We start from the raw sequence: 275,919 nt of genomic DNA, 5'->3' as shown, positions 1-275,919 counted from the left end.
GGATGAAAAGCTAGCTGTTTTTTTTTTTATATAGTATGCATCATCTTGTTAAATCTTTCTTTACAATGATCGGCATTTGTTGTGTCATATGCTTCTGCAGTACTTTTGATGAGGTTTCTATCTTGTGAGTTGGTAGTCGTATATCAAAACCCTGTTCTATTTCTTTTGTAGTTGCTTGAGATTCTGCATACACAAGCAATGTTATTTCTGTTGCTGGTGATGTATGTCATTTAAATGGAAACTGTTTTCTCAAAGGGACAGCCTGTAGCTGATGAGAAGCTAAAGGGAATAAGGAAAAATCACTGAAGTCACTTTACAAATTGCTCCCATCCTGTTTTTAGAAGGCTCCAACTTAAAATTCAGTAAGGGATAGTTTAAATGTAAAGATCTTTGTGTATACACCTAATCCTAGGTTAGGTTGTATTCAGATTTAAAAAATAATTCAGCATTTTAATGCATTTTTGTATTCCAGCTACAGTGATTAAATGCTGTGTCTTCACCTGCCCTTCCTGGTTAAAATGAACCAAGGCAATAGCAGATTAAAAGTGATCATTTAGCACTTGTAGGAAAAAAGACTGACTGCAAGGAAGAGGGCAATTATTAAGCCTGTCTCAGGGGAAGATGCAGTGAAAGGGAAACACAGGAGCAAGTTTGTAGGGCCAGAGAAACAAACCTGAAGATAATAAAAGAAGGCCAACAAAGGCAAAAGGAATAGCTGCTTCTGAATTAGCAGTACCATGGAGAAAAAATGTGTTGCAAAAGGAAACTCCCTTTGCTTTTATTATTTGTTAATAATTGTTTTGCTGTTCTTAAGGCAGGAGCCTGAAATTCTCAGACAGCCTTTAAAGTTGTGCTTTTCAAAGCACAGAGCATTTGCATCTGTAGGAGTAACATTGAGCTATGGTTCTGTAGAATAACAGATTCATCCTGGCTTTTTGTTGAAGTCATATAGTGTAGGCAGGGAAGACTTTTTTCTTTCATAGTAGTTCTAGGGCTGGTTTGTTTGTGATCTAAGGTATAATTTGGATTATCAAGAGGGTTGGCTTTTTTTATTTTACTTAGTACAAAATGTTTACAGATAAATGACAGGAAATAATACTAAGATTTTAGTTGTTGGGATAGGGTTTTCTTTTTTTGCTTTCCTGAGAACATGAATAAATGGCCTGATCATTGCAGCATTACTGACAAGCAGCTGGGAAGCTGGACGGCGTGAGCTGCTTCAACAGCCGAGGTGGGCCCTCTAGTGCCTGGCTGTGGCGCGGTGAGGGTGTCCTGGGCTTGCAACGTCACTGCTGCCACGATAGAGCACTTCGAGTCCCAGGTGCCACTGTGTGAATTTAAGCTGGTCTCAAGCAGTGTAAAACTTGAAGGCTTCTCTTGCCACACTAGGAGTGCCATAAACCGCCATCTTCAAAGTAACGATGCGCAAAAAGTCCTACGTGTCCTTGGCTTTATTAAAACTCTAGTTCTTCAGATATGTTTAACTGTATGTAGCAGTATCCCCAAGGAGCATTACTCCCTCTTAAGTGGAGGCTTAATAGCACTATGATTTCCAGAAAGAACAGTAGTTCTGTTAGAAGGCCTGTGTATAGAAGACTAATTCTATAATTACAGGAATGAAAGCAGTAATTTATTTTTTTTTGGGGGGGGGTAGTTTGCGACACTGGAGAAACTAAAGTATGCTTGGTTGCAGTGTGCTGAAGTCTGCTTAATTTTAAAAGTACTTACCAGCAGGTTTAACAATGCATGCCCTGGTGTGTTTTTCTTGTTTTGCCTTTTAATCTAAAGCTAGATTTTTTAGATTTGTTTTGCCTGACATCTATTCTTGAAGCTTAGCAGCAGCTATAGGCAATGTTTGTCATGTAGGAACTGCTGTTGTACACTTACACTAAAAGTTGTGGGTTTCAGTGGGCAGCCTATGTGCTACCTGCATGATTTGTAGCTAACAGACTACAGTGAAAGGATGACTATGTTGCAAGGCTTTCCAGTGCCTCTCATCCTTATTTTGATCAACTTCAGAGCCAGAGATATGGCTAATCTTAATGCAGCTTTGTTGTTATTGTTTGCCTTTCTGTATGGATTCTGCTGGGAGAAGTTCTGCTTGATTTATTTGCAAAACAAAATATCAGTGTGAATCTGCAAGCACACAGTTTGTGTTCAACACTTAAGGGTGCCTCTTGTTTTTCTGCTCTGTGCTTTTAAAAAGCTTTCTTGGTGAAATTATTGGTTTCCATTTTCTTCCATGAGTGGATTACAGACCTTCCTTTAAAGAGATCTTACTTAATCAAAGAAAATCCTAAGAATTAATCCAAAATGTGAGGAATGCAGATGGACTGTCTAGCAGTACTGAATAGAAAAGTTGTAATACTCTGGAGTGCCTCTTGGTAACCTCTTTTTCTCCTTTCTCCATTTGAAGATGTTTGTTTGCACCTTCTGTTTTTCTTCCCCTTCTCCAAACCAGTTTCTTGAGGTTACCACCACCAAGGAGTAGCAGCAAAAGGGGGGAAGGTAAAAGGACAGGAATTTGGGAAGTTTCTGTCTCTGACTTCGCCCCTGGGATGGGGAAGAAAGAGGCTGGGCTCTGTCCCTGTCTCTCTTCTGTGTAGGAGTGTGCAGTGTTGCCTGATAGAGGGCTCCTGGAGCTGAGAGCTTGGTGTGCACTTTGCTACTGACTGCTCCCATGGTGGTGACTAAATAAGGTTCTGCTGTCTGATGACTTTGACACAATTAATTACTGTGGTTCTAGAATGCTGGACTCATTTTCAGAGAAAAGCTTGTTTTGCTCACCCTAATTCATTATTTATCAGTAGTACACTAGATAGAATAAACCTTATAATAAACTCAAGTTCATCTCTACAGTGACTCAGCTGAAATAAGTACGTATTTCTGGGGGAAGAACTTTCTTTTGCAGCTGTGGTATTGGAAGAACTTCTTTATCTTGTATCTCCGCAGATATTTTTCCACGTAACACTGCAAGCTGCTGCCCTTCAGTATGGCTGAAACACTTCAGTCGTGCCCAGACTTTGCTGAAAGGGAGTGATTTATCTGGGACTCAATGTTCTACCAATCATATGGGTTTAAAAACAAGCAGTGTCAACAGCTGTGAATAAAACTCCACAGACTTCTGAAGGCAGAGGCAGCATTGGGCTGTCTCATTTTCTATACAAACAGTTAAAATGGTCCTCATGAACAGAAACATGAAAGTGAGGAGATGAGTGAAACCTGCTGCTGCTTATTTTTGAGACTTTTTCTTGAGCTACCTCTTGCATTTAAGGGGGAAAAAGGGGCTCCTGCTTCTAGGGCTGTCAGGGATTGTTAGACGAGGTAATGCGTCAGCAGTGTGGAGCTGAGTGGGTGGCTAGCTGTTTTCCATCCAGTGCTGATGGGCCTTGACAGCTTGTACAGTTTTGTGTAAACAAACCTGTCAATTAAAACATGCTCATTGATCTGGTTGAAAGAAATGCAGTGTAGCTTTTCCAAAGTCTGAAACAACAGTTCCCTGCGTGAATCCTTTTCCTGGAAATGCGTCTGTGTTCCCCTCTTTCTAAACAAGAGAGACTAAAGCAGTAATTACGAGCACAGAATTTACTTGCCTGACAACCTGATTAATGGGCCAGTTCTTTTTACTTCAGGATTGATTTTATTTTTTCCTTTCTCCTTAATATGCACTCATTTCTAAGGTGTGGGTGTAGGTACAGATCTGAACTGTGCAGCATTGTCCCAACTGTTTAACCAGTTGGGAAGGAAGGAGAGAGTTACTTTGTAAATGGTACCTAAAATTGGGCATAATGTACAGTTTTCGGTTGACCAGAAGATTATGAGATCATAGTATAGAATATCAGCAACCTTCAGGGGAGATGAAATATTTTGTTATGCCTCTTTACTCCTCTACTTGCTTTACAGCTGAAAATCAATAAGGCAAAGCAAGGCATTGCAAAACACAGTAGGTACCAATGAAGTAGTTTGTGAACAGGGCGGAATACAAAGACTGGTGGACCTAGTAACTGAAACATCTCATACAAATGGTTTTCTGGGGCTTCAAAAGATTATTTTTCAAGTATGTACTGTAGCTATGTATGTAGCTATGTATTTTTCAGATATGTACTGATGAATTGCAGTCAGTAAAAATACCTGTTTTCTACTAACTTGGCCCTCCCAAGAATGAAAACCAGAATCTTAAAGTAGATTTCCACTTCTGTCTTCTCAGTGGACCTTGGATATTAAGCGAAAAAGACCCAACTCAGTATATCGAATCATAGAATAGTTAGGGTTGGAAAGGACCTTAAGATCATCCTGTTCCAAACCCCCGGCCATGGGCAAGGACACCTCACTCCAAACCATGTCACCCAAGGCTCTGCCCAACCTGGCCTTGAACACGGCCAGGGATGGGGCATTTACAGCTTCCCTGAACAACCCATTCCAGTGTCTCACCACCCTTATAGTAAAGAACTTCTTCCTTACGTCCGATCTAAACATCCCCTGTTTAAGTTTGAACCTGTTACCCCTTGTCCTGTCACTACAGTCTCTAATGAAGAATCCCTCCCCAGCACCCTCATAGGCCCCTTCAGATACCGGAACGCTGCTCTGAGGTCTCCACGCAGCCTTCTCTTCTCCAGGCTGAACAGCCCCAACTTTCTCAGCCTGTCTTCATATGGGAGGTGCTCCAGTCCCATGATCATCCTCATGGCCTCCTCTGGACTTGTTCCAACATTTCCATGTCCTTTTTATGTTGAGGACACCAGAACTGCACACAGTACTCCAAGTGAGGTCTCACGAGAGCAGAGAAGAGGGGCAGGATCACCTCCTTGGACTTGCTGGTCATGTTCCTTTTGATGCAGCCCAGAATACAGTTGGCTTTCTGGCTTGTGAGTGTGCACTGCCAGCTCATGTTAAGTTTCTTATTGACCAGCACCCCCAAGTCCTTCTCCGCAGGGCTGCTCTGAATCTCTTCTCTGCCCAGCCTGTAGCTGTGCCTGGGGTTGCTCCAACCCAGGTGTAGGACCTTGCACTTGGCATGGTTAAACTTTATAAGGTTTCATCCCACCTCACAAAGTGTGTCAAGGTCCCTCTGGATGGCATTCCTTCCCTCCAGCGTATCAACCGAACCACACAGCTTGGTGTCATCAGCAAACTTGCTGAGGGCGCACTCAATCCCATTGCCCATGTCAGCGATGAAGATGTTGAACAAGACCGGTCCCAACACCAACCCCTGAGGGACACTACTCGTTACTGGTCTCCAGCTGGACATTGAGCCATTGACCACAACTCTTTGTGTGCTGCCATCCAGCCAGTTCTTTATCCACTGATCCACCTTATCAAAGGTGGGAAGTAGGAATCTGAAAATGAGGCAAGGAAACCAGCTGAAGGAATTCCAAGATCTGTGTAACTAGGAGTAAAAAATTTGGTATGGTTGTTTTTTTTTTTTTTTTGTTACTTCTGGTAGGAAATGTTTATTTGGAAGCTGAGTGGATATCCAACGGGATTTGGATTCTGCAATGGGGATGGAAAGGTGAAATGCAGAATGAAATGCAAGGGATGAGGAGAATTCAGAAACAACAGTGTGTTGTATTTGGGTTTATCATGAACAGGGAATAGATGTGTTAGCAGGTGAGAGTGAGTGAGAGGCTCTGAGGGAGAGGCTGTGTGGCAAATAAAAATGCTGAAAACAGGTGGTCACATTAGGATGAAAGTGGGGAAACTGTTTCAACAACTATCTGTATAGAATTTACCCACTGCAGTCTCTATAGGAAGTACTTTTAGTGTGTTACAGGTGAGAAGAGTTGTACTCTGTGGCCTCAGTGAGTGAGTTTAATTTCTTTTTCTATCTTGGACAGGTATAGAAGAAGTCCTTGTAGAATTTGAAAGCACAAACATATAGGAGAATTGCCTTCGCTAGTCTGTGAAGATCCTCAGTGTGTGTCATTGGCATGGCCTGAAGAAGATGGTGAGACAACTACTGAGCCCTGGCACAACCTGGGAAGCAGGTGATGTAAGCTGTAACAGAAACAGATTTCTGTCTCTATTCATTGGGAAGGTGAATGCTAATCAAGGATGACATAAAGCTATGTTTGCTTGCCATAAGAAGGTGACCATATCAGAGAATGGGGCCTATTGCAAAAGTGCTTCTGTTACAGACTAATCTCTGTTTTCAGTTCAGTGGCCATGAAAATCTTCATGGAAACAAAAAATATTCTGTGTTAGAGAAATTGTGAGCTGTTTGATTTGATTGTGAGATTTGATTTGATTAGGTTTTGAACAAATAACTTGGCTTCACTGCATTCATATCAACACATACAGCAAGGTTAGGCACTGTCCCAGTGGCAGAAGCAGTTAAGCTGTCTTTATTTCACAATATTAATCTTATTTTGGTGAACATTTGCCTTCTGAAATGCAGAGCACCTATGTCCATTATCACTAAATGCATTGTCTTCATACAATTCCTAATACATCCTGGTTTTACATCACAGATACTAGTTTGCTAGTGCTTGGATTGTTATTTTCTTAAAACAGCACCCCCCAAAACTGTATGTGTCTCTAGCATATTCTTGGCCTTTAGCATTCTTGCTCTTGAATCCAAGCTCTCTATTCAGTGCTGGTATCTTGCACCTTCTGAAAGTAGCTAAAATTAGGAAGGGGAGATGCTTAGAAAAGGTGGAAAAATAAATTGTTCCTTTTGAATAGCAGTTGTTCTGTGTCCATGGGGATGGAAACATCCCCACAATCTTCTTTGTATAATATTGAGCAATTGACCTCACACTGAATTTAGACTGTTTTCAAGTATCTGTACACATAAACTTGCCTGCTAAACATGGCTACATGAGCTAAACACCTGGAGACCATGGTGTCAGAGGAGTTGATAGCTATAATATATGTAAGTTTCTTCTGCTGGAACTTGGCTTGTTTCTCAGCTGATAAATGCTAATCTGTGTAGATCTGAAGTATGTATCTGCTTTGAGAATAGAGGCTTTAAAAGCCACTTGAAATATTACAGAGCACCTGATGTGATTTTTTTTTTTTAATATATATGTATATATTTGGTGAACTGGTTTAGAAAACAAGAGTTTGCAGTAGAAAAGCAGCTGTTTATATATATAGCTACAAAATTCACTATTATGCAGTGAACCTTCTTTCTAACTTGGGAGTTCATGCATATGGATTAGATGGTGTCAGATGACTTCATGTGCCAGCTCTTCTGTGCCTCATTATCTGGGAGTTGCAGCAGCTCATGTCACTTGCGGATCCAAGAGTCAGGGTAGCTTTTGCTCAACAGGATTGCTGGAGCCTTATTTCTCTCCTACCTGAAACTTAATGAATAGCAAAGAGACAGATTTTTTTTTTTTTTTTAATCTATGAAGCAGTAATTTAATTTTCAGTACTACATATGTATTATCTTCCTGGCAATTTGCAGCATGCTAATTGAGAATAGAGTCTTTTTCCCACATTTCCATTTTCAAGGACCCTGGAGTCCACAGTCTATTAAACTGTGTTTGTATCTGTATGAATGCAGCTACTTCATTAGCACAAAGTGTTTAGAATACTGTGTGAAAGGTCAAGTATTACAAGGCTTTCGTGATAGCATTTCAGGAAGGATGAGTTTTATTTGGAGAGGGAGAGAAAGGGATTGAACTTAAAGTGAGTCTTTAAATGATGAGTTTACATCCCCAGCTGTGGAACATTCATGTAGAACATGTTGGATAAGTAGGCTGCTCTTAGAATACATCCTGTACAAGCAGGTGCTGCAGTGCATTAAATGTACAGGCCGGATCACTGTTTTCTGTCAGAAGGCATGCTGATCAAACAAGCTACGTAAGTGAATGTCCTCCATACAGATAGTCCTAACAATTGGTTATTTAGAGCTGCAGTTTTTCCACTTCCAAATGCACTTTCCTGACATAAGAAGCATTATCTGTTGTGATCTGAGAGAGGTCAAAGAATCAAACCCCCCTCCAAATTAAATTAAAATCAATGTGCTGCATAGAACCTTATTTAAGATGGTCAGAGTGCAGTGTAAGTTTAGGTGCTGCCTCAAGTACTGGTTGGGAATTTTCTGGTATGGAAGAACAGCAACAATGTTCCTTCAAATTCTTTGTAACTCTAAAATCTGACTCGTTTAAGTCACTTGTAGGTGCAGGTAACACTTAATTCTTTTGAAAAACAAAACTTCCCTCCAGTGTGGCAAGGGTCCCAAGCTACAGAGTATCTTGAATGCTTGGGTTTGGCATTTTGTTTAAGTCCTTGGCTTTGGTTAGTTCAGGATAAAAACACATGCCGGGCAAAGAGTCTTGTTGGTTGTGCTGAAGGCTATTCTTATTTATTCAGACTTTAAACGAGAATTTCCATCTTGATTCTGAGACAAATTTTCACAGGAACTTGATAGTTTTTGAGGAAAGCTTTGTTTTGGGTGAAAGAGCATCAGAAAACGACCCAGAATGCCTTTTGGCTTCATTTCAAGTGTGTAGAAAATACCAGGCTTTGGCTTTCTGCTGTTACTGTGCTCTGTGTTGACCCTTGTGTTTTAAGCAAAAATGGGTTTACTCTGCAGAGCTGAAGGAGAAGCTGCTGACAGACTGCAGGACAGGCAAGAAACCACTGGGTGGCATCTGAGACTAAGCAGCAGCTCAGCAAGTGGCATTGCTTAGTCGTGCTTACAAGTACAGGGGAAGAGATCAGACAAAATGCATACAAGCTCCTTGCCGATATCTTCTAGTGGATTTGTGAGGAAGTGAAAAAGAGGGGAGGGAAAGGATTGCTGTAAACCCAAGTATTCCGTGGCCCAGCTTGAAATACTACTGTAGGATTGCATTAAGGGGCAACATAAACTAATGCACAGTTATAGGATGTTTTTGGAATAACATATGCTTTTAACTATTGTCTTGATTTTCTATTTGCTTCTTAACAAAAAGGTGAACTATTGGCTACTTTAAAGAACGTGAAATAGGAGAAAGATCTTTATTTATTTTCTCTGGTGTACTGAAATATTGGCCTTCTTCAAGAAGGTTGTAGTGTATTCCCATTTTCCTGTTGTGTGTGTCTCTCATACTCTGTGATGAAGTTATGTTGGTACGTCAGGATTATAGCTTTAGCAAAAAAAAGGTGAAAAATTCTCTAAGTTGCAGTGGGGTTTTCCCTGTTGGAACAGCTCTGCATTCACCTCATGCTTAGTTTGCTAGATTGGTTTCAATTAGGCTTTCCTTAATTTATATCAATAATATTTGTGCTGCACTTGACTCTGCAGTTCATTATTTGAGGTCTCTGCATAGGTTAGTGCCAGCAAATTCCTAGCTCAGTTGCCCACCATGAGTCAGGGAGGTGAGGTGTGTGGCTGCAGCTCTGGGGGGGACCCAAATGAGAGCCACATGTTGATGCTGTCCCCTCTCTTGCTCTCTGTGCCATGGGGTGGACTGGAGCACCTACCATATGACTCTTGAGTTGTGTTAAAGCTGCCACTTTAATGTACAACGAACTTCTTCAGCATGTCATCTTGGTAACATGTACTTTTTTAGTGAATCAAACCAAGCCAACCCCAGAGCAGCATCTGGCAGGTGAGCAGCAGACAGCTTGTTATAATGTCAGTAATAAAGCCAGTTATTCTCTTCCTAATATCAATGAATAATCTAATTTCCTGCTGTATTGAGGAATATTGTGAATTGGCTGAATCTGAAGAGTGGGGACTATGTGGCTGGTTAACAACAGCTGCCCGGAGACTTGAGGTTTGGCAGGAATAATGCGTTTTTAAGACCACCCAGATTCCTAGATGACAGCAATCAGAAATCAAATAGGCAGTGCTAGACACTGAAAAAGGGTGGTGTTATGAAAAAATTGTTTGCTTTGTATTTCGAAACTGTTTATGGTGTAAACTTACTTTCTAAAACAGGCAAGTGGGGGACAGTGTCAGTGAGCTTATATTCTCCTGTGCAGACAGAGCCTGGGATGCGCATACATTCTTCTTGTTCTGGAAATGTAACTTATTGCTGAGACTGTTGTCTTGATTCAAAAAGAGCATGGAAATCATTCACCTAGGGCCTGATGCTTTGCCATGTGATTGCTTTCGTGGTCAGAGTAAAGCTTATCTGCCATGTGCTAACCCTTCTTCTCTCCATGCTGCAAATTAAAGTAATTAGCAAACAAAAGCCAGCTTGTAAACTTTCCATTGAAGCTGCGAAAGTACAAACAGAGAAAGAAGCATCAAGGCACTTTTTCTTTCTTGTTTAAACATTAAAAATGTCATTGATCATTTTACAGAGTTAATCTTGGAAGGTTTAAAAAAAAATGATCTAATAGCAGAAAGTGTGAAAGGGTAGCCAGTGAAAAACCATTAGGGTGAATGTTAATGCAAGTGCTCTGGTTGTCACTGGTAGAGATTCAAGCAAACAAGACACTTTGCTGTAGCTTGGCTGAAGAATATTTCTCTAATACAGAGAAATGAAGTGTGCATCATAGTAAATGAAATCTGAAGAGCCATTTTCTGGAATCCATTTTGTTTGTATCATAGTCCATTGTTAAACAAAGCTGGGCTGTGTCTTCCTGTGTTTTTGTGCTGGGACTTTCCCTTCTTTGCTGTGAGCTATGTGTGTTGTTCTTGATAGTGTGTGGCTCTTGTTGATAGAAGAATCTTTCTAGGAAGGTGTAGGTGCTAAAGAAAGCAAGTTTCTTCTTTGCTTAAGTGGAGTTTTGCTTGAAATAGCAGCCCAGAAAGTAGGTTGTGGTTGCTCCTCTAGTAATGATTTGGGGTCAGATTTGTTCGGGAGAAAAACTGTTTTATTTTCTTCCTTCCTCCCCTCCGTCCCCCATTAGAAGTTGAGAGCTTTGTGGATAGCTTTTTGTGGTAGATCAAAACCAGACAGGGTGTTTAAAGGGTACTTGGCTTTCACAGTGACTTGTTTTGCTTTCTTTACTTCATTATGGGCATCTGTACTGCTGTCCTTCATTTTATGTAGGTTTTTACTTACAATCTTTTAGTGTCTCTTATTTCTTTTACTGAAAGGATTTACAGGCACAGCCATGCTGAGCTCCTGCACCATGTTGTGAAGAGCAGATCCTGCAAAACTTACGGCCTCCCTTTCTACTGAGAGCTGGCTAGATGTTCAAGTGCCTGAAATGAGTTAGAGCTGCACTATCTGTGCTTTGGTCACAGCAGGTTGCAGGAAACAATGCAAGTGAACAGGGTGTGCTGACTCCGTGTGCTTTTACACTCCCTTTTGGTTTCTGTGTTGTGCTGTAGAGATGGATCTGTCTGAGAAGGCCCATTTATTTGGCTCATGACAGACTGACTCATGAGACCCACAAGCCAGGATAAATGGCAAGATTCACAAATGTAAATCAGTCATCAGTGGTTCTAAAGATGGAGTTTCTCTCAAGATAGTGCATGTTGCTGTTTCTTTCAGAGTACACAGTGCTGGTGAATCTCTGAAAAACTGAGTGTGGTGAGAACACAGTGCTGGTACTTTCTCCATGAATAAAACATGTTCTTATGCAATGACTGTTTTTATGCCTTGACTGGGGTTGAACTTGTTTTTACAGGTCAGACTCTTACAAATGTCATAAACATGGAAATTTGTGCTCAATTTCTATGTAACTACATAAATAACCTAATTACCAGTCCAGATTTTCCCCACTTTCTTTTGGCATTAAAGGCTGCTATGAAATACAGCAATTTTTCAGTGAATAAAATTTCTTATTATATTTGTACTTGATGTTAAATGAGTCATGCAGTCAAGCAGTGGATAAGTTTGGGAGAACACAAAACTATTTCTCTATGGTGTCATCCCTGTCTTCATTGTATGAGTCATGACACAAAAAACCCCCATGATACTAACTCCAGCTCTGCAGCAGGGATCCTTCATTGGGAATAGAAATGTAGAAAACAATCTTACCCCACCTAGTTACAATCTAAATATTGCTGTGAGTGTAAACATCTTAAAGTCATCCTTTCCTGAGCTGCAGGAAAATGCTGCTCTAGAAATGCTGTTGTGTTTTTTTTGTTTTGTTTGTTTGTGGTTTTTTTTTCCCCTGCTCATATCTGCAGATGAAATTTTCAGTATTTTGGCTCTATCCAACCTCTTGTTCAATGATGTTTTGTTTTGTTGAGGGTTTTTTTTTTTCTTTGAGTTTATGACTGTTTATGAGAGATACTGAGAATAAAGCACTGAGATTAAAACTGAGTGCAAGCCAAAATACTCTTCAGGTAGTTTAAACTGCCTCACCTCCCTCTCTTAAAGATTGCTTCAGAAATAGTGTACTTACCTCCTTCTCTAATCCTTACAGCTGATCAGCAAAGGCTGCAGTGGTTCACAGGGCAGGATGCATCAGGACAGCAACAATTTGTGGAGGTTAAGAAGAGTTAGAATGATAACCTTAGCAGTGAAGAAAAGGGAGACAAGTAACTGTTAGAGGCAAAATGGGAATAAAACTACAATAATGTTACAGTTTGGGGAGGGCAGTGGAAATGGCAACAAAAGTCTGGTTTGAAATGCTCAAGGTAGTTCATTTGGTTGGGAAGCTCCCTTAAGAACTGTACCTGAGGTGTCTCAGTGGTAGCTGGTCTGATCTGCAGTGAAACTGTTAAGATTAGCCTCTGACCCTACAGTCCCATTTTCCCATCAGTTTTCCTGAGGCTATTTGCAGGGAGATGGTGTCTTCCTGTTCATCTTCCCCTCTTGGTCTTTCCTATGTACATCTGAATACCCTTGACAGTGTATCAGATAGTTTCAGGAATGGCTGTGCTTTGGGGTGTTGTTGCAGCCCTGGAAGTGGAATGCTGTTCTTGCCACCTAGTCCCAGCTCACCCTTGGTCCTAAAGAGAAATGCAAGGGAGCCCTGGGGTTTGTATTAAGGAGATGTGAGGACATCCTCAAACAAAATAATTCACACTAGGTGAAGTGTTAACAGAAGGATGGCCCTGTTTTGGGATGTGCATTTCCTGACGTACTCGGATGTTCTCTGAAATCCTTGTGCAGCTTCAAATCTCTTTCTTGCTGGCTTTTTTGTGACCCCAAGTTTAATTAGGATGTTTGTTTTAGCATCTAAATTTTTAGCAATGTTAATTTCCTTTGGGCATGGTTTGTTGAATCCATCTCCTGTCTAGCTGGTAAACAGAAGTGTTAATGAAGTGTTAATGATTGCTCTAGTTTTTAACTTGGCAATAAACAAATAGCTTATTTTGACATAAATGCTCTTATTCCCTGGAGCAGTGCGTTTGAGGTGAGGGGAGGGTGGGGGCTTGGGAAGGGGCTAAAAGGAGAATATGCAGCTGCTGCTCTATAGATTTTCACTTTACAGGCCAGCTTTTTATGTACTTACTATGCTTGATGCTGCATGTTGCATATACATGTAGCCTGCATGTGCATATGAGTATTATCAGTAACTCATGACTAGGAAATGCTGTCAGAGTGAGAGCCAAGCTGATGGTGAGTTTGTGCTGCTGAGGTGGAATTTGGGGGTTATTATAACAGCAGGTTGACGCACAAATAGGAAATAGGAGTAATACCAGTCTAAATTACCAAAATGAAGTTGTTTCAGAAAACACTGCCACCACTTTTATGTTTGAATTAAAATCACATTTGTCTGGATGTCACTTAGACTTGTACAGTGCCAAAAGAGACATGGACTACAGGGAGTTATTACAGGAAGTCTTGGGCCAGGAGGGAGGCAGAACAAGGAAAGAACCCGTCTGAACTCTCTACTATCGATTGTTAGTTTTAAGGCATGTATTTCTGTAGGAAAAATACTACAGAAAGATGGACTGTACAGGTTAAATCTATTGGTGACCAAGTTAAATAGAAACCAGCGTCATTGCAGAGAAGTACAGAGAAGTCGCACAAGGGCTCTCTGGTGTGAAGCCTGGAAAACAAACCTTCACCTAGTCAAGGGCCATGAACTTCAAGATGAATAATAGGAGCTCCTGCTTCAGCAAATACTGTCATTTTTCAGAAAGGGGTATGGTTAAAGAGAAGTGAAAACAGCTTTAATGCCTTTGTAAACAGCAATTAAAGCTGGTCCTCAATACAAATAGCAGCCAGTTCAGAGGATACTTGTAGGAATGGGGGAGGTTGTCATTGGGCTCTGAATTATGGGGAAGTGAGGCAACTTGGCTGCCACTACTTCTTTCAGAAAAAGGATAACTTTTTCCATAAACATAATATCGACTGTTGGGGCTCAGGGACCCTGTAGGACAATGGCATGATTTTATTTGATCACTTTTTGTGACATGGTGCCCTTTTTGGAACAAAATCTGTGCATGAGCTGCTTATTGCACCTAGTGGACTTGAATATAAATCCCATAACATTGTCAAAAGCACCACTGAATTGTAGACCATGAGTGAGTCCCACATAGACTGTAAATGGTTCACCCTGAAAAAGCTCTGAGCTAATATACAGCCAAGTTAATCAAATACTGTGGTGGTAAATCCATAAACATTTACAGGTTGTGGAGAAAAAAGTGGCAAATGCATATTGGCATAAAGCTTTGAAGGGGTAAGGAGTGGTGTGTTTCTAACAAGGTATGCTAAAAGGATGGCATGTGGGATGATTTAAGCTCCTGTTGATTTTCTCCTACAAGCATTTCCTCTGAAATGCATTGCTCTGAGTACCTGGATGTGTTGGGTGGTTTACAGGTATGGTGGCCTGCATCTGAGGTCTAAAATCAGAATCTTTTGAAAGGGTTGTCTCTCCTTTCTTTTCAGTGTGGCCAAAGTTTAATGATGTGAATGGTCTTTCTGCATTGCTTCTTAAAGTCTGTCTACTTCACCAAAAATACTTTAAATAACACAAAATGTCTCTCGGTTTAGTATCATAGAAACACAGAATAGTTTGGGATGGAAGGGGCATTTAGTTCCAACCCCCTGCCACAGGCAGGGATGCCTCCCACTAGACCAGGTTGCTCAAAGCCTAGTCCAACCTGGCCTTGAAAATATGCAGCTCTTCAAAAAAGCTGCTATTTCTAAAGATCATGTCTCCAGAACTCCAATAGAGTTTCTTTCTTGGCATGTATGGAGATTATGCAACATCATAATTAAAACAAGTTGAAGATTTCCAGGTATATACTTGCAAGCTGGTGAGCAACAATTTGCGTAGAGGTGCTGGCTTTCCATTGGAGAGCAGTAGAGCAGAAATACAGAATGGGTAAATGTTTGCAGGAGGAAGGTAAACTTGTTTGTGATGAGTGCTTATGAGTTGAGCGGTGAGGACAGCTAGCATATGTCATAGAATCATAGAATCAACTAGGTTGGAAAAGACCTTTAAGATCATCAAGTCCAACCATTACAGAAAATATGATTTCTGTTCTCTCTGCAGTTTATGTAATATGCAAGTGCATCAGAGCCTTAATTCAGATACAGTAACTGCCTCACATTGCTTCATGCTGGAAAAATAGACCTTTACCAGTGAACTAGAATGAACAGATGCAGTTGCAAATAGCTAGCAGATGTTAGAAGCAAGTGAGGAGGAATCAGCTGAAGGAGCCTGTCTGGGGGGAGTCAGCTCTCCCTGGAGTCAGGGGATGGGGAGGAAGCTGAGGGAGGTTTTCCCTGAAGAGATGGCAGACAGTGCTGGAATGACATTTTTAGCTTAACTGACTGAGGTCCTATTAAATATCAGAAATATGTTCTATTGCCTGCATATCCCCCCCCCCTTTTTTTTTTTTTTTAACAAGAAAGGAGAGTGGAAGTATCTTGTGCTGGTTGTTTGGCAGTCCAGGTGAGGCTGTTAGCTTGGATATACATTTAAGGCATAAGAATGGCCAATAATTGTTCTTCTTGGTTTCCAGGAGCTGTCTAATAATTAGAAAGAAAGTGGTGGCTTTTCTGTTACTTCTTTGCAGAACCGGAGTGAATGGGAGAAGATGATAAATAGGGAAAGGGCCATGTGTGAAGACAGTGGCAAGAAAAACATAATTAGTCCCAACTTCTTTCTGTGGTGCTCTGAAAGAGCTGATTGTTCCCATCCATCAGTTCTGCAGAACTTTAAGCAATCTCTAAAAGGGGGTGAGCTACTGAATTAAAAGCTCAAAATTACTGTTGTGGGCAAGGTGCTTCCAGTGATGCAGGTTACCTGCTTTGTTGCTTTATATAAGGTTTTACACATGAAGAAACTTGGCGATTTACAGAAATCTATCCTTCAGCCTACTTGTGAGGCTGTGCTGTGCTGTTGTGCTGCAAAACACAGACCCCCAACATTAATTAAGAAACTCTTACTGTGGAAAGCCAAAGTGCAGAATGGACTTTAAAGCAGGTAGTTTGCCTCTGTGCTATTAAATACAGATGAATTGTGGAGTGGGTGGAAAAGTCATTGTCACTGAGCCTGGGAGCCAAAACTCTTCCTGTTACAGGAGGAGGTGACTTGGAACAAGGGAGTTGTAACCCCTGCAGATGACAGCAGGAATCCTAGAATAGCTGAGGTTGAAAGGCACCTCTGGAAATCATACGATGCAAGGCCCAACCTCTGAGCAAAGTCAGATGGAGGCTTTTTCAGGGCTGTGTCCATTTGGGTATTGTCTATCTTTAAGGATAGATATTCCACAGCCTCACTGGCAGCCTATTCCAGTGTTCCCTCACCCTTAGGTTTTTGGGTTTGTTTTGTTTCTTGTCCAGTACAGAATTTCTTGTATTTCAGTTCACAACCATCTTGTCCTCTCACTGGACACCACTGAGAAGAGTCTGGCTCCCTCTTTACTAACAGTGTTGTTGGCCCTTCTACCCTGTTTTTATATACACATTGATCCCCACAAGTTGTCTTTTCTCCAGGCTGAACAAGCCCAGCTTTCTCAGCCTCTCCTCATGTGTCTGAGGCTCCAAGACCCTCATGTTTGTAGCAATATGCAGGCCTCCCTCCAGTATGTCCGTGTCTCTCAGAACTAGACCTGGCACTGAAGATGTTTCACCCGTGCTGAACAGAGGGGAAGGATCACCTTTTTTGACTTCCTGGTGAGTCTAAAGAGGAATACATGCAGTGATACAGGGTAGGTCTCTTCATGCCACCAGATTCCTGCCCCAACTTGGAGGAGTGTGGTGCCTGAATTCTTCCTGGAAGTCTCTGCAAATATAAATGCCAGGTGAAGTGGATCTGTCTTTGCAGCTCCCCAAAAGGTGCATTATCTCCAGAAAGAGATATTGTTTAGTTTATTACAGTTTGTGCTGACATCCTGAGTGTGCTGGCTCTTGTGAAGCTTGAACAGGAAGGGAGCCCAACTGGGGGGGCTGAGTGCCCCTATTTTGGGGCCTGCCATACCCTGGAGGTCAGATTTCCCACATTTAAGGGAGTGCCAAAGGCCTTCTCTGTATCACAACATTATTTTGAAGGTATATTATTTAAATGAACTCAGAGGAGAGAATAATGTCCACCATGTAAGTATATATTGGAGACAATAAAGGTGCAAAGAATATTGAACAAGGTCAACCAGGCATCCACTGCAGCCCTTGCTGGGGCTGAGAATCTTCTACTGAGTGAACACTCTTACAGTGTGGTAGAATCATAGAATAGTTAGGGGTGGAAAGGACCTTAAGTTTAGTTCCAACCACCCTGCCATGGGCAAGGACACCTCACGCTAAACCATGTCACCCAAGGCTCTGTCCAGCCTGCCCTTGAACACTGACAGGGATGGAGCATTCACAACCTGCCTGGGCAAAAGGTATTTGACTGGAGGTTAGTTACTGTAAATAGAGAGGGAGAGGCTGATGATCAATATTATGCTTGCCATCAGTTAAAACCAGTCAGTCGAAATGGAGGAGAGCACTGTTTAATGTCAGCCTTACTTTATTGTTAAGATGGGAAAAGTTTTAAGTCTAGAGAATATACTGAGAGTGTCATATTTTTATTAATGAGAAGGCAGGGAAATTATTCCTGTAGCAGGATCAAACAGGAGCCTATCTTCAACAGTGGTATTTCATTTACAGCCAAAAAAACATTGTATATCTCCTAAGTAATTGAAGTGACACTACTAGTCCTTACTTCATGGAAAGAAAATCCTGTGCAAATCTTTGGGGGAGAACATGTTAAAGGTTTGGCATTATATCTATACTGAGCCTAGCCCAGCTGCCCAGCTTTGACTTGTAGGTGTGGCTGGTGTTAAGCTGTTTAGCACAGTTTTACTGTCACTTTATTGTAATTGATGTTACAGATTCCTGATCACATGCTATTTAATGCTGTCTGTAACTGTAGCTTGATCCAGTATGATCTGTGAAGTCCAGGTGATTTTCGTGAGATTGTCAGTACTCTTAAAAGCAGAGCGTAGTTTCCAGAGCACAGTTAAATACAACTAGATCTCCTATAGGAGCTACGTCTCTCATCATGACTGGTTACCTGTAGGTTGGGACTTCGTAAAGGTGTTCTGTAACATCTTTCTCTTTGGGGGATGATAGCAGTTTTGTGCACTCAGCTTTGCAACAACAGAGGATTTTGTCTCTAGTACATGAGCGGTGGCAAAGCAAAAGGTACACAAAACCAGCTAATCCTGTTCAGGCTGTCCTGCACCACCTTTTCCCTTTCAGTAAAGTTGAGTTGAAATATCTAACTCCTAAAGGTAGAAATTATTGAATACATTGTCTGTGATGGAATAAAACCCCATTTGTTAATCCAAGTGCAAGACTATAAGCTGGCATATTGATAGTTTCAGTATGTAACTTGATTTCCAAGTGTATGAGCAGAAACTTGCAACTAAATGCTTTCCAGAGTCCTGGTGCTGTGTGTTCAGCTAAAACTTGCATACGAGCTCTGTGCTATACTGGTTACCTCAAGCTGTGGAAAGAGAATAATTTGATCACTGACAGTATGTAGTAATATACAACGTAGTCCTGATAGCTTGTTTTTTTCTTGTGTAAAACTGGTGACAATTTCTGCTGTCAGCTTCTGTGCTTCTGGACTTTGATCGAGCACTTTAAGGGGTCACAAACAACAAAATTAAAATCCATAGGAAATCTAAGTTTTATGTTTCTGTGACCTTAACCATGTTATTGCACAGGTTGGACCAGATGATCCCTGAGGTACCTTCCAACCTGGCATTCTGTGAAGACTGAACATGTGTTCAGTGTATCCATGTGTAATTCTTGTCTCCAGTTGTTAAGATATGCCTTTGGCGCAAACCAGATATCCAAAACTCTTTTCTCACATTTCCATTTTATCTCATATCTATTGGTGACTCTTATTAGCATGTAAAATGTGACAGTGTTGTCATCAGTGTGTTGAGCAAAGACAAGCTATTACTGCAGCAACAACACATGTGTGACTGTGTGATAAAGTTTGTGTTTATTAATTGAGCAGAGACTGGAGCTGAGGATAAAGCCCACTGTGTTTATATAGAATTGCTTTGTCTGTAACAGATCTGAGTACTGCCAGTCACTCATCCTTGTCCTCAGGTAACAAAGGTTACCATTTCCTTGGTTACACTGATTCACATGTGAACCCTTCCTGAAACATCATCTGTGAAATTAAATCAGGCTTTAAAAAAACAAAAAGAATCAAAATCAAACCAAGCAAGTGCTCTTCCTCCTATTCTATTCCAAAGAAAAGCTATTAAAAGACAGTATTGTTTTGTTATTTATCCGCATATAACCAAGAAGGGGTAGATACGGTTTAAAAGTTATCTAAATACTTCTGATGGTAGATCTGCCAATGTGGTAACTCCTGGTAGGGCACAAGGATGGTGCTGAGAAATATACTGTTAGCTGACATTGGTGACAATTTACAGCAGTCCCTCTGTTAACAAAACAGTTCATGTTACCTATGCCTTTGGTATCAATAAGGCTGCATTTAAAAGAAAAAAATATATTAACACACCCCCCCCCAAAAAAAAAAGGAAAAAAAACCCCAAAATTCCTACCACCCCCCAAAAAAAACACTCTAGGCCAGCTGAAAATTTCCTTCCAGATAGGGAGGTATTTTGGATGTTTGATATCCCCAGGATCTTCAGGTGAATGAAGTCTTCCCATGTAGGAAAGAAAGGATCAAGGGTCATGGTAGTTGGTTAAATATAGGAGATGGGGTTCTCTAACCTTGTGCTGGGACTAAAGTAGATTTTCACAATTTTAGGTGTCAGGAAAGTATAGAAGTTCTTGCCTTTCTCTTTTGGTCTCACCCTGAGGAGTTTAGGCTGAAAGATTGAGTACCAGGAACAAAAAACTTCTAATACAGGATGTGTTAATAGGGTTGGATTTTTGTTTCATACCGATGTAGTAGCTTTGATTCTGGAGAGCATAGGCTAATGTAGCAATAAAGGAAGAAACAGTGAAGATGTCTGCATACATAATCAGGCTTTGGTTCATCCTTTAGGAAGTGCTAGTGCAAATCTGAAGTTCCCCTTCTTTTGGAGAGGAGAGAATAAAAAACATCAGAGGTAGCCATAGCTCTTCCTCCTGACTTTTTTGTTCAGTTTTGTTTCATCTTACGGTATACTAATATCAGGTTGCATGTCATTTCTAGAAAAACTGAAGCTTTTTAGTGTGTCCTTTTTGCATCTCTGTATTTGCTGTCATTTTGGAAATTGAAGGAAAATCAAAGTCCAGAGGAAATGGATTTTGTGCTTCTGTCTGGTAATTTTCTGGCCCTTATTTTAAATTACATACTATAGATAAAACGTGTTTTGTTTCTTCTTTATAACAACAAAAATTTGGTGGTAGTATTTAAGCTGTAGAGCTGTGTTCTGTGATTAAAGATTGACTGTCATTCTGCAGTTAGGAAAGGTACCAAACACAATCTGCATTCAGAGAAATGAAGGAAAATACTAGTGAAAGCTGCAAATATTTCAGAAATGGGTGTATTGTTGCATTATGAAACAAAGGCACCTTTTTTTGTGAACAGAAGGGTCAGAAAACTGGAGAGCAAATCAGTCTTTTCAGTAGATTTCCAAAGAGACTTGACAGTTTATTTTATTTTTGCCTTTCTAAGGCTAACACTGGTGGCCAGAAACAAGCATGTTAAGATGATTAAATCCTGGCTTAATCTTTCCAGTAGACTTTACCAGTGGCTGCAGTGGAGTCAAGCCTATAACTGTTCTTACAGAGCTTTTCCTAAAATGAGTTAAAATATAGGGAGCATGGATTATCTGTACGATAATACACTATCAAGTCATTCTGGGTTGCCTAGTTATTGGTAAGCATTTCACTGAAGCATTAGCGACTGCTGTACTCTAGCGCTTTTTGTGGTCTTGTGAAGGTTCATGCTGTATTTACCATCAGTTCTAGGTAGGAATCCCTATTTTCCATAAGGGTTTGATCTCAGGTGGTAGCTTGGGAGATCTCAAAGTAAACAAAGGTACTGAAACGCTTAAGCATAATTACTTTGTAGAGTAAGTTTTTTCGTTGTCTGTGGACATCAAGCTTTCAATTTGCCTATATGATGCCTTTTAAGAATAAATAGATTGGAAATACATTAATGCTTCTTAAATATGAAAGTCCTGATTAAGGGAATGTTGGGACATTTCTCTGCTGTACAGACATGATGCTGGTTACAGAAGTATAAAACTTTTTCTCCTCAGAAGCTGCACACAAACTTTTTTAATGAGAGTATATTAAATTCTAGTATATTTTGAAGAACAGTTTTTCAGCATTCTTAAGATTTGTAAAGCTATTAGAAGTAACCCGTGTAACATATATCTGTTGGACCTTTAAAAACAACGGTGTCTAGTGTCCTAAAGCTTTCTGGTTTGGCTGTTCCAGCATGCTCTGCATGCAGTTGAACAAGTGTAGTAGCAGCAGAGGGTATCGACCTGCTTAAGTTTGGAACTCCACAAGAAACCCATCCATTTATTTTGGCCAAAATGCCACCTGATGCTTTCAGAGTGCTAAATAAGGGCAGTTTGGCCAGATAAAGAATTGGATTGATGCTCCTGAGGAGTCTGAGTGCCAAAGTAAACTGCCAGTGTTTCTCAAGACCAGGAAGCTAATGTACCATAATTACAGATTTAGTCTTATTTTGAATTCTTAATGCTGGTAATACTGTGTAGCTGTGGCCAAGGGAAAAACCAATTTGGTGTGCTGCTGTAGGCTTCTTTTACCGATTATATTCTCACATTTGCAAATCTGCCTCCTTCTTAATATTTTTTCTTGTGCTTTCCTTTTTCCTTGAAGCTTCATTGAGACAAATGGGCACAATACAAAAATACCCTTTGGATGTTATCAAATCATTGTTTGGTGGGGAGAAGTCTGAATCAGTAACACTGCAATCATGTAGATGTAGCCTTGCCCTCCTGAGCTTCAAGGAGTGCTGAAATTCAGTGGCTTATTAAGATGTTTTGATCTTGTCTTACTAAATCTGTGGCAGTGTGTGAGCCTTTAAAAAGAGCTAAAAGGACTTGTCTTTGCTCCTTTGTGGGAGGTGTCATCATTACTCAAAGCAAAGAGTCTGCTTTTGAGTTGAACTTTCAGCCTTCATCCCATAAAAGAATTTCCCCAACACAGTAATTTCTGTAAAAGTAGCTACTCAGAAGGGTGGATTTTTTTTTAAGATGCAGCATATCTTGTGCACAGTAGTAAACTATAGAAAGAGTAATACAATTTATTCATCATTACAGGGACACTTAAAGTTACGATGACATCCTGCCTGGAAAATCTGAAGTTTCAGTACCAGCAATTTCTAGCCTGGTGTCATGAGCAGCAGGCTCTGATAAGAGTACAAACAACCTGTAAGGAGCATTTTTTTGTTTTCTTGGCAACCAGTTTAAGACTCCTATGGATTTTTAAAGAGATCTGTGGGATACAGCTTTTAGGCAAACTGGAAATGGACACTACCCAAGTTGTCATCTTAGCTGAGGACTACATATTTATATCACATGCTGGGTCAAAATTTGGTTATAGTCACACAAAAGATAGATGAAAAAAAACCCCTAATGAATTAACCCTGTGTTTCTATAAATGGTCACTTGTAAAAGGGCCCTGAAGCAGAAAATATGGGTCTAACTGCATTAAATGTAGTTTCCTGGAAGATTATGGAGGCATGTGGGTCAAAGCAGTCATAAAGAAACAGTGGACCACTTCTGAGGAGTTCTTCTTTGTTTAGATGCATTTTTAGTAGATGAAAGTGTTTCTGACTTTGCTCCCATATGCTGTGTAACTCAATGCTGTGTTTAGATCTTATGATACTTACAAAACCTTTCTCTTGTGTACCTTTGCTTTTACATCTTCTCTTTTACCCAGTGTGTATGATCTGAGCTGGATATTACTCGTTTGGGATCCCTGGTGTACCTGGAGTTCAGCTAGTGCTCACTTGACACCCTGACTGCTCTGAGTAGGGAGGCACTGTTACAGGGGATTAGAAATCTCTGCTAAGAGTTGGGGGGGTTCTGTAAATGTAGAGCACTCATCTGCACCACTTTGCTAATTGTAGATTGTGCTGTGATTAAAATGATCAAGAAGGAGAAATTGGAAAGGAAATGAGGCTTAAAACAAAACAACAACAAAAAGTCTGGAGGGTTCCCTAGCAACAGGGATTTATAGAGTTTTTTCTAGTGTGTGATTGCTTTTTGAGAATTTGCCCAAAAACCAGAATCAGTTCTCTGCTTTCCACTTGGGGGCATAGGAAAGATAAGTAAATGATTTTGCAAGTCCTGGGTGCGATGAGCAATGGAAGGCTGAGAGAGATTCTCTCTAGGGGTTGCATACTTTAGACTTCTGATAATTTACTTTTGATTCTTCAAATGACCCTCTGGAAATGTGTTCACCTCTTATGTTCTATTATATATTGTCTTGTTTATTCTCTTATTTCCCTTCTCAATTTTGTTCTGAAACCTTACACTGAGGTCATGCTAACCAACCTGTTGTGCTGGGGTCATCCTCTCCTTCTACCGACTCCTCAGAAACAGGTCCAAATGTGATGTTTTTCACCCAGTAGCACAACCCTTTGCGTTGTGGGCATAATGTGAAACCCTTCCTACTGTTTCTGGGAATTAATTTTTTCATGCTGAAAATCAGAAGAAAATACTTAAGTTGTATAATTTTGTTTCTATGTAATAATTTCAATTTCCAGATCTTTATAGCTGCTCAGTCCTTGTTTAATGTGTTCCACTTTTTCCCTTTTCATGGCTAAGAGTTCATGTTTTGCAGCTGTCTTTTGAGTAACTTTTCCCCAGTTGTCCTTCAATGGTGCAGTGAACCAACTAGAAAGAGGTAGTGTGCAACTGGAAATACAGTACTGAGTTCAAGGAAATGCCTTCTCACTTACTGCTGTTAGTTACTGGTGCTGAGATTATATTGTGCCACAGCTCCTGTCATGTCAGTCTTGAAAGAGCTTAGAATCATAGAATCAACCAGGTTGGAAAAGGCCTTTAAGATTATCAAGTCCAGCTGTTAACCTAGCACTGCTAAGTCTACCACTAAACCACATCACTTTAAGGGCTTTTTTAACACTTCCAGGAATGGTGATTCCACCAGTTCCTTGGGAATCCCATTCCAATGCCTGACCACCCTTTCAGTGAAGAAATTTTTCCTAATACCCAGTATAAACCTTCCCTGGTGCAGCTTGAGGCTGTTTCCTCTTGTCCTATCACTTGTTACTTGGCAGCAGAGACTAGCCACCTCAGGGCTCCATCCTCCTCTCGGGTAGTTGTAGAGAGCAATAATGTCCCTCCTGAGCCTTCTTTTCACTAGACTAAACCCCCCAGTTCCCTCAGCCATTCCTCATCACACTTATGCTGGAGGCCCTTCACCATCTTCATTGCCCTTTGCTGGACCCACTCCAACAACTCACTCTTTTGTGTTCAGTTCTGGGCCCCTCACTACATGACAGCTCATGTTATCTCCTGTAAGTGCCAGAGAAAAAAAGTTCCCTAATATTTTCAGGATTTGGATTTCAAGTTTCAGTGTTTGTTTTATACTAAGATTAATTTTTACAGTGCAAGATATGAGCTTGGTTGGATCTCTAGGATGAAACTTGCCTGCCTCCCTTGAGCAGTGGAATAAGGCAGCTGAGATTTCAGGAGTATATTTTAAGGCTTTGTTCATGGCCTTTTATTTAGGTACCCCAGGAGGATGTGTGTTCTTTCAGTTGTACCTATATAGAAGTCCTTGGTATCCCTGTGAGGCTCATACACAAATCCTTCTATTACAAATAGCAGTGTGATTACAATTATTAAGGAAAAAAATAATCAGAAGTTTGAGAGGTATAACTAATGTGTTTTCCAGCCCTTTGGCATTGCAAAAACACATCCTTTATATAAATTGCCTTGGTACACACTGTGCACATCTCCTTGTGCTCTATATACAAGAGGCAGCCTGTGACTGCACTTTGTTAGCCGCCAGCGCTGAATACTGACCTAAATTAAAACTTCATATGCATAGGGACAGTGCCACATTCGGCTTTTTTTCATGTGACTATGTAGGATAATGGGTTGCTATGGTAAAAATTGCAGTGATGACAGCCTGTGTGATGTCAAGCTAATATAAGATGGTTTTATCAAAATGAAGAAAATATATGGAGAGAAATATTAGGCAGATATTTTGGATGAATAATGCTCTTTATACTTAATGAAAGGAAATACTGTTCTACCTGCATTACTTCTCTTTGGCCAGTGAATCTAAACCAGATGGGGCTCATGTAAACATCTGGCCATTAGTTCTGATCAGTGTGCTCAGACAAATGGGATCTAATTGGTAGAGAAGCACTGTCATTTCACTTCATCCAGGCAATTTATGAATTTCCTAAGATTAAGCTGAATCACAGATGCTCCTGTGAGTGGAAGAACAGTGTGTTTAGAGGAAAAACAAGTATGAACAGAAAGATCTGCTGGTCTTCAGCTTTTGTTATCCAACTTTCCTTAATCTCATATTGCTACTCTTTTGAGAAGTACGAAGTAGAATGTCTGTAGGTTTTCAGGATGTGTAGAAGTTCAATGAAGTCTAGTGAATTCACCCTAGGGTTTATTAGGCGTTAAGCTGTAAAGAAGGGACATACAGGTCCCATTTCTGTTTTTCAAGTGAGCCAAGATGAGCCTTCATTTTTGTAGTGGGATCTTTCAGTGCCTGATTGTTCAAATAGTAGCAATTTTAAAGAAGTCTTAACTGCTGTATGTAGGTACACTTCTCACTGCTCATTTCATGCTGTTTAAAGACTAAAGTTCTATGAGCAATTTTTGCTAACTTGTCTCTTTCAGTAGAGTTGTAAATAAATGTGAGAGATGCAGTAAATGAAAAATAACTTACTATTTTTAGTTCTGAGGAATGAAGATGTTGGGAGATGTTACCAAATAATCAAGTCACAACATAAAATTGCTTAGAAATACGCTAAGGAGTTGGTAAAGTACCTGCTGTTGAGAAGGCACCATGACACTTACGTGAGTTTTTATGTTCAAATTTAACTTGAAGTTTTCCCTTGTAGTTTTCTATAGAGAAGATGCTAAAATGTTCTTCATGCCCTGGCACTGATAACTTTTATAAAGTAATAAGTTAACAGCCATAAAGTGTGTAGGCTGCAGAGTGCTAAATCTACAGGTTGTCTAAGTGCTTAGCAGAAAATGGGTATGAAACTTGCTTGAGTATGTAAGAATAGAAAAGTTTATGGGCATGGATAGAATGGAGAAAGCAGTATAGTGTTTAAAGAATATTTATGATTGTCATTCACCTGTTAGTCCTTTTTCCTAAAGAGAGCTACCTATCATCAAAGTATGATTTCCCTTCAAGTTTTCTTTCTAAAAGGATGAAAAGCCCTCACACTTGACTGTTTGTTTACAGTCTGAGCTGATTTCCTGTCTTACGAACTTTTAGATTATTGTCCTGAGAGAAATGGCTGCAGGTTTCATTTAATACTTAACCTTATGACCTTGCATTCATCACATCTTATTGTTGGTGTCATTTTCATCCAGAAGTTATTTTCAAAGCTTCCTTTCGGCTTTTCTTCCTCTACTTCCTAAAGTCTTTCTTATTTTCCCAAATGGATTTTTCTCAACTCTGATGCATGCTGGTTGAGGGAATGAATCTTTTAAATCCCTTACATATGGATGGCTGCTGTGTTGTATCTTAAAGCAGTATGGAAGCACAAGAACACTCGTGGTGGTGTGGTTTAACAAATGCTAGGAGCATCTCACTGATACTTCCTAATGTCTGCCCCCTTTTTGATGTTATGTTTGCCCTTCCATAGTCTCTCTGGATCCTAAGGTGGGCTCAGGCTAGGGTGAAGGGCTTTCAGTGAGTTATAACTGCCCCAAATCATTGCTACTGGGAGGAATGAAATGGCTTTTAAAAATGCCTTCTAACAAGCTTTTGTACATTTTTTTCTTGACTGTCTTACATCTTCACATTTCATTTGCTGGATAACTGTTTTCTGTTCCCCTAAAATGATGTTTACACAGCTCCTGGCTCTGCATTTATCTATCTGCCCTTTGCAGAGTGCTATATAACCTTGGGATCTTCACTATCAGCAACATTACCCCATGCCTGTATGCCTTCTTGTGCTTGGTCTTCCCAGCCCTGACTGTAGATGTTCCAAGTGGTCTGGAGCCCCTTCTGAGTCACTCCATGCAGAAGAGACTCTATATTGTTTGGGGAAATCCTGTGGCAGTTACTACCCCAAATGGGGATAGCCCAGTACCATTGAGAGGGCTCATAGTTTGAAAGTCTCTGGATGATTATGTAAAAAACCTTATGGGTTGTAATGAGCAAGAGGGCTGCAGTTTTAGTTCCTCTCATCTAAGACAGTAAGAAATCTGAGCAGCTTACAAAAAACCTGTAGACTAATACAGGGTAAGACAAAATCTGCTCTACTCATGTTGCTATGATGGCAGCTTTGTAGGTTTTTTTTTGTTGTTGTTGTTTGGGGGTTGGTTTGGTTTTTTTTATAAAATTTTTTTTAGGAAAAATAAAAAGCTGTGTCTATATTCTTCCCGTGTCAAAAGAAACCTATCCTTCCTCCATCTGCCACAACAAAAATACCTTCAGTAGAATTTTAACACAGAATATAACAGGATTGAATTAGGGGAGAATTAGGCTATCAGGCAAACTGACAGTTGGCTTTTCTTCTACAAAGCAAGCAGTTAAGTACAAAAAATTGTGCCAGCCTCTAACTATTGAAATACCATTGATTGGATTTCCCTCCCTTTTCTTTTTACCTCCTGTCTTCCCACCCATGCTGCCAGGTTAATTCCATGGATTCACACATCCTGGGCAGCTGTCTTCAGAGTTGAAGAAGCTGGTTGGTGCCAGCTGGGGTTCAGGGCCCAGATGTGTAGGGACAAGTATGACTTCTTGGTTCATGATCTGGTAGAGATTTCGTAAGTGCTGCAGTCTGTGGGAGGGTATCTCTCTGCCAGCTTGCCCTGACAGAGCCAGCAGCCTGTCCCTCATAAACACTGTCTTATTTTCAGCCTATTCTGATAAAGTGAATAACAAGAACAAATTGAGAAGAGATGAGTATGAAGACTCAACAATGTTTTCTTGATCAGGATTTAGATGCGTCACAAAATACAAGAACAATTGGACTATGTATTCTTTCCATACAACCTTGTCTCCGTTGTGTTGAGATGAGTCAGTGGACTTATCAGGCTCTTTCTATCCTCTAAAAACACCCAATAAAGGACAGTTTCTTTAGGAAGCTTGGAAGCAAAAGTGCTTTTTTGGTTTATTTATTTCTCACCTTCCACAAGCTTATGTGGAGCAGAGGTGCAGGTTTCTGCAGGGGTGGGTGCTTTAACAAATAAGAATACTGCAATCCAATCTCCTGTTGATGAGCAAAATAAATAGATTTTTCTGTTCAGCCAACATCATGTTACATTTTGAAGACTTGGTAAACACCATTGTCTGCCAAGACTCATGTCTTAAAATTGCTGGAAACTAGAATATCGCTCTTAGAAGTCAGAGTGAAATACATAGTTTAGATTTGTGTGTCATCCAAGTGTTTCATGGGCAGCTGAATTCATTCTTGTTTGTAGACTGCAATGTTTTAAACTTGTTTTTAAATTTTATGTGGAAGTTATTTCAGGTCAAGTACAAAAGTGTTTTCTATCACTGCTGTGCTTCATGTAAGCCTCCAAGAGAGAATACGTCCTCAGCTTTTTACCTCTTCTGATCAGAAATGCAACCTGCTGTTCATGTTCTCCAAGACGTAACTCCCTAATTTTCAGCACCTTTCCTAGGAACCTATTCAATGGGCTTCCTTTCAGTGGTTTGAGGAAATGGACAGTTCCAGGTAAGCTGGTGTCATGGCAAGTATTTAGCTCATGTCTCTTTGCTATCAAAAGAGAACAAAGGACAGAAAATAAGAGCTGCTAAGGCTTGACCTTGTGTTGAGGGACCCCTAGTGAATGACAGTAATTGAGATGAATGTCCCAGCCAATCCATTCTGGTTGCTTTAGAGGAAGAGATGTGAGGAAGTGAGGTCACAAAGGACACAGTCTTATTTGCAGGGCTGGGGGAAGGTGTAAATGGCCCAGAGAATTGTGAGTCAGTCCCTTAGGTGCTGTTTTGAAGGCTGCAAATAAAGATAGTTTCTGAGAAGTCAGTGTTTTGCCAGTAAGTCAGTGAGAAAGCTCAGGTACATACAGAGAAGCAAACACCTTCAAGTGGAGGTCAAAACTTGAACTTGACTTTCAGTTTAGTTCATTTACTTTTTCGTGCTTGCTTCAGCAGCTTACATAGCCATCATTTCCCACAGTGAAGATGCATTTGAACCCTGGAAGTGTATGATGCATGTCAGTAACGACAGATACTGTATTACAATGACTATCATGATCACAGGTCTAACCTAGTGCTGAATTGAATCAATGGGGTCCCTTGGAGTTAAGTTAGCTCTGCCTCATCAAGGCAGAAAGGAATGTGTCTTCGTGTCTCTGATTTGGTCTTATACTTGGGAAGTCTTATACTTCAGATCACTATCTGTACCGGGCACAGGCCTATATTTTTAAGTGCCCTTTCTAATGATACCTTGTATTTTTATATAGAATCACAGAATAGCTAGGGCTGGAAAGGACCTCAAGATCATCAAGCTCCAACCCCCCTGCCGTGGGCAGGGACACCTCGCTCTAAACCATATTACCCAAGGCCTCGTCCAACCTGGCCTTGAACACTGCCAGGGATGGAGCATTCACAACCTCCCTGGGCAACCCATTCCAGTGCCTCACCACCCTAACAGAAAAGAATTTCCTCCTTAAATCCAATCTAAACTTCCCCTGTTTATGTTTTAACCCATTACCCCTTGTCCTATCATTACAGTCCCTAATGAAGAGTCCATTCCCAGCATCCTATAGGCCTCCTTCAGATCTGGAAGGCTGCTCTGAGGTCTCCATGCAGCCTTCTCTTCTCCAGGCTGAACAGTCCCAACTTTCTCAGCCGATCTTCATATGGGAGGTGCTCCATTCCCCTGATCATCCTCGTGGCCTCCTCTGGACTTGTTCCAACAGATCCATGTCCTTTTTATGTTGAGGGCACCAGAACTGTACACAGTACTCCAAGTGAGGTCTCATGAGAGCAGAATAAAGGGGCAGGATCACCTCCTTCAACCTGCTGGTCACGCTCCTTTTGATGCAGCCCAGGATACGGTTGGCTTTCTGGGCTGCAAGTGCACACTGCTGGCTCGTGTTCATTTTCTCATCGACCATATCCTTCTGTGGAAGTGCAAAATTGGAGTGAAGGTTATGTGAAAGGCTTAGCTACCTTTTTTTTTTTTTTTACCCACATTGGAGCTGATTCTTTCCCCCATCCCCCCCCCCCCCCCCCCACTTTTGTCCTCTGGGTGTTTTGCCCCTCACTGAGTGTTTTTGTGGTGTTTTGCTTTGCACCATCCATTCCTTCCCTTTAATTTATGTTTTAATTGTATTTTTTAGCATTGCATTAAGTAATGCTTATATTGGAAGACATTACCATAACTGGAATTTGCACCAGGAATAAATGCAGATAATAGCTCTCCTAAGTGGATGTTTGTTTTCTGTACTAAAGTCCCTTCCCCCCCCCATGACCTAAGATGCGATTGGTTGTTAGGGATCAAAATTATATGAACCAGTGTGTATTTGATATGAAATAAAGAAATATCGTCCTTTTTTGTTCAGGGCCAATAATCTACTTCTAGATTGCATTTATTTAATAAGACTTTTTTTATTTTATTTTGGTTTTCTCCTTCTCTAATGTTAAAAATAAACTAATCTCAGTAAAGCAAAGAGACCAGGCGAAGCTGGTATGATTTGGTAATTTATCAAGTGTGGCTGCCAGGGAATGGGCCCCAAGACCAAAGCAGCTGCTTTGAAAAATACGTGTTTGCTTTCATAATGGAGCTGAAGTGTAGGCGAGTGCATGAGGTATGGAGCTGGCTTATCTCTTGCATAGAAAATGTTCTTAAGAAAACATGCTGATATGTGCACAGTCATAATTAGTAATTATGGCAATTTCTCAAAGAGGGGGAAGTCAAATGTAACTGAAAGGACTGTAAGTCCCCCCTGCTGTGTAGAAAGCACTACCCCGGACCTAAGCTGGTAAGGGGAAACAAGAGAAACAAGCAGAATCAAGAATATGAAGTGAGTTGAGGCAATAGATTTTGTTTAGCACCCTGAGTTACTTTGATTCTAGCATGAGAAAATATTAAACTTTGGTCCACTGCTAATATGAATTGATTTAGTTCCCATTCTGACCTTCTCTCTGGACTGTGTCGAATTTTAACTGCAGGAGAATCTGACCTAATAAAAAATGCTTGTATTAGTAGGACATTAGGAGCTCTTGTTGTCAAGTGTTGTCAAAACTCGGTGTAACTTTATTTAGTAAAGTGGGAATTTGTGATCATAGAATCTTAGTTTGTGATGGGAAATGACTGAGGAAGCTGCAAATCTGTCAGTCAACCTACTGCAAAAAGTAAAGTTATTTTCTGAAGATGCAAGTTCTCAAACTGGAATTTGATGTCTCAGGGTATGTACTGCTCTGGAAAGGCCTGTGCCGTGTGCTGGTAGAACAGTTCCTAAATACCAACTTAATGGGATAACACAGTGTACCTGCACACATTATTAATGCTCGCCTAGCCGCTGTTTCTCCCCTGTAATTCATATCTCGTCTTACGTGTGGCTCTTATTTTGCAAATAGTTGTTTGTAGTGAAACTGCATGTAACTTGCTTTCTTTCACACTACCCTGCAGTAATTGAGGGTAAATAACAGAGTTTTGAGTCTTTCCTGAGCTTGACATTTACAGACATTGCTCTGCTCTTTGTACTCTTTTTTTATGCCATGAAAACTTTTGTAACCGAACACATCATTTCTGCCCATTTCTATCTCATTTCTCCTTACTGAAGGAGTGCACTCTGCCGTGCAAAGCTGCAGCCTTTTCCTGTAAACTACTTGCAGCTTGCCTGTGTGAGAGTGCCTGTGATATTCATATAGGGTTTTTGGGTTGGGAAACGTGTGAGAGTCGGTGGGGGTTGAGTGGAGTGTAGATTTTTGTTGTGGCAAAATGTGTTGTCTAGAAAAACTTCTTCCTGTTGAATACAAACATTTAATTTCCCTGGGTAAGTACCTTCAGAGGAATCTTGAATCTTACTGTAGTAAAAAGGATGGATAATACGATTTATGAAAACTACTGTCAGCTTTTAATTTCAATTTTTTATTGTACTCTATGGCTTTTGAAAAGCAAAAAAAAGCTGAGGTGTCAAACAAAAAGCCCTGAACACTCTTTTCAATAAAAGTCTGCATCTGCTCCTTTTCACTTTTTTATTTCAGTGTAAATACAGATCAGGCGTTTTGTCCCTCTAGGCCTTAACTGAAGTGTCTTAAACTTACTCATGCAACAAGTATTTGTTTTACTTGAAATCAAATAATAGGCAAGGTTCATCTTTTATATCATTCAAATTTCCGTTTATGGTTCTTCCTTTGCAAGATTGAAGCTACAGGTCATTCTGACACAGCATGCAAATCCTCTATTTTTCTTACTGAGGCTAAGGGGATATGAAAAGTGTTTGACATTTTCCAGAATAGCTGTGTTTATGCTGTCTGAAAGATCAAATTGGATGGGAGCTGCAGTGCCATAAGATGAGTAGGAAGAAGTAAAATCACAGAAAGATTTTATGTTGTGGGATTTTAGTGATTTACATCTAATATCCTGATTTGGGAGGAGATACCCATTTTTTTTCCAATCCTAAACAACACCTCTGTAGCTAATTATGAAATTACTCAGCATTATCTACCATTATAGATTATTATATTCCAAAATCTTAGCTTTATGTATCAGCTCAAGTACAGCATTTGCTTGCAAGATGCATTATAAGTTCTCGAGACAAAGCAAATCTTCAGTGACCTTTGACTCCTGGTTAGTGCAGCCTCTGTAATCTCCTGTACTATGGGAGGGGTAATATTTCTTCATTGCTAAAAATCAGCTCTAAGCTCAACACATGAAAGAAACCAACTAACTGGCTTGCAATGGGAATAACTGTATATTAACATTTGCTTTCAGCTGTGATTTGCCATTGGTTATTTTGATAGAATATAGATTTTCTGTCTCAAGAAAACGTTTATTACTGTGTGTTTATGTGTGCAGGACAGTCGCCTCCCCTTCCTTCTCCCACGCTACAGCATCAGTATTCAAAGCTCAGCACTGCAGTTGAGAGTTGAAAGTGAATTCACTATATAGAGGCTGTGCCCCTCCAGGGATGTTGCTGCAAGATACATGAGTTTTGCCAGACTTTCTCATTTTGCTGTGAGCATTGGTATCCTTGGGAATGTGGCAAGTGGTGGCAATGGCAGGTGCCTGTGTAGTGTTGCTGTTCATGCTCATAGCTGGATGCTGCATGATGCTGCCACGTGCTGTGTAATGGAAGTCACTGAAATGGGCCAGGCGGGAGTATTGCTGCATTGTTAGTCTGTAGTCTGCCACTTGCACACTCAAGCACGTTGCTTCTTTTAAAAATACTGGTATTGGAAAAAGTTCTCAGTTATTCTTCATATACCTAGAAACAAGGGAAGAGAGCTGGGAGTTGGGGAGGGAGCAGACTATGAGGTTATTGCTGTTAGAAGATAGGTGAGAGATTAAAGGTGGAAGAGCTACAGGAGGAAAGGGAGTTCTGATGTAAATATCACTTGTATTAGCTTTGCTGCTACCGAGTTGCAGGCAATTTAATAAATACACTGCAGCCTTGTGCAGTAAAATGTTATAACTTCGGGTACAGAGAATAAAATACAAATTCCTGTTTTGGCATATGCATGCTCTTTATGTGAAGGTGAAGCATTGCTCTGTGTGAATACTAGTAAATTTGCAGAATGTACTTTGCAGAGGAGGAGTGAACCAATTATTTTCTCCCCACAAAAACACCTGTTTTTTGGAAATAGAGTAATGGTGTCATATCAGTAACTTACAAAGGGTTTTACGACTCAGGGACTACTTTGTGCGCGTTGGAACCTAGGGCAGGGCTCTGCCTTCTTCTGCTGTCCACACAGATCTACATGTAGAAACATGCACTATGTATGACAGCTTCAGACATTTTGTATAAAAACAGACATGGGAGGGTTTTTCTGTTCATGCTTTTGCATGACTAGAACTGCCTACTGATACAGGAAAAGAGAAATGAGAATTTGGACACTAGTATGAGTTAACAATGGCTTGTGGAGATATGCTTTCAGATTGTCAAAGGCAATGATTGAATCTTGCTTCAGATTTTGATACATCAGTAAGACATTAAGTCTGGGTATTAAGACCGTTGTGCCTTCATACTGTGATATCACATTTAAAGTTGGCACTGTGCACAGTTTAAAATATCCTCTCACTCAAGCCCGTTGGGGCTTTCATCATCTAATTGTTCATTCTGTCCGAAAAATCCAGGCATGTCCCTAGAGGCCCAGGTACCCACAGGAATCCTGCAAGCAGAAGGAAGGCAGGAAGCTATGCATGTCCAAGTGCTCCATGTGTCAGCATGCTGACAAGCACAGGGAGAGATGCTTGCCTGGGATATGGGGCAGAGAGGAGCAGGGTAGATGAAGTGAAAGCTCTTTTTAAGATGAGTGTTGCCATGGAAACCAGTGCCTTGCTCTGTGTTGGACTCTTGTGAAGTGAGGCTCATGTCTGAAATCTGTGATGCAGAAGTGCCTCGGAGGTCCCTGGGGCTGTGCTTGCAAGAAGTCATGCTTGCTTGATCAGGCTGCTTCCATCTCCACAGCTGAGGAGCTGGCCACAGTTCAGTAGCCTAATCAATGTCTGCATAAGGTCTCAGGTTTGCTGTGAGGGCGAGGAAGTGTGGTGCATAGTCAGGCTTGCTCTGATGCCTTCTGAGGAAGAAAACGTGACCAAGCCTCATGGGACAGGGAATCTTACCCTGTTCTCAACCCTGGACCCAAGTTCCCTTTTATGCTTTTATTTATCTATCTGTAAAGTAGCATAGATAACCTTTTTTTTTATTTCAAAAAGATCAGGCTAACAATCTTTGTGATCCAAACTGATAAAACCCCTCCGTAAGAAGCTCTAAGTTAATCAAAGAATGGGCACAACACCTGAAATTGCTAATAAACTGATAGAAGAGGCATCTGGTACCTCCTTCTGTGCCCCTGCAGTAGAGGGTTTTTCTGGCAGGATGCCTCCTCGAGTCTAGGTGCTATCTTATGTTCCCATGAAATCTTAGAATTCCCACCCAATCTGTGCAGGTGCTTTAATTTTTTTGTGTCTTGCAGCTCTGGGGCATGGGACAAATGGGGGAGTGTAGTGTGTGCGCGCGCGCGCGCGTGTGTGTGTGTGTGTGTGTGTGTGTGTGTGTGTGTGTGTGTGTATAAGAAGACACTGGAAGCTGAGGTAAGGAGCCCTTCATTGAATTTGCAGTCATAAACATCAGGGTAAGTCAGTGTGGCATAGAGCTACGCAGAAGAGACCTGTGCCCCACTTTAAACAGGAACTCCAGGTGTCCACAGGACACATGCACTGAAGTGTGATTAATATTATACCTATAGCTCTTTAGTCAGATTTCTAGCTCCTATTTTGTTAATTTTCGACGTGCTGGAAGGCAACCTGTATTTATGAATTGATGTCTGTTGAGTTCAGGCATGTAAATGTACGTGAAAAGTCTCTCGATTATTCTTCTAGGCTTTGTTCTACCTACACAGTAATAGGTACTATCTTTATACTTTGCTTTTTAAATTAGCTTTTTTTTTTTTTATTGAAGTTTAAGTCTTATTCATTTTCTTTTGATAAAGGAAGTCAGTGACCAAATCAAAGTTTCTGTCTGCAAAGCTGGAATAGCACTTGCACCTTTCTAATGTTGAACATCATGCCTCCTTCACTTTAACCTGATGCAGGTTAAAAAATTAATCAGACTGAAAACATGATTCAGTGTTGTGATCATACTTTTGTTTCGGTTTTTACTGAACCGTCAGAGTTGTCCCAGAGAATGAAAGGTGGGAGTCTGAGAGAACTGGACTCCAAAAGCCAGATTTCCAGGAGAAACTTCGGTTCTCTGACGCAGATCTTATGAAATGTACAAATCTTTACAACTTCTACAGAGAATCACACCTTTTGAATAATATTTCTTGGTCTCTGCTCCCCGTGTTTTTGAAATGGCGATCTCATGCCTTTCTTTCATCACACTAGAAACAAACAGCCTCTTGGCACAGTAAGGAAAGGATGTTTGTACTTACTGTTTGCTTCATACTAATGCTGCTTTCAAATGTTGCTAGTGATACAGCCATAGTTTTGAACCATCCTTCTGGGTTTTTTTATGACCTTGGGTGCTCCTTTATTGCCTTCTGCAGTTGGTTTACTGCATTTAAAGATACAGGGAAAACAAGATATCAGAATCCACTGATTTTTAAAGACTCAGATTCTCTGAAGAATCCAAGAAGAGCAGTTTGGTGACTGACATTTACAATAATCCCCAATACACAAGTCTTAAAAGTTCTTGCAGCTAGGAGTAGGTGTAAATGAGGGAGGTGTGACGACTATGAGATAATTCAGTCTGTTGGCACCCTTCTGTGACCTACGTGAAAACTGTTATGAAATCTTGTAGTTGAATTTATATTAAAAATCAGGGTTGGGGATGTAAATTCCAGGAGTCTGTGTGCAGAAATTTAGGACCCGTGTATTTCTTTAATAGGCATCATACTATTTATGGGTTGCCCTTGGGAAGGCTCTGGGAGAGAGTAATAATTGCTCACTGCTTCTGTATAATAAAGGATGTTTAATCTCCTTTATAACACTGTATATTACGTCATTGTAGAAAACCTTTCAGAAAGCCAGTATTTCAGATGGATTCCTGTCAGTGAGGGTACAAAACTGTAATTAGGATATATTGTCTTAATTGTTCTGGAGCATGTTGGGGTTCAGATGGGAACTTCAGTCACTGCTGCTTGAGATGAGGGTAGATAGCTGCTCATCCTGGAAAAGTATAAAGCTTGTAAGACTGGGTATTTAACACCAAGATTTTTACTGTCTGGAGAGAGATAAGGTTATTATGTAAAAATGAATCTGCTGAGGAGGCTGAAGTGGCTGGTGTGCTACCATTGTGAAATGCAGAGATGCTTTTTAATAGAGGAAGTAGAATACAGCTAGTTTTTTATCAGAGTGGAGGTTGCTGAGAGTTGTGGATGATGGCAAAGAGAGTTTTATTGTGTTTCAGTTTAATGATGCAGTGCTGGAAAGTCAGTGCTGAATGAAAGCTACTCTGTAATAATTCATCAGGGTCAGGAGAAGGGTGTTCTCTGCAGCGGGAACACGCTGTGCCTGAGCTCCAGGGGGGACAGTACTGGCCAATATACGAGTGTTCTTCCAGGACAATGCTGCATAAGAAACAGGAAGAAGGGATAAATAATGTGCTGCTCTTGAGACTGAAAGGGTTTTGAAAGGGACTATTTTATTGTACAAATGTCTTATTTCCCAGGGCAACTTGTTCGCTTCAGCACACTGACATATGTATAAATAAAGATGCTGAAGCAATGTGCAGGTTATTCCCTTTCCCTAAGAATCCCAGGCAGTGTTATTCTGGGGGAAATGTCTTAGTTCCCAATAAATTCCATGAGTTTGAAGGCTAGACACATACAAACATGGGCTCTGGTATCACACCTGCCCTGCCACAGGTGCTTGGTGGTATGAGACCCCACCTGCAGTACTGTGCCCAGTACAAGAGGGATGTGGATGTGCTCCAGTGAGTCCAGAGGAAGGCTGTGAAGGTGTTCAGAGACATGGAGCACCTCTGCTCTGGAGACAGGCTGAGAGTGCTGGGCTTGTTCAGCCTGGAGAAGAGAAGGCTCTGAGGAGATCTTAGAGAAGCTTCCAGTACTTAAAGGGGCTACAGGAAAGCTGGAGAGGAACTTTTTACAGGGACATGTGGTGACAGGACAAGGGGGAATGGCTTTAAACTGACAGAGGAGATTTAGATTAGAAAGAAATTCCTCACTGTGAGGGTGCTGAGGCACTGGCACAGCTTGCCCAGAGAAGCTGTAGCTCTCCCATCTGTGGCAGTGTTCAAGGCCAGGCTGGATGGGGCTTGGAGCAACCTAGTCTAGTGGAAGGTGTCCCTGCCCGTGGCAGGGGTTTGGAACAAGGTGAGTTTTAAGTCCCTCATAAATGAAATTATTCTATGATCCTAGTTCTAGTGTAGTAGCAATAGCCAAGAAAACTACATTTAGGCAAATTTTATATGAAAAAAACCTAAAACAACAAACCAGAAGGGAACAAACAAGAAAACAGCAACAAAAACCAAACCAAGCAAAAAACCCCCCTGAAAACACAACAACACCCCCTTTGCCCCAGTACTATGAGAAGTAACAAAGAGAAGTATTGAAACTGATACTTTAAAGTCTTTAGAGTATGGGTCTCGGAAAAGGAAATGTGCTGGCTCTGACAGTAAATTGTTCTGTGACCTTGGGTGAATGTCAGCACACAAAAAAATTGCAAAGACATTTGGATCCCTCAGATTTTCAGAGATGAGATGCTTATACCTACCCTTAGAGATTGCTTCTGATCTCTCACTAATGGAAAAATAGGATTTAGCACTTCAGTATTTTGATGAAACATAACTAGTAAAATAATGCTAGATCTTGGCTCCCTAAAGAGTCACCTGTGGAGAGTGACTAAATCCACCAAGTAAAGACATGGGAAGTTAAGAGACTAATAACTTGCTGCCACTTACAGCAGAAAGTGTTCAACAATTGTTTTCTGTTTGGTAAAATTTCTTCCATGTCAGGAAGGTTTTTCTGAGAGACAGGTTACTTGCTCCTATTATCTCAGTTAAAGACTGTGATCTGAAAGCTTAGTCCAGAACACAGTGTTTGCCAGCTGATTTTGTGGGGTTATCTTCTTCATACTGTAGTATGAATTTTTCATTGCTGTAATGGAGCATGTGAGTAGAGTTACTTGATACAGTGAAGGGCCAGGGTATTTTCTGGAGCTCCCTTTGTCTGTTGTGTGTAGGGGGGGACTTAAGGAATAGTCTGCTCTTGTAAAAGAATTTGTGTGCAGTGATTTTAGTACTGATGTACTGTTGTGTGTTAGTCAAAAGGTAGGGCGGGGCATTTGTTCTTGAGACCTGAATTTCTGTTCCAGAGGAAGATAGGTGGTTTTGAGCAAGGAACCTGAACCTAAGTCCTCCTAGCAAAGATCCTGTGGTCTCCCTTTGCACATGTAAAGCCTTGCAGGGTGGCACATATGGCTGAGAGATGGGAGACATGGGGTCAAACCTTTCCAAGAGGAGGAGGGAGCTGGACTCCGACTGCCCATGGCTGTAACAAATAGGAGCAAGGAACATGAGCAGACATGCAGCTGGGTGCTACATGCCATGTCAGTGACTAATACTTCTAATGGCACTGTAAAGCAGCAGCATAGTAGTGTGTTACAGGTAAAAGGCTCTATTAACCCCTAGTTTTACTACCAGTAAAATACTGCCAGTGTTTTTTTATTCAGCTGTGTTAAGAGAAATGCATGTGATGAAGTTGACTCAAACATCATCTGAGGCTAGATTCATGACCACGAGACAGATAGGTAGAAGATAAAGCTTCTATGGCCATCAGAAATACTTTACAGAAACCTTGTGAACAGCTTGCTAAAATCCTTTTGGCATCCTATTTATATTTGTGGGAAGCACACTAATAAAGTGCAATGGGTCATGGCTAAAAAGCAGCCTTCCCTGAAACATGTATAGCTCTTAAATTCAATTAAAAAGCCTTTATTAGAGTTGGTCCTGTGTCAGAAGGGCTAGGCTGAAAACTCTCAGGAAGCAAGTTGTAGGGTTGTGAGTCAGATGCACCTAAGGAAAAATAATAGTGTTTAGGAGCTCCAGGGAAATAAAGACATACAGTAATTTGCCCCCCCGAGGAATAAAAAGAAAGGGAGAGGAAGGAAGAAAAACAAGGATAACATTTACTGGTAGCTCAACAGCCTCTGTCCTGAGGGGCAATTCTTCTTGTATCATCTGCAGTGTCATGCAGATGATATAAATTTATGCTTTGCAAATTGTTCCGGAGACTGGTGTCCCTTTTGAAGAGAGTTCCCATTCCAGGCATTTTGTTCCACGTAAGTACAGCTTGTGCAAGTAAGGAAATCTTTGTGCTTTTTTAGTGGAAACTGGGGAGCCTGTTCTGTAATTGGAACAAATGCAGGAGGGAATCGCTAGTGTTGACTACACCAGTTACTCAGCATGGGGCTTTCTCTGTTACCAAAATATCCATGTCTGCCCTGTTCCAGTTCTTGGGGATTGGGCTGAGCATCTGCTCAGCACTGGTGGGAAGAGATGTTATGGAATCATAGAATGGCTTGGCTTGGAAGGGACTAAGTTCCCTTGGAAGAGATCTAGTTCCAGTCCCCTGGCACAGGAAGGGACACCTTTTACTAGACCAGGTTGCTCTGAGCCCCTGTGTCCAACCTGGCCTTGAACACTGCCGGGGATGGGGAAGCCACAGCTTCTCTGGGCAACCTGTGCAAGTGCCTCAGCACCCTCACAGTGAGTAATTTCTTTCTAATATCTAATCTCAGTCTCCCCTCTGTCAGTTTAAAGCCATTCCCCTTTATCCTGTTATTCCTCACATGTCCCTGTAAAAAGTTCCTCTCCAGCTTTCTTGTAGGCCCCCTTTAACTAGACTGCTCCTCCAAGCTCTCCCCAGAGCCTTCTCTTTTCCAGGTTGAACAATCCCAGCTCTCTCAGTCTCTGTTCATGGGTGAGGTGTTCCAGCCTCTGGGCATCTGATATACTGGAGGTAAGGTCATGTACAATTGCGTCAAATCTGGAATGCGGTTCTGCTTCTGTGATAGACTTCTAATAGGACTTGAGGCAGGTTAATTGGTGCTCTATGATTGACTTACCTTAATGCCAAACAAGCAGTGATAAAGCCACTTTCCTCACAAGAGTACTATGATGACTAATGCTTTCTCAAGTATTTAGATATGATAAAGGTGAGGAGTAGCAAAGAAAAATAGATGCCTGCTGGATTGAAATGTATTGTGTACAATCTGTGCTTATTTAGCTGAGCTAAATGAACAGTAGCATATAATAGAGGAGACCTGAAACTAGATCTTTTTCATTATTAAAGTTATGTGTTTCTGGCATCACCCTCTCCTCCTTCCTTCTAATATGCTGTTGTTATGGCAACAATGTTTCTATCAAGAAATTCATATGAACTATAACCCTATTTGCTGTCTTACCTGTTTTGGCACACCCAGCATACTTAAATGCATGTGTTCAATTTGTGTTCTCTAACCAGAAGGAATTTTATCATAATTTTGAGCAGAACTTTACTTGCTCAAAGAGGACTTGACAAAATCATCTCTGCTATTAAGTACCAGGTTATTTAACGCAAACTACTGCAAACTTTTGATGTCTTATTTCCTCTTCAATATCCTATAGTTGGACAAAGAAGCCTTGACAGCAGCCTTCTTGCAACTTTTAATAATCATGGATGAGTGGAACCAGTATCATCAGGTTCACACATAATTTACTGCAAAGGTTTGTATTTAATTTTACTTTCACACACCCTATTGATGAGCTCCTGTGTTCCTCTGACAAGAGCCTTCAGGACGTGCAGCTACATGCATAGCGATGTCAGAGCTAGCTGTTCATCCCCCATAATAGGCAATAACAGCAAAGTGGCACTCTGACAGGATCATGAAATAGTCATGAGGAGGGCCAAAATAACAGATGGCAGTAAAGAGTTATTAGTCTCTTAACCAAAAGGAATGGAGGTGTGTGATATTACAAGCTTCCAGATGGCAGAATATGGAAAAGACAGCTTCATGATCTGCTCTTATGAATTCGAACCCCTGCATGTCACTGGTGAATGAAAGGTATAATTATTTAGAGGGGGAGGGTGTTTTTGAGTGATATTTCACTAGTTAGATGTGTTAAGTTGCTTTATGAAGTATTTTCTGAGCAGACAGAGCAGAGGCTTACAGTTGTTTAAGTGCTTGGTGTGCTCACTTATTTTCCTTAGTTGTGCCTCAAATCTTAGTTTTTATTGTCCTGAACATAGCAGTAATTCTTTTCCTTCCTGTAAAAATGGCTAGAAAGCATCTCACAAACAAATAAAAAAAAACCCCTGTGATCAAAATTTGGCACGGTTTAGTAACACTTCATATGAGTTGTGCCTTTGTTCACCAAACAAACAGAAGAAAGTGATTCCTCAAGACGTGACAATCTCAGAGGGCTGTGACTGGGAATCCTAATCTTTCTACTAATGAATTGTTTATTACAGTGGGTCTGCTTCTATAATATGCAAAATACAAAACACATCCTGATGTTGGATGAAGACATTTATGATACTATCTTTCACTAAGATTTATTTTAAGACTAATCTTGGGCTGCCTTTATTGCACATCGCTTGAAAGGCAATTTGTAATTGTAGTGTTCTAGGTGTGTGAAATACTCGTGTGTGTTTGGGGTTTGAAGGGGAAATGAGGGCATGCTCATGTGTGGTTTAATGAAAAAAAAATTGCAACTACTCTAAGCAAATGCATTTGAAGATACCTGCTCTTTGTTCCATGAGCTGTATGATTTTTAGTTTCTGTGTTGGCTTTTGCAGCTTGTGGTGTTAGTAGTGTTTTGTAGTGTTACAAGCACTGATCTCAGTAACCGGCTTCTATGACTTGTATATAATTTCAGCCTGCAGGTAGCCCTCTAAAAGAGAGCTTACTTTCTTTGCCTGTTGCTCTTAGGCTGTATCTATATATGCTAGTAATTTGTTGTGATAGCAAAGAACGTCAACCAGTAGATGAAAACAGTTGGTGCTGCAACCCTTACATCTACATTGTCTGCTGCTTGTCATGTTAGGATTGGATTTAGCCTGGCCTTCTGGACTGAGTGCTGCCATCAGTTGAGCTTCAAAGATGACCGAAGGGTCAGATGTTGATTCAGACTCTTCTCTGCCAGCGAGGTTTGTGAATGCAGTCACTGAGCATTTTTAGAGGCAGTGCTGTTAGTGCCCTCATGCTGTATAGGGTTCTGTGCAGTTCTGCAGGCCTGAGATGGGAGCAGTGACCTTCAAGGCAAAACTTGGTGCACATGCTTTCAACTTGTATTTATCAAATGTTCAGAATCTATGGATGATCGTTATGGCGGAGATGAGAATCATAGAATCATGGAATGGTTTGGCTTGAAAGGGACTTGAAAGCTCATCCGGTTACAGCCCCTCTGCCAAAGGTGGAGACACCTTCTTCTAGACCAGGTTGCTCCAAGCCCCATCCAGCCTGGCCTTGAACACTGCCAGGGATGGGGCAGCCACAGCTTCTCTGGGCAATGTATTTGCACTTAGGTGTTTGTGTGGTAACGTGTTTACCTGATCTCTTTCTCAGTTGGCATCTTGCTCCTCCTCTTACCTATGTGTATCCAGTGAGATACCTCATACTTTGTGCTGCCACTTTGTACCCTGTGCTTTGTCTTCCATCACATGCCAGTGGTCAAACCCTCATCAGGGTGCTCTCATATACATAAGACATACAAATGGGGAAAGACAAGAGAGTGGATAAAGAAAGATGAAAGTTAGATTTTTTTTTTCTCTTTCCATCATCATTGGGCTGCTTTCTATTTCTCAAACGCCACCAGAAAAATTCCTTCTCTGCACAATGCCTTTTTACAGATAAGAACAAGCTGCAACTGCCTGTAGTGCATTTTGACCAGCTTCCACACCTTTTTAAACCACATTTTCTATGTTTATTGTTTGTTTAGTTAAGCTAACCCTTGTTTTTATAAGAGGAAATACAAAGATCATAACCTGCTCTGCTGGGTTCCATATCCCATACTGGTCTCTTTACCAGTTGCGTGACATCAGAAAATCTTTATAGGGTGCAATAAGCACTTACCAAAACGAGTATGCTTTTTGAAAAAACCAATTAAATACAGTTCTGTCATTAGTGGTGTTCATCATTCCTTGGCATTCATTAGCTGACCCAATTGGTTTGCATTGCAAATTTATTTTCCACGGATGGCTGTAAATGTATAACAAGCTATATTATTCATATGCAAATATTCTTTTGATTAAATCCATCTTCACTTACTAATACCCTAAAACACTTTGATGTTTATTCTTCTACAAGCTTATGAACAAGGGTTTCAGCCATGCTGCCTTTTTGCACTGGTTTTTGTCTGTTCCCACAAAGTCTTTTATTTTTCACTCATTAAAAGTGACTACAGCAATGTTTCCTGTGACTAACTAGAAAAATTGGTACCCTATATATCAGAGTTCATCATCTGTTTGATCAGAAATGCAGTTTTGGTGCATTTCTTAAAATTAATTGGAGAACTTTTTCAATTCAGTTTTAACCTAGGAAAAAAAAGAGTTGAAGAACTTCTGAGTTCTGGTGAGAGAGCTTTTTCACATTCTTACATGCTGTTCCCAAGCCTCTCATTAGTGGGCCATCAATTTTATAGCCAGAAGGTAGCCTCCTCCCAAAAGAAAACTCTGGGAATTCTGTTTGAAACTGTCATGCTCGTTTTATTTCTACAGCTAATGATTATAAAGATAAACTTTCATGTTAAGCAGTACAGATGACTTAGAGGCTAATTGCCATCAGTTTAAAAAAGCCTTTACAGTTTTCTACTGACTTTGGGACCTAGTCTTTAAAAGTTGGCCTGAAGAATGTAAATCCTCATTAACAAATTTCCTTACACAGAAACATTGGTGGGTGCCATGTCACCTAAGACCAAGCCATAGTTTAGGTGCTAGTCACCGTGCTAATGATTCAGGGACCAGACAGATCAATTGCTATGGTCAATGTCCATTATATCTTGCCCTCTCTCTTAATCAAAGAGGCTGGTTCATTTTGGATGAGTGCAAGTGTGGCAATGTGCTGTAGGCAGACAAGTGTCTTGGCTATCTATGGCAAAAAACACGTGTGTGCTTTTGTATAATAGACCCCACCAGAAGGCATAAAGGCTAAGAATATAATTCTTCTGATCTCAGAAGAAACTCATCCTAATTTACATCCATGTAACTGAGAGCAAAATCAGACTCTGAATGTCTTAGGAGGCATTATCCAATTAGAAGAAAGGTCAGGTTTGCACATTTACTGTCTATAATAGTATTTCTCTTCCTCAGTTACTCTTGGTCAGACCTGTGTGTGAAATGCAAATGGGCGTGTGGAGGAGTGAGAGAGAATGTCATCTCATAGAGCAAATTTGAGCAGGAATAGAAAGTCTCCACAGAGAGTATGTTCAGAGCAAATTTGTCCATTAGTCACTTACCTCTGTTGCTTTTCCAGCTGCCTTTCATCATCTCACTTGCATCTCCTAAACATTCTTTTCCTTGTGTGTAATTGTAAAAAAGATAAGCTATCAGTAATGCCTTGTTGAGAACAACACTTAATCAAAATCAATCCATGATTCCAAAAGGAAAAGGAAGCAATAAATGTGCTGTTTTCCTGTCTGAGAAATGGACATAACTTTGTGGTAATGGATCCATTGCTATGAAGAGACACTTAATGAAACTCTGATGGATTATCTTGTGAAGGCACAAGGAGTACACTTGATATATAATTAGCTCTCAAAGTCCTCTTCCGTAGAGAAACAGGTAGAGCAATTTTTATCCTCCTGAAGACCTTTATAGTTTGAGCTCTTCACAGGATAAGAAATTAAGAAATTATGTCTGGAGTCCTAAATACACCAGTTAATATTGGGTTTGCATATAATGAGATTTATGTTAGTACAACTGGAACAGACTTGTAAAGAAGTATTTTCCAGCCTAAGAGACTGGGGAGGATAATAGCAAATGAAACCAGTATTTCCATGGCAGTGTAATTTAAGAGTTCTGACAAAGAGAGACTCCTGGGAGAAAGGATGCAAAGCTAACAGTGTCCCCTCTGCTGCTGGTACTACCCAGTGTCTACAACTGCAGCCATGTGATTGAGAGAACTCCACTGTCCTCACACCTCTTTGCGTTGTCTCCCTGACTATACCAAGACTGTGGGGAGCCTGATACAATGAGCCCTGTATATGTGTAAGTCTAATCTCACTCAGAAAAAGAGCTTTGCAGGTAGTTGGTAATAGTTAAGTCTAAGTCTAAATAGAAAATTGTTGCTAGTAAAACTCATGTATATGACTGGGGGTAATGCTGGAAAGCAGCTTGCTTTGTAGGTATTAATTGAGGATCTGTATCTGGGACAATAACATTAGATGGAGCCTTCTTTCTGGGCAGTTATTTCAGTTATGGTCCATTAAAGGATTGATTTATTTAAAGGGGTTATTTAAACTCAGGTCAGTAAAGTGTGTTGTGAGACTAGATGAGGTACTCAGGTGAAGTTCTGCATTAGCTTGGATATGTGCTGCTCAGCACAAGTCGGTGCTTTTTTAGACATCTTCTTAGCCTAGCTTTAGTTCTGATTATTTATGTGACAGTAATAACACTTCAAGTATGTAAACTGTGAACTACACTGATAGAACTCTTCCATTTCCTGAAGTCCTATGATCTCTGGTTTCACTTTGGTGTTAGTAGGGGGTGTTGAGGTGAGTTGTTAGCGTCTGGAGTCCTTCACCAGGAAGAACAGGATTTTCCTGTTAGTGGTTTTCTTCCTTATTGTAGGACATACTTGTTACTCTAGGATGTACTTGGGTTCCTTTTTATCTTTCAGAAACACAGCTGTAATCCTTGCTTTTTCTTTACTGTTCTGCAGCTCTATGTTAAGCAAAATGGTCATAAAGAGTAAATTTGAATTTTATAGTCTATTTGTTTGTTCCCTTTGTTAATCCTAAACCTAGTTTTTTCCAGGTTCATTCTGCATTTCTTTAACTGACCATTGGTGAGATTTTCTTAGCTGTGGAGTTCTCAGTGCCAAGCCTGTGTCTGATCTCTTACCATCCCTTGCCTGTACTTCTATACTGTATCCTGTGTGTACGCTGCCCAGGCCTCTGATGTCATATCAGGCTGCATTTCTCTGTACCACATTTTTAGCCATAGAACCATGGTGGCACCATACAGAGATACACAGGAATAAAATGAATTACCCATAGACACCTAGTCAATTAGAAAAAATCCTGTTACAGCTAAATGAAGCAGAACTGGTTTGTAGGCAGGTCAAAATAAATTCAGGTAGAGCAACTCATTACAAAGGTTATGAAGTGGTACTAGCAATGGCGATACTGTTATCACAGGACTAGTTGGTTAGGTACTGCATTGTGAATGTATACTGTGATGACTGGCTGTCATGACTAGGACAGTTGTTTAAAGCTTATTTTGAGTAGCATTTGTTCTTACAAATGAAAACAGCTACAGGAGGATAACTTTTGTTTCTACACAGTGATTCCACAACCTACTAGTTTAAATCTGCAAAATATCCATTTCCACCGTGGTGTCATTGTTGATGATTACTCATCTGATGACCATGGGTTCCTAAAAGAGATATGTTCCTAAGAAAAATAATTCATCAAAGAAATTAAAGCAGTTTATGTAACACACTTGGCATTTTGTTTACTTATATGCAGTCTCTGAGGAGCCTCAGAGAGCTGCCAATGGAAGGTGATGTGTGTAGGTGTGACAGTGTATGGCTGGGCTTGTGGCTTGGGGATTTTGTGTTCTTGTACCAGCCTTCATTTGCTGCCAGGTCTCTCCTGACAAGACATCTGCAGTGAAAAATGGGAGCAATATTTGTTATTCTTCTGCTTAGCCCACTGAAATAGTGGAGAGCCAGGAGTGTTGATTTGAAAGTATAATGTTATGCAGTCACAGCAACCAATGCATCCTACCTTTATGGTGTTAGTCTTCAAAAGACATCTGAAAAGGGGTAAGAGATACCTCAGTGGAATCTTACTCTGCTGTCAACCTTAAAACAGGCTCCTTTCAGTTTCTTCTTGTAGCTCTCCTGTCCCCCACTTTTCCTCTGTTTTCTGTAAAAGTGAACATTTCCAACTAATTTCCGTCTAGGAAAGGTTTACAGGGACACCTCTCTTTTGGTTGTAGCTGGTAACATTTCTTTTCCTAGGACTGCTTCTGTCTCTGCTGGCTGCTGCTGCACTTTGCTGGAAAGAACATGCCAAAAGCAGATTTTTGTGTATAAATGTCCAAAAGAAATAATTCTATATCAGTATCTTTTGAGAAACATCATTTTCCTCCACAAGCAATATCTAAAATACAAGATTATAGGAAAGGGAACATGGGGGTGTGATACTGAGAAGTAGACTTGCTTCAAACTTGGAGTTCCTGAAATATCTTCTTGTATAGGTTGAAGCAATAAGTGCTGTAGCTGCTGTTCAAGGTATAAAGTCTCTTGATCAGCCTACATTTAAGCAACATACTAGAGAAACAGGAGGACCAGCTTGCTGAGGAGGTAAAAAACTCCAAAATCAAACCATCACCCAAACAAACTACTGCCTTATTACTGCCTTCATGGGGATCAGCTGATATTACCATTTGGTTTGCCTGGGGCCAAAGTAGCAAAGTTGTGGAAATTTTCCTATGTTCAGCAGCTTATAGGTGTCTCCTACCAGAAAGACATCCTTTCATCTACTCTTCTTGTCCCTATTTAAGCTATGTGACTACAGTGCCTAAGCAAATATGTGATGCCCATGTGACATAAGCTGACCTGACAGATTTGAAGTATAGAATTGACCTAGATTTTGGGGCCTGCTAGGTAGAAAACTCTGAGAAAGTTACTTTCTTTGTTTTGAGTTAGTTTTACAGCTGAATGTTACATGACAGTAAAATGTAGCAGTATCAGAGTTGTCTGTTCCCTGCAGCATTGTTGTAAGCAAGGAAGATGTTTTATGTTGAGATGTTTGATTCACTTACCTAAGATGTGAAAATGATCACTAGGATATCCTGTCAAAGGAAAATTATTCTTTATCTTATCCACATTGTGTGCAGTGCCTGAAATTGCCACTCTTGTGTTCATGTTGGAGATCTTAAATGGCAAAGACCGTATTACAGACTTCTAAACAAACTTCACCTTCTGGTAAACCTGTTTTCTGCAACCACTTCTGCAATAACCACATATCAGGGAAAAAGTGAGGTTACTGTTCTGTCTCACTGTCACATCATCCTAAATCTGTGGGAGCTATCAGAAAGGATCCCACACAGCATGGCTAAGACTTTTTTGGAACAGCATGTAGGACTTCACCTACCGGTCTCCTACTGTGTCTTTCTGAAGGCAGTTTCATGCCTGACAGGCTTCACTTGTACTGATTAGTAACACAGAATGGTGCTTTGAATTTTTCTCTTCCTCTCATACTGGGTGTATTCATGTGGAAGACTAGCAATGTGCCATGTGAGTAATTAGGAAGACTTCTTATTTTATTTTGACTTACTGCAGCCAAGGACTAAATCTAGTCATTTATTCTCCCTCTACTTATTCTCTCCTACCCCAGATAAATGAAAACATCCTGAAATTAATTCTTGTTGGAGGAATGGAACAGGTGAGTATCATACACTGGAATTAATGTTTTTATGTAACTTGTTGCTAAGTCGGTAGCCCCAGTGATGGATGGTTTGGTCTAGAAATAGAAATGGCTGGGGCTCTAGCTAATATTTCAAAACACTTCACGACCCTTTTGAAATGCTGGGAAGGAGGAATGTTAGAAGCTGCCATTTTAGCTGTGGGAAATGTTCAGTGTTGAACTTTATGCAAGTGAACTGAAGGAACATCATTCGTACCAAATGTCCTTTAGAGGGCGCTTGCTCACCACTGCATTTGTTCTGAACATCTCTTATAATAATGTGATTTAAAAATACTCTGCTACTGCACTAGGTTAGCATTTGACTGCAATATGTTTGGGCCAGTTGTGGTTACTGACATCAGCACACAAAAGTTGTATATACAAAGTATATACAACAATATTGCATGAAGTATGCTTATTTTTGTATAATCTGGCTATTTGCAGGAGTGCAGTTTCTGCCCAGAACAGCAGGTGCAGAGCAGGTCTACACCTCGTAAAAAAAAGAGCTTTCCCATATGTAACTGGATTCTGGTATGATTTGGGGTTTTCTTTGGCTCTGCTGCTGCTTTTCTGTGAGTTTTCAGCTGCAATAAGCTTTCATGCTTCATCTTCTTCAGTCATCTTCCTTTAAGTAAACTATTGCATATCTCCTAGAGGTGCAGTAGAAGACTCGGAAGGACACAGAGCAGCTCTGGTAACAAAATTGGGCTATGAAGTGCCTATTTTTTGTTGTAAGCCAACTGCTGAGAAATTATGTTTTATTTTCTTAAAAGGATCTTTCTGGTAAGTTCGGCCATAAAGGGCTTGTTTGTAATGATTATGGCAACTGGATGGATGTGCCAATGGTGTCATCTGATCATTTCCTGCCCTGTTTCCAGTGTCTTCATTTTCAGTTTATCTTAATCAGCTGAAGTACTTTTTCATCCCTCTTGATGCTGTTCCCGTAAAGGATAGCTGCCAGCAACAACTTCAGAAAATTTCTCTTGGCAGAGGGCAACCCACTGCTTATAGGCAGTGCTCTCCACTTTCACATTATCTCTTCCCCCTTTTATATAGCATAAAGTAGTTCTGCATAGGTGGGTTATGGGACAAGTCTCCCTAAACTGGATGACTTATGATTGAGTACGGCTCTATCCTGTCTTTGCAGTTTCTGTAGCTGTTGAGAGTGTGAAACACCTGAGAGAAGACAAGGTATAAAGTGGTGCATGTCCTATGTTTAGAAAGGCAGGACTGGCAGTGTGTATTAAGGCAAAGCTCTAGGGAATTAATCTCTGCTTTCACTGTATCACTTAAAAAATAATGCTTGTTCACAAATAACTTAGGATTTGCTAAAATATCTCCATTAGTCCGGACTTTGCTATTGGTGTCACAGTTTTTCTTTCCCCATAGAACCTGGAATATGAAGTGTTTGGTATAAACTTAGCATCACTATAATTAGACTATGCCATAAAACACTAGCAGTTATTCCAAAGTAAATGCATGCATAATGTTTCTATCACATGTATGAACGTGAAGTTACTTATGGCATTGTCTGTTGGGAATGAAAGAAGGGCTGATTTTTCCCTCTTTCCACATTTGGAATTTTTATGTGTACTGGAAAGGTTGCTTAACTGAAGACAGCTGAGCTATGTCAGCAAAGTTGAGCTTTTCCATGTCCATTGAAGAGCTGACCTTCTGCTTCAGTTTTAAAGCCTTAATTTTCCACGTGTAACTAACTCCTTTCATCTGAATCTTGAAGGAGTCAGAACATATCTGAGTGGCCTGTGCATAAACATTAAGATGGTGTATAGGCCACAGACCGAATAACCAGATAATTACTTTGCAGATTCAATTCTGTAACAACATGGGATCTTATAGGAATAGATACCTAAACTTCACATCATGAATTTATAAAGGCATCACTAGTTAGCATTTCAAAACATGCTAAATGTGTGTGCTTCATAAAGCTTTGTGGTCATACACTTGTACAAGTAAAGGCAATTACTTTCAGTTGCTGCTAGACAGCAATGTTTGTTGGTTTTTTTAAATACTTCTTCATAAGTGAAATTCAGTCTGTTTGTTTGTGTCTCTTGCAGATGTCATTGTGGCACTTTTCAGCTGAAACCAGCTAATTTATTCCAGTGGTGTATAGGGGGATCTGGCTTTGTAATAGCTTTCCATATCTTGTTAGCCTTTGTTTAATATTCATATAGACAGAGACCAGCGATACTTAGAAGCACGTATCTCTAAGATTACATTTAATTTTTATATCACTAGACAGGATATAGCTTCTGATACTGGAATAAGCTAATAATCTTTTTGGAGAGTATGAAATACTGCTCTGTACCTATATTACCAGGTAAAACTGAATCTCATGAAGTAAGCACTACCTCTTGTGCCTGAAGTTAATTGAAGAAAACATTTGATTAATCTTCCATAGACCTCTAGGACTGCTGTGCCTTTTTTAGGGCTTGACCAGTTTATTGAATACTTTGGCAACAAAGATGAGAGAATTCTTTTTCTTGTCTTTCAGTAAAATAATGAAATAACTGTTTTATGTATAAACCAAACTTTATTATGACTTGATAAAGGGAGACTCTTGGGGGTTTAAAAGCTTATAGAAATTACCTGACTTCTATGTCTTTCAGAAGAGGTGGTTTTAGATGTTTCGGTACAAAGTGGCTTATGCATCTCTTGTGTTTGTATTTTGTTGCTACTGCTGGGGGGATTCTGGGTCTTCAGACATTTTGGGTATCCTTGTCCTATGTCCTTAAAAGTGCCACTGGGTGGAACTAGTGGTACAGGAACTTGGTAAACAATGGTGACAAAGCTGCTCCTTTCCTGCTGCTAGGGAAAAAAAGTCAGTTTAGGAAAGAAACCTCACATCACACAGAGCTGACAACACTTAACATATGAGAAGTCCCTTCAGTAGCTAAGTGACACTGCTAGAACCTCCAGAGCTCTTGCCTATGTGCCATAGCAGGCATGCAAACCAAAAGAGCTGTTTCAATGGGTGGCAGCAGAAACACTTGTCCTGAGACCTCAGTTGTTGAATAATTTTTTAATAGTTATTTTTGGCTGGTTTAACTGCTCACATTGAAATTTCCTCTGATGCTTTCTAGTGGATTTTAAGGGGACTATTTCAGCCAAAAAGATCCTGCTGTTCCCAAGTGAAACCCTTTTAAAAGGAGAATACACTGGCTGTATCAAATGGTCTCATAGTCAATAGAAAATGGTCCAGACAGAGATGCTCCTGAAGGAAGCTACTGTAATTACCACTAGCAAGCATGTACTCCCATCTCAACTCTACTATTAGAATATTTCTACCCATTTTATCTGCTCTTGTTGTTAAAAGACAAAACCAACATCATTGTGGGCTGGCTGACTAAACCAGTGTCTGAAGCTGACCACCTGGTTCTGCAGTTGTCTTTCATGAGAGCTACTTCACTTGTACAAGGGGTTGTTTGCAAAACACTGGAGTAATAGATTCTGGTTTATACAGATTTTGCCTTTGAGGACTGTTTATGGTGGAGAGTTTAGCAATACAAAACATAAATAAATAACGTAATGATACTAATAATGGAGTTGCTCAGACATTGATTACCGCTTCATTAATCAAGATTACTCACTGTGATCTCTGCACTACAGATAAGGTTTTGATAACTCGACCTGTTCTCTAATTTAATGAATTAGAAAAATAAATTGCTGGGCCAGACCACTTAAAAATAAAAATATTTTGTAAATATTTATTTAAAGTGATAAAAAATTACCTTCACGTCTCTGTTTTTTCAGGATCTAAAATACTTTCAAAGGTAATATTTTTATATTAAAAGCTTTGGGATCCTGTGTCATAAGAAATCTGTCCCAATCAGTGTTTTGGGTTTCTTTGTTTACAAAGTACATAATAAACAAAGTTTTGGCATGATAAATCTCTTGCTGATCCTAGGCCTTTTGGAGTTGCAACCCAGTCTGGTAAGCAGCTCTGGAATTATTTCTGAGGAACAGTATGCTTACAGATACCTGTTTACACACAGAATCAGAGAGGCCAGATCTCTTGTATCAGTCAATGCAGAATTTGCCAGCACATTGACATGACAGGTGACAAATTAACCTCAGAATGAACTAATGGGTTTTGCTTTAAACATAAACCAAAACTTGAGCAACATACTCAGGTGGTGTGAAGGAATGTATTACTAGACATTACGCTTTGATGTTATGGTGACTTGACCAGCACCCCAAAAGGCTCAGCTTTCTAAAAGATACATCCCTTATTAGAAATGATGGAGCTAATTTTCAGAGTGCCTCTGAGAACTGTATTGGGGTGATCTGTTTGTTTTAGTTTGTGGCTTCTTTATTTTGCTGTGATCCAAATGTTAACTTTACAGATGTTCACCTCCTTTAAGGGCTTAATCTGAATAGGGTATTTTGACATGAGTCTGAAAGGTTTATTGTAATCATCTTTGCAATGAATTAAAATGTTGATTGATATGGTTGCCATTAACTCCTAGGAGTGATTAAAATGGATCTTGATTCATGATTTGATTCATGGAAGGTTATGGTGCCATTTAGAACTTAATGTAAGTCGCTCAAGTTAGAGTCTTAATTTTTAGGCTTTTCTGTCTCATAGTATCCTATCCCTATCTTCCAAAGTATCCTTTCCCTATCTTCCTCTTCTCATAAATAAGGAAATCTTTGGGATCACTCCAGCAAAAATTCCCACCAGATTCTCCTCCTTCCAAATACGATGCACATTTCTTAATGTTTAAACATGAACTAGTTTTCTAGTCTATTACTGTATGGACAAAACTATCAGTCTTCAGTTATATAACTGACTAAATTAGACTCATGACATTTGAAACCTATAAGAAGAAAATACAGCCCAAGGTGGGACCTTGAATCTCAATTTTCCATTCCTCTCAGACTCAGTTATTAAATACATGACCTTGAATAGATTGTAGAAGTGTAAATTATTTTTTGTATGCTTAGTTGAACTTGTTTTAACGTAACTGTCTGCTGCTGTTTTTCCAGAGAGCACTCAGAAAAGCCATCCTTTTTCAGTGAGAGTAGATTCAGTGTCAGTGAAATGTCCCCACTCTGAGCTGGTCTTTATTTATAGTATTCTTTGTGCTTTTTCCATTGTGTCAGCTGGGTATCAAACCTCTGAACTGATAGAAACTCTGTAGTAAAAAGTACTAGCACAAAGGTGATAAACACAAATTACCCTGAGCACTAATCACTTAGGCTTTGTGAGAAGCAGCACACTGAAATGTTCCTGAAATAACTTTACTCTGCCTTCAGCTTTTTAAAAATAGTCCCCAAAACATGCATAAACATCAGAAGCTGTGAAACAGACCTCCCCTGCTAACTGTTTGTAGCTCTAATTAACACAAATGTACACAGTTAGGGAATTTGAATGCCTGCTAGCATTATCTGTATTGTTTATAAATGTGTGTTGTCAGATGTATATTGATAAGCTTTTTCTGTTTTTTTCTCATAGTATCATCATTTCTCATTTTTCATCTGCTATTAGAGACGTGCAAGTTTCCATTATTATGATTGTTAGATTCATTACAACAGACTGAGCCATAAGGTTTCAGGACCAATACATCACTTCCAGCAACAACTGGTGGTGTGCCTGCTTACAGGCACAGGATGGAGCTCTTCTAGTCTCAGGACTGTGGGGAATCCTTCGGTAAATTCACTACCTCTTTCAACAATGCAATCCACTGAACATGCAGAGCACTGCAATGGCCTTTATCATTCCTCTTCCCTCTTGCAGAAGTATGTGATTCATGCAAGAAATCAGAGAGGCTATCTTGGCATGTCCGTAAGCATGTGGATGGGGCCTGTGCACAGTGTCTGAAGGATGAATGAAAGATGTTTGAGTTTCCCTGCTTTTGGCTTGACATTGGTGGGCAAGCAAAGCTGGCTTTCTCTGCTACTCTAGTGACAGTGACTTTGCTTCTAGAGAATATCTGAGCCAGAAGCATGGTACCAAGAGCAATGGAGTCTGCAGCATCTCCAATCCCAACACTGGTGGTCTGTGACATAGTTACGTTTATTGGCCTTTTATCTGTCCTGCATGTTATAGGTGGTTATTTTTATTTGGGCCCACTCTGGGTTATGCTTTGGTTTTGTCCAAGTTTTTAGCTTTTCATTGCAAGAAACAATTAAAAATTCTTACGCTGCCTCTTACCTCAAGGAGCTTGATCTTGAAATCAAGCACTGAGTATTGCAAGACAGTGAAAACCCCAAAGGCTGCAGTGGCAAGCAACTGGGTTTTTATATGTCCTTTCATATTTAGATCAGCTTTAATTGTAAACATCTCATGTCTTCCAGAATCCCTCATTTACATAATTTTTTTTTCCTTCTTCTCTTTTACCCCAAGTTCATACTTTAGTCGAGACCATTTTTTCTTGTAAATTTTCTGGTCTTGTACTCCATGCACTGTTGAGGCTAGATGTAGATTCCTACAATTTGGTATGTAGCAGGATTCTCCAGCTTCCTTACCCTACAGAATGTGACAGTTCTGGCCCTTGTGCTGAGTTTCTTCAATGTTCCTAAACTCAGATCTGATCAGCTGGTGGGTAGTTTTAATGCACCCAGTCCTGCAGACGACTCTTGGTTACTGAAGTTAAGTCAAACTAGCACAGAATGCATTATTTAACAGCTTTTGGGAGCTTGTCACATCAGTCTGTGATGGACTGCCTGGTGTCACCTTGCTGTCCCAGGAGACAGAGCGGCTGAGACCTTTTCCTCTCTCTTAATCTCTATCTGAAGTAACAGCTGAAGGTTGCAAGCCTAGCCCGAGTGTGCTGTTCTGAATGGTGCTGCAGGAGCTATGGATATGTGAGGTACCCAAAACTGCTGTGACACTAATGTCAGTCACTCCTTTGCTGTCATTCAGAGGCTGTCAGTCTCTTGCAGTGCCAAAATAGACTCTCTGGGAGGCAGTGTCATAGTGCTCAAACTTTTCCTCGTGCCTTCTCATCGAACAGGCAGCCCCACAAAGGCTTTGGCTTGGGTTTAGAGGTTGAAAACTTCTGCTCTCCATTGATTTATTTGTATAATATCAGCAGGGATGAAATAAGGACCTACTTATTCATTTGCCCTTCTCACCACTGCTTACAGCTCAGCAGGAGTTGGAATGTGGACTGCCTCTTCTCAGCCCAGTTGCTCCCTGGAGTGCCTGCAGTGAATGCTCTTTTCACACTGCCCCTGCTACAGCCAGATACAATAGCAGTGAGTCTGTGACACACCGCAAATGATGCCCTTTACTATTCAAAGGCAACATTTAGGTTAGATATAAGGAAGAAATCCTTCAGTGTTAGAGTTGTGAGACACTGGAACAGGCTGTCTGAAGAAGTTGTTATTGCTCCATTCCTAGCAGTGTTCAAGGCCAGGTGGGACTGGGCTTGGAGCAGTCTGGTCTAGTGGAAGGTGTCCCTGCTCATGGCAGGGGGTTGGAACTGGATGATCTTAAGGTTCTTTCTAACCCAAACCATTCTGTGATTCTAAGCTGATTTAAAGAACTGTTTGGAGGATGCCATTTTGCAGTATTCTGTCATTATTTTTATTGGCCCAGCAAAGCCACAGGACTGCCACCTCGTAGCATTAATTTACCTGTTTGCCTCCATACTGACATAATGGTTGCCCAGAACATTTATCCAAGGCAAGAGACAGTCCCTGCAAAAACATAACTAGAGAAAATCAGCATTGTTCTCCTATAACATCTGAAAAATGGCACATAGTGGCACAATGAGCTAATCCAGCTGCTGTACATCTGCCACAACCAGAGCTCAAACACAGATTTATTCCTTCATGAGGTCTAGGCTAATGTCTACTAAAAGATACACTTCTTTTCCTTTTAGGTTAAGTAATGGTTGTGTGAACCTGGCCACATTCTTTCTACCTTGCATTACTGGGAGGTGATGAATAGGAGTATCACTACAAACCCATTTTTTTTTAGTTAAGATATAAAATTGAGATATTACTGTCAGGAAAATACTGATTTTTAACTTGCTTTCTACAAGTGGCTGTACCAGCCCCCAGCATTTTAAGAGACAGCCGGTATTTGGCTGTCACATAACAGGACTTTCCTCTAAGAACTGAAGCGATGCTCATGTTCTGCTTACAAGCTAATCGGAACAGTAGACAGTGTTTAAAAATGACATTTATTATGACGTTTTGCTAAACAGCAGATGTGGTTTTGCTCAAGCATGTAAATGTCAAGGAGCAAAGCACCTAGCAACCAGTTTGCAAGATATTTTCAGCATGCAAAGAAGGTTCTTTGAGCCTGTTGGCAGATGTGCTTCCCTTACTGCTCAACAACTGTCCCAGCTGCAGCCTCAGGTAGATGGGTTGTCTTCCTCACTTGTTCTAATTAGTAATCCACTTAAGGAAATAATATTGCAGCATGATAGGTGTGCTCTAACCGGATGTCTAATAGCTAGCCCAGGTTTCTGAAACCAGTTCAGAGACCTTTCATAAGGGGAGAGTGGTGGGCTAACAACCCTTCAATATTAAATCTTCATATCATAACATGAGAGAAGGCCTGATGGTCACCCAGTACATTCTTCTCTCCAAAGGCAGGATTTGTATCACCTCTGATAAAAGTTTCTTTGGAAAAACTTGTGACAGAGATCCTGCCTTTTCCTGAGCAGGCAGTTAGAAGAATCACTGTCGTTATTAGCAGGGAGACATTTGCTTCTCCCTTTTTTTCATAACTAACCTGAATTTTCCCTTTCATTCTGTCTTCTACTTACCATGGTATGGAGAACACATGAGAACTTCTCTTGTGGTTCAGAGCAAGGGTCTGTCCAACACCACAGTCTGCCTCCCAACAGTAGTCAGAGCAAGATGCTTGAGGAAGTGTGTGAAGAGGCTAAGGATATATGATATATGAGGCTGTCAGTTACAAAAGGATGGCCAGATCCATTTCGATTCACAGGATTTTCTGAGTATGTTGTGGCTTCTCTACTTAGTAACTTGCAGCGGATTGCTCTTCTAAGTTCTCTATTTGATTATTTATCTCCTTACAAGAGTTTATGGTTTTGAATGCTTTTACATCTTGTCCTTTCTCAGATGGCTCCTCTTTAGACAGAACATTAATTTCATCTTCTCTCATAGGTCATGTCTTCTCAACTTACGGTCATTTTCAAGTTGATCTATGCCTTTCCTACAGCATGGTTTCTTATGCAGGCCATATTACATCAGCCAAGCGTTCACCCACGCTGAATATGTACCTTCATCCTGTCCCACTTGTATCTTGCTGATCTCACTAGTGTACTGTGTTTTCTGGGAAGTGTGTTCTGTTACAGATAGCATAATCAGAATTTTTGGCTGTGATTTAAACAGGGTCTGTGACTTGCTTTTGAAGATGGGAAGATGCTTCTATTCTCCTTGAACTAAATGGGACACTAAGGCATTCACTCTTCAGATGTCTGTGTATGAACTCTGTAACCATGGAGAATATTTATACATCTCCATCTGCATCTGAGACCCATTCTCATTCTTACTGAGGTTAATGTTAGCAAGTCCTGACAATGCTTGCAGGAGTCTTAACTTACGCTGAAATTGACCTTTTCTTTTTGGACTAGGCAAAAGGTTTTTCCCGGGCACAGATTCCAGCCTGTCCCTGCAAGTTTAGAAGGGATGCTCTTCCTTCTTATGTAAAAATAAGAGTTTGTGCTTCCTCAACCTGCTGTCAACTAAGTAGTGTGCTCCCTGCAAGTTGCATGTCCAACGTCTGTGTGTCACTATGTGACAATGCAGTACATTTAGTACTATGGGTAAAATAGGAGAAAGAAATCTTTGGACCTCCTCTTCACATTTTTATATATTTTGTTATGGGAAATATCCTGTAAGTCTCAGATGACTGAATGATTGTAACAATACTTAGATGTATAACTTCTGATTCTTAAGCATCCTTTGAGTAAATAACTGTTAGACTTCTGTGTTGTAATGGATAAATGCTTGAATGTATCTTCCCTCTGCCCAAATGAAATCAACAGTCAGAAAACTCTGACTCGGTACCTGACAAAATCTTGTTTCTCAGTGAGCTGCAGAGTTCCTCCCTGTTATCAATCAGTTGGTTGGAAGGAGGGTTAATAAATGTGACTGTTTTGTGGGTCCTGGTCCTCAGCAAGTACTCTATCCTGGCTCTTACAGCCATCCCAGCAGCTGAGCGTCTGTCCCTGATGTTACAAACTCTTTATCACCATTCCTTTCAATCCAAATCTTATTAGCATTCATTTGCAGAGAGGTTACCCTGTCATGGCAAAGATCATGAGCCATATTTTTCAGATGCTGTTACTGCATAGCAGCTGAGTTGGCCAATGTGTCTTTCATTTCCTTTTGGCATCCAGCCAGAGGGAACATGCAATGAGCAATTTCCTCAAACATAGTATCAGTAGGAAATTCATCTTGTTCTGAACCAGCTACGTGATCTAAGCAGGGGCCAGTATGATTTTCAGCTTTGATACTCTGAAATAGAAGTCAGAATACAAAGTCATCCTCAGTACTTGGATGTCTGCATTTCCCCTGGGGGCATTTCAAGTGATACAACTGATTCGTTATCCTGACATTTTCTTAGAATTTCCATATACTGTAGCTATTAGTAGGTTGTTTACAAAGTACTGCGTAGTTTACCAAACCTGTGCAAATATTCACAGTAAGGAGAGACAGTTTAGAAAACAAAAGCAAACCAGGGAGGATGGTGTTGTATTTCTGAGTCTTTAGAATCGGCTCCTCCATTATTAATTGACCTCCTTAGTTTCTAATCCTGATCTCCACAAAACCACTTCTATTTTCCCAGCACTTCCTTCACCTGCCACTGAATTTTAGTGGGTTTTATCTGATTCTTATCTTTACCTCACTTTATCTTCCCAGTTGTTAGACTGCTCAAGTATCTCAGCTTTCAAAACCATTCTTCACACTCTATTCTTCCCATTATTTTTTTCAAGTGATGGAAAGCTGCATATGCATTACTTGAAAAAAAAATAAATCTATCCAAGTCATTGCAAGACTTCTCCTGAGATTGTACAATCCTTAGCTCCCACTCCCCCTTCATCACTGTATTTCATCGTTCCCACTGAATTTTTCTCTGATACTTGTTCCTATTGTAAACCCACACTCTGTGAGTGCAGATACAGGACTGGCTTTACTGTAGCAAGTTTGCAGTAAGTGTTACCATAACTTAGTGGTTGTTTTCACCTCCTCCTTCCCTTTCTTTCCCTTCAGGTTGGATCTTTGGGGCTGAGACTTGCTGCCCAGATGAATCCTTGAACCAGTTGGGTGTCAGAGACAGTTGTCTTAAGCAGAAATTCATGTTTTAAACTTAAGGAATATGTTTTTTACTTCTTGCTTCCTTTGAAGCTGCTGACTTGTTTGGTCCATATTTGTTTTATATTCTGTGTACATTTTCCAACCCAGAGGTAAACTCATATATTTCTTTTATACCTCTTTGCAAAACTTTTGTAAGATTCTCATTATTCTTCATGATTGTCTCTGAATGTCATATATGTTTTTTAGAAGGGATGTCTAAGGTAACCAGAACTCAAGGAGGGGCAGCCAACATTCCCTTTCTTCCATCATAAGTTTGAGGTTTTCTATTTTGTGTTTCATTTTCCTCTCTACCACTGTCAAGCCAGTTTCATTCAAGCAGCTTGGCTGCCCTTGCTTTGCTTTGTCCTCATTATGTTTGGAAGTAGCTCCAGCTGTTTTAGGAGTTGTTAATGATTTTGTTTCTTCAAAAGGAGCATGAATTCAGTAAGCACGCAGACAGGGCTTCTCTCCATCTGGGATATAGTAGCTATTGACAATAAATGGTAGGGTAAAAATAAACACACAAAAAATCCATCCTCTTTCGTTGGGTTAGGGTTATTTCAGTAGCTGTGGCTTCTCTTAAGGACAAGAGAAAACCTAAAACCTACCTCTCAGCATGACCTGAATTGCAAGCTATGAGGGAATAGGGAGGAAGAAGGGGGTTTGTGCTGCTGACAGTTTCCTTTACATTCAACTGCTATTTTAAGAACAAATATAGAGAGTGTGAAGCATTATAATGGCACAAATCCTCCGAGGAGTGGAGTAATTGTGGTTTTTGGCTCTTGCAACACAGTTGTGATCAAACTTGTCAGAGTTTGCATGATTTCCAGGGAGAAGAATCACATGCATACATGGGGCTTTTTTTACAGAACTAGTTTTGGTCTACAGAACTTCCTTGTCAAGGGCAGGACATAATTCTTTCATTACTTTTGCTACTAATGTCATGCTAGATGAAGCCTATGTCTTATCTCTTTTTCTCTCAGAATTTCCGGGGTTTGACTTGAATGGAGAGAAAAATATCAGAAAACGTAAGTGCCACAAAAATCATTTGGGAAGCAGAAGAAGTGAGGCTTGGGAAGCTTTCAGTCCTTTTTTCAGTAGCCCAGACTTTGGTCATTTAGTTCAGTCTTTTGACATTTGGGGTTTGCATGTCTCCTTGATCTTGCCAGTCATCTTCAAATGTTTTCATATGATACTGTGTTACAAAGATGTTGTTTAAAAGAATATTTTGTAAAATGGTATTGGAAAATGATAGGATTCCATTAAGTCACTGATCAGGATTAAATCGATGACTAATGCTTAAACGTTGTTACAAAATTAACTCTAAGCTCAAGGCAATAATTACTCGTTATTTTGAATATGATTAAGAACTCTGGTAATTTGTAGCCCTCGGTGCTGGTGTGTAGTGTTGACTCAGGGTCAAAGCTGTCCAACACGAGCTAGCTGAAAATCTGTCACCCTGGTATATATGTGTGGGCAGGGTGTTTTGTTCATATGATCATAGCTGTTAACGCAAATTCTTGGTGAGAGATTAGGAGAAATGATGGAGAGAGGATGCCTCTTTCAACACATCACTGAGCCAAAGCCTACCCTAGCTGAGGTTTAGTGGTTTTCTGTCATTTAAAAGCAAAGCAATTATTTGTTAGCACTTGAACAGGATTCAGATGGGTTTATATCCATTTGCTGCTATGTGCACTTAAGGTAGAGGAGGTACATGAGAAGGTGGGAAGAACCAGAAGCTCCCATATATATAGCAGCTGAATGTCAGTGGTATCTCTGTCTTTAACCTCTTTGTTTATTACTGTAGCAGCAAGGAAATGAGACATCTGCTTTCACTGATTCAGAAACATCCACATCACCCACCAACTGAGAGAAATCACAAGAAAAATAATGGTGGAAATGATGTTTTGCAGTCTTCAACTCTCAAAATATGATACCAGCAGTGATGCTAAGGGACACCTGGTAGAGCAAACAGTGGTCTTTTCATTTCAAAGAAGCCCGAACTGGCCCATGTGTTTTTCTTTTTGCATAGAATCATAGAATTGACTAGGTTGGAAGAGACCTTTAAGATCAAGTCCAACTGTTACCCCAGGACTGCCAAAACCACCATTAAGCCGTATCACTGAGGGCCTCATCTGCATGGTGTTTGAATGCTTCCAGGGATGGTGATTCCACCACTATCCTTGGAAGCCTGTTCCGGTATAGTCCTTCCTTACTTGTAGGGCTATACAACCTGAGAAGCTGTATTCCTTTCTTCAACTTCCCAGGCAAGTCAGCCTGGAAACTGGGTCAAAGCTGAGCCTGCCACAGAAGACTTGAGCATGGGGGTATTTCTTCATGGCATCAAACAGCTTTGATCCAAGCCAGTAAAAAATGGCAGGGTAGAGGAGAATCAGTGATTTGCAGCTAGCAGTATCTCTCACCAAGTGTTACAGTGGGTCAGTATGTCTGATGGCAGTAATAGCTTTTAGCTGAGCAGTGAGGAATCTCATTCCTTATGCTCACAAAAAATTAGGTGTATGAATGTTTAAAGTGTATTCTAATGGTGCCCATCATTTTATTGTACTCAAGCTATATGCTCTATTGTACGCAAGCTGTGTGGCTGTGATAAGACTTCTACTGTCTTGGTTTGGGGTGCTTAATGCACCATAACGAAAGGCTTGGGTTTTGTCTTAGTTTAACCCAAGAGGTTTCCAAGCAGAACTGCCAAAATATATTGAGTATAAACATTAGTACTGTAAATATTCTATATAAAACATGTAGAACAATGCTCTTCAGGGACTTGCATGAGTAATCAGTTCCTTTCTAATCAAAAAACCCACAAATGCATGAATTTAAGTTTTCAAAGTAGGGAAAGTTGAAATTTCACACTATTAAAGATCTTATCCACAATATACATGCTGTAATGCATTTTAATAGATCATCTATATGATGAAAAGCTTATAAATCAAACAGTTGCCCTGTACAATCTCTGTCTACATGGCTTAACTTAGTTCACCACTGCCTGTTTCACCTCTTCAGGAATACAGCAATGCTCACTGTGGGAGTAAATGATACATATAAACCTTGTATGTTGTGACTTTCAGCCCTTTTCCCTCCAGGTTATTTGATTCTTTTTTCTTTCCTTCCTCACTGATGTACAATTTAACAACACTAATTTTTTTTTGTAACACTGTAATTTTGCTTAGTAAATTTTATTGCCCTCCAGTCACTTAATGAAAAAAGACATTTGGCTTTTTAGCAGGGCTTTGTGTTGTGTGTTGATACTGCTTTTGTTTACTGGGTTCTTGTCAGCAAGTTTTCTTCATGTGTCTTGCTGAGCTGAGAACTGCTGTAGAAAAGCTTGAGCTCCAAGGGGTTGTCATCCTTATCTTCCGTGGTGCACAGGCATGGTATGGTCTCCATAAACTCTTGTGAAAACTTATTTATCCAGCTTGCATGAAACCTACTTAATATTTGCCTTGAATGCCATTAGCTGTACTATGGTTCGTTATGCTATTTGTCTTCTCTGTTCTTGATATTTGCACATGGATATTTTTAGTAGTTTTTTCCATAATCTGCTTTTTCTACTGTTCCCCTGTGTGGTTTTTATTTGCTGGCTTGCTGAAGCAGAAGAAGCCTGCCTAAGTGTAGTGGAGAAGGTCTGTGCTATATGCTCCGCTACAGAAGAAACAGCTATTCTTTTGTTACTGTACTTTTCCTAGCAAAAAATGAGCTTTGGAAAAAAAAAGGAAAATACTTCTCTTGAAGGATCTGAATTTTGTTTGAAAAGTCAAATTAACTGCCAGAAAAAGTCAAGCTCAGCTATTTAAAAATGGGTTGTTGACACTCCTCATAGAAAAAGCTTTGGGTTTTGGGACAAGATGTTTTCCATGTAAGATTGCTGTGGGGATTGGTTCCTCAACACATCAGGCACTGTGTGTAGCTGAATGGGCAGGACACATCATACTTTCAAGAAAGGCTTGACATTTTGTGTAATCTTGTCTGAGTGATAAGTAAGGGTATGGGACTGTGTTTCATACTGTGAGGTGGGATCTTAAGAGCTGCATTTGTTGATGTGTGCTTCCAGCAGTGCCTGCTTCTGGTGTTTCCAAGGACAGGGATCCAAGTCAAGCTCCTATTCAAGTCTGTGGGCCAGATCCTGAGCCGATGGATATGGTTACTTGTATACAGAGACAACAGCTCTGTCTGACCTGAGGGTCTAGATTCAGGCTTTTTATCAATGTTTTGCATTGAAGCATAGTGATAAGAGACATGAAACCCATGATCACTCTCATATTGGCTGCTGGAAATGAGGGATGCTGCAGTACACAGCCTAATTCAAAAGCACTTGGAATGAGTTTTTCCCTGTTCGTAATTTGATGACACTTTCAGAAGTGCAGAACAAGAAATGCAGCGCTATAAGGAAAGACTTTTCTACAACTGTAGTTCCTTTACTGCATTAAGATGGCTGGCAAAAGGCAAACCATAAAGGACTGCTAAAAAAAGTGTGTAGCTCTACTGGGAGGTAAATAGAAAGCTTACTCATTTTCTGGTGAAAGTTTTGGGGTTTCTGCTGCAGTGCAAACCAGTATTTCTGTGCTGAGTATGAATTTATGGTAGATATTTTTCTTTACATGCTCTTTCGGCCTTTGGGTTTAATTTTGTTTTTCATTAGATCAAGACTGCCATGAAGGGTGGGGTAAATTAAATGACCATATTTCTGATTCTGCCAGAAAATATCTAGATATTTCAGTGCAAAATCACAATACTTGTACTTTTCTATTGAATTCCAGGTCACATTCTTTGTTCAAATTTTGGAAACCAAACAAAACTGGAATTATTTTAGAGGTTTTAGTTCTTTTTCTATGTTGGAGGCATTATGTTATTCTGCATCAGTCCAGAAGTGATCCACCTAGTAAATGATTTCAATCAGCAGCTACTTGGGAAGAACTCAGGGAAAAGAGTGTGTGAAACAATATGTGCCTAAAATATCTCTCCCTGTGTATTCCTTTTTAGCTCTTGGTAATCTGGTGAGTACTGTTTTCCACACTGTCTGGGCCATCCTGATTAATATCCACTAATGATGAATGAGTCTAATTTCTTCTTCAGCCTATTTATATTTTGGCTTCCACAACACTCTGTTTTGGAGAGCTCTGGAATTAAACGAAGCATTGCATAGGGGAGAAAAAGATCCTGTTTATTTGTTTTCAATTTGTTGCCAAATAATTTTGAGTCCAAGCACAGGAAACACAAGTCTCTCAAGCCTCTTAAAAACCATCTCACATTTGGGCCAAACTCTCCTCATGCTGAAGTTTCACATATGGTTATAAAGAGCTCAAAACTGGTGGTCTTTCAGTAGCACTGGTACTACTAAGCCTAGGGCTTTAAATCCATGTTTTAAATCATGCTTTAAATATTGTATTTGTTTTAGCTAATTAGTTTTGACATTGTAGATATACCGGTTCTTATAAAGGAGAATATTCTGCTTTGGTGGCAGAGGGATCCTGTGCTCTCTTGTGGAATTCTCAAGAGAAGTCTGTAGGATATTGATTGTTAGGATTGATTGTTAGGGTTGTTAGATTTTAGGAGATTGATTGATATTCTGAAAATACTTACACCAAATGGTAAAAAGCAATTAAAGGTTTCTAACAAGTCACACTATCCATTCTGCAAGCATCAGTGTTTTATTTTGCATTGCGTTTTCCTCTGCCAATTTTGCTTTCCTTCTTCAGAAATCCCTGCTCTGGTTTAAATAAATAAAAAGGCAGAGGGGATAAGTCAGATCTGTCCTCCGGGTGCTGTGTGATATATGGTACAGTCCTTATGTGGTTATCTCCAGGGAAGGGTGGCTGATGGTGAAAAGCAACAGCACGTCCTTGGAAAAACTGCATGCAGTGAATCATTGTTGTACTGTTTGTACACAGCCATTTGATTACAGTCACTACCTTAATAGGGTATGATAAGACAGAGATGCCAGTTAACAGTCCACCATGAGCAGTGATTATGGTCTTTGTGTGCTGCCAGGGTGAACTCAGATCAGGGTTTAGTTAGGCTGGAGGCTACTACATCTACTGAATATTTTCCCTTGGTTGCAAGAGTTGTTGGTCTTGCTCCTTTAAGGGGAGGAAGTAGCATGAAAACCAAAATAAAGCATGAGTGAAGGTTGCTGACAGCAGCATAGGGTGGATTGGCTCAATTCAGTTTAATTTTGCTTGGTGATTTACTTTATAATTACAGATCTTTTTTACTTAAACCCCCAATGACTCCATAGGAATAGAGCAAGTGTGCTACTAATTAAAAACAAACAGAACAACAAACTTGGGATGACTCAGTTCTGTTGTTTCTAGATGCCCTTGAAGTCAGAAACCTTTAGTAAGAACAGTGTACTCTTTTCTGTAGAGATACACTTATGTACCTGCCTGAACTGTGGCCTCAATACAGTTACTTCACACAGATGCAGAGATTTATAATGCTTGTTTATTTACTTTTGTACTGATATTTTTCAATCAAGATTGTATTTGTTAAGCAAGGTTTTATTCAGACCACTGTCTTCCTAAAATAACTTGCTGTATTTCAAGAGAGATGGGCAGGTCTCAGTATGACTGAAGTACTTTTCAACTTGGAGTACAGCTATGTGTTTGGAAATGGTTGTGCTGGGGATTACTTTCAAGTAAAGTCAGGTAACTCTATTTCAAGAAGTAGGACAGTGTGTCTTGCTACTAAGAAAATACAGCAGCAAGGTAGGTATATTGGTTGTCTCTCTGCTGTTTGTTACTTGTCGGAGATGTGCTATTTTACCTACCATAATTAGGGGGTGTAACAGCAATCAGTCCTAGCACTCCCAACTGGCTTTGGTAGCTTGTGACCTTCCCACTAACAGATTTCACTGAGTTCATATGACCTTCTTGCTGGTTTCAGCATTGTGAAGACTGTATAAATCACACTAAGCTTTTGTTTCATAATAGCTGTTCAACATGGAGTGGTCAATTTTGTTACCTTGAGCAGGATCTTGATGTTCGCTGTACACCTACAGCTGACATGGTATTTCCCAATACTATGGGAAATCACTGCCTGTTTCACCCTTGTCAGTTGTAGGGATTCCTTCCTCTGGAAAGGGAGAAGCCAAAAATATTTAATTGAGGTACAGGCAGACAAAGGCTGGTAAAGCAGAATTATTGCCCCATTTCACCCTGAGAATGCGTGCAAGCCTGGTCCTCTCCCCAGTGCAGAACTGCACATGAGTCCTGCTGTAGAACTGGGAATGAAACCTTGGGTTACTAGAAACTCATCCTTCCCCTTGCATCTTCAGGTTGCTGATGTTACCATGTGCCATTGTTCTCTGGTAAACCCAAGCCCAGCCTTATCCTAAAAAATGTAGGTATTAAAGCTCTGAGTTGAAAGTGTAAATTTTAAAATGCCAAAATAAAGCTGCTTTTGCAATTTTGATAGATTGGCAAGTTGTAAGCAATTGAAACCTGCATCTTATAATGGGAAATGTTGATCATCTCTAGTTGCAGTAATTGTAAACTGGATTGTATATGATCCCTTGTAAGAATAACAGTAGTGGGGTTAAAGAACAAATCTACAGTGGTCTCTTTTTTCTGGTGATAGAAAAATCCTGCTGGTTTCCAGAATTATGCCCATGGAGTCTGTGCAAGGACTGAACCACCAGAAATGGCATGCTCATCCTTTTCTCATTCTCAGGACTTCTGTAGCTACAGCAGCATTTATAGCTGCTTTCTGACCCTTGCTGGAGAGGCTCATTCTCTTTGCTGTGCCCGGGAGTTTTCGGTACTTGCTCAGTGTGAGATTTAGGAGTTTTTTCTTTGGCAATTTTCCTTTGTTAAATCCTGAGGACTCTGGCACTCAATAATTATGTAATTTATTTATGTTCACTTTGGGTTTCCTCCATGGAAAATTCAAAGATGCTCTCACTAACATGCCTTGCCCTCTTGGAATTGTGTCTAATGAAACTTCTCTCCCACTGGGATCTCTGGTACAGCCACATCCAAGAGATGCTTGCTTCAGTTTTGTTGCTCTCTTGTAAAGCTGTTCTGTGTTTCTGCAGGTAGTGCTCTCGTTCGGGCTGCAGAAATATTGCTTGTATTGTCCTCTTTGCTAAATATCCTTGAGCACACAGAGTTTAGCAAAGATTTCTCTAGCCCTGTGCAGGCTGCTGCTACTTTCACACTATGTGGCTACTCTTGTTGAGTCAGATTTATACATTCAAATTGTTACAAGTCTTTTAGAGCTTCAACCTGCATTGGATCTGGTCCTTCATTTGTGAAGCCTGAAAGAGTGAGCTGCAGATGTCCTTCCTGTGGGATCCAGCAGCTTTGCAGGTTCCCTCCAAAGCATGTAACTTCATGCACACATCAAAAGGAGTTGCCTTGGAAACGGAACCTCTGAGCCTTCATTTAATTTCAGAGGAGCAGAAGGTCATATGCCGAGTCAGCAGAGCTCTGTGTCAGGTACTAACAGCGGGGGGAGACTTAGTAAGGCCAAAGGTACTTTTGTTTCCAAATGTCAGGAAAATTGCAAGTCATGTGAGAAGCAAATGATAAATTTCCTTGTTGAAGATAACAGCTGAACCAAGTGCTTTTGCTTTCATAAGGGATGAGGAATCAGTTTGCCAAAAAACTCCAATGTCTGCACCTCTTTAATCATGCTGCTATCTTTGATGACATTATCATCAGTGTGGTCATGGGGACATGTCCTTATGTCCCTAACAGCAAATGAGAGATGTAGCCTTGTACATCTCCAGCCCAGTGTAGCTGTGAAGAATTACATTGGGACTAAGGAACAGTCACAAAAATTGGACCATGCTTTTGACAGGTCTAAACACTGCTGCTCCACAAAACATTTAACCCCACAGCTCAGCATGGAGAGGTGTAACCTCACTTCCATAATTTATTTTTCCTGCCTTTCAGTGATTTATTTTGTGTATCTGATAGCAAGTGGGACTGTTAAAACTCTGCTCAATTAAATACAGCTACTTAGAAGGTGAGCATACTGCTACTGCATAGAGCCAATAGAGAGACCTTGTCGGTGGCTGACTAAGGTGCAGGTGGTCAGGTCTGTGCTGATGGTGTGAGGAAGGGGGCATCTGGTTGTTATGTCATGAGATCCTGCTTACAACTGCCTCTGTATGCAGAGAGGCAGCAACTCCATGTGGCAGTGGCAAGCACAAGTGGACAGTCTAGCTGTTTGAGGTTGGTCCAAAGGGATCAAGAGCACTCAGCCATCCAGCAGCACTGTGCAGAGAGTGAAGATCCCAACTGTCTCCTGTCCTTTTTAGGCATTCTGCTCTAGCTTTTATTGTTCTTAGAGGAGAATTAGAGAGAAGTGATTTGAAGGCCATAACTAAGCTGTATATGCACAAATAAACCAGCAGGAGAAATATGCACAAATAAACCAGGAGGAGAAAAGTGTTAAGGGGGAGAGTACTCTTAATGTCTTCTCAGTCTGCTGACTCACACCTACCTGTCTAGTTGAACTAGAGCATTGGCATCACACTTCAATTACTGTTCTCCAAAATCCAGATAGCTTATGTGTGACTCCCTGCCCTGGACCAGACGAGATGGAAGAAATAGAGGGGAAAAGAGACTGGCTTGGAGCCATCTGTCTATCAGTTTACTCATATTTCATTTGGCCTTCAATTTGGTATTGGCCTAGCCCTCTGCCTGCAGTTGCTTATGATGCCTGTTGTCCTGCTTAACAAACAGTAGTGAGTATGGTTACCATTTAATCTACCACTGTTCATCTGACACTATTTCTGATGAAGAGTAATTTCCTACCCTATAATTTTCTGATTCTCCATGTGGATTGGCAAATATAGAAAGAAGATCTGGGTTTCAGTTCTGTAATGGGCAAATATAAAAACAGATTTTGAAGAAAGCAGGCAAGCTTGAAACCTTAAGAGCAGGCAGTGAAGTTGTGGTTAACAGTCTGTGCTTTACAAAGTCCTTAACAAATAGGATGTTGCTCACCACCTACCACCATTACATCATGGGTTGATGGAGTTTGTCGAATCTGGGCAGACCATTTTATTCAAAACTACTTTGCTATGAAACAGACAGGTTTCTAGGTCATGTTATCCCTGAGGGGTAACTAGTGAGATGAGAAATGGTTTTGACGAGAGAACAGGCAGAGACTGTTAGTGACTGCATATTGGTTCTCCTGACACTGGCTCTTGACTCAGCTGTGACATTTAAAATGAAAAACCGGAAAATCCCGAGACAGAATGGCAGCCGTAATCACTTTAGATACAGTACAAAGAGGACTGGAAGAAGTCAGTATGTTGTTGTGTTACTCTCATGTTAGGGCTAATTAGAAGAACAAAGGATTGAATGTTCCTGTTCACTCAAAGCCCTTGTTTACTGCCCTACCAGCTGCTGCACTCTTGTCTCCCTTCTTTCTTGATACAACCATGACTGAAGAAGCAAGTTTCCCCATGGCGAATGTGTGCAAGTTTCTCTCACACTGCATCTTCAAGTTGTGTTGTGCAAATCCATGTTGTTCCTGACTGCCTCTTCAGTTCAGGCCAGTCCTGCCTGTCAGGGTAGGTTATGCCTGTTCCTCCACAGCCATTGTGTGATTGCTGTCAGGAGCCCTCCATGCAAAATCGTTCCTGGCATGAAGCATACATGGCTCTGAGGATTCTGCTCTATTTGAATAGGCATGGGACTTTCTGTAGCAATGTGAAAACTTACATGCTGGGTACAACAGAGTCTTAGTAACCTTACTATACCAACAAGAGAATGAAAAGGAGCTTTAGGGTAACTGTGTACTAGGCTCTCTTAACTGGGGAAAGAAAAACCTGTTTGTACAGAGCAGTGTCTCAAGGTTTGCAAAACCTCTGCATGTCCTCATAATCAGGTTGATGTTAAGTGGGAGATGTGTAAGAAAAATCCTCCTGGAGGTGATCATTATTTATAGTTCCTTAGGTGCTGTTGCCAGAACAGCCCTATTAGGCAGCTACTGTATGCAAAAAGGGTCACTTTCTGACAGCCTGAACTACACGCAGTGCTGCTGTGTTCGGGGCATGAGAGGCTTCTGCAAGGCCAGCTTGACGCCTTGTTATTTCTTCTAAGTTTTGCTTTGACGGTCCTAGATAAATGTACAGACTTCTGATTACCATTTTCTTTCATTTGCAAAGCCAAGGGATGTGAGAGTACACTCTGCTAGTTCTTAAAAAATAGTATCAGCACTATTTTTGTTTATAGTAGCAAGGTTGGTTTTCCCCCTTCCCAATTTTTAATGAGACAAGCTTATGTAGCACAAAAATCATACTTGGAAAGCATTTTAATTCAGCTTGATTGGAGTATGATGAAGATCTTAAACTTATGTGTGTAGACAGAACTGGAAGAAAAAATTATCCAGTAGCATTATCTTTTAATGGCTGTTTCTATTTTTGTCCTGAATTCATTTGCTTAGAATAATAGCTGAAGTCTTATGCAGTATGTGGAGAAAGAATCACTGATGGTTCAGTTAGCAGACAAAGGGATAAATAGTCTAAATTTCATGGAGACTGTTAGATGAATTTATTTAATGCCAAATCAACATTTTGTTTGTTTTTAGCTAGGAATAATTAAGCAGGATTGGTGCCTAACAAGTTACCATCAATCTAAAGTGAACCACAGGCAGAATAGATGAGTTCACACTGAACAAAGAAGCAACATTACTGTTGCCAAGTATCTTGATTATCTCAAGATATCTCAAGATAATCAGTTATTCATCTTCTGAGGTATTATTCTGTGTTTCAGAGCTTAAAACGTTTAGTGCAGCAATTTAGGCTGAATACTCATGATAATAAGGACAAGGATCTGAACCTCTTTGTCTACAGGATGCATTGAAAGTAAGGTTTTTGTGTTGCTTATGAAATATGTATACAGTGGGGGGATATTGAATTTTTATTGGGTTTTGGTATATTTACAATCATTTATTTTCTTTTTCACTCTGCAGATAACCCTGCATCTGATGTATGAAACTTAGGTGGGCTTTTAAAAGATTTTGGGCTAAATAGCAGATTGAAGAAGCTACAAGGTAAAATCTGTCTTCTGGTGGTTTTGGGTACATTTACATGGTCTCATAAAACAAGTGCTGTCTGTATGTGCAGCTGTAATAAAGCCTTCAGGTTGGATTTTCATTGGTCAGGTATATTATTTGATGCTCTGAAGATGAGCTTCAATGATTAGTTTCTTTTCCTCTTCTCTATCTCATGCAGAGATCATTTTTTGTTACTTATCCAGCACAGTCTTCTGTTTATTTGATAATGCAGCTGCTGGTATTTGCTCCATGAAACCAATTGTCTTCTGAAGGTAAGTGCCTTATGCTGGTTGTTTGTATAATGACAGTTTTCCTGCACACTTATACCCAGGTTCATAAATGCATGCTGTTCAGAGCTTCCTACTGTAGTCATTTGCAAAGGAAAAATAAAACCAGGCCAGGCAAAGCTCTCTACAAGTTGTGAGTAGAGCTTATCCATGTAATGAGATCACTTTGAAATGGATGCTACTGAAAAATGCATGGTGTGTAACTAGCTGCCATTTCCAAATGTCACAGAATTCTTTGCCCTTAGAGAGGGACAGCAAAGAGGGGATCAGGTTAGCTTTAAATGTAATATGGCTTGCTCTCGTGGTATATCCAGGCTTAGACTCAGAAAGAGGAAATGGATTTGATTCTGTAAGTCAGTTTTTTATTAATCTTGCAAGATTTCTAATGATTTGGGTAAATTGTTTAATATACATTTGTGTATTTTTTTCAGCCTGTATCTTTTAGTAGATCTTACTTTTCTTAATGGATTGCTGAATAGCAACTGAACCAGCTGTAATAAAGTGAGCCATGAGTTTCATCTAAAATATATTGGCTTACCATCTTGTGTCAAGGCAAGAAATGAGCCTGATTTTAAAGATGTGCGTATTATGAAGAACTAGAAGGAGATAGGATGAAAGCTCACAGGGCGGGTGTGGGGGGATAGGGTTGGTATGGAGGGACCCAAGAGTAAAACCAAGGGATCAGAGGAGAAGATAGAAATTAAATTAACCCTCTGAACTACCATTGTCAGTTAATCATTACACAAATCACCAATTCCACTGAAAATTAATTCACTAAAACATAAAATAGAAATACTTCTATCTCATTGAACAAAGCCTATTTACAAATCAACTGGAGTTGTGCAGAATTGAACCTTCCAACTCTTTTCTGCAGCAAACACCAAAAAAGCATCCCATGGCTTTCAAGTGTAAGAAGTGCAGTTGCTTTGATGGTATCACACAGGTACACTCCCTTGATCAACATATTAAACAAAGATGTGCCACCTTTTCTTTGCATTGGCATGCTCAACAAACCAGTAAGTACCAGTGATGTATCCTTAGATACAATATGCATACAATAACCTAAAATACATCTTTCCTGATATCTGCCTAAGAGGCCTATTCTTAATAACCTTTCCCTATTCCAAGAAATTTCCAATGGCTGTGTACGGCAAGCTGAGCAAAGTGTTCATCTTAGTTTATCAGTACTAGGAAAGTGTTATGTTTCCTGTCTCAGCAGACAGCGTGAGGAGTTAGTCCTTTGCTTCTGGTTGTTCCTTCACTTTGTCAAGCCATTTCTGCCTATTGAAGAAGAGATGAAAAATCCTAGTTTGCAGGAGAATTTTTTGTTCCTATATAGGCCTTATCTGGGGAAGAACTTCCCAAGTGCAAAACAGCTTGGAGATCTGCCCGGCCCTTCTGCTTTAGAAATATCTCATAATATTGTCTGAAGAAAGTCTTTCTTTAGAATAGACTAAGTAGAATAGTTGATAGTACACTAAATCTGATGTTTGGATTAGATAGCTTGTGCAAGAATAGAATCTTTCATTTAGCTTGAATGTGCTTTAATGAGATATTCTGTAGGTGATTGGGTCCTTTGTTTTAAATACAAGGCTCCAAATGGTGGAATTGGCTTTGATCCCTACTGCCCCTGCTCCCTTCTGAGTCAGGTCTCCTTTGGCCAACACAGCAAGATGGGAGACTACTTGTGGAATGGCTATTATTGTGAAGCATGGCAAGAATGATGTCTCTGACCCAATGTGTGAAGTGGCCTCCCAAACAAATGTCATTTTGATAACACAAGGCTGATTTATAGCATGCTGCACTGCTTTGTCTTGCTCAGGATCAGAGTGCCAATTTGTAAGCCCACAAGGCATTTTGATTGAAGCTGATCTAGCAGACAAACGCCATAGGAAAGGGGACAGGAAGGTAAAATGCCTTTTTCTCTCCATGGACAAAGAGAGGAATAAAATCCCATTGTCCTGAATCACCGTCCCCTGTTCCGCCTCAAGACTGCTCTGCTGGAATCCGCTCCCTTGATATAGCCCACGTCATAAATCTCAGGTCTGACTGACTTTGCTCATCCCCTTTCTCCTCTCTTGGGCTGGTCAAATCACACAGGGGGGAGGTTAATTCATCTTCCACAGTGGGAAACTGCACAAGATTCCCAAGTGCTTGCACTTTCAGCAGCTCCCTAGATAGTCATTCCTGCCCTGTACCAATGTCACTGACTCCAGGGTTTTTCTGCTCATTCTCTAATCCTCTTTAATCACATAGGGCAGTGTGAGGTGGCATTCAGCATCTTAGCTTGTTTTACTTATTAGCCTTTCGTGCTTGATTCAGATATTTTGAAGTTATGCAGAGACCTTAAATGTTTTGATGACTTGGAAAGAGAGCAAGACATGCAATTAAGTGCAACAGATCCATTCCTGTGACGGAGGACCTTTTAGTTTGCCCAGCCAGGAACTGTGTAATTCAAGCAGCTCAACAAATTAATACCTCATTGATGACTTCTGTGGTCTGGGGGTGTATTAACTAAAAGCTGCTGTGCACGTCAACAGGAAAAGAAGTATGTTTTCATCGAATAGCAGAGAGCTTGCAAAGTTGGAGGCTGGTAATTGAAATGTAAACACTGAATTACAGTCATCCACTCTTGGGAGGAATGCGTATGAGAAGGGAAACTCAAGTAGTCTTACTCTAACCTAAGAGGATTTCAGCTAGATTGGAAAAAGGCAGTACAATGTTCCTGAAATGGTACTGTTCAGCACCTTCCCCAGGGCAGAAGGAAAATGCTGTTTATGTCCCTTTCCCACATAAAGGGAGATACACCCCCCCCGCTATTTGGAGTTTGACAAGTTCTGGTTGAATCCAATGCTGACGTCTCTGAAGTATGGCTTATAGGGACGGTCCAGCAGCTGGAGCACTATGTGGTTAAAAGATGATTCTCTGTAGATGTTCAGCTGCAGGACAGAATAACCTCTCTGACTTCTGGAAAGAACTGCCAAGGCAGGGGATCAAAACGTGTTGGTGTTTTCTGGTTGGGGAGAGTTCACTGGTGTTGGTATTACTAACACCTATTATAGAGTGGGGAGTCTGTGAGTCTCTAAGGGCAGTTCTAGGATCCTGCTAGGTATCTCCTGTAATTGCTCAGTGTGCTGTCCGGTTTTCCTTTCTGTTTCATGGCCTATAGGTTCCATGGCGATAATTCCCTTTTGGAAATGCTGCATGTTGGTATTTACAGAGGGGAAGAAAACCCCCAAACCCCCAAATTCTTTGATCTTCCTATGTAAATGAGGAACTTTTTTTTTTTTTTTTTCCTACTTCTGTCTACCTGTAATGGGAAAGAGTTCCGCTTCTTCCCTCCCCAGTTAGAATCTGTGCTTTTATGACTTACAGGTTTTGATTTTTAATTCTAAATCGGTGCTGCTGTCAGGAAGTAGAAATGTGGTGTAGCCGATCTCAGGTGTCAGGCAGCTGTTATGTCAGTGGGTAATGCAAAAGCAAGGATGATTTTAAACTTAACATAAATAACGGAGGGCTCACAATTCTGCTAGCATTTGGCCCTTAAACACTCTAGACTTCAGTCTCTCTGTACCAGCTGGCAAAGAGAAACAGATCAGGAGTGCAGGCACGTTTGCATTCGCCACCATTACTGGATGATGAATAAGGTGTCAGGTGAGGTTGTTTACTTGGAAAGGAAATTGGAGGAAAGCAACCCTATAAGAGGAGACAGTCCTTCAGGAGGAAGACAGTTGCTGAAGGAGCACAAAGCTGCCATTAATTCTTTGCAAAGTATTATTTATGTGAGTTAGATTTTTTGACAGAAAAACTTACGTTTAAGTCGTAATATAAAAACATTCCAGATACTGGTAATTGGATAAACATCTATTGGGGGGTGGGGAGGGGAGGTAATCGATGAACAGTATTTTCTTGTTTATATTGATCTCCATCAAAAGTGTATTTTTGCCACAAGCAAATTTTCTCTTGACTGAGGCACAACAAATCACATAAATTATTTGGTAGTAGGAAAAGATAAAAAAAAAATCAAATATCATGAAGGGAGAAGCTTGCTATTCCAGGATTTTTTTTTCTTCTGAAACCAGATTGAAACAATTTTCATGTAAGAATTAGAGCTGACCTATCTCTTCGTGTAAAAACTGAAATCTGTGGAGGGTTATATGGTCTGGATGCTTTGCTATAATATCCTCTTTTTAAATGTGGTCTAACTAAAATTACAGCCCTACTAAAATAAACGTAAAAGAAGAATTTTTCTACCCTTTCAGAAACTTTTTGTTTTTCTTGGCATGAGGAAACTTTGATAATTACATTGAGTTATGTTGTATTTAATGTTAGAAATGTTAAGTTCTTCCTGAGCAGGTTGTGTATCCCTCCTTAAAGAACAGATGTTTATACAAGAACTAGAATTATCTCCTGAGAGGTTGTTTGGATCAGTGCAATTAGAAACCCATTGCATACACAGAGAGCTAAGTCTCATGTTCACTGGATAGTTGTTTTAATGCATTGGTAATGAGCAAATCTGAAACCATTTATTATTGCCAGGATAGTTTCAGAGCGCCGTGACTGACAGTTGGGAGTTGCTGAGCTGATTACCTGGAGCATTAATGCATTGCTGTTCCTTAACCCAACCTTGGCACTAAACCAGAGTAGTATTGCTATTTCATAAGATACGCTTCTGATAGCAAAACATCTTGAATACAGATGAATAGCACAGAAATGAGAAACGCAGTCTGAGTCAGATGCTCAGCCACCGCAAATTGGCCCCACTGGGCCGAGGACGTGTGCTGCAGTTTTACCTTGTTCCTTTGAGAGCTTCCCACTGGACAGGTGCAGATGAGGAAAGCAGTCTTCTCACACTGTAGGTTGTAGATGAAAAGCATCAAAATGTTCACCCTACATATTTTTAAGCCAGAGGCCTGGGAAGCCTAGGTGGTTGCTGCTGCTCCCAGGTGCAAAAGTACTGTTTAAATGGGCGATAACTGTGACTGCACCCTATCTCTCCAGTTCCTTCTGAAGCAGCCCACTAAGGCAACATCTCTGTCTCAGCCCTTTCTCTTTTCTCCTGCTGTTCAGTTTGTGTCACAGAAGTAGCCCTGCACAGCCTGGTTTCTGTAACCTTTCACTATGTGAGAGGAAGCCTAGATCCAAACCTGGCTGCTTACATGAACACAGGAACGGCTCCAGGGCTTCAGGAGTGCAACCCAGTTGAGACACTGTGTCTAAATCCATGATGATCCCTACACAGCATGGACCGCTCTTCTACTTGTTTGGCTCCATGGTTTTCTCCTCATAGCAGATGCTCTTTCAGTCACCTGTGAATCAGTAGTACAAGCTCCAACAGCAGTATGAATGATAGGGACAACCTTCAACATATTTCTTCCTTGACAAGGCAGTTGTGAAGTTTTCATTAGTTCTAGACACAACAGAAAAAAATATCAAAGGTTTTTACCATTCAGGAGATTAATTGTACCTCATAGGGACCAGCATTGAGCTTTACCTAAGCTCATCCAGGCAGAAAATGAACAAAACCTGCTATGCTTGTTGCGGGAACCAAACCCTAACAGAAACAACTCTATCATATCAAGGAACCATTGATAAAGAGTTGTGCAGACTAAACCTTATCAAGACAGATACAATTCTTGTAAATACTAATCTATTTCACTCGGATGCAAGAACATCTGGTGCTTTGTAACTTTTAGGATGAAGTAATTGAAATCCTATAGTGCAGGCTAAACAGGAAACCAATTTTCAAGCAGACTTTAGCAGTGAAAGAGGCACCCATTTTACTGCTTTTAATTTAGAGGTTGGGTAACCAGAAGAAATGCAAAAAATGTAGTATTTTTTTCACTGCAACTTTTATCCTCTGTAATTGAAATATACCTGCCTGTAGCATGTGTTTCCGTATCTGCCAAGCAGGCAAAAATGGGATTTTCAGAAAGTATTAGAGGAACAAGGCAGAGAATCACAGAATGGTTTGACTTGGAAAGGACTATGATATCATCTAGTTCCAGCCTCCTGGCATGGGCAGGGACAAGTTCCACATTGCTCAAGGGCATGTCCAGCCTGACCTTGAACACTGTTTGGGCAATTGCACTGGGAACAAAGTAGATGCTGAACTCTTCCTGAAAATCAAAAGGAGCAAGGCATTTAGGTCTATTTGTGGCAAAGAATACCCTCCTTAATGATATATTCAATCTTCAGGTCTCATTCACACAGAGTTGGGGTGGATGTTTTCCTCATGTGTTGTGTTTTTAAACCTATGTCCTTCAAAAGAAGGCACCTGGGATGGAAAGGGAATGCATGTTACTGTATCCAGCAAGGGACTTGGGTAATGAGAACTGGACTGGCAGCCTTCAGACATACTCATGTCCAATAAAAGGCATGGGGAGAGCTTCGTGTTTGAGAAGAATGTTAGTTCTATTCCAAATTAGATAGTAAAAAGAGGTGGCATGAATTGTGAGCTTGTTCCAGATTCAAAGTAAAAAATCAAAAGCTGCCTTACAGCACTCTTTCTTGGTAGCTATTTCTGTTCTGTTGGACTGAATGTGCTTTTCTTGCTACCCCACTTAGTTGTGTGTGTTTTGTTTTTGCTGACAAACCTGCACATTTAGGATGAAAACAGTTTGCAGCTGATTAAGGATGGTGTGCCTGGCAATTTCTTGCTAATCTCTCTTACTGTGCACTTTGTAAAAATGACAGTCATGGTATAAATCCTAGTTTAAATCAATACCTGCAAGTGCTAATCTCTGAAGAGGAAAATGTCAAATACCTCCTGCTGTATGCAAGGACTCAAATTGTATGGCATCAAACATTAAAGGCTACCTAAATTGTTCACCTTTTTTGTCCTTTGCCCAGTGCTTTGTACTCCCTTTTCTAGCGTTCTTTATGCCATTAACCATTCTGACATAAACGGTGGCTTAGTGCTGGTGGGTGTCATGGGGTGACTTACAGAGCAACAATGTGTGCCAAAGACACCAAGCTGTGTGGTTCGGTTGATACGCTGGAGGGAAGGAATGCCATCCAGAGGGACCTTGACAGGCTTGTGAGGTGGGCTGCTGCCAACCTCATGAAGTTTAACCATGCCAAGTGCAAGGTCCTCCGCGTGGGTCGAGGCAATCCCAAGCACAGGCTGGGCAGAGGATGGATTGGGAGCAGCCCCGAGGAGGACTTGGGGGTGTTGGTCAGTGAGAAACTGAGCATGAGCTGGCTCCAGTGTGCGCTTCAGCCCAGAACCCAACTGTGTCCTGGGCTGCATCAAAAGAAGCGTGACCAGCAGGTCGAAGGAGGTGATCCTGCCCCTTTACTCTGCTCTCGTGAGACCCCACCTGCATTTAGCTCTGAGGCCCGCAACACAAGAGGGATGTGGACCTGTTCAGGTGAGTCCACAAGAGGAGGCCACAAAGCAGCTCCAAGCGCTGGAGCACCTCCCCTCTGAAGACAGGCTGAGGGAGCTGGGCTTGTTCAGCCTGGAGAATAGAAGGCTCCAGGGCAACCTTAGAGCAGCTTGCAGTGCCTTAAGGGGGCCTACAAGAAAGTTAGAGAGGGACTTTTTACAGGAGCCTGTAATGACAGGACAAGGGGCAATGGCTTTAAACTGACACAGGGGAGACTGAGATTAGATATTAGGCAGAAACTCTTCCCTGTGAGGGTGCTGCGGCGCTGGCACAGGGTGCCCAGAGAAGCTGTGGCTGCCCCATCCCTGGCAGTGTTCAAGGCCAGGCTGGACGGGGCTTGGAGCAACCTGCTCTAGTGGAAGGTTCCCCTGCCTGTGGCAGGGAATTGGAACTGGATGAGCTTTAAGGTCTTTTCCAATCAAGCCATTCTGTGATTCTCATTTCTGGCCCTGTGGTGGAGCCACTGGTGGTCCTTGCTCCTGTGCAGGCACTGGTTTGAACAGTGCCTTCAGCTCCCGAAGTCAACCTTCTTCCTCACTGCTGGGATGTCTTCTGAGAAGTGTTTATAAAAGCTCTGTTAGCTGCACATTTAAGCTCAATGTAGCAGTTACGGTAACTGGCGCTGGGAATCCTGGGACCAAAATGAGTAGTACATTTAGTCTCTATTTTTACCCCCAAGTCCCAGATTTGAACACTTTCAGTCAGCATCCTGCCCCACACCCATGGATGCTTTCCTTGCTCATTAACATTAAGACACACAGTGATTTTAAAAGCCTGCTCTTTGCTCAAAACTGCCAGTGGGGAAAGCAAATACATAAACTCTAAGACTGAAAGGTCGCTTAGAAATGGGTACATAGTGTGGTTCAACGTAGAAGGCTTTACCTGCCCACTCTGCATCAGTTCCATCTCTGCAGAAGTATGTGCTCTGTTTTTTAAATGAAAGTTATTGCTTAGACCATATTAGCTCGTAAAACTATTTCAGAGTGTGGAGAGAATTTCTGCTCTTGCTGACGTCTTTGGTCCTCTTGAAAGGCAAGCTGTACCTTTGGGATCCTGATTCCAGGAAGGACTTGAAATTATAGCTTTTTTTCATGTTTGATATTAACAAACTGATAAGGACAAACTCTCTATATAATTTCTACAACATTTAGCAAATTGGTTTTTTTTTTTTAAAGGTGCATGGCTGGATTTTGTTTGTCACTGCACTAGTTCTGTTGCTAAAATACCAAGCCAAATTGCAAAAATCCTCAATCTCTTTTCATTATATCCTTAGCTAAAAGCACCACTGATAATATCTCAGCCCAAGGAGGAGCCATGGACTCTGTGTCATTAGCATCTTCACGTATGTCCAAGTGCTCTGTTCCTTAGTTTCAGACAGCTGCTTCTGAAACATATTCTAGAAGCTCTCCAAATACAAGCAGCAGAGTGTGTGTCAGGCAGAAGTACTTAGAGCTGAGGGATCCCTGCAATCTTGAGAAACAAATTAGCAAAGTATTAACAGATCAGAGTCTGCAGCTGCGCTGGATGAAAGGCTTCCTAGGAACAGACACCCACGTTTTGGTTGTGTTCCCTTAGTTCTGGAACAGCACGAGAGAGGGGTAACTGTTAGAAGGGCACAGTATTTCCAAATGGACAGTTGCAGATGCCCCAGGAACGATCAGGTCTGTGGAACTGACTCTTACAGAGGAGTTGTGAGCTGAGGAGAGCAGTTCTTAGAGGAGAATCTCTGTTCTGAGGATATTTCTTTGTGGTTTCCAAAAAAAGCTGCTTTCAACTGCCATCTTTGAGGAAGTGCTCTTGGATTGTGCATGCTCACGTTGGTCTCCTGTAAAAACAGTCCGAAAGGCTATATCCAACTGCCAGTGCCTTTTCACAGCTCTGCAGCTTTGAGGACTGCCACTTTTCTGTCATTTCACAAAAAAAGATGTAGTTTTCTGGTTTATGGCAACTGTTGGAAGCCAGGAGCAAATAAAGTGTTGGAGAAATAACACAGGCTTATAGTAGTAAATTTGCACCTTTATATCTAAGACAGCTAGTGCCAAATTCTCTTCACATAAACAGTCCTGCTGGGGAGCGCCAGGTTTGTGTGAAAGCATATTTTGGGGCACAGGCTGCTTTAGAAATGTTTACTACCAAATAAAATCAGTGCAGAATTGCAGTCTGTGCTGCCTCTGTTGCAGGTAAAATTTCTGCTGACCTCAGTAGGAGCTGTGCTGTCTGAACAGGCTGAGGCAGCACCTTTCTTTTTCCTGGAATGAGGTGATTGATCCATTTTAAGGGATGGGAGCATTTCACACCTCAACATTTTCATATTGTGACAAAGATTAAATATAATTCAAGGCACCTGTGAGGAATTTGTGTGGTGAATCTAGTAGGCGGCTTGAGCCTTACTGTGGTTCCAGGAAACAGCATGATAAATCAACACCAGTTGGTTTGTTTGCAGAGGCTTAAAGGCACACTGTAATGGTGCTGTCCTGAAAAGGTGCTGCATTCCAGCCCCTAGTGATGTGCAGAGTCTGCACTGGCTGATTATTCAGAGCTGGTTTCAGGTGCTTTGCAAGATGCAAAGTCAAATATTAGTATCGATACGGAGATGAACATTTAGGCTATTGGACAACTGTACCAGAAACGCAGGCTGTTGCAGGGAAGCCACCTGGAACGAGGCAGAAAGGAGGCAGTGGGTTTGCTGTGACAAAGTACATGTTGTTTGCGTATCTGCTCAGCTTTCTTATTTCTCATAGCAGTTTCTCATACTGTTTTGTTTGGTCTTTGCACATATCTTGGCCCTATCTCTTCTCTATGTCTCTCTTCTTTCATGCAATTTTTCTGTCATATATTGCTTTTGCTTTATTTTATCTTTCTCTTCTTTCTTTCCTCCATCTTCGTCGGCATTTCTATTGCTTTCTTTCCTTGCTTTTTCTTTACCTAAGTCTCATGCACACTTTCTCTTTAGCCTCCTTACTTTACCACTCTTCATACATTACTTTCATCTCTACATTTTCCTGGGCAGCACGCAAGGGACGACTGGTAGGACGTAATCACCTTGGCCATATCCAAAGGGGAACAGTGCTGCAGCTTCTTCAGACCTTAAAACCATTGCAATCCTCCAGGTACCACTTGGCTCCAAAAAAGGAGAGGACCAGCACATGATTCCTCTTGTGCTGATCCAGGTAGTGTTGTGAAGGGGAGGTGCAGCTCAGTTATTTCTTCAGGGAAGCTCCCAGACTGCTATTCCTTCCCAGTGAGGCCCTCTAGGTACAGTAACAACCTGAGCCACCATATTCAGATCAAGGCCTCACCTTTAGGCCCCCTTTACTGTTGTCTAGAGAAGTTAAGATCAAGACATATATTTGGGGATGTTTTCCCCCAGTCTAAAGTAATCAGAACTGGTAAAGTTCCCTACAAAAGGCGCAAGCATTATCCTACCAGAGGGGTATGTACTACAGAACGTGACTTAGGAACAAAGGGGTAGCACACTGTACTGGAAATCCTCTCTGCCTTTGGGAGGGTTTCTGTACTCAAAAAATCAGCTGCCATGTTTGGCATTTGCTCAACTCATAGAACTTAGTTATTGGCTTGTATCATGGGCTTGTGATTTATCCATTAGCTACCCAGCCCTGCTGATAGATTTTTCGTAAATCTGTCACCCTTTGATTAAATGCTCCGTGTTAGCTCTTTGCCTTTCTTCAGAGCAGATCTTTTAATTGTGATAGGGGAAACACAAAGTTTGACAATATTTTGTTTGCAATTTCACAAGGGGAAATGAAACTTCCATGCAGATTATTTCACATACACGTGTATGTTTCTTGGGGAAGAAGGAAAGAGGGAACCTTATGAGCCCTGCCTTATCTTCTTTTAAAAGAAGCATTGGAAGCACGGTATATACCAAGAGGTGCCTTGGTATAAAGAACTGGGAGTGTTTGACCAGGTTAGCAGTTCCAACCCCTTCTTGCTGAATGCATCACATTACAGCCTTTTCCATAAGCTTCATAAGGTGTATCTTAAAACCTATTTCCCACCTACTACCTATAAGACCTCACTCCTTTAATGCTTTTCTTTTAATTCTTGATCTTTTAATTTTCAGTATAATCTTGCTTCAGTATGGATTATTAATGCTCATTTGTTTTTATAAGAATACTGCACCAGTCTTAAGTGTTCCTTCCTTGTCAGTGCTTTCCCCTAGATACTGTTTCTTTTTGTGATTTGGGGGCTTTTCAGAGCATCCCCATCCCTTCTCTTGTGTTGCTTTGGATGGAATAAACCCCGCTGGAGTTTGAAGCCTTTGGGCAGGCTCTTGGTTCCCATGACTGTCCTTGTTGGGTTTTTTTTTTGCTTTGGAAAGCCTGCAGCAGTTTCAGTCTTTTCATGAATCTGAGTAACCAGAGTCGTTCCCATTATTCCACATATTCCCAGTGCAGCTCATCAAATTCTTGACTAAAGAGAGACTGTGCTTTTGTCAGAAATGTTAGGTAACTAATAATGCCCATTGATTATCAGCAGAAAGTTAATGAATACTTCAGTTTCAGATGGTCTTTCACTTTAATCTTGCAGCAAATACTGATTTTAAGATACTGTTTCCTTTAGATATGAGTAGTTCATATTATAACTATGCGTTCCTTCTAGAAGGCATTTTCCCTTCTAGCATTTGACTGAATTTACTTTGTATGTTCAGTAAATTACAATTCAGATCTGATATCTTTGCCAACTCCTTGGAGGTCAAGAAAAGTGCAATAAGCCCCTGTGCCTATAGCCACAAAGCCATCCTTCTACCCTGCTGTTGTAACCGCCAGCTCACAGCCCACTGCTGCTTTGATTTCCTGGTGACCTTTCATTTCAGTGCTCAGCCCTGTTGAGACTCTCATGAGGGATGCTACAGAAAGGAATGGAATTGCTTCCCAAGCAGAGAAATGCCAGACCTTGAACAGGCAGCCAGAGAGGGCAGGGGATAAATTACTCTGAGAATGGTCTGTTCTTGAGAAGGAAAAGCTTGTTTCTCTGCAGGAAAGTTGGAGTCCCTATGGGCTCCAGTCAGTTGCTTCTGGAGGGAACAAACGTAGGGAGGGGTTTGCATTTCCTCATCTTTCATGGAAATGTTCCAATATTGGGTGCCTAATTTATGTAAGTGCCCCCATTGTGTAGGTGAGGGGTAGATCTGAGAGGGAATTCAGTCTCTGAATTCATGTACTTGAACCACAGAGCTCACTTTCCCCTTGAGGTCATGCTATCATCACACAGGTTTTCCTTTTTAAGTCTTATTGTCAGCAGCATCATCTGCCATGTATATGTGGGAAGTTTTATTAAGGTGACTAATATAAGTAATAGCAATCACTGTTCATTTTTAAGATTATTATCAGACTACTTAATTATTCCTCAATGGCTTACTGGGTATACTCAGCCCATGTCTATACAGCAGCGTCAAGCTGTGATAGTCACCTGATAGTCATGGTGATTCAATGTGTGTTTTTCAAAGTACATACAAATGAATGATATTGGTCCATCTGTACTGGGCTATTTCAGGAAGAAATTATACTTGCAAGATAGGTGGACTGGAAATGAGATATTAATCAGGGGCTGGCGTTTGCTGGATTTGACAGAAGAGAAAACCAAACCAACTGACCAACCAAATTTCCCCAGACTCTTCATGAAGAAGGGGCTGTTTGCTGGCTGGGCCTGTCAGGGATTTGCTTCGGAAAACAAGAGAGAGAAGGACTGTTGCATCAGGACATCAGTGGTATCTCCTGGTACACCAACACTGTGCCATATACCTTGGGCTGAGATCACAGCACACAGCTCTTCGTGCTCCCGCTAAATGGGGCAGGAACTGATTTGTAGCCATTTTCCTGAGAGCCAGTATATGGGAATTTTACTGATTTTATCTAAACTGTTTCTAAACTGGTTCAGCTAAACAGCTAAATTTTTCTTTCCTGTTATTTTTTCCCGTGTGTACTCAAGGCCTTTGCAGATTAAAGATAATAGTTACCATTACTGCTAGGATGCTTTCATTCCTAGAGCTCAAGTGCTTTGCACGGATGAGTAAGTGTTATCAATCTGACTGAACAGTTACACATGCCTAATTACAAAGACATGAAGCAATTGTTGAAGAGCCTAGTGAATGACACTTGGGCTGTGCAGGCTCAGAGAGCAGGGAAAGATTCCTTGACCTACTTCTGTGAGGAGCTCTCTTGCTTCTTGGGGCTGGAAAATGGTCGTGTGTATGTTTATTAGAGTGAGATGAACTGTAAGGAGGAGTGTAAAGGGAATAAAGGTTGTTTCGTAACAATTCTTGCACTTTTGGAAATTAGCTCTGTATAGTATTAAAAGTGAAAATAACTATTTGTTCTTTTCATCTGTTGAAAAGCACTCTGTATTTGCCCTAAGATGGTTTGAAAGGAGCTGGAATGGCCATGTAGTTCTCCTAAAACTGAGTGATGTGGCTGCTATAAATCATCTCATTCCTAGGATAAAATCTGTTGATGATGAGCACTGCTGGTCATAGAACTGTTCTGACCTCTTGGCATTGATCTGAGCTGAGGAAAACAGGAAGGGTCATTGCTGCTGACTTAATGAAGTTGATTTGTTGAAGCAGAGGCAAACACAAATCAGCTTGTCAAATCAGTAAAGCAGATAGCGCCATCCAGGACAGAGAGTACATTTCGTTAAAGGGTCTGTCTTGGAAGAAAAGTATCTATGTATCAATGGAACTGAGGCTGCAGCTGATAAGGTAGTGAATGTACAGGGATTTCTTGTGCGATGGGCTGAATGTCCTCTCTTATCTCTCAGAAACGCAGATGTGGGAGGATCATGATTTGTCAGCTGGCGCCTGAGGTCCTCAGCTAAGAGCAGGGAGTTCTGGGCTCTAGTCCCTTCTCTAGGACCTTGCTGTATTTCTTACCCAGTGACTCCTGAATGTGCAGTATGTACACAGTCTTCTTTCCATGTCTGTGCTTTAGGTAACAACAGGGTAGGGGATTTCAGGATTGCATTACTGGATATGGCTAAATTTTACCTCCTTGAAGCTTTAAACTCTCTGTGGGATATGGTACCATTGCACATTGGGTCATAGGCCTTAGTTACGATGCATAGGATTTAGTTACTGCAGTCAGAATGAGATTTCAGTTCAGAAATTGAATTGGACACATGTTTTGCTGAGGTTGTTTCAAAATGGAGGCTTGCTTTCTGCGCTATTGGAAACTTTATTCAGGTTTAGAGATGCTAAAATGTTCATGCTTTTCTACTCCTCCATCTCATGCTGTCAGGCTCCATTAACAGCTTTCACAGATAATTCAACAACAATTCAAGTAAAGAAGAAAACCCTACTTCTAAATGTTTCTACTATTTTTTCCAAATTCCATGGGCCAGTGAGTCAACCCAGTGGTGCAGTGAATTGGCAGAAAGCTCTGGCTTTACAGCTGTTGTACAGCACACAAACGTGAGCTGCGAGCAACTGCTGTCCCTGGTGGAAAGATCTCTGAGAGTGAATCGCAGAACTGGGGGTGGATCAGAGGGGCTGGGGTAGTTTTATAAATGCTTCTGAGTGAGCAGAGGCTTTTGGTTGGAGGAACTGAACATCTGGTTATGGATTGTGTTCATAGAAGTAAACAGAGGAGTTGAGGCCAAAGTTAAGAATAAAATCTCTAACCATGTAGGTTTGCTGAAGTGTTGTACACATATTTTGAGCAGCATGGCTGGCACCACCCCAGTGAAACCTATGTGTTTCACCGGCTGTTAGGATATTACCCATACACTAAAGAGCTCAGAAGAGAGGCACTGAAAGACTTAGAGCAATGCCACCTAGTGATAAAATGCAATCTCCTAAAATAAGTCAATTTTAATTTTACAGGCTTTAAGATGCTTATTCCTTTACTGTGCTCTCTGGCAATTTCACTTGTTAGCATTGAACTTGGACATCAGAAATGACGTGAGGTATAGTTAGAGCTTCTGCTCAGCACCAGCTTGGATTTGTAGGTATGGCTCATATCCCACTGAGAGCAGCAGGCAGAGCTGACCAGGAGGAGCCCTCTCGCCTCACATCTTTTCTCCTGTCTTATACCAGTCAGAGGCTGAATGCTGATACCACTGCTTAGCAGGAGGGAGTGCATCTGAATCTGACCATTTTTAGCCTTTGGTGACTGATGGTGAATCATTTTTTTTCCCCCTAACAGCTGCTTGAATAAGGTGACCATCTGTTCCTTATTAAAAAAAAAAGAAAGAAAGAAAATAATCCTTTGTTCAGTGCTTAATGTTGTGCAGCCTGTATCAGTTGAATATAGAGTGTACTTTGTCCCACATTTCAGCAATAACCACACAGCAACATCTATACAGAGATACAATGGCGTGATTTGGTAAGATCCAAGATTGTTGCATAGCACATAGGACACTGCAGGCTTTTCTTTCCCTTTGCCTGCATAATTTTCTTCAGTTTTTCATAATTATTTTTATTATTGTATTTTCTGGTAGCACAGTTATTCAATATCTGCAATGCACTACTGTGACCCTTTAGTAGTCAAAATTTTGACTGCTCTATATTATGCACTTCCATAAGAAAACTGAATCAGTAAGTTTCTCACTGAGATTATTTTTGTCTTGTGATGCCCTTCATGATGTTGGTGATCCAGCTGCTTAATTTTCTCATGCAGTGCATCACCATGGTTCAAAGTGATGGCTCCCAAGAGTAACCTGAACAAGATACGGCTAAAAGAATCTGGTAAAAAAACCCCCTTGGGCAAAACAGCAATGCACATTTGGGGAGCCAGATGCTTTTTCTTTTGGATTTTAAAGTAGTAGTCTTACCATCTGTATTAGGTGAGATACATTCAACCTGTCTTTAACCAGACCTTTTGTTTCCTTTCCCATATAAATTCTGTTGTCTTGAATTTGAAACTGTTGATTTCTGTTGAGTGTCAGTCTCTCCTTTCTTTGGTATTTTCTCTAAAATGAAACACAAATGGAAAAATTGATGAATCCCAAGCTTGGGATGCTGATGCAGCTCCGCTCCCATTGAGAGTTAGGGGTTTCAAAGAGCTAAAAATTACTGAGGAGTCTCTTGAAGGGCACCCTGCCTTGAAACCAGCTTGGTAGTTCTGATGGAAAATAGGTTCTCACTCCTTAAAATCTGGTTGTGTAGCAGAGTAAAGGCAAAACCAAAATCAGACTCAAAACCCCAAATAAACTAGACTTCAGTTTTGCCATACCTAGATGTTTATTGAAGATTTGAACTCTTATCTGCTTCTCAGGGTTTCTTTCTTTTTTACAAGTAACATTAAGATGTAGGCAAACACCATGTTTTTGCAGTGGTTTACTAGTGAGCTCTTGAGCAGAGCCTGCACACATTTTTGTGATGTTCGTTATTGTTATCTCGCAGCAGAAGTAATAATAGGTAATGCATTTCTTCATGAAGAGAATGATGATCTGAGGGAAGTGCTTTTCCTAATGATTTACTTGCTCATATTTTTAGCTTTTTTCTTACACTGGCAGAATTGACTTCTTCAATTATGAATGTGCAGTGAATTGTTTAGGAAGCCATGATACTGCTGAGCGTGACAGTATGTGTACATACACTTCATAATGATTTGGGAAAGTGCAGCACTACAGAAAAGAAGGTGTAGGAATGGATGTGTTTGTTTTCATGCCAAAAATGCAAACAAAATTATTTCTGCCAGGGGAGAATTTCAAAGAACAGATAGGCTTTGTCATCTGTCTCCCACTGAATTTCAGTAGGCTTTGTATGGCCTGCCTTTTAGAAAATCTTCCATTTTTCTTTACAAAAGGCTGTTTATTGTTGTCTGCAGCACAGCACTTCTGAACTCAGCCTGGAATGAGGTTTTACTGTGTGAACAGCCTTAGCAATTGTTACACAAGGTGCGTATGAGATGGAAATATCTGAGCTTTCATTTCTCCCTATGTCTTTCCCCGTGCTAACCTGTCTTGTGCCAGCTGTGGCCTCCAGCACACAGCTCTTTGTGGCACAATTGGTGGAAGAGGGCTGGGCTGGTGGGTGGTGGCAGCTTACACCCAATGCCACCATGCTGGGATGTAGCACCCTCTGACCCTCCCAGTGCCCAAGCTGGCATCTGTAGAAGACTCTCTGCAGCATCCTCTAAGCTTTGTGCCCCAATTTTTATCCTGTGCTAGCTTCCCAGATCCAGCATCTCCATACCAGGAGTGTGAGAAGGTCACTGGTTGTAAGGGGAAAGGTTTTTAAACAGGGCCTGGGAATGAGACAGCTGAATGTGACAAAATCTAAAGGTGGCTATGCAAAGATCCTGAAGGAAATGAACCTTAACAGGGGTTTATTGTGGCATGATGCTTTAAACTACTTTGGGGGTTTGTTTTCTATTTCTTATAGTGGTGATTAAGACTTTTTTTAATCCATGATGACAGGAAGGAAACACTGCTGGTCTGCAGCCTTTTCCAGGGAGCGAGGTGAACTGCAGGTGTGTGAAATTGGTACAAGAAAGAGCACAAATTCACCTCAGTCATGTACCAAGCTACGTAATTCTAGCAGTACTTGACAGCTGAATTAGAAGAAAAGTGATCAAAGCTCAGTAGTGGTGGGGGAGATTGTTTTCCTGTCTTTGTCTCTACTTTTCAGTGGGCTGCAAGGCCTTTATTTGAAACGGAATATACAGAAGTTTTGTAAGTACATTCCAACAAAGGCATATTATACAATGGAGCCTTGAAATGTTGATTCTTCTGTCAACAAGGAGAACAAATTCAGTAGTGGAAGAGTTTAATTTACCTTTTAGAGACTCAGAATCTCAAAGATAAACTTGAAAGAAACCTACATTTATCTGAATGTACAGTGCCACATTTCTAATTTATGGACACAAACTTCAGTCTGCCCATAGAAAGCTTTCAGCTCAGATAGGAGCAACTTCTTGTTTTATTTCAGTCTTGCCTTTCTATAATGTTTTTCTGTGATTGTACCTTTTGTTTTAGCACTTGAGCTTAAGGAAAAGGAAAATCCACAAAGCAGTCTGATGTTTTTCTAATGATTTTTTGTTCTTGATTGGAAGCAAAGCCTGAAATTCTCATACATGGAAATGAAAAGATTCTGAAAATTTATCTTTGCTTCACACTGACAATTGCTAACTACTAAGATAAAAATTATTAAATGTTCTACAGGGAGCATAATATGTTTCAATGAAGGAAATCTAAAATTAAAAGTACAACAGTAAACCCAAATTATTTAACATTGCTTAATTCAGAATCAAACACCTGTTTTTTACCCAGCAAATGATCATGAAAACTGTCAACACTGTGTATGGTGTTTGTCCCATGTTCAGGCAGACACTGACAATCAATGCTCCACCAGAGTCGCAGAGTTTGTTACTAGCTGTGCCACACCTGTATGTTGTCACCCATTTCTCTTCATCAAAGGGATGAAGTATTATAAAGGCTCAGAAAGCTGAACAAGCTGCAGTCACTGCTCTCTCTTCCACACCTTCCCTGAGCATTTTGGTGCTTCATCTGAGACACAGCTGGGATCTTCCCAGGGCAAACAGTTATATTTGATAGTAACGCACAAATATTTTATCACCCATGTGGGTGGATTTCTTGGAGACCATCTTGCTTTTGATATTCTGGTTTGAGTTCCACTTTCAGTCTCTCCTCTGATGCATGATCTCTGTCCCTAACTTGGCATATCCAGCCATATTCCTTTGGACCAGTCATTGCCATGGTTCGCAGACAAATTTTTACCTTGACTTTCTTCTACCTTTTTCCCTTAATTTTGCTGCTGCTGTTGGGTTTTATTTCGGTTTTCTGTTGTTGTTTGGTTGGTTTTTTTTTGTATGTGGGTTTTTTTTGTTGTTGTTGTTGGTTTTTTTTGTTTTTTATGGTAGTATTTCCAGGTCTCACTTAGGAGCTTTCTTTTACCCATTGTTATCTTCTAAAATGTCACTGAGACCATCTGCTCCAAACTGACTCTGCTGAGCAATTCCAGTTCTCTGATATCATTTCACAGACAGACGAGGTGCAGGCAAGCTCTGGTTTCCAGACAGACTTGATCTTCAGCAGAGAGCTCAGTAGCGTAAAACCCAGACAAGCCTGGTGAATGTGACAAGCATATCCTCTTAATGGAAATGCACCACACATTTTTGTTACTTTTGTACCTCTCTGCCATGACTGCTAAAGCTGAACATTTTTCTTCATGGATATTAAGCAGTGGCTAAGACTCAGATTCAGGAAACGACTTAAGCACATATTCCCATTAGCAGACAGACATGTATATGTTGTAGTTTCAATGAAATCCATGAGGCTTTCCAGCATGGGCATAACTTTAGGCATACTTAAATGCTCAGTTGAACACTCTCTTCTTTCAAGGTCTTTATTTTTCTGTTTTGTGAACGTGTATTTTACATGTAAGCTATTTTTCCCCATTTTGGTCATAAAGTATGGGAGCTTGCTGTTATCTCAGCAGTTTTCACTTTCTGCCTGTCAGACACCAGGCTGCTTACCAGCCCCTCTGTTGTTCCTTATGTCTGGAGGTAATAGATGAAAGAAAACCCAAAACTGATTGAGGAGGAAATTACACCTTTCCCTCTCCAACCCTCTTTGCTCAGCCCAGCTGGCCTGCATTCAGTGGATGCTGAAAACCTGTTCTTGTACTCCTTTTCTCTACTTGCATTATCATGTTACTAGATTAGTACCTACTGTTCTTGTTCACTCTGACACTTGGCAGTGTAACACCTGTATAGCTAAATGTGTGTTCTGAGGCTTATGAAGTCTAAGTAACTAGAAACTGCAGGTTAGGCTTCCAGTCTTCAAGTATCCTGTAAGCTTGAAAGGTCTGTGCAGTCCCACACAGTGATGGCATGAAATATTTCATCTTGGTTCATAAATCCCATGTCTGGTAATTGCCAGCCTTCTTGGGTTCACATATCTTAGATACAAAATGGTGTCTGCTGTAGCTTTCTTCACTAACAGCATTTAACATAACGTGGTCAGGAACCATGTGCCTATAAGTAACAGTAATAAAATATTCCAATAGTATAAAGCAATTAAAATATTCAGGCAAGTATTTTAAAGTCAGGCAAATTATCTTGAAATCATCTAAGATAACTGTATCCCAAGCACTTTAATCTTGAACCTCCATGCAGAAACACTGTTTTTCCTTGCCTTCGTCAGTTTGCTACATTAGATCACGCATCCATCTTTTCATCATCGTGCTGAAATGGCCCAGATGTGTTTTATGAAAACCCTCTTTAGCAGTCACGGCTGATTTGTCAATCAGCCCCAAGTGGAGCAATAGTAGCTATGCTCTCCCTGAGCTCATTTACTGCTGTTTCTGCTTTGCTTTCCTCATACCTGTGCTGTTCAGTATCAAAACGATTTAGAGCCTGTTCTTACACTCTCTCAGGATGATCCATAGCAAGGCTGATAAGTAGATGTACCTTTAGAGTACTTGTTCTGGAATCTTTCAGAAGTGACTTTTATCCTGTAACTGAAGTGGGCCAACTCACAGAAGTGAGTTGGTCCACTCAGCTCCCGTGGCAATTCTTGAGAGTGTTTTGATCTATTTTTCTCATGCTGTACATTCAGTTACAGAGGTTCTTTGGTGTTCTTGATATGCAGAGAATATAAAGCTCTAGTTCTTGCTTTTATTCAAATCAGTCTGTTAATTCCCTGTCCTAGTAACTTCTGAGAAAGATTGTTAAACAATGCTATTTAACTTTTTTTCAACTGTGGTCTTTTTAACTATGCACCCAATTCTTTCCTCTTGAAATCTCTTCTTGTGCCTTTTCAATCCCATTCTGTTGCTCCAAATATAGGTATTCTCTTTGAACCTGTTCCAGATTCCACTTAAAGCGTGTTTTTATGCTTACTTCACAGCTTCAGAAAGATAGGTTTAAGGGAGACTCAGGCATGTGCAAAAGGATGCTCATGTGTTTTGCTCTCTCATAATGTGTTAAATGTAATTATGGCAATATTCTATTCCCAGCTCTTCAGAATGCTGTTGCTTGTACATCTGCTAGGATCAGTGATTAAAGATCAAAACAATGTAAATCTTGTAGTTAGGACTCAATTGACTTTCACAGCAAGGAAAAGACTTCTTAAAATTCCTCTGATACACTGGTCTCTGTTGGCATGGTAGCACTCCATGCAGTCCCCAGGGAAGGAAGCACCTCCTGTAAATGTTAGTACTTTGCTGATCTCATACTGAATGCCAACTACTTGTAAAATACTTGTAGTAGTTTAATGGTTGTTTAAAGATGTATTCAGCAATTCATTTGGGAACTAGAATTGTTAATTCTATATATTTTTCTAACCACTGTTGTAGTTTTGACTGGTAAAACTACTAGTGTTGTTTATCTACCTTCTGTTAGAAGAGCCAGAATTTATGGGGACCTTAGTCTCTTTTACTGGACCAACTGATAAAGTTGGAAAAAAAAGCAGGTTTTTTGATCCATCATGTCAATTACATTGCTTGTGTCTGGGAGACCCTTGACACTGCATGACATGTTGGTGAATAAATTGGGTACAAAATCAAAATGGCCTTTATGAAACAGACTATAAACTGCTTCATAAACTATAAACATGCTAGCTTGTTAAGTATAATTACAGAGTAGGAATTATTGCTGAAGCTGATTTGTTTCTGTAGAGGTTCCAGAGAACTGGATCCAAGAAGTGATCTTTGCAAGATCTTAAATCCAGTACATCAGAGTAAATTCATTACTGATAAAGTTTGTAGGCTAGAGAAGGAAGTTGTAAACTGTAAGAGAGAGGAGTGCTGAGTGATCTGGATTGTTTGGAAGGCTGCATGCAAGTAAATGATGTGTATTCCAGTAAAATGGGGTAATATAATATCTACACATAAAACTCATTGGCCACCAGGATACAGTAATGTGCCCTAGAGAGTGTTGACCTTGAAGAGGGCTTGAGGGAGATGAGAGTTGCACGAGTCAGTGTGGGTACTCTGCTGCACATCAGGGGGGCTCGGTGGTAAGGAGACTGAATTAAATCCTTGGCTGGTGAAACACTGGGTACCCAGGAAGAATAGAAATATGATGTAACATCCATTTAGCACTGGTCTGACCTCTGTTGGAAGACTGTCTGATGCAGCTACGGTTCGTAATTCAAGGAGTAAAAGGATTTAATGGGAATGGTTGAAGGGATGGAAAATACGCCTTACATAAAGAGACTCAGGGAGCACTGTCTAGATGTCTTTATCATCACAACTTTGAAGATACCATCTGCGATAATAATAGTTCAGCAGTTCCATGGACAAATTCATAATAAAAACACCACCTAGAAGTAAATGTAGGACTAATCAGTATTTTAGAGAGGCAGAGTTGCAACTTTTCACAAATGGCTGCAAGCAATCATTGGAACATTTCCACAATGGCTTTAAGAGATCAGTCTTGATTTTTAACTTTTTTGGTATATTAAAGGGAAAAAAAACCGCAACAAACAACTACAGACCAAAAGCAAGAATTTAATACAGACAAGTCCTAGCTTTTACATAGAGCACTAGGTCAGAAATCCCAGTAGTCCTGTCTGGTCTTAAACTCCTAAAGTCATCGACTCACAATGGCAATTTTTCTTTAAATGGCTTCTTAAAACTGAGTTTTCTTTTCCTGGTGTTATTTGGAGCCGACACTTGAACCCAGTCTTTTCTAACCTAATCTGTCTTCTATTATGTTTTACTTTTTTAACATCATCACAGCCACCAAAGCTTGACAAGGTGAGGTTGATAAGCTAGAGCCAGTTGGTGCTGTTTCCTCAGCACTGCAGTCCCTGCCATATAATTCTTTAGCGGCATTGACTTGCAGAGCAGTGCTGTCACCTGGCAGGTGGGGATGTCAGAAGATGTGCAGTGAATGACTTATCACAGGTCTGGTTGAGCAGTGTGACTATGGTCCTTGTTTCTGAATATGTACAGGATCTTGTCTTGATGATTTGAGGGAACCAGAAGGGTTGCTCCGTTGCCTTTGTTACTGGTGTTCCTCTTTCTATGGACTGGTAACAGAATGGAAAGAGGAATGCCAACTAAGGGAAGACCTGTGGGGGAAGAAAGGCTTTTATATATATATATATTCACAGACAGGAATTTAAAGTAGAGATTTAATTTTCCTTTAGTTTCTGATCCTGAAACAGCTGTGGGTGGAAACCAGCAGGGCCTCCATAAGTTGCCAGCAGGTATTACTTACCTGAGAGTCTTATGGGCCCCAAGTCACCTGGAAACACATCATGCAACAGGATCTGCTTTAATGCTGGGAAGAATGTTGCGAGGAGAGGTGTTGCTGAATATTGATGAAAACAAGTAACTTGGCTTAAAGAAATAACACATAAAGTTGTTTTTAATAACTGTTTAGATGCTTAGAACAGGCATCTAAAAGCTGAATTCTATTGACATAATCTCTTAATGAGACTGCAAAGATGTTTTCCTTCTCGGCTGTGCCATTTCAAATGTTTTACCTTTCCCTCGTGTTTGATTTTTTTCCAACGTCAGTCATTCATTTACAGCACTCATGTTGATTTAAATGGGTTTTGGATCAGGCTCCAAGTTACCATTTCCCTTCTGTTTGAATAGGGATTTTCTTTTATCCAGAGGAAGGAAATCAATAATTTGTCATGACAAACCAATGCTCGTTTGGATTCACAATCATGCAGTGAACTCTTCTGTCATTTTCTAAAGCAGTTTAGGATAATGAAAGAAGAGCTTCACTTGCAATCTCTGCTGTTTTCTTTTGTTTCCCCGAATTGATTTAAGTTCCATACTCCATTTGACCATTTGTAAAACAGATTACAGTAAATCTATCATTTTGTTTGTTTTAAAGGCAGTACTAACTTTTTGCACTGTTCCCTGATTCTTTCCCAGGGGGACCATTCAGGGATCCATCAAAGGATTAACCTTTGCCATGACAAATTAATAGATGCAACTGTAGGAACAAACTAAACGATAAGGCCACAAAGATGGTCAGGGGTCTGGAGCATCTCTCTTATGAGGAGAGATTACAGGAGCAGGACCTGTTTGGTCTAGAGAAGAGAAGACGGAGAGGGGATCTCATTAATGCATATGAATAACTCAAAGGCAGGTGCCAGGATGGTGGTGACAGACTCTTTTCAGTGGTTCCCATTGACAGGATGAGGAGCAGTGTCCATAAACTAAGCCACAAGAAGTTTCACCTCAACATGAGGAAGAACTTCTTTATGTTGAGGGTGGCAGAGCACTGGAACTGGGTGCCGGAGGGGTTGTGAAGTCTCCCTCTCCACATGGAGACATTCAAAACCTACCTGGATGCTTTCCTGTGTAACCTGCTCTGGGTGTTCCTGCCTTGGTGGGTGGGTGAACTAGATGACCTCCAGAGGTCCCTTCCAATCCTAATGATTCTGTGATACCTTGACGTAAGCTTGCATATTCTGTACCCTTTGTTTTCCCTTGGACTTTTGCAGATGGCAGATTATCTTTTACAGTTCCCATCCTCTTAGGTGCTACCCCCTCTGAAATCCCACCAGCACACGACTGCTCCCCATCCTTGGTTGTCTCATCACAGGGAATGCCCGGGTACTTTCCTGTCTGTGCTTTCCCTGCAAGCATTTGGGGATTGCTGAGGCAGCCTGGACCCCTGTGGAGCTGAGCAGCTTTTTGGCCATGCAGACTAACGATCAGAGCAGAGTTGAGGGCCCTGGGTTTGAGGCTGTCCCCAGCTTTGTTCCAGGACTGCCTGATCCCAGCCCTGGAACAGGCTTCTGCACAAAGAGGGCTGGCAGTGCCTTGCCGATTGCCCTGTGAGGAGCTGGTGTGGGGGGCAAGCTACAGCGGGGGATGTAGGGGCACTCCCAAATTTGTATTTGCTGGCTCAGAGGAGAAGCTGGGTGCTGGTGACTGGTCCTGGCCATGTGTTTTTGGCGCAAGTGTTTACCCTGCCTTACCCTAAAGCTACCTGCTCATCGGCTCCTGCTCTGGGGGAGCCCCCATCCCCACTGGGAGAAGAGCTGGGGTGCTGGAGTGGGGTCACAGGGAGCTGCTGCGGGTGCTGAAGTGGGGCTGGTGCACGGGTGTAATTCGGGTGTGTGTGTGTGAGAGAGGTGCGGGAGGGGGGTGTAGAGGCGGGTGTAGGGGAGGGGTTAGGAGTGTGTGTGGGGGTGTCAGGGGCGATCCTCCCCGCCCGTGATTGGCAGCGCAGCGATCTCCCCTCCCGGCGGGAGCTTCCTTCCCTCCGGCCGCCGCTGAATTAGCGTTGAGGAGGGGCCGGGAATGCAGAGCCGGCAGCGCGCACCCCCGAGCAGCCCCCCCGCCGCCCCGCTCCCCTCCTGCCGCCGCCGCCGCTCTCCTAGCTTGTAATCCCCGGTTATCCCTTTTCCCCTTCCCCTCGCATCTCTCGGGCGCTTCCCCGCCCGTCCGCCGCCCTCCCCGCGGCGCGGCGGGCTGCCTCCGCGGGCGCGCAGCGCGGGGCCATGCCGGCGGGGCCGCCGCTGCTGCGGGGTGTCCTCCTTCTCCTCCTCTTCCTCCTCCTGCTGCTCTTCCTCAGCGCCCCGGCCCGCGGAGCCGTCTACACCAACCATTTCTTGGTGGAGCTGCACGGCGGGGGCCAGGCGGAGGCCGAGCGGGTGGCGGCGGAGCACGGCTTCGGCGGGGTGCGGAAGGTAAGCGCCCGCGCAGGCTCGGGGCGCGGTGCCCTTCGCGTTGGGGTCCTGCCGTGAGCAGAGCCGGCATGGTCCTGGCCGCGACTTCCCAGGCGAGGAGGGACAGAGCGGGCGCTTGCCGGCTGTCCCCGCGTTAACCCCCCTCTTCCCTAGGGAATTCGAGGAGTAGCGGCGCTGAGAGCCGTTGCCAGCACTCCTCAGGGGCAGCACGGGAGGGTGGTTTTCTTGGACTGGAAAGCAGAGGAGTTTCCCACATGGTAGCTAGGTGCTTTTTGACTTACTATGTAAACACCCTCCAATTGAGTTCCCATCCTCTCGGGGCTCGGGAGCTGGGGCTGCCCGGGGCTTCCTGTGCGCGGCTGCGATTGAGCCTGCCTGGAGCACTTAAAAATAATTACAGCCCTATCGCCATGGAGAATCTTGCACGGAATTTAAATGAAAGGTTTCACAGGGGGATTGACACTCGAGTTTGTGAGGCTGGTGGCGTCTTAACGTTCCTGTTATTCTGCTGGAGAAGCAGGATGCACCAGCCTGAAGAAGCTGCTCTGTGTGAAGCATGATGAGCAATCAGTGCTTGTCACTAACGAATGTGAGTTGGGAAAGTTCAAGCGTTATTGGAGGTGTTTTTCTCTCCTGAGGTCCCAGGAAATCGGAGGTAGCCACAGTGGTATGGAGTCTCTTCCCAGCTCCTGCGGAACCCAGCTCCACTTCAAATAGTTATTAGACCTCTCAATATTTTAGGGTATAGTCTGATCTGGGATGTAGATGGGGAGAGGCTAATAGAGTGCCCTGGTCAATACAACTCCTCGCAAACTGAATGCCCAGGCAGCACTCGGCTTGGAGGAGCATGGAGGGAAGGGACTCAGGAGCATTGCTGCTTGTTAGGGTTTTATCTTCTCCTGGTAGTTATGCAATGAAAGACTGATCCTACTTCTAAGGAAATGAATGAGAATGGTACCCTGAACTTGGATGAGTGAAATGGCTTAAGATCTTGATTAAAAAAATGCATCTAAAAAACTGAAAGAGCATATGAAGTGAGGCTCCCTGCTTCGGGCTGCCTTGTCTCAGATCCAGTGGGAGCTTGTTAGAGAAATGAGGACAAGATCATTGTTGCTTTGACCACTGCCAACTCCTGCTGCTGATAAGATGCTTTTGTTTTGGGCTCACAGCCTTGTCCTGATAGTGACAGAGCTGGGCTGCTAATGCCCATGGGAGAGCATCCATTGTGGGGATTAGATCTTGTTACATGAAACTTAGGTACGCCTTTTTGGTTAACAGTTTTTTTATTCTGCTCCTGTTCTCCCTCCCTCCTGTCATGGGGTATCTGACTGATAAGGCCTTACAAAGAGGGAAGAGTTCTTTTCTGCATAGCTGAATTTTGTATTACTTTTGCTAGATGCTTTCAAATGATACGGTGACACAAGAGACAGGGGGTGAGAGGATTTTGCAGCTTCTGGGCTGTTGCAGTCCTCTCCCCTCCACCATGCCTCTCCCCGGGGTGGCTAGGGCACATTAGGAGACACAGAGCTTCTTCATGGGAATCAATCCCGCAGCTCATCTCGGCAGGGAGCTGGAGGAAAGTGTGCGAGAGGAGAGTACCCGCTTTCCAGTACATGCCGCGGGGGGGCTGCTTCCCGTGGCCACGGCGGCTGCCTCTAGGAACGGAGCTGAGCGGAGCCCTGGTGTGATGTGCGTGTGCTCGCAGACTGGGGGGGCGGTGGTGGCCGTGGCTCCTGTACCGAGCACATGCTGTCCCAAGAGCTTTTGAGGTTACATCATCCCAGTCCCTAAAAAGGCAGAAAGCCTCCCACCCCTCCTCCACAAATGCAAGTGGAAATAGCACCCTGCTATCTGCAAGGCAGTAATTTTAGGAAATAGGAAAAGTTTGTGGGGTTTTAGCTGTGTTGGAGGATAATCCATGAGAGGCTGATAGCAATCCCCATTCTGCATGGGAAACCTGTAACGGGGTTTGGGTGGCGATAGTGGGCTGTTAATAAAAGCTTGTGCCATCTACTCCAGTGTCTCTTCAGTATTGCTGAGCTGCAGAGTCTCATCTCTTTTGCTATCATCAGGCTTCTCTCTGCTTACAGCCTGCAGAGTCAGCTTGCATGGTGGTACAAGGCAGAAAGTTAAATGTGGTTGTGTGTGTGTATGGAAACAGAGCTGTTGATGGTAAACTCTCAGGGGAAAGTAGCATGTGTAGGTGTGCTATCTATTCAAATATCCAAAAAATAACAGGACCCCCCCTTCCCCGTTATACCATAAGGATAAGTGATCTCTGTGTACTTCAGCCACGCATATTGTTTGGATAATATAATGAGTTATTTACTTAAACCAAATCCAGTTACTGTCACCCACATGGGAGAAGAGATGTTGTCTGAAAATAATCACCTTTATTTCAGTGCAGGGACTTTCCCATTAGGAGCACAAGGGCAGATTCAGCTTTATTCTGTGTGTGGACTTAAGGTATATGAGAGGGATTTTTTTCTATGCATGTATTACAGACCACTCTTAACGTGACTTTATGGGAGCTGATTTTTAAATTACGTTTTTAGTGCGTATGTTTTTTTACCTAATAACAAACAACCTCTGAGCAAATGCGTGTTGCATTTACTTAAGAGCAGATTTCTGGAGAAATGCAAGAGAAAGCATTGCCTTGAAGATTGATGTTATGGACCCTGTGATGCACTTTCTAATTGATTCTTTGGCCATGCTTCCTAGCATCATTCTGAAACCACTACAAGACTTAGGTGGGCTAAAATGTGCACTTTAAATTCAGTGCTTGATGAATTCAGGGGCTGGTACTTGTAAACAGGTGCCTGTGTTTAGATCTGGGATCCTAACACCAAGAGTCTCAAAACCACTGATCAATTTTCAACCTGTCCTGAATTAGTTCCAAATTACCTCTTTGTAACTCTGTGCTCTTCGTTTCTTCTTCTTCTTTTTTTTTTTTTAACATTTGCAATTTTTCAATCCATTTGTACCTACCAACATTGATTCTATGTATTCCTGGTGAAACGGATACTGTGATGAAGCATATACCTTTCCTTAAAATGGTTAATCTTACCATCTGAGTACTCAGGAGTCATGGGGATGTTCCCCTAATAGCTACATGTGAGAACTGCAAATGGACTAACTTTCTCTCCCCCCCCCCCCCCCCATTTTATTTGCATCTATTGGCATGGCTGCCACCAGAATACATTTCTTAATGCAGGCTGAGAGAGCTGCTGTCTGACCTTGCCTTGCAATTCTTAATTCATTTCTAACAAGGGGAGTTGTAAGAAGCCTTTGGAAAGGTCTCCTAATTGGAGATAGAGTTGAGGCACCTTTTTCCATTTCATCAACACTGAGACTGAGATAATCTATAGAATGCCACCATAGCTAAATATTCCTCTTCTGGTAGCATTGAAGTGAAGGGTTTTAAACAATTACCCTTCAGTGGCCTCAGATTTTAAAATAAGAACCAAACATGAATTTCAGAACAGAAAGAATTTGATGTTTTATGTATTACCTGATCACCTCTCCCTCTAAATCCCAAACCCCATGGTACCTCTCACAGCTGTGACTTTTCTGCTTCCCATTTTTGCTTAGGAAGCCACTGGCTGAGAACCAAGATTTCTGGAGCTGGCCAGGAATTTCTGGATGAAACATTGGGAGCTTTGGGGTTTTTTTTGCATTGCATAAATTCAGACTTACCGAAAGCAAAACTTAACAGATAAAGAAACTGTATTTCTTGCTGCAGCAACCCACTTCTGTGCATCTAAGCTGGAGCCTGTGAGCTGGGAGTTGATGCGCTGGGGAAGACAGACCAGGAGGCAGAATAATGGGTTTAGAGCCTTGGGAGCTCTTTGCAGGGATCTCTTTCCAGGATCCTGAAAATGTCATCCTGCATTCCACACACTAGAGACCTGGAAGTCCCCTCCTGTACAGAGCAGCCCCTGAATCTGGAGAGGAGGTGCTTGCCTGGCTTGATATTTAATGTGCCAGGCTATGCTTCTGTATGCCCAGAATGCACTGTGATGGACAGATGGGATTCTGTGCATGTAAATAAACCTGGTTCTCCTGTACATGTGTTTATAGATATGTGTGTCTATATGCATATGTATATTTCTTGTTTCTTTTCCTGTACTACCTATGCATGGAGCAAAGAAGGAGGAGTTTCTCTTACCCAGGCTTCTGTCTGACACTGTGTGTATATATTTTAACCAACCAGTTTGTGCACATAGATGGTGGTCCACACTTTACAGATAAACACACCTGTGTTGCCTTCACCTGAGCTGCTGACCCAAGCGCTCATGAAAGTGTTAGTTATGGCTAGGTGAAGGCAGCATGGAGGATACAGACGTGCTTCTGTGTGGAAACAGATGCTGAAGCAATGGAGTATCCCATGCAAAGAGGAGGCAGAGAGCCCAGACTTCTCCACATGGGCCCGCTGGAATCCAAGGACTTTAGATCACGCCTCAGACTGCAGTGTTTCCATGCACTAATAGGTGTTTAATAATTAATTAGCTTTGTGTTTTATGCTGGCCTAGAGGAAAGGATGTTTGCTTCCAAAAGTCATCCCTTATTATAGAAAAGGAAAACCTCTTAGAAGTTCCATTGTAAATTTTTTGAGGAAATCAAGAGCTTTAATTTCCTAGATTTCACTGTTGCAATTCTGTGTTACTAAGAAAAAGTAAATTCCATGCAAATGCTAATTGTGCAACTACTGAGATTTCAATAGGTCGCCTTGCCATAACAGCAAATGCTTCAGCTTCCAAGAGAGAGTCTTGAGCTGATGTGCTTAAATTAGGAGGAAGATGCAATTAGCTAGCAGGAAAAGTTTGATCCTGCTGTGGGAAGGCACACTGCTGGGTCATGATGGAGAGTCCTTTTTCCAAAAAAGCCCTGGAAGAAAGTAATTGGGAGATGCAGGGAGAGCAGCCATCTGTGTTTGAAGGGATGCTCATCGGCTCCTCGCAGGTGGAGTCCAGGCACCAAAATGGAAAGTCCCATTTGCTCCTATTTACACTCAAGAGGAATATTAGTGGAATTAAATAAGAGTTTTGCTGTGCTTAGAGAGAGTTTGTCTCATATGTGGAGGTACTTTATTTATCTTAAAATGATGCTTTTTTGGTCTGTGGGTTTTTATTTGCTTTTGCATTCTGCCTTGGATGCAGAAAACAAATCTCCTGTTACTTAAATGTACTTGCTTATGCATGTGAAAGCTGTAAACTGTCAACAAGAAAAATGTAAAGCCCATGCTCAAAAACATCCCTAACCCAGTTTCTGTAGAGCTCTTGCTCTACCGGACACTCAAACCAACTGCATGTTGGTGGTGAGTGCTCTGTTTGAGGTATAAAATAATTACCTTATCAGATTTTTATAGCATTTATTATTTGAGTGTAAAACAAGAAGGTCAGACTCCCCTGCTATAGATCCCTGCTGTAATTGCTCTGTTACTGTTTTGAATACATGGTGTAGTTCTGTTTCTCAGCAAAACATGCACATTAAACCTTGCTTTTGCAGATAAGTTTTGTTTTGTTTGCTGAGCTACAGCTCAGTAAACACAAAGATCCCAAATTCTGGCTATTTATAAAGCTGCCTGCATTTATAATTTTGTTTATTCCATATTGCTTGAACTCACTGGCAAAATTGAACATGTGGTAGAGACCCAGGAAATGCACTGCGAGTAATTCTTTTTTCACTTGTTTTTTTAATGCTGCAGCCCAGCTGGGGATGTGCAGTTATTTGTTTTCATTTAAATTATATTTAGTTTTGCCAGTGTCAAGGAGAAAAATAGAAAGAGAAAACATAATGAAGAAGTGAGCAGTGGTTCCAGAGCACTGTGGTGCCAGCACACCAGAACTGAACATGATGTGAAGCAGTCTATCCCCTGCAGTCTAGCCCCGGGTGCCTGCCTAATGAAAGCTTCTTGTGGTGTGGTATGAAGGCACCAGGGGCAGCTTTCAGCTTCATGGGTGAGGGGCTTAAGCAGTTGAGAAGCATCAGCGCTCAAAGCGTGGATGCTGGGGGTGCTGCCTGCTCCTTTTCCCACCTTGCAAGAGCTGGTGGAGCAGCAGCAGCTCCTCCAGAAGACTCTCTGCCAGAGGTTGCCTGTACATCACCAGACTGGAGCCAGCATCCCAGGCCAGAAGTTTGAGGATGACATGGCTCCATGGAAACCAGAAGTGGACAGTGGCCCCCTGACTTGTTTGCTAGAGCCTCTGCTCCAGAGAGTACTTGTGAAGTGGGGGAACTACCAGCAGAGCAGCCACAAGTTCTTTGCTAAAGGGCAGGTTGGGACTTTGAGCAATCTGGTGGTGCTCAAAGTGGAAGGTGTCTGCCCATGGCAGGGGGGTTTGGAACTAGCTGGTATTTAAGGCCCCTCCAACTCAGTCCGTTCTGTGATTCTGTGATTTTGTAGCAGGAAATAGTCTGTTGCCATATACCGTGTCTCCTAACCCTGCTGGTGCTCATTTTCCTAGTTTTGTGAAATCCCCTCAAAGTATTTGATGCAATTATTTCTCTCCTTTGAACACCTCTGTGTAAATGAATCATGATGGTTTGTGGAGATATCTGTCCCATGCAACTGAGGTTCAGGATTTGCACCAGGAGAGACGGGATTAATATGTAGGAAACAAATCTCTGTCAGCTCCTTAGCTATTTCTGACCTTGGTATGGAATTTATAGTCAAAGTTGTTCCTTTAGGATCAGTACTAGATAAACAAAGATCATTAGCATGGCCCTGCTGTCAGTCTGGGATTTCCCTTTAACTTTTAGGCTATTTCTGAACTCTACAACATCCAGATATATTAATTCTTCAGTTTGTGTTTGTATTTTGGGATCCCAGATGCAGTGGCTCTGTCTGTGGCCCTACTTGAAGTTCTCTTCCTCTAGGTAGGTTTTTCAGCTGTTAAAAGCACTCTGAGGGCCATTTCTAAGAAGCAATATGGGTATCTGTTGGTGTTAATCTGCACCAAAGTTGAATTTGTCCCCTGACCTTAGGATGCAGAGCTATGCAGCAAAAAGATAACTGTTCTTGTAACAATACCCTCTCTTGACTTTTTTGTTGTCATGCCAAATGTAAAGATCCTATTGCCATGCCTACAGCCAGACCCAGATGGTTTAGGTTATTGCATGAGGTATTTTGTTTGTAGGTTAGCTGTTCAAATCTGGATTAAAACTAGACAAAAATAAATAGTCAGTTCACTCCCAGCTTGAAGTGCATCCATCTGAGAACCCCTGGCATCCTTGCATTTGTTTGTTAGCAGGCAAATGGTCCCAGAGACTGACAGCTCTGCTAGGGTTGGCTCCTTCTGAAAAGCAGAGAGGTGCTTGAGTTATGTTATCTCTTAGAAGACCCAACCATTGTGTGAAGGTGGAAGACAGCCTTCTATCATTCTCGCAGATTATGACAGGTGTCAAGATATAACAGCCTACCCACACTTAGAAAACTTTAACTGATACAGTTAGAATGGGAAAACAAACCCAACAGCAGCACTTTTACTATCAGTGTAGGAGAACTAATGTGTTTAACTCATTCCAAGTCAGAACAATATTGGTAGAAATTTCATTTAAACTACAGCTTTTACCAGTAAGACCATGTTGATTTAAAAAAAAACCCAACAAAGCTAAAGCACCTCACAACAAGAAGAAAACAAACAAAAAACAGTATCAGGCTTCCTGGAATAGTTATGCAGGTAGTACTTTACAGTGTAGCTAAGTAAAAGTTTGCATGTGACCCTTTCCCTCATCCATCTATGGCGTTATCCCAATTAAAATTAAACCACACAACTCAAGTTTCACATGCTTTTGATGAAGTACTTACAAAGTGGTTACTGAAACGTATGTAGAATTCATTTGTTAGGTAGTTTCAATTAGGAAGTCCTACAAGATGCCTGTGCGCATGGAAAATTCTGTGAACTGGAAATAAAGCCAAAATGCTAAAATAAGTGATAAATTCTGCCAGTTCTTGTTAAAATATTACGCCTGGAAAGCCCTCCTATGCAGTTCCAGTCTGTAGCATGTGTGGATAGCTTATGTGAGAGAGCTGTATTAACAAACTCAGAGCTATGGTTAATGATCTGAAATGTACCTTTGTTCTGTAATGCTATCCTAGTCATCAGAAACCCTGCTCTGTTTTTCTTTCTGTTTCAACTTTTTCAGATAATTAAATGGGTCAGGTCTCTACAGGATGCTGGCTGCATGGTGGCTATAAATATTGCAGTGAGCAGCCCAGAGCTTCCATCCATCCCTAGCTTCTGGCAGGAGGAAGCTGAGCTGCTCGACTATTTGTCAAACCCAGGATTTCTCCAAGTAACCTGAAGCAGTCTGATGTGTTGCTCTTGTTGTAAATCAAGGCAAGCTCTGCATTTAACTCTTACAAATTCATTGAAAAAGCTAAATCCGTATTATGGAAATGGAGATTTAATTTCAGCTCAGCGGTCCCAGGCTGTGTTTTGGGACAGAAAGCGCTGTCCCAGAGAGAGCTGGATTTGGTGTGGTGTGAAATTCTGCATGGCCACCACTCACAGTTATCAGCCAGCGTGAAAACTGGTTTGGTCATGGATTCATGACAGTAGCTCAAACGTCTAACTCAGCTTAATGCTGGCTGTGTTCAGCAGGTAGTGGGAGCTTGGATCTAGAAAAGGGAGTTACGAGCTAGCCTGGTTTTACCATTGATACACTGGGATTATAAACAATTGAAGTAGTGATAGCTCTAGGTTACTTGCTCATGGAGTGAACTGGGAGGTAATGTTCCTTGTCATGTATTGCCTACCTTCTCAAACAAAACTGTGTAAATGTTATGTTCTTAGCTACTTTGTCCACAGAAAGCAAATGGAAGGAGTGACCTCGGTGTTTACATCAAACCAGTGGACAGTGTGTCCCACGTATTCATGACTGAATTAGATTATTTACTTACCTATCAGAGCTGCTTTCCCCTAGAGTATAGAACCAAACTGGGAAAACCTGACCCCAAACAAATACATATTTTGTTTTTATTTTTAAAAGTAGAGAAACTGGTACTGTTATTAGATGGGCATTGGATACTAAACTACAGCCAAACATGTGAATCTCTTCCCTTGATGGATGGTAAAAGGTGGGATAGAACCTCACCTCTCCCACTGACAGAAGATTCTCCTTTGTGCCTTCTCACAGAATTGTTTGGTTTGGAAGAGACCTTAAAGATCAATCAAGTTCCAACCCTCTGTCATGGACAGGGACACCTTAAACTAGACCAGGTTGCTCAAAGCCCAGTCCAACCTGCCCATGAACACTGCCAGGGATGAGGCAGCCACAGCTTCTCTGGACAACCTGTGCCAGTGTCTCACCACCCTTATAGTGAGGAATTTTTTCCTAATGTCTAGTCTAAATCTCCCCTCTGTCAGTTTAAAGCTGTTCCCCCTTGTCCTGTCACTACATGCCCTTACAAAGAGTTCCGTTCCAGCAGAAGTGAAATACTGTTATTCTCAAATCTACTCAATCATAGATTCATAGAATAGTTAGGGTTGGAAAGGACCTTAAGATCATCCAGTTCCAACCCCCCTGCCATGGGCAGGGACACCTCACATTAAACCATGTCACCCAAGGCTCTGTCCAACCTGGCCTTGAACACTGCCAGGAATGGAGCATTGGCAGCTTCCCTGGGCAACCCATTCCAGTGCCTCACCACCCTTACAGTAAAGAATTTCTTCCTTATATCCAATCTAAACTTCCCCTTTAACCCATTACCCCTTTTCCTGTCACTACAGCCCCTAATGAAGAGTCCATCCTCAGCATCCCTATAGGCCCCCTTCAGATACTGGAAGGCTGCTATGAGGTCTCCACGCAGCCTTCTCTTCTCCAGGCTGAACAGCCCCAACTTTCTCAGCCTATCTTCATATGGGAGGTGCTCCAGTCCCCTGATCATCCTCGTGGCCTCCTCTGGACTTGTTCCAACAGTTCCATGTCCTTTTTATATCGAGGACACCAGAACTGCACACAATACTCCAGGTGAGGTCTCACGAGAGCAGAATAAAGGGGCAGGAGCACTTCCTTCGACCTGCTGGTCACGCTCCTTTTGATGCCGCCCAGGATACAGTTGGCTTTCTGGGCTGCAAGCGCACACTGAAGCCGGCTCATGTGAAGTTTCTCATCGACCAGCACCCCCAAGTCCTTCTCCGCAGGGCTGCTCTGAATCTCTTCTTTGCCCAGCCTGTAGCTGTGCCTGGGATTGCTCTGACCCAGGTGCAGGACCTTGCACTTGGCATGGTTAAACTTCATGAGATTGGCATCAGCCCACCTCACAAGCGTGTCAAGGTCCCTCTGGATGGCATTCCTTCCCTCCAGCGTATCAACAGAACCACACAGCTTGGTGTCATCGGCAAACTTGCTGAGGGCGCACTCAATCCCACTGTCCATGTCAGCAACAAAGATGAACAGTTTTAGTTTCTCGTGAGGGACTGCAACCACCCTGAATGAGTGCTCAGTGAGTGAGCACTGTGCTTGTCCCCTGCTATGCAACACCAAGTGCAGGAGAAGCTTCTGCTTAAGGCTTTTAGCAGCAGCCAAGATGTGGTAAATTAGCTATCACCATGACTGGTGGATTCTCATCGGTCCCACAGGGACCTTATGCTTTACTGTGCAGTTAATTTTAGAACTGTGTTGCAGCTGAATTTAGTGATTTAGAAGTTAGTCTGTACCAGTTGTTAAGTGGAGCTGTCAATTCTGAATTTGGGTAAAGAAGTAGCAAAAAATGAGAACTGGAACACGTTTGCAAGTTTGGAAAAATTGATTTAACATTGGTGGAATCATGGTTGTGAATCAGGACATCATCTTAAGTTTGGTTTTCACAGCATTTCTGTCTGTTAATTTTTACATTACCATTTTAGCTCCAGAACTTCACAGTGTAACGTACTTTTCTTCACATAACTCTAAAAGCAAACAGCAAATAGATTTTTTTACCTCTTTCTTCTGATGGGGGTTAAAATACTCAATTTCATTCTGTAAAATCCCTTTTCCCTCCCTTCTAATTGAACATATTTTAGTCATGTTAAATATATTGTATATATTGTAATATGTATGCAGTAATATATTGTAATTTATATTGTACTGTAGGGAAACCAGTGTTCCAGGCTCTAAAGGCTAAAACATGATGAGTGATTAATTAAAAACCCACATGTACCTTGCTCTACTGGTGTAATAGAAGCAAGATAACATATCAGCACAAGCTGGATTGACCACAAGTTCTGCTGGCAATAAACTTCTGTCACTTATTAATTGTTACTAACAAACAGTAAAGACTTATTTCACAGCTGCCTGAAAGGTCAATGAGGTAGGATCAGGCAGGAAGGGGAAGAGGTGGTGCTGCTATTTTCTTTCCTTTCACATTGTTACTGCTAGCATTGAGGCAGATTTGGGTCATCCTTCAGCTTCTGATTTGGAGCTCTTGCACCCACTCAGTGCAGTTAGTCTGTTGTGATAATCATACTGTTGTGTACTGGAGCCATGATGGCATAAGTAATGGCAGAATTTGCTTCTGACCTGGTCTCATAATCGTGGGGATTAATGACTTTCCCTTGGCAGAATCAAGCAACTTTACAAAAATAAGGAAAACAGCTGTATCCCAAGATTTCCTCTTTTCCTTGGCTCCACTGAAAACCTTTTTCTTGAAGCTTCCTTGACCTGCTGCTCTCAAGCCTACTATCTCAGATTAAAACAAAAACAAAGCAACAAGTGCCCCCCTCAACTTTAATATCAGGGTTTTGTTTCTTGTTATCCATCAGCTTCTCTTCCAGCAAGCACGTATTTTTCCCTGGGAATTGACACTTCTCTGGGAACTGGAAGACCTACTCAGTGTGATCTAACAACTGAAACCTCCCTGTGAAGCACTTGCTGTCAGTTGACTACTGCTTGGCAGCCTAGCATTAAACAGGCATGAAGAAAAAAGGGAAGAATAAAGGTTTTGAATAGAGAGCTACATGTCTTCTTTACATGTTTGTCAGGGCTAGCATCTCTGCATTAGTGAAATTCACCTTTTATGTGATTTCTTGAGGAGCTCTTGACAGTAACCAACTAATTTTGGTCTGAGCTGCTTTTTTTACAGCACTGCTTCATTAGAGCTTGAATTTGTGACTGGTTTTTGGGGCTACATTAGCTGAACACTTGCACGTTTGTGTCTTACACACTTCATTACATGGACATAGATGTAAAAGTATTGCTGAATTGCTCTGCTGAAATCCAGGGTGTCAGAGTGTAGCTGTGTTTTGCCCCTTTCTATCCTTGACATACAAGTACCAGTAGTTTGAACTGGGGCACATTGCATCTCAATACTGTTTTAAAAATAGCAAACCTTATCTCATGGCTTTTATCTCAGTTTTTTAGAGGTGATGTGACACCAGGCTCCTGTGAGACAGTAGTAGTGAACCTGTTTGGTTACAAGCTTAGAAGCAGAAATGTGGTATAGATCAGGAGTGAAGCAAAGTGGCCTTTGCTAACAGTGCTAATTGCTGTCAACAATCCTGATCCAGCTCAGTTAGAAATACACCATTGTCACTTAAATTTTCAAACTCTAAATCAAGCTATTCCTTATGAGCTTTCCCTAAGGCAAGTGTACTGTTATGAAGAAGAGATTTCCAGCATGTGTTATTAAAACATACTAAAATATTTACCAAATATTTGTTAAAGAGGTGCCTGATTGCGTAGGTATATATTATATGTGTAGATATACCCATTAATATATGTTTACAATGGCACTTGGCATTTTACAGTTCGAGTTTTATAGCATAGTCTATAGTGCTGTGCAAACATTAATTAAATGAATCCTATCAATAAATAACTAAACAAATACTTATTAGACTGTGCCATTTTACATGCAAGGCAACTGAGACAACATTAGAGCTATAATTGTTTGAGATTCTCTTGATACTAGGAGGCACTGGGGTTACCCAGCACCTCTGAAGATGAGTTTTAGTCTTAGTTCTGTCCTACAGCAGAGTGCTAACATACGAAGCAGCAGCAGAGAGGGCAGTGCAAATGAAAGGATTCTGGATAGGTGTGAAAACTTTCATAGAGTATCATCACCTTGGGAGATGCTTTGAAAACATAGAAGAACCTTGAAAGAGTGGCAGAATGCCCAGAGGAGCTCCATTACTCCAAGCAGGAGACAGGCACTTACAGCAAAATTTTTTTAGCCTTGGTAATAAAATGTAAAATTGGCAAAGCCACTTTCAGGGCACCATCCTTTTTTAAACTGTATTCTTAAAGCATTGACTGTCACAGGCTAAATGAGCCACAGTTATTTAACTGGGTCAAGTGCTGACTGGCTTTCTGGCTGTGGTGTCATTTACACTGCACAGATGAGGAGCAGTTCCTTGATGTCACTACTGACATGAACAAGTTAAAGTCTGGGCAAGTGCCTCGAAAGAATGTCTGAAGTATAATTGCTGTTTGTCTTTTTGTTTGGTTTTATTTGGGGGGTGCTTCTGGGAGGGGATTTTGGAGTTTTGGGTTTTGGTTTGGGTTTTGTTGATGATGTCTGTTTTTCTTTTTACTAGGATGAGTAAAATTCTCCCAGTGTGTACAAATTTAATTTTGTGCTACTGATATATGTTTTAAGAAAAGGTAATTGATTCAGCTTCTATTGAGTTGTATTTATTATTCTAAACCATGCGTGTCTTTATCTGTTGTGTGTGTAGTTGTTATGAAGCCCCTTAGCTGAATGATTGAAGGCTGCCTCATTTTTCCGGTGGCCATTTGTTGCTTCTAAAAACACAACTGTTAAGATGCCCACCGTGACTTTGCTCAGTGTTGAGCTCCAGGATTCTTATGTGGTTTAGTGGTGGTCTTGGCAGTCCTGGGGTAATGGTTGGATTTGGTGATCCTTAAGGTCTTTTTCAGTCTAGTTGAGTCCATGATTCTGTTCTTCCTAGTGCCCAGGGCTTGATTGAGGTGCTCTTCTTGCAGGATTCTCAGCATCTATGTAAGAGGGCATAATGATAATGATTGCTAGGCCTCCAGGCTGTCAGCTGAACAGTAATGGTCACCTATTTGAGGTGACAACCTGGATTAATTCAGACATTAATTCAAATTAATTAATCCAGTGACAACCTGGATTAATTCAGACAGTCCAATGCAAGTGCTAGCATATAATCAAGAGCATTCTTCTCTTCTCCAAATCTGGAAAGTATCCTGCTTTCAACAGTGCATGCGGTAGAATCAGTAATGGGTTTTATGGTTACTGGGGAGTAACAGAGAAATCTCTCTAAGATGCACAGATCCATTCACATGAACTAGAATAACACTTTTAAAAGCCTCAAATGGCTTCTCAAATTCACTGATAAAACTATCAGCAAATCCACAGTCTTGTTGCTGATACCTTAAATGACTGCTATGTGCTTGCAGGATGAAGATCTTCAGTGACAAACTGAACAAGATAAATACAGTAAAAACATTAAACCTGTGTGATTCATTCAATTGCAAATCAAATTCCAAATATTACAAACTTGAAACCAAACCAATGGAGCAGTGTTTTGCAAGCGCTTGGAAAAGCACTATGTGTGATACTATAAGAACAAGACTGATGAGAAAATGATGACTAGACATTTGACATTGGAATTCATCTACCTGAATGTGGACAGCAGTGCTCCCCTTACAGTCTCTGGAGTAGAAGAGGTGCTCTTGGGCCTCAGCTCTGCTTATTTTAACATGGCCACCTAAAGTAGGTCAGATTAATCATGCTCTAAAAGTGTATCTCTTCTTTTTTATCATGAATTGTGTGGGGAGTTCAGACGAGTTCCACATGAATAGACTGGAGATGTGTGTCATAGCAGTCCACAGCTGATTCCATTTCTTCCATTTACTTCCCTATATTTAATAAAACCCTCATGTCCAGCTGTTGGGAAGATGCTTTGACCTTGTGGTTGCTGCTTGCAAGAGGGACTAAACGAAAGGCTTTATTTTTTGGATAAATAAAATCCAGAGGTTTTATTTATATGTCCTGCAGGGTCTGTGGATATTGCATTTGACTTTACACTGTTCCTAGAGAAGAAGACATTTCACTGGGGGTGTGAGGGAACCTTTTAGAAACCATTGGAAGCTACTTCTGCTGGCTTCAGATATAATAGAACTTTTTAAGGAAGGTGGCCAGGATAACAGGAATACAGAATAATATCCTAAATAACAGTAACAGGTAGCCTTGTTATCATATGTATTACAGTATTTGCACAGACTTCTGGATCTCAACCAAATAGTCACAATCCTTTCTTATTGCCACCACCTGCTGCTGATTCCGCAAGAGGTGGCTGGACATGTATATGAAACAAAGTTGGAAATATGTGTAAATATCTAAGGTGTTTCAGAATTGTTTTGCAGGAGAAATGTACTGAGTGTTAATGGGTTGATTTGACAAAGGATCATCTTCTGATGGTGTAACATGAGGTTTACATTTTGGGAGTGTAAAAGCTGTGGCTAATACCTCCACCAGCCAGTTTTGCCAGGACAATCTGATTAAGCTTTGAGGGAGGCAGCTAAATAAGACACAGGTACAATGAGAAATGAGCCAGGAAGACTGAATCATAACACTCAGACCTGGACCTGACTGTGCTAGTTTTGAGGGCTCTTTGGAGCTTGTGCAGATCCCTAGCTCCACCAGAGATCCTTATGCTGAGCCTTCAGAGTAATTATAGCACATTAATGAGAAAGTGTGAAATCCCTGCCTAGGGCTGTGGGATGCAGTGGTCTGGATTTCATGTTGGGAATGCTCTGGCACAACTTTAGTTCTCTGTGCTGTTGCACATTTCTACACCAACGTTTGAATTAATCCCTTCTTGTCTGTCTTTTGTTCTATGTTATTTCGATGCCTGGGGCTGCCTGTGTTTCCAACTAGCTCTACTCTTACGTGGCCCTCGTCGCTATAGTGAGTGAGTGCTTTTGACTTCAGACTTGGCTCCCATCTGTGTATTTAAAAGTAAAATGATTTCTAATGCTAATTGGGGTGAAGGAAAATGAGAGAAAGAGAGTTTAAAAATTCATATTGAATATTTATAAGCATCTTCAGTGCATTTGGTGAAACTGGGATGAAAAGGTTTCTAAAAGGTTTCTAATTTCTGCTGGGAGGCACTTTGTTGTGCTTCAGCTATAATGGCAACTGAAGCAGTAGCGCCTGTAGGGCCCATGAAGACTCCATGTACATTTACTAGTGCCAGGTTTAGGTAATGTTTTCTGTTGGTATAATTACTGAGCAGTAATGGGATGAAAGAGCTCACCTGTGCAGATTTATGGCCCCTTTCAAAGTCAGGAGCTGTGCTTAGGTTTTGGTGGTAAGAGATGTTGTGTTTTTGTATTTATTTATTTTAATTTGCAGGATAGGTATTTTGTTTTTCCTCAAAGCAAAGGGTTTCTTCAGCACCAGTGCTTGTTGGAGCCCTTATATGACTGGCCACATATACAAAGGCAGGCAGCCCTGGGGAGGGTCTTTGTCATCAGCCTGGATGGATGAGGGCTTTCCGTGACTCGCTCACTGGAGGATCCATTTATGCTGATTTTGGTGACAATCAAAGAAGACAACCCGGGGGTAACTTGTTATACATCACCTTTGCTTGTATTTGAAATGATTTTGCTCAAAAGAAAATTGTTACAGAATGTTGCCTCAGTTGGTAGCTTGGGGAACCTTAACAATAAGTTGAAATAAGCCAGTTTTAGAATATTACCATATCAGGGAGAAATCATTGGAAATGATACAAAAAGTCTAGGAGGGTAATGTAGGGGTGCAGCATTATGTGATACAGTGTGAACGGTGGCATAAGAAGACTAGTTAGAGATCAGTACCATTAAAATAGAAGGAGGCAGTCAAATCTGTTCTTAAGCTTTTTGTGAGCATCATTAAGGTGTTTGTGAGGTGTATGTAGACAGAGCCCTGAAGTCAGTCAGTAAAATGTGATGTCGAAGATAAGGGGTCAGTAAAGTTTGATGTTAACGGTAGGCCTGGGAACCAAGTTTCCTCTACTTTTTGTGTTCTGTCACTTCTTAAAACTTACAGGGAGACATTATAGCAGCCAGAAGAATTGCCTTGCAGGGGAGAATCCTATCTGCCTATTTACAACCCTTCTTCCCGCTAGTGGCGTCTAGGGCAGCACAGTAAATTTCTTGCTGGGGAATATTTGTCAGATGCAAGGAGGGGAGTGCAGAAAGGCTGTGAACCGTGGATTTAACAGTTATTTTTATTTCAATGATAATTATACCTGGACTTCTCTGGTGGAGCAGTAATCTGAGAACAACCAGGATACCCCAGAGGTATTGGTACTACGCACAATGCGAATTGTTAACGAATGGTACATCCAAGACATTTTGCTTTCCAGCTAAGCCTCTTCCATTTAAAGAGTCTTTCTTTCCTCCTTTTAGTTGAAGACTGAATTTTCAAAGGTTATTTCTGGTCCACGTCCTTTTTAGGAAGGAGCTTAAAGAGGATTTCATCTTTACTTTATATAGAGTTAGTAACCGCAAGGAGGTTGCAAATCTGACAAAAAGGAGAAAAGTGGGTATATAAGAGTTTGCTCTACTTGCTGTGTCCTATTTGTGAAGCTGGTTTTGCTTGTATGTATTTTTCACCAGTAATTTTATATTGAATATTGAAAGTAATGAAGTGCCTGTAATTCCTGAGATTTTCAAGAGTCCTATTTTGTATTGGTCCATGTTTATACTTCAAGGCAATAGCAGACCCTTTTCTAACTCTAAATAATCCTCCTCACTTGAAGTACTTTCCAGTGGTTAGTTATCTTACATAATTGCTAATTTTCTCTGAGGACAGGGAATTTTGCGTCTGTCTTGCAGAAAGAATCTGAACCTCCAGGCTGAGTGCATCATTCTTCCATGTTACATTCAGAGCCTGCTGCTGCTGAAATAGGAATTTCACTCAAATACAATTCCAGCTTTACAATGAGAGTATTACAGAGTAGCTATTGCTGTTGACACTTTGGAGGGTTTTTTATGTACAGGAGCCCTTCTGTTTTCATTTCACTTCATTACATGCACTGTTCATTTTGCTATTTGCTATTTTGCTCTAGCTCCAAATCAGAGTAGATCTCCTGGAGCAGCTAATAGCTGGAATGTAAACCCTGCTGGGAGCTGCCTGCATCCTGCCACTTGGTTACTGCAGGGGAGTTACTGGCTCAGTAGCAGGAGTTCATCAGAACGGGAGCACTCCACTGGTTGCTTGTGGCATTCACAGATCTCAATGCAAAATCCTCATCAAAACATGTGACATTTTAGGCCTTTTGCTGGTATCTGACTTCTCTTTTGTGTACATTCATTAATTTTAAGGATTAACGGAAGAGTTTAGATCCTTCCTGCAGATTGCTTGGCTTCTGCTATTAATTATTCACAATCCACGGTGTTTGATCATGTCATATTTCAGGTGTTGCCTTCACTTAACTGCCTTCCATCTGTCCCCCCCAGGTTTCATTGAATTAGTGTGAAAATGAAGACCACGAGAACTGTAAATTGAGTACTGGGATGTCTGTGGAAAGAGTGGAATAGTCTCAAAAGTTATTCATGATTTTGTCCATAAACCTGGTCATTGTACTGAATGTAAATGGCCAGACTTGAGTACACCAGCTTTAGAAGTTTACTATATAATACATTGCTTCATTCTAACTGGCACTAGAAACTAACCCTGCACAGAAAATGAACTGTGGATGTGTTGTGTATTCCCAGATACCTCCAAAATTGCTGAGAATATTCCTTAATGGAAGAGCATCAAGAGCAATCTTCGACTGGAATTGATTTGAATGGTTGATAACAGAGAAAAAGAAGGAAAACAGCCTGATTTCACTGAGAGAATTAGAGGGGTAATTGAACCACAGCTTGTGCTGGGTGTAGTGGTTAGCACGATGAGATGGATTTCAAGCTGTAACTGATCTGGCTATTTAGATGTTTTTTCCCCTGCATATTTTTGAGTCATAGAGTAATGTATTCAACATGGGGGAAGGGCCTTTTCCTGGACAGTCAGTTCTACTGCCAAACTCTGCTTTATGGAAATACCTGATTACCCAGTTGGTAAACATGCCAGGTATATGCTTTTTAAACATAAATCTGCTTTTTAAAGAATGACCTCAGTCCAGACAGAATTATAAGATGCAGCTCTGAGGCTGGATGTGAAGCGTAGGAGAATTCTGTGGCCACTGCCATGAGCTTTCAAAGCCTCATTTCTCCTTCTGCTTCAGCTGTTGTGTTCTTCATGTATGTGTGGAGCTGAAGCAAGATGTTCTGATTATTTGCCCAGAAAAGCTCTCCAGTCAGCCCTGAAAATCAGCTCCAAGGAACCATTATGATTTTGATGAAATCTCCTTAACCTTTGATAAACACTTTAAAAGAGGTCTTTATATTGAAACAGAATGCTTTGATTTTTTTTTTTTAGTAACTTTGCATTTATGTATTATGTATCATATACAATGGAATTCTAAAAGCGAAAATGAAAGGCTTTGATTTCATTGCTGTTAAATGCTTTAATTAACATAAAAAAGGACTTTGTTGAAAAAATTCAAATCCTCGCATACTCTATTTTTGGAATGTGACCAAATTTTAGACTTTCAGAATTCACTGTGAATCCTCCATTCCCACACTGCTCTGCGTGTATGCTGTAATGTGTTTGCAGAACTATACCGGTTATAGTGATAGATTTAATGAAACAGGAGATAATTTCATAGAAGGAAAATGATATTTGTGAACTGTATATACCTGTATACAGGAACAGTATCTGTTTTATGGCAGTAAGATCCTGCTACCCTTATTCAGCCTGGGTTTTCATAATGCATATTTCAATGTCAGTCTCAGTTTTTCAGTAGGGAACCTGCTAAGAGGTTTACATTATCATGAAATGTAGATAACAAAAAGGAGGGGAACAGGACTGTCACAGATGCTGTGGAGTATCTCTTTTAAGTAGTTATTTTGTATGCAGGGTAGCCTAACCTTTGAAGTTGGGATGTTCACAGCATTAACATACTTCCCAACTTTTAAAAGTGAAACTTAGTTTAAAAATACAGAGTAACTTGCTTAGATTTCTTCAGGCTTCTTCAGCCTGGAGAAGAAAAGGCTCAGGGGAGACACTGTAACAGTCTTCCAGTGCCTAAAGGGGCCCTATAGGAAATCTGGAGAGGGCCTTTTTACAAGGGCTTATAGTAACAGGACAAGAGGGAATGGTTTTAAACTGACAGAGGGGAGATGCAGATTAGATGTTAGGAAAAAAATGCTTCCTTGTGAGGGTGGTGGGACACTGGCACAGGGTGCCCAGAGAAGCTGTGTCTGCCCTGGCAGTGTTCAAGGCTAGGCTGGATGGGGCTTGGAGCATCCTGCTCTAGGGGACGGCAGGGGATTGGAACTGGGTGAGATTTAAGGTCCCTTCCAACCCAAACCATTCTGTGATTCTATGACTCCATGAAATGTTCAATGTGAAGTTCCCTGTTAAGTTGAAATGGAGAAAAATCTGTAGAATTTGAGATGCAAATGGAGGTTTCTAACTGACTCCTGGAGTGGGATGCTGAATTCCTAACTCCATGTATTTTAGCCTTCTCAAAGCTAAATGTCTCCTGGCCTTCCAGTCACACTCTGCCAGTCCTGCAGAAAGAGAGATGCATTTAGTAATGGACTTACAACTTCCTTCCCTGGTACGTGCTTTAGGTAGGGCTGGCAAGTGTTTGCTTGCTACCTAAATGTCTTAGGCAGTAAAGCTGTACAAACCTGTTTCCACCTGGACACTGTGACATTCTGTTCTCTTAATATTCTTCGTATGTTCCATTACCTGGTGTTCAGAAGAAATTCCAAATACCATGTTTTTCTGAGAGTGGAAATCGCTGGTTTCTGCCTTACTGCTTACAGCATCAGCTCAGGTGCATTATAATGGCTCGGAAAAGCACTTGCGTATCGCCTTGTGTAGCAGTTGCTGAAGGATTGTTTGCGGTAGTTTCAAATCATTTGCAGTTCATTTTGTTCTTTTCTTGTGGCTGTTTTAGGAAATGGGAAATAATCCTGATATGATTTGGGAAGCTCTTCAGAAATACTGGCATTGCTAACCTTAAACATAAGATGAAAATAGTACCAAGTGTGTACAAGTGAAGTCACGCATTGTAAACCTGTGGTAGATAACACTAATACTCCTGGGCATGCTTTTTAGAAGTAACTTAGAAGTGACATTACCAAGAGTGATTTTGTATATTCCTGAGTCACTCCACATGCAACAGTTTTTCGTGTCGTCTGTATTAGTAGCCAGTGGCTTCATGATGTTTTTTTCCTCTCTCTTCCTCAGCTCCCTTTTTTAGATACTGGATACTTCTTTTATCACAATGGCATTGCCAAGGCCAGGAGAAGGCGCAGTCTTCAGCACAAGCTTCATCTGGAAAAGGATTCCAGGGTAAGTGTTTCATCGTTATGCACACCTATCATTTTTTTTATGTGACACAGGCTGTTTTTTATGAGGTTGGGGTGATGATCAAACCTGCGGTTATGGCTGTGTTTGCTTCCCCATGCTTCTTTCAAGCTTAGTGGTGTGAAAACTCCCCAAACCCCTCAGCTTTTATTTTTATTTCACTATTACAAATACTCTCACGTTGCCTCAAATGCATCTTCTCTCCGGTAAGACTCAGTAATGCCAGAGTCTCCAGGACATCTCTGTGCACTCTGTCTCTTTGCCATAGGGAGGAGCCATCCAGGGTACATCTTGCGGTCATCCCCTCCATGCATCCTGCTAGTTCATGGGTCATCCAGTGCAGAAGACCTTGTGGTGTGAATGATGGCATTTTATCTGCAGTCACACTAGGACTTTTTCTCAGGGAATAGCATACACACCAGATACTAGGAGGGTGTATACTGTCCAGTATTTAGAATCATAGAATAGTTAGGGTTGGAAAGGACCTTAAGATCATCCAGTTCCAACCCCCCTGCCAGGGACAGGGACACCTCACACTAAACCATGTCACCCAAGGCTCTGTCCAACCTGGCCTTGAACACGGCCAGGGATGGAGCATTCACAACTTCCCTGGGCAACCCATTCCAGTGCCTCACCACCCTTACAGTAAAGAACTTCTTCCTTATATCCAATCTAAACTTCCCCTGTTTAAGTTTTAACCCGTTAGCCCTTGTCCTATTACTACATTTCTTTTAGATGCTCTTGCTCTCAATCTGCAAATGGTGTGCTCAGTTTTCAGAAGCATAAACCCTTCTGACAGGAGGGAAAGGCCCTTTTTGCAGAAGGCCATGAGCTGGCACCAGCAAATTCTTTTTTCTTTTATTTAGAGTTTTTACACTAGTATAATACTAGGCTGGAGAGGGGCCACGTAGCATAAGAAGTGTATTTACTGCCCAAAGAAAGTAGATAAGTCTAAAGAATGATAGCATGACAGCAATTAGATTATTTTTTTAATCCTTCAGTAGGATTTAAACTCTGTACTGTGAACAAAAAAGAGCAAGGAACAATTTTTTCCAGACAGGGTTTTATTGCCAGATATTATATGGTGTTGGAACACTTAAGAAAATAGTAATCTGAGTAGGAAGAGAAGAAAAATAGGTTAAATAAGGTCAGGTTTGTTGTGACACCAGAGCAAGAAAGGTCAGATGAATTGTCAGCTTAATTTTCCTACTTCTGTCAAACTTTCAAGTATTTTTAGGCCCAGGTCCAACTGGGATGGACATGGCTACTTGCTTCCTTGCTTCTGTGGCTGGCAGGTTCCCTAGGGCTGCTACAGGTCTTCCAGTGCTCTAAGGTATCTTGTCCTCTCTCCCTCCCACAAAGCTGGTACCAGGTACCAGGTACAGGTGAGGGGCTCTGAGGAAGAGATCCTTCAACCTGCTTTGAACAGATATTCTCAGGTTGCCCTCAATTTGTTTGCCAAGCAGGGATCAGAAAGTAAACCATTGAGAAACCACCTACAATTACTGGGTACTAAACAGATGTCATGAGTGAGGTGCTTTCATTTTTCTGAACCACCCAATCTTGTTAAAAGCAGTTTCCCCAAAAGCATACAAGTGAGTACATTGCAGACTAGTGGCTGAGTACAGTTATTGTGTGCAGGTGCCTCTGTACTGGAAATAAGTATTTTTGTAAGCCTCTGAAAATTTTACAAATACCTGTGATATTTGTGTGAATCCACTAATTCTCATTGCAGCCTCATATAACGTAGCTTCATTCAAGACTGGCTTTTGCACTGACTGCCTCTAGACTAAGTGTCTGCAGTGCTATTAAGAACAGCTTAAATGAATCTACCTTCTTGTTCAGGGATGTTCTCTTCCACAGTCATCTGATATTTGTGGTCACCGGACTCCTGGATGGCTTCGGTCACATTCAATGAAAACTCATTTTTGCTGTTAATCTCCCCCTGTTCCTGATACTGCATACCAATGGCTTGGCTTTCCTTGGCTCCCTCCTTTGATTGCAGAGAATAAAGCCCTGTGTTTAAATAAGTGAGAATATCTCCCATGTGAGGAAAAGAATGGAAGGGGCACGGAGGCAACATTTCATTTCCATGTGTAACATGACATTTTCTCATCTACCACTTCTACCTACTTTGTCCTCTTGGGTAGTCCTTGAGCTCTTATGATACCATACAGGTAGGTTGTGTTTTGTAATACAGTTTGAGAGCAGTTGAAATCATTACTCTTATTTCTCTTCTTTGTGTTATACATGGAGTTTAGAGAAGTCATTAAAATTCCTGTCATATTTATGTCTAAGTGGAAACATGAGTTGTGTTGACAGTACTTAATTTCAAACTCCAAAAATAATTCCTAAATTTAATGGCAGCTTTCTAGACCATTTACATTCAATTTTACTTAGCAACAAATGTCAGCACTGTCATGGTTAATATGTTAGCGCATGAAGCCAAGAATAAAATGTTCCTGTTGTCAGGCTGGCCAGGAAGCAAACTTCCACCACAGAACCTTACAAATCTCTTAGGAACCCTTATGGTAAGTGCTGTAGTTGTTTAGCTCTACCCAAGTGTTGAGAGAATGTGGGCTGCAGTTATTCTGTATACTTTTTGCTCTGGAGGAGGTTACAATTCCTAGCTAATTTTAATTATTAGTTGAAAAACAGCACAGATGTTCACTCAATTAATTAATGTTCTTTAATCAAGTAAGTCCCTTGAGGAACCATGTCGGTTTTTGAAGAGCCCAGGGAGATGGATGGCAAAGCACTATGCAAACAGGTTACTGCATCATTTTCATGCTCTGCATGTGTTTTATAATGCTCGAAGAAGCTTTGTTGTGTTAAAATTTACTGTATGTTTTCACCAAAATAATTTGGAGATATGTTAAACATAGAGCAGTTGTGTGATAAACATCATCACTGTCAAGGGGATAGGAATGGAGCATTAATAAGATGCCTTCCTAGAGATGCAGCAAGAACTGAATCTATGTTTGGAAGAACAGCTTCAAATATGATGGATTTGACATGATTTAATACAGTAGTGTTGCTGAAGCCTGAAGCAGAGCTGGCAGCAGGTAAAGGCATATGTAATAGCGTCATATAGTGTGTCGTTCTACTGAACTGTTCAAGAAGAAAGTGCAGGCACATGAAGCATCTTGGCTTTTGCTGTCAGTATGGTCCTCTCAGGTCCTCACTGTCAGCATGTCAAATGCCACAGTGATTTGAATTGCTTCAAATGGAGGCTGTTTAGTTATTTAAATTACATTTTCTGAGGTGCAGAGAACCTTCCAGGAGAGGCTTGCTCAGAAACAACTCTTGTTTTCAGATGCAAATTTCCATGATTTCCAGGTGCACTTGTATTTTGTTATTTTACCATATGTACCTTTTGTGCCAAATAGGTGGGATTGGGGCAAGTCCGTTTAACATTGTTCCATGTTAAAGCTGGAATGTTTAATGAGATAAGACACAGCAGCAAGCTATCCAGCATTCCCCGTGCAAAATCACATTTTCATTTGCCATTATCTGTTAATTGCTTTAGCTGAAATATCTCAGACCAAAAGGTCAGCCATTAGGCTTGGTTTGCTTTGGAAAGCTTCACTTAAGTAGCTGCTGTACTCCCTGGAGCTGGAGGCAGGGCAGCAGCCCTTGCCATGACCCATGGACACAGGGAGGGGGTGACAGCAGGGGGCAAGAACCCTGAGTGACATAAGGGTAATGAGGAGCCCAAGTAGGATGGGACCAGGCATCAGCATGAAGGTGAAGAGAGAATAAGCAGGACAGGCTGGAACAGAAGCCCAGAGTCAGAAAAAAGGTTGAATGATTTGGGCATGAAGCCAGTCCATGAGCTGAAGAGGACATGGAGAGAAGCATGGTGATAGATCAGGGAGACTGGAAGCAGTCCACACTGACAGACAGCGTCCACACTGACAGCAAAGAGTGGTGCCTCCTGAGAGCAGGTCACAACACAACCTTAGAGAGAGGTGACCTTTTCCAAGGGAGACTTCCCTGCAAGCAAGGGGAAATACAGCTTCTGTAAGAGCAAACCTTGGTTTTAATTATGAGGAACTGTGGTACATTTCATCAGTGTGATTGCTCTGGAAAAGCAATTCAGAACTACGGAGATGCTTCATACTGAAACGTATGAACGTTTCCTGTCTCTGGAAGTATAGTAGAGGCAGGATGGGAAGTGTAGACATTCCCTGTCCATCACAACTAAAAGAAAATAATTGGATTTGCTTCATTTTGATTTTCAAAACTGACTTAGATTCAGGCCTCCTATGGAGAGACTCAGCTGTATTATTAATAAATGTTTTGAAAAGTGGCCACGTAAATAAAAGGAAAGGGAAGAAAATGCAGTCTTTTTGTTACCTTTCAAAGCAATACTACTGTGTTTTTGCTGTTGTTGCATATATTCTGTTGGTAAATAGTCTTCCACTGACGGAGCAAGAGTTGAAACACAGTTTGTTCCCTCGAAGATTATTTTGCTTTCTTTCAGGTTTTAGATAAAACCATTTTCCTCCCACACAGTCTCTCCTGTCAGACAGCTGCCAAGATAATCCCACTCAAGAAAGAGGCTTTAATATACAGAGAAAAGCTGAGTCCCATTACTGATATCTATATGTGAGTGCATCTGTGTTGGGGGAATAAATACATATCTACAGAGGGGGGAAGGTGAAATGAAAATCTTCCACTGAGGGTGAGTGAATTTGGCCTTAGATTATGATTTTTTTTTGGACATAAATATCCTAGTGATAGCAATCATTATGGTGAAGAAAGGGATTAGAGAGAGACTTGGCTGATACTTGTGCTGGTACAGGAGTCTGAGGAGGGCAGATGTGTAGCTTCTTTAGGGTCTAAGTCTCTAGGTACCCATAGCTAAAAGTATTCCCAGACTGCTTATATCATGGGACAAGGGAAGAAAAGGGGCCATAAAGCAGAGGATCTAAGCTTTTAACTAACTAAATAAAAATCTTCTGTATCCTTCCTTGCCTCAGATCTTTCCTATGTCCCCTTAATACAATTGGTTTGTGGTTGGACCATTGCAACCTGGGAAGGCAGAAGTGCCCTGTGATGCCAGGAAGGGGGTTGCCAAGTGCTGCCAAAGCTGGGTACTTCATCCATGGTCACCTTTAACAGGGGGAAAGAGGGTCAGCAGCTTGGAAAGAGCACCACCGTTTAGCAGACAGCAGCCCTTAGCAGCGGCAGCACAATTTAAGACAACTTCCAGTGCCCTTTGTGGCAGCATTAATGACAGGCTTGAGATGGGTTAAAGGTGGAGCCTTTTTCCTCTCTCCCTTAGCACTGAACTTCCCCTTTGATGAAAATCCTCATGATAAGATCAGGAGAACCCAGTTTACCTCAGTTTTCCCCCATTCTTCAGTGAGTGTACCTGCAGTGACTTGGGAATGCAAGGGGAGGAGCTTTCCTTGCTGATTGGGTCAGAATCTCTAATTCTGTGGAGGTGCAACCTGTTTCCCCATCCTTCTGGTACTGGAGACAGGCAATTCTGTCCCTGGAACATAGCAATGAGAGCAATTTACAGTTACTTTTATTAAAATTGCTATTTTTGGCATCTTTATTCCTGCTCCATGCCCCACATCTTGATCTCCCAGCTTCCTCACTAGTGCTAGTGATTGTTATTTCCTTGTAAATTTAGGATCAAAGCTTGGAATCAATCTGAAGATGCTTCCTCCATCTCAGTGGAAAGCTGGCTTGCTCCTGAAAGCAAAGGGACAGCAATACAAAAATCCATCCCGCAGGAAAGAGTTAGCACCTGACCAGTGTACTGTTGTAATCCTGCTGTTGACTCCCTTTGTGGGTAGAGGGGTTAATTTCCATGTAGTTCATCACAGCAGACACCTCAGATATATGATACTTTGAACATCTGTGGGGATAGTCGTTCTCTAAGTGAATGTAATGCCCAAGGCTTACTACCCAGTCTCAACTCTTAGGGGGAGGGTTCAGGTCCCCCAGCCAGTTCTCTACCGTGCAGGGAGGTATGGATGTGTGCATTAGGATAGAAAGATAGGAGAAAAGCCCTTCATGTTTTCAGCTCTTTTCTGTACGTTCTTGCTGTGGATGGTAGCGGTGACAGACTTACTAGTGAAGTCTGTTTAGCATTTTGCTGTAATGTATGCTGTCGTGGGGCTGGCATGCTGGTAGGATTATACCCAGGAAAAGTTTGGAGCTGCCATCAATTTTATGAGACTATAGGGCAGCATTACATGAGCCTTGGTGTTATCCTTTTGGAAGGAAATGGAACATTAAGTAATAAAAGCTCTGCTTAAGTACCTGTAATAAATATTGAACAGCCAAGAAAAGCTCATTAGAGGAAATGTCTCCTTTCCAATGCTGAAAAAAGCTGCAGCTACCCTCAAGCCTACACACTGTTGGTTGAAGCTGCTTTGCCAGCTTGTTCACCAAATAAGAGCTGAAGATGTTTTTGTCTTCAGTCATCCTGGCAAAATGAAGCATATTGTGCAGAAGACAGGCAGTGTCATCCATGAATGGATCCCTGGTTTATCTGTTTCTGGCATAAGTTGTCTTATGCTTTATCCAGTGTATTTGACGAAGGAGTTCTGAGAGTCTGTTCCGGTTCAGAGGGAGGCCTATTCTTTTATTAAATAACTTTTTCAGGTTGGTATCAGCTTGAACATTTGTTTTGCTTTCCCATACAGCTCACTGCCCTTTCTGAAGATCCTGTATTTGTAATTCACAATGAAGCCAGTTGGCAAGCATTGTAAGAATAAAACCCCTGTTTTCCTGATGAAACCACAGTCAGCTGTACGTATTAGATCATCTGATAATTGATCTGGTGTATGTCTTATTGCTGAGCAAATTTAACACTTAAATGAAGCATTTTGCTTTTATGATACTTAGAACTGGTTATTTAAATGTCCAGGTTCATGGGTGGGGTTATCTGAGAATATGGAAAGGAAGAAGCAGTAGAAATTGCAGCACAGTGTTAAAAAAGGCAGATGCAGTTAGTCAGTTTACACAAAGGTGGAATTCAACCTGTGTTTCAGATGTTGAAAGAAGAAGGATCATGCGGGCAGTAGGACAAAGATAAGTAATTTTGGGAAGTGTGTTGTATGAGCTTTGTCATGCCAAACAGGAAATCAGCAGGGCTGCAAAGAGGATTTTTAGGTGTCTGATAAGGGAGGAAAAAAAATTTACCTACTGTTTTGCCCCTCTTGCACAGCTGACAGAAGGGGGTACTGCTGTGCCTCTGGAGTGCAGAGGGTAAGCTACTCTTTAGGCCGTGAAATTGTGTCTGTGATAATGTTAGAGATCATGGAAATACACTGAAGTAGCAAATGTGGTTCATGACTCTACTATACACATAGCGTGGCTGTTGTCACTGCAAATAGTGATTGCTAAATTCTCTGTGATTGCTTTTTGAAAACTGAATCTGAGGGAGTCCTGTTTCTTCTAGTCCCTGGCCTTTGCAGACTCTCCCTGTCCAAGAAGAGCTGATGGAGATTAACTGCTCACAGAAAGCTTTCTCCAGCTACCTTTTGCACAGCTGACCAGCTGTAAAGCACTTAGCTGCTCTTTATTTGAGATATCACAGTTATTGCATAGCAGTCAGTTTCTGTAATAAGAATAAAAAAGAACTCTCAGGTATAAAAAATAATGAGGTCTAGAGGTACTCAGGTACTTAAGATGTCACTTAGGGTTGACAGGGTAATCCCTTTCACTGCAGAGAGTATATTAAGCACATGATGAAGAACTTCCCAGATCCTAAGTTTGTATTCCTGATGCTAAGCTTGGCATTGCTGGCCCGTACGTCGGCTCTGGGTGTATGTTGTGTTTGTGATGTGCAATACAGTTCTAATGTAAAATATCACAACACTTGAGTATGGAATATTAAATATTTCAAACAATTTGCTGCTGGAGCAAATGCAGTTATATCCAGCACGATGTAAAAGTGAAGCTAAATTGGTCTATTATTTCTGTTTGTAACTAGAAAGACAGCTTCAGGGAGAAAAAAAGGCCATCAACATCAGCACTAAAGAATCTTTTATAGATGTATTATATGAAAAAGCACCATTAGCTGCTCATAATAAAATAACAGACTAGCAAAATGACGTCAAACTCAAACATACATGTGTCTGTTATGGAGACAGTGTATAACTGAAATTATAGGATAAGCTAAGACTATTTCTATTAGAAGAAAATATAACAGAATGTACCACAAGATAATAGACTGATAAGTGAAGACAATGCTGTGCAGATTCACGTAGAATTTTCCCAAAATAGAAGTACTGACGCACTGGAGTCCTGGTGCACTGGGGGCTGTGGAGTCCATGTGGTCAGTAGTTTCAAGCCACAGTTCAACCCTGATCATAAGTGACTCGGGTGTTGCTGAAACCTCCCTGGGGCATTAGGATGGCTCAGATGGCCTCCTGAAGTTGTTTCCAGACATGTAATTACATCCTTTTCATATTGCTGAAAATGATACATGGGGTAAAGCAATAAAATGAGCTTTATTCCTCAAAAATACTTGTACCTGCTTGGAAGTTCAGTATTTTTACAAAAGCCTGTTGAGACAGCAGACCACACTCAGCCTCCACTCTGCTGCCTGTAAATTGCTGAACTGGCATTAGTTAAGTTTCTGCCTTACTGTTGATGTCTGTTCTCTTGACTGCAGCATCACTCCCCAGTCTCGCTCTGCCTTTTCCTGTCTCTTGCTTCCTGCCTAATGATTAAAGTCTCTGTTTTGTGGAGCAGGCCTTGTCTTTGTTATTTGTCTGTGCAGTTTCCAACCTCGAATGGTCAGTGGGGTCTGTGTAATATTATAATACAAGCAGTGACAGTGGTGAGAATATTTAAGCTTTTTGTTAGTAGGATGTTGAGAAGAATGAACAGTGTCAGGCAGTGACTTTGGATTAACGTGGAAACTATTGTGCTGCTCAGATTTGCTTTGGTTTGGGACAAGTTTGATTTTGAATAAGAAATCCGGTGCTTTGATGCACTGATCTTACAGTCACTGAAGGTCATGAATATCTTGATATTCAGCGGATCTGGGAATCCATGGATGTGGTATTGGTGATAATCATGACTTTCTCTGTGGGAGGCTTGAGCCAGCTGCGGTCTGATGGTGAGATGAATGAAAGCCTTCTTTGGGCTGCCATCGTACCAGCATGTCCTGCACTGTGTGGTGACCCCTCTCTCTTCCTCTTGCCCTTGCTCAGGTCAGGACAGCTGAGGTTGGTATGGAAGAGTCAGTCATGGCCTGGGAGCACTTGTGCTTGATGGTGGCAAAATACATGGGGAATCAGAAGTGCTCTCCCTACCCAAGTCACCAGTGCTAGAGCTGTGACAGAATTCAGACTGCCATGCGTAAGCTTGTCTTCAGAGATACCTTCACTTTCAGAAAGTGGATGTATTCAGCTAGACCTTCTTCTTTTCAATGCAAGTAAACTCTATGCTAGAAAAATTTCCTTGGGAGCAATGCAAGACATTTTGGAGTTCATTTTCTTTTGGCAAATCTCTTAAGCCTAACAGAAAATTTGGAGACTGTGAAACTGCCTTTGAGTTAAACCCTTTTGAAAAATTGGAAATATATTGGTTGATGTATACTTTGGGAAGAACATAGAATAAGTTAAAACATTATTATTGATATTCCATGATGCCCATATATTTTAGAATGTGACATGGTAGATTTAAAATGAAACAAAATAAATTTATAACAGTTTATTCTTTACTTCAGAAGATCTGGGATTCTTGCATGTGCAGTTAGATGACCAGAACCATTTGCTGTATATGACGTTCCCTGTTCATGGCAGGGGGGTTGGAACTAGATGATCTTCAGGTCCTTTCCAACCCTAGCTATTCTATGATTCTGTGACATTGGCAATAACTAAAAGGTGTGTCCTGGGTTCAGCAGTAGCAGTCATTTTTCTCCTTCTTGGTAGCTGGTGCAGCGCTGTGTTTTTGACTTTCAGCCTGGGAACAGCGCTGATAACACCGATGTTTTTAGTTACTGCTCAGTAATGTTTAATCTGACCAAGACTTTCTGAGTCTCATGCTCTGCCAGGAAGGAGGGGAAGCCAGGAGGAATCAGAGACAAGGACGCCTGACCCAAACTGACCAAAGAGGTATTCCATACCACAGCACGTCATGCCCAGTATATAAACTGGGGGCAGTTACCCGGAAGGGCTAGATCACTGCTCAGTTGGGCTGGGTATTGATTGGCTGGTAGTGAGTGGTTGTATTCTCTTCCCTTGTTATTTCCCTTATCATTATTATTACTGGTGGTAGCAGTAGTGATTTGTGTTATACCTTAGTTACTGGACTGTTCTTATCTCAATCCCTGGGAATTGCATTCTTCTGATTCTCTTCCCCATCCCTCTGGGAGCGGGGGGGCAGGAAGGGGACGAGTGAGAGAGAGACTGCATGGCTGACTGAGTTCAAACCATGACAAGGTGGTGCAGCTGTACAGTTAAATCAATAGTAACATATGACAGGAACATTTTTTGCTGTAGTTTTCTGGGATACCTGAATGTGCTGTGCCAGGGCTTGTGTTGCAGGGCTGTAATGTTAACGCTCCCCCCCACTTCTACTAAGAGAGTCAAGCTAAAAGAATCGATATAATGGCATACGTTACTATATCACACAATAAATGTATTACGTAGTGCATCCTCCCATGCCATTTAACATACTTTAGTACTGTTTAAAATTTGATGAGTGTTTTCTTTCTAAGCAGCATTTCAGCCTATTAGTTTATTGCAGCCTGTTCCAAAACACTGTTGCAAGCATTCTGTTTCCAGTTCTTCAAAGTGTATATGAAATATCTTAAGTATAATATTAATTTTTTTATACTATCAACTCAGCAGCACAGAGCCAACAAGGAGTTACAAATACATCTGTGAAATCATTGCTTGTACGCATGATGTGTTCCATGAATACAAAAAGGGGTTTCCAAAGGTCAGAGAAAGTTGATTGCAGTATTTGGAAACACAATGGAAATGAATTAAAGGTTCAGATTTAAATTATTTCTGAATAGTTTTCTGCAGTTATTATTTGATGCTGCATTGGAACATCAGCAAAATGGGTGCCTCCAACAGCTGAGAATAGCCCATAGTAATTAAAATGCTAATATGCATGTCATGGGCGAGGGAAGTCGAATAATGCTTCTTTGCCTTGTAAACTTCCAGCTGAGAGGAGAACGGGACTGGGCAGAATAAAACATTATGGAAAGACTAAGAAATACCTTAACATCTCTGTGGTACATATTTTTCCAAATTAGTTATATATTATCAGTTCCTTACTATCATAAATGGACTCTAATTATTTTGCTTATATGAAGTGATAGCTGAATGGCCACATTTCTGTGAAGATAAAGCTTTATGTTTTCTATGATAGCCATCAGATAGTATCTGAGTCCTGAAGAGAAGTATACTTTTATTACGTGCACAGATTTCATATTGCATAAGTGTGAAAAGCTTGTTTATATTCATTTTATCTTTAGTGATTCCAAGAAGTAATGTTTCATATAGAGGAATACACAGTGGGATCCATGAGCATTGCAAACATGAAGTCTTCATGGAAGAACCAGAATGACCAGATCTAATTATTTTGATAGTCCTGATCTCACAGCAGTATCACTAAGCTGATTACTGCTGGGCTCCAGGTTATGTAACACTGCAGTGCTACGCTTAACATTCATAGCTGGTTCTCTTCTTCCTCGCCAGCTCCGCGTGTTCTCTCCTATTCCTGTTCTTTGGAGGAAGTCCAGATGCATCGGTTGTATCCTCGTCAAGATCCTGAAAAACAAAATAAGGCACTGAGGCAAGGAGATCCCCTGTGTTTTGTCTCAGAGTCTGAGTGATTGATTACATTTGTTCCTATCTAACTTGGCACTGTCATATGGCAAATACAATAAACTCATCTTCTGTGTTAAGCTACTGGATTTCGTGCCAGCCTTCACCTGCATATCTTCTGGATCACTGGGTCACTTTTGTTCTACTGGTGGTTAACACCAAAGTCAGCAATCATAGTCATAGAACAGTTTGGGTTGGAAGGGACCTTCAAAGGTCATCTAGTCCAAACCCCTGCAATGAGCAGGGACATTTTCAACTAGATCCAGGTTGCCTAGAACCGCATCCAGCCTGAGCATGAATTTCCCCAGGGATGGTGCATCCACCACCACTCTGGGCAGCCTGTGGCAGCCAGTGTTTCACCATCCTCATTGTAAAGAATTTTTTCCTCAGGTCCAGCTGTATCTCCCTCTTTCAGTTTAAAACCATTGCCCCTTGTCCTAGTGCAACAGGCCCTGCTAAAAAGTCTCTCCCCATCTTTCTTATAGGCCCCTCTTAAGTACATAATACCTGGAGGCATTCTCTCCCAACAAAACAAGGAGCTCAAGGCAGCTGCAGTCACGGCCCCTCTGCTTTTTGGAAAAGCCACCTTCTAGTCATGTCCGCACAGTGTCTTAAAAATGAGAGATACCTTTTATAAACCTTATAGGTACAAGCTGAATTCCTCTTGTGATAGCCTGCCTCATGCATCTTACTGATCTAACACCGTGAGGCAACAAGCAATCTCTGGCAGTGTTTGGACAAAAATACCGATTCTCTTAGGCCAGGAGATACTGACATAATTGAACAATGATTGCTTTATTTTCTTTTCTCAACTGTGATGCTCTCGTGGGAAAAAGTTATTTGGAATCTATTTTATTTGTTTTGGAACATGAGCTTTTCTTGGTATAGTTCCTCTGGTTGCTATAGGAAGAGGATTCCTGTTTGGACTGTTAATTTTCTGACTGTTAATTTTCTACTTCCTTGTTTCCAGATCTAACCATATCTCCTAAATCTCAACAGTCCTTCTCCAAGTTGTACAGGGCATGTTATGAGAAAAGCTATGAAAATTTTCCTGTCAGACTAACTGAAAAAATCACTTTTCTAAAGAAAAAAAATATTTTTGAGACTCAAACTCATTTTATTTCTGATATTGCAGCCACAAAAATAACAGGAACAAAATCAACCTTTTCATATGTGAAATACCGAATTGGAGGAAAATGCTGTACTGCACCAAGTGATTTTATTTAGGGGGAGAAAAAACACCCTAGTTTCATGTTGTTTCAACCTTTCTGATCAGAACTTCTGTGAGATTTTCTTTCATGATAATTTTGGTTGTTTTCTTCAGCTTCATTATTTCCTTCCAAATGAACATCCAGTTGCCACAATGTGAAAAGTATGTTTTGTGCAACCAAAAATAGCTAGTGGGAGACAACCTCTAAAAGAAGCAACTGATTATCAGCCAGGACTACAGCCTTCTCCTGCTCATAGAAATGGGTAACTCACTGCTCACTTCACTGCTCTTCTTAATTGAATCTAAATGGCTATGAATGAATCTAAAGGCAGTAGTACCACAGTGAGGGTTAGAGCTTCTCACAGCTGTGCAGACCTCTTGCTCTCTGATGCCAGATATCTCTAACAAACCTCCACTGGGTCTTTGGTCCATAGCCATCTTGAAAAACAGAAGCAAAGGGGCTTGGCACAAGCCAACTGTTTCTATTGCCAATTCGCTGAACAATGACCATTTGGTGAACATCTGCATTGAAGGTTTTTTTTAGTCCTGTTTGGATATTACCCTCAGAATCCATTGATAGCCAAAACTGTCTCAAGAGTTGTATGGTGAGCAAATCCAGGGGAGCTCAACTCACCCTGCCTTTTCTAAAAACATCTAAGGAGGCTAACATTTCCCTCAAGTCGGGGCATAGCTCTTCTCGTAACAGCTTCTTAAACCCTGTTCCGAGGAGATAAGTGGGAGCTGAGTGTTGCAGTCCTCCAAAGAAGGAAGCATTTTTTACTCATAGGCTTTAATTCACTGAAAACTGAACCAAAACTCCCAGTAGTTGATTTGACATATACAGAAATATATGAAGCATATACAGAAGTATGAATCATAGAATGGTTTGGGTTGGAAAGGACCTTAAAGCTCATCCAGTTCCAACCCCCCTGGCACAGGCAGGGACACCTTCCACCAGACCAGCTTGCTCCAAGCCCCGTCCAACCTGGCCTTGAACACTGCCAGGGATGGGGCAGCCACAGCTTCTCTGGGCACCCTGTGCCAGTGCCTCAGCACCTTCACAGGGAAGAATTTTTTCCTAATTAATGATTTATTTCTTTTTTACCTCCAGGAGTCTGTTTGGAGAGAAGCCTGGAAAAGGGGGTATGAATAATTGGATTTGGTTAATTTTGTCTAAGGAAGAAAACTTCCTGCAGTGAGCAACTTATCATAGTGAAAAAATGTTTTTTGTTCCATTTCAGAGTTGCCATATGCACTGTCAGTGGAATTTGGAGTTTAATTATGAAATGTTTTCACTTTCATGTGTCAGTGGGGTTTGGAAGAAAGTTTGAGTGTATGAAAGAAATGCAAATTTCAGGCTGAGAGGTATGAAAAAAGGACACCGCTTTTAGGAGTATGAGTCAAACTGACGTCTGCTGGTGTCCTGCCATTCACTGTGAAACACTGAACATTTTTGCATAAAGGACGTATTTCCCTAAAGACAGCTGTTTACCTGAGAATGCTATTTGTCAGAAGAATCTACTCATCGTGGTTTTCTTATTAGCGCTGTACTTGAGAAGTGTGTGCAAGGTGAATTACCTACCTGACTTGCAAACAATGAATAATTCAGTGTGAGCCGTGAAGTCAAATAAATCTCAGATACTTTGCCTGCCTGCAAAATAGATGACGGTGAGGAAGGCACTGCCTTGGTGGCTTCAGAATTGCAGATCTCCCACTGAAATGATCTGTCTGTCCATCTGAAATAATTAGTGGTATTTTATGATACATAACTACATGTTTCCAAGCATGTTTCAGATATGGATCATGCCCATTTCACAAATGCTGGAAATAAACAGAGGGGAGGCTTTAAATTTTCCAAAAGGTCACACAGCAAAGCAGAGCAAACGCAGGAGTAGCTTCCAGATGCTAATCTACTGCTCTGGAAGGAGGCAGGGGGGAAGAAGAAAATAAAACCCAAGGTTGGATTACAGCCATTTGTGGTCTTTACAGCACCTGGGCAATGAGAAAACTGAGATGAGAACAGGGGGAAAAATAAAACCCAAGAGATTAGTGCAGATCCTCTGAAGCCCAAAAGAATTAAACAAAGGACAGTAACCTTAAACTGTAATTACTGTTGTCATTTAGTGTTTCCACATGCATGATCTGGAGGCTCAGGGGAAATTACTGCACTACAGGCTATCTAAGCATAAAATAATAACCGAATTGTATGGAGGCATTTGTCCCTGGGTATAATCCAATACTAGTGGTCCTGCCTCTGCTCCTGTTCTTGCTTCCCCATGGCCCCCTCCAGCTTTTCCCAGGGTGGTGCTTCCTTGTCCTGCCTAACAGCAGCAGCAGATGGAAAAACATATTCACGTTTCTAGCGTGATGAAGATTTGAGTGGGAGACCTTTGTGCTCAGGAGACTGTAACCCAAGTAATATTTTTTCATTTACTGTTTCATTCTTGCTGTCCAATAAACAACTGGGTTTTTTGCATAAACTATGCACAAGTTATGTAACTGAACATGTAGCTGTTTATATCTTTAAAACATACAGGTACAGTGTTTCCCAGAAAGTAAAATCCAACACCTCCCTGTCTTTCATTTTCAGATGAAAAGAAAAGGCAGGGAATATATGTCTTTGTGCTACTTTAGACTATGCTACTGACCCCAAATGCGTGTTGATGGGCTGGGAAAGGTATTGTTTGACAGAGAGATATATCAGTGATTTCTTAGCAATTAGGGCTGTGTTGGTGTTGTGTGGTTTTTATTATACTATTTGCTCATGGAAATGGGAGCTCTCTTGGATCTCTGCATGTAGGAATCTGACATTTAGCTCCTTTCAGTTCTCCTGCCTCAAGTGCCAGGAGCATCCATAGAACACCAGGACAACACATACTCTTAGCTCTGATCCCAAACCGCAGCACTGCCTCCAGGCTAAGGTTCTATCTTCTTTGTGTGTGTTACTCTCAGATGGAGATGTAGAATGAAATGATAAATAGTTTTTGTCTCCTTGGTGAGGTGATTTGAAACCTCTTTTAGTATGTTTTGCCTGATTGAAGCAGCAGCTGTCTACCCACACTGACTAGAGGAACTAGGGGCTTTCATGAGAGACATGATGAATGATGTCCTTGAGATTTATATGGGGTTTTCATGTGAAGTCGTATGTTAAATTGAGAGAGGATATATGAAGAGGGTATAGGAGAGAACTTTTCTCAGTTCTGCCTTTTTCTTGTTGTCCTGGGTTTAGCAGTGGCAGTCATTTTTCTCTTTCTTGGTAGCTGGTGCAGGGCTGTGTTTTGACTTTCAGCTGGGAACAGAGCTGAAAGACAATGATGTTTTGGTTTGGCCAAGGACTTTGTGGGCCTCATGCTCTGCCAGGGAGGAGGGGAGCCGGGAGGAAGCAGAGACAGGACACCTGACCCAAACTGACCAAAGAGGTATTCCATACCACAGCACGTCATGCCCAGGATGTAACTGGGAGTTAGCCGGGAGGACTAGGTGGACTGCAGGGTTGGAGGAGGTATCGGTCGGTGCTTGGTTGGGCTGGGGGGGGCAAGTTATCGGTCACCTGGTGATGGGGTGTTGTATTCTCTTCCCTTGTTATTTCATTTATCATTACTATTATTGATGGTAGCAGTAGTGATTTGTGTTATACCTTAGTTACTAAACTGTTCTTATCTCAACCCGTGGGAGTTGCATTCTTTCTGATTCTCCTCTCCGGTCCCCCAGGAGTAGGGGGACGGCAAGAAGGGGGGAGTGGGTAAAAAGCTGTCTGGTTGGGGTTAAACCACGACACCACTGTCGTGGTTTAACTCACAGCCAGACAGCTCGTTACCCACTCCCCCCCCCTTCTTGCCCTCCCCCTACTCCTGGGGGAACGGAGAGGAGAATAAAAAGAATGCAACTCCCACGGGTTGAGATAAGAACAGTTTAGTAACTAAGGTATAACACAAATCACTACTGCCACAATAATAGTAATGATAAAGAAATAACAAGGGAAGAGAATACAACACCCATCACCAGGTACCGATAACTTGCCCCCCCAGCCCATCAACACCAACCCATACCTCCTCCAACCCTGCAGCCACCCAGCCTTCCGTAACTCCCAGTTCCCTGGGCATGACGTGCTGTGGTATGGAATACCCTTTTCAGTTTGGGTCAGGCCCCCCCCCGCTCCCCTCCTCCCTGGCAGAGCATGAGGCCCACAAAGTCCTTGGCCAAACCAAAACATCATTGTCTTTCAGCTCTGTTCCCAGCTGAAAGTCAAAACACAGCCCTGCACCAGCTACCAAGAAAGAGAAAAATGACTGCCACTGCTAAACCCAGGACACTTGTCAAGGTTGACAACAGGAAAATTGTTTTTCTTTTCCTCCATGTTTTCCATAAGGACCTCAGATAAGTTTTTACTGGACAGCACAGTAGCTTTCCAGAACTCTGGTTTCATAACAAATCTCAAGGTAAACCAAATAACGAGCTGCTTCCTTCATCCCTGACTAAACCATGAGTTCAGTTACACACTAGTGTAAGGTATGAGGTGTTTGTGCTTTCTTCCTCTCTAACCATTGCCTGCTCTGTGAGTTATGATAAAGGGAAGATAAATTGCCCTGGACGGTTTCCATCACCTGTAGGCACCTGTGGAGGAACAGGGTACCTGGTTTAAATGAGGAGGAGGAGACACATATGAAGGAGCAAGTGCCTCAGGTGGGGATCACACTGGGATTTTTGCCCTATTTCTGTGCAGTGGGTCACATGAGCTTATGCTGACCCCTCCACAAGGTCCAAGATGGAAATGCTGGAGGGGAGCAACCTGTGAGCCAACACAATGCACAGCAGTGCACTTACACTAGGAGGTCTCCAGGTCATGTCCATGTGCCATTGTTGCTTGAGGAGCACTGAACATACCTGTTCACGAGGCTCTGCATGCTGCTCCAGCCTCATATACTCATCTCTGAGCATCCCTGCTTCCTGATTTGCCCTCAGTACCTCAGCATCTTTCCCTCACCTGAGGGTTGTGTATTCTGATTAGGTTACATTTTCTGAAACAGGCATTCTCCTCTGAAGCAAAGAATAATAATTCATCCTCACCAGTTCAGCCCGGCAAGTTTGAAGTTGAGTTCAGCCACAGGGAGAGTGTTAAGAGTTTCTCTTCTCACAGGCATGGTGTTAAACACAAGAGATGGATGTTCCTCCAATTTGCAGCAGTGAAAACCTGAAATATCATGGAAATGGATGGAATGAGTCTGTGTTTATCCTTGGACAAAAAGAAGTCTGGGTCTTTGCACGTCTGGAGAGTTGAATCTCAGCCAAGAAGCTAACACCAAATGTACCTTGTTCCAATGTGGTGGTTTCACCTGATGTTTCACCAGACCTCAGTGGTGTTCCTGAGTTTAGGTATTCTTGTCTCCAACCTCACTGTTCCTCTGATACCATTCCCACTTTTTTGCTTGTTGCAGGGTTAGCTGGTGTTGGAATAGGGAATATGATTGCATTAAAAAACCTGTTTCTAAGCTACAACACTTGCCTGATGTCATTAGCAATTCAGTCCAGGGTGACATGTGGCAAGATGAAATAAGGGAATACCTTGAACTGGGTTTGCCCTTCCTGCAAGGGAAGCAAGGAACGACGAGGGGCCCTGCCCGTAGAAAGGATGGTAGATTTCAGTCCTTTCCAGGGACCTCAGGGGTTTTAGTTTCCCCATTTTGCACATCACAGTTGTTACCCTCAGTCTCATAAAACAACATTTTGAGCCAAGACTTTGGCAGGACCATCCCTTGCATAATTCTCTATCTCTGGCATCGCCTTATTGTTCCTCATTTTCCTTTTGTGGTGGTCATTCATTGGTACAGCTCACCTCGCTCTTAGAAGAAAGGCCCAGAACAAAGGATGTAATCTCTGATGTCATTGTGTTGTCCACAGCTTGCCAAGCCCATGATTCTGTCATTTAGCACTGGATGTTTTACACAGCTTCAGACTGCAGTGGCCTGAGATGTGGGACTTCATAGCCCAATGTAGGCATCTGTTTAAAATACCATAAAGTCAGTCCCGCTGTGGTAGTAGTTTATTTCTCCAGACCTCCCTTTTGTTGCCCTGTGAAGTGCTGGTAGTCTCAAGCCACTTCTTCAGTGCTTGCCATAACACAAGTTGATGCTGGCTTTTTTTGAAGAGCCCTTAAATGTGTGTGCAGCAAGCACTATTGATGAACAGAGATTCATCACTTCGTATATCAAAGAAATGTAATTTTGTGAGGGAAGCTTCTCCATTAATTTTTTATTCTGTGGAAACCGTAACAGGGGTTGGGGCTCAAAGTTTGGACACAAAGAGCCATTTCCATAGAATTCACATGCATCATTTTTGGTTGCCTGCTGTGTGAAACCTGAACAAGTGATTTTCTTCTGAGATTTGCTGAATATTTGTCTCAATGGAAATCAACTAGGAAAAGCAAGAAATATATAATAAGACAGCAGTTTACAGGAGTGTATAGAAATCTTTAGTGGTAAGCAAAAGTGTATTTTGGGTTTAGTCTTTCTCAGACCCTTGGGGTACAGCCTCTTCTCAATGAGTGTGAATACAGAGGTCCCTATTAATATTAATGCAAGTTATGTATGTGTACTGGGAGGAGAATATACCCCAAAGCCTAATTATTTTATGCAAATAACTGAACTGTAAAGATACTCCCTCCTTTCTGGGCAAAAAAAAAGCAGCAAAGTTCAAAGAATTTGCAGCAGGATGATAATTTTATAATTTCATTTAAACCAGCCTGTGCTTTGACCCAGTGGGGACAAGGGAAAGCTCAGGCACCAAAATCCCTGCTAGCGCACTTGCGTCTCCAGTTAATAATGAGTTTTGTCGTCTTTGGGGGGCCGCCTTTCATTGCTTTAGGCAGTGGATAAATAGAGGGGCTTGTGACAAATCTGAACCAGTTGGATGCCCTGGTCCCTTGAAATCAAGGCAGAACCCTCTTTGTTTCTAAGATTTCTGACAATTAATTTAATTGTGCAGATGTGCTTTGGAGAGAGGAGAGGCTTGGCCAGCAGCCAGTGGGACAGGCTGCTGGAGAACATGGGCAGCGATGTAAGAAGCCTCTCTGCTCAGGGGGCAGTTGAGAAAACCCATGAAGGATATTCAGATCACACTTCTGTGCCTTGTACTGCCCCGTGTCCGTGACAAGCTGAGGAGAGTTTCAGCTGGGATCAACTCAATGTATTAATGTCTCAGTTTCACAGGTTTTTCCTTCCCTGTTAATTCCCTGTGTGCTCTGTTACGTTGGGGCTGGCTCTGTGCGCCGGCATGGCATCTCCTCCCTGCTTTACTAACCCATCTCTGCTCTGTGTTAGGTATCCTGCCTACAGTCTCATGCTAGATGTGATCCCTTTGCCAAACCACTTAAGTCCTGTTAACTTTCTTGTCAAGAAAAGAGCTGTAGGCTTTCCCTAGGGAAATGTGGGTTCAATATGCTGCTCAAGCAGGCACTAGGCAGTTTGTGAGTTCAGGGGCAGAAGGATGGATTTCTGCCACGTGATGGCAGCCAGATTGTAGGATGAGGTGGGAACAGTGCCCTGATGTAGATATCTCTGCCTTGGCTGTGCTCTCTGCTGCAGTGCTGGGCACCAGTGAGCTCTGCAACTGTGCTGTCTGTGGGCTCCAAGGCAGGAATTGGAGGAGAACATTGCAAGATTAACAGAAAATTCTGACATACAGCATGTCTTTACAAGGATCAAGGTCAGCCTTTGAAAGTATACAATTAAAAACTGACTTGAGTAAGGGCCAGAACAATAGGACATCAGCTGCTTCTTTGCTTTTTGCAAACCAGTCTCTTATTTGCAGCTTTTCCTACCTTTGCTGTTGATACAGAAATTGCTCTCCAGAAGCAGTTCTGTTTTGATGCTTCCACTGTGGCAGATGGCCTGGCCCTGGCAGCTATACACTGCTAACCCAGTGCTGGACAGCAGTGATACATAAACCTCTGCTCATTTTATTAACGTGCTTTGTGGCAGGGATCCATAAACCTCTGAATCTAGGAGCTGAAGAAGTGCAATTGCAACCTTTATGGTGTATAGCCCGATCAATACAAATCATCAGTTGCTTCCTACTGGGCTGGAAAAGACATGCATGGGAGCAAGCTCCCTTGTTTTTTCTGTCCAGTATATTTATGGTAATAGAATAAAGAAGTAGCTGTGCTATAAACAAGTACTCTGCTGTTGGGTGCAGGAGCAGATACATGAATGCGAGCAGCAGCATAATTGTGGTTTTCGCTCTGTCATAAGGTTGGCTTCTGTTTTGTGTCTGGCTTCTTGTTACAGAATTTCCTGAGAGAAGACATTGTGCAGCCCATGTAATTCCCACCAGGCAGCATTTAAGGAAGATCAGTGGTTTGCAATTCCATATCTCAACTCTACTGAGATAGCAGCAGTTCTGAAAGAATTAAAAATAGACAAGAAAGGCTCACTAATACATCACTACCACTCATGTGAACCTTGAAGTTTAAGTATTACAGGTTTGAAATACTAGAATTAGCTTAGACTTTCTGTCTGTTGCTGCTATATCACTGCAGGCAGGCAGGTTCATAAAAATAGCCTTTGTTTTTTATTAAAGCTAAATGGCCTTCTGCAGATGTCATTACCACCTGGCTGGGGAGGTGTTGACAGCAGTGGGCAGTGATCAGTGCTAGCAAAATGCCTGCCTGGTGCAGTGGGGACTTGAGTCAGAACAGAGACTTGCAAGAGCTGACAGAGGAAGAGTGGTTGTTTGTGATGGCCTCTTCTGTCTGTGCAGAGGTGACCCCCTCCACGTTAACTGGAACAGATGCCTCTTTGGGAGATAAATTCCCCAAAATTGAGACTGCAGCATCTGTTCTTGGAGCAGAAGAAACAGGGAAAGGAATGATTGTTTTGAGCAATGACAGTGCAGAAGAGGTTACAGAAGAGGAGGATTTGATTCTGTAGGGCACTCACAGGGTTGTAGTCAGGAAAAAGAAATCAAAAGGCACTTGTGTTGTTTCTGAACCCAGAGCTGAGGAAGTCCAGATTCTGCATGGTGGAGCCAACCTTTTCTTCATGGTAACCCCATGAGTTCAGGTTTTGAGAGCCCACAGCTAGTTTTAAGTAACTGTTTTAATTCCGACTTTCTTAAATGAATGTAAATCAAATTGATTTTCAGCTTGGTTCATGCACTGCAGGTAGAACAGCGGCACTGACAGTAGTCTGCCTTTCTTTCCTCCTACTGCCATGGTACAGTTTTTATTCTGGGAAGCTGCTTTTTGGCTGAGATTCTGGCAGCAGTTTTCTGTGAAAATGCTTCACTGCTACTGGATCCAACAGGGCCCATCTGCTAGAAGGGCTGTAAGCAGCAGGGGAAGCTGAAGTAAACTTTTACTCTAAGCCCCACTACATGAAAGGAACCCCAAACACCTCCCATTACAGTTACCATGTTTGAATGCTGTAATAGGGCTTGGGGGGAAGCTGTATAAAAGTGCATTGGTTTATGACTTGGTGTTTAGAAAAGGAGTACACATAGAAAGCAAAATAAATCACATTAAAGGACAGAGCAACATGCAGCTCGTCAAGGAGTGTAACATTATGGTGTATTTACTGTTGATATGGGAAGGGGATAATCTATGCCAGTAATTCTGTGAAAGGAAATGTGTATTATATTTTTCCAAGCAGATATTTCAAGGTGAATGATGAGCTATTAAATGAAATTTGAGTGGGAAGGAGGCTGTGAAGAATGAAGTAGAAGTATGATGAGTTATAGCACAGGTCAGAAGCCAGCTTTTGAGTGCAGAATCACTTTGGAGACCAGGAGGTCTATTCAGCACATGCTACAGACTTCAAGGTCTTATCCTCTGCTGACTCAGTTTGCTTAAATAGTGACGCATACCTGCACAGGCATATTGCAAGGCACTTCCAGTCTGTCCATATGAAGTGCACTTAAACTTAGGTCTGTGAAGCAAATTGGTGTCCTTAGAAAGGAAATGCATGAAGGTAGAGGTAAAGCTGCTACAGATTATGCTTTGTGACTGAAAATGTGTTTGGGCATTAGCACAAGCATTCACACATTTACTGGAAGGCTGTTCTGCGTCAGGGTGAGCCAAGGGCACACTTCAGCAGAGAATAACTTTACCTGCTAGCTGAGTCTTCTCATGCAAACTCAACTGAACAGATTTTTCTCCAAGTTATGTTTTCTCAGCCGCTTATCTGGAGACTTGCTTCATGGAATAAATTAACTTAAAATCAACAGAGTTAAAGGAATCTTTAGCCTATGAGCACTCCTGTCCTCTTGGGATGTATCAGATATTTACTGCTTGTGTGGAAGCAGGAACCATACTAATGGAATATCTAAAAAGGAGGTTATATAAACACAGACTCTGTAGTACTTCTGTCCTTGTAGGACCACTGAGCAGGAGGAAAGTCCTTTTCTGGAAGATTGCCCAGCAATACAAGAAACAATCCAAAGTTATAAATGAACAAATGACAAAGAGGGATTTATTAAATTAGAAGATTCAGCACCAAGTGAACACGTTTCTTTGTTGTACTGCACAGATATATCCAGAAGCTAGTCTCAATGCCAAAAGGTTTACAATCTGAAAGATGGACTGGGTCTGATTCCCATTTAAACCGAAACCCTTTTAGACCACAGAGCATATATAGCTTAGACCTCCCTTCTTTGGGTATCACCTCAACGGCTCATGATGGCCTTTGTAATAAGTAAAAATCATTCTATGAAAAGATTTTTGCTGTTGAGGAAGAAGAAAAAAGGGGGGTGGGGTGCGCAAGAATGATGTTTTAAGAAAGGTGTATCTGCAGTACTTGGCAAAGTTATGTCATAGAAGGGAAAACTGTGACTTGTAGGAACTAATTCTGCAGCTAAGAAGGCAGGGTGTGCAATTGATAGTGCCCTACATGCATGGGCCCTGATTTCTGTCACCAGGCATGCTGTTGTTTACACCTGCACAGAGAGGTGGTGGCTTGGATTGATTTGGAGAGGCTGATCATTTCTGTGGCCCAGTGTAACTGGTGAGAGAGCAAAGTGCAAAATTTACCCCCAGGCTGCTGATAAAGTGTCCCTGTGGTTTGCAATCTCTCCAAATCCACTGGAGAGACTAATACCTGCAGTTATAGCCCATCTCTGGGGGAATTTCTTTCTTACAGAGGTCTTTGATTTTGTAACCGAGGTGACTGTCCTGCTGTCTTGCAATAAGACATTGTTTGAAATATAAATTACTTTGACTTTTCTGGTCATTATATATCATAAAGTGTAATGCCAGCTTCTGTCTGTAGAATAAGCAGTTTTTTATTGCTTTGGAAACTCCTTATGATTTCAGAAATGCTTCTGCTTTTTTGCTGGCTTGTCTAAGCAGAGAAAAAGTGGGAAATAAGAAAGAATGGAGTTCCTAGAATAGCCAGTGCCTGTGATAGTGTAGATCCTGATATGGCCCTGGTGCCAAACTGAGGTGTGAAATGGTTTGTTTGTTCTTGAGGCAGTGCACTCCGTATCAAGATATCCAGGGCTGTTTCTCTGTCGCAGTCTTTCTCCTTAATAAATTTTATCCTAGATCAGAAAAGCTTTGTCAAAGAGAACATGATCCTGTGAAAATTTCTGGTTTAATAAATTGGCATTTCCCTTGGCAGACCATCCATACTCAGCATTCATTTTACATTGCAGCCTAAACAACTCACTTGCATTTCAAAGTAGAAGCTAGAGGAGCGCTATTGATTGCTTAGCTGAGCAGCTTGAGTATGATCTGCAGCCTCTTCTTACACATTGATTCCTTGTCTCTTTACTCACTGCTTCCTGAATGTCACTGAACTGTGAGAGGCCTGCTAAATGGACAAAAATATTGATTTCTTTTCCCCTCCTTTTATTTTTGAAAGCTCCTTATTTACCAAGCACTGAGCTAATATTAGGAAAACAAAAGGTCACAAAATAAGGCAGAAGCAAGGCAGTTCTTGCATATTTTTTATAAAAAGTATGAACTTGGTTGAAACACAAGTTCTTTCAATTGTGTTTTAATCATGAAAGGTTAATTGTCTGCATGGAACCTTTGGGTTCAGGCTGTTCATGTTTCACTAATGCCTGATTGATGCTGAACTTCTGGGGCAGTTTCCTAAGTGGCCATGCCTCCGGTGTTGTGATTTTCAGTGTTTTTTGCAGAGGAGTTAGTGAGCAGCTCCTGTGCCTGGATTTGCTGTGCAAGGCAATTGGTAGCAGTCTTTTGTCAGAGTTTAGTGTTGCAGTGTTTTGTCCTTGTTTTGTTCTGCTGGGAGTGTGACATTTTACGGTACCACATCCAGAGAGGGGAAAAAAGCTCAAAGAGCACAAGCTGGAGTCAAGAACTGAGAAAGCATCCCAAGAGGAATGACTGGGGACAGCGTAAGTGTTCAGAGGCTTTAGTATGTGCTTACGGTCTATATAGACTTACAAGTGTTTGGGCAGGCAGATGGGGCTGTTTAGAGAAAGTGAAAAACTAGAACTGATCCAGAACATTTAATTGTAATAAGAGAAAAAAGCAGGACTTTGATATCCAATGACACTGTTTCAACTAGGAGCAAAACAAAAATGTAACAGTAAGGTAGAGGGATGGCTAAGAACAATGAAAAATTGGCATATCTTACCACATGCATGACTTTCCCTATAAATCAAAGGAACTATAGTTCTGTCTGTGTTTGTCATTAAGAAAATAGCCATTTAAAATGTATAGAACAGGAGCGACACAGGTATTTTGATGGAGAGAGATGCATTTTTACTTTCATGAAATCTTTCTGACTTGTGATTTAACAACTGCTGCATCTTTGCTGTAGCGTCTCTAACTGAGCCTACCGAGAAGTGGCAAGATAACCTGGGGAGTGAGTCCCTGTACAGAAAACTCCCCAGGGATGAATGGATACAGGTAGGTGAGGCACTTGGAGACTCTGTTATGAGTAATCCTCCAGAGACACCTACAGTTAACAACAGTGACTCATTGCTATGTATGGAGAGATTCATGAGAACCTTTGCAAGTTATTCTCTTGCATCAGACGAGCAGTTGTCATTTGATTAATAAATATTGGATGGTCAGTGATACACACAAGCCCCTGACATCCCTGCTTATTCTTTCTGGGCCTTGAAACAGGTTCAGCTAGTTTGCAATCAGATGGATTCAGCTGTGTCAAGAACAAAATGCATCAATTTTCTTCATTGCTGTGGCTGCACGGAGTCTAGCAGCCTTACCACCCCAGGTTATCGGTTCAGTAGCAGAAATGAGGTGTCCCCACTGCCGTTTAAAAGTGATTCAGTTTGGTTTGGTTCATCTGACTTTAGTTACGGTTCAAGTAGGTCTGCACTTTCTTTTTGCTAGCGAGGAGGGTTGGCATTATTCCTTTCATTTTGTAGTGGAGGGTCACACAAAACTTGGTTACTTCGGGGCTTTAACAAAAACGTGGAAGAATGTGAGATGGGTGCTTCTCTCTGACATCTTCAGAGCTTACCAGCAAGCAGCTGACAGACAAAACAGGTAATAAGTGTGTACTCTGTGAGTGGGATTGTATTTCCTTACTAAATATACCTGTTAGGTTATATGAAGTGGATAGTAAAATTAAATATGCTTACTTAGACCCCCGAAGTTGCTGTAGGTGCATGATACCACATTCTTGTTACTTTTCAAAGGGAGTTAGGTGTGCACATCACCGTGTCTCACTTGAACTTCTCTGCCTCCATCTTTTGTTGCCTCCATGTTTCTTTGGATACCAGAAATTAATGATAGCCACAGCCAGGAGAGCTTTCCGTTAACTAAAGGTGTTTTATTTGATGATGCCTTTGTGAATTTGGACACACTGTTCTAAACCACCTTCATGGGAGACTGATCTTCAGTACCCTTCTTGTAGGGCCTAAGTCCAACCACCAGCCTGACTTCTTTATTTCACCTTCAGGAACAGACCTGTGTTGACCTTGAGGCTTTACAGAACAAAGAACCACTGCTTCTTTGGCTGATGATCTCACTGCTATGTTTGCTTCTAAAAACTCGTGCCTACTAGATGTCATCAGTGAGACTTCCTTTTTCTTCTGGAATTTGGTCTGAATTCTCCTGTCGTGAGGTTCTTGATTCTTGAGGTTGGGGTTGTGTGTACTGTTCCACTTTTGTGGACCCGCTGGTGTAATTTAGTATATCTGTCATTTATGCTCAATATAACACAGTCATTTAACTGCAGGAGCTCACCAGTACAATTAACCCTGTTCCATCAAAATGAGGAGCTGATTATCTTGGCATTCACAGGAGCATAGAGCACAGTTAGAGTGCTGTGGTTTCTGGCCCTCCCAGGGCAGTATTGCAGTCAATTGATTATTTTGTTAATTTGTTCTGCATCAGTATCCTGCTGGTTTATTATCATCCAAGTGACTTCATGCACCTGTGTGTAAGTACAAGGATATTAAAAATCAATACTTGAACCTTTTTTTTCTTTGTAAAGATCTTATCCATGGGCTACCTTCTTTGATACATGACCTTCATTCTCATTACAACATAGCTAGTAACTTTTACATTATTAAGTCCCATACTAATAAGGGAGATGCTCAGAATTTGCTCTCTACTTAATCCTGTGTCCTAATGAAAAAAGGAATAAATAAATTAAGAATGAAATAAAGAAAAGGCATTTGTTGCTGTTAACTAAGCCTACTTTTGAAATTCAGGCTATTTTAGTAAAAATATTTTATTCCTTCACTAGTTTCTTATACGTAGCATGCTTTACAGGTGCAAATCATTTAGAAATGCTATTATCAGAAGCCCAAGTCTTAATGAATGCTGTTTTTCCTGCTTCAGTTAGAGAAGAATTTGAAAGGTGTCATGAGGTTGCATTGTGCTTAGGATTGAGGTCTGGGTTCCAGGTTGGTATTTGACACAAGTACATGGGATTATGGCTATTACAAGATCAGAATGTTTTCCAACTATTTTCTACTGTTGCACATGTAAAGGTGTTCTTTCTTATATGTGTTTTGGAAATGTATTACCTGCAACATGATCTTTAATGCATTTACATTACTGATCTCTCAGGGAGGCCTCCTCTTCTCTAAGAAAATCATAAAATAGAAGCAGAATCGGATGTGGCTCTCCTGATCTAGACTAGATAGGAAAGCACAAGTTCTCAGCTCTGGATAACCACCATTTTTCTAATACAGATACACAGTTGTCAAAAAGACAAGGATTCTCCTGAGCCAGCTATCTGCAGCCCTAAATGGTCAGTTCTTCACTCAATTTGATTCACATAATCTTTTTCCAAATTTATTCTATTGGGATTTTTTCTGGAATATGAGGAAATTATCTTGTCTGGGGGCTATTACTTTTTAGACACATTTTTCACCAGGGGGAAGGCAAGTTCTTACCTCATGCTGGGTAAGATCCTAATACAAGGCAACTGAATGAGGCAATTTGTAGCTTACGTAAGTGAGAAGCTGCCAAGGCCTTATCCAGACCTTTTGACTCATTTCATGACATTTTCTGGATGCAGTTTTACAGGTTACAATTATTTGCAAAAGTGAGGAAACCCCCCTTTTTTCTGTAGTGAAAAAGAGGCTTCAGAATTTCTAAGACTGTTAGATCTGTGGATGGTAACATCCTATACGCCCTCCTCCATATGAAACAATCAGGAAACAGCCTACAGAGTGGTTTTAGTTCAGAGAAGGTCATACCTCCTTGGGGAGTGTATTCCCTTGTCTCAGGAAATTCGAATATAATGTAATATAGTACAGAAAATAAATTCTCTTTTATTGTGAAGATGGAACAAATCAGACACATGAGGTGATCCTGGAGAGAGAAACCAGGCTGTGCTATTTCTGCAGATTTCTCCCTCACTTCCTCCAGGTTCTCTTAAAGAAAAGCCAGGGCTCCACAGCACTGCTTTTTAATTAGTAGAAGTCCTTTCGTTCTGAATCCTCATTCAGTGCCTTAATGCAGCAGGTCCTGCAGAGCCAGCAAGCTTGCGTGGGAGCACAGACGCATGAAATCTTTTTCTCTGGCATCCCTCTAAGTGAGGGTTGGCTTCTGTTCAGAGTTATTTTCTGTGGTGACAGCTTGGGGTTTGCAGTCGCAAGCAGAAAGGCAAGGGTGGTAACGGAGGAAGGCATAATGACAGGTGATTGCTCTGTTGTCTCCATGGCATCACTGAACCTTATCTTAGAGGTATCAAACAGTGTGCTTATACCTTTCTTTACCCTGTGCAGATACCTGGCACCACTAAGTACACCTAATATGGGTCCTACTTAATCACTGTCCTCTTTCCAGCTTATTTTGCATAAGTTTTATTCTTAATTTTCAATCTGTTCTGCTTTTAATGAACCTGCTGAAGTAATGGAAATACACATATAAATGAGAGCACCTACCAATTCAATATTTTATCATTTGGTACCTTTACTTTTAAGGAGTTAGAATTCAGATGAGTAGATTTTCAGACACATTTGATACTGTCTTTTCAGGGAATGCTGCCTCATCCTGCTCATTGCGAATTGGTATTAGGTTTTCAGGGTTATAATGAAGCAGTATAGCTGTGAGGAAAACAGCTTTTAGCCTCCATCCATTAGGTCCCAGTTTCATCTCAGCCTTAGGCACCTCACTGAGCACTGTCTTTTGAGGCTTCTGCTTTAATTAACAGAGACAGAAGGACACCTCCAAGAATGACTCAACTGACACAAGATCTGATTTAGCCTTTGGATTAATTTCTCCTCTGTTGATTTAGACTGATACTGTATGAGTTACTGTGACACACTGATGTACCTCCTATATACGTATTCTTAATCAGAAATGCCAAAGCCGCACATGTAGAAGTGGTTCTCTCAGTTAAGCAGATTTATTTAATAACCATGCATTTATTTTTTTCAAGGAAATGCCTAAGGAAATGTTAGGGGTCTTACTGTCTCCCTGCTGCACCTCAAGATGTACTCAGTTTATGGTTTTAAGCATTCCTCTTTGATAAAGAAGGCTAGATGTTTTTAACATACCTATTTTTTAAGTAAATGCTGGGACTCTACTTGCTCTGTTGGTTCCATGTGGTCAGCTAAATAGTACAAAAGAGTATGCCAGACTTGACAGCAGTTCTGCAAGGTCTGTGAATATGTTAGCACATGCTATTACTCCAATTACAACCATTGAGTTGGTCTTCTTTAGGAGTGCACCTATACATGGGTGCAGGTAAGGTGATTATGGTCTCGCATTTGTAGTTCTTGCCTTCAAACATATTTGTGTTTCTTAACTTTTCTTATTTTCTAAAGTGCTCGGTTAATGTTCTTCTGGATTTGCTGTTCATAAAGGAAATTATCCCTGAAAAAGTATGGCTATTTGTGTTTCATAACCAGTATTTCCATGTCTTACACTTCAGACAGCATGGCCATTTCGTGGCTTTTTTCCCATTTAGTTTTTCTTGCCAGCATATTTATTTATCACTCATTTACTGCAAGGATAATCCCTGAAAGTAGATTGCTTTACATGACACGTTTTTCAGAACCTCAGGAGTATGATGAAAGCACACAATGCCAGATTTTTTTCTCCCAGCAAATCTCTTTGGCAGGAAAGACGATCTAGTACTCTGAAAATACCCTGGAGAAAAATCTGGAAAAACAAAAGCATGGTTGAAACCTTCATGCTCATTTTCTCAAATGCCTGCAGCTTGGAACAGTGACATATTGAGAATTAGTTAAATAATTTTAGCTTTTAATAAGAACAATGTGTTGATTTTGGTGGCTAAAAGTATAGCAAGAAGATAAATGATAATGATGCCTGGTTAGGGTCTCTTTCTTATAGAATCATAGAATAGTTAGGGTTGGAAAGGACCTTAAGATCATCAAGTTCCAACCCCCCTGCCATGGGCAGGGACACCTCGCTCTAAAACATATTACCCACATTATTCATATTACCATATTATCCGCATTGCAGGATGTCTGCAATACGTTCAAGCTGTAGTTTTCCTCCAGATAGGACACTTCTGGGTGTCTCTCTCCCATGCAGCCATTGTAGCAGTGCCGTAGCTCTCTACCTCTCTCAAATTTTGACGGAAATCAGTCAAAATTAGTCACTGGTGTCTGTGCCAAATGAATGGCACAGACACAAATAGTGTGATTTCATAATCCTTATCTCCCATGAAAACTAGGCGGCAAAACCTTTGTGTATGTGGTGAAGAATGTTGAGCTAAAGATGTAAAAATTAACCCTTCCAGGTACGGAAAGCTGTTCAACAGGAAGGCTTCAGCAGAAGGAAGCGAGGGTATAGAGATATCAACGACATTGACATCAACATGAACGATCCTTTATTTACAAAGCAATGGTACCTGGTAAGTTTTGCAAGAAAGTCACAGTAATCATAACTACATAATCTACATTCAAGCTGTTCTGTGCTGTTGCATAATGTTTTGCAAGAGTTCTTTCCAAATATCTCACAAGAACTTGGGAATGGATCTAAGGCTTGATCCTCTTGTGTTTAACTGTACCTCTTTCATGCTGGGAAGACCCAGCGCATTTCAAGAGCTAAATTTCATTTAAGTAAGTGGAAAGATCCTTAAAAGGTTTGAAAGAGAACTGTATTGGTGTCCTGTGGGTATTCCTGGTGTGCTGATGTGACCCCTAAAACTGCATATGAATCATGTCTTTGAACTGTTGCCAGGTAAAACAAGAATTATAACAGAAAGTTCATGTATTGGCTAGAAAAAATTGAGCTTCTTCTTGTCCTATGGAAATATGAATATTAATTAAATCTCTTCTGTCAAAAGCAGAACAGCTGAAAACTGATGAATTTTGGCTTAAGCTAATGTCAGAAGAAATTTATATTTTGCTGAACTGTTTCATTTTTAATGTGTTATTTTATAGGGAGAAGTCTTCAGTCATATAAGAAAAAATTTTACATAGAAGTAGCCAAAATTATATAAAAGGTTGATAAAGTACTTTGGGCCAGTTTCAATCTTGCAGCCTATTTGTGATGAAATACTTAGTAAATGCAGTGCTGCCTTGTTAACTTAAGAAGGGTCTTTTTTGCTTAGGAGTAGTGTTTCATATTCTCTTTCCTTTCAATCCATTTCTTATGTTTAATGATTCCATCCAATAGGGGTGGTGTTTTTTCCCCTAAAACAAGAGTTTTCAGGTGAATGAGGGTGCATTAGCAGGGATGGGACTTAATCCTTGATGAGAGGATAAAATAAAGCATGGATTAATTCACTCTTTCTGGTACTTCAGTCAAAATGTTGCAGTGATAAAAATAAAAAAAAAATATATTAAGCTATACATTTTTTAGATTATAAAGCACACTAAAATATGTTTTGAAATCAGATGTGTCTGATACAAAATCAAAATTTTTTGCATCTGGTCAGTAAAATCCATATCATTTTTCCTACAGAACTTGAGAACTTTGTAAATGAGTGAACACGAGTAATGCCTGAATGTACAGGGAATTGCCTGTATTGCAGAAACATAGAATCACACAGAAACAAGGTTGGAAAAGACCCTTGAAGCTCCTCAAGTGAGCTTTACTGCTTGAAGAAGGGCTAACCTTATTATCAGAGAACTTGTTTCTGGTACTAAACCTTGTGGTCATGAATTTCAGTAAATCCCTGTCTTCAAGAAAAAAAACATTTCTTGCTCATAGAAAAGTCCTTTGTAAAATCCATTGATCTAATTTTTTTTTCTGTCTTGACCTACTGCCCTGACATTTTAAGTAAAAAAGTCCTTTTTTGGGTCCAGAAAGTTCAGGGTTTAACCAAATCTCATCAACCACAAAGGAGTGAATTTACACAGGGTTTGTTTTTTGGTGTTTTGCTTTGGTTTTATTTTTTTACTACTGCATTATTGCAATAGATATGAAAATGTACAGATGTGCACTCCAAAGCAAATGGAATATATTTTTCCATACCAATGATACATGAAAGGACATAAAGCAGATTTCAGTGGCTGTGAAAATGTGCCTATCCAGTAAAAAAAACTATTCTTCTTTTTCACTGATGTATCAGATTAACACCGGTCAAGCAGATGGCACTCCTGGACTTGACCTTAATGTAGCTGAAGCATGGGAGCTGGGATACACAGGGAAGGGAGTAACCATAGGAATTATGGATGATGGTAAGTGAAGACTGAATGCTAATGTAATATTTTAAGTAGCTTTTTCCATGTAATCAGAGTCAAAGAAAGATTAAAAGTAATGATGGATTGCTTATAATGGTAAGACTACCAGCCTCCATAAAGACTTTGAGATCTTCAGGGAAAACATATTATAAACACTTCACTAGGGACGCTGAAGCATAGATATCCAAGCATTAAAAGTAGTTTGCAATTATCACTCAGATGTCTTCCAGGGCACACTATAATGGCCGTTAAGCCAAAAAAAAGACTCCCCTTGACTTCTGGAGGCATTGACTGGAGCATGTAATTGCTGTACAAAAAGTACTTAAGAAAACATTTTCTGGGTTACATTATTCTCAAAATCATACTTGACAGCTGAAATAATTAAACACTTTCATGCTCAGTGTCAATAAAGACCTGAATATTAAATATATTACTGATTTGAGGCTAAGTTCAGGGAAGGTGAAGATAAAAGGTACACTTGAAATCACAGCTGTTCTACTCCTTGGTTCCTTGCTGAAGTACAGGAAATCTCTGCAATCTCTCAGCACTTTTCTTTGGGCTGAATCTTGAATGTTTTCCTTTGAAAATAAATACATAAAATACCTGGATCCACTTACGTTTTCTAGGGTCAACTGAGACCTGTCCTCGTCTGCTTACTCCTAAGACAAGTTTTTTGTGGAAGTAAGAAAGTAGACTCCAGTATCTGTATATTCATGAGAGATCAGTCTCATGTGAGGGATCATCTCTCAAGTGATGTTGTGAGAAATCAGTTTCAGTGATCCCACAGAGGCAGGGCTTAGCTTTCATAATAGCTGAACATGAGTGTAATAGGGACAATGACAAACTATTTGAGTTTCAGGTCAAATAAAGCTGTTGGCTCATAAGATTCAGCTTTTAGAGAGTTGGGATAGTTTGCGTTACATTAACTTCCAGTAGCTCTGGAAGAGCACCTGAATAACATGATTCTTCATTGAGACCTTTGTTGTCTTGTCTACCATTTGGATCAGTAAGGCTCTCCATAGATACATGGGTCTCTTCCAGCAACTCTAGTGCTGAAGATTCTACAATGGGTTGTAATCATTAATCACAATAACCACCATAATACAACATTGTCCTTGCAGATAAAATGGAGCATGTGATAGTGTGGTGGCTGCAGACATGGGACAGAGTAATGATCAAAATGTAACATGAGATTGGTGCCTTTTCTGTGTATAATTTAACTGGATATGTAGTAGGTCAGCTTATCCCATCAGGGTATAGATTTGCTGCTTCTGTTATGCCATACCCTGGGATTTGTATATTTGCCATATGTAGAAAGAAACCATGGATTAGAATGAGTATACTCTGCATCACTGCCTGTCGCAGTCTTTAGCACTCTACCAAGGTGTGGAGCCTATGCTCAGATATTTGCTAAAATGTTCTAAAACAACATTAAAAATTGTCTTTGAAAAGCACGTAATCCAATCGGTTTGTCCTAGTGATCTCCCCAAGACTAGTTTAGCTAATTTTCTGTCTACTTATTTTACAGTTTTCACTGGTTAAAAATACTCTTTTTTATACCCCGTACCAATCCAGTGGTTATTGATCTTGTTAGTCTGGGTATCCTTTGAGATGATAGAACTTGTATAAAGATAAATCATGATTTAAACTAATCTTAATAAGTAAAAATTATCTAGTCTACAAAGCAGGTCAATAAATCTTGTCACTGAGCTCACCTTTTCGATTGGCACCTGGATTTTGACATAAGTGATTGAAAATTCCTAGCTGGGAGTGCCTCTGAAAAGGTACAACAGTATACAAGCCCACATTTAAGAACTGGAATCTCATTTCAGTCAGTTGCATTATTCGCTATGATTATTTGGCAAAGGAATCTTGTTTTCTTCTGTGACCATTAGAAAATCTTTTCTGAAACTCTTAACCTTTGGTTTCTGTTCTGTCATTATCTTATTGCAGGAATTGATTATCTGCACCCTGATCTTGCATCAAATTACGTAAGTACATGCTGACTTTTTTCTGTAAAATGTGGATTTTCTTACTGTTACAGTCCCTCTGCTACAAAATTTATAACAGTGAGTGGAACAACAGTATAGCTGAATGGCTTATTTTACAGAGGATACATTCACATTGAGAGAAGCAGACTGAAAATGAGACTGCCTGTATGTACCAGGGATGGAAAAGTGACAAGGCTTGCCTTGGAGAAATGACAGTGCTGCCGCACATTAAATAAGCTGCAGCTTGTGGTATTGGATTTAGGACAGAAATAAGTAACCTGGGAATTGGCTGTAAATCCTACTATTAAGATTCAGAATGCACCTGTCACTTGGAGGGGCAAGGAGCTGTGGGCTGTGGCAAGGCATGTATTAGCCTTTGAATTCTCTCAGAACAGCTTAATTCCTTCATAACAGGTGATTTGATCCAGTGCTTCAAAGCGTGTACAGAGCAGACTGTGTATTCTCAGCTCATGTTGTGCCAACAGATTGTTCCTTAAAACTAACTCAGACCTTTGGACTAGAGGATTTTACCTTCCTTAATTATTCTAGGCTCTTCCCCGCTCCCTGCTGACACTATCACTCCTGTCTCCAGGCATCTACAAGGGTTCCCAGTACCCAGGGGCTGTCAGTTGCCTTTGGGGTGCACTGCTCTCCCAGTGTGCTTGTGGCGCTCTGTTGGGCAATGGGCATGAAGAAGCTGTAGCTCACTGCTGGAGGGGTTGCAGTATCTCTGCTTTAGGTCTCCTGCAGCCACTGACTTCCTGAGGAAGCCCAGGGTTCTTCAGCTGAGCAGTATGGTTTAGTTTGCAACTGCAACTAAATGAAGACAACTGGAAATCTGGTAAAAACAAGAGCTGTTCATATAGAACAGCTCTGAAATGAGATGTACCATCCCTGGAAGTGTTCAAAGCCAGGCTGGACAGGGCTTGAAGCAGCCTTGTCTAGTGGAAGGTGTCCATGCGCATGGCAGGGGGGTGGGACTAAATGATTATTCAGGTCCCTTCCAACCCAAACCATTTTGTGATATGATTTTATGAGTCATTTTTATGTACTTGCAGTTTGGAAAATAATAACAAACAGGTTGAGAATTTATTTGTTGTTGCAAGTAGCAAAGCACATTTGGTAAAGAATAAATGGATCTAGAAGGCATTTACATTGCACAAGGAATTTGGGAAATAGGTGACCACAGAGGTGAAGAGCAGGATAGCCAGTTTCACTTCTCATGAACTGGCTTAATTACTTGAGAGCAGCTAATTAAACCCTGTGCCCTAACTGCAAAATTATCTCCCAGTGGAATAACTCGGTAGGATGTTTCCATAGATTCATACAAATAAAGAAGTTTGTAAAAGGCAGCCCTTTTCTTTGCAGAAATTGTGCTCTCTGCTATGTTCTGTTGAATGATGTGGGCAAAGCATGCACTTTTTATTCACTTTTCAACAGCAGGCACGGACAAAGTATGTGGGAATATTCTGGTGCTAAAAGTCGTGTTTCAGCTAAACAAGCAAAAAGCCTGTACATCATACCTGATACAATGTTAAATAGGAACACTGCTGTTGTTTACAGTGAACCTTAGGATTGTGCCCGGAGACCTAAAATGGATTTCTCACTAATACAGTGTTTTCTCTTTTAATTCTAAAAATGTTTTCTGCTTGATGGATAAATATTTGTCAGGCTCAGCAGAAATGTATTGTTTTATGAGTGACAACGGTAGGTTTTTGGAAATTAACGGAAAATGACACAGAGAACAGCAATGCACAGACATGAGTCTAGAAATCAGAAAACAGTAGAGCTGGAGACAAATCTGAGAGTTCAGAAAAGAAGCACTGGTATGGAAATTGAAGAAGAAAAGTTGCAGGGCATGGGGACAACAAACCTTTAATGGCAGTCATGAAGGACTTGGGAGGAAACCGATCTGGAGATGACATTCTGAAAGGTTTGTGTAGGAAGGACTTTGTCCAAGCAAGGAGGGGTCCGGTACTGGAGCAGTGATCAGGATCAAGAGGGACAAAAGACGATTGGCCAATGTAAAATGTAGAATTAGTCATGGTTTGTTCAGGGCAGATCAATAGCCAGACACAGGGGAGAAAAGACTGAAGATCAAGTGCTTGATAAGGCCATCATTTAAAGGAGCAGCAGAAACCCCATCTGAAAGATCAACTTTCTTAAAGGAGATACCACCCCAATGGGTTTTTTTTACAGAAAGAAAAGTAGGAGCTGTCCGTAAAACCTGTAGTTCTAGGCTGTCACAGCACTGGAGGAAAGAAAAAGATAGAATAGCTGGAGTGTGTGTAGTTGTCTTTACTGCATAAGTTTCACTTTTAATTCTGTGCTGAATATACCAGAGGATACAGCAAGCAACATGCTGTTCAATTCACACAATATATGCAAGATAAGTGAAACTTGGTAACTGGTGAGAGGTGCTGGCACCTCCTCAGGCAGGGCTGGCTGCTGTTGCTGTGTCTGAGAAGCATCTGATGAAGGGCAAGGTGGATTCCAGCTCCTGCTGCTAAATTCTGCCATCTCTCCGTGGCCCAAGTACCGCGCAGCGGTTGCAGGGCTTGGTTCACCTGCACTCTGCCTCTGCTCCTCTTGCTGCAAGGCTGCACAGACCTCCTTTAGTCCTAGGAGATCCTGCTCTGACAGCGTCTACTGTGTCTCAGAGACCACAGGGGCCTTCTTTCCCAGTAGGCAGTAATTTGGGCATGAATTAAAGGCACGGACTTAAATCCAGCTGAAGGAAAGGTCAGTTTGGACATAAAAATGCAATGACGTGTCTCTCCAGGGATGAGTTGTTAACTCACTTTGGGCTGGCATAGCAATTGCAGGCACCTTTGTACAGTTCCTATACCACACGTTTGGTGTTTCACGACATTTGCACTTTGGAACAGCTTTCTCTTAAGTTACATTATTTATTTTTAGGAAATTAAAAGCTTACAGCTTATGTTTTTTAAGTGTGTAAACACCTGAATATCCTGGCAATGCCAGGGCGTCTTGCTTGGAAAATTGGGAGCAATTAGAAAGTCTCTCAAAGGTGGTGTTTTTTGGCACTTGAGCATTTTCAAGGATAAAATCTTGGCATTGGTTATTCAGCTTAATTTGGCTTTTATGTTTTTGACTTGCTGGTTTTCTTGCTTGAATAGTTTAATGGGAGTTAGCACTTAGACAAAATGGAGGGTCAGGGAAAAAAAAGACCTTTCTAAAGAAAACAACAATTTGTATTTTCTTCTAAAAATTGCTGAACTATGACCTATTGCATGGAGTGCACTTCCATCCATATATTTTTTTCCTGTTTCTGAGCTTTACTGCTTCAATCTCCATTTCTCTTTTTAATGCACTTTATATACATGGAAGGGAGTGCTCACTGCTCTCCCAGCACCCCCTCCCAGCTTGCTGCAGTATAGCTACTTGCTTTTCTGGGATCAAGGGGTTATGGCAAAGCTGGAATTTTCCATTCTGCACTGTGAATGCAGAGAGGCTCGTTGTCAAACGATCAATATTTTCTTCCAAGCCTTGGAAACCCTGCAGAGGTTCAGCCTTAGGGAAACTATTTCTTTCCCCACAAAGAGAACCCTTCATTATGAACTGATAATTAAAAAGCTGAAGCCTAATGTACTTCATGGTTTTCTTTCAGCTCAGACTGTACATACAAAGCCAGCAATTTTCAGGACTGACTTCTCTGAGATGCAGCATCTGAGTGAGAAAGAAAAATGAAGTTTCAAGGGGTGCGCATTGTATATATCTAATAAAAGAGGAGAACAGCAGCTGTGGGGGGTGTACATTGCAAATATCAGTACATTGTTTTCAAGAAAAAACTAAGAGAGCAAATGACAACTGGATGTGCCAAGAAGAGAAACATAACGTGATCTCATATTGTGGTACTTTTATACTTGGCCAATGTCTGGTAGTGAAGGTCAGTGTGGCTGCATTATCCCATTTATGGCAGCAGGGAGCTGATCGTCTCATGTAAGTGCATTTGTTCCTGATTAGCAGTAGTGAGGAAAATCAGGATGCTACCAAGAGGCTCGGGTCAGGTGTAAGAAATTGCTGTTTTCAGTGTCTGAACCCTGCATAAAGCTGAAAGCTTGTTTCAAAAAATTGGGAAGGGAGAGAGAATAAGACAAACATTTACTGTAGGAAACCCAGAGGGGACTGTGTGAGTAGGTATACAAAGTACTGGTAAACGTTAAATGAAAATCATGCAGCAATTTATGGTAATGTAACATATTCAGATAAGAAAAAAGATTCTGAAATCTGTGGAACTACACAGATGTAACGCGTGCACAAACATGCAGTCGTCCTAGCAGCACTTCATTGCTGTCCTTCCTCTAACTTTCTGTCTTTCCCGTAGCATGTGTCTGTAGTACCACTTCATGTTCCATCTTCCAAGGTCCTTACCAGCCGTCACTCTAGCTGTACTCAGGAGAGGATTTGCTGAGCAAAAAAGGCCATATGTGAGGAATGAGGGAAGAATTTCTGGAATTACTCTAGAATAAATTGAAGTTTTCTGTCATCTACCATTTGATACTCAAATGCAAACAGCAGGTGCTCTTATCTGTTTTCTCTTTCCACTTTGGTGACATCTCTAAACACAAAGCAGTCTCTCACAACTTTTGGTTACTTGTCACCAGCTAATATGATAACAGCTCCCCCTGCCTTGCTGAGAGGCAAACAGAAACGTATTTTTGGAATAATTATCTTATCACATAAGCAGTGAAGCAGGGAAATGTTCTATTTCTGTTATGAGCTGCAATTTCCATTGTTTGCTGGAGGAACAAAAACATCATTGAATAATCCTCATAGCCACAGAAGAAATAAGAAATAGTACAGGTGATAAATTATACACTGCAATATGTGTAGCAAAGCTTAGCAACAGCATAAAGGATCTTCTTTCTTTTAGAAAGCCTGTGTTTCCTTCATTAGCATAAATTTCCAAGTATGCCTTGGCCTCCCTGCACACTACTGTAAGGATCTGCAAGTTGTTCTGAAGGCCATGAGCCTGATCTCAATGATTTACCAATATAAATCATCAGTATCTCCACTAAAATCACTGGGGCCTAATTGTGGGGATTTGTAAGTTGACAAAGCTCCACTGACAGCTGTTGAACCATACTGCTTTGACCCTGATGAACTGCCCCACAAAGTCCCACCTGATGTAATTGCCCAAGTCAAACAGAGTTCACATGTAACTGGTGGTGAGAAAAACATTACCCCTTCAAGACTGAAATTTGTTGGAGACCCTCTTGAAGACCTTGAAAAGCTCCCGGTGTCTCTGCACTGTCATTAATATCAGCCCAAAGGATCCACAGGGAATGCAAAGCCAAACCTTAGCAGAGTCAGGTTCATATGTGCGTGGCATCAGTGAATGATTTCAGTTAGCTTTATGAGATCTGAGTCCTATGACATGGTTTTCAAAAGAGCCTTAGACAGTTGCACTGCCATTTCTTACTGCATTTCAAAGGGTTATTGAACACAGGCACTAGCCACTTAATTTCAATAAACCCTTACTGCTAGTACATCAAAGTTATTTTCTGGGCAAACTCTGCATGCTGGCTGTTGTTGCTAGTACCAGTTTTTAATTGCAGCGTTGAATTAACACATTAGCAAATAGAAAAGAACAGAATAAGCTGTTTCAGATGCTTGAACACATCACTAATTGGGTTTTGGGTTGGTTTGTTTCTCTTGTTTTTCATGGAGTTGGGCTTTTTGCTAATAGGTTTTCTGAAATGATCACTAGCATGACAATTAAAAATTATTAACCAAAACCTGGGATAAATTCACAAAGCATCCTTCTACTAACATTGAGAATTCAGTAAGTGCACTGCTTGATGGATGCTCTTAAAGCAGATTGTGGCAGAAATTTCATCAAGAGATGGTTGAGACAAAATGAAACCTCTCTTTTGCCAGGATAGAAGGATGGATCAAGCATTTAAATGCCACATTGACTGATGCCTTAGCAGCTGAAAGCGATGGCCTTCTGTTGGGCTGTTTGTGCTGCTCAGATGGCTTTTGGCAGCTAAGGGGCTGGTTTTAGCATTTAGAAGATGATCAGTCAGGACATGCAAGGCAATGAAGTTTCACTGGCATAAATTACAATTTACAGGGAAGAGAATGAAGTTCTCTGTTTCAGTCTTGGCTGTTTTTTTTATGTTACTCTGTGCAGAATCAGCTTCTGGGCTCATCCCTCTGTTTTCTGCAATCTGGATTGTTGGTTTTTTTTCTCTGAACATATGAAAGGCTGAAAATGAGATGATGCCTTCTCTGATAAGATCAGCCAGGCAAATAAAGTTTTCTGTGTACTGGGTTTGTCGCTTACAGAAAATGCTTCACATCTGGAAAACCTTAATGGGGTCCTGAAAAAAATCCTTCCGTGCTCCCAACAGTACCTGTTTTTGCAGGTGCCTGTCACAGTGGTGCTCGTGTACCAAAGTCTAACTGTACAGTCCCTCTTCTCTGCCTTACAGCTGCTCTACATGAGCAGCACTAACGGGGAAGAGAAGCCATGGTGGTATGTAAAGGAGATGTCTGTGTCTTCTTACTTGGTGAAAGATAAAAATGTTATGTAATCGTGGATGTTATCACAGCCTTCTAGCTTTCAACTCAATTAAAATGATGGAACAGCAAAAAGAATTTAGAGACTTGTTTCTTCTCTGGATTCTTTCATATGGCCAGAGGCTTTTTCTGCAAGGGAGGCTGCAACCTGTGAAAGAAGTATGATTGCCTTAAGGAGAGATGATTTGTGTCACATACAGAGGTGTGTTTGCAGCTGAAAGCTGGATTTCTCACACTGACAGATGTTATGGTAATGAGTTTGCTAAAGCCTGTTATGAAAGATCTGGACCCTGACAGCTTCTGCAAGTTCTTGGTGCTTAGCATCATCTATACCACTGGAGTTGGCATGACCTCACTGATGTTGGCCTCTTCAGGGGATGCACTGATTTTTCCTGGCTATAAAATACCCTCAAAAGAAATTCGTTTGGAATCAGAAAGATACTAATGCATTGTAGTTGCATTTGCCTGTTTTCAGAGCAGTGAATGCTGCAAAAAGTTTCATAGAATGGTTTTGGTTAGAAGGGACCTTAAAGATCATCCAGTTCCAAATCCCCTGCCATAGGCAGGGGCACCTTCCGCTAGACCGAGTTGCACAACCTGGCCTTGAACACTGCCAGGGATGAGGCAGCCACAGCTTCCCTGGGCACCCTGTGCCAGTGCCTCACCACCCTCACCTTCCTTATATCTAATCTAAATCTACCCTCTTCCAGCTTTAAGTCATTCCCCCTCGTCCTGTCACTACATACCTTGTAAAAAGTCCCTCTTCATCTTTCTTGTAGACCCTCTTTAGGCACTGGCAAGCTGCTCTAAGGCCTCCCTGGAGCCTTCTCTCTTATCCAGGCTGAACAATCCCAACCATCTCAGCCTGTCTTCATAGAAGAGGTGCTCAGTCTGTGATTGTCATCATGGTCCTCCACATTTCCATCTTTATTCTATATTAGAACAACCTGAAAGGAATAATCTTCAAGTTAAATGCATGACTAGTGTACAGGCCATGTAAGATGGTGCCAAAGATAACTCGCTTTGCAAGCTAAAGATAATACATTGTCCACAGCATTTATTTTTCTCTATAATCAATGTACTTAATTAATCAGCTGCACACTGAGAAAGGGCAAGGTGGCTAATCGCCTTAATCATTAAGCAGTGGTATTAATTTTCATTTAAGGCATCATCCATGGAAACTAAATTAAAGATTGCTGAAATGAGAAATGCACAGGGGTGAAAGAGAGCAGATACGGACATTTATGCATCAGTTCTGACTGGTGCTTTTGAAATTGGCTTGTGCCTCTCTCCAGGGTTTCTCCAAGTAAATTTGTTTGGAAATATTTTCCTCTTTTATTTGGGCAAGAAAAGGAGAGGAAAGATTTTAGTCCTCACTGTTTACCATAGAGGGACCTGGCATTGCATTGTTCGGGGGTTTTTATTACTTCCCTTTCTGCAGACCAGTTAGCTTTTGGAACTGCCATAAATCTTCCATTAGAACAATATTTTTACCAGTGAAAAGCAGTGTTTTATAAAGTGTTCATGGGAAAATAAAAGTGAAATGCTTTTATTTTGGATCAGTTCAAACTCCTTTTAAGTATTTGACTTCTAGAACTTAATTAAACCAGCAGCAACAAAATCCCACTCTGGTATATGGTCCACTTGGGAGAACAGGGTCAGATACACAGTGCCCTTGAGCAGTGCACACCATGTATTTTTAAACCAAGTTCAAAACAATGAAATAAAAAGCTTCTGTTCCCTTAAAGTGAAAACACCACATTTTGGGTTGGAAAAGGCAAAAACAGTTTTAAAGATTTTTCCATTGATTTTTTTTTTTTTTTCAACGAATAATTATTTCAACTGCTCATACTGTTTAGGCCATAAACCGGTGTTGAAAACCCTTAGTATCCATCAGCATTGAAATGGAATTTAATTAAAGTTCATACTGTAGTTACATTTTGGCTACCAAAGTATCGCCAGAGAAGGATGAATTAGATGGTGCATATGGGGAACATTAGTCTATGACAAAGCTGCATCAAAATTTGACAGAAGTAAAGATTTTCAGGCCCAGTGGTGATTTTGGCAAGGAGAGTTTCAAACCCACTGTTAATTAGTGAGCATGCAACTGATTTTAAAAGGAGAATTTTGGCCAAGCCCTGTGGATAAGCCGAACCTGTAGGAAACAAGAGCAGGGAGGCACAAGAAGTCCTCTTTCTTCTGCAGAACCATAATAACCTCAATAGAGTAGATGAAGATGCAGATGATCTCCAGTACCTTAAACACCTCTCTTTCACTGTGTCTCTGAATTATTTTGGTTAGTTTAAAATTAATTCATTTTTTTATGTCCTGGCTCTTCATCTTGACATGGTTTTTTGCTTTGCATTGTTTGATTTTAGTTATATGCAAATGTGTTCTCCATGTTAACATTCTACTTCTCAGTAGCTATGGTGGTGGTTGGTACTTTAAAACACCTGCCATATTTCATATAATGTTCTTCACTTCTGTTGCATTCCCAACAGAAGCAATAAGCATAATTAACATCTCTTACAGGGGAACAGAGTAGTAGTTCACAATGTCTAATAAAATGTTGGCTTTGTTGAAGTCACTGGTAGTTTTTCCATTAAGTTCAGAGCAATCACAAATTTGGCAGATCATAGAAATAACAGGTTTCTAATGTTTGCTTTGCTGTGTATTCCTTTTTCTTTTTTTTAATCATCACAGTAAGAGAGAGACTTCCTTGCTTCAACTGAGCAACTAATGATATCACGAGCTGTGGAAACATGAGTGCCCAGGGTAACATGTTTTGTTGTAAAACAGGAGCTTGTGTTTGGTGAAACTTCAGCCACTTCCAGTGTTGTGTATCTGTAGTCTGGTGAAAGTTAAATGGATGTGGTAGTCCATATCTCAGTCACATGTTCCATGTGCTGCCCTTATTGCTTAATCATAAGCTTTGATGTAAATGGTGGATCATTGGAAATGCTGTGCAGGGCCGGTTGGGGTCTGGATTTTATTAAAGAAGGTGTATCTCTCAGTGTGTATGAAGGAAAGAACAAAGGTTGTACTGTCTTCAAGGACTTCATAATTGCAATCCTAGCACTTGTTTTTTAGAATCACTTCTTGTGAGAAACTAAATCACTTTAATTCAGTGCTACTTAACTCAGTTGCAGAATTAGTCAACAGTGATACCGTGTCTGACTGAAGTAATTGTGAATCTTTCAGTCAGCTAATGATGTCTGGACATTGCTTAAATTACTGTGAAAACATCAGCTGTGTTCAAATACACTAATCTTTAAGAGAAGAACCTGGAATGATCATGCGCTATTTAAAAGCATAAATACTTGAAAAGTGTAATATGTGGATTTCCATGAGCATCTCTGTTCTGAATGTCCTACCCTCTGTCCCTGAAATCTTGGATTTAGCTGCCCATTGGTTTTGATGATTTCACACAGAATAAACAGTGCAAACTTTTTAATTAATGCAAAAGCATATAAATTGGTCTATTAAAATCCCTGAGAACCCAGCATGTCTTGACAGATTTTAGTTGCGTTTTCAATACTCCCCTGGGAAGCTGTCGAACTATGCTAATGAGGTCAGCACACAACTGGAGTAAGACAGAATAGATCTTCAGGATCTTTTTTAACTCTAAGGCACGTAAATCAATCTGTGTTTTCTTTTTGTGACTAAAGAAATGTAGATAGTATTTTGCATTATGGTTTTTGAGTTTCTACTCTGAAACTTCACCTCCTTTTGATTCGGTTACAATGTCCTTTCTATGTGTCCATTCATCTTCTTCCATATTCACGCAATTTAGGTGAAACACCAGTTGAGGAGCTGTTAATGGTTTCTTCTCTTGTCAACTGAGAAACCTTTTTAAAGAAGGAAACACCCAACCACTTCTCTGTCTCATCTGTTCTTACTTCCAGCCCCACTGTATCCCCCAGATATCTCTTCCTGTCTTCTCTCCATAACCACGATGAACCACATCTGTCTGTTGTAACTGACTCTTCAAACCATCTAAACCACTTTGTTTTCCCTCTGTTCAAAGCTGCAGTTTGCCTGTTTTGTAACAGTAGGCTGGTGTGACCTGTTAAAATGATCATGGGTAATATCCTACCAAATTTGTCTTATGAGTGCCATTATAACCACAGGTGCAGTATTCCTGCACTTTGCTGTGAGCATTGCAGGTAACTGATCAGTTTTTGACGACTGTGATGCCTCAGGGGTCACAGAGAGCAATGGGGGTGCCAATGCCTGCTAGCCACCCCAGCAGCAGGGAGGTGCTTTCTCTCCCAGCAGTCTTTACACAGACCATGTCATGCTAAATGACTGGATTTGAATGACTGCTGAGTTTGTACTGCGAACTGGTCTAAAGATTCTCTTACACTAATGGGGGAAATTGTCTGATCTACCAAGTGCCACTAAAGAGACCTTTGTGCTGGGTATAATCTGAATCCTGGCTGCTGTGTTTGCTGGGAGAGCCCATGGGTAAATTTTGGTAGACTTTGGATGGGGCTTATTGACAAGAGCAAGAGAGTTTAGCTCCCCTTCTATTTTAGCTCATCCCTCCAAGAGCCTGAAAGTGCTGTCTGCCATCAAACCACTGCAAACACCACCTTTACTGCAGCTCAACACCCCACTCATATTTGATGTACTGACAAACTTGCCAGTTATTCCTTACTGGAGTATAACTAAGAATAGTGGACCTGAACCTCATTTCTCTGCTGCCAGCTTTATACTTCTATTACACTCCAACTTTAGTAGGTCACACTAATACATAATAAAAGTATATGAAGGGGGGAGGGGGGGGGAATCCATGTATTGGAAAGGGAATGTGGGCCAGGACTTTAATGGAACACTAAAGCTAGATGAAATGTATGTTCCTTCTATTTTTCAATAAAAAGTCATTGCACAATTTGTATTTGCTATTATGATAAAATAATCCAATTGCTCAAACATCTGTAGTCACACCGACACCAGTTTTTTCCTTCCCTCTTCCCCCCTCCCAGAATTAAAGAAATCAAGGAATTCATCCCATAGTCTGAAGCTTTGAAGCTTTAACTTTGGTCCTTGCTCTGGTATCTTTAACAGTAACTAGTTGCTTAATTTATTTTGGTTTTATTAATTGAATTGTCTTAGCGGTATGCTTCCCTATGAACATTCAGTACACATTTAGTATTTTCTAGATATGGCATAAAGATACTTAATGAACCTTCTCTGAAGATTAAGGAATGTTTGGCTGAGCAGAAGTAGGTTGGGTTTGTTTTTCAGTTAACTTGCTTTTGCCTTCAGAGCTCTGGCTCTAAGTAATTAACAGGGTGATGTGCTTTAGGTTTCCTCCACGTCAACCTGAAAATTGTGGAGCATGCTGAGAATGCCAGGAGGTGAATTGTGAAGCAGCTTCTTTATTATAGGCACAAGTTCATTTGGCTGCTTGCTTTTTAATAAAGTCTCACGCCTGCCTCAATTTCTTACACTTTTTCCTATGTCAGGTGAAGACACGGGGGAGGAAATGGGGGTATTTCAATAAGCTAGCTTATAAATAAAATGTTATTAAGAAAAAAAATAATTCTCTACTTCTTAAACATCCTGCCCAGCCTAAATTTTCTCTGACTTTTCGTGAGTCTTGGTGGGGTTTTTTTGTCCAGTTGCAACTTATATACCTCTGAGCCACGGGTTAGCAGACAGCCACAGAGGGTTAGATGACATTTAGCTGAATGCATTTGGATTTTCATTTTGTTTACTGGGAAAGCATTCAATAGTCTTGGTGCTTAAGAATGGAATTGATAATTTCTTGTGTTCCTTGAAGCTTGAAAAGTCTGTGCTTAGGTCTGCTGGCACGGTATACATCAGTGCTGCGCTGCCTAGGAGCTTCATCCTCATGTGAAATAGGAAGTTGGTTTAGCCACAGCTTTTCTCTTTGAAGATCTTCGTGTATGAGACAGTGGTGTAACTCATGTTTGTTTTCTGATTTTGTCTGCAGGGGAAGGAGGAGGGAAATTAATAGGGAAAAAAGCAAAAGAAGAGGTTGTGTGCCATTATAGTGCCAAGTGGTTTGTGGAGAGGATCATCAGTTACTTGAAAAAGGAAATTTGTTTAGTGTAGAAAAAGAATGCAGTGTAAAACTATCTCAGTGAAGCTATTTGTCTTCATAACTGCAACTTTAAAAATAAGGCCACCTTAATGAAGATAAATACAAATATTGGCACGAGTCCCAGTGGGTTTTTTTCAGCTGCATTTTTGTTTGTTTTTAAACCTGGGCAATGAAAACATTTCAGCTTTACAAAATAAGTTACATCAGAGGTGGGACAGCTGGTAAGTGTCTTTCTATAGTTCTAACAAACTGGATTATTAAAGTTGTTACTGCTGGTTATCTCACCTGTTCTTACTGTTCTAAGTTAAGCAGTTGTCACCTGCTGTTTGTATCCTTTATCCTTTTTTGGTCTTTTGACCTAAGCCCAGATGCTTGATGAGTGTTGAGGAAATTCAAGCATGAGATTTTTCACTGATACATACAACATGAAACCACCATTGCTGTGTGCTCTGTACATGCTCCTTCTGTGGCCAAGCAAGGCCTCTGAAACTGGAATACCAGGAGGACTCATGGGGACCTCAGGTGTTACTCAGACGCAGCACACTTCTCTGCTCCATCTGTTTCAGGTGATGTTCTGATGTATTATTTGGTGACTGTTTGAAAAGGGGGATGGCAGAAAAAGTGTGCTGCTGTCTTATTCATTATTCAACATCTGGCTGATGTTGTCTGGCTGACTACTTTTATGATGTACCTGTAAGAACTGGGTAAAAGGCATTCGTTTCTGGAGGGAGCTGACAGTAAATTTGCTCTGTAAGGTTGATATTTTTGAATGCAGCCCATTACTTTGTGGATACATTCTCGATGTTGCCCAGGTCTTGAATGCAGCTCTGAATTTGCTGGGTAGTTATTTAGGACATATAAATTAGTTCATGTAGACACAGAGGTATTTAATCAGTTGCAGGTTTTTTTTTATTTCCATTAAAAAAACCCAAACAAACAAACCACAGACCAAAACAAACTAGAGCAGCATGCTTCCCTGCTGAGAAAGGAAGGCTTACTCTGCGACTACTGACAACACAGTGCTTCTGTTTTTCATTAGCGACTTTTAAGCCTTATAGCATCTCTCCTAAGCAAAATATCATGTTGCCTCCCTTTTTGCCTCCTGGTGAGCGTATTCCCTTTTCTTAAGCTTGTGTGTACAAAGCTGAATTTCATTTTGCAACCGCATCATGTTTGGTGTTATTTTAGTGCAGTTTCTCTGAGATGCTATATGTTGTAATTTGAGCCCAGGGGTTTGCCCGCTCTTCAGATCAGTACAGAAATCAAACAAGCAAAAGGTATCTTTCTGCCTAACATCTCTGAGGATCTGTAGTTGCCTGAAGATTGCAAGACTGGTGCCACCCATCTTATAAATGTTTCTCTTCTTTTAGAAGGTACAAATCTCTGGGCTATCTTCATCACTGCTGTAACGTCATGAACAGAATCAGACTGTGACTATCAGGACATGCGTTTGTTTGTCTGGACTAGCAGGGGAGTGTAGGCACATTTCTTGAGTTAGGGAGAAAAAGAGAAGTATATGTGAATTACACTTCAGAGGCTTGTAAAGCCATGTAAGAATTTATGGGCTTGCTGCATTATTCAAGGTACATAATTTTATTACAGATCTGAGCAGCACATGAGACAACTGATTTATTATTATTGTCGTATTTTACATAATGAATGTTTTAGAAGATCATACTGCATGTGTTTTAAAAAGTACAGGGCAGTTCTTTGGGAAATGCCAGTCTGAGCTAATTTTTAAGGAAAGCAGCATTCTATACACAAGCAAAAGTAATCTATTCATGCTGTGGTAAACAAGCCATTACTTGGTAAATGATTGAAAGCATCTCATCATCTGATCCATTACTCTTCTGTTAGCGTCTTATTTGAGTTAGCGAGGTTAGGAAGTAAAAATAGAGATATGCCTTAAAATAAAATGCCATTCCTTTCTGTAATAGTATTTTTATTATATAATACACAGTATGTATAAGTAATTGCATAGCTCGTAATTGACAAACATCAGGTTCAGATCAGTTTGGAGCAATGAACTGGTTTTGATTGGACATGACTGATAGGATTGATCTCTACTATATGAGTAGTCTAAGGCTAGACTAATCTATATGCCTGACTGGTGGCTTAAGTTGCTCCCTGGAAAAGAAGGCCAAGCAACTACCTTTGACACTGAAAACCAAATATTAGACACTTCAAGTCTAAGTAACTGCCCTGGAAACAGAATCATCTGAATTGGAAAGCAGAATGTTTTCATTTCAGTGTGCTGTTGCGGATCCTCATCTGCACTGGTTTTGGTTGCTACCTCCTGGGTTCCTTCCCTTATTAAATCTCCTTGTTAGCAATAAATTCCCTCTTGCTGCCTGCTGGGGAGCCCAGCCTGTGGAGGAGAATGGCAAACCACAGATTTTAATATTCACTTCCCGAAACACATGACAGATTAGATATTGTAACTATCCACCGAAGCAGTTTTCTTTTAAGTCCAGTTTTGAAACTTGATTCAATTTGTCACTGGTTTATGCTTTAAAAAAAATAATATTTTAAAAGGTTGAGGTTTAGATATTTGGGGATTTGATGTTTAAATTAGGAACCTGAAGCAGACCATTTGTACTTGTCGCTGCCGTTTCATTACCCATTCCACTGCTTCCATAGTGTGGGTGGAATATTCCTTCATGAAGCTGAAACTCACTGTCTTTTCTCAAAGACCCTAATGAAGATAAATTGTGCAGTCAGCAGTTGTTTTCTTTCCAAGAATTCTTCTTAATTTTGCCTGTTTTGCAGGCATGGTTCCTGTTACATTATATATCTTTTTCCTTTGAGTGCAGTGATCCAAAATCAGGCAAATAAGAGCTACAGGATGTGGGAGAGTGCTGCACAACTTTGTTTATAGCCTGACTACAGCAACCTTTCCATAAGCTGACATTTGATTGTATGGGACGTACAGCAGAGCTGCAGTCTGCTGCAGAGTGGCCGAATCATTCATGCTGGAATCCCTTTGACTGTCACTTCTCTGGACACAAGAGGTACCTCTGCACAGCTAGAAGGGCTTTACTGGTCATAATTTTTGCACAAGGGAATTCTAGGGTCAGGAGCCCTTGATAGCTGCCATGAGGTGCTGGCACATCTGATGATGTCCTGAAAAACCAGCATCCCTAGACCCAGTTTGAACTTAGGGTCTATTTATGTAAGACTGTATTTCTTCCAGATGGGGAAAAACCCCACAGCTGACCTATGACTGAGATTAAATTCTAATCTATACAATATTCTTAGAGTGAAAACAGAAGTTCTGGCTGAACAAGAAGCTGGCAATATAGTGAACTAATGACATTTAGTACTGAGTTAGACCATACCTACCTGAAAGAAGTGATCAGAAACCACTGGAACTAAGCTTAGTTATTTGCAGCCTGCATGGTTTCCAGGCCAGGTCTAGTCCAATGCAGTACTTCACGGAAATTTCTTAAATCTAAGAAAGTGAGAAAGTGATTGAAATGCATTTCTCTCCAAAGGTTGCCAAGCCAGATTCTGTGAGACTGTGTAAGTTTTATCTGCTAATGAAATTACTCAGTCATCACTGCTATTTTGACTTTACCAGAGGATGTGATTCTCCTGCTTCTCCTTGCTAGGAGTAGATACTGCACTTATTAGAACAGGACTGGATATTCTGTTGACTGGCTCAATTCTTTTTTACAGACAGGCTAGAAAGTTGGGGCTGTTCAGCCTGGGGAAGAGAAGGCTGCATGGAGACCTCATAGCAGCCTTCCAGTATCTGAAGGGAGGCTACAAGGGTTCCAGAGAAGGACTCTTCATCAGGGAGTGTAACAATAGGACAAGGGAATAAGGGGTTTAAACTTAAATGGGAAGTTCAAGTTAGATATAAGGAAGTTCTTTATTTAGAGAGGACTGCACTGGAACAGGTTTCCCAAAGAATGTTCAAGGCCACATTGGACAGAGCCTTGAGTGACATGGTCATCTTTGCCTATGGCAGGGGAGTTGTAACTTTATGATCTTAAGGTCCTTTCCAACCCAAACCAGCTTGTGAACCTGCCTCCAGCAGCAGCCAGTAGAGGATGCTTTGTGTGCATCATGGTCGCCAAGTCTGTGTGGTATCTACATGATTATTACCTCCAGTTTCTAGCATTCGAAGTTTTATGGATTGTTGGAGAAGGACGAAGCATCTAATACCCCTGCTAGATTTACCTCCAGTTTGTCTAACCACATTTTGATTTCATTTCATTTAACTTCTGTATTGCTAAGGGACGATACATTTTGTAACTCATCACATGTTCTGTTGAAAACTACTTGTTTTCTGCAGCTTCTAAATCTCCCCTTTGGTCATTTCTATGGATTCCCAATCGTTGTTGTATATGAGAAGTAGTAAATAATAACTCACCATCCACCTTCTCTGTGCTGTTCATGATGTGTAGATCACTGTCCAGTTCCGCTTCTTTCCCTTGCTGAAAAGTCATGTTCTGGTTACTCTTAGCTTGTATGAATCTGTGCTGTTCAAAGTGCTGTGTAAGCAGTTGTGGTAATTAAAAGAGGTAAATTAAACATATATCTGGGCACAGAGACTTAGAAGCACTGAGAATTTGTGGCTATAGCTGACATTATTGAAAGGCATCTTCAGGCAGAAAATCAGGGCCTTAGTTTGGAAATATAGAGGGATTAATAAGGATACTCACAAAGGGATTCAGCTGTATCTGAGATCAAGAACAGCCATGCGGTATCCATTCTGTAAAACTCTACTCCCTTGAAATGCTGCAGAATTATTTATTATCTTTGCTGACTATAAGCAACCAGGTTTTCTGAAGCAATCACCGAAGAATCACACAAAGAGACTTAGTTTCATTCTCCAAGGATCAAGGACAGTGTTGTGTCTGTTTCATTCTGGCACAAGCTTTTGGGAGTTAGGGGTTTTGAATCCAAAACCAAAGACTTTGGTGATACCAATGGACTGTCTATTCCTGTACCCCAGGAACTGAGAATCTGCTGAAGGGGAAGGTTTTTAGGAGTAAAGCTATTCAGCCACAAGTCTCAAATTATCTTCAATAGCATGCTCAGCCAAATCTTAAAAAGAATACGAGTACACATTAGTTAAGAATTAACATAATTATGTTCCTTGAGTATGGTGTTTATTAAAAGATAAACTCTGTGAACATGCACTTGAGATGAAGCTTCTAAATATTTTTAAAAGCTTAATTTTCAGTCACCCTCATTTATTTTTTCATTAAGAAAGAAGAAAAAAGATGGCACTTGACTTTCTGAAACTTTCCATTTCCTTCTCAGATATAGCATCAAAAAGTTGCTGAGTGTCCTTAACTCTGCTGATACAGCGAATTCCAGAATGGTTTAGATTTATATGAAAAGCAGGGACATGGTATATAGCGTTTTCAAAAGTGCCTGAGAGCCACATTTATGAAGCTACTCAGACAAGTAAAAGACAAGAGATTATGCAAAGAGATCTTCAGGCGGATATGCTGACCATTAATGCAGTTTTCACATCTGGATTTTGGGAAATTTACATCCTTAGGCATTGAAATGTTTTTAGAAATGACACAGTTTTGACTGAATTGGACTGAAAATGAGTTTTTCAAAAAGAATTCTCTGATGGAAAACCCAAGTGCCTGGTCACTTACACCATTTGGAAAATAGGATTTAACCTTTTTCCTGGCATACCAACTAGTGTTAACACCTGAATACTCTTGTAAGTGTTGGTGAACAATCCCTGAGTAGTAATCTGAGCTCTGAAGCCACCTTTCAGTTAGCCACACTGTTTGGAAGTATTAGTCGTCCACAGGATGCTTTGCTCTCCAGAAAGCATCATTCCCCAGACTTGCTGGCATGGGAAATGGCACAGCACAGCAGGGACCAGTTTGTGTCCAGATGCATCTCACAGAATGAAGAGAACAGTTTCCTAATGATTCTCAGCTCCCCCTTCAGTCTGTGTTCCACTTTGCCCTGCATATTGTTTTTCTGCTGACTTACTAAACTTCTTTGTGTTTTATAGAATGCCAAAGCCAGCTACGACTTCAGCAGTAACGATCCCTTCCCCTACCCCCGCTATACAGATGACTGGTTTAACAGGTAGGTGGATTTTGATCAGCCTGCTCTTCACTCTGCTTTGCTTAAGAGGTTATAAGTATTTGGTAGTATTATCTGCTGAATTCAATGATTGCCAGAACAGAAGGTGCAGTCTCACTACTGCTTGAAAATTAGAGGTTACTTATGACTTAATTTTCTTATGTAACTTCTAAATAGCACTGAATAACCATCATAAATGAAGCTGCTGCTTCATAAGAGTATGTATTTGTATTTTTTGAGTGGGTGATAACCATGTACCTTTTTCTGTCAGCTATCCTAGGGCACTGCAGTAACACAAGTCTATAGATTGGTTTCCTGTCTGCTGTGTCTGAGGCAGTATCATACCTAGCTAATTTTAAAGGGAGGAATCTAGAGACAGGAAAAGGCTTTGGAGGAAAAAGGTCCTTGCATCCAGTTGTAGACCAAGAGGCATAAAACAACATGGCATAGAATGACCAGTTTAAAAAACAATTAGACCATACATAAAGTTCTGAATCATCCATCTTTCACCTTGATTTAAGGACAGTGTGCATGGGTAGCGTTTCAGGGCTGATTCTGAGATATTTCTAACTACTGGAGGAATTGAAGTCGATGTACACGGACTGGGAACCTGTTCTATTGTGTTCATAAACCTGGAAACAGCAGTGCTGCTGTGCTTCTTGTGTTATTTCTCCTGAATGCATCATGACTTATCAAGACTCAGCCCTCCTTCAGTGTGTTCTGACCTTAGGCAGTTTCCAGGAAGAGAAGGTCTGGTCCTTAAGTTATGGTATAAATAAAGAGGCCCTAAAGAAAAGGCTTCAGATTTTAGAAAGTGTGACTTCTTTTTTGTTTCCTTAAACTCATTTTTTCTTAGACTGGAACAGAAGCACATTCAGACAGGGTTTTTGAAAACCACAGGTGTATCTTGAGTTCTGCCTCTGTCCCATAAAAAAGCCCTTTCTGTCAGGTTCCTAGCGAATTGTTAATGTAGTCAAGGATGCAGAGTCCAAGGTACACCTATAAGGTGTGTTTATTACCTGGTGATCTCAGCATCTCGCATCTCTAGCTCTGCAGCATTCTCCCCAGGGTCCCAGCCAGGTTCTGGCTTGGATTTGCAAGAATTGGTTTAGGATATTTTCAGTGAAATTTCAAAATGTCTTCTAGATGTAGATAGAATTGATATTGACAGCATTTACATAGCAGCACCACTGAGATTTTGGAATGTATATTTGAGTGTGGTTTTCATCTCTAACTTACTCTGGCTGCATGGATGGCCTCTGAGTTTTGTGTGGGGTGTTTTTGTTTTCTTTCTAAAGAAATAAATCTTAGTTCTGTCAGTGAGACACAACAAAGAAGGGGAGCAGCTGTGCTTCCACCTCAGACGCAGGCTTCCTGGAATGGATCAAACACATTTAGAAGCTGTGATGTCCTCCTTTGCAGTCTTGCCATTTTTCAATCAAATCAAGATGCCAGTGAGATTTCTCCTTGATTTTGGGAAAGGACATCTAACACTTTTAAACTAATATGAATCCAATTAGTGAATGGAAAGTCAGAGAAAGTCTAGGGCTCTAATTTGTAAAGGTCTGATGCCTTTCTTGCTTTATTTATGCAAAGGATCTTTGTAGGAGAAAGATACCACTTAGCTCTGAAGCAGCACAGAGGAAAATTAAATTTAGCTTTAGTGGGTAATGGTAGTTTCTGTCATTTTCAGTGTGGATCTTCATAAAACTAAGTGTGTTCTGCCAAGCCCCATTAACACTGACTGTGCTGCTATCAAATATTTTATAGTGGGGCACAGCTACCAGATCTCACGTGTTCTCTAAGGTTGCCCTGGAGGCAGAATTACCTCCTAAAGTCTCTTAAAATGAGCCTCAAGTGTCCTGGATGTGGCAGGGGTTATAGTCTCTGGCCCTAGATGCCTCTGACTTAACTTGAGGCACCTGTGTGAAGAATTGAAAGTGAGCAGCATGGTCATCAGTCACCCGATCTGTAATTATTGGGAATGACATGGTTCGGGTTTTCAGAGAACTCCCAACACTTCCTTCTGTTTCTTTTCTTGAGGGGATGGGGAGCTCAAGACAAGGAGAGAAATGTAGGAATAGCTTTGCAGATTTCCTTCATTATTCATTCCAGGAAAAAAAATTAAATATACATACAGAAAGTATCACATTCTTTCTCATGAACCTTGAGGTTTCTATAGTGAGACAGGGAATTTTATGCATTGCATGGTAAGTCACAGGAGCAGCACATTCAGTAGAGCATCCCTTTCCTGCCTGCACAGTTCAAGAAGGCTTCAATGAAGGCTTCATGTTTTCTCCAGGCTAAGATGCAAACCATCACACCACATTCACCTGTTCAGGAGTAGTTGTTACTATGGTTTTCTCTGCATATTTCTGTTAATCAGGCTGATGAGCTCATATATAAGCTATTATCATAACTTCTGATGTATTATTACTGGTAGGTTACAACTGTCTGCCTGTGGCTGTCTGTTTATATGTGTAGCTGCATGGATGTGTATGGACAAGAGAAACCTGCAATAAGGGCTCCATTTTGCTCAGTTTGCAGTCATTGATATATCTCCCATTGAATTTTATGCATGCAGGAGGATCACACTCAAAATAGGATAGCATAATACCCCTTTTTCCATAAAGAATACATTTCTATTTGAGCAGTTCAAGTGATTTGTGGAACTACAAGCAGAGGGCTGTTCACCGAGGGGCTTTTGTGAGCTGCCAGCTGCATGTGCAAAGTGTCATTAGACTTTAAGAAAAAGAAGGAGAGGTTTTTGTATGGAGTATTTCATTAATTGCAGCTGCTCTTCTTGTAAGCACAGATTCCCCTTCCACTTTGGGCTTTTTAAGGCTGCTGCAAGCACATTGGCATTTCCATCTAACACTTAGGTTTTCGTATTTGGTTTTCATAGCCACTGGCCTATGAAACCAAGTATAGTGGGTTTTGAAAGGGGAGAGTGTGGTGCTTCAGGCAGAAGATTGCAGCCAGGCTGTTTAGCTCCTGTTACGGGGAGAGGCACATAGATGACTGGGCAGCCAAGAGATTTATTCCCGTGCTTACCCTACTGATTGCTTGACTGTGTTCAGACCCACACTCTAGGGACCAAGCTGAGACAGGGGACACTGGGTACAATATGGGGAAAGGGCTGTGTGTGAGCCTGAGAAGCAATGGGAGTGTGAAGGAACCTGAACCAAGCCCCATTCCCAAAAGTGGAGGCAGCCCCACAGTACTCAGACTGTTTTTAGGAACCACTTTGGGAACTGCCTGAGATTTTTGCCATGGTACAAATAGCCAATAATTATTGCCACTCCTGTAGCCTTTGTATTCTGTATATTCTCTCAGATAAGAGTTAGTTAGTAGGGCAAAAATTATTCACTATCTTGTAAACCTGTATTCTTCAGAGGTAAAAATGTCCTTTACTTACTATGTCCTTTACTTACTATGGAACCAAACAAAATACTATTGAATCAAGGGAAGAGCTCCTCTTGGCTTCCAGACAGCTCTTATTAACAGGGTAAAACCACCTGCTTGCCTCCCCCTCATTTTTTCAATCGATACAATGAAAACGACATAATAATTGAGAATTTATATAAACAGATTTAGCAGCTCTTTCTACCCAGTGTGACAACGCAAGTGTCAAGGAGGAGCTACAACACTACTGCTGGTTCTTGGGGTGTTTGGATGCAGGCAGAGTGACAGGTTCCCCAAAACAGGAGGATGCTTTTCCTTGGGCAAACACTCAGATGATCAGAAGTTGACAATGTCATGTGAATGAAAAGGGGATAGTGTTTGCCCCACAAAAGTGCCCCCTTGAGCTTTGCATATTTAACTGCTGCCCAGTGCAAGCAATTGAAGAGATCAAGATAGGCAGATCCTCCCAGCTATTGAGACTGAGCTCTCCATAGCTTTCCCTTGCAGACAGCTGAAGTTAGGAAGGATGGGTTATGTTCCTTGCTGTCTGCAGAAGGATTTTAAAGCAGATGAAAAGGAGCCTCCAGGAAAATCCCTGACTCCTTTAAAAAAAAATGTTGATAGACACAATAGCATTGGCAGTGTGTGGTAGAAATAGAAATAGTTTTCAAAGACAAAGCAGACTGAAATTTTCATAACCTGTACAGGTATGTCATTTAAGCCGGCTGAAGGCAAAACTGTTTTTCAGTTGAATCACCCTCTCCCACCTTAGTATTATGAATGTTCATGTAAAATGTTTGCATTTATATGATGTTCATGGAAAATGTTCCACGTGCTAATTTATGACTTGCTCTATGTGCTGATACATGGTTTACCTTTGAAGTAACTTGTTCACAGGTAAAAATATTCTTAATTGTTTTCTATCCTCTAGTTATAAATGTTGAAATAATAGTGAAAAGGTGAATGTTGGAGAGAAAAGCTATGATTTGTGCCCGTGACATGGGTCACTTCATACAAACCACAATGGGTTTATCAATGATACATGAACAGCAAATAGGTCTAAATTGGAAAAGTCTGCTATTTGCCATTAATAATTCAGCCAAATGTATTTCCACTGAATCACATGTGATTTTTCTTCTCCCATCAGCAGCACAATGTCCATGCTGGAACATGTTGACCTGCAGCCTCCATCATGTGGGCCGCTGCAGAGAGGCAAGGTGGAGGAAAGGACCTTCAGATAAAATCGTTTCACCAGGAAGGCCCTAATACAGTTCTTTCCCTCTGTGAGAGGAGGAGCTCACCTGCAGTGTCACTGAGGCTTTGCAGCCCAGCATCAGCCAAGACAAATTTTAAACAGAGCCATTTATTGTGCTCTGTGGCTTGTAGCTAGCCCACAGGTGACTAGATAATGAATGCCTGGCAACCATATATGTTTTTCACAGTTCTTTGAACAAGGGCATGAGGGAAAACCTGCTTGATTGTTGAAAGAAATCTCTCCAGTAGCTGAATAAGAAATCTGTATCCCTCTCCTCTCTGCTTCCTTTGTAAAAGGAAGTCACAGGAGATCTTCACCCTTTCACGATCAGTGTGTACATTCAAGGCCACTCTTTTCCTTCATGGAGTTGCCTTTAAAAATGCATTCTTCCAAGTACAGCAGGAAAAATAATGTGTTGCTTCTCACTCTTCTATTAATATTACACTCACCTTTGCAAGAGATGCTTAAAGGGAGAGAAAGAAAAAAGGTTATTAAAACAACACAATTCTTCTGCCTCCTGTAATGGTTTATCTGGTATTCCAGATAGGCTTTATCATACAGCACTTGCTAATTGCATGCGTCTGTAAGAGCAATGCCAGTTTTAATGCACAGTTTTAAAGCACAGAGTGGATTGATGTGAGCAGCAAGATGGATTTATATTGATTCAGCATCTTAAACTTACAAAAACCTGACAGCAGCACAGGTTTCATTAGTTCCTCTGCTGCTTGCTATTTTCTAAAAACTAGGTTATATTTGTCCATATTTATTTTCTCTGTAGCTTAATTTCTGTGATGAATTAGGAGAAAGGAAAATGCCAACTTCCTTCCTTCAGGACTGCCTCAGAGCCACTGCCAGTTAAAAGGTCTCTCTTAACAGCACTTCAGAGATGCCAAGTGTTCTCAAAATGCCGTGTGTCAGCCCAAACCTGGACCTCTGTGTGAGAGCTGGGACATTTCCCACTTGAGCAGAAAGCAGTAGCTCCGTGAGCTGACAGCTGAAGCACCTAGTCAGCTCTCCTGGGAATTAGGCATTGAAAGAGACGGGTGCACATGCCCTTAGGTCCAGCTACCTATGGGCCTGGTTAGCCAGGCCACAGCTCTGCTGCTGGGGTGGGAAGTGACCATTGTGGCTCCCTTCTGCTACTTCAGCTTGATACTGAACCCGCCTCTTTCATAGCATTAATACTGATCTTATTTTTTCATTAATACTGATCTTATTTTTTCACTATTTACAGTGTTTTGCATTGTTTCTCGTGACTGTTAGTTGGTAGCAAGGCAGAACCTGAGAGATTCACCTGGGTCAGAGCAACCCCAGGGACAGCTACAGGCTGGGCAGAGAAGAGATTCAGAGCAGCCCTGCAGAGAAGGACTTGGGGGTGTTGGCGGATGAGAAAATGAGCATGAGCCGGCTTCAGTGTGTGCTCACAGCCCAGAAAGCCAACCGTATCCTGGGCTGCATCAAAAGGAGCGTCACCAGCAGGTCGAAGGAGGTGATCCTGCCCCTCTACTCTGTTCTCGTGAGACCTCACTTGGAGTACTGTGTGCAGTGCTGGTGTCCTCAACATAAAAAGGACATGGAACTGTTGGAACAAGTCCAGAGGAGGCCACGAGGATGATCAGGGAACTGGAGCACCTCCTGTATGAAGATAGGCTGAGAAAGTTGGAGCTGTTCAGCCTGGAGAAGAGAAGGCTGCGTGGAGACCTCATAGCAGCCTTCCAGTATCTGAAGGGGGCCTATAGGGATGCTGGGGAGGGACTCTTCATTAGGGACTGTCGTGGATTAAACCCAGCCAGACAGCTCCAGACTGTTCCCAGGCTGAAAGTCAAAACACAATGCTGTGCCAGCTACCAAGGAGAAAAATTGACTGCTACTGCTAAACCCAGGACAGGGACTAGTGACAAGACAAGGGGTAACGAGTTCAAACTTAAACAGGGGAAGGTGAGACTGGATATAAGGAGGAAGTTCTTCACTGTAAGGGTGGTGAGACACTGGAATAGGTTGCCCAGGGAGGTTGTGAATGCTCCATCCCTGGCAATGTTCAAGGCCAGGTTGGACAAAGCCTTGGGTGACATGGTTTAGTGTGAGATGTTCCTGCCCAAGGCAGGGGGGTTGGAACTGGGTGATCTTAAGGTCCTTTCCAACCCTAACTATTCTGTGATTCTATGAGTTAAAAAGGTCTGAATAACTTTAAAGCTAAATGAAGTGTAAATATGGATGTTAACCTTAGAGCAAGCATACTGTGGAAGGGAGGTTGGTTATCTCCTGCTTCAGGAAGGAATAAGCTCATCCATGCATCCAAGTACAGCACTCAATGTTTTGCCATGGAATGTTTCTCCTCTGAAGCACTGTGATGCCAAAGAAAAGGTTGCGGAGATCCAGCTCAGTTCAGCACATGCATTACCTGGGGCTCATGTGATGTCTCCCTCTTCCCTTTTGCAGCCATGGGACAAGGTGTGCAGGAGAGGTGTCTGCTGCTGCCAACAACAACATCTGCGGCGTGGGAGTTGCCTACAACTCCAAGGTGGCAGGTACAGTAGTAACTCAAGGTGTAAAGGGTCATTAGGCCACTCTGCCTTAGGTAGAACTGTGGAGACAGGGAGCGTTGCCCAGGAGAGGACTGCAGGTTGGCACTGGGCCATGTGTTTATTACTTTTCACAGCAGCTGAGGAGAGGAATTTCTCCATGGTTTTGCCTTTTCAATTGAGGGGTTTATATAGCCTCTTTAATAAGAGAGGAATAACTCTGCTCCTTCTTAAGCCAGCTCCTTTTGGTATATCAATTTTCAGTGTTTCTTCCTTGCATAGCTGCAGAATCATTTGTGACAAATCTCATTTTGCAGGAGGTAAAATCTAAATTCCTGCTGCAATTAGAAACTGTTTGAAAAGGCAAATCCTATGCTGCTTCTATTCTTTAGGCTCTCGCCAGGCAGGGCCTGCAGTGCTGTAAATCTCTGCAGTCATTGGTTTGCTTTATTTTAACAAGGGATGCAGAGTGGTAGGAGCAGATGAACGGAATGAAATGGGCGGTACCTAGTACCCAGCATTCACATGTTGGGTCTCTTGGGTATTTTTACTTACAATTAGTTCTTGTCTGCACTGATAGACTGAATATAGTGCTAGAAGTGGGTTAGGCTCTCAGCTTGTGTTGAATTAGTTTAGTCTGAAGAAATTCAATATTCCCTCTCTAAGACTACCATGAGAACCATGGCAGAGGTAGATGCTTATGAATTTCACTCTCATTCCCCAACCTACATCAAAACACCCGTGTGGATGCAGCCGCTGCTTCCCGGGAATGGTTCACAGTGTGTGTGTGCATGGACAGTTCTGCTCTGCTTGTCAAGGCTCTTTTTCACTGGAGTGTCAGAAGATTTAGGGAAGGCCATATTTCACCTGTCACCTACAGGATCAAAAGCTGAATCTCTACTGTAGAAGGGCGCCAAGCAGTGTTTGCTAAGCTGTTAACCCCAAGAAGTATTACAGGGATTTAGTAACTGGCTGGGCAGGTCTAGGGCTTGTCCCCTTTCTTGAGGAATGGTAACGTCCCCTTCAGGGATGGGACATTTCACAAAATTTATGTTCTGGCAACAGCTACTTTTAGAGGAATGTGAATTGAGGCCATTTCTGATGACCACCAGCCTACAAATAATCTTCCATACATGCCCACTTAGTAGCAAAATCCCCAAAGATTTTGAAAAGTCACAGCCTTCCTCCCTAAGGGCAGTGTGCACCTGGAGCACCACCGTGTGGTCAGAGGAAACGTGGAGTTGGGTAGAGCTGAGGGTCTGCCACTGTCATGGCTTGCTGTCCGTGTTTGCAGGTGGAATTGGATGAGGCTTTGAGCAACTTGGTCTAGTGGAAGCTGAGCTTGCCCATGGCAGGAGGGTTGTCACTAGATGATATTTGAAGTCCCTCCCAACTTAAACCATTCTAGGATTCTGTGATTCTATGCATTGGAAGTCAGTAGCTAAGGATCTGGGGCATCATGTGTTTTGCTTTTTGTACATCTTTTTTGCCCTGAAGTCAGACCAAGTGGTTTGGCTCTTTCTGTCATTGCTCCACCTCTCCAGGGTCAGTAATTAATTCTGTGGTTTCAATGCAGATCTTCATTTTACAAGCATGTGAAGGAATTTCTCACTCATTGAGTTGACTTCATAATTTCTAGCTTGAATTAGCAGATCAGGAGTATCCATCTGATCTGGTTTCTTTCTGAAGTTTATACCACTTTTTCCAGCCTCGCATTTGACATGTGGTTTTACTAACTATAGTAAAAGCACTGGCTTCCGAATCAGGGTACTTGCTGCCATTCACAGTGTTTGGCACTGTGGTATCAATTTCTGTTCCATCTGTGTCCTAAAACTGGGGGGAAAACTGAATTTCAACTCAAAGCTACAAGTGAGAATTGGGATGTATCGCTGGTTACTCAGGTCTCATTTAAAAGGCATCAAGAGATTGGCTGTCAATGAAACTGTCCTATGTGTGGGGAATGATAGGTGTAAGAGCTTCCACTGCTGTCTTTGTCACGCTCTGGCTTTTTTATGGCCAGCACTTTGAGGTTTTACGAAGTTGGCATGTCCTAGGTTTGTATGATTTAATTTGACTTTTACTACAGTATGGGTTAAAGGAAGCAGGTTTTAGTTTGCTTTTTTTTCCTTTTAAGTGCTGGCCATATTTTTCTATTGTGTCTGCATGTTGACACAATGATATTTTTCCAGGAAATTGTTACATAGTGTGTTTCCCCTCTCTGATTAAATTCTGTAAAAGAACCAAAATAAACAGAAAAAGTACTTGGAAAAAGTAATGAAGTGTCGACACATTCCTGAGTGTAAATTAGAGATGAAGGAGGCCTTACTTGGATTTCCCTAGTTGTTACAGAATACTATTTTAAATACTATTAGTATTATTTAAATGCTACGAAATGCTGAGATAGCTGAATGCTACCGTTTTAAAACTGATTTCAAACAATAGATGGAAAACTCTATGTAATAAGAAAGCTGACAATTAGGTGCTTTGTCTTTCTGGGACACGCTACAATGCTGTAATCCTGCTGGGTAGGCACACTCTGGTGAAATGTGATTGGTGAGTGAGTAGGTGCAACTGCCAGTGAATTAAAATACCTGTAACTGGGGGATGTCTCCAGGTGCTGAGATTTCATCTTGTGCTGGGTAATATATAATTCATGTTTATGTTGATTAAATCTACAGGTATTCGAATGCTTGACCAGCCATTTATGACAGACATTATTGAGGCTTCCTCTATCAGTCATATGCCTCAAGTCATAGATATATATAGTGCCAGCTGGGGACCAACTGATAATGGAAAGACTGTGGATGGACCTAGAGAGCTAACACTGCAAGCAATGGCAGATGGTGTGAACAAGGTAAGTCTTATTAAATAATCTGGATACTGGGGCAGAATGATAATTACACACTCGTGCTGAAACCAGTGACTTGGGGATACGTGGTCCTCCTACAGATGTTGCAGAACACAGTGCAATTGTGTCAACTGTCCCATCTTTTGAAGGTCCATTGATGTTGTGTCTGAAATATTGTGGCATTGCTTTTGTTGGATATTCTAAGGGTACAGTGCTGTCTTGCATGGAGCTGTGTTTATCTCTCATCAGCTTACATATGCTTTTCATATGGAAATGGAAGAGCCTGATCTTGCAAATATTGCCGAGGTTGAAACATGACAGCTGTTCTACTGGCATCGTATTGTCTGTTTGGCTAGCAATTTTATTATTGTTTTGGATTTGTAGTATATTTCAGGTCATTGTTATGGCTGTGGTTGAACCACAACTGTTCAGATGTCCATGGGGTAATATATTCCCCAGTAGCAGGAGCCTCCTTGTTTATTCCCACCTTTCCACCTCCTACTAGGAACAGTCTGTGGTCTGTGTTAAAGACACTCACTATCATTCTGGAATCTCTTAAACCTGTACTCTGTTAGAAGATTGAGTAAAATGTGTGCCACAACTCAAAAAGAAAACAAATCAGCCCAGAACAAACAAACTTTGCATGGCTCTGTCTCCGTCTCTTTTGTGTCATGCAGCTGCTCTGATTCTGTAGGGAATGAACCTCCTCCCCTTGACTGATCATAGATGGGTTTCCATAATGAAAAGATTTGAAATTCCACAGAACATCTGAGGTGGTTTTGTGTGGGAGCTCTGCAATTACTCATTTTTCCATCCAAATTATTTCTTCCTCTTACTCGTGCCAGTTTCTCCCACTCTTCCATCACCACCTCGCTGTGAGAAGCACATTCAGTTTACCATGTTTTGTGACATGATAATTAAATCTACTGCTGTGGTAAGTAGTGAAGCATCTAAAGCTTTCTCAAATCTGGAGCCTCAAGTGTTTTGCCTGTAACAGATAAATTATAGTCATCTTCATGCTCTTGACGATAAAACTGGCAATGTACTGCAATAACACAGGAAGACTTGTCACCAATTTCTCATGAGTTTGCTCAGTTTTGTAGTATAAACTTTACAAACCTCTGACCAGCTCAAAGTCCCTCTGAAGTCATATTGACATCAGCTGTGTTTTTTCTCATGATTTACTTTCATTTATCTAGTGTTTCCATAAAGATGCCCTTAAATACTCCTGTTTTGGGGAGAATATTTCTTAGGTATGTGACACAGTTGATATATTTTTAGCAACACCTTATGTCTTACAGTTAGTGGATACTTGATCTTTCTCCCACTAAGGTTGATTGGAGAAGAATAAACTCTGAATATAGAAGAATTCCCATATAATTTGTGTTATTCACCTCCTATGCAGAACAGAAAAGACACTAATAACCCTGGCAGGGGAATGCAAACTAAACTAAATAAAGGTATTTTACCCCTCAAGGGAAGCAGATTTTAAATTGTAGTCATGCTTTTTTGAAGTTTGGTATTTAAGAGATCTTCTCATTAACTTGCTATCCTATCACCATATGCTTCAGTTTGTGGAATTACACTGTCAATAGAAGTCTTTTTGAAGGTTAAATGTGGGAGAAAGGGTTTTTCTCTTCTCCTCTCTTGTCTGGTCACAGTCCCATACTTGGGATTGTTTGGTTTATTACTTTTTTAATGCCTTCTCCTCAGAAACATTTGTGATTCTCTTTAAGAAATATACTGCAGTATTAAGATCAGAAGGGGCCCAGAGATCTTAGGTTGAGTGTTTGTGAAGGAGAAAGGAACGCTGAGCTGCACTTTGGGGAGGATTGCTCTTGTACCTTATCAGAAAACATAAAATGAGCACGAGAGCCTGCATTAAACCAGTTCTGTCAAACAGCCATTGAGGAATTAAAGAGAATGAATACTACTGGGTCCTACCTACCTAAGAAAGATACTGTTGTCCAGGGACAGTTACACTTAATTTTATAGTGCCAGTGTCCCAGCTATCTCCTGGCAATACCTGCACAAAAGAAGAGACTGCTCCGCCCCCAGAAAACCTCTTTGCATTGGGATCATAACTTTATCTACCCTCATTTTCCTATTACATTTATTGTCAGAGAATGTTTTTTGGGGTATAGTTTGTTCTCCTTTTGTAGAGAGCCAGATTTTCTAGAGGTATTTCAAGATGTCAGTGGATGGTGGGTACTTTCCATGGTGCTTTGAAAAGTACACCACAGACTTTCCCGCATCCAAAGCAAAACTAACAAGCCTTTTACCTGGTTAAATACCCTTTTACCTAGTTTAGATCTAGAACACGTGAATCAAATTTTCTGTTGGCCATACAAATGTAAACCTAGTTTCTGATCATTTTTTTCAGAATAAACCCCCCTTTTTTTAAAGAGAGACAAATAAATGTAGGAATTTCTGTTCTCAGTCTAGAGCTGATTCTCACCAGAGTGACGGTTCACAAATTAGTGATGAAGCTGGAATATTGGCAGGGAGGAAGCAACATGCTGGGAATAAAAATGTGTTATTAAACTAAAAGCAATACCTTCAAATGTCCTGGAAGGAAATGTCAGATCTCTTGCACAGAGCACGATTAATATCCATACTTCTAATGCAATAAACTAAAAATAAGTAAGTGGGAGTGATACAGAATTTGTACAGGAAATGTGCAGTTAACTGAGTTGGCAGACACAGGTAACGTTTACCTTGTTATCATCACACTTGGGAACCTGGCTCAGGAAGAAACTCACTGGCAAGAGTTTTGTCCTTCTCCCAGACTCCATTTCACTGTCATGTCCTTTAGAGGTCCACCTTCCAGAGCTGCTGGGATGCTAGGGTTAACTAGTCACCTGATAATGATAAGATGAAAACTGCAGAAACTGAAAGACTCCTGGTTTATATGTCTGTATTCATGGCTTGAAGCCATGGAGCCAGAACCAAGTGGGTGAAGGCTGATTTATCTTCTTAGCTTTCCTCTTCTTTTTCCCGTTCTTGGCATTTCTTAAGCTAATTATTCTGTCTTAATCACACCTTCAATTTGGTGTGCTCTTTGCTTGTAAGGTCAATAAAGGCAGCACTAAAGTAACATGATTAAGGACATCAAAATCTGTCCATCGCTCTGGCAACTATGGGCTCTTTTGCTAACTGCATTTCTAAGGCTGAACACAGGGGGTGGCGTGTGTAGGATCTTGGTTGTCAGCATAATACATGTAATCATAAGGTAGTGGGAAAGCTACTCAGGCTGCTTTTTTTCTTATCAAGACATGATCCTACTCATTTTTAGTGCAATCTACACTTCACTGTGTTATCTCATGACTTCTGTTTAGGGGCAGTAGTCAGCAGTGCCACTGGGTCACTGAATAGCAGTAGTTGCACTACAAAGATAAATGAGCTCACAGCTGAGCTAGCAGGCGCTTGAGAACAGGGATTGAAAGTTTCAAACACATAGATATCCACAAGAGTTTGATAGCTACCAGCCCTGGTTTGACACAGATGAACAATCTTACCTAATGCAAATTCTAGCTGCTAGAAAAGACGTATTTGGGATGTAATTGGAAAGGATTTGGTACAACTTCTAGTTTTTAAAGACTAGGTTGAAACTTGTGAGTATCCAGTACCTGCCTAATGAGGGAGACTTACCCTTTGCTATTGGACATATGCTGGCTGCCATTTGTAACAGGAGACTTGTCAGACTGCAGGTCTGCACCCGAGCCAGATATCCCTTAGGGTAGTCTGCAACAGGCTGAGGGACAAATGCTGTTCTCTCTTGTGAAAGAGAGACCCAGAGAATGCACTCTGTCATGCTGTCTCTTTCCTACACATCTGCCAGGAGCCACAAATTAATATATTTAATGAGGTTTTATTATTTGGCCTCTAGATTCTGAGGCACATCTGTGATCATGGGGTCTAGGGAGAAAAGGTGTATGTTTCTATACAGTTTCAGTAACTCACCAATCTAACATTGTTCTGGGCTGTCCCGAAATATCTTAGCCCTGCATCAACTGCAGGCTGCTCACATGCTCAGTTTCATCGCTTCTAATCATTCTTTGTCACATATTTGCAGATATGGAAACTGGATGGATGGGTGGATGAGCCTAGAGTGGTGGTCAGTGATGTCACATTAAGTTGGCAGCTTGTCACAAGTAGTATTCCCCAGGGCTTGATATTAGGTCCAGTGTTGTTTAATATGACTGGGAGTGTTTAGTCTGGAGAAGAGAAGGCTCAGGAGGACCTTATCACTCTTTACAACTGCCTGACATGAAGTTGTAGTGAGGTGGGTGTTGGTTCTCCCAAAGAGCAAGTGGTAGGACAAGAGGAAACAGCCTCAAGCTGCATCAGGGGAGGTTTAGCTTGGATATTAGGAAAATTTTCTTCACTGAAAGAGTAGCTTTCATTGGAACAGGCTGCCCAGGGGAAGTGATAGAATCACCATCTCTGGAAGTGTTCAAAAACAGTGTAGATGAGGCCCTCAGTGACATGGTTTAGTGGTGAAGTTGGCAGTCCTGGGGTAACAGTTGGACTTGATCTTAAAGGCCTTTTCCAACCTAGCTGGTTCTATTATATATTTCTTTTATGAGGTAGGGAGGGATTTTAGTGCAGGTACAGAAATACAAACTCATATTCAAAGCAGAGCAAGAAGCCAGGACAATAGACTTAAGAAAAAGCAGCCTAGCTGTATTGAGCACAGCTATCTATATCATCTGATTGAGAGGTAATGTACATTTGAGATAAGGGAAGAGTGATGTAGTAGCAGCATTTTCGATATAGATGGCTGGACAAAGCAAGGCTATGTGATTTACATATCCCTTGTCTGACCTGTGCTTGCCCACTTTGGGGGCTGGATAGCTTGGAGGGGGAGGTAGGGATGGTAGGTGGGATTACTGTGACACCACAACTCTCTTAAATAGAGACTTTCATTCTCTACTGCCTTGCATCCAGAATTGTATTAGCAGTCACCTCAAACAGGAAAACGCAACTAGCTCAAGAACAAATTCTACCCATGTTTTATGGTGTATCCTGTCTCAAATGCAGTAACTGGTAAATGTTTCTTATTTGCCATTTCATGAGTTCATTTCTTTCCAGCTTCAGCTATTCGAATTTAAGGCAGTAGAAAGAAGTAATCAAGCTAAGCTGGTCTCTCTCTATCGCTGTTTTATGATGTAGTCTTTCATAAGTTGTGAGGAGTTGCTCATGGACTGAATTAATTTCTTGAGACTTCACTGGCTCAGCCAGAATATATAAGACATGATCCATTTGTGCTTGTGATGGTGGAAATGTTATTGCTTCTATAATATGGTTCTACCTAAGAAAATGCTGCACAAGTACAAATTGCCAGGGGAGCAGTATTAAGAATTTATAGTCTCATCATAGCTCTGTAATTGGACTCACCAATGAAAGAAGAAAAGGCGGTGTTATAAATGAAAGGAAATATTTCTCATTTGCCTCTCTCCAAGGCCACAGACATTGTGTTGTGGTTCTTTGAAATACGCTGAAGATAGCACATTAATAAAGCATATGCAGTTAGATGCCACTAACATCATGTTATTTGCTCAACAGCCAAGCGAGGATAGCAAAATTAGTTTATGATCTGGCAACCATCTAATTACTCCATTTCTGAGGAAGCCTTTCAAGCTTCTTTATAACTTGGGATCCCTTTACTATCACATTGCAGTTGTGTCTGGAATATGCATTATAATTCCGTGCCTTGTCTTTCTTACATAAGATAAAATCAAACCTTATTAAAACCCTATGAAATTATGTTGTATCTGCTTGGAATCCTGAAGTCACCCTGTTCACCTGATGGTATGTTTTCAGGCTTTTTTAAAACATCATAACCAGCTTTACTGACCTGGTGATGGAGTATACAGCCTTTGACTGGGTACATGACCCAGGTTTTGACCCAGGTCCACGACCCTCTGCTTTCCTGACACACCTCAGGGGATGGATGTGTGCTTCTGAGGACAGGATGGGCAGATCTCAAATGCCACTGATTTCTGTTGTGATACTGGCTTCCTCAGGGATGCCTTGGTCAACTGAGGACCTTGGCTGTTGTAGGTTTGTGCTTTGCATGGGTCTGTGACAGGGTTAATTACTACCCTTCACGAAATTTCAAATGACTGTCATATAAAGAGCAGAAAGCTGTTCTATCAGTGGTTGGGCCAACATGGCAATATTTGAAGCTTTAAATGTAAGTATTTTCTTTGTTGGCATCTAAATTACTGTTTCCTAAGAAGGCAAGACAATAATGTAGCCTGAAAGCATAGATTTTGCTGTATCATTCTGACCCCAGAAGTGTTTCTGCTTAATCTCTGTGCGGCAACTCAGCAGCCCTGTGCTTTAGCTTCCCACAAGGCTGATGCTACAAGCTAGGAACCTTTGCACAGTGTTGCGAGAGCCACAGGTGAAGCTGCTTTAGATTGTAGCACTCCCCAAGAAATCCATATAGGAAGGGAGCACAGGGATCGAGGAAGTCACAGGCTACCAGACTGCTGGGTGAATCAGCCCAGCAGATGCAAAGGTAGCTTGAGGACAGAGGGTTCAATAGGCTTTCAGCTGGCACTACATCAGGGATGCAGGAACATGCAGGCAGGCTCCAGAAAGCCCTGGCAGTGCAAAAGATGAGCAGCAGTTCAGCGATGCCAAGGACTCACTGTCTCCAGCTGGCTTACCCCACAGAGCGAAAACTGCTTATGCACAGGAGTGATGGGGAGACTAAGGCAGAGCAATGTCTCTGCATGGTTCTCCAGGATGTCTTGAGAGCCCAGCTCAGTGCTCCCTGCCAAGCCATTACAGCAGTCAAATGGCCCTACAGCTCTTCCACAGTCCTTTCTTATCCTTGCCATGGCATGCCCCAACCTGGGGGCGAGTTCGTGTTGGCTGCCTGGGCTGCAGACTGCACTTTGTGAGAAAAGGAGCAATCGTTACTGAAGGGGATGGAAACTGAGTCCTATTCGTAAATCAGTAGGACCCATGGAAAAGTTTGAAAAAGCTGTAGAATTTTTTGCTTTCCCTGGAAAACCAGCCTATCTCTTACCACAGAAGGCACATAAATTGCTGTTGAATTATATAGAAGGTACTGAAACACTTCTGTTTTCTAGAAGGGAAGTATTACAAAATATTCATAATTATATCATATGTCACACAGAAAGGTGTTTAGAAAGTCATATGTGCTTTTAGTTACAGAAAGCAATTCTCAGCTCTGTAATTTTTCCTATGTTTTTCAGATATGCTCCATCTGCATTCTCTTCCTTAGAAATGGGGCAGTCCATAAACAGCAGCAAACCATTTGGCTGTCCTTATCCTGAAATAGCTTTTGTGCCTAAAAGAATACCTTCTCGCAGTCAAGTGCTGCTGCTTTTTATTTCTTATGCTGAGCCCGTCTGCCCACTGGTGTCCTGATGCTGTTGTTCCTTGGTATCTTGGTTGTTTTTTGGGGCAAGAGCCTGTTCTTTGCTTTTAACTTGCACTGGTTAGAAACTGCTAGTCCTGATCTATGGCTGAAGGATTAGACCAAAGCTAAAGGGCATCAGAAATGTGCTGTAGAGACTGTTACATTCCTTCCATCCATGTTCAGCAACCCCAATGGCCAGGCAGGAGTGGGTGAACCAGAAGAGTCATTGCAGAAGCTCTGCCATGGTGGAGGCCCAGCTGTTACTCCCATTGTCACTTGCCAACCTTAATGAGAAAAGCCAGGGAAGCTGGGGGGGATTTATTTGTCAAATACCACTCATATTTATCTGGAAAGTGTGATCCAGTAATCAACACTTTGAGAGACACTGACTTAGGTACTAGCCCAGCAAGCATGACGAATGAACAGAATAAGAAAGAAAATGAAGAGTTCAATATATGCCTGAAGTTATACAAAGAATTAAACTGCAGTCCACTTTTCCAAGGTAGCTGAGTAAAGAAGTTTCTCTAGGATTATGCTTTTTAGAACATAAGGAGCAAGAAAACTCCTCAGGGATATTTTTTGCTGGTAGCACAGCATCCCACGAAGGACACTGGGAATAGAAAACCTGCTGTTTCCACTAAGAGAGCTTCTCAGTAGCTGTCTGTGATGTTCTAAGCATATAGCCTTGCCCAAGATTTAATTCTGGTGTAGCCTGCAATGAGAGGTGACCCTCTCTTGGGCTAGTACTAAATGCAGCTGGTACTAAAATGTACTACTTGCCTATAAGAAATCTGGAGAGGGACTTTTTACAAGGGCAAGTACTGACGGGGACAAGGGGGGATGGCTTTAAACTGAAAGAGGGGAGATTTAGATTAGACATTAGGAAAAAAATCTTCCCTGTGAGGGTGCTGAGGCTCTGGCACAGGCTGCCCAGAGAAGCTAAGGCTGCCCCATCCCTGGCAGTGTTCAAGGCCAGGTTGGATGGGGCTTGGAGCAACCTGCTCTGGTGGAAGATGTCCCTGCTTATGGCAGCGGGATTGGAACTGGATGAGCTTTAAAGTCCCTTCCAACCCAAACCAGTCTGTGATTCCACAAGAAGATCCATTTTCAGCTCTAAGGGAGATACAGTGCCTCAGAAGTGTGGGTGCAATGCTGTGCATTGCTTTTGGGGAAAATGAGTAGGTTTGCACAGGATTCTGGAGCAAAGATACTCTTTAAAATGTACCTTATTATCTTGCTGGTCTCCCTTCTTCCTGAATCTTCCTTCAGGCTCCCTCTGGTGTTTATAGTCTGTATTACTAGCACCTTCTCCAGTCCTCTTTTTTGGCCTAAATTTACAGTAGCCTAAGTTGAGCAGCTGACGTTTTTATTCTCATATATGCAAATAGGAGCTTTCAGTTTGCTTTAAATACAACACTTAGTTGACCCAACTGAGATTTTTCTGCTTTAGACTATTACCATTCAGAGAATTGAAAATTCACTTTCCCTGAAGCCATGTATTTCTGCTTGGTAAATGAAATGCTGCCTGAGGATTGGCATCAGTTTGCCTGTACAAACTGCCCCACTGCTGCAGGTCTGGCTGTGGGAAATGTAAGCAGCAAGTCCTAAGCATATTTGCAAATAACGCACTTGGGTTACTATCAGTTTATTTCAGCAGTGTTTGCTCCTCTTTCCAGCCTGGCTAAGGAGAAGAGGCTGTTGAAAATAGAGTATTAAGAGCTGAATTATGGGTTTTAACACTATGACTCTCATAGAAATGATATCCTGAGGCCATTCCCACGTTACAGTAATTGCATGCATAAAACCCATCCCCAGCAGCGCTCAGCAGGCCAATTCCACTCATGACCTCCAGCCTGAATTTTGGTTCCTCTGCGAATTATCCTGCTCTCCACCAGCAATCTGTTACACTTGTTTTGTCCCAGTCTGCCACAATTCCTGCCCGTGGAGTGAAACACTTTGCAGCAATACCCGGTTTTGGCAGCATGGAACAATTTGCCAAGCAGGGCTCATGCTGCCTCTCTATGCTGAGCCCTGTGTAGTCTAACTTCCAGGCACCAAGCTACTTCTGTGAATTTTTTCACATGAAAAGGAGTGTTTCTCCTCCCTTTAAAATAGCTGGAAGGGAAGGGTTGTTTAAGAACAGCTCTGTACATGCGAAACATCCTAACCCTGGCACCAGCAGCTGTCTGCTCTCTGTGTTGGGAAGCAGCCTGCATTTTTGGGGCAGAGAGAGATGTGCTTGAGCTGCCACAGAGGTTGTCCAAAGGAGCCAGATGGTGGCAAGGTGGTGTGATGTGGCTGTGGTGGCACACTTGGGATGTAGCCTCTAAAGTGAGATCAAGGCCCAGGTTTGGGCCCCGGAGCAGTCAGAACACAAGGTGGAATACAGAAAATATCAAAGGGAAAAAAGGCATCACAGTTCTTGTTATGCTGATTCTTTTTTATGTATATACATATATATAAATAATTTGCTGGAATTATTTTGTTCTTAGAATTATTTTTGCAGCAGTATCCTTCTCCTTTAAAACTCAGATGGTTGATTTCCAACGTTTGTGGGAGTTCTCAGATGGATTTCAATAAGCCTTTTCACAGTCATCATCTTTATTATGAAAAACTATGTCCTGAGATGTTAGATACCCCAGGGGCAGCAAACCTGCTGTGCAGTTCAATGGATTATAATGCAACTCACTAACGTGCTTGAAATAATGAGGTTGCTCTGTTCAGTGGGGTATGATGAAAAATAGAAGCTACTGCTGGGAGCTTGGGTTTGATTTAAATTCCAGACAGAAAAGGTTCCCTGTTAGAATACCATTGCACGTTACTATATTTGTGTAATCTTTGACTTCCATTTTATGCTGGACAATGAAGAGGCTAGAGGAGATCTTTTTAACTTCTGCCCAGTGCATATGAACACTATGTTAAGCTGAGGCCTTGCACCCTTCTGGTGCTGTTGGAAGTAAATGTTGGATTGCACTGATCTGAACAGAGAGAAATGGTGGCTATTCTGGAATCAATGAGAGATCTGAGCTTCGGGTTCAGTCGGACCAAGTGTCAGGGTTCTCAGGTCTAACCTTCTTGTAGGCAACCCCTATGGGAAGGAGCTGAGCTGATCCCACTCCTTGTCTGAAAGTTGTGAAAGGGTACTGATTTCTTTCCTTTAACTAGTGCAAAGCCTTTATAGCTTCCCTTCAGCTTCAGTCCTCTTGCCTCTTCAGTGTAACTGGTAGACCATCTTTCTGTAGATGATTTATATGGTCTCATAACTTTGGTTTCTGCTTAGTAGTAGAAGCTGATATGTCAGATAAACAGCTCTGAGTCAGTGATACCTTTGGAGAAAAATCTGTTGAGATAAAAAGGTGCCCGTTATACAGAGTTTTTTGACCATTGCCTGGACCTAATTGGATCTTACAAACCCAGCATGTGAGATGACCTATATCTCTTTTAAAAGAATGCTTTCCTCATAGCACTTAGACCTTGAGATAAACACTAATGAATCCATAAAACGTCTCAGCATCTGGCACAGGAGCCTTCAGGGCGTCAAGCAAAACAGGAGATAAATGGAAGCGCTCTGTGTACATAAGGTTGCAGAGCTTGCTGTGCCTGCCAGTTAACTGGATTTAATAACCTGCAGAAGTCCATGTTATTTCTGTTTAGGGTTGATGTATATATTTTTTTTGGACTGTTTTTCTCCTTTATAGTTGTCTAGCTTTACAATTAGATGTGCAGTTTAAGGAAGCTGCTCTCCTATTTGCAATTTAACCCAAGAGGGTTGATTTTCCCCTTTCACAGGGCCGGGGTGGCAAAGGAAGCATCTATGTCTGGGCCTCTGGAGATGGGGGCAGCTACGATGACTGTAACTGTGATGGTTATGCATCAAGCATGTGGACAATCTCCATCAATTCTGCTATAAACGATGGACGGACAGCTCTGTATGATGAAAGCTGCTCTTCAACCTTAGCTTCCACCTTTAGTAATGGGAGGAAGAGAAATCCAGAGGCTGGCGTGGTGAGTCCAGATATTATTGTGCTGTTGCTGCTGTCTTTGTGCACTCCCACAACCTATTACAACTCTGTCTGATTTGGAGCAGCAGATGGCTCTTTGTTGAGATGGATGTTTTCTCATCTGCAGTACCTGATGGTGCCAAAACTGTCAGCTGAGGAGATGCAGGATTAAAATTGAGAACAGCAATGATCTCCCATCTCTTAGTGCTTCATAGAGTTGGTGCTTTCCTTTATCAGAAACCAGATTTGGAAGTTCAATTGCTCTCTTCCCAGAGGAGGGTGTGGAAAAAGGCCTCTGTAAAAATGTAAATTAAAAGTGTCACATTCGAGATCATACTTGCTTGTACTGGCAGAGCAGTCATGGACCAGACTGCTTCTGTACTACAAGCTGTAGAGAGCAGAGAGACATTCAGTCACCCGCAGAGGAAATCTGGGGGTTTAGATCACCCTCAGTCTCCCACTGAGCAGTGTGGAGCATCATACTCAAGTCCCCTTCAGATCCATACCTACAACTGGAAAATATGCAGTTTCTGTTCAAATGTAACTGGGATTCTCTTCTATGATACTGATCACTGCTCTTCAGCATCTTCAGATTAGCCAGGACATAGTCTAATTCACACCGTGGAAAATTCAGGTGTAGTAACTCAAGGTTAGTTTTTGCCAAAACCTTTTATACATTTTCCATGGCCCCCTCTCAAAGACACATTGTGTAATCCTCACTGCCCATGTGCAGCAGCAGAGGGAAAAATACTGGTTTCTGTCTTGATATCAGCTCTGTGTTGATAACTGCCGAGATGATCTGTGGCACTTTTGTAATTATCCCCATAAAATGTCTTTCTAAGATTTCCTTCTGGTTTATTCTAGTGACAAATCTGCACTTTGTCACTTTGTCACTATCAGACACTATCACAATTCTACTATTGGAAGATAGCAGCCTGGTACTGCTGCTGGTTCTGGAGCAGTTAGAAATGCTTAGAAAGCTCGATAGTGAACAATTCTAGTTTCAAATACTTCTGACAACCACAAAGGAATTTAAGGCCTTTGGTTAAACTGTGTTCATCGGAAATAAATGCCATCTATATGAGTTTATGAGTTCTAAGTGTTAATGAACATTGGTTTACTACATTATGATATTTACACTTTCTGTAACTATGTGTCATTGTGGTTTTAAATTTACACACTATTCTAAAGAAGAAAAGAGATCCTAGGCATGAGCACACAATCACTCTGAAGAGCCAGGGCACAAACTGCCACTTTCTCTATTTTTCTGAGTCTGTAGCTGCAAGGAAAATGTACTGTTTTCATTAATTACGTCTGATATCATTGCAGGCTACGACAGATTTGTATGGCAACTGCACCCTGCGTCACTCAGGAACGTCTGCAGCTGCCCCTGAAGCAGCCGGAGTGTTCGCCTTGGCCCTGGAGGCTAAGTATGCTGTTGAGAAATGCCTTGTGAGCTCTAGAGAGGAGAGGGCCTGCGGTTTGTTTAATGTTGTTCATCATTGAAATTGGCTGGCTGTGGCATGGGGCTAGAATGAGCAGCTAGCAAACTGCCTGCTACAGTAGTGACGGGCATGGTAACTTACAGATGGAGCAGCAGCCTTGCCAAAGCCACAAAGCAGATACAGTCTGTCTGTCTTGCTCTCTCTGCGTCCTCGCCATCCATCCACTGCTCCCCAGGGGTTTGTCTTCTCCAGCAGTGTTTGGAGGGAGGGATTATTAAATTTCTCCACATATCCAGTGTAGAATGCCCAGCCTACAAAAACATAAGAGCAAACCTACAGTATCAACAGGACTTCGTCTTGTGCCACGTCCTGTCTACAATGACAGATGCTTAAGGGAGAGTACAACAAATGGGGATTAAGAGTGATCTTTCAACAGCAGCTTTGGCAATCAGTGGTTTGGAGAGAGAGCAGTCAGCCTATCCTATTTAATAGCCATGGACAGATTCGTCTTCCTTTAATTTGTCTCACTTTTCAACTTGTCTGTATTTGGCACCTGTGACATCCAGTGGCAGACAGTTCTACAGTAACATTTTTTGATGGTGGGGAATGTTTTCTTTGATTTTTCCTTGGTGGTGGTGGTGGTGGTGATTTGCTTCTGTGCTACATAATTGCTCTTTTATATTGAAGAATAAATGCCATTGTCTATTTACTATCTCCATGCCATTCACAACATTAGAGCCCTCTCATGTATCTTGTTTCATTATCTTCTTCTCTACTGATTGAGATAAATTTTCCTTGCAGTAATCTATACCATCTTTTTACTCTATGTTAAACTGTTTTACCAAGTAGAGGCAACATTTGCCCAGTTATACAGCTGCTGTAACCATGGCAGGAAGGGAGCACTACGTAATAGTTTTCTTCAGCCGTGCAGAAGAGTGAAGATTTGACAGAGGAGGCAAAGTTTATATCATTAGCAGAGCAATGATTGTTGTGCTCAGGGAATTACTTTGGCCAAGTATTATTTTTCAGATTTAATATGCATAAAACATGCATGCCCAGTGTTTAACTTTGGATGATCATTCCTTGTGCTATCAATCCCATTCTGTGGGACAGCCACCATGTAATAAATTAATATGGCCATAAAAACATAAAGGTTTAATGGATTTTCTCATCACTGCATATTTAACCTGGCCTACAACCTTAATATCTCAGTAATGATTATCATTCATTCAAGCTGTCCATGAAGACTGGTATTACTCTTGCAAACTATCATGACTTGAAATTAGACTAATACCCCTGGTTTGCAATTGAGTTGCTAGCTTTTGCTGAAGAGGTGGGGGAGAGAAAGAACTGTCAGTGTCTCCTATCTCCTTCCAGGCTGACTCTGTTAAATTGTATTGTGTAGAAATACCCTAGGTGAGCTCCACTGGCCTTCACAGGAACAGCTAACAATGTCTGATGCAGAGTCCTCTTGCCTGCAATCTGCCTGTCAGTTCTTGTTCAGTGTATGTCTGACATGTCCCTAAAACCAGACCAATCTGTGAGATGGAAAGATGGAAATGTACAGCTCCAAGATCCGTAGCAGCTCTTAAAAGGTTTCAGTAAGAATGATGTACGTGATGTCTGATTTTCAGCTATCTTGTGTCACCTTGGTGAATTGACAGTAATTGGCTATTCTGGTGTACATTCAGCATGCACACATGCTTATTACTTGGGGCACAGAAATCTGAAAAGCAGATCCTTTTAGGTTGATAGCTTGAATCAGACATATTGTAATGTTGAAAGAGTTCATCATAAAACAACTGGAATAGCTTTAGTTATGTAGAATTAGAATGTCAGTTCTAAAGCTTCCAGAATAATAACTTATAAGTGCCCTTCCTGTCATCATAATCACTGCAAATCTAGGAAGACAAAAATTGATGATGAAAAACGATCACCAGATCTAGACAAATGCTACTTGACTGCATCCATCCATGCTAGTATGTCATGGGTGACAAACCTCTGCCATACCTTATAATGCAAATCTACAGTCACCCACAGCCCATGTGCCCATATTCACAGAATACTGAAGTTACTCATTCTGGGTGAGTCTCAGAGATCTGTGGGAAAAGCAGGGGGAGCAGGCAAGGAAAAGAGGGCAAGATGTAAGAGGAAGGCAAGGTGAAACTTTGCCATCATCTTTTTCTTTTTGTATTCTCAGGATCTGGTATAATATCCTACTCATTTTATTTGCTTAAAAATTGCATGGTGGATCTATGTGTAGTTAAAAGTAGTTGTTTTCTGGGAGACAATCAGAAATTATTTTGCAATTTTGGGGACTATATTTTGGGAAAGCACTATAAAATTAAAACCTATTCCTGTTCCCACTGAAATCAGCAGGAGCTTTGTTATTGATATGTGTATAGATACAATTCCTGTGTGATTCATAGGAACAAATTTCACCAAAAGGCTTACTCAAACACACTGTCTTACTTTAATTTCTTTAATATCTGCTTGGAAATACTGTACTGTTTGTTTTCCATGGTGCTCTTCCACAGCTTGGATCTTACCTGGAGGGATATGCAGCATCTGACAGTGCTCACCTCCAAGAGGAACCAGCTTCATGACGAGGTTCATCAATGGCGCAGAAATGGCGTTGGGCTGGAATTCAACCATTTGTTTGGCTATGGTGTCCTAGATGCAGGAGCAATGGTTAAAATGGCGAAAGACTGGAAGACTGTTCCAGAGAGATTCCATTGTGTTGGAGGGTCAATACAGGAACCTGAGTAAGTAAATAGTCTAGTATATGTGTTCAGCATCTTCCAGGCTTTTAGGAGACCATAAGCATGCAAATATATTGACAAAGGCACAGGTAGTCAAAGAAACAGAATTATTATTCTAAGGAAGCCTATTACCAGAAACATTCAACTATTCCAACTATTGATAAAATAAACTACATGATCTTTCAGTTCCTGGTTTGCTGGAGGAGTGCATTCTGTACCTCAGCTGTATGATCACTGCTAGTGCCAGCAGTGTTAGTAGAAACATCCGTTTCTTTTGGGTACTTACAGGTATGTTTGTGCCAAAGTTTCTGTGAATAAAGCGACTGTGCACAAGTGAAAATCTGGGAGGCTGGTACTGTAAATTGCATAAGCTGTTGCCACATGGAATATCTGTCAGCCAGGTCATATCTCCTTGTGATATATTCCAGCAGACAGTTTTATCTCCCAAAGGCTGAAACAATCATCTACAGGTACCAGTGGTTCAATCTGAACACTACTGCATTTAATTGTGTTTGGTTTACGATGTTCTTCAAATCTCTAATTGCAGGCTTAGGTAGTCAAATTATTTTCTGATTTACTTTCATGTGCTAAAGTGTATGAGTCAACAAGTGAATGGATTAATACTAATTGAGTGCAGCAGCTATAGTTCAGTTATAATTATTTGAAATACTAACCTAATAATGGCCAATTTATGTCTATACCATTTGAAATTTGACTTTTCAGTGCTATTTTTGAAAGCATCATTAGTCTGTTGGAAAAAGAAAGCAGACCAGATTGCCACCCTGGCACATAGCTCAGCCAGGTAAAGAGTAAGGTTGTTCCCAACCTTCCAGGTGGGTTTGTATTGGCAGGATCAAAGGTTATACACCTGAGATCTGAGTTTTAATTTTTCTGGGCTATGTGTGCTCACAGGTAGAAAACAAATAAGAGAGTGCTGAAGCTAATTTTGAGCTATATTTTGTTAATTCATAATTTAATTGCAGACAAATAGTCTCCTTTATCTTAGATGCATGGGCATCATCCAAGAGGAAGAGAAAAAATGTCTTTTTCTAGGCTTGGCTCCATGCTTCAGAGAATGTGGTAGAGGTATTCTGGCAACAAACTGAGCCAGAGTTGGGCAAGTAGTATTGTCTCCTTCTGCCTTTGTTTTTGTGTCCCGTTTCTGCTGTTGAGCAGTTAGAAATGCAGACATGATGATAAATTTCCTCCAGCCCAGAGATCTGGAACTGCAGTAAGGCTTCCCTATCGCTGTCATTGCCCAACAAGCTCTAGAGTTGAGAAACACTCTGATTTGTATTGGTCTCTTTTGAGAACAGCAGCCAGAAGAGGCTTTGTTCTTACAGCATAGAGATTTGGAAAGTCAGTCACTACCTAAACCTCCTAACCCTACTGCAGTATAATCTCAGTATGTGATCTGGACGGGTCCCCCCCCTATAATTACCTGACACATCTATATGTTAGTAGGACTGCTGTAATATTTACATCCCCCAAGAAAAATATCACTGGCAGGAGATAAGCATCCTGAATTGCAACATCTACATTTTCTTAATTACCCTGCAATAAACTAGTGAAGTCCCAGCATCTCCAGAGATTCCTTGGAAATGAAAACTACACTGCACTGCTGCCATGGATAACCGGGTTATTTTTCTACTTTGGCCTTACATTTTCTGTATCTATTCTATAGATGTTTATATAAGTATAGACACTTGTGTATATAAAATACATACTCAGTACAGATTTAGGTAGAGGTGAGTAGTTGATACAGAGGTAGGTACTGGAGCAGCATTGTCAGTTAGCAGAAACAGGACAGAAAAGAACTGACAGCCTAGAATATACAGTGTGCTGAAAGCAATCAGTATTTAAAGTGCAGCACTTCTCTGCTGCCTGGAGAAACATTTGTAAGTAACAGGAACTGTTCCTGTAAAGGGATTTTTGTTGGGTTAGCAAAAAGAAGTAAAATGGACAAGTCTAAATCTGTCTAGAGATATAAAGATGGTTTAGGGCATCCTACTCCATTAGCTGAGGAACAGCAGCATGGGAGTGTGCTTCTAGAGAGCTGTTAGCTCCCTCACTCCTCTCTAATTGGGTACTACACTTCATCTAAAAAGGAAAATGTTCTATACATATGTATAACAATTGGGCAGCAGCACACTGTGAGTGTGTGGGAAACTCGTCCTCTTCTGCTCCTTTCAAGTTAGACTTTTTCTACCACCCCTGGTTCTTTTGGGATTTTCGGGAAAGTTACCTGCACTACAGTAATTAGTCTAGTAAAGCAAAGAGTGTTGAATGCTAATTAATAGAAAAGGAAGAAACAGAGCAAGTCTATTCTCATGTGTTCTAGAGAGCTGAGATAACTTTTGCATTACAGCACTTCAGAAGGCAGAGGGAAAAGCTGTCTGCAGCTGTCAGGCTGTCTGCAAAGCAGGTGGAATGGTAATACTGCTCTTCTTTCATTGGCATTTGGTGTTGGTAGGTAGAAGAGAGTCACACTGTGGTGTCCTCCCTTGTGTGACGTCATCTCTCCTATGAAGGAGATGTGGAACACAAGCACAACTGTTTGACAAAGTATTGTCTAGAGTGTGAGGGCTGTGAGACAATGTGAATTCAGATTGATTTCAGGGTGGTGCTTCCTGTGAAGAGAAGTTACAAGTGTGTGGCAACTGTGAGATTATGATCCTTCACCTCCGGCTGTGTTATAGTGCATTTCCTTGTGCTTTGGCACACAAAATAAATCTCAAGGGTATTGTAATTATATGTCCAAATATTTTAGCCATACAATATTTATGTTATACCAGCTTCTGCTCCAGGGCATTCATAAGATTCAGAACCACATAGGCTTATGTTGAACAACAGTTTAAGGTAAGTGTTTAAATGCCTTGAGGACCTGAATGTCTTTTTACTCTGGAAGTACTCCCAAGAAGGTGATACTCTTATGAAAGGGGGGAAGACACTGGCCTGAGCCAATTAGTGCTGTAGGAAACTCTTAATACCTGGAGCTCATCTCAAGAATAGAATTCCTGGAAGCTAGGCTTGAAGGAAATGCTTTGATTGGTCCCTGAAGGACACAGTATTTCATTAGCAAAGGGAAGGGCTGGTACTCACTTATTTTGAAAAGAAAGTATTAATTACCACAGTATGGTCAATGACCTTTCAAAGGGACCCTATATTTTACTGCCAAAGCTAGCTCAGGAAGAAGCCATTAGAAGAGGTAATGACAAGCTGACTGGACTACTTCATGACTTACTCCCTTTTTTAATGATTGTAGTAATTCTTGTCTTTAAAGTATTTCCTTTAAACAGAGGAAAGTGTCACCCAGCTCACAGCAGGCTGATGGTGAAGACATAGATAATTCCGTTTATACTCGCAATGTATTTTGCCAGCCAGTTTCTGAGGCAACTGGTATTTGCCAGTTACATCCTGACCGTGTGGGGTTTAGCAGGCACTTGGCACCTTTGGGCTGGTGCTGAGATCCCAAACAGAGCTGCCCAGCCTGTAGTGGCTACTGGCCTCCTTTGCAAGAGCTGGGAAGGTGTGGATGTGCCTTGCTCAAACCCAGCATGCTCTTGCCTCTTCCTTAGAGGCACACTGGATGTCTCGGGTGTTTCCTCAACCACATGGGGAGCAAACACTGGGGGGGGGCCCAGCATAAAGAGAGCCAAACTGACCAGTGTAAAATTGCACCCTGTTGTCTGTAATTCATCCCATTGACAACTGTTGGTGAGACCATTAACAGCTGTGACTGCACAGCCCAGCACGAAGTGGTTTGTCTTCTCTTGTGTGCCACTTCCAGGCATTGTGTCCTGAGGTGTCTGACTGTCTCCAACAAGGAGCCCTGTGCTGACAACAGGGAACTGCTTTCTGTTTGATGACAGGGTCCTCACTAAATAAATGCAGCAGGGCTGAGCCTGTGCTCTATCTGCAGGTCTAGCTTACTGGTTACACTTGGGACAGATGTCCTTCAGTTAATCGTGTGTTTGCCTTCCTAAGGGCAGAGTTATAATAACCAATAAACTTGTGACTTTAGGTGCAGCACTTTGTCAGCTCAGTAAACAAGCGTGACTTCTATCCGCAGTGTGCGTGCTCCTCCTGTACAGGAGCATGGCAACAACAGCAGTTTTCATGAAAAATAGTTTTCAAATGAGGTTCCCATATTAGGCAAGGATGTAGGCTTTCATGCATCGGTGCTGAAGTTCTGTGCCACTGGCCTCTGTCTTTTGCTTGGTGCTGTCTTTTTAAGTTGACTATCTGACATGGCTGGCTGCTCCTGGTTCTTTTACTGAATATACACATTATTGTGCAATTAACCAGTATAGTAGTGATAAGTAAAAACAACTATTGAATATATGTTACTATTTCTTAGAGTGGTATGCCCTTCTTAACTGTATTCTTTCTCTCTTTGTGGGTGCACATTTCATAATGTATTTTCAAATCAAGGTTTGATACCATTTTCTAAAAAGAAAGTTCTTTTCCTGGCTAAGTTTGCAACTATTTCCTTACTATTCCATGCATTAATAGGGAAAATAGCATGGGTTTTTCTGTGACCCAGTAGTTTTAGCATGAGCAATGTTGTACTCTGTGTATCTTTTTAATTAATTTAATTATCTTTTGACCTGCAGAAAGATCCCACCAAGTGGCAAGCTGGTCCTCACACTTACAACTGATGCTTGTGAGGGGAAGGAAAACTTTGTCCGATACCTGGAACACGTCCAAGCAGTTATAACTGTAAATTCCACTAGGCGGGGAGACCTCAACATCAACATGACCTCACCGATGGGAACAAAGTCCATTTTACTTAGCCGGCGCCCCAGGGATGATGACTCCAAGGTGGGTTTTGACAAATGGCCTTTCATGACCACACACACTTGGGGAGAAGACCCCCGAGGCACCTGGGCTCTAGAGATTGGGTTTGTTGGCAGTCAGCCGCAGCGGGGCGTGCTGAAGGAGTGGACACTGATGCTGCACGGGACTCAAAGTGCACCATATATAGACCAAATAGTAAAAGATTATCAGTCCAAACTGGCCATGTCCAAGAAGGAAGAGCTGGAAGAAGAATTAGATGAAGCAGTGGAGAGAAGCCTGAAGAGTATACTGAGCAAGAACTAGTGCTGTTCTGCATGACGTTGTCTTTCCTTCCCCAGATCCCTCTACTCAGCTTTCTACTATCCAAACCTCTGTGTTAGACATATTACAATGATCGTCTCTGTAGCCAAATTACCACACTTTCTTGATTTTAAAGTCTTACATCTCGTCAATGATTATTTTAATTACTGAAGCAATCCTTTTTTTACTCTAAACCACAAACATACTGTCCCCCACCGAATACTATGTACAGTTTGTGACTGTAAATTATTTTTCTTTGTGTCATGCAAATAGGTAATAGCCTGCAAAAAAGTTGATGGCTTTTCCCTTCATATTTTTGTGGTTAAATGTTGTTTGTATTAAAAAGGAAAAAAAAAAAGAGTGAATTTTAACATTGGCAGTTGGTGATAATGGGCACATTTCTTAAAATTGTTGTGAGAAAGGGAATTGCAAAGAGGGTGGCTGGAGAGGTCTTTGAACGTCTGACAGCTCCTTCAGCATCATTGACTTCAGTGGGACATTCCCCACTGGGTTCAACCAAAGTAGCACTAGACCCTACAAAAAGAAATAATCCAGAGATAAGGAAAATTTACCAATCCAGTTTGCAGAAATCCAGTACTTTGGAGAGTTTCCTTTTAATATATATGCTTACACAACTATATACACACAAACACTTCGGCCACAGAATGGGTCAACAGGCGTGCAATAAGGAAGGCAAAGCAATGCCAAAGCTGGGCGATGTGGGGAAGTGCTTTACAAACAGGGTCAGGGCATTCTAAAAGCACAAATTTCAGTTTTGTTTTGTTTTAATTTTGGCAATTTAAGTCAACTTACCATCTTACAGCAGAACGAGCACATAAGGAATGAATGAGCTGTAGGATTTCTGGCAGCCTGTGTGCAGAAGTGCATCTGCTCGTCTCTGTGCCAAGATGTACAACAGCAGCACAAGCTGAGGCTGTGTCAGCATTTCCAACCATAGACCCCTGTTTTCTGGGGTTTACAACCTGGCTGTCGGTAAATTGCTGGGGGAGAAATTTAAAGGACACAGTTTCAGTCCCAAAGCAATTTTTTAATTCAGATTTCGTTTTTAAAAATAGAGATCTGTTATTTTTATGTTACACAAATATATTTAAGGAGAAAAATATGCCTAAGTTATTCATGTGTAATGCAAAGTTGGCTTTCTTGGCAAATGTAGTGTGTTTGGGAAGATTTGTTGGTAATCATCGCTTTTTGCAGTTTGAAGAGTTGTTCCACCTTCGCTTTCCATACATGTGTAAAGGCAGTCTCTCTTGCCCTCAGAGTCTGCTCTGGCTATTATCACAAGAAGTAACATCCTCTTTGGTGGGGAGTTACTCATGGTAGCAACCAGTACATGTTCTCAGGTGTGAGATCCCAATTTTAACCTTGGAATAATAAAGGTTCTTGATTCTGCACATACTTGGGCACGCATTCACAGTGAAGGACATCAGTGGACCTACCCCAATGCAGGAGCCTCGGGTCTTTGCAGGATTCAAGATGTGCTTTTTAACAGTGACTAATTTCAGAATTCTATTACGTATTTTTAATATGCAGAGTATTAGTCTAAAATGTTCTAATAAGAGTTGTCCTGGTGGATCAGGTGCATAGTAGCAAAAACACATTTAGTAAGTAAATATTTGTCTAACAAATTAAAAACGTAACCCAAATGTTCTGGTGGAGATGTTTCACTTAAAGATGTGTAATTTATGCTGTTACTTCTAGTCAATATCCATCTTTTATCTTTCCGTAAGAGGCCTGTTCTTTCCTTGACAAATCCAAATGCAAAATAAACAACTTAACCTGCTCAGAGTCTATGTGAATTACACTCTAAAGCTAAGACAAGCAGCCCAGCACTACTCACAGGTTCCTCATGGCATGCAGCAGTCCCTTTTTACAGTTGGGACACACTGGGATATGACAGGAGTCAGACAGAGAAGAATCAGGCCCCGTGTGGTTTTCATTTTTGAAGTGCTCTTGGTTATTTCTTCCAGTATGTTATATAGTGCCAACTGTGTTTAGCTTAGTGACAAAGACAAGATGGGGCCATCTTAAATCACAAACTGGAGTTCACGAGGCATGAGTCAAAGCACACTGGAGTTAAATGGCTTGGGAACAGGTTTGCTCATGTCTTTGGAAGTGAATGGATCACACTGACTGTAGCAGGTTTCTGTGGAAGGCACCCAGACCTCAGAAAGAGCAGCATATACATATCAGAGGGAAAACCTTACCATATATATATATTTATGCATACACCTGTATGCCTAAATACATACAACGCACCTGTGGTATCTCTCTCTCTGTATATATTACATACAATATGTATATTCAGAGTATGTTACATATATTTGCTTATAAATATATATAGAATTACATACGGTATGTAATGTAGGATACATACACATTATAACTTCTTGTGTGTATGTGTTCAAAGAAAGAGGTAACTGGAAGCTTTTGAAGGACTTCTAAAATGTGGGAAAAGTTCTGGAATAAGAGAAGTCTTATGTGGAAATCTTAAAATGATCATGTATGTGACTTTCCATTGCATTTATGTAATTCTGCAGTTCTCTGTTCAATCATTAAATATCTTGCAAAACAGCAAAATAACTAGATGGTTGTTCATATTTTCATAATGCTGACATAATATATTACGTGAAAGATCTTGCTAATGAGTGATATACAGAAATGGTGAGTTTTGATATATGTAAAACTAAGTGTATATACAAGAGAGACATCTACTTCAAATTCTTTGGGATTTTTGCATCAGGGGATTGCTGAAAAATATGTCCAGTCAGACTAAGTTTTTATGATATTGCTGATGGAAAATAAACTTAATTTGTTAGTATTTATAATAAAGGGGAAAATGAAGCTCATGATTTGAAACAGGTGAACACTGTTTAACTAAAGCCCTGTGATGATGTTTTATAATACGAGGAAAATAAAGAGCTGTTGTAAACTGGCAGGTCCTATCAATCATCATTGCCTATCCAGAGGTGCATGGGAGAAAACACGCTGCTGTGAGGGGGATGACTTCTTACTCCTCTGCTTTTTACACTGATAAAGGAATTTGTATCCTGTATATGCTGGATCCAGGGATAATAAACACAGTCCTCTAAAAGAGTTGCCAGCAACGGATGAACAGTGACAGGCATTATGTTAACTCTGTGATAGAGTGTGACACAGAATATTGAGGCCGCAGGCTAGGAAGAGCTTTGGGCATTACTTCCATGGGTCAAACCCACTGGCTCTGAGAGCAGCTCTGGAAATGCCACATCAGTTTTATTATGTCTGCTGTTTGGAGCACTTTGATCCACAAAAACCCCTGTGTCGCTCTTCCTTCCTACTTCCCACCCACACTTGTGGGTACTTTTTAGCTCATGTGTTCCCACAGCACATTTTATGTTCAATTTTGTCATTTCTTACCCCATCTACAGCAGTAGAAAATGGCAGGGAACCTCCTGATTGCCACAGGGGAGAGAAAGTCCCTGTAGTAACCCAGGGCTCATCCAGGCTCTGCTGAACAGATGCTCACAAATACCATAACACTTCAGCATTTAAACACCTCATGGACTATCTGCATTTGATACTGTATGTTTAAAGGAGAGATCAGCCCATAAACCATGAGATTTACTGTACCTTCCAGCATTGTCCTTACGAGCAATACTAGTGGGTTGCTGTATAATTTTCATCTAGATTTACAGAAAGAAGCCCATCTTCAGCCTTACTGGGCACCGTCTGTGGAAGGCAGGTCAGTGATTGTAGCAGAATTCAGGCCTTAGTTCTTCTTAAGACTTGTGATGTTGGTGTCCATGGTGCAGCTAAGCACCAGCTTGGTTCAAGCCTTGCATCTCAGGTTGCTGCCTATGTGATGCAGTACGTGATTTCTTCACTAACGTGTGCCACCAACCCCACTTTAAGAGCAGTTTTTGTACTGCTGACAAGGTTTGCAAGCATCAGAAACCCATGTCTAGGTCAGCAGCAAAGAGTGACAGCTCAAGCCAGATGAAGATGGGGGGGGGATCATAAGTCACCGAACCCAGGGTCTCCTGAAGTGTTGCCACCTTGCCATTGACTGCAGCTTTTCATTACGCTGACCATTTAGTTCTCTGTATTGCAGTGAAATGAGATGTGGGGGATATACCCAGTTCTGTCTAGGTACCACTTTAAACTGTTTACACCTTGATTTGTGACAGAGCTGTTAAACAGCCTTCTGCTTGCTGCAGTTGGCTTTATTTCCCCCTTGCAGTAGTCAAAACCTGCTTTCACCAGCAGTTCTGAGCAGCTCACAGATTGCAGCGTGCATATGGGTTGGTAAATTCCTTCTCTGCGGTTATTTACCCTGTTAATTAAACAGGAAAGCAGCACAGCCACGTCTGATGTCAGCTCCCACGGCATTTAAACTGAACAGCGTCAACAAAACATCCTGAATAAAAATGTGGCTATGTGGGTTCCCTGGTTCAGAGAAGGTGCCACCTTAAGCAGATGTAACAGTCACGGTACAGATGCTACACCTGCATTGGAACTCACTACTGGAAAAACCCAACACGGTGTTAAAGGGAAGTCTTGGGAGACACGAAAAGGCAATCCTGAAGCTCAAGCACATCAGCTCAAACTGTGCTTAGCCGCTTCCTCCACAGCTGATGGAAGTCATCAGCTGGAAGGAAAAGGCTAAAACTAAAACTGAGAATTGGGATGTGAGAAGGAGCCTACTAAAGCACTTCAGTCTGTACCTCGCTTCAGTGGGAATATTTGTGTGCCTGAAGTCAAGCCACGGCCCAAATACTGCATCAGTGCTTTAAGCAGTGCTCAGGAGTTACACAAGTTTAGGATCTGTTTTCCTTGTTTTTAACTCCCCTGAGGTGAAGGTGTCTGGAAGCTGCAAGAGGCCTGTGCAGAAGCATCGCTTTTTTGTTCCCCAGGGATGTGGGAAGGCATTTGCTTGCTCCAGCAAGCCCAAGGAGCTCCATTGGGTTGCAATAGGATCCCGTGGCAGTATTTATTAAACTGTGAAATGCTAAGCTCAAGAAAATACTTAACAAAAAAATACCAAAACACATGGGTGGTTGAGTTGGCTGCAGTCTGCTCAAAAGCCTGCTGGTGTTCACAAATACCTTAGTTGTGGTGGTGAAGTACAAGTAACGGCTTTAGTTTCTTTATAAGGGTTAGCCCCCAGTTTAGTGAAATTTCAGGTTTTATTCTGAGAAGATAGGCAGTAAGATTATTTCAAATACAGAGAGTTTGTGTTCAGATGCAGACAGAAAGGCCTGCCAAGCTCATCTCTGTTTAAGTGTAAATGGGAGGGATTTGGAGTATGTTATTTAACAGGTACCCAGCCCTTCCCCTGGAAGAACTCCTGCACACCCAGTCAGCTGCTGTTCGTAGCGGGGATGCTTAATCAGTGGTAGAGGCAACACAAACCCACAGTGGGTATCTTCAGTAGAAGGCAAAACTTTTATTAAATGAACCAGATGTCACAAGTTAACATTTGCAGCTGTCAGAGATGGGGAATCATAAGGCAGCTATAGGAGCAGCAGAGGAATATGCAGATTTGTCCCAGATCCTGTGGACAGCCAGGCAGCAATGTAATAATAATAATATTAATTACTTTTAATGTGTCCTAATCATGAAAATCAGTCGCATAGGATGTGCCTATTACTTGTTGCCCTGGAGCACTCTAATGGTCATTGCACCAAAGGTGAGCCTATGTCAGACAGAATTGCCATCAAGGTATCAACCTGTTCCATACCAAACAGCAAAAACCTCACTACTGTATCATTCGGTCAGGAAAAAAAACAGTTATTTGATAACTATGCCAGACAAGTTGACTATCAAGGGGGGGGGGATGTCACTTAAGAGCCTTTATCACCTGGTTTCTTCTTGCTTGTCTTCTCTATCATCGTCTCCACAATCATTGCTGTTTCTTCGTACGTCTGAATTCTGTCATCTGAGAACTTCTCGATGGACTCCACCACCTCCACCTTCTCGTAGCTCATGGAGCCAGGCAAGCCTGATTCCCTGAACAAAAGGCCCTGCTTATCTTCTCGGTCACATTCTGTCTCTCGAAGGACTCCTGGCTCAGTTGGACTTATTGGACCAGGGGTAGGAACTGCCTCAGGCTCAGAAATGTCTGGATACTTTGTGATCTGCTCAATTCTTCCTCTTGTTTTTCTGCCCCATTCAAGTATGTCTTCTTTCTCTTCCTCTTTCTGTTTATCTTGGACTTCAAATTCTTCCCTCCTTTCACAGATAACCCCCTTCTCTTTTTCTGCTTCTTCAGCAGGTTCTGGTAGTTCTGGAATGGGCTCCACTTCACCACCGTTCATCACCTTCCCGTTGCTGTTGGAAACTATGATTCCTGCCCCTGATGGGATGGTGGGGGCCAAGATGCAAGGTTCTTCATAGCGTTCCTCCCCTGTTACCAGCACATAACGCCCTTTGGGATAGGCATCGGGTTTAGGCTCTGCTTTCTTGTGGACTCTTATTTTCTCTTTCACAAGGCTACACAATTTATTGAAGGCTTTACTTATCTGAGCTCCATCGGGTACGTCCTCTGGGCCCATTTCTTGTTCATCAAGTTCTAATTCTTCCTGCCCAGGTTCACATGTGACCGAGCCTTCGTGCCTGAACTCCAGCTGATCTTGGTCAAAACCTTCCAGAGTTCTTTCATACATCCTGTCAGGTGAAAGACCGTCAGTTATGTCTTTAGACATCAGCCCCTTTTTCCTGGCAATTTTCTTTGTCAGAGCTTTTTGTCTGGGCTTGACACTGGCGATGTCTTGCATGGCCTGGGTGATATCTAGGGAAAAACCAAACCAAAACAAACAACAAACAGTGCTGAACACAGTCGCTGCAAATGCTGGTGCTGCCCCTCACTGCTGCAGGTGGGGAGCTGGATGAAGCAGCAAGTGTGAACACAGCTCCCGTTAGCACATTAAACAGCCTCTTCTTTTATGTGGGCCCCTTGGCCAAGTAGCTGTTTAGCAGTGTGGTCACCACTGCCATACAGTGTGAGGACAGGGAACGGTGTGTGGTTCCCCTATCAGGCCTGCATCAATGCTCATCAGGAGCCTGCAGCGCCTGCTGTGGCAGCCACGCTCAGTACCTTCCTCCCAGGCATGGTGGCAAAGTTTGGCCCTGTCCGCTGGACAAGAACCTTGTCTGCTAAAGCTGAGACTGAAGCCAAGTACCCAAAACCTGGCAGTAGGACTAAGTGGAAACAGCTTGTCTGGCTTTTACAGCTCCTGTTACGGTTAGGGACAGGAAAGGAACAACCAAAACCCCTATTTAAAGCCTTCCTGCTGAACACAAGGTTCCTGGGTGAGTGGTCCGGCCCTTATGGGGAAGGTGGGTGTCATCACCAGCTATTCCAGTGCTTCTGAAGGCTCAGCATGGGGGCACCTAGCCTCTGTGTCCCAGGGGGGCTAAGAGTGAGCCAGGCACCTCCCCTCACAGCAGTTTTGGGGATGGGCAGATGCAGGGGGTGTGCATCAGGAGGGCACAGGGCTGAGCAGTGCTGAGGAGCAGCACTTGAGCATCGCTCAGGCACTGATGGTGAGCTCTAGGCACATGCAGAGGGAACCCCTGCCCATGGGCTGTGTTCTGAGCTCCTGCACTATCAGTAGTCACAGAGCCCATGGAGGCTCAGGCAGGCTACTGATGTCCATGTCATGAACAGCTAGAGCAGCAGAGGCAGAGGCTCGTGCTGGGAATTACAGGAACATGGGAACAGAGGTATTAATATGCTTTCCCCAAGGCAGCTGCTCTGTTCCATGTAGCAGGTACAGTAACACAGGTGAAACGCCCTGCTCACCTACAGGTAGGAAGCAGAGGTATAGCCAGAGACAGGCCAAACCCTCAGCTGGTATAAAACAGCACTTCACAGTTATTTACAGCTGCTGAGGATTTGTCCTCAGGCATTATGGACTCATTCCATAAACAGCTGCTACGGTTCACAGAGCAGCGAGAAAAATTACAGCTGCGCTCCAAAAAAATCCCTCATTTGGCAGTTTATCTCCCTTCTCAGGACAGTTTGTTGTTAGTAGAACCTCAGTGAGCCTTGTATTTAATCCACAGTAAGTCAACCTGTATGTTAACACCCACAGCACCTTTCTGAAAGTCAACTCCCCTCTTTGTTAGGAGCAGCCTCACTAGTTTAATCATGGCCATTTCCTTGTCACCATGTTTATAAGCATCCTAGGTCTAACAAGAAATCCTACAACATGGAGGAAACACCATTCAGAGGAAATCAGGTCATGGGACGTAAACAGGCCGAAAGGGGTGTCCTCTGCCTGCCTGCAGCACTCAACTCCCCCTGATGCTCTTGGAACGTCACTGACGTGTGAACCAATGGCTCTCAACAAGTCAGCACAAAACCCCCAGCTCTTGCCATAGTTCCAGGTGCCTTTTGACTGTGCTCTATTGATTGGCCTAAGCAGTAGATTGCAGAGATTAGCAAAGAAACTCTTTTGCTTGTGGTTTTGGCCTTTGACAGCTTGTTCCAACACCAGCTGAGGTAAGCTGAAATCACTGCATTTACTTGGTAAGCTGAAATCACTGCATTTACTTAGCAAGCTGGAGTCAGGCTGTCACAGCTGGTGTTGGTATGGAAAACAAATGGGAAAACATCTTAAAATACAATGATACTGCTCTTGACAGACACAGGAAGACATGTCACAGGTTTACCTCTTCCCCTGGAAGCTTGAGGCTGGACAGGTCTATAGATCTGCGTGAAGAGTGTGACTGGCGTTCCTGCTATAGCAGAGTTTAACCTGCCGGAGAAGACGCGCATCGGTCAGATCTCTCCCCCTCATTTCCATCAAGAGCAAGTGAGATCATGCAAAATGAAGCATGGAGGTTAAAGAAATATATTCCTCCGTGGTGAGGAGTCAGAGAATGATGGGAGCATGCTTCTTGTCTGGGGAAATTCAACACAGCCACAGCACCTTCGCAGGAGTCAGGCTGGTTTCCACCAGCAGGAGACGTGGGATGCTCCAGTAGGTAAAGTACACCAGTAATCAAAATGCATAGCAACGGGTTTGTAATTTAGCACAGCACTTTGAAAGGATGGGAAGGATTTTGGATGGGCAAACAGTCAATCCACACTTACCAGAGGTCAGCAAGAGCTATACCTGCTGGCTGGTGAGATGAAATTTGGCAGCCATCACAAAGTTACCTGCATGTGCCTGACTTCAGAAGGGCAAGAGGAAAACTGAGCAGTCTTCCTTGGAAAAATATTTGAGGAATCAGGGGTTCGAAATGAAAATGGAGAGGCTGGCCTATATGCAAACCAGTTACTGTATGTGTGGCCTTTCCAGTCTGCTCTGCCAGAATGCGAGAGAACAGTCTGGCCCGGTGCAAATGTGCAAGAGATGTGTGCAAGAGATGCCCATTTTGGTTTTTGGCAGCTATCCTGATCAGATTCCTAACCTGAATGCAGTGTCCAAAACGAGACGGTGAAAACTGATGAAATATCTGTTCCTACATGTCAGGTTGGCTATTGGTGAGGGTCCTTCCCCTGCATCTTCTGGACAACCCAGCACAGCAGTTTGGCTCTGAGGGCTCTGGCTCTGCTGCCTGTGCATGCAGCTGCGAAAGCCCAGCTCCTTTTATTCCTTTTCTCATGTGAGGCTGATGGTTGACATTAGAGGGAGCCAGTGCTCCTCCTTAGGTTTAAACAACCCAAATCCCTGACCTAGATTACACTGTTTCTCAGCCCCTGCCTGAAGAATGGGTTTGCTGTGAAGAGTGCTTTGCTTTTCGGGACATTTGCCCTGCCTGAGCCTCGCAAAACCAACCTGCCTGTAACACCCCAGCAAGCTTCACTAACACTCAAGCAGTGGAGAAAGTGTTTAGATTGCTTTTATATGCTCCTGATGCCTGTGCACTGATGCCAGGACAGTGTATGGAAAGGAGACTGTGTAGAAAGAAACTCAGAATGGCTCTGGCCCTTTCCTTGGCAGAGACTAGACCAGATTTTACACCTATTTCAATTACTGACCAGTAAAAGGTGTGAAGTGGCCATAGCTTTGGGTAGATCAGACCCCCTCAAAGGAGATAAAAGCAATCACTGTCCCCTTTGGAGAGTCCAGAACCTGGCCTTACCGGCTGTCCTCGTTCTCGATGATGCGCTTGTACCGCTCCAGCTCATTCTCCAGGGACTGCTGGTAGATCACCAGCTGGCGGCAGTCGGTCGTGTACTTCTCCAAGGTCCTCTCTGCCTCCTCTATCCCCTTCCTGAGGTTTTCAATCTGCTCGTTGTAAAGCTGAATTTCATCGTCGTAACTCTCCTGCGTGTTTTTAATCGCTTGCTCCAGCATGGTTGTCTGGTAAACAAAATCAGTGGGTGAAAGAGGCAGCTCTGAAACAGTGCGAGGTGTCCCTGCCCATGGCAGGGGACTGGAACAAGATGACCTTAAAGTCCTTTCCAACCCAAACTGTTCTGTGATTCTATGATTCAGCATCCCATTAAGGGTAATTAAGGGCCAGACGTGTTTTGTTATGATGTGTGAAGCTGCACTGCGTTTGGTTCGTTATTCAACACCAAAAACTTTCCCCCTTGCATCCTTGTTTATCCCAAGACTTCTTTTCCACAATAAGCATGACGGGATAAGAGTACACCAGGGGAACAGGGGTGTGATGTCTCCTTCCCCCCCTGAAGACTGGCTCTCTGTGGATGGCCTTGGCAGAGCAGGCAGTGTCTTAGAGACAGCAAAAGTGCTTAACTGGGAAGCTGTGGCCAGGCAAAACCTGTTCTTCCATCTCTGTGGTCTGCAGACCAAGCACGGGAGGTTAAGGAAGGGTCTTTTTTTAAATAAGAAACCTTCCTTTTGAATTCAATTCCTTGGCTTTTTTATTCTAGCAATATAAATAACTGCTGTGCCATAAGGCTTCGGCTCCAGGTATTGGACAGCTCATCCACCAGGAGGTGGCGATAGGTGCCTTGACAAAACCAGGGTGAGCACCTGCAGGTGGGGTATTTGGCGGTGTCATTCTGCTCTTACTTTCCTCTGTTTTTTTCAGCTGTTTATCATGGTTCTTTTATTACTTCGTTGTTTTCCTTTTTTCCTTCAAACAGCTTTTAAGGAGATGAGCTCACAAAAAGCTAATGGAGCGATAACTGGCTAATGGATTCTTTAATAATTGATTTATTTCTGTATGTTACAGCCAAGATTTGCAAAAACCTTTTAAAAAGCTTAAATTTAGAATCTAAGTCCCTTGGCATTAGTTTGGTGATACTGCAGTGTACCAGTGGAGAGGTACCACAGACCTCTTTAATGTTCGGTGCTCCTGAAGCTCCTCGATAACCCCTCAGCAGAGCCCTGAAGGTCCATCATCATTTTTCATGGAGCCAGTTTCTAGCCTTGAGCTCAGTAAGAAAGTAAGCCAGACCTGCCCTGTGTGACCTTTCCATTCCCAGCCCCCTGCTGACTCTGTTCTGCAGGAAACCAGTTGCAATGTGGAAACCTTCTTCCACCATGTCCTCTGATAAGCAAAGACCTCTTCATTATGGCTGTGATACCTGCAGCCCTCCCTGACCATCTAAACCTGACAGTTCGGACCACTGAGAGAATGGGAATGAAACAGCTGAAGAAAAAGATGGCAAACTAAAAGAAACACACCTCCAAGTCAACCCCCTTAAAGGCCATTCAGGTTTTACCATGTGACAATAAAAAGAGCAGTGCTCATGAGCGCCTTGGTTGTATTTACTGCTAGTGATGGCAGTACCTCAGTCTGCAGCTTGTATTTCTGTGCCTGCAGCTGGCAGAGGATGCTCTTGTATTCCTCCAGCTGGCTCTGCAGAACAGGGATCCTCCTCTCTGCTATCAGTTTTTCCTAGTGGGAAGAAAACAGCATTGTGTACAGAAAGTATGTTTCACTCTGTTAAAGAGAGCCAAACTGAAGTCTGCTACTGGAAAGTGTAAATGCAAACAGAAAACTACAGAAGGCAAATAAAAAGATGGGTATTGAACCTCAAGTAGACCCCTGTGGCATGGCTTCAGGAATAAAAGATGTCAGTTGGCAGGACTGTAAAAGTACAACTTATGTTGAAATTAGACCCTGTAGATGCAGCAGTTCATATCTTCTTCCAGCTAATAACCATTCTTGGCACAGCCACTCGTCTTGGTAGGAACCACCAAGTTTTCATTTAGTCTGTAGCCATTTATTTGATTTACAAGTTTTCACACATCTTACCACCCCTTTAGGATAAGATTTACTTTCTCTGTAAATATATAACCTACCATCCTCAGACAGGAAGCACAACTGCTTCAACTACCTTTAAACCAGCCATTTCTGAGGCTGGTACATATGTTACAGTGTGTTTGGCTAACACAATCTCTATTCTCCTGATCAGTCCAGTGTTCCAAAGCTACTATTAGTTTTTTTCTCTTTCTTACTTAGAGGAGTATGTATTTACTGAGAGCAATACTTGCCTCACATATGCCAGTGGTTATAGGGGACACACGAGGGGTTGTCTGGATGATCTGCTGCAAAACATTGACGTAGGTCTGGATTTCCATCAGGTTCTGTGGTAAAGTAAAAAGCATTTAATCAGAAACTGCTATAACAAGGTGCTGCCTTCAATATATTCCACTTCTGGGGCTTATTCCTAGGTATTTGCATCTTTCAGCGTATAAAAGACCAGTTCATGTTCAGACTTAGCCTTGGAATGTGGTTTTAGACCTGATTGGGAGTGCATGCATGCTAACAGTTTCCTCATGCTGAAGGTACATAACAGACATTGGCTATGTGACAGTACAGTTCACAGTCTTAAAGGTTCAGTGCACAGGAGCTTTTCAAAATGAGAACCACAGATCCCTTTGCATATGGTCCAAAAAAGTAACTCTGTTCTTTCAAAAAGAGCAAAGATGGGACAGTGGCCTGATCCAAGCCTCACAGCTCCACCAGGAAGGAGAAAGGGGCTGCATGTGTTAGAGTTGGATGCAGCATAGTAGTACAGCCACAGGCTCATGTCTGATGATTAACTGGAATGCTCTGGTGCAGAAAATTGGATATCCCCCTCTGATGAAAGCAGTAGCTTCTTGGCATGAAATACAAGACAGCTTGACCAGCATGTTGAGTTGAATCATGATAACAGGTCAACAAATTCAAGACATTACTACAGCTGTAGGCACTGGAACCAAGGGAGTCAGCTGGATGCTTGTAGCCACCCAGCCATTGGGCTTGGAAATATATAGGCATGTCTTTACCCACCAAAATGTAAATGGGATTTGCTTTAATTTGCCATTGGAACAGATGGTGATGGGGAAGTCTTGACATGTCTCTAGAAGGAAAGAGCTAAGGAGAACAGCAAATTCAGCCATTTACCTTCTTGTATCTGTCCTTTGTGGCATTAATGTCATCCTGCAGGAACTGGGACTCAATTTGCAGCTCCAGGTTGCACAGCAGTGCTTCATCAGCTTCCTGCAATGCAGAGACATGTGGCAGGGTTAGTACATATGGTTGAAGTGCCAGAATCACAGCAGCCACTTGGCCATGAAGTGAGATGTATGTCTGTGGAGACCACACAGCCTGCATGGAGAATTGTAACCTACTGGGTGAAACAAAAGTATTGTGAAACCCACAGACAAGAGGCATCCTATTTGTTGTGTTCTCCCATTGTACACACTGCTTTTCTACGCAAATATAAAGTATGATACAGTTTGGCACTGGTATTCTCAAAATACGTTAACCATATGTTTTGTGAATGCTGGGAGCCAAGTAATAGATGCTATGAAATACCAGTCTTTGATGCTAAAAGCTTGCAATCGTGCATGAATCTTAAAAGAGATCCACAGGCTAAGGTATTAACTTCTCTAGTGTTTATGACAGGACCTGAGGTACCCTGGTGCTTTTTTAATATCCCCAGTTAAGAAGCCCTTAATAAAAAACAACAAACAGGACAGTCTGAAGTATTTTCACTCCTTTTGGTGTATTCTCAAACACCAGAAATACTGGAGTCATTTCTGAAAATAAAAATGACAGATGAACAAGGCTAAAAAAAACTCCACTTTGCTGCAGAAGTTTCTAATACACTGGGATTTGTGAGGATGAAAGTTCAGCATGTTCAATTAATTCAGAGGACAAGGTTTATTACTAGCAATTATGAACTCAAAGTATGTAGGTATGAGTGGCACTGGTATTTAAATCCAGTGAAATCTCCATTTCTGTTCAAAGGCCAATTCATTTTTTCCTGGTGTTATTTCATTTAATACAAACCATTGAATATCAAATAATTTCTGTGGAACATGGCAATATATTTTACAAATATTTAAGTGTGGGGGGGAACAGCTTTATTTTTCTACTTACACCATGCCTTCTTGATTAGGTTGAGCATTAAATAACACTAATATCCCACTTCTGAGTTCATGATTTCTAGTCATACACTGATGTATAGCTGTAAAAATGCCTCAGTGAATGGATCGCAGGTTGTAAATAAACCACTGAATTCTATGGGTGCAGCACATGACTCTTAGATGGGGATTTTTCCTTTTCCACGTGAACAGCATGTGCTATCCCAAAAATGTGTAGATGTTAGCTGTCTCATTATGCTGCTGAGCCCCCCTGCCAGAGACCTCTCCATCAATCTCTCCGCTTTGTGAGACAGTGGCTAATTCAGAAACATCCAAACCAGCACATTCAGAGCCAGTCAGCAGAAATGGCGCTGCTTTTCTGCACTCCTCTGTCCTCCTATTGACAGGAAGATCAGCAGGACAATGGCCATGTTGGGAGGGCTGGGAAAGAGCCAACACCCCCCCAGGCCTCTAGCTAATACTGATAAGCAAATATTTCTGCATGTAATAAGCAAAAGCAGTGTTCAGCTTCCCAAATGTTCCTTCAAAGGGGAAAAATACTTATGCTTTTATTCCCTGCTTTCCAATAGACCAGCTTCACTGATGATGCTGTACATCAGAACAGTGCAATGCCTACACATTTTTATCTGAACCTTGCAGTATTTGCTATTCAATCAACTTCAGAAAAATCCGTTCTGCTTTAGGTGCTGATTCCAGAATGATGATCCATATGCTGAATCAGCATTTTCATTTACTATGGAAGAGAAATCACCTAGAACTTTCCAGAAACAGTGTGTGCTGATTTTTCAACAGGTTCCCCAACTGCTGGAAAAGGCATGAATTTATATCTGTGCATGCACGTTTCAGGCTATGTCTTGAGCACCTGTACAGACAATCAGCTGTGTTCTCTCCAGCATTTGGTACCCCAATGCAAGGAGCTGCTACAATGGGGAAAGCACTGACACAACCTGGGATAATAACATCCCCTACAGCTTAAGATCTTGTCAGCTTTGCCTGGGGTTGCCAAACCAAGTCACTTTCTTTTAGATGCAGATTGGCTGAGAAGAACTGTGAAGATGGACCCACCAGGTCCAGCTACCACTTACAAAGTATTTGCCTCCACAAATAGTTTTTAAGACCTTGCAGGGTGTCCAAGAACCCTGCTAGCACACACTGGAAAATAGCAATGATGCAGGATATCTAGAGCTTACTGGAGATAGCAATGCTAAAATGCACATGACAATGCTCAAGCAAAACAGTTCCTGCCATATGTAGCAGGGAAATACAAAATATCTCTATTTGATTCACTGTGATTGTTTCCAAATAACAAAGATGAAGGATAAGCTGTGAAAAGTAGATGAAAAGATAAAATGCAATTTTCTTCACTCAGATGAAAACTAGCAACAAGAGAGGATGAATCAGGCTTTCTCAGTTTCACAGAACTTGGTTGGAAACTCCCTAAATGTGTTAGTAAACTTTATCTTTTCTCTGGGGTTATCATGATGATGATGATCATCATCATCATCATCAGTTCTCTTTCCATGGCAGTAGTTCAGGAAATTGTGGCTTGATAGAGACATTCCTCATGTTTCACTGCAAAAGGTACAAATCCAAGGTGGGGGAAGATGTGGCTTTTCTTTGGAAACCTAATGCAAAGTGGAGGGTCTGTCCTAGGAAGGGCTGACCATATCCTGCAAGGGACTGAGGAGCTTTGAGACACACCAAACTTCAAGTTTTAGACATAATCGGCATTATCTCATGCTACAATATTAGTACGAAGTATACTTTAATACAGTAGCTATATTAAAATATAAGGGGCATGGAGAAGGTATTTAGCAACAAACGTTTTCTCTGGTCATATTTCAGACCCTTAAATATATGTATTGCCTGCATGGTAAGACTAAGAAATGGGCTTTTCCTACCTCTGGTTTTTCCTAAACTCCTACTCTGAGGGTAAACTCCAACTCACTCAGAAATTGCCTTCCAAGTTAGAAAAGACCAAACAAACAGGAGTCTTAGCAGAGTTAAAAAGAGTTATTAAAGGCACCCAAGTATTAGCCAGATCTTCAGCAAGAGTGAACTTGCATATTGGATGTGGAAGAAGCAACGTGTGTCAACTCCAGGTCCCAAAAGGTATGCAGGATTCTCCAAAATGAGTGTTGGTCAGTAGGTCCTCCTAGTTCTTGGTCTTACTGACAAATTACTGAAGCCCTGAGCCCAATGAGACTGCGGGCTGCAGATGGCATGGTGCTACACAACCAAAATCAGCAGGACTGTACAGAGCAGGGCGCTATGCACTGTGTACATACACGCCAAGGCTCAGCCATTTGCACAAAGCTCAGGGAGGTGAAGGAAGGGGAAGAAGAACTTTTCATCAGTGCATAATGACAAGAAATATTGTGGTCTGACATTTTATCTTCCCACTGCTTATTCAAAACAGCTTGCTGTAGTAAATGAACTTAGAGAAATTATGAAGACCTTTCCTTTTCCATTTTGCCTGTCTTACCTTATTAAGGCGTTCAAGGGTTTCTTTTAGCTTCTGCTGGTATTCACGTTCATTTCTATACCTGCAAACAGAACAAAGGAGATGAAGTTCAATGGTTCATTCTTCTGCAAACTGCGTTTTCATCTGCACTATCATGCACAATATATGCTTCACACTAAAGCAGAATATGAATCTTGAAAGGGACCGAAAGATTTACTTATGCATTAGCATTGCTTTTTTTTTTGGTCCAGATGCTGAGAGTAATTCCAGGGTTTACTAATGTCTTGCCCTCAATTTATGTGGCAAATGACAACAGAATGCCACCTATTTGCTCTCCCTTTTTCACAGAAAGCCCAAGAATAAATTATTTATGATAAAACGGTATTTGATTGGAGTTGGACTGCAGTGACAGCCATTCATCAGTGGTTACCATGTGAGTATTTGCTACATTGGCAAATTAGCATTTAATTACAGAGCACTTGGTTTCCTATTCTGCCTGTTGTTGTTCAGTAAGCATTTTCATGACAGACACATTAAACACAAAGATTGCAATTTCACATATTGATTATGATTAATGATGTATTAGGATGCTTTGATAGATGAAGCTTTGTGTCCTCTTTGATATAGCAATCATATGTTAACCTAGTCAAAATCATATGTGAGTCTTAGTAAGACTGCATTTAGCCTGTTCATATACATTTATAACTGTTTTAATTGTTATAACATTTATAACTGTTCATATACTTTTATAAAAATTCCACAAGTGCATAATGTGCATATTCGTGTACTAAGTGAGCAATGGATGTATATTGTGTTTATCTTTGAGGAAAAAGTACATTCTTTGAGAATTAGGGCTCTGTACTTGTATCTTGACTTATCTTGTATCTTGACTTATCTTGTATCTTTACTTATCTTCAAGAAAAACCTTTTAGCTGGAGAGTACAAAACTTCCTAATTGTTGATTACTAATTTTTATTCCTTTACCTAAAGAAACTGTATATAAAATGTTTAACAGGAGATATGGTTTAATGAGACCCCATTAAAAAAAACCACAAACAGCCAGATCTTATAGTACGAGCTAATGAGACTTTGCCATCAGTAGTGAACAAGTGGCTCATCCAACTGCATTTGCTGTCAGTGCCAAAGTACATAGAGTCTGTTGCAGTTTATCCCTTTGCTTTCCCCAAAATAATAGAGATACAGAGATATAAAAAGCTGGCATTTTCTTAATTTCTAAAAGAAACCCTCATGGTGAGTGCCAAGTGAAGTCTGGTGGTGAATGTCCTTCTTTTGCAGTACAAGCAATGGACATCAACACAGCACAATCCTCACCAGAATTCAGAACTGAACACATAAAAGCTCTTCTCACCTACTCAAGTAGCTTTACGGCTGCAATAGACCTCTTTGGTCTGCTTAGGGAAAAAGGGGGAAGGAAACAGAGTGGAGGGGGCTGCCAGGCTCAAAGAAGGCAGGTCAGAGCTTTGAAGGTTCCCTTCGCCTCTCTTAGTGTCCCAACAGAGACATGCTAACCTAATAGGTTCAGAGTTATCTGTTAAACCTCTTAAGCCCTCCCCACAGCCTGGGGCACCAGCCTGATGAGAGCATCGGGCATGCAGGAGGGAAGCCCATGACTAAGCTTGTTTCTCCACCTGGCCCTTGTTTTTCGGCCCCCACTTTCGCTGCAGTGCAAGGGCTGGCTCCCCTCCAAAGAGAAAACAGTCACGATAGAACCAAGCAATCCTCAATGGCCAGGTAATCAGTTTGGTGTCAGCCTCGTGTCTTTAATATGAAGACAAATGCTGTCTCTCTGTTGAGCCCTTCTGAACTCTTTCGGCAATATAGGAAGCCTCTTGGTTTACCATTATCTGAGGTTAAACTTTTCTATTACATTTTTCCTTTTCACTTTTCCTGAGGCACTTTGCTAACCTTTTCTCAACAGAGACAGCAGTAATTTGGGTGCCAAAGAGAGCACAGACTGCAAAATCTAGTCCTGCAAGGACAGTGGACAGACCAGTAATGGCTGTGGTTTATACCCTAGAAGCTAGGATAAGGGCTGTGCTCTGCTGATTTGTGAACAGGTTGGTTGGTACCTGCATTACCAAGAAGCTGCTATGGAGCAGCTGAGAGCTATAGGGAAAGATTTTGACAGTCTGGAGAGGGGGAGGAGGGCAGGCAGGACCTCCTTAACTGCAGCTGCAGCAGAGTAAAGATCTCCCTATCACCAGAGGAGCAGCAGCAGCACAAACAACCCCTGCAGACAGGGACTGAAATAGCTTTACCAATGGAGTCCCTACTGCTCCCCATACCTCAACTATTGTGTTTTCCTACTTGGTTTTGTTTCCTCTCACAGGTGTTGTGTCTCCACTGTGGCCCCAAAGGGTATAACATCATCAGAGCATCACCACAAGGTGCAGCTTGGAGAACACAATGCCAATTTCAGTGTCTAGTGAATTCCAGGGAATTATCTGCCATGCAAACCCCACAAGATTAGCAGTGAATGAATTTTAAATGAAATAATCGATTAGCAAGACTTTTAATTTTTGAAGTTAATTAATCCTGTTAAGTCAAGGGTGCTAAAATCTGGGTTTCATCATTCTTTCCTAATATCAGAGAGAGAAATAGAGTCCTTTCCCACAGCCAGATGCAACGTTGCTATAATAATGATGCTAAATAAAATTAGCATGATTAGTATTTTTATGAGATGCATCCAAACAATTCCTAGTAATGCTTTTGGTTGTTTTTTTTTTTTTTTTGCAGCTTCAAGAGAAAGAATTCTCTGCTGATACAGTCTGAATTATTCATGTTAATGTGAAAAGCTATAACTGTGACTACAGAGGATTTAAAAATAAGTTGTAATGCAAGATCTACTTTTCAGTGGTTCATGCACATTCAATTGTACAGCCCTGGTAATCCCAGGCCCTGCTGTGTTTAAATGCAGCTTCAAAAGGTCTACTTACATAAATGCAACTTTTAAAGGTTTACTTATAGATACAAATCTATTTACTGAAGTGTGAATGTGAGTGAAAGAATGGGTTGTAAGAGCTAAAATTCTTTGCATTAGTGAAAGACACACAATTCTATCGATTAACTGGTACACAGTGCCCCACTGAAAGCACTGTGTGCCAAAAGCAATGCTTTATACTTCAAATGAAGCAGGAAACCCCACACTGCCTGCTGCAGACTGAATACAGACCCAGGTTGGAGAGCAGGTCTTCAGCACAGGAATGCTTCTGGTTTCAGGAGCATGGCAAGACCCTAACACAGCAGTGAACATTATTCCTCCCATATTTTGTTTGTAAGTACCTGAAATCATAGCCATCAGGTTGGCTTTGAGCTAGGAAGATGGTGAGAAGGCAGAGTGCACATTGTCAGAGCACTGGCCTTGTTTTAACTCCTGCAACTCAAAACCCAACAAATTCTTTTCAGATGCTAAAGAAACTTTTGTGTCTGTCTTCAGGTCAAATTAAGCATCTCAAAACCCACAAAACCAAAGTTCACTTATTGATGTAAACCAGAGGCAACTTGGTTAATAAACATCCAGAGCCCTTCCATTGCAATGGCCCTGTGTATCTTTAACGTTCAAATTGTAATGTTGCTGGCTTGGATATAGTAGAGGTTTCCTTTTTACTTTAGTTTACGGCTGTTGAGTAAACCTCATAACTGTATGACAAGGCACCACCTATTTATTTTCTAGGAAGTCACTAACTACCCCTGCAACAGGTCCTAAATCTCACTTTCAAAAACCACAGCCCCTTCTCCAGGTGTTCCTCCCCTCCAGGATTTGCCTGCTGCTGGGGAACTATACAGGCAGTTGATCCTCAGGTGGATGCAGGAATCTATGATCAGGTTGCCAGGACAAGCTAAATGTTTCTGGCCAGTTTTTCTAGTCCTTGTCTTGCCAGTTTTCCTTGCAAGCTGTTGAAATCAAAGGAGGAACTGTGTGTTTTGCTGTACTGATTCTTTGCCTGCCTGAAGCACTCCAGACAGAGATAACACAGTTCTGCCCAGCTCTATCATAGCACTAAACGTTTCCATACAGCTGGCTCACTAATATACAGGTAGACTTTGGAGTACTGAGTTTACTAATAAAAACATACGAACAAGTGTCAGAGTCAACAGATAAATTACAGCATTGCCTGTAAAAACCCCTGCCTAATCAGGTTCGTGTAACTTGCTGGCACTGAGTTAGGGCATTGTGGAAATCTGACCATTTCCAGCACTAAGCCTCAGTGCACCTGGGCGGGCAATTCTCTGCTGTCAGAAGAGAGAGATCAGGGCTTGGCATTTCTCTAGCTGTGCTGTAGCTCACAGCCTCTATGGGCTGTTTGTGTGGCAGCCCACTGAATTGGGTTGGAAATCTGATTTTTTTAGATTAAGGTTTTTTTTAGCTGGCTCATTTTCTTAATTCAAATGTCAGGGTGGCTCCAGGAATAGCTGTGGCAGCACAGCATACCAGACAGTGTGCAGGGCTGGGGAGGGCAGGATGCTGGGACTGTACAGCTACTGATATCAGTGTATCATCAGACCATGCCCTGAAGACACAGATGGCCTCAACGTCAATTATCTCACATCTGATTTGGGGCTATTTCCAGTTGAAAAATGCTTGGAGACAGAAAAGGGAAATATTATCAGTCTTACACGTTCTAGTACAGAGAAGGGGGAATCAGTGGAGGATCAGACTGAAAAATCGTGTGGTTTGGGCAAGGACAGACATAAAGTCTCTGATGGAGACAAGGGATGAAATCTCAAGGGCCTTGGTATTTGTGCAGCAGCAAGACAGGGCTCAGATGATTCACCTCCTGCCTTAATAAAACTGTTTCTGGTAAGCGTGGTGAGCATTACCTGGGAGTGGCTGCACAGATTTGTTGAAAATATTCATTTTTCCCCTTCCCATCACTGTCAGGGAGCTGTGTTTCTAAGCTAGAGCATGTTATAAGGAGTTCACCCTCACCCTTCGGTGGGGAGGATGAAAAGCTCCTCCCTCCATGCTGCTGCCAGATTTTCCTGGCTGAACTAGCCAAGACAGCTGTTTAAGAGAAAGGAGCCCTGGCCAATAAGTAACAGGAAGCCAAGACCCTTCTATGCTGCGAGCAGTCCTTTTATGAGCAATACTCATCAAGTCTCATTGTGTAATTAATTAAGCAACATGACCAAGACTGCCGGTTGCTGAAGGGAAGGGACTAGATGCGTCAGGAGCCACTTGTATGGCTCAGCCCCCAAGGCTCCTGCTCTGTGATTTATGGTGCAACTGAGGTTAACAAGTTAGGGGAAACTTGCTCTTACAGCTATTGCTTTAGTAGCAGAAGATTAAATAGTGGGATGCAAGGAAGAAGAGGAGGGTAATCAGATTTTTTTCTTGGTATGTAAAATTTGCTTATTTACTGTCTTTTCATCTCACATCAGTAGTGGCTGGACACCCAGGTATCTCACAATGCCTGTAAGTAAGAGTTTCTCATAGATGTTCCACACATTTCAGGACATATTTGGGGTTGTGTAACTCTGCACTGCTCAGACACAAGACATGCTTTGAGCAGTTTTGTTTTTAATTGGGTTATTCCCTCTTGGCAGCCCAGAGCACAGTCCTGTTAAAGCTAATGAGTAATAGCAACCAATGTGTGCCATGGCAAGCACCTGCTGCCATGGAAGGGAGAGGGCAGTTGCCTGTCTAGTAGCAGTGAGACCATGGAATGCAGAGCTGGCACTCCCAAAGTCCAGTTACCTTGCGTTTCACCATGGGCTTACTACGTGCCATCCCCAGCTACAAGTCTGATACACAAGGAACAACCTCACCTGGTGACACCAAACCTGTCCTTACTACAAAGGTTAACTATGGAAACAATACCAGCGTATGTTCCTCCATGTGTAAGCCTTACTTGTTGCGGTACTCATCGAGCATGCGCTGGGCGTCCTTCTCCTCCCGCTCCAGCTTGGCTCGGTCGGATGCCAGCTCCCGCATTCGCTGCCGGTTGAACTCGATCTGTCCAGCGAAGGCTTCGTCCAAGCCCACCAGCTCATCCATGCGCTGGAAGGTCTCCAGCTGCTTGCGCAGGATGGTGTTGCGCTGCTCCAGCACACGTGCCCGGTTGATGTAGCTGGCAAAGCGCTCGTTGAGCTCCTGCAGGTTCTCCAGGCCCCGGGCTTGGGCCAAACTGTCGAATTCGGGGGAGCCTCGCAGCTCATCGTAGGCGTCTGACCGCTCGTACTTCTCCTTGCGCACCTCGCGAAGGAAACTGCTCCTGTACATGGCTTCGGGGGGGCTGTGTGGTGCCGGGTTCCCCTCTTGCGTGCCTGCCTGCCTCTCCAGTTTGGATCTGAATTATAGCTGGGGTGTTTGAGGAGGAAGAACTGAACATAATCACCCCCCCAGATGATAAGGATTTGTCTCCAGGGCGGTTTGTGGCACTAAAGGCATCCTCTGCAGCAGTGAACTAAATAAATCCCTATGGCCCCGCCTTGGGGCTGCCTCTCCCGGTGTCAGCATTTCGGAGGAGCAGCGGGTATGGGAGGGTGAGGGGCTTTTCTTTTCCAGGGTTGCAATTGTGTATGGCCAGAATAAAAGAGAACAACATCCAGCTTTCACCCGGCGGATTAAAGCATTACCCGTGGACAACAAAACGAGAGCTTTGCAGTTTTGGAGGCTGAGCTCAAAGCCTTACGTGGCTCTGCTGGGGGGAGAGCTTTGTCCCATGGTGGTGTCCCCAGGGCTATGAGCAGAGGCCTTCTGCTGAGCCAGGATTTCAGTGTGAGCAGATGGCAGCACTTGATTTTTGTTGTTTGACAGTTTTGCAATCATTTAGGATGATGGGATGGTGTATAAAAGTCAATGTGACTACTGCTCCAAGTCCAAGATTTGGCTCCTCGGTTCGCTCTTCACACTTCTTCATGTCAGCCTTTTCTGCAGGTTATTTCTACCTGGTGTGAGGTGCATCAAAGCTGCAGTGCTACTAAAAGCCCCAAGCTTAACAGGGCCATGTTGGGAAGGTGGTTTCCTTGGGGGTAGCTAAGTGCCATGTCTTTTCATGACTTGGTGGACATACATTCTACTGGGAACTGCTGTCCTTCCTTCCTTCCTTTCACTCCCACTGTAATGGAGTCTCAAGTGCTGCCATTCCCTGAGAGGCTTTAATTTCAGTGGAAGTGATGGATGTATTTCCTCTATTACTTTTTTACCAGTCTTCCCCTTTGCAAAATGCTGTTTGTTGGGCCTGTTCTTCCAGAAGCACATCCATTCACAAAGCTGAAAAGGCCCAATACCAAGACAGTCCATATTCAGATCACTGTTATGAATTAATGTACATAAAAGTCACTGTTTTATTTTTTAATGGGCACTTCTTGTATGAATATTTAAATTGCATGTACTGAAACCTTAATGGAGAGTGGCCTTACTGAGGACAAGTGCAGAGGTGAAGAAAGAAGCCAGGTGCTCAGGAGGCTCTAAAGTTTGGGTCTGTGTTATTGAATCTGAATCAGAACGAAAAAAATAAGCTAATTAGAAGCTTAGCTTTCTGTGTCTTTCCTGATCTGCTTCAGATTATTTGGAAGTGCAATGAGGAAGGATCAAGTGGTCTTTCAGAAAACCTAAGTAGGGTTTAGCACACGCATTGTGCAGCTCCACAGGCAGCCTCTGAACTACATAAACAGCAGAAATAGAGTACATTTTTTAGGAATTCTGGAGATCCCTATAAGTGGTGTATGTGAAACCACTGCTTCCCATGCTGCGCAAACCTGTTGGCATCTGTAGCTCTTTGGCTGGACAAGCCCGCCCAGCTGAACAATGTAGCTGAGCTTTTTACAAGGTTAGTCTTCCAGAAGAGATCAGAAAATAGATTTTGTATTGTGGGCAATGTATTTTCATGGCAAGAGTGTTTTAGGCTTTAGATAGCCTTACAGTGCAATAACAGCCTATGCAAGTACGGTCCCATCCCTCTGAGGCTGGAAGCAGCACTAGGTCCCATGAACTTTAACTCCTTAGGGAATAACATGAAAATATCTGTAGAAGCCTCTCAGCGACACTCTGTCCATAAGCAGAGTGGTCTGTCTGCAGGGCAACCCCTCCAGAGCCAGTTTTTGCTGCTAGAATTTATCCTGTTTCCCACTAGGAAAATCTGAGTTTGCTATAGCATGTTTCACTATTACAAGGTAAGAGTCAAAACAGATCTCCACAGAGAGCCTGCTCAGGGTTTTCAAATTAATAATCCAAGCTCAGTATTTTCCCAGTAATAACATGATTGATAGCTTCTTAGTATATCTATTTAGCTGCTATGAAATGATCACAGACAACAGTGGGCCTCTACTGGTACAGTCCACCTGAGGCACTTTGTTCACCATTGCTGTCTTTTGAAGTTACTTTACTTTGTTCAGAGCCTGATGCTATAGCCCAGAGCTTACTGTTCCCGTAGTCCAGAACAAAACTTCAGAGCTTGATGTGCTAACGAAGTGCATCACAAGCATTTTGTGGCAAAGTCTCATTAGATGGAAATAGAGGTTATTCTTCATTTTGAGAACTGACACTCAAAAGCCACATCCAAGTACATCACGTCTCATGGCTGAAAAGAGCTGCTGTGAAGGTGTTCAAAGCAGAACTTCTTTGTGAATATGACTAGTGAGGAAGATGAATTTGTGCTGATTAGCTTCCACAAAGACTCAAAGGATCACATATTCAAATATGAAAGAATCCAGGACACGGAAAAAAGGTTTTGTAGTTTTTTTCTTTTCTATGTCCATAGTGAGCAGGATGAATGGGACAAGAAATAATGAGTTTAAATTCTGCAGTATAAGATATGAATGAGTTATGAGGAAAGTAGTCTAACTGTTCCTCTAGTGAAGCATAGGAAATAAAAATTTGCAAAATCTCAGTCCCTGAAGCACTTTAAGATAGATAGACTAAACAAACATCCCAGGACTGAAGAATAGTTTGTTCATCCTACCTTGTAAGTAGAAAAGTTTACTGATGACTGTCAGCATACTACATGTGGGGCCCTTCTGGCCTCTGTGTGCCCCCAGGGCTGTGACAATGGTTTCTGAGGTCCTTCCCAATCTTGTGAGATCCATACCCTCACCCTTCTTTAGGAGCTTTGCATCCAGCCTTTGTATTTGCTTTAGAATTTATTTTCATGTGAGTGATTTCCATAGAATGCATCACAGCTGGATGCTGAATGCACCCTGCTTTTTGGACTTTCCCCCCAGAGGTATTCCTACCCCTCCAGGCAATACCATAAAGGTCAGGGCCCAAAGGTGAGTTTTAACTGTAATGCTATGCTGCTTTTCACAAAATACATGATTAAGTACCACCAGAGGGCTGTAGTCCTACAGCAGGAGTAGGCTGTGGGTTGGAGATAAGTACCCAACGCACCATTCCCGACATAAGTAACACCAGTGACTCTTGGTCACAGAGAATTTGCTCTGCAGTATGAAACAAGCTGGGGTTTGTCCTTACTGCGATAGCAGATGTGTTACAACAAGTCGTGGCTTCTGCTCAAGGGGACCCCACTCTGGTGGGGTTGTTATGAATCCCCTTGACAGTGATGAATGTGTTGGTTCAAAGGTGTGGATCTGCTGCATTGCTCAGGACATCCTCCCCACACCAAAACAGCTCAGATAAGTGCCCTGAAGTAACAGCTCAGCTGCCACTGTGAAATCAGATCAGCAGAATATCTGCTGCACACACCTGGTTCTAGGCAGTGCTCTTCAGACAGCAGGGCACAGTATCAGGGATCTGATTGAAGAAAACAACACTTAGTTTTCTGTAGCAATCATGAATAAAATAAAACTGGCAGTAAATCTTTCTTCTGTTTTGCACTGGCAAGTCTGTAGTGGTAACTAAGCTTTCCAACTGCAGCACTAGGCAGACAAGCTTTACCAAGGTAAGCCGAGAGGTTTCATTCTCCTTCATTTTGGATATCCATTGGCAGAAACACCACTCTGAAAGACACCCTTTCAGTCAAAGGATCAGGCATGAAAATGGGGTAAATTCTCAGGTTTTTCTTTTTTCATTTTCTACTTTCCTTTTAATTAAAACCATTTTGGGTTTCCCTTTCTGAATAATGCAGCACAAAGGCAACATGTGAAAAAGAAATGAGATCTCTGGAAAATGACAGTTGGTTTAGACCTCAGATTTCCAGGGGAAAAAAGTGGAACTGAAGAAAGTGAGAAAAAAGTTTGAGCTAATTGCAGGTAATCCCACTTCAGCATTCAACACCCCCTGTCTTGAGGCACAGGATGGCCACTACCCATATACCTCATTAATAATACCACGTATTTGGAAAAATGCAACATTTTAGAGATACTCTGATATATCCACATGTTTTCATCCTGAAACCAATGAAAACTGAAATACCTGTTTGTCTTTGTAGAAACAACATCCATTTGTTAAGATGTTCATTCAGAAGACTTCAAGTAAAGTACCTTGGCACTTCAGAACGAACAACTAATTTGAGCAATTCTTGTTTTTCAGAATGTCTCTTAGGAACAAATATTTCGGCCCAAACTTTCCCATGCAAGCTTAAAATTTTTCCCATTTCCTTTGGAGGAGGGGGGGGGAAGATTGTAATTGATACATAATTTTGATGGGGCCAATAATATACTTCACAGTATATAAGAGAGAAAATAAAGATGGTTTTCTCCCTGAAGAGTTCCGAATATGAGAGAAGACTGCTCCATAAACCACATGGCCTATCCTTTCACCCGGGAAAAACAGCTTTGTTCTCTGAAAAGGTGTGTATTTTATTTCCTATGGGGGATAAAGTGGAAGTGAAAAGGCAGTTGAACTGAATTTGGACTGTACTTGAGTCCTGTAGGCAATAATCAGAATCCCTGTAACAGACAGAACAAAGAAAACAGGAGCCAGAGGAGATGTATGATCTCTGCTGGGAAAAAAATACCCTGAATGAACAAAGTAGCAGAACTCAGGAAGGGAGATGAGAAGAACCTGAAAAGGGGTCAAAATGATAAACTTAAATTTTGGGCTGGTATATGGCAGATATAACGTATATGCCAACCTGGCTATCTGGGGAGTGCTACTAATGGTGATGCAGTGGTAGCATCCCAGTGGAGATGGTGGTGCGAGGTCCAGCTTGGCATACTGGTCAGGACCATCTAGCAGACTGGGGAGTGTGAGGAGAACAGCTAGAATCCCTCTCCTGTCTTGCCCCTACTCCTTCCCCAGGGTGACTCAGTATGAGAGTCTTGTTAAAGACAGATGGTTGACTTCAGCTGCCATCACAAAGGAAGGAGAGTGGGACCAGAAGCCACACTTATTCCAGCACATGCAAATCTGAGAAGCTGTCCCTGGGATCCTTACAGCTACCAAACCCACCTGCCTCCCAGGTTAAACATTCAGAGCTAAGGAGACCTTCCTGCCCCAGGGACCAAAAAAAGGAATGAGATGGAGGCCAGACACTGGTCCGTTTCCTCCTCAGCAGCATCAGGTGCGCAGAGCACCCCACCCCTACCTCTGATGCCAGCAGCTGTTCTTGCTTTTTCCTGCCTGGAAACCCACAGTCTAAATCCAAACAACTGTCAAATGATGATGTTTGCCTAACAGCATCCATGTAGGGGTGTTTGCTCACTTTAGGGAGCTGCTGTCAAACACATCTCAGTGATGTCTCATCCCGACGCCGGAGCTGAATACATAGCCCCAAAATGAAATGAAGCATTACACACTCTTGGTGCAAAGAAAACTGAATTTTAAACACATGCCATTGATTTTTCTTTCCCACCTCTGTGAATATTTAGCAGAGAACTGCTAAAATCCTGCCTCAAGTTTCCGGAAGTTAATAAAACTTGAACACTTGAATTCTCTCTGGTAGCAAGTACATAATGAAAGGTACTGAGCAGGGCTGATTTCTACTGGATCATGTCTTCAGCGCAGCATCCTCAGAGTGAAGCAGACAGCTTCTAATTCAAAAAGCAATTTTTAAACCCCTCACTGTCTTTCTGGAAGAATCACTCTGCTCTCAGAGCTGCCAAAGGCAACCCAGCAGCAAACTGAAGCTTAGGGAGAGAGAAGTAAACAACCTGGAGGTTTGTGCGTTGGGGTCAGGAAACAGAATTCACCAATTACAATAAAACTGATCAAACAGAGAAAAGCTATTAAAAAAACCCAAACAAACCCAAAAAAACAAACCCACACTAGGCACATGGGTAGTGTTTTCTTCTACACTTTCTCCAATTTCTTTTCACCAAAAAAGGGAAATATTATAGCATGCGAGACATATAGAAGGGTAAATGAAGGAATTTTGAGTAAATAAGAGTAGAAAACAAAATTAACTCCCTTTATGTTTGCATTGCTTTTCATTCCTGCTTGCCATAAATTCCGTTATACAGAAAACATTATTACAGAGTTGTTAAGGTTTGAAGGGATCCCTGTAGCTCTAGCTCAATCTCCCTGCTGAAGCAGGATCACCTAAACCACGCTGCTCAGGTTTGTGTATAGACAGCTCTTGGATATCTCCAGTGCAGGAGACTTCACAACCTCTCCAGGCAGCTTATTCCAACGCTCAGCCACCCTCACAGTAAAGTTCTTCCTCATGGTCAGGTGGAACTTCATGTGGTTTACTTTTAAGGAGGTGATCCTGCCCCTTTATTCTGCTCTCGTGAGACCTCACCTGGAGTATTGTGTGCAGTTCTGGTGTCCTCAACATAAAAAGGACATAGATCTGTTGGAACAAGTCCAGAGGAGACCACGAGGATGATCAGGGGACTGGAGCACCTCCTGTATGAAGATTGGGTGAGAAAGTTGGGGGTGTTCAGCCTGGAGAAGAGAAGGCTGCGTGGAGACCTCAGAGCAGCCTTCCAGTATCTGAAGGGGGCCTATAGGGATGCTGGGGATGGACTCTTCATTAGGGACTGTAGTGGTAGGACAAGGGGTAATGGGTTAAAACTTAAACAGGGGAAGTTTAGATTGGATATAAGGAGGAAATTCTTTCCTGTTAGGGTGGTGAGGCACTGGAATAGGCTGCCTAGGGAGGTTGTGAATGCTCCATCCATGGCAGTGTTCAAGGCCAGCTTGGACGAGGCCTTGGGTGACATGGTTTAGTGTGAGGTGTCCCTGCCCATGGCAGGGGGATTGGAACTTGATGATCTTAAAGTCCTTTCCAACCCTAACTATTCTATGATTCTACTTAGTTTATGCCCACCACCTCTTCTGCTATTGCCTGGCACCAAAAGCAGTTAGCCCTCCCTCACTAAAAGCTTGGAAAACAAAAAGATAAAGTTTGTGACTGGAGTAGAGGACTTAAATAATCGGGTTTTTTAGAAATTAACCCCCTGCTGTTGCTGAAGCAGTAATACATCAGTTCACTGCCATCAATGCTGGTTGCAATGGTGCAGCAATCAGGTTGCTGTAGTTGCTACTGGGTAAGACTGGGTAGAGGATATGCAGGCTACAAATATAGAAATTAATCAGTTTGATGCATATTCTGGAAAACATCAGCTTTCACCGTAGATCCAAGGTTTTCTGTGTTATAAAGCCATTTACAAAGTCTACATCAGGGAGAAGTTGGCCATGGGTGCACTGACATTCACAGGTACTTAAGAGAGTAGTCCTGTTTATTTCCAGCCTGTTTCTGACTGGTTGCTGCTGGGAGCAGCTTGCCGAGAAGGGCTGGAGTGTCTAATTCAGATTTTGGGGAAATAATGACAATCCTTGTTTGACTTGGTCGCTGGGTATTTGAAGAGCGAGCTCCTGGAGTGTTTCTTAGACTCTCCCAATGGTTTATAAGTCTTTCTGGCAGCTCAATCACTGCATTGTAGCCTTTTAGGAGCCCCCAAGAATGCACACAGAACCATGAAATTAAAAAGACCACCCTTGCAAGTTCACATGTCCTCAACAGGAAGGCATAGCAGAAGTAGATTTCGCCTTTGTATCTCTCACCCTCAGCTTTGTGCTGGTCCACAAAGCCATCATCACTGTTCTGCAATGCACTCACTTCTGAGCTGTGCTGGTATTTGGAGGCAGGATTGGAAAGTGCAGCGTATCCAGGAGGTACTTCATTACCCTGCCTGGTGACTGCTGCCTGCTCATCTCACAAATAAATGGCCACTTTGACATTGTTATTTTGTGGGGTTTTTTTTAAGTTTTAGTACAGCCTGTTATGAATCATCTATTTAAACATCTCTCTGCCTCTCTGACTAAAATGCACTTTAAAGCCCCTGTACTTTGCAAACAAAATGCTGCCTGGAAAACTTGAGAGTAGCACTGATAATGTGAAGTGTCATCTGTTTCTAGCTTCAGAACAGTGCTAGAAAATGCCTCTTCGGTGCCATAGTCCTAATAAGTCTTTTAAGTGATCTGCCTTTCATCCACTTTGTCTTATACCAGTGCTGCTGTGGCCTGAGTCGTTAGAGATTTCCTTGCCAGTACCTTTGGCTGTCATCAAGACTCCAGTCTTGGTTGCATCTAGATACCAACAGCAATAAGCAGGGGAGCAGTCTCAGGTAGGTGTCAGTTGGATCAAGCTTCTGAAATGAACTCAGAATCAGGAAAAATCCTTGCAGCAGTGAGAAACAACACAGTTTTCTTTCCTTTTTGAGATTCCTCCAGACAGATGAGAACACAATTATTTCTTCAATAAAGTAACAGTAACTTTTCAAAAGGGACAGCCTTCCCTACAAGATCAGAGATGTGAACAAATGTACACTATTAGAATATAAGCATTTCTCTAATTGGGCTTATCAAGGTGCCTCTCACATAATGAAAAACACTCAAATGACTGCTCTGTTGTTGAGAGAAATAATTACTTGTTTTCCCTGATTGGATTGCTTTGTGAATACTTGCTAACCATAAAACTTTCAGAGCATAAAAAAGTGCCCAATATGTGAAAACAGAAACTACTTATGTCATAACAAACAATCCAGCTTGAGGCTACAAACACACAGCATCATCTGCTGCCTGTCTTTGTAAAGTTAATAAGGTTCACAGAAAGGCTTGTACAGGCCATTAATGTCCGAAAAGCCTGCTATCAACTTTTCAGCACAAAATGGACCAGATCATTATGCAAATAAGTCCTAGGGTCAATTTATAGCTGTTTGCAGCTGATGAGGGTCCAGTTGCCTCTTGAACGAAAATCAGTGCCAATGCCTCTTGCATTGAGCAAGACGTTGGCAGCAGTCCTCAGAGCTCTGGGGATAGCAGTGGAAATATCAGGACCCTGCAGCTTAATATATAATGAGGCTATAATGGAAGAACAAGGAAGCAATGCAAAGACCTCTGGCAACGGTGGGGGCCTGTTTTGGAAAAGCTATACTGCCCTTGTCACTAGCAACCCTTGAAGCAAAGCAGACATGCTGAACTTCGAGATGTCATCACATGAAGTAACACTTCATTATACATTATAATATCCCGGCAGTGTTCAAGGTCAGGTTGGATGGGGCTTGGAGCAACCTGCTCTAGTAGAAGGTGTCCCTGCAGGACAGTTGGAACTGGATGATCTTAAGGTTCCTTCCAACCGAAACCATTCTGTGATTCTATGATTCTGCTTTAGGGTTAATGTCAGATCCCCACACATAGTATTATTTTATGACCCCCTAATATAAATATAGAAGGTAGTCATTACTATGTAATTATGTGTATTATTTAAAGGGGGTGTATTAGGAACAGAAAAGATCCCCAGTGCCAACTCACATAAAGGACACCAAGTGCTCCATGACAAGATGCATTTCAGTATGAATTCTTGTTTTCTCCATGATGCCACAAATTCCATTTGACGCTTGGCAAGATGGGTCAAGGAATTAGGAAGGCTCTGCCTGGAAAATATGAATTATTACTGCTGTGAAGAGAAAATGGAGTTGGGAGAGGTTAACAGGGAAAAGCAGAGTTTAAATCTTTTGGTTCTCAGGCACATGGTACAGCTCTTCCCTTGTAGTACTCCTCCACTGAGGCCACCACTGGTAGCAGCTCACAGGGGAAGGATATGGCCCAGCAGCCCCAGTGTTTGCAGATGCCTGATCTGCTCCTCTCGCTGACTTCTTGTCGCAGTTGTCACTATTGTACCCCTGTTGTCCTTGGGAGCAAGGGAGGGGAACACTTAGTGTCACTTTTTATCTGCATTTATCTTATCTTCCAGCTCCTGCTTCACATCTGAACAGACTGTGCCCAAGCTACATGTCCCAGTTGTTTTGAGGTGTCTGGACCAATTTATCTTGTTGTCATCACTTATTTCTAGCATATCCCTTCCACCTCATTCATGTGCACTTTGCTGTAAGCCCACACAATTTCTGGTTTGACCCTATCTTTTGCTCTTTGAAACTCAGCCTCATGTTTTTCTCAGGGCTGGACTTGGTAGACATTTTTGCAACCTTCCACATGTATTTTAGATGAAATTACTTTTAAAAGGTTTGCTACTACCACATCCATTGCAGTACTATAACCTCAGAACTTGCCAAGCCTGACCCACAAACTACAACCCCATTTTCTGAATTCTGCTCCTTTTTTATTCTCAGAATTACTCAGTTTTGTGTGTACAAGCCATTTGAGGTAAAAAACTACTTCCTGCTGTAAATTAATTAATATAAAAGTATGGCTACCGTCTATTAGAAATGACAAAATGTATTGGCATTGATAATGTTTTACTGTAAATCTCACAAATCATTAGGAATCAGGTTCTGTTGTACAATCTTCCTTCTGGTGTCTCCTGTGATTTATTTAATGGCTTCACTGAAAGTTCCAAAACTAACAGAGAGCAGATTGAACTGACCTGCTCCATTTCATGATCTTACCTGTTTAATCACTGCAAAGCTTTTTATCCCCCAGTCTATCTGGAAACTAGAAGAATGTGGAAACTTAAGACTGACTTTCAATAAGGTGCATATAAAATCACAGAATAGCTATTAGTGGGAGTTTCATTGGCATGTTCTGTGACCCATCTCCCATGTTCCTGGCACTATCAAGAGGTTTTGCAAAACCAAAAGAATGGAATAAAATTTTTCCCTTAAGCTTTGTACCTAGATGAGCTTGTAACATAGATTAAAGATTAGTGGCTGAAATATTTGAGTGTTCCACCTAAGTAAAGGTCTTGAAGTTACGTGAGTGTATTTCAGATTTTCAACTGATAAAAACAATGGTTAAACCAAAGCATATAAGAAAACAAAGCCCCACGAAGCACCATAGACAGTTACTCCCTTGCAGGACACTGTTTTTCACTGTAATAAATTAAAAAAGAAGGGTATGTCCCAATAAACTCAGAGACACTTGTTTGTCGTCACTTCCTGATCGTGGAGCATCCTCTACAGTGTCAAAGCACAGAGATATTAAATAATGAACTCCGATTTTCATTTATAAATGGCAGTTGATACTTATTTCCCTTGAATGGCTTCTGTTTAGTTCAGTACCCAGTGTTTCATCAAAATCATGCCAGAGTGGAAGCTGTGTTTTCACCAAAAGGAGTGAATTTTCAAATAAGTGATTTTTATGTTGACTGCTTCCTGCAGCCTTCGCTGTGGACATTTCCTGCTTTAATAAAGTGTTATTTATCCCCTCGCTGTGAAAGGTTTGTGCAGGCTGGAGCATCACAATTATTCTAAATGGAATCTTGAGGCATGTTTATAACAAACTCCCCTGTGTGTGTCTTTTCATTTTAAATGGCTTACGCATGTTAAAACCCGGACATAACAAAATAGCAAAAGAAATTATTTGAAATTATTACTGCAATTGTACACAAAAAGTAGTTGCCCACAGCTATGCTTAACTCTCAGTTTACATCCAGCTTACTGCAAGGTAACATCAGATAAAATAAATGGATCTAGCTCCAGGAAGGCAAATGTGTGCTTGAACGTACACAGATTTTCTATGCTATGTTCCAGTTTGCTCCCATGATCAGCAGAATGCAGGAATATTTTACCCTGTGAGGGGTAAACCAAGGAAATGGACCAGGGACCATGTTTTGGCAGTAAAAGCATACCTGCTGGTACACCCAAGTTCCTGGAAGAAATCAGCTGTATAAACATTGCACAAAGCTATGTTCCCGCTTCCATGCTTCAGGTCATTGCAGCGTGGGCAGCAGCTGCCCAGTTTACCCTGCTCGAACCAGCTCTTCTGCAGGAAAAAACAGAAGCTTGCAGAAGCTTGTTTAAATAGTGTGTAAATACACTCTACAGATCACTTTATTAGCCACAGGGCAATTTTCTATTAGCATCGCCTGAGGCCAAAGCCAAAATCTAGTGTTAACATGAAGCAGTTTCACCAACAGCAACTTTAGCACAGGGTCCTTCAGACCAAAAATTGAGAAAAATAAAAAAATATATATATTAAAAATAATAATGTGCAAAACCTACCACTGCCATTACCAGAAGCAAAGTTTCCTATTCTCCACCAGAGAGCAAGATATTCCCAAAGTGTGCCAAGATTTAGCTAGTGGTTTTCTGTAAAGACAAAGGGAAATATTACCCTTCTGCATGTAAAATAATATTTACATGTTAATAGAGGAATCTTTCATATCTTACAGCCATTTTCCTACACTCTGTGGAAGAGCTGATGCCATTTCTCTTAGCCTGCAGCCTAAAATGGCCTATGAGTTAGGAAATGTCACTTTTAACCTGTTTTTCCTGTTCAAAGTATCTGAAGTGCTTGTATACATCTGGTGGTCATATTGAAAGCCACCCCTGCTGGTATTTTACAGACCAAGCTGTGTTTTGCACTCATTGAGTCCAAAGCATGGTGATAATAGTATTGGAGGGCTGTGTGAAGCTGTAAAAGCTAAAGCTGGGCAATCACATCCTGCTATAACTCAGGAGTGACCTGTCCTTCCCACCATCCCCTGTTCTTGTGAAAAGCAAAACTGTTCAGCATTCAACCCAGTACAGCAATTGCTGCGTTTCACTATTCCCTTTGCCTTGCCCTTTCCAGCATGAACGAAACAGTGCCACATTCCAGGTAATTGCAAGCTTTTTATGTTCCCCCACTGTGGAGGCCATAGCCTGGCATGTTTGAAATGAGGAGCACGTCCACACCAGCAGATCCTATTTCCTTTCTCTTGATTTATTAGCTGCTTCTGAAGCAGAGCTCAATCACAACAAAGGGTGGACCAGAGCCGCTGTGGCTGTAAATACATAATAATTCCTACATATATATGATGCTAGTGATGACACAAGACTCTGTGTAGCATCTTTAATCAGACACATCCTTTTATGGCTAGTGTTGTTCATGGTGACATATTCATATGTAAGTCTCTCTTGTAACTCTGCTCTTGTGAGACCTCACTTGGAGTATTGTGTGCAGTTCTGGTGTTCTCAACATAAAAAAGGACATGGAACTGTTGGAACAAGTCCAGAGGAGGCCACAAGGATGATCAGGGGACTGGAGCACCTCCTGTATGAAGACAGGCTGAGAAAGTTGGGGCTGTTCAGCCTGGAGAAGAGAAGGCTGCATGGAGACCTCATAGCAGCCTTCCAGTATCTGAAGGGGGCATATAGGGATGCTGGGGAGGGACTCTTCATTAGGGACTGTAGTGATAGGACAAGGGTAATGGGTTAAAACTTAAAAGGGAAGTTTAGATGGGATATAAAGAAGTTCTTTCCTGTGAGGGTGGTGAGGCACTTGAATGGGTTGCCCAGGGAGGCTGTGAATGCTCCATCCCTGGCAGTGTTCAAGGCCAGATTAGACAGCCTTGAGTGTCACGGTTTAGTGTGAGGTGTTCCTGCCCATGGCAGGGGGGTTGGAACTGGATGATCTTAAGGTCCTTTCCAACCCAAACTATTCTATGATTCTAAGTGCATACCAGTCAAGGAGATTTCGTTACAAATTTTTGCATAGTCACATGGTTCCCCCTTCAGTATCTCATAATGCTCCTATTAATCTTTAGTCCCTCTTATCAGTTACAAAGCCCAGGCCGTACCTCTTTGAACATATGCCTGTAGTTTTAGTGGCCCATCAGCTAGTGGCTGAAGAGTTTTAGTCTTGCATACCATGTCCTTTATCACTAGCCCATCCAGTTTATGTTGTTGTGCTTGTTTATCACTTTTCCTGTTGCTTATTATTCCCTTCAAACTTAAAATGTCCTGCATCAGATAGCCTAAATGAAGAAGGTGCACTCACATCTTTCCATATGCCCTTGCAAAAGGGATGGAAAAAGCACCTCAAAGTGTCTAGGAGGGAACGCACCTCTTCACAGGTAAGAGGGATTTGCAGTGCTAAACATACAAAAATAATAAAAAAAGACCCCATAAAAAATAAAAGCTCTTCCAGTTTTCAGTCCTTGCAAGTCACAGGATGTCAAGCACTTAAGTGCACCTGGTCCTAGCAGGTAAATAATCCTGGAAGCTATCGGATTTCATTTGCTTTTAATCAGTTTTGAGATTGCCACTGTGTTGCCCTCAAGGCTTTAGGAACAAGTTACTTAAGCTTATTTTTCTGTCATACCCTGCCCCATTGAGAAAATACTTCTTACGGCTTTCTGTTAAAAGCAAACTATACTTGTATTTAAGCCTTCCCTCTTTTGGCAGAGCTCTCTGATATCACAAGTATCTCTCTATCGACATCTCTATTTGGCGTCAGAGAACACTCTCTATTTTTCAGATAATACCATTTTGGTGCTTTGCTGTCTCAGGTGAAATGAAGCTAAGGAATTCTTTTGGAGCTGTCTTTTCCAAGCCTGCTCATTCTCTCATAATCCAGAAAAGGAAGAAAGATAACCAAAAGCTCCTATGGAGAGTAGTTATGGAGCTTGCCTTTGAGGGAACATGTAAAGCCTTCCTCAGGTAGTTTTACAAAAGAAACTATTTCACAGCCTTTCCATGAAACATTTATTTGTTTCTTCCTCACCAATTACTATGACTATGACTAATATAGAATCATAGAATCATAGAATAGTTAGGGTTAGAAAGGACCTCAAGATCATCAAGCTCCAACCCCCCTGCCATGGGCAGGGACACCTCACTCTAAACCATATCACCCAAGGCCTCATCCAACCTGGTCTTGAACACTGCCAGGGATGAAGCTTTCACAACTTCCCTGGACAACCCATTCCAATGCCTCACCACCCTCACAGGAAAGAATTTCCTCCTTATATCCAATCTAAACTTCCCCTGTTTAAGTTTGAACCCACTACCCCTTGTCCTATCACTACAGTCCCTAATGAAGAGTCCCTCCCCAGCATCCCTATAAGCCCCCTTCAGATACTGGAAGGCTGCTATGAGGTCTCCACGCAGCCTTCTCTTCTCCAGGCTGAACAGCCCCAACTTTCTCAGCCTGTTTTCATACAGGAGGTGCTCCAACCCCCTGATCATCCTCATGGCCTCCTCTGGACTTGTTCCAACAGATCCATGTCCTTTTTATGTTGAGGACACCAGAACTGCACACAATACTCCAAGTGAGGTCTCATGAGAGCAGAATAAAGGGGCAGGATCACCTCCTTCGACCTGCTGGTCATGCTCCTTTTGATGCAGCCCAGGATACGGTTGGCTTTATAACGATGCCTTTCTTTCCCAAGCACAAACAAAACCCCAAATCACAACAAATTAAAATGCCTGAAAACAAGAAATAACACTGCCAACAATAAACAGCATTCGGCCCCATAAATTAGGAATTTCATGCCAATAAACACCTCACTCAATCCAACCTTTTTGACTGTAGCTATCAGTGGGGACCTCATATGATGATTTCTTTTGGAAGTCAGAAGTTTTTCCACCCTCTTTTTTCAGGTAAAAAAAAAAAAGGAGGCACTGATTGGATCAGACATGCTAACATTGTGTAGTAACATTACACCACTGTCAGTGATTCAGTAGACATGAGTTAAGTCACCTACATTTACTTTTAGGGGTAAAAACCAGCGAGTTGACTCATGTATTCTACTCTTTTAGAAAAAATCTCTTTGTTGACTGTTCTAAGGTTTGGCAAAGACATAGCTTGGTTCTATCAGAGTAGTATAATTTGCACCCTATTGCAGTCAATGAACAGACATCAGAAGGGCTTAATTTTAGTTTCCATGTCGGTTTGCTGATAATTTTGAACACACTGCAATTAGAAAAGCCTCTGCAAGCAAGCTCTCAGGAAGCAGAAAAGTGTTACCATGACTCCAAGATTCATTAACAAGGCCAATATATGTAGGTTTCTCAGAAATGTCATTTGCCCCCGATACTTTCGCACCTATCTTGTCCATTCCAAGTACATGTTCCATTAGTAACTGAGCCTTTATTTCCATTTCCTTAAGTTCAAATAGATATCATCTAAAAATGCAGATGACTGCAACTTTGTTTTTTCTCCTGTGATGATGTATCCTGTTATTGATGTACTTTTTCTTTACTATTTGTTTTTAATATAAGTAATTAGAAATGTCATTTCATCAAACATACTCCTTGGCTAATAAGGTTTGCCAACTGTTTCTTAGCTTCAAAGTTGGGCCATCCATTTCCCCTTAATGATGACTCCTCTGGATTGTTCTGCAGTGATGAATCTTCTCAAAGTTCTCATTCTGAATGTGCACTTCATATATATTTTCCTAGGCCTATTTAGGACAAAATACAGACTATTCTTGACAAGTTTCAGGAATGGACTGGAAAAAGAAGGGCAAATAAAGATTCAACATTTAGTTTGCAATAATAATCTACAAACGTGAAATGAGGTGCAATTAGGTGGCTGACAGTCCTGCAGAAAAGGTATGATGATAGTAAGAGGGAGCCAGCAATATCCTCCAGTTTGTAAGAAAGATAACGTCAGATGGGGACATGATGCATGAGCGTCAGATATTCAGAGCAGTGAGTGCGAGCCAGTAACAATTTACATATATGAAAACAATTTCTGTATTGAAAAGGAATAACATGACCTCTGTGCCCTCTCTAGGCAAGATGCTCATAATATGGGCAGGACATTTAAACATAATGAAATGCAAGAAGCTTCCTGCCTGGCTTGACATTCATGTCATGTAAGGGATGTCTGCACTTTGATGAATGAATATCTGGATGGATGTGTCATTATACTAGAACATACTCCATACAACTCACATTTCATCTTTGGTTCCTTTGTTTCCTAAATACTAGAGGGAATAAGCACAATATTCTGCTTTCCTTTGATGCAGAAAGTGGAATTTGAAATACAGTAATCAGTTCTATTGCATCCTTTCAGAGAAACGAAGATTGAGAGAAGAATTGAGGAACAGATTCTGTGCAAAAAAAACAACCCCAAGTATCTGAATTATAATAAAAAGAGAAACAAAGTTGAGCTTCTAGAAGGGTTAAACTCCATAAGTAGACAGGAGCTAGTTAATAGCTAAATCTCCAGAAAAAAAAAAAAGAGAAAGTAGTTTAAATTGCTCAGTGTATACATATGTATGCACATACATATGTATATATAAACAAAACAAAAACAAAACAATAATCATCTTTCTCTTTACAATGAATATAGCAGATATGAATGATGAACTGCTGGAGGAAAACGATCAAAAAATCCTCCAGGAAATAACTTCATCTTCAAGACAATTTAAAGCAGATGCAGCAATGACGGAAAAGCAAGTAGGAAGGGTACTGAAAAGCTGTAAATAAGTTAACATTAACATGTAGTGAAGAAAATACTGACTAGATATAAAAAGGGTGATCTGATCTAGAATAGTCCTAGATCTGGTGGCCTGATCTGGGTTTTGGCATCAGCCTCCCACCCCTTCTTCCTCAGCTATCAAATCAGGTCAGTTTTCCCCTCAGCCCTCTCAATATCATTACTCCTCTTCCCAGAATGTACTCCTGCTTGTTACTTCATCTTTCCTTCTAACTGAGTTTAATTACATTTCTTCTTTGTTTATATGTTTACCTTTTACACCTGCAAGATCTGTTGATGCTGATCATTAAAGTTGTGGCTCATTAAGAAGCCCAAACAACTGAGATGCAATTAACTTAAAATTGCATGCATTCCATAACACCATTTCATAATTAATTGCTTTCATTACCATTAGTCACCTTTCTACAAAACCAGTGAGATCCCACAGTGCCTAAGCTAGAACAATAGAATTAACAACTGAATTCCAGTTTTAAAATCTGAAGCATGGGTAACTGCATCATACTGGAAAACAGAACTGGCCTCTGGTATCTCAATATAAGTCTCTGAGGGGCTGCAAGCAACACATTTATTTTACTCTCCAAACTGAGGGAACAATGCCAAGAAGATATTAGACAATACTTGGGTATCAGCAAGAATTTGGAAATAAACATGTAGTTTCACATCTTGTAATTGAAGTGCAGAAACCCAAGACTTTTGTTTCAAAAATTTCTGAATTGATATTAAGAATTTCATTCCTCATCATATGCTAGAGGAGACACAACCACCCGAGACACTGGAAGAATAACTATTTCAATTTCTGCCTTGCAGAACAGATTGCCCTGGGTTGCAGCCGAGTGCTCTGCACCTCCAATTTGATTAACCATGCTCCAGGCTAGGTACCCAAGAGCCATTCATAATTACATTACAATTCATTATAGCTTTAATTCTATACACAGAGGAAAAGCCGAGTTGGATGGATACTTTCTCAGTCTCAGTAATAATCTGTTCTTTTTCATCAATAGATCTTGAAGTGCTCAAGGACTTCAGGAGCTTTCAGCTCAGCTGTCTCAAGACAAAGGTGAGGTTTTCAAAGAAGTTGAGACCTGTAAACTTCCAAGTCTTTTCATTTTGTGTAAAGAAAAGACTTCAATCAAACTGTAAGTAAATCCATCTAGAGTATTCGAGTGAGAAATAATTAGCAACTTTAACAACAAGGATCTTACCAGTCAAAATGCAGTAAGTATATTCTGTAACAAGTTATCAAACACTTTTGCCTTTCAGCAGCTTCCCTTTTCCATTGAGATATTCATAATATTTAAGTTTTCTGTCTGGAATACATAAGAGACCAATAAATGATGAAAAGCTGACAAGCTAAACCACTGACTCGTCTCTCTGTTATGCCAAAGCACTGCTACATATCTTTGACACCAACCTTTCTCAAAAACAGTCTCTCTTAAAAGGAGTCTATCAAAACTTGACAACAGTTAATTCTTTCTTAATACTTCCTCTGGACATTTATGCTATGGCATCTCTGCCTGCCAACATTATGTTTTATCTGTCTCTCTCCACTACAGGAGCCAGACTCCGAGCACTGAAGCTGAAAGCTTCCTGTGAAGAGCAGATAACAAAGAGAAGTAGCTGAAGTCCCTCGGAGCAGCCTTCTTGAATGATACATGGCAAAGCAGCATGGAAAGCCCACATACTAGAGCCAGTTTCTATGCAGGTATCCATGCGCCTTAGCACACCACCCCTACCTCCAGCTTTTACAGCAATACTGTTTTCAGGATCAGCCCTCAAGCTCTGCCAGTGGATTAGCATTTAGGAAACTATGGCCAACACTCAAGATTTCTAAATGCAGGACTAAAACAAAAAACATTACCAAGGTATTGAGCACTGAAATCCTAATAATTATGACAGAAGCCAGCTGGAGCTGTCAGGCACTCAACACTCCCCAAAACCTGGGTTGCTAATTACCAAGCCAGGAGTTTAACAGCAGTTGTCCATCCAATGCTGAACAGCCAGACTGCTGCTGTCTTATGTATTTCCGCACCACCAATCTCTGCCTGTGCTCAGCTAATACACAACATGCACAGCATGTGGTTACTAAGACCATTCCTGATGCCCAGGATTATATATGCATTGAATTCAGAGTGCCTTTGGTATTCATTTTCTTTTTTTCACTTTTGTTGCATTATTTGAGGGGGACAACAGTTGCAGGAAGCACTTGCTTTTACTCCTATGTCCGTTTGTAAAGTGTCTCTCTCTGTCTAGTATCTGCTTCATGTTTATTATGGTAATATTAAGTCATAAGCCTCCTGGTTTGGATAAACAGCCAGAAGCTTATTTGCAGTTAGGTGCTCCTCAAGGATAGTGGTGGCAGCTACAGGCTAGCCAAGCTGCAACAGGAACTACCAACACTAATGCTTTCCAAAGCTCAGTATTTTAGATTACTTTCTGTACAGTCTATCTCTTCTACTGTCAAGAAATCAGTAGGAAACCTTACAGCGATTTGCTTTTTAGACAGTGTGGTGAAGAGCGAATTATTAATAATTAACAGTTACCCGTACGTGGACATGCACATACTTAGTAAGAAGTAATATTTGGGCAAACATGTGGTAACTGAACCTGTGCTGAAGCAAAGCTTGAGTGCAACTGCTCAAACGCGTATGTATTTAAGCCAGTCTCCAGGTCCAAACAGGTTTCGATCCTGCTCTTCACACCTTCCTGGAAGAGATCCGTAGGTCTGAAATTACACATTTCAACTATTGGATGTGGAGCTGCTTTAAGCCCTGTGTCTGCCAATGAAGTTCATTAATATGTGTCATTGCTTTGACTCTCACCTAGCTAATGCTGTGCATTGTTCACTGGTGCACAAACACCAGCACTGTGTGGTAGACAAAGTTTCACATGCAACCTAAGGCATCTCATGCTTGGTACTCCTCTCCAAGGTACCCAATAAAGCTCTTCACTAGAGGTGGCAATGGCAAACAAAATTATTCCTTAACAAGGCATTTCTGGGTTTGTCCTAGACCAGCACAGCCTTATTCATGTTTCATGATGACTTCACTGATGCTGTCTGCCTAGATTTGTGTTCTTTGCTTTAACGCTCTGGAAGAGAGCCCCATTGCTGGTACAGCAGTGCAGAGCAGATAGCAGAGACAAGCCTCCACTTGCACGTCTAATTGGCACCAGCAAAGGGCCTGGCTCTTCACTGATCAGATGTCACTTTGTATTAGTTGATTGTCAGAGACCATGATTATTTTTTTTCCCCTGACAGCACCATTCCTATTACAGTTTGTGTGGTTTCTGCAGAGAGGTCTGCCCTTGTCCGCATTCAGGTCTGCATGAAACATTCGTAAGCACAGCGTCATGTTTAGTTCTGCTTTGAGCTGAACCCAATTTTCACATCAGTCAGTGTTGCTACAGTACCATCTCAAACCCTTCAGACATCGCCCACTAAATAAACTGTGGCTACAAGGTCATATTTCTTCAAGTAAAGATAAGGAAACAATAAAATAAATTCAATCCTTTTGATTAAGCCTTCCAAACATGGGTGGTTGCTGTAGGGGTATTTTTCTGCAACGCTGGAGTTTTTAATTAATTTTTTAATATATTTTTATTTGTTTCATAGAATTGTTTGTGTTGGAAGGAAAGAAATTTGAGGATCATCTAGTTCCATCCCCCCTTGCCATGGGCAGGGACACCTTCCACTAGACCAGGTTGCTCCAAGCCCCATCCAACCTGTCCTTGAACACTGCCAGGGATGGGGCAGCCACAGCTTCTCTGGGCAACTTGTGCCAGGCCCTCACCAACCTCATAGTGAAGAAGTCTGTTTTTCACTTCTGTACCAGGCTCCATAATTGAGTGCCTCAGAGGGAAGTCCATCTTCTTTCCCCACCTTTCCTTGCTCAGGTGCCACCGACCAGATACTCTCTGTATATTGTGCATTTACCTGCTGCTCCTGCCAGTATCCATACACAGCCTGTGCTGCACTGACAGGAGGGAAGAGCACATCTCTATCAGTAAATTTTCAGTTTCTCTATAAAAAAAAAACCAAAAAACCAAACCCAACCCCCCCAAAACCTGACAAACAAAAACCAAGGGGGCTGTTTTACACACCAGCCTCTGTAACTCCTTTTCATTGACATGAGCAGGCTACTTCATCCAGGTCTTCATACTGACATGAAAACGCAGCTCAGAAAACACTGAAGCTGTCTTAAACCACAGCACTAGGTATCAATCTAAAAAGCCATTGTTGCATCAATAACTTCATTTTTAAATCAGCTCTGGGAGGGGGTGAGAGAAGGGAGAGCAGTGAGAGTGTGTGGTAATTAGATTCTCTCCCTGATCAAAATTACATTACCAACAAATCAGCTAAGATGACTGGCTTCTTTTTAGTTTCCTTGAATTTAACCATTGCCTGAGAACCTTGTAACAATAGAGCTGCAGTATGATTAACCCAGAGCTATTAACTACAATATTTCAACACCACCCTGCATGTGGTTGGCCCTGTATGGTCAACCACTCTCTTCTCATGCTCAGAAATCACACCCCTGCCAGACACAGAGCAGAGGAACACAGTTACAGGTTTGAACAAGGTAGGTTAGTCTGTAATTATGGACATTGATAAAAAGCACAGAAGGCTTTGTGTTAACTGGCACACCAGAGTCCAATGAACCAACTTAAGTTTTCCTGAGGATGTTGCCTTGCTCCTTGTTCTTTGTTCCTTGTGTCCTGCTTTTTTCCAAGTTGTTAAAAAGCTGCCAGTTTTAGTTTTGTAAATGCCTCATATCAATTGCTTTCTCCTAGCACTGCAGATCAGCACTTTCAGATCCCCAGACTATGAGCCTTTTAGCTCTGTCAGACCATACATATATTTCTTTAGCTTGGAAGAAGAGAGTTCAGATATATGCTGCGCATTTACCCACAAAAGTAGTGATTTACAGATGACCTAAGCATCACCTTACATATGAATTGGGACGAGGATCTTTGTATTGCAGATAGATAGACTAAGACAGTGTAGAGAGAAATCTGCTCTGCTACCTGCACAAAACCCCAAAACATCAACACCACCAACCCCCATACACACAAAAGCACTACATAGACTGTCCCATTTCCTTTAATTAAAGTTAGTGCAGACTCTTTCAATGAAAATAGACTGATCAGGTCTTATCAGTGAACCAGCACTAAGATCTTGTGCTGTTGAAGTTGAACTGTTTGTTGCACAACACACTGCATCACAAAGCAGTTACCTGCATAATAACACACCATGTGCATTACCATGGAATTCCAGATGTTATCAGAAGATAACAGCTCCCAGTTCAGAAGCAGCTAATTTATACAATTCTCTTTGGCACACTTTATTAAACACAAAGCAGTCAGATGAGTTGTCAGGAAAAGTAAGCCCCTTCCTCCACTGCTAAGCTCAAGCCCAATGCTCTGCAAAGCCTTACAGCTACCACAGGTAAATTACTACCAGGCAGAAAGATCTCATTTGCACTGAAATGCAGTAACCCTGAACAGAAGAAGAAGAAATTCCAGCCCCAGAACAAAAGAAGCAACATACACCATTGTCTTGGCTACAGTCCATCCAGGAGACAGGGTTGGAGCAGCACATGGACAGCACAGCTCAGAGAATGCCCTAAGTGCCTGGGACTGAGCTTAAATAAGCTTGCAGCACGGTTTGAGTCCCACAGGAGGCTGCTCAGGGTAATGAGGGCATCAGTGAGCTTGAGGCCCTGGATACCTCCTGCAGCTCCAGGAACCCTGTGAGGCAGCTGGTAGAATTGTGGGCTGGTGGCAGAGACTTGGTGGTAAAGTGCTGTGAGCTGGACCCGTTGTTAGGGAGAAGGTTTTAGGGCTATGCTGTGGTGGTGAGAGGCTTTTTGGGTTTGCCTTAAAGCTGAGGAGACAGGTCTGTGACTTTCATCTGTATTTAGCCAGGCTAACTCATAAAAATAGATCTCCAAAGCTACAGGTGGCATCAGTGACTGCTTGGACCCAGGCAATGTCTGGATGCATACAAGGCCTCTGCTTAAAACTGGCAGTTACTTTCTGACACCCAGAGTCTTCTAGATACTGGGAAGCAAAACTGCTTTATTTTGTAAGAAAACAAGATTCCTATTTAGCTTACAAAAGATTGCATCTCTTACAGGATATTTGCCATTGAGCTTCCTAACTGCAATGCTGGGACTTAGGTGATACCTCAGCCTGACCTATTCATTTATCTTGGTGACTGCAGCATCTCACTTCTGAAGAGAAGTTACATTTGCAGGGATGCTATCCTACAACAGGATGGGTACATCATGCCAGTATACTGCTTTTTGCAGTGGGCCTTTTATGTAAACCTATCTTTAAACGTCCCTTGCTGTGAGTGGGAAGAAACAGAGGGAAGGTAAAACTTATTTGGGCTTAATGCCATGTTTTATATAAATGGGTGAAGGAAAAACAATTGACAAACAGCCAGTATTCTGGAGCTGAATAAGGAGAATGGCAGCAGCACAAAAGAAGCATTTTGGGTCTGGCAGAACCCTTGATTAAGAAAAATCTCATCTTCTATCTACCTGAATCAAACAACTTGCTCTGAATACTACCATATTTGACCGCCCTCTGTATGCCCTGTTCCTGACACCCTGAAGATCACACATAGTATTCATGACTTCTGGAGCACTGTGTGCTTAAGCACAAGAAGTAACACATGCTGTGCATGCCATGATAGACAGCAAGCCTTAGACAGGGACTGACCTTAGCTTGCAGGCAGAATAACTCAAACTGCCTTTTTTGCATGACAATTTCTCATAACTGCTTAAAGAGAACAAATGTAGAAGGAAACAATCATTGGAGTCATCTTCTGCCTGGGTTAACAGCTCCTGCTCTGCCATTTCTGGGGATGGACTCTTTGTTAGGGACTGTAGTGATAGAAGAGGTAATGGGTTCAAACTTAAACAGGGAAGTTTAGATTGGATATAAGGAGGAAATTCTTTCCTGTTAGGGTGGTGAGGCACTGGAATAGGTTGCCCAGGGAAGCTGTGAATGCTCCATCCCTGGCAGTGTTCAAGTTCAGGTGGGACAAGGCCTTGGGTAATATGGTTTAGAGCAAGGTGTCCCTGGCCATGGCAGAGGGGTTGGAACTTGATGATCTTAAGGTCCTTTTTCCAACCCTAACCATTCTATGATTCTATGATTGAACTGGCTGGAGTTGGCAGGGGGAAGCAGCACCCAGTATTGTTAATTCCTGGCATGCATACCATCATACTACAAAAAACACTTTAACACCATGATGGTTTAAAAACACCCCACATCTTCTGCTTTATAAAGTTCACATTAATGAAAATAGCAAATAAGCCATCTTCTGCTATGTGTTTGTACAATGCTTGGCATGTTCAAGTTGTAAGCTCAGCAGAGCTCCATAAGCACTGTGCTAAGCGAACAAGAAACACTGTTCTCAGAGAAATCAGTGTCCCCTATTACAGATGAAGGGGAGGAAATTATTCATACTCTCCATGCACTCTCAGGTGGGTGGCTTTGCATCGTGACCAGTGCTTCCCACACTAGAGAGTCAGGGATGAAATCATAGCCATTAAATTTTTGTAAGGGAAGAGGCAGGGGAGAACACTGTCACTTAAAATGAGACTATGTCAAATTACAGGATTTTTCCATTGAAATGACTGTCATTTGCCATTGTGCTCTGATAAGACTGACAATGTAGAGATGTGGCAGAAAGTTTTGGCACCAACTGGACCCTCCCAAACACCCTGTTGTTGAGGCTGTTGAACAAGGACTCAGCAGGCACTGATCTTGTAACTAAGACAAACCAAGTCTTACAGTCCTCATTTACTAGATCCCAGAGATTTCTTTTCATACTCTTATCTGGGCTTGGTCCCGTTATGGTTCTGCTCTGTCTGCCCCCAGCAGAACACCCAGCTAAGGGTCTCCTTCCCTTCCTACCTGCAGACAGAAGCAGTCGAGCAAGGCTAGCCAGTGTTGCGCTGGGTACCCCTGTAGCGGTCCTCAGCTCAGTCCCAGGTCCCCTTGGTATGGGATGGTCTGTCTCCAGCAGGATCTGTCTTCACAGCAGGCCTTATTTATCAGCATATCAGACTTCATGGTGTCTAGACAGCCTAGTTTGGGGTTTGATGTAATGCTGTTGCCACTAGCTTGGAGGAAATGCAAAAACTTCTTTATATTCTTTCAGTTACCCCTTCCTTTCCTTATCTCCTCACCCCCTGCCCCATGTATCTTCCCCCTCATTGGGAGTACACAGCTTTACATGCTGTGTAACAACAGCAAAAAGATAGAGACTCTCCATTAAAACATTATCCTTGACTTCTCTGTGGACCCTTTCTGTCTCCCATTGGTTCTGGACTGAGTGACTAAGGATTGCACCATTAGTCTTTACTGCTTAATGAATACTGAAAGACTGACTGGAAATGAAAAGGCTTGTTTATTTTGTGACATAAACAGAACAGAAATATTTTCCACTGCAAAGAGTCCTCTAAGTGTTCAGTGTCACTGAACTTCTCTGGAAGAACTTTAGTTATGTCCCAATCTTTGAACTAAACTAAGAACTAGGAGTCTTGTGGCTGATATAAGCTGGGCAATTATTTTAAAGATAAGAATATTTAATGTACAATAACAAATCAGGTGATGAATGTCCAAATGAACAGGGCTTTTTTTCAGTGCTATATTCTGAGAACCACAGAAATTAATGGTCGGTTTGACTTGTGAATCAGCCAGGCAATTACGGTGACACATCCTTACAAAGTATATGCCTCTTTATTAAAGACTTAAAATGTCCAGAAACACACAGAAGTTTCTGGTCACTGCTTTGAACTCTACTTCACCAGTGCTACATCAAAAGCAGTGTGGAGTTAATATTTGTATTTAACTCTGAGCACATCCAAAGTAACTTACCTCTTACATATTGTAGAGGGGGTTACTTATTGTAAAGTTCTGATTGGGCTGGGCCAGCCCTGTTGGTAGATCCTCTGGTGTTGACCAACCAGGTGGCCTTTGGTTAAGTGTGTATCCCAGTGCTTGAAAGTTCCCCCACCCATTGCTCTCAGTGTAGGTTTTAACAGCCCATTGTACCTTTTGATTTTCCCCGTCATCCAGGCATTCTAGAAGTCAGACAGTGAGCTGGTGAGGGCTGCGTGCAGCTAAGGTCTGACCAGCGTAGGCTCTAAGCCCTGCTATGGGAGCTGGACGCTGTGCCCAGGAGTGGGCCCACAACCTGGAGCTCTTCTCATTAAAACACACCCAGGATGATACTCTTGATACAAACTCTAAGAAATGCACCACTTCTTGAACATTGTGCTATCTTGATTTATAGTACTGTTAGCAAACACTTTGAATACAGGTTAAAATCACTCAGATGAAAAATGGCCTTGTCTGGTTCAAATACAGGCAAACTGATAATCAAAGGAATATTTAGGAACAGAGAAATTACTTTTATAGGAAAAAGTGTTTAAGAACATGCTGATAACTGGAATGCTTGAGACAGGACCTTGCTGGCTGTGTGACTGCAGAAGCACTAGTTACAGTGATGGTGTGACAACACAGTATTTCCATTTCTGAAAGTCACCATGGATTCAGCACAGCAGCATTTTACTCAGAAACAAACCTCTTTTTTTTTGTTTTCCTTTTTTTTTTTTTCACTTATTTATAAGCAGGAGACAGTGATTGGAAGTTTTGCAAAATACTTTGAGAGATTAGGAATAAGGCTTCACTGTTCTACCAAAACTGATGCAAAGCAACTCTGAAGTTTGAACAGGTATGATCAATAAATGTGATGCTATTCGTCACCTTATTATCTGTACCACCACAAAAGACAAAATTGAACCTGTGTAATTTCAGCAACATTTTAAAAGATCCCAAAAGAAAAGTTCTAGTACTCAAAATGCATGTTTTATCTGTTTTAAAAAGGCTAAAAGTGCCTCCCTTGTATGTTTCATCAAATATTTCTTTTGGTTTTAGCCCAAAACTAAGGACACTATTTTTCTAATACTTATGTTAGAGTTCCAGGGCAAATTCCTCCTAACTGCATTCTGAAGAATGCATATTTTGAAAACAAAAAATGAAGATACTATTTACCTATCAATACTGTAGCACATTTATCGATGTAAAACAGCAGCTTGCTTCCCCTTCCAGCATGTCAAATAGGCAGGTTGTCCTGCCTGGGCGGTGCTGAGACATTATCTGTAATGAAAAGCTTTCAACTGCTGGGCAGACAAAATGCCTTCTGCCAGCCAGCTGTTATTTATCATCATCTGAGTCTAATTCACTCCTCCCCTTCTCTTCCCATGCAGAGCAGCTGTCTGCTATTTTGCTGCTTGCAGAGGCGTTGATTGAACTGGCTTCCCATTACAGCTGCTGTCATTCAGTAAGTGCCACCACACCACAACTACTGGGTTCAACCAGGTGTTTCCAGACGAGCCACCATTGCACTGCCCTCCCTTGAACAGTTTTTATTCCAACTGATCCATGATGTGCAGAGTAACATGCTTTAGGGGTTGTTCTCTCTGAGCTGCCTCCTAGGAGAAGTTCGACTATGTGACACCACCAGGCAGGGCTGCGTGTTTGGAGATGGGATACTGCTGTCTGAGCCTCTTTTGAAGGTGTGTGCTGTGATCCAGAAGGTGTTCACTGCAGACATCATGCTAATAATCCATCAGAAGTACAGGGTCAGTGTCCAGGTATGCCTTTTCACTTAACAGACACTCTTAAGCACTGCTAACCTCTGCTGGCCGTAATAGAGTATCACTGTTCCTTGTACTAAAAGTAAATACGAGTATGACAGCTAATACATTTTGTTAGTCAGCTCAGAGGCCCTTTCATAAGTATCATACTGACAGAATAAAGCAAGAACATAATAGTTTCTACTATGAACTTCTCATTAGGAAGCCAATCCACGTATCTCAATCTATGTTACTACTACCTTTGCCTTTGGAGGAAGGATATTTAAGGGAGCATTTTAGGGTGGAAACATACTGTGATGAACCTCTGTCAAATCTTGCTGGTAGACTAAAATCCTTCAAATGGATGGGAAAAAGAAAACAGACTGTGGGCTAGGCTCTCATCTTGCATGGCCATCTACTCTGAACATGCCTCTCTATTTTCACCTCAATTTTGACTGTTAACTTTTCTGCTTTCAAAGTTTCTCTTTCTCTACACTCTCAGTGAAAACAACATTAAATATTTTCAAGCAAATACATGTTTCTGAAAACTAATATTTTTGTGGAAAATTAGTGAAAGGTCAGATTTTCAAAATAACGTGGAATAAGATAACTGAATGTTATCAAAATAAAATAAGATTCCAACAGCAACCCAGGTTTTTTGAGCTTCTGAAACAGTTTAATCTGTTCATCTTTAGCCATGAGCAGACACACATTTCCCAAATACCAAACCTGAGCCACAGACAGCTGTACTGAATGTGTCAGTGTGCAACAGACTGCAGTTGAAATCTTCAATGTAGATGCTGGCTGGAGCAGGGGAAGTCAGCAGAAATTTTGGCCTTGATTTTAACAGAATTGGGCTGTTGACTTTAACATTTCTACTTTGTGGCCTCTGACATGATCCCTGGTGAGGCTGAGACACAAGGGACAGAATGCTGATGTCCTGATCTGGTGTTTGCTTCCCTGCAGGATTGCAAACAGGGAACAGTTACCTATTGCTGTGAAAAAGATGGAGAAAACTAACAGAGAGGCCAAAGGCTGCAGTGAAGCTAGTCAGAAGGGAAAATCCACTAACAGATGAGTAACTGGCTTGCTCAACATGTAATTTATTCTTATACCCTTTTGTTTTACAGCAGGAAATTGGTAGCTCACTGCTTGCATGCAAGGCAGCTCCTGGTAGAATTGCTAGGAAATGGGATAAGAACTATGAGGAGAATGAGCAGTTTCTGCGTACACATCCACCACATATGGGATGAAAGTATTTCCCACAAGCATTTGTTTGCAGTAGAAATAGGGGAGAGAGAGAGGGCAAGGGCTTCCAATTAATTTTCTCAATTTCCTTTCCCACATCCCCATTGTGTTTGTTTCCTTTCCCAATCCTCATGTCTTTTCTGGCATGAGAAAGTCAGCAGATGCTGGACAAGCATCCCTAGATCCCTTCTATGCATCATATACATAAACATCTCACACACCTATTTTTTCTTATCTTCTACACTGCAGAGAGCTGCCCTAAGTTAAACCTGTTGCAGAGAGGCTGTAAAGATTCATTTTTAAGAGTGGCAAAGAGGAGTGGCAAAGGATGTATTTGCAGAGAAATCGAAGCTCATTATTGCCAAGTATGCTCACATCACTCTTACCTACAAAAATATCCAGGGTGTAAACCTACAGAGATAGTCCCAAGACCTGAAGATCTTTCCATCCTGCCATGATACCTGTGAAAAGTATGCACAGCCGTTTCCTAGCAGGCTCCAACAGAATGCAGAATCCAGTATCCCCAGATGTCTTCTACAGAAAGCACAAATTTAAACATGTCAATAAATTAATGAAAGGCTTTGGCAATACAGAAGGAAAATGTGTAGTTGGTAACAAGTAAAGTATTTTAAAGTATTGCAGGAGTAATATTTTTCCAGACTTCCATCTTTCAAAAATCATTTTGGAATAAGAATCCAAATAACTTTTAGTGAGACTTTAAGGTAAAAGTTCAGAAGTGCATTTGTGCTAGATTCAAAATGACTTAAGCATCTGAGAACAGATAAGGTTATGATGTTACAGGACTATAATGGAATTGATGTACCAAAGGATATGAACAGACATCAGTATTTTTTAGAAATTCCCCAACCATTAATATCCTACTTACATCTTTGAAAGAACAGTGTTTACTGGAGCAATCCTGATAATTTCACTTGCTTTAAAACAAAAACTGAAATCAACCGCATTGTTTTGGGCCAGCTTTTGGGCCTCATCACCCAGCTTCACCAACCAAGGCATTTCATAAAAGATTCAGATTGTCAAGCGTCAGAGCAGCATGATTGCGCCTAGGAAAAAAACAAGGAAAGAACATTTGCAGATGCTCAAAACCAAGCAGTGCTGTAAATTCTGCTGCATTACTAAAAAGCTTACACAGCAGCTGACCAGCTCTCAATGTCAAACCTCAACTACCAGCACCAAATAATTTTTAAAATTAATCCAATATAAGATAGCAAATTAAATGGAAATCCTTGAATATTTACCCAGAACTTCTACAGAGAGAATTTGAGTACTGAAAAAAACATGTATTGAACCTGAGAGCCAGAGTCCTACAGGTTGCAAAAGGCTCAAAAACAATCACAGAATCACAAAATCACAGAATCCCAAGGGTTGGAAAGGACCTCAAAAGATCATCCAGTCCAATCCCCCTGCAAGAGCAGGGTAACCTAGAGTACATCACACAGGAATTTGTCCAGGCGGGCCCTGAATATCTCCAACGTAGGAGACTCCACAACCCCCCTGGGCAACCTGTTCCAGTGCTCTGTCACTCTCACAGTAAAAAAGTTTTTCCTGATGTTCACATGGAACCTCCTATGCTCCAGTTTACACCCATTGCCCCTTGTCCTATCACTGGACATCACTGAAAAAAACCTAGCTCCATCATCCTGACACTCACCCTTTACATATTTGTAAACATTGATGAGGTCACCCCTCAGTCTCCTCTTCTCCAAGCTAAAGAGACCCAGCTCCCTCAGCCTCTCCTCATAAGGGAGATGTTCCACTCCCTTAATCATCTTTGTGGCTCTGCGCTGGACTCTTTCAAGCAATTCCCTGTCCTTCTTGAACTGAGGGGCCCAGAACTGGACACAATATTCCAGATGCGGCCTCACCAAGGCAGAATAGAGGGGGAGGAGAACCTCTCTTGACCTACTAACCACACCCTTTCTAATACACCCTAGGATGCCATTGGCCTTCTTGGCCACAAAGGCACATTGCTGGCTCATGGTCATCCTCCTATCCACCAGGACCCCCAGGTCCCTTTCCCCTTCACTACTTTCCAGCAGGTCAACCCCCAACCTGTACTGGTACATGGGGTTGTTCTTCCCCAGATGCAAGACTCTACACTTGCCCTTGTTGAATTTCATCAAATTTCTCCCCGCCCAACTCTCCAGCCTGTCCAGGTCTCGCTGAATGGCAGCACAGCCTTCTGGTGTGTCAGCCACTCCTCCCAGTTTAGTGTCATCAGCAAACTTGCTGAGGGTACACTCAGTTCCCTCATCCAGGTCGTTGATGAAAATATTAAACAGCACTGGTCCCAGCACCGACCCCTGAGGCACTCCACTAGTCACAGACCTCCAGCTAGATTCTGCCCCATTGACCACAACTCTCTGCCTTCTTCCCTTCAACCAGCTCTTGATCCACCTCACTACCTGATCATCAAGCCCACACTTCCTTAGCTTATCTATGAGGATGCTGTGGGAGACAGTATCAAATGCCCTACTGAAATCAAGAAAAACCACATCTACTGCTCTACCATCATCCATCCACCTAGTTACTTCCTCATAGAAGGCTATAAGGTTGGTCAAACATGACTTCCCCTTGGTAAAACCATGTTGGCTGCTCTTAATGACCCCCTCATCCTTGATATGTCTAGAGATGGTGTCAAGAATAAGTTGTTCCATCACCTTTCCAGGGATGGAGGTAAGGCTGACCGGTCTATAATTACCCGGGTCCTCTTTCTTGCTTTTTCTTAAAAATCATTTCCACATTGTAAAATTTTTGGGTGCAGTGAGAAGAGAAATGTTGACTTTGGAATGGCAAAATAAGAAAGCATGATAAAATGTCTCATGGACCAAATCCTGCACAGGTCAATGACAGCACATTACCCTGTGTGATTAGGTTCTCAGTTACTGCCACTACCCACTATAAAATTATCTCTGTCCTCTGAGAGTAGTAGCACAGATTTATTTGTGGGTTTTTATGCCCACAGTCTAAAGCTGTGATAATTGACCTTTTTGGTGTCTTGGTGCCAAACAATCTTTTGCAAGTTTTGTATTTTTTGCTGTCTAAGGCCAACCTTAATTGCCTTCAGTCCCTGATCATTGTTGAGAAGTAGAGAGGAACTGACATGACCAAGAACCTGGCAGGTGATGGGCACCTTCCCAAAGCTGACTGGCATCCCAGAGCTGTTCCTGCAATCATTCTGCTTCCTTACTGAGAGATTACTATGGAAGGACCTGAAGATGAATGAACTGGAGGGCAGGAGATGCCAGGGCTGACATCAATGATTCCAAGGGCCCTCTGAGCCCTATGTGGCTGTTTCTGTGACACTCATTACACAGAAACACCTCCCCAGGCATCAAAGCAAGCTGTAAAGAAACATTTTTTTTACCTAGTGTGGGAAATGTGATGGAGAGAGTCCTCCGGTACTGGGAGGAATTTCCAACATGCTTTGCAAGCCCCATTGTCTGTCTGCTGTATTTATTCCTTCCAGTGCTTACCTCCCTGTACAAACAAGTATTTTCATGTGGTGACAGCCACTAAGTGACTGTCCATGTGAAGGGAAAATACCACTTCATCTGGGAGATGTAGAATCTGCCTGGGAACAGAAGAACAATGAAGTGTTGGAAAGATTTAGAAGATGACGCAGAGATTTCATGCCAGGGCAATTATTGCCTGAAAAATATATTCAGGTATCATCTTCATACATTGTCAAATTACAACAGATAAACAGACCACCTAAAGAGAAAGACCTTTCAATTTACAAAATAGGTTTGCCCCCAGGGAGGATCAGCCAGCTGGTATTTTGTATTTCTAGCACATTTGTCACTAATGTTTTTCTTTGAAGCTTTCACTCCTCTGTTGTCGACAAAATTACTGTCACTGTTCTGTACATGTTAACATACCTCCTGTAGATCCATCCTGCGCAGACAAAAGCAACTGTCACACTTGAAATGACTGCCCTTGCAAAAAGGGTCCCACAGGACATTTCTATTCGACTGGAAAGTAACACTTTTAAGAGCGTGGATACAGCTTAGTTGCCCATAATTAGGTAAACTAGTAGTTTTTTCAAAATGCTGACATGAAATAGCCTTTCATATTTTAATCAGCAGGTGCAAAAAGAGAGAATTAAAACTTCCCATTTTACTGGGATACATTCAAATGTGTGTTGCAGAGGGTGCATGAAACAGTCATAAAGCTTGAAATTTACAGCTTTGGGAAATTCATTTCCAAGGCAGTTGAAAAGGAGATCCACATGCCTAGCTTTGGGTGTCTGAAATCTACTATATGCCTTTTTTTCCTCTTATTATCCTAGTAGCTCCAAAAAATCTCTATCCACAGGCTGTTTCCATACTTTGTAAACCCCTTGTAAGAAGGACTGTCCTCTTATTTAGTACCACAGGTCCTATTCCATAGATACAGATATTAAGTAGTTTGCTAATACAAGTGCTAAACAATAATAAAGTCTGGTTTCTTTGATATAAAGTATGCCTGGGGATCTGAAAGACAGAGAATAATGTAATACTCTTGCTTTCTCTTTCCATGTGAATTGGCCAAATCTTAGTGAATACTGGATCAATTTTCAGCCACTTCAAAGAATAGGATGAGAATCTGTGGTCTGTTATTTCTAGGTGGTGGTAGCTGTTAGAAGAAGTATTCTCTCATCTGTTCTTGTCTAAATATGATAACTTGTGCTGGAAAGGCTTCAGTAAAGATGCACAGCATGAACAGATTGCCTTTGTTGTTTCAAAGAGACATTGGAGAAATCAAATGTCAGTTGGTAAACCACCTAATGAGAAGTACATAGAAGTAATTTTCTGTACTGTTTTGCTTTTATTGGGGGTACAGAAGTACAGAGAAAAAATTAGGAGAAGCTATCAGAACAGATTGTGTTTGTGCCTTTTAAGACAAAAGACATACTGATTTCAACAGAGAACTCATCATGTTGAGAAGGATTTGGGTGTTGAATCAACAGGTCTGATGTGATAACTAGATTTCCAAAGTTGGCAGATGCCTAGAGACACGGGAAAGAAGCTTGCGTAATTCACAGCAGTGTCCCTGGGATTTTAAAGTGGACCCCTAAAGGCTGTGGGAGAGCATAAAGCAAGATAACCCTTGTGATAAAATGCAAAAAATCACTGTCTTCACTCCCTTCACCTTCTCCCATAAGTTGTTGAACCTTCTCAACACATTACTGCAGAAATGTGCTTCAAATACATGCTACATTTGAGCCCAAAAGATTAACTTGTTTTGGTTCAGTGTGTCAAAGCAACCTGCCCCCCCCAAAAAAAAACAAAAGGGCAAGAAAATGCATCATAATTTGAAATAAAAGCTTGCTTTCTCCTTTGCAACTTCGAATTTATCCACCAGCAATTTTCCATCTCACAGATCTCATTTTTAACCCCTCAGTTTTAACCAGAAGGCAAGGGGCCATCAGCTAAATGCATTAATAATACAAGAATCACTTTCAGTCTCACATTTCCTGAATGGTAAATTTCTTGGAAACTGATAGAACATCAGTGACTAATAACTGCTGAGAAACACATGGATCTGTTTGAGGTACAACCACAGCCCACTCTTGATAAGGCTTATCAGCTTTCCTTGGGTACAACCACCTGCTGAAACCAACTTGGAGGATAGGATTTAACACAAAGGATCACTTTTTCCATTTTTTCTCCCTTAAGAAACTTCTTAGACCCATGTAAGAGTAAATGTGCACAAGAGAAAGCAAGAATGGCATAAATGTTAAGTTTCCTGGAGCATCTGCTCCTAAAACTAAGCATGAAAGGTGAGACAAGAAGTATCTCAGCAGGTCCTGTATTCTTGTGGGAAGTCTAGATGTTTTTTGGTTTTTTTTTTAGCATATTTTGGAGCTCTAAAGATCCTGAAGGCAACTGGCTGCACTGCACAGTCACAAAACCATTAAGGTTGGAAGTGGTCTCTAGAGATTATCTAGTCTTACCCACTTGCCAAGGCAGGGCCACCTAGAACCTGTTACACAGGAACTCATCCAGATGTGTTTTGAATGTCTCTAGAGAGAGCCGCAGCATCCAGATGTGAAGCAGCTGATGTCCTTTGTAAATACAGAACTTGTGCACTGTTCCCAGGTCAGTATACCTTTGTGAAATGACCTAAGTAGCCCTCCATCACAGCATAACCTAGTCATCAGTTTACACATTTGGGCCATTAAAAGCTTTGCATTCACAGGCTGCCCTCACCATTTTCCAGATACCTCTTGTTTCTCAATTGCCTTTTAATCACTTGTCCATCACACTTAAACAAATTTTGATATTTTAAAGTAAAGATGCACTGGGAAGTCTTAAGCAGCCAAACAATTGCATAAAAACTCCAAACTGAAGTAGCCATAGGCTAGAAGAGAACTGGTGAACAGGCTCATTTATGTGAGCCTTGCTCTTACTCATTTCTATGTACGTGCTTAATGGCCTCTGCTGGGGACAATGCTGACCCTGACCCACAGGTTTGCACCAGCACAGCTGCTCTGAGGTTGTTCTAGAGGGAACCAATTTCACAACAAGCCTTAATCTGAAGGAGGGTGCCTCAGATTAAAATGAGTCACAATGTTTTATTTAACCCCCTCATATATACACACTTATCATTGCTGAGAATGATCTTAAAACTTGTTGAAGACTAATAAGATGTGAAGCAGTGACCTCAAGGAAACAGCATATGTAACCTTGACCATTCAGTGAATTGCCTTTTATTTTCATTTGTGTTTCAGCCCTGCCACATGTGACAGTTTATGGCTGCCATGTTCCAGAGTACTGAATGCACCGAAAAATATTGGAAGACAATAAAGCTGTGCTAAAACAGTCAACATTATTATGGGCTTTATCTCTTTGGATGTAATCTAAAGGTTTTTAAATCTCTTCACCTCCTTACTCCCTCTCTTGTTCTTATTTTCCATTCAGCACACTCCGTTCCAGTGTGTTTCTCCCAGAGTCTTTGTCTCAGGTCAGTTTCTAGTCTCCATCCCTGAACTGAAGGTGCTCTACTTTTGTGAATAAAGACATAAATTTCTCATCAACTCTACACTTTCATTCCCCTTTCTGTGAACTCAACAGACTCAGATCAACCTGCTGGTGCCAGATGTGTTGTCTGAACAATGTTTCAGCTACAAATTTATAGCTGCATTGGCCAAGCCATGATCAAAAGACGTAGCAAGAGATACTAAAGGCAGACCAGAAGCCACAGGAGTTTGCCTTGCTAGTGGGTGCAGTTAAGCTCTCTTATCTATGCCAAGGGCTCTTTTTTGATGACTGCTTGGCAGTCTTTTCTGATCTGCTAGAAGATGTTATTTCTAAGGCAAAACATTTTCAGTCATTGCAACCTCCAAGGAGAGAGGGAGGAAAGCCAACTGAAATTCAGTTTTTTGTAATGAGGAAGAAAATTAATTTACAATTTCTTATTTCCAAGTGAATTAATTCCTTACCATGATCGGTGAGGCTGCAGGCTCAATGCCATTAGGACCCAGCAGACAAACTGGAGCTCTCCCACAGGTCCTCTTGGAGAACAAACTCTGTGGTGAGGGCAGCTGGGGCATCCAGTGGAATGGATTAGATTTATAAAGCCTGTATTTCTCCCATTCAGTCCAAAACAAATAGACTCATCCCAAAGCTGAAGCTTTAACATGGGCACTAGCTTCCTACAGGAGTTGTTCTCTGAATTTCATAGGCTGAATTGAACCATTTATTTAGCCATTGCTCTGCCCTGTACTTTTATGGACATACTTCATATTTTGGTCTGCGCCTGTCCACAGCTGCTGTCAGCACATTAAGCATTCTTTATATTCTCAAGACAGCCAGGCTGTTAGTGCTTTGACCATGAAAGTAAATAAGGTTAAGAAAGGGCTCACTGATCAATAATCTGTTACTCTATCTACCACAAAGACCAAAAGCTGGCAGAAAATGGTAAGAACAAGTATTTTGTGATACTTCTTCCATTATCCAGTAAATTCTTAGCTGAGTCACACTTTAGTTGTGTCATGTCACCAATTAAAGATGTTGAAAATGTTATAACCAGTATTAGCAATTCTTGAGGGCCTGGAGGGTTTTCCAGGCAACTTGAATCAATATATTCAGACTTCTCTGGAAAGGGAAACGTGGCCTTTTCTCCTAGCTTGAAGGATAGCACTAAACATCCAGTCATTTAATTTTAGAGCAATAGATCTTCTCTGTGGCTAGGTTTTTGGTTCTGGTTTATTTGCTTTCATGCAGTATGGCTGAAAATTGTACAGGATGCCCTTGCCAGATATGCAGTGTAACCTTTATGCATTTCCTGAGAAAGTAATAATAATTTTGAGCTTTTTTTTTAAATATATAGTCATCTTCAGTACATATGTGCACATGCACATACACACATATATATTTGTGAACTGAGACTTAAGGAGAAATATACTCAGATGCATGTCTGCCCTCCTAGCTATCAATATTGTTAGATGCAGACAATTTTCTCTGAAAATAGGGTTACACATCAGCATGCTGACAAGTTTAAAATGACCAAGCCCTGCTTCTCAGGGCTGCTTTGGAACCTGCTTCAGAACCAGTTTCTTTGTATGTTGTCTTGAAATACTCAAAATACTTTTTTTGAAGTAAACATTGGCAATATCCTCTTGAAACAAATTGCAATCCTTAACTTTGCAGGCAAAGAGCAATATCCTCTTTTGAAACAAATTGCAATCCTTAACTTTGCAGGCTATGATGAGCTAAAAGAGATCTGCCCTGCCAAGAGAGCCTTGATAGCAGGGAGAGCATCTTCCTGGGAGATTACAAGACATAGGCTTAGTTAGAAAGATCTCCTGTTCTCTCTAGAGAATGAGAAGGGTGACTGCATGACTGGGAGAAATCACCCAAAAAGTATGGGGGCTTGGCTTAGGTCAGAGAACTCCTGAGGTGGGACCTGCATGGTATGCAAGGAGGGGACATGGGGAGTATATGGCTCAGTTAAACATTGTACCAGTGAAGCAGGGAGAACACAGCCTCCAGATAGGCAACTTTCTTTCATCACCTTGCCCTCAATCTGCTTCTGAACTCTGTTTCATGAAAAGGCAAACATTTCTCCAACTCTTCTGAAAGGCTGCCCTTTCTGATTGACACAGGCACAGGCTTCTTGTGTAAACTGCATAATTAACATAAGCCTTTGAAAGCTGCTTCTTTTCCCTTCACCACAGTCAAGATGCATGAGTACACCACGCCAATGACCTGGAAAGGTAACTTCTCAGGGTAACGTACCTATTCAAGCTCTAACCAGACCTAGCCTTGCTCCCTGTACTGAGATTGTAAAGGAAATGGTAGTATCCTCATGCTTGGGATAGCCATTCAGTGCAGGAAGCAGAGAGCACCCTTAAGTCCATTGCTCTCTGCATGAGAGATATCAAAGATTCATTGGTTCAAAAAGCTCTTCCATCAACATTGTCTACTTTACTGTAAAATACCTGAATGACCATTAATCCTTGGAGAAAGTGAGACTTTATCACTCATTGCTGAAAGGGAATACTACAACCTTGGAGGTACATTGCTCCTCACAAAGCTGGGATAATGGAAATGGTTGGAGCTGATTCTTTTTCCTTTACTTTCACAGCAGCCAGGGATCATTTACAGGTAATTTCCTGCCTCTTGGCTGAGGAAGTGGAGCTTCCAAATTTAAAAAACAGATCATCCCCTAAGGATATCATTTGCATCTTGCAAGAGAAGTTCTTAAATTTATAAGGAGGTGTAAAATCTCTGTTTGGACAGTAAACTGAGTAATGGGCTTAAGACCATTGAGTTAATATTTGTCTGTGCTACCTATCTGTGAGGTAAGCATAGGTACGCACTCACACTGAGTTCAGATTGTAATACAAGTAGGGATTTGGCATATCAAGGCTCCACAGCACTCAAAGTGGAAAATAAACTGTTTTCTACCAGGCCAGCTCCAGTCTTCTCTTGTAATGTTCTCTCATAATTCTGAATAGCAATGTATCTTGTGTGTTATGTATGCCTGGCATCTTTAAACAGCAGAGACTTGCATTTTGGCAAGATGAGACATGGCTGTTAATGCTTGAGAAAGAGGAAGACCACAGGTGAATTTGAAGTGGTTATTCCAAAACTGCGCCTGAACCAGACCCCAAGAGATGCTGAACACCTTCAGCTCCTGCTAACCTTCACTTTGCTAATGTAACTGCTGATGCTGCAGTGCTTCCATGTTACCCACAGATGTGCTAAAAACCTTTATGATATTTGGTTAGTTGCAGCCTACCTGAAATCTGACCTGATGCTACACACTGAAGAGGTCACTGTGTATTGAGTCTGCCACCTCTGCCATTAGTCACCTAGGTTTCTTTTTCCCAACATGAAACAAGAATGAGTTTCATTCACTCCAATGCACTCAAAAGCTCAGCAGTGTTCCAGTGTACTGCTGAATGGGCCTGATTTCTTTCACCTAATTCATACCTAAATTTAAACCAATGAGTACAGATAATTATACTGATCAAGAGTGTGCAGGGCCTTCAGGTGGTGTAAAGCAGGTGCAAAAGACTGAATGGAATTTAAAATGCACCTACCATCAACTGCTGTTTTTTGGAACTGATACCCTGTCTCCAGGACTTGACTACTTTGACAAGACTCCATTTATAAGGTAACCTACACCAGCAGCTGCCATCATGACATGCAGCGAAACATTAACACTCCAAGGACCTGGTAGCTGGTGTTTCTGTCCGTAACTCCTCAGGTAGTCTGCAAAGTATTGATCCTATGAACCATGACAAGCAATTAGGCACCAGCATGACACTGTGAATGAGTAGCAGTGAGACATGTCTGTCTTGCTGTGTAACTGGCTGCTGTGGTTTCAGTGCTCTGCAGGCAGGGGAAGAAAGGTTTTATGAGTGTTTATAGAAGCCAATAAATTATAAGAAACAACCAAATAAAAGAAAGATGATATTGTTCTGCCTTGCAAATATTAAAACTCCAAAAAATTCTTCTGGAGAATGGACCAGCTTCAACATGAGACTATTTGATGGCCAGCCCTTCAGATCAGCGTCCCTGGTGTGATACGACAGGTTTCTGAATTTGCTTGTCTTTCCCTATCAGGTCAGCTGGCACTCACTAGCAGATTAATTTGCCTCCTTTTTTTCTCCATAAGGAGAGACTTCCTGCATGCTTCCTTCCTTATTTATTTACTTTGTGTGGCTCTCCCCTGTCATCTAATCAAAAGGGACTGAAATCTTTGCTTTAAAAGGTACCTGTTGGCTATACAGGAGTTCTGTACTACTACAGCACTCGCTCCTCATTTTTCTCTTTGAAGCCTAATGTTTTCACCCTGTATTTTCTTTCATCCTCTCTATTTCACTAGCCTAAACTTCTATTCCTTTTCCAAATGCCACTCAGCCTTTTCCCCTACCGACCTACCCTCCCAAATAACTGACCTTTCATGTACAGAGAATGCTCTTTTGTATCCTGCAGTTCCATGGGAAGAGTTCCTTTTGGAAACCTCTCATATTTTCATTTCATTGGATTCCTCACGCTTTTTTGTTTTGATGATCAGCATAAATTCAGTCAGGGTACAAGCAGAGTCAACCACTACAGGGATCTTATCAGAGGCACTGCAAAAGATTTTGATAGGTAAAAACTGCTTTAAAGAAGGGGGTTGGCATACATGATCTCCAGAGGTCCCTTCCAACTCTAACAATTCTGTGTGACTCTGTGTGAAAGAAGTTTTTCCCTTAGAAATTGTACACAGTTAGCAAAAAGAGAACATCTTTTCAATTTTCTTGATTTTGATGTAGTGATTTCCAGCACTTTCAAACGGGTTTGTACTGGGAAGCTGTATTTCATCTGGTCCTGGAAACAGTTAATACGGCTTGTGTGCATAAACCACCAGATGAAAGATTCCTGAGACGCTCTTATTCTTCAAGTGCATTTTAATTGTTGCTTTGCTTCATGTCATAACCCATTTGCCTTTTTTAAAACAGAATGAAGTGTTTATCAAAAGGTTATCGGAACTCTGTCAGGACGTGGTAGCTGGTACTTCTTATGTCATTTTGGCCCTGCTACTTGGTCTGTACAAATCCTACTGAAGTCAATCCTGTTGACGCAAAGTGAGATAAATCTGCCAGGGACCTCTGTTACTGAGCTGCAAGACTGCAAGCACATGAGCAAAACCACTCTCCTAAGTAAGTAATGGGGCTTGAGCCATTACAAACAAATGATAACACTCAGGCTTCTTGCATTTCCCATCTCAGCATGTATTGCCAATTGGTTGTCCTGTGGGGAAGGATTTAGGACATGTTCTGTAATGACACTGAAAGTGAACATTAACAATTTATGCAATTCATTATCACACTGTTTTAAAATGAGTGCAAATTGGTTTTTGAAGTGTATCCAAGCCAATCTGATTTAGAGCAACTGCTAACAGCAACTTACCTTTTTGTGGTACTTAGCATTTACTGAAATAAAAATGCACTATTCTAAAATTAATGAGAATTGATTTCAATGTTTTAATGAACTTTTCAGAAAGTGAAAATGTCTTGGATAAGCTGCTTAGGCTGGGATTCTGACACGCTAACTGGCATTCAGGAGATATATTTTATTCCAAGATAGTTATTAAGGTCTATCATGACCATTTGAAGTACCTAAACAAGAGTGTGTAATTGAGTACGAGTAAACATAAAAATTTGGTATTTATACAGCATTTCCCAGTTATCAGAAGCCTTGCTGTTCCCATATGGAATCAAAAGCACTCACCAGTTCTGACCATTTATTTACTGCATCGCAATCAATCAGTGCATCATTACTGGTTAACGTAAGAGTTACAGGAAAGCAATGATAAGGAAAAATAAATGCAAGCAAGAAATACAGTTACTGAAAGTCCCAAACTTGCTAATGGCTACTTCTAATTAAATATAAATGGATGAGAAATGTCTGTCTCTAATCTTCCTATCAGATCACCACAAGGTAACAAAATGATAGATCACACGGGCAAGGAGTTTTCTGTGTCACAAAGAAGCCAGATGATCAATTAACTTATTTGGATTCTGCTGAAGGAAAGGGATCAAGACAAACTCAAAAGATGTGAACCTAAACTCTGATGACAATTTATATCCCTGCAGATACAGCAGGACTTCCTGGAACTATGCAAACAGTGAGATCAGAAAATCATCCTGCGATCATAATGCTAAGAAGGTGAAGGCTTTCTCTCCATCACGTAAAGCATTACTAAAATGGTTTATATTGCCTGCACCTAGACATTTTTGTAGATGTGAATTTGGAAACACACAAATGAAGTTACTGTTCCTGCTGGTCAAGGATTGTTCCACAAGGTTTAGAAGTTCGACATGTGTAGCCCGAACCTTACTAAAACAGGATGTGCTGGTCAACAGAGACTGAACTCTGTATAGAACAGTATGTAGAAAAAGGTAGCTCAGTAATGCACATAAAATAAATATGACAAGATGAGCACAAATATTTTTCCACACTATTTCAAATTTGAAACTGAATAAGTAAACTTGTTATCTCATGGAAACAGAATTTAGTTAAATACCTTGTAGTTCACTGTCTTCGCTAACAAAAGGCAAAACAAAAATAAGAAAAGCCTCACACACAAAAAACCCACCCCCCAAAAAAACCCCAAAACACAAAAAAACACAAACAAAAAGAACCACCCACAAATAAAAAAAATCCTCCCCCCCAAATACCTAGTAAAGTCTGGCCAGCAGTTCACATCAATTCTTACTCAATATGAAAGCTTTGGCTTTTCTGTGTTTTCTTCTCCAATTTTCACTTGTATCTTTAGAGGAAAATAAAAAAGTTATCTTCATACACATTTTAGATTTATGCCTTTCATTCCATCTTTACTATTTTCTCATCTGGTCCCAGTTGCCATCCAGCGGTAGGTGAATAAAACCATTTACACTAGTGATTATGTGAAAAGTAACATTTATACTGGAAAAGAAAAATATGTTCTTCAGCTTTTGTTGACTTTCAAAGAAACCACAAACACCAAGAACAGTACAAATCATGATTTCACAGTAAAGGCATAGAGTACATATACTCTCACAAGGTCCTCAGATTCCAGTAGGATATTTTTGATCATGGAGCTGCAATGCTATCAAACCACCACCGTGTGTAATGTCTCCCCTAACCAACACACTGAGAGAGGATCAGAAGACATGCTTGGAGTCCAGGGCTGGAAAAGTCTCTAGCTGCCTACATCTGACTCCAGAACTCATTCCAACATGCGTACTACATGCCCCGGCTCCCTGTCTTCCCCCAGCGCATTCTATTTAGATCATCTTGAAAAGTACATCTGTGATGATACAGGGTCCTGGGTTCAGCCTGGGCTTAAACCATGACATACGGGCACATATAGACTGGTCAGAATGGGATTTGCAGGCAGGATAAACCTTTCTATAGAATCAGGTGTCTGTGCAGTTAAGAAACTAATGAGCCGCAGAAAGTATGAGGGCTTATAATCAGCTTTAGGGCTAAGAAGCAATAAACAATTCTGTTCTGTTCTGGATTGCACTGAAATGGGCTGTGAATGCATATTTACACTGTGCAGGCTGCAGGATGGTGACAGATGAGGGAGGTGTGGTAACTGCACAGTATGTACATCTCTCCCTTCAGGTATAACATAAGAAACCACTCTCACCTCTGAACTTAGCACAGGTACTTTTAAGAGCCATCTACAACAGGTGACTCTATTGAAAACACTCCTTCCCTTCGGATTGCATGCACCCCCTGAACTAAGTCGCCTTTTACTCAAAGATGTTTCTTCAGTAAATCCATCCCCTTGATCACAGCCTTCTTTACTGCATTCCCAGTACAAGAAGAATCTGTTTTTCTCACTTGAGCTATAACCTTTTGCAGGCATTAACTGGCCCACAAGCACAGGCTAAAAGCAAGTAAACATTTATAGCCTGCAAATGAGACTCAGATACTGGACCTTAATCACTGATGCTTCTCTCACTTCCAGTTAGCTAAACCTTTGATTTTCTGGTGCAATAAAAGCCAAAAGGAGGGCCTCCTGTTCCCAAATTGTACCATGTTCCCAGCAGCAGCGTGACAGACAACCCAGCAGATATCCCATGTGAATCTGAAAAACATTACCATCATCTTTCAAGTGTTAGCACAAAAGGCTAATTAGGGTCCCTGAGCAGAAAAACACTTTATATAGGTTTTAAATCAATGGGATTAGAAGCAAACAAAAAAATGAAGTGCTAGAAGCAGGCTGCACTTCTCACTTTTAAAGGAGGGAGATATTTACAGAATCAACACTTAAGCTCCTGTTTTCTGCAGAACAGTATCAGGGCCATGTGACTCCTTAACAGCACCATGACAAATGATGGTAGCTCTTGACTTGCTGGAAACCAAAGGATCCAAAGCTCTTCTCAAGGAGAGCTCAGCTCTAGAGGGTCACATTTCTACATGTAAAGTATTTCCATATTCCAAACAGGCTCACTGTGTGTTTGCTGTTATTTACCTGGCTATTTAAAGGATAAATCTCTTGGGGAAGAAGCTGTCTTTCACAGAGTGTTAAGACAGAATTTTGTTTTTAATCTGTGCTGAGGTTTTTAGCTGCTAGTGTAATTGTAACAGATAACCACAATATAGATGCCTTGTGTTCTCAAATGATCACCTATATACAAGATCAGAGTTTCACAGGTCCCAGACACAGTTTACTTGTTTCTTGCTTATCTATGAGTTAAAAACACCTGTGCCCCAAGAGAAGCAATCAAAAATCACTAGTTTTTCTTTGGAGGAACAGATGTCAAAAGTCCATTTTAACCCAAGCTTTTGCAGTCTGCTACAGTTCACAGAACCTTACAGAGAGGCACAGCTTTTTTATTAGTTCAAATAACAGATAATTAAACATAGTACCAGCTAAACCTGGGAACACTTCTAGAGAATTCCTCCAAAATACTTGTGCTGAAAGTCAGGTAGAAAAGACTCTCTGACCCACTGACTCAATCAATATTAATGAACAATATAAGAGGTAGCTGAATAGGCAGCGTATTTGATGCTACAAAGAGCAAATGTGATAAATTCAGGGTAGGATCATAGAAAGCATCCTTCATTTCTTTTTAATGACTTCTATCCAATAAGCCTCTTGCAAAATACACTTTTAGAAGTCTCTGTGAATTTGGAGTTCACACCAGTACGGGATTATCAACCCTGAGGCATGAGATGCACAAAACAGGTACTGGAAAAGCAGAAACTTGAGAAAACATCCTACCTATTTCCAGCAGTTTCTCCTCTCCCAACACCTTCAGAAAACATTAGCCTCAAGGCTCACTCAGCCTTCAGTTTCTCCAACTGTGAGCAAAGAAGAAGCTCCATAGTTCCAGTAACCAACAGGCAGAACCTGAAGAAGCACTGGGACCAGTTGGGAGATCCTGTTACCTCCTTAGTATCCCTCCAAAACAGAGGTACTCCGAGGGGTACCCCTTTGTCCCTAAAGTGCTCCCTGGGGAGGCAGTCCTCAGTCCTACAGCAAAATCTGCCTGGCTGCATTTGGCTATAGTGACCTGATGGTTTTATTCAAAGCAATGCCTACAGTACATTTGCTGGAAACTTATTAGCCATTTCAAGCAAAGGGAAGAATTTAGCTTATTCTAATGCTGGAGATCTACTACTACATGGAGAAAGTTTTCCTGTGCAAACTATTTTGAAATATTGCTGTTTGGTTTTAGCTTAATCAGAAATGGGACACCAGCTTTGACATTCACCTCAAGGCAAAAGGCCTGCATCTTGAAGGGTGAGTTAGCATCAAAGCTTTGATGGGTTCAATCGCATTTGCTTTTCATGTTCCGTAAAAATAACAATAATAAAAAAACCCCACAACCTCCACAACCAACCCCCCCAATAAATTTAAAAACCCAGAAACAAAGCACCACAAAAAAAAAATCAGAAACAAACCCAAAACCCTTTTAAATATTCAATTTCCAAAGAAATTGAAGCTGCTTCCCTGACAAAGACCTTGAGGGATCAGATTAAAGTGTGATTTCCTGCAGCAATGAAGCTTGTACAACTATACTCTTTGTGTGACTGCCAGGCTGCCAGTCCCAGTACTTACTTCTTTCTCCCAGTGAAATTCGATTACCAGTATCAACCAAATTAGGGTAGAGAGAGATTTTACACATCTATCAAGATTGCAAATAGGCAGCTGGGTTGAAAAATCCACTTCTTTCTGAGACAGTACTAAATTTACATGCTTTTTTTATGGCAGTAGTTTATTTACGGGGAGAACATGATGCTATGAGCTATTTTAGCATGAGAAAAAATAACTTCGTCACTTGAACAATGGATAAAAACAATATACTATGGGTTCAAGTTTCTTTCCATAGGTGGTTTTCTTTCTTCACCAGGCTTGTGACCGTTAACCTGTTTTTTCTGTAAGAAGGATGCAGTAAACAAAAAACTCATCAGAATTGTACAGTCATAGAATGGTTTGAAAGTGACTTTAAAAATCATCTAAGTTCCAACCTCCCTGCCGTAAACAGGGACACCTTCCACTAGACCAGGTTGCTCTAAGCCCTATCCAACCTGGCCTTGAACACTTCCAGGGATGGGGCAGCCACAGCTTCTCTGGGCACCCTGTGCCAGTGTCTCACCACTCTTATAGTGAGGAATTTCTTCCTAATATCTAATCTAAATCTACCCTCTTTCACTTTAAAGCCATTTGCTCTTGTCCTGTCCTTACCGGCTCTTGTAAAAACCTCGCCTCCAGGCTTTTTGTAGGCCCTGGAGGTGCTGGAAGCTGCTCTAAGGTCTCCCTGGAAACTTCTTTTCTCCAGTCTGAGCAAGCCCAGCCCTCTTAGCTTGGTCTTCATAGGGGCAGCACTCCAGGCCTCAGAGCAACTTTGTGGCCCTTCTCTGGATGCACTTGACTTATAATAACGCAGAGAGCAGAGTGATCCTGGCTTTGGAGGAGTTGAGGACATCACCAGTAGTGGGGAAAAAGTTACATATGAAGAGGGCTGTCTTTGGATGATGCATCTTGATTTCAGGAAGACAAGCTGATGAGAAGACTGTGGATGCCTACAGGGTGACCTATGTAGTCAGAAATCTAGTACTACTGCACTGCTGCATCATTCACAGCTCTCAAAACAGGAATGTCAACGGACTTGGCATGGTTTTGTGCTACATCCCTCTGCAGATTGGCAGTTAGGAATGTATTTTGGTAATAACAATCCATCATGAAACAAGCGCCTGTCCCCCCAGATGATAAACCCATTTGAAAGTGCAATTGAAAGAGACTGATGTCAAATTTCATGAGAGGTGACCTAAGGCAGAGCACTGCACACTAACAAAGTTGCTCCACAGTATGCAGCAGTTGGCTTTTGATATTTTTTCACTTTAAAGAGTGTTCTGGGATGGGTTAAGCAAGTGACACTGCAGGAAGAAGCAGCGATGTCAAATGACATTAACACATGGCAATACTCCCTCCTCCTGCCCAGTCCTTCCATGCCAGAGACATGGGGACAGCTTTCACATTTACTTTCTGTACTGTTTATTCCAATTACTCTTAAAATGCACATTCACTGAGAAAGAGGAAGTAATTAGGGAAATAATGCATTTTGTCTAGAAAGAAATGTAAATTCTCT

At 41.5% G+C, this 275,919-nt stretch overlaps 2 protein-coding genes and 1 long non-coding RNA gene across 3 annotated transcripts; 2 read left to right on the top strand and 1 right to left on the bottom strand.

Moving 5' to 3' along the window:
* The first annotated feature begins 72,949 nt into the window (after positions 1 to 72,949).
* On the top strand, positions 72,950 to 82,324 carry LOC133213787 (uncharacterized). The gene is made up of 3 exons (XR_009725892.1): positions 72,950 to 73,024; positions 73,260 to 73,299; positions 81,979 to 82,324. It is a non-coding gene; the product is annotated as an uncharacterized LOC133213787 (long non-coding RNA).
* Positions 82,325 to 98,795: 16,471 nt separating this feature from the next.
* PCSK2 (proprotein convertase subtilisin/kexin type 2) lies at positions 98,796 to 208,128 on the top strand. Its single transcript, XM_061356252.1, has 12 exons — positions 98,796 to 99,296; positions 120,556 to 120,660; positions 151,860 to 151,973; positions 153,639 to 153,747; positions 155,704 to 155,741; positions 174,359 to 174,435; positions 181,532 to 181,620; positions 184,293 to 184,468; positions 195,654 to 195,869; positions 197,195 to 197,295; positions 199,848 to 200,075; positions 204,689 to 208,128. Exons 1-12 carry the CDS (start codon positions 99,108 to 99,110, stop codon positions 205,173 to 205,175), a joined length of 1,929 nt encoding a protein of 642 aa, XP_061212236.1. The 5' UTR covers positions 98,796 to 99,107; the 3' UTR covers positions 205,176 to 208,128.
* A 2,489-nt stretch (positions 208,129 to 210,617) lies between these two features.
* Positions 210,618 to 228,507, bottom strand: BFSP1 (beaded filament structural protein 1). The gene is made up of 8 exons (XM_061356277.1): positions 227,816 to 228,507; positions 221,964 to 222,024; positions 218,493 to 218,588; positions 217,598 to 217,690; positions 216,891 to 216,998; positions 215,268 to 215,488; positions 213,849 to 213,934; positions 210,618 to 211,962 (listed from the first exon to the last, which is right to left on the bottom strand). The coding sequence occupies exons 1-8, from the start codon at positions 228,184 to 228,186 to the stop codon at positions 211,016 to 211,018; spliced, it is 1,983 nt and encodes a 660-aa protein (XP_061212261.1). The 5' UTR covers positions 228,187 to 228,507; the 3' UTR covers positions 210,618 to 211,015.
* Positions 228,508 to 275,919: the final 47,412 nt, after the last annotated feature.

The sequence above is a fragment of the Neopsephotus bourkii genome, unplaced genomic scaffold, assembly GCF_033783945.1.
Source record: "Neopsephotus bourkii isolate Nb327-2 ecotype Australia unplaced genomic scaffold, CSIRO-AGI_Nbou_v1 NB_845, whole genome shotgun sequence".
In the NCBI taxonomy this organism is placed as follows: domain Eukaryota; kingdom Metazoa; phylum Chordata; class Aves; order Psittaciformes; family Psittacidae; genus Neopsephotus; species Neopsephotus bourkii.
Note: the sequence above shows the minus strand (reverse complement) of the source record. Positions and strands in the feature narration are given on the sequence as shown.

Excerpts from the sequence above, each read along its gene's own strand:
- PCSK2 (XM_061356252.1), top strand. The coding sequence starts at position 99,108 with ATGCCGGCGGGGCCGCCGCTGCTGCGGGGTGTCCTCCTTCTCCTCCTC. Across the intron at positions 181,621-184,292 it reads CTACAACTCCAAGGTGGCAG|GTATTCGAATGCTTGACCAG; the intron begins GTACAGTAGTAA and ends TTAAATCTACAG. Across the intron at positions 200,076-204,688 it reads GGGTCAATACAGGAACCTGA|AAAGATCCCACCAAGTGGCA; the intron begins GTAAGTAAATAG and ends TTTGACCTGCAG.
- BFSP1 (XM_061356277.1), bottom strand. The coding sequence starts at position 228,186 with ATGTACAGGAGCAGTTTCCTTCGCGAGGTGCGCAAGGAGAAGTACGAG. Across the intron at positions 222,025-227,815 it reads CTCGATGAGTACCGCAACAA|GTATAGAAATGAACGTGAAT; the intron begins GTAAGGCTTACA and ends TTCTGTTTGCAG. Across the intron at positions 213,935-215,267 it reads ATCGAGAACGAGGACAGCCG|GTTAAACTCTGCTATAGCAG; the intron begins GTAAGGCCAGGT and ends CTTCTCCGGCAG.